A 216298-nucleotide genomic window follows, 5' to 3' on the forward strand; every position below is an offset into this window, starting at 1 on the left:
ACTCTTTGCATAAATGTCATGTAATTGTCGATAAAAGCCTTTGAAACGTATGAAGTGCGTGTAATTCTATTTCACTACATCACAGAAACAACTGAAACAAAGATCTAACAGCAGTTTAGCGGCAAACTCTGTGAAAACTAATATTTGTGTCATTCTCAAAACTTTTGGCCACGACTGTACATGCATTGATATTTACCAGACATCCTTAACTACCTGTTAATTCCCTCATACGATTTGTATATTTTTTTATACAATCACCTCAGGCGTATACCGCACTTTATTCTTGATGTCTTTTGTCTCTATTTTAATAACGCTTTGTATACGTTTTTGAGTAAAATTTACTATATATTTGGAGCCTTTTTCCTTTTGTGTTGACATGTCTGTTTCCAGTTGAGTGGGCTTGTTGAGGGTTTGGGGCTTTTTCTTTAGTTGAATTTTGTGTAACCTGTATACACTAATCACCTGTCAGGTGAGTGCAGCCAAACCCATAAGGGTCTGAAATGCTCCTCCTGTTCCCAACATACTGTAGATTCACTGTATTTTCCATTAGCTGCCACTAGGGGGGATGGGGGCTTGGTGCATAGAGATTCTATAGCCGATCGGCGGGGGGCAGGGATCAGCTGTTTTGAGACGGCAGCAGCGCTTGTCACGGCCTTTGCTGTGTGCGCCGTGACACTTGTGCCATGCTTGCGGTTGCCGGTGGCAACGTGTTGCTGTTATGGCATGTGGTGGCAGTGTCTTGGCTTTGGCTGTGTGCGCCGTGACATGGTTGCCACGCATGCTGTTGCCAGTGGCAACGTGGTGGCTGGTGTGTGCACTTCCCCTTTAAGTTGTAGCCTTCCCCTGTCTGGTGCTGTGAGGGTTAACCCCCTGATTGGGTGTGGTCACTAGGTGCTTCTTATACCTGTGGGCTTTGGCCAGGAGTCAGTTGTACTCCAGCCTTGGTGTGTGCTGGAGTTATGCTCCTTGTCTGGATGTTCCATCTTCCTGTGTGAGGGCCACCTAGTGGGACATCGATGTCACCAGTGATGTTAATATGGTGTCTCCTTCCCTTATTATGTTTTGGGTTGCGTAGGTTATGTTCAGGGTGTTGTATGTCTTGTGTTGTGTTACATGGCTGGTGGTGTTTGGTGTCCTGCATGTTTGCTAGACCTTCCCCTGTCTCACGTTTATTGCAGCTATGGGTGTCCTGGGTTCCTGTGTGGTTTGTGGTTTGGGCTGTGTCCTTTAATGTTGGTGTGGACAGCAGCACTAGTGAACGGGTTCCAGTCAGTGTGTCTGTGGCAGGTAAGTGTGTTATGGGTTTTGCTTACCTGCCATCTCTCTATAGCTGTATGTGTTCCCTTGTCCTTGCAGCCTGGCCTCAGAGAGAGACTCCTGTTCCTCCATGACTGGGATGAACAGGACGTCTCTTCCCTGCTCCTTGGTGAGGGATTACCAGGGCGACTCAGGGTCTCTAGGAATCCTGAGTATGAGCCGTCCTACCATTGGGGTCTGCTCATACGGTGAGGAGTCCGGGAGAGGATTAGGGACGCTGTAGGAGGTGACCTGCTCCCTTTTTACTCCTTTTGGCCAGGCTGATCCCCTTTTAACCTGTGACAGCACTCCTGTGAGCACGGCAGACTTCTCACAGCTAACCAAGCACAGCGCCATACATTGTATAGTGGCCGTGCTTGGTACTTCAGCTTAGCCCTATTCACTTCTATGGGGCTGAGCTACTCCTAGGCCACGTGAACGATGAACGTGATGTCAGTAGCCTAGGAAAAGCAGAGAGAAGGCTGCGGCATTCACAGGAGGTCCCGGGTGTCTGACCCTACAGATTAGATATTAATGTTTTATCTAGAACGGGGTACTCGAGTACTTTTTGTAATGAGTGCTTCCATCTGTATTAATGAAAGTGCTCAAAAATCCATTCTCTACATTCATAAGATTCCTTTCAATCAGGAAGGTCCTGATTGTGACCTGATCGTGGGCAGTTGGTTATTAGTGATGTCACGAGGAGGAGGAGGGGGGGGGGGGCAAGCACCGCCCGTCATCTGATTGCACAATTATTTGGCATCTGGCCGGGATACAGGTCTTCTCATCTCGCTTTCAGCCATATTATCCTGTATCGGTGCTTGCTGCAGCGTAAGCAAATTCTTTTAATAGGGGAAAGGTGTTTGAGTGAAGTGAGATCCGTGGCGAATGTTTTCCTCTGCCTCATTATGCTCTGCAGCTGTGAGCGCTGAAAAAAAAAACTTTTTGTGCATTGTAATTAAGCTGACAGAGAGAGGATGAACTGGATAGTTTTCGCTTCTTTTTAGTGCCGTTGTTAGGCCTCTTGAACACGAACGTGTGCTGCCCGCAAATTGCAGTCCGCAATGCACTGGCACCGACCGTTGGCCACCTGCATTGCGGATCGCGATCCCATTCACTTGAATGGGGTCAGCGATCCATCCTTCCCGCAAAATGATAGGACATGTTCTATCTTTTTGCGGAACGGAACCCCACGAAAGCACTCCGTAGTGCTTCCGTAGGGTTCCGTTCCGTGCTTCTGTTCCGCATCTCTAGATTTGCGGACCCATTCAAGTGAATGGGTCTGCATCCGTGATGCGGAATGCACAGGGCCGGTGCCCAGTGTATTGCGGACCCGCCGTATAAGGGCCACAATATGGCCACGGGCCGGCGCATGGTCGTGTGCAAAAGGCCTTAAAGGGGAGCTACATATTACATACTAGGGATTGTTTCTAAAAACAGCGTAGTTCCCCCCCCCCCCCCACACTCTTTCACTGATGTTCTATCCTTGTCCCCCAAGAATAGGAGAGGCCCCGCTGCTTGCACTTTTTTTGCGGGGCCGTGCAACGGACTTACAGATGCCTCTTTTGCGGCCCCCTTGAGATGAATGGGTCCGCATCTGATCGGCAAAAAAATGCGGACCAAAACCATGGTCGTGTGCATGAGCCCTAAGCTCCATAACTGGATCAGGCTGTGGGGTGTTTTTCTCTCCGTTTCTGATAAGCATCTGACCCGCTGCTCGCACTTTGCTGATTAAGGAATTCAAGGCTGAGTAAATGACTCACACGTTACCACTGCTCCGCAGCTTCTTTTCACTTCGGTGTTAGATCACGAGGCCTGAATCCCTGTGACTCCGGTGACCTTCCTCCATCGAGAGCCCCCCCGCATACAGACTTGTTACTGTCTATTCTCTAGAATCACCATGCCCCCATACTTACTAAGGCCTCTTTCACACGGCCGTAGTGCTCCCGTGGCCGTATTGCGGGCGGTTCTGCAATACACGGGGCACCAGCCGTGTGCATTCCGCATCACGGATACGGACCCATTCCCTTGAATGGGTCCGCAAATCCAGAGGTGCGGTGCAAAACGGAAGCACGAAACGGAACCCCATGGAAGCTCTACGGAGTGCTTCCGTGGGGTTCCGATCCATGCTTCCGTTCCGCAAAAAAATAGAACTTGTTCGATCTTTTTGCGGAACGGACGGATTACGGACCCATTCCAGTTGAATGCGTCTGAATCCGTCCCGGTTCCAAATGCACAGAACGGAACCAATTTTTTTGTGTGAAAGAGGCCTAACCCTCCTGTGGAACATACGGGAGCCTCCCGGAAAAAGGAAGCGACCTTCCATACTTATGGAAGAGTTGGCAAATCACCCTGCTGAGCCAGTGTATCTAAGCCTATCGTGTGTGATACACTCTGCTGAGCTGGTTTATCTAAGCCTAAATAACGTTTGCTAAATCAGTGTATCTAAGCATACCATGTGTGATATTCTCTGCAGAGCTGATGTATCTAAGCCTATCATGTGCGATACAGTCTGCCGAACCAGTGTATCTAAACCTATCATGTGTAATTCTGTTTGCTAAGCCAGTGTATCTAAATCTATCCTGTGTGATACGGTTTACTATGCCAATATATATAGACCTATAATGTATGATAATCTCTGCTGAGCTAGTGTATCTAAGCCTATCATGTGTGGTACAGTATGCTGAGCCAGTGTATCCAATCTTATCATGTGTAATTCTGTTTGCTAACCCAGTGTATCTAAGTCTATCCTGTGTGATACAGTTTACTAAACCGATATATCCAGACCTATAACGTATGATAATCTTTGCTGAGACAGCGTATCCAAGCTTATCATGTGGGATACAGTTTTTTAAATCTGTAATTCTGATTGCTAAGCCAGTGTATCTAAGTATATCATGCTCGATACTGTTTACTAAGCCAGTATATCTAGACCCATCATGTATGATCATCATTACTGAGCCAGTGTATCTAAGCCTATTATGTGTGATACCGTTTGGTACACCAGTGTATCTAAGTCTATCATGTGTGATATAGTCTTTTGAACCAGTGTATCTAAGTTTCGCCAGCATTTCAGCTGCCGTCTCGCACGCCCCCCACTTTCACAGACAGCAGTGAGCCTGCTCCGTCCCCACGCTGCGCGCACTCTCACCGCCGTGCTGACAAAATCTGTTTACCAAAGAATTTCACGGAGAGGAATGAAATTCCTTATATCCGTAAACTTAGTGACTGAGACCCGGCATCATGGGGGCGTGAACCCGAGAGATACCTGTGATCAACCCCCACGACTCACCGCCGGACGCCCCCACTACAGGATAAAAAACATCAACCGTAATTATAACAATATAATCAGTAATAATGTTTCTATAATCCAACAGCAATGGGATCTAGTAGGTGTCAGATTATCAAATATTCTGGATTAACAGATGGTTGTTGAAGAGATAGAACCAGTCAGTAGAGTAAAGCTGCACACAGCAGAGAATGCTGGGAGAGTGCAGCTCTGGATCAATTACAGTTTGTAACTCAGTACAGGAGAAGTAATGTATGTACACAGTGACTGCACCAGCAGAATAGTGAGTGCAGCTCAGGAGTATAATACATGATGTAAATCAGGATCAGTACAGGATAAGTAATGTATGTACACAGTGACTGCACCAGCAGAATAGTGAGTGCAGCTCAGGAGTATAATACATGATGTAACTCAGGATCAGTACAGGATAAGTAATGTAATGTATGTACACAGTGACCGCACCAGCAGAATAGTGAGCGCAGCTCTGGAGTATAATACAGGATGTAACTCAGGATCAGTACAGGATAAGTAATGTAATGTATGTACACAGTGACTGCACCAGCAGAATAGTGAGCGCAGCTCTGGAATATAATACAGGATGTAACTCAGGATCAGTACAGGATAAGTAATGTAATGTATGTACACAGTGACTGCACCAGCAGAATAGTGAGCGCAGCTCTGGAATATAATACAGGATGTAACTCAGGATCAGTACAGGATAAGTAATGTATGTACACAGTGACTGCACCAGCAGAATAGTGAGCGTAGCTCTGGAATATAATACAGGATGTAATTCAGGATCATTGCAGGTCAAGTAATGTATGTACACAGTGACTGCATCAGCAGAATATTGAGTGCAGCTCTGGAGTATAATACAGGATGTAACTCAGCATCAGTACAGGATAAGTAATGTATGTATACAGTGACTCCACCAGCAGAATAGTGAGTGCAGCTCTGGAGTATAATACAGAATGTAACTCAGGACCAGTACAGGATAAGTAATGTAATGTATGTACACAGGCACCAGCAGAATAGTGAGTGCAGTTCTGGAGTATAATACAGGATGTAACTCAGGATCAGTACAGAATAAGTAATGTATGTACACAGTGACTCCACCAGCAGAATAGTGAGTGCAGCTCTGGAGTATAATACAGGATGTGTAGTGTCCCACTCCTGTGTGTATGGTCCACTCCAAATTGTTGTGTAATATGATGTAATTTTACACTATTTCTTTGTCTATGCTGCTAAATCCATATTTCAGGCTGGTAACCTGCACTACATACTTTTCACCACTAGAGGTCTCTAACACACTACTTATATAGCGTAGACGCAGGAAGTGAGAGGGGAGTAGAGAATAGCAGTGGAGGAGTTAGGAGGCAGGAGAGGAGACTGTCTTGTCTCTGTCCTCCTGGGCCTAGCCCAGGAGAACTAACTGGTTTCAACCATTGAATCCAAAGATTAGGACTATAGGATCCTACGCTTTAGAGTACCCTTCCGGGGTATCAAGTGGATTATTACTCTGAAGACCACAACCTTTTCAAATAATGAAGCAGAGTGTTTGCCTGCCATGAGGGGGATCGCCCTTGGGTTGTTGGCTCATTGAACTAAAGACTATAGGCAAAGGAAGATAACTGTCATTTGTGGTCGTGGCAACCAGGGGAGCGTCCCTGCCCTACCTAACTACCCTGTCCCTCAGCGGTTAGAGTTGTGCCGCAACCGCGCCGTAGTGGGGACGCCTGAAAGAGGGCATCCCTTCTGAGAGTAGTAAACAGTAAGGGTGGGTGGGTGGGGAACGCTGAACGACGTACAAGGTGGGAGGGGCGCAAGCCGTTGAAGTAGGCAGGCCAGCCCCTCCCACAAATCCAGGCCAATGAATCGGCCTTTCACTTGTGGTCGTGGCAACCAGGGGAGCGTCCCTGCCCTACCTAACTACCCTGTCCCTCAGCGGTTAGAGTTGTGCCGCAACCGCGCCATAGTGGGGACGCCTGAAAGAGGGCAAAAGAGACACTGGTTAGCAGGAATAATTTATTACAACATAACTCACAAAACCAAACTTTGAAAAGCCATAGACATCTCAGTTTTGGGATGAGGTACATATCGGCTAAAACACGCGGAGCGCCAACGCCCTAACTTCTGGATGACATGCGCTGGCACCTGATTCTTAGAGGACGCGGCACCTGTACGAAATGAGTGTCCTGAGATTGCGGCTGGATCACCGCCCAGACTGGCCACTAAGGAGCGTACATGGGACACGAACTGATGAGTAGTGAGTGGCATCACTCCGAATGGCAGTAAAGGACTATCCGGCCCGTGCCCAGATAACGCTGACTGCAACTGACGGAGGACTGCAACGGGGCACCACTGATGAGCCGTGGGGAAAAAAGACACCGGAACTGGGGGACCCGTCTGCGAGGTTTTGGACGTCCTGAGTAGTAGCACGTAACCCTCGGTGCACTGAACCAACTGGCTGACCGTGAGAAACCTGTCACTACCAGGAGAACAAGTGAACTCCCCCGGTCTTAAGAAACCATAGAAGGCTAAATAAATAGCGGACTTAAGCACCAGGCTAGGCAAGGCCCCGAAAGGGCTCCTATCCAGGACGTCGGACAAGTTGCGGAAAAGGAGCCCGGTGACAGCTTGTCTGCGCACTTGGCCTCCAGATCCACATCTGCCCAGACCCCTCAATGCAGCTTTGACGGCATGTATGGAAAAAACCGATGCCCGTTCGGGATGACTGACCGAAAGGAAATGCTGCACCCCCGACAAGTATGTCTTCACTGTGGTATGGGATAGCCTAAGCTCTGCGTGGCAGTAGCCAATGAAAGTAAGGATATACTCCACGAAACTGGACTCCCCCTGAGGACACTCCTGCTGAAACCTACAAAACACCCTCCACCCGGTGTTATACGCCCTGGTCGTGTTTTGTGACAGGGACTAGGCTATTAAGGCGTGGGCCGTCTCTAGGTGTCTGGTCACATTAGTACTAATGACTCGTGGGGAGGGACGGTAGCACCCACGACATCTGCCTCTGGCATGACCTGAAAGAAAAGGGAGAAATTAGCCCTAGATAAGGCGTCAGCAGCCACGTTTTGTGAGCCTGGTACATGCGTGCTACAGACACGGAAACGATAATGAAGGGAGAGTTGAACTAAACGTCTCAAGAGACACATGACATGCAAGGATTTAGACAACCCACAATTCAAAACGTCAACCACCGCAGCGTTATCAGTAACAAACAAGACAGAGCGATTGACCCAGTTACTGCCCCACACATGGGCGGCTACGACGATGGGGTACAGTTCGAACAGCGCTGAGGTATGTAGGAAACCTGGGATCTGTCTGACCTCAGCCGGCCATTCGTCTGCGACCCAGTGGGTGCCAAAAATAGCAGAAAACCCTGAACTAGCAGCCGCATCAGAAAACACTACCGGGGATTGGCTGGTCAACTCAGGGATAAACAAAGACACCCCATTCCATTGGCAAAGAAAGTGGTCCCACATGTGAAGGTCTGCCAAGGCCTGACTGTCCAGACGCACTGGGCTGTCCTGTTCCGGGGCCGTGGCGAGAAGCACCAGCAACCGGGAGATGAAAGACCTGCCCTGCGGGATAATGCGCATGGCAAAATTCAACATGCCCAGTAGCGACTGTAAGTCCGCCTTGGTGACCACCGTTGTGACTGAAAACCTGTGGATGACTTCCCTAATCCTAGCCAACTTGTCTGACGGCAACCTGGCTAACATGCCCTGCGAGTCAAGCTCAATGCCCAGGAAGGTGATGACTGTGGACGGGCCTTCGACTTTCTTGGGGGAGACTGGTACGCCTAGCTGAGAGAAACACCTCAGTAACTTCCCCAAGCCTAGGGGAGCTGCCCCTGGCCTTTCAATCAGCAGGAAGTCATCAAGATAATGGATGACAAACTTGCAGCGGACTTTTTGTTCTAATATCCAATGAAGGGCCTGAGCCAGCTGATCAAAGAGCCAGGGGCTGCTCTTAGAACCGAAGGTGAGCTTGGTGGAGAAATAATATTGGTCTTTCCACTTAATGCCGTGCCACTGCCAGAGCGCTGGCATAATGGGAAGTAACTTAAAGGCGTCCGAAATATCAGCCTTGGACAACATCGCTCCGGGCCCTAACTGTAAAATAATGGCGATGGCCTGATCGATGGAAGAATACCTCATGCCCACTTCCTCAGAAGGGATGAGGGAGTTAAGACTAGGGACATGGGAATCATGTGGGGCTGACAGGTCAATGATGAGTCTCTCCTTCTTACTGAATTTGCCCGTGACTACCCCCACAGGACTGACTCTCCATCGCTGAAAGGGGGGCACCTTGAAAGGACCAATCAAGAAACCCTTACCCAGCTCGGACTCGATTAGTTTGTCAACAGACTCGGGGTTCCTGTCGGCAGACTGGAGATTCCTGCACTCATACGTGTATTCGGGTGTCGTGATCAACCCCGTATGAAAGCCCTTGCAGAATCCAGCAACTAGAAACTGCACGAACCCTGGATTATGGTGTCCCTGCAAAAGCTCTAGTAAACAATCGGTATTGACCACACTCATGTAGGCTTTAACTGATTTTAATGAGCATGCGGCTCTGGGGTGGGCCCTAAAGCAATTGGTACAGATATGTAGAAGACGGCATTGACCAAAATTACAAGACCCGAAATTAAAATTATTACAAATCTGTGACCTACCCAACTGCACGATGGGCCGGCCTAACTTGTCGACTGAGCTGGGAGGTCTGAACACATCGAGAGGCCCAGCCGACGAGCCGGAAGGGAAAAACTGAGCACTGCTGGCTGATTTGTGGCACCACTCGGTAGAGTGGAAGATGGACTGACAGGCCGAACAGGAGGGAGCTTTAAGACCTGCGAAATGCCGGCAAAATAATTCAGTATCCAAGTTGGACCAATCTGTAACATAACCAAACTGAGTAAAAGCCGCTGCTGCCTTGGCCGAAAAGGAACAATGGTAGTCATAAAACGAAACCCCTCCATACTTATGACCCAACTCCGTCACACGAAAAAGGTACAGATCAAGCTCCTCCCTCCTATCCGGCCTAGCCGAACATATAACATCTCTGAAAAGGCTAAAAGCCATGACAAATTCGGGAATGGTTAACTTGCGGTTAAGCCTGTGGTCGCGGCCTCTCAGTACCACCGAGACTTCCCCGCAAGCTATAACCTTGTTATCGGACAGATCCCTGGAAGCTATCAGTAAAGATGCAAGGTTAACATCCCTACCCTCTAGGATGTCTTTCCTGACGTTGGTCAGGACAAAATGAGAGGGCGCCACATTGGGAACAGCCAGGGCAGTACGGGTTTCCCCTAGAGCAGAGGTAGTAGCTACCGGAACGTCAGGGGGGGGAGCAGGAACGACCGAGTCGCGAGACTCAACTGACTCCAACCTCGCTTGTAAGGAAGTTACAGCCGCCGTGAGGCCGTTCAGCATGATGTTTGCACCGTGGACATGGGGAGTACGTCTTGACTGGAGGCCACAGAGTCTTTCCATAACCGATATAATTCCGCCTTCCTGGCGGCAGCCGGGAAGGGGCTACCCTTCTTTGTTAGTTCCGACATGAGCCTAGGGATAGTCCAAGCTCTCAGAGACGGTAAACTGCCCCCTTCAGACACTCCTGCCACATTCTCATCCACGGACGCCTCGACAATGTCCGATGCGTGCGACATCACAGCTGTGGAAACAGTAACGTAAATGACCAGCAACACTGGACGACCGCCAGCACCAGTGACCAGCCCAGCCGTGTATAAAAGGTGACCCGCCCCCGTGAAGCTCCGCACATTGACACCAGAAGGATCGTGAGGAAGTGGACCGTAACCGACACCCATAAGTACCATGCAGAGAGAACATGATATACTTACCGGCTTGGAAAACTACAGAAAGACCACCGCGGGGAGTTAGAAAACAATGAAACCTGAACGTGAGACAGAGCATGAGACACGACCCCGCTAGTACGGCCTCTTCACCCCCTACCCCCGCCTGTACCCCTACTACCTTACCGACAGGCCACAACCTCAGGACGTAAGTAAGACCGACTATGACCTAGAAGCAAAACAATAAGCATCAACTCTGGATGCGCATGCGAAGCAAACAACCAAGCGAAAAGTAAGACATGAAGACGTGGTAGTGAACCTAGAGAGCAGCCGGTAGGAGGAGGCCAGCCGACGGCTAACGCCCGTTCCCCCTGACCGACCTTAGTGTAATCACGGATCCCTGCCTATCTAAGCGGCACGGCGGCCCGTGCCAGACTTTAAAGCGGGTGAGGGGCGGGACCACCGCGCCGCCCACGCCCCCCCAACGATAACCACGTGGGGAGCGCGAAACTCCCAGGCATCGAGGGACGGCGCGGGGGAATACTCTCTGCTCGGTGGCCTCCACCCCACACGGACGCCATTCGTGAGCCACGTGGGGAGCACGCGCGACTCCCTGATAGAGTGCCCGGTGCGGGGGGGCCCTTCGATCTCCATGGGCCGACCCACCTGCCGGCCGGGCGCTTCTATCACGTGGGGAGCAGCGCTGCTCCCTGGCATGGACCGGTAAGGGGGGTAGCCCGGCTAACGTGGGCCCCGCCCCCACCAGTCAGTGAAATGTTGCCACGTGGGGGGCCGCACCGTTCCCTGGCAGAGTGCCCAGTGCGGGGGAGCCCCCCATAGCCTGAGGGACTGACCCTCCGCCGGCTGGGCACCCTACCACGTGGGGACATGGCGCAAACCCCCTGACATAGAGCCGGGCAGGGGGAGGCTCTAAACATCAAAGCCCCGCCCCCCGCCGGGAAATAAGCGTGCCACGAGGGGGGCAGCACTGCACCCAGGCAGAGCGCCCAGAGCGGGGGACCCCCATAGCCTAAGGGGCTGACCCTCCGCCGGCTGGGCGCTCCACCACGTGGGGACCCAGCGCAACCCCCTGACACAAGCCGGGTGGGGCGAGGCCCGAAACATCCTGACTCCGCCCCCCGCCGGACAAACGAGCGTGCCACGTGGGAGGCCGCCCTGCTCCCAAGCAGAACGCACAGTGCGGGGGAGCCCCCCTTCTCCTAAGGGGCTGGCCCGCCGCCGGCTGCGCGCTCCGCTGCGAGGGGAGTCAGCGCGGCCTCCTGACACATTGCCGGAGCGTTCCTCAACCAGAACACTGAACGACGTACAAGGTGGGAGGGGCGCAAGCCGTTGAAGTAGGCAGGCCAGCCCCTCCCACAAATCCAGGCCAATGAATCGGCCTTTCACTTATCAGACTCCAGATTCCTTTGTATCAGGTGGAGAGATTCTAAGCTTCCAGCAGCTCCACCATAATCAAGGACAGAAAGGCCATCTGTCAGAATGATCCTTTACAGAGGATCTAAACTAATAGCGAAAGGTTGAGGGATCAGAGCAAGACCAGGAACCAAGCACAAGTAAGAACATCACCTTCACTCAGGTGGGCCGGTGGTAACCTATGCACTTCACCATAAGTAGCCTGCAAATTAGGATTTTGCAGCTCTGCCCTTTTTGCCATCTGTATGAAAGACAAAGTGATGTTATTGGAAGCCTTACTACATCTGACAAGTAAAGTTTCTGCTTGGTTCAACTACTGCCTCTCTCATCATTCCACTTCTCCTCCTCATTGCACCTAATGGTGCTGGCGTCACGAACCAGGGGCCCAGCTGCAAAAGCACCAATCACCATCAAGGGCACCTCAACCAACATCTGGCTGGTGTTCCCTGCAACCGAGAGCGACCCTGGAGGATTTTGTGCTGTCTTCCCATCCACTGCACGCCGGTCCCAAGGGACAACTAAGGCTAGTTTCACACTAGCGTTCGTCGGTCCGCTCGTGAGCTCCGTTTGAAGGAGCTCACGAGCGGACCCGAACGCCTCCGTCCAGCCCTGATGCAGTCTGAATGGAGCGGATCCGCTCAGACTGCATCAGTCTGGCGGCGTTCAGCCTCCGCTCCGCTCGCCTCCGCACGGACAGGCGGACAGCTGAACGCTGCTTGCAGCGTTCAGCTGTCCGCCTGGCCGTGCGGAGGCGAGCGGATCCGTTCAGACTTACAATGTAAGTCAATGGGAATGGATCCGCTTGAAGAGGTCACCATATGGCTCAATCTTCAAGCGGATCCGTCCCCCATTGACTTTACATTGAAAGTCTGAACGGATCTGCTCAGGCATCTTGCGCACTTAGAAAATTTTCTAAGTTATTAATGCAGACGGATCCGTACTGAACGGAGCCTCCGTCTGCATTAATATGAGCGGATCCGTTCAGATCCGTTCAGAAAGTAACCTAAACCGTGCGTACTGCAGGTGAAACTCGAAAAATTAGAATATCGTGCAAAGTTCATTTATTTCAGTAATGCAACTTAAAAGGTGAAATTAACATATGAGACTCATTACAGGCAAAGCGAGAGATTTGAAGCCTTTATTTGTTATAATTTAGATGATTATGGCTTACAGCTTAAGAAACCCCAAAGTCTCAATTTTGAGGTCCCCTTTGCTCAGGGGGTATGGATTAATCAGCTGACTAGAGGGTGACACTTTGAGCCTAGAATATTAAACCTTTAAACAAAATTCTAATTTTAATTTGCATTACTGAAATAAATGGACTTTTGCACAATATTCAAATTTTTTGAGTTTCACCTGTACTATCCTCGGCACCTTATCACTAGTACGCCCAGCGCTGCCGACGTCCGCACCTTTATATTATAATCCAGCGCTGCCGACGTCCGCACCTTTATATTATAATCCAGCGCTGCCGACGTCCGCACCTTTATATTATAATCCAGCGCTGCCGACGTCCGCACCTTTATATTATAATCCAGCGCTGCCGACGTCCGCACCTTTATATTATAATCCAGCGCTGCCGACGTCCGCACCTTTATATTATAATCTAGCGCTGCCGACGTCCGCACCTTTATATTATAATCCAGCGCTGCCGACGTCCGCACCTTTATATTATAATCCAGCGCTGCCGACGTCCGCACCTTTATATTATAATCCAGCGCTGCCGACGTCCGCACCTTTATATTATAATCCAGCGCTGCCGACGTCCGCACCTTTATATTATAATCCAGCGCTGCCGACGTCCGCACCTTTATTTTATAATCCAGCGCTGCCGACGTCCGCACCTTTATATTATAATTCAGCGCTGACGACGTCCGCACCTTTATATTATAATCCAGCGCTGCCGCTGTCCGCATCTTTATATTATAATCTAGCGCTGCCGACGTCCGCACTTTTATATTATAATCCAGCTGTGCCGAGGTCTACACCTTTATATTATAATCCAGCGCTGCCGACGTCTACACCTTTATATTATAATCCAGCGCTGCCGACGTCCGCACCTTTATATTATAATCCAGCGCTGCCGACGTCCGCACCTTTATATTATAATCCAGCGCTGCCGACGTCCGCACCTTTATATTATAATCCAGCGCTGCCGACGTCCGCACCTTTATATTATAATCCAGCGCTGCCGACGTCCGCACCTTTATATTATAATCCAGCGCTGCCGACGTCCGCACCTTTATATTATAATCCAGCGCTGCCGACGTCCGCACCTTTATATTATAATTCAGCGCTGACGACGTCCGCACCTTTATATTATAATCCAGCGCTGCCGCTGTCCGCATCTTTATATTATAATCTAGCGCTGCCGACGTCCGCACTTTTATATTATAATCCAGCTGTGCCGAGGTCTACACCTTTATATTATAATCCAGCGCTGCCGACGTCTACACCTTTATATTATAATCCAGCGCTGCCGACGTCCGCACCTTTATATTATAATCCAGCGCTGCCGACGTCCGCACCTTTATATTATAATCCAGCGCTGCCGACGTCCGCACCTTTATATTATAATCCAGCGCTGCCGACGTCCGCACCTTTATATTATAATCCAGCGCTGCCGACGTCCGCACCTTTATATTATAATCCAGCGCTGCCGACGTCCGCACCTTTATATTATAATCCAGCGCTGCCGACGTCCGCACCTTTATATTATAATCCAGCGCTGCCGACGTCCGCACCTTTATATTATAATCCAGCGCTGCCGACGTCCGCACCTTTATATTATAATCCAGCGCTGCCGACGTCCGCACCTTTATATTATAATCCAGCGCTGCCGACGTCCGCACCTTTATATTATAATCCAGCGCTGCCGACGTCCGCACCTTTATATTATAATCCAGCGCTGCCGACGTCCGCACCTTTATATTATAATCCAGCGCTGCCGACGTCCGCACCTTTATATTATAATCCAGCGCTGCCGACGTCCGCACCTTTATATTATAATCCAGCGCTGCCGACGTCCGCACCTTTATATTATAATCCAGCGCTGCCGACGTCCGCACCTTTATATTATAATCCAGCGCTGCCGACGTCCGCACCTTTATATTATAATCCAGCGCTGCCGACGTCCGCACCTTTATATTATAATCCAGCGCTGATGACGTCCGCACCTTTATATTATAATCCAGCGCTGCCGACGTCCGCACCTTTATATTATAATCCAGTGCTGCCGACGTCCGCACCTTTATATTATTATCCAGTGCTGCCGACGTCCGCACCTTTATATTATAATCCAGCGCTGCCGACGTCCGCACCTTTATATTATAATCCAGTGCTGCCGACGTCCGCACCTTTATATTATTATCCAGTGCTGCCGACGTCCGCACCTTTATATTATAATCCAGCGCTGCCGACGTCCGCACCTTTATATTATAATCCAGCGCTGCCGACGTCCGCACCTTTATATTATAATCCAGCGCTGCCGACGTCCGCACCTTTATATTATAATCCAGCGCTGCCGACGTCCGCACCTTTATATTATAATCCAGCGCTGCCGACGTCCGCACCTTTATATTATAATCCAGCGCTGCCGACGTCCGCACCTTTATATTATAATCCAGCGCTGCTGACGTCCGCACCTTTATATTATAATCCAGCGCTGCCGACGTCCGCACCTTTATATTATAATCCAGCGCTGCCGACGTCCGCACCTTTATATTATAATCCAGCGCTGATGACGTCCGCACCTTTATATTATAATCCAGTGCTGCCGACGTCCGCACCTTTATATTATAATCCAGCGCTGCCGACGTCCGCACCTTTATATTATAATCCAGTGCTGCCGACGTCCGCACCTTTATATTATAATCCAGTGCTGCTGCCGTCCGCATCTTTATATTATTATCCAGTGCTGCTGCCGTCCGCACATTTATATTATAATCCAGCGCTGCCGTCGTCCACGCCGCTGGTTGTTTCTATTATGATGATTTTATTTTTTTATTTTTTACACACTTTGTCTCTTTTTTTATTCTATAGAATACATTTTGTTTCAGAGAGGAAAAAAAAAATCTAATAAAATGCGTGAAGTCTTTCCATCGGAGATAGCGCATACCTGCTGAGTTATAGGGTTGCCATGGCAACCAATTTTATTTCTGGCTCACTTTAGACGGGGCCCAGGCAGCAGGAGGTCCCCTGGGTCCAACTGACCGTCTAAAGAATAAGAGTTTAGCATCACAGATGCTTTCAGAGCTGTCCCTGGAAAATCCTGGCTAAGTCATTTCTACAAGGGGCTGGAGTAGAAAACTTTCAAGCGAAAAAAAACCCAAAAGTTTCTGCAAGCTGTGAGACATTTATTCACAACCCTTAAAGCGGGTGTCCACACACAGGAAAAATAAACATGTTGCCTTAAAGAGCACCTGTCAGCAGGATCAACTCTGATACACCAGATAGGGTTGTTTCTGCAGATTAAAATTACACCTGTGAAAATTGGTTGCGCTGTTCCAGAGAAAAACACTTTTATTCTATCAGCTTGCTGTCAGTAAATAGAAACATTTTTATTTTGCATGCGGAGAATGAAAACCTGTAAAGACCTAGTACCCCTCACGATGGAGGGTTTGTTACAAATGTATCCAGTCTAGACAGTACTCTGGGAGATTACCAGCTTGATACATTTTGCCTGCACTGATACACTGTAGCAAAACTTTTTGGGAAATGTTAATTGGAGAGGGCTGTCTAGACTGAGAACAAATGTATTCAGCTCTTAATAGCAGGTCTGTATGGGAACATAGTCTTTGGAAATAAACAAGAATGTTTCAATTCCCTGAATGCAAGCAGAGATCTTGAAAATGGTTAAGAATCTAAGAATGTCAGATTGAAATACTACTAGGGTTTATTAAGGGGTGGGAATTCTATTAGCAGCCTTATTTTACTGTATATCTCTGTAAGCAGTGGCAGAAGACTGCTACGGGGCCTATGATGAAAATGGGCCCTTACTGATCTGCTTCATGTTGCACATAGTATTGTCCTGCAGCCGCCACTAGGGGGAGCTCACTGCCTACCGATCTGTACAGCTCTCATTGAGGGCAATACCAATCATGTAAATCCGTATGCAGTGAGCTCCCCCTAGTGGTAGCTTCTGAATATCATTATTTTAATCTATTTATAAAGGAAAGCTGGGGATTTGGTGCTTTGAATAAGGAAAACACCTCTCTGACCCCTATACAGATAATATGGATTAAAATGGAATTCGACCCACATTTATCTATATATTTGCATTTTTTTCGGGTGCAATTTACTCCAAAATTGTGTCCTACCTGCTGTGGGACATATTTATTAAACATTTACGCCAGAAATGTAGTGAGTGGAGGGATTTAGACACATTTATGAATGGCGATTTGTGAAAATGTTGCAGAATTTTTAACAGTTTCAGTCCAGTAAGTGGATGGCTTCAAAATCAAAGGCGCATCTCAAGACATATTTAAAGATCAAACAAATTTATTGGCATCCTGCGACATTCTGACATACAAATAACATAGTCAGAAAACCTGACCAGTCATGGGTCCCATCGCACACGATAAATCCCCCATATACAGTGAATAAAAATAAGAGTGGGGGGTGCGCGCCAATCTGAATTTTGCTCTTGGGCCCAATGGTTTCTCTGTCGTTCACATCTCTGCTCCTGACTCTATAGGAATCCGGTTGGTGACAATATCAAGACGTGATCCTGGATGGGCTGTGAAGATTCCCCGGCTGCTGCAGCTCCGTCCGTCCAGTGACTACAAGATGCTCTGACAATAGCGGTGGGGACGACTGGGATATCAATGGAAGGAGGAAAACGACCTGTGATCCCGACCATTACTAACATATCTATCTATCTCATATCTATCTATCTATCTATCTATCTATCTCATATCTATCTATCTATCTATCTATCTATCATCTATCCATCTATCTATCTATCCATCTATCTATCTATCTATCTATCTATCTATCTATATATTATCTATCTATCTCATATCTATCTATCTATCTATCTATCTATCATCTATCCATCTATCTATCTATCTATCTATCTATCTATCTATCTATCTATCTATATATTATCTATCTATCTCATATCTATCTATCTATCTATCTATCATCTATCTATCTATCTATCTATCTATCTATCTCATATCTATCTATCTATCTATCTATCTATCTCATATCTATCTATCTATCTATCTATCTATCTATCTATCTATCTATCTCATATCTATCTATCTATCTATCTCATATCTATCTATCTCATATCTATCTATCTCATATCTATCTATCTATCTCATATCTATCTATCTATCTATCTATCTATCTATCTCTATCTATCTATCTATCTATCTATCTATCTATCTATCTATCTCATATCTATCTCTCTATCTATCTATCTCATATCTATCTCTCTATCTATCTATCTCATATCTATATATTATCTATCTATCTATCTATCTATCTATCTATCTCCTATCTATCTATCTAATATCTATCCCATATCTATCTATCTATCAGTCCATCCATGGCTGCCTCCACTCTGCTCAGACTGGCTGCCGGCTCTTCTGCTCCCGACCGGATGTGTCCCCAAATATTTCCGTTCCGCTGCATATACTGTATGGGGAGACTCCGGGACACATCCAATCAGGACCTGAGCAGAAGAGCCTGCGTTCAGTGACGGGTGAAATACCGAGGAAACGATCTTTCATCCACAGTTAAGAAGACTCTTGGTCTAGGATTTTTTTAAAATGCGCGGAGGACCCCTTTCGATATAACACTTCTGCCTTGAGATGTGTCTCCACCTTCTACGACGCCCCTTTGTGAAATTCTCTTAGATCCTATAAATGCGTCGGTCGTGTCGCAGCACGTAGCGCTCCCGCGCGGTCAGACGGTCGGACGGTGAGCGGCAGATAAATCCTGCAGCCCGTTGTCTTGGTGGTAACACAATATTAGAGCCGGAGCTGAATGTCTTGGGGATTACGTGCCGGCTTAAGTCCTAACCCAGTTGTTGCTGTAGATTTAGGCCACAATGCCGACAGCTTAAAAACCTCACATTTCCCTCTGACCGATGTATTGTGTTTTTCTCTTCGTCTTCTGCAGAACATGAAGGATTTCATTTTTATTACTAACTATATTCATTCTAATAATCCCTCCCCCTAGGCTGGGACCAGTGATGTCACTGCACCAGGTGTGATGATGTCACTTGTGGGGCACTCATCTCTAAAAGAGTCAGTAATTAGGCCTGCTGAGAACTTCATGTGTCCACCTCCAATGTAGGAGGTGGACACTCTACATAGAAGTGAAGGCCAGAGACGTCCTACTCATTCAGATCCTTCATGGACAGAAGATTTGGCAGATTTTGGGAGGGGCGGGGGGTTGATGAGGGCGGGGGGGTTTTCCTGTTGACCCCATGCTTTGGTTTCTTTGTAGCCTGAAATATCTGGACCAACTAACAATTCCATATTGAAGTGGTCTTTGGAGCTACTTACCTGCAGGATTTGCAGACCTCTGTCTTTTTGTGGACTACCTTAAATTTTCTTCCACATATTATGGGTTATGTAAGAGGGGCAAATTCAACCAGGGTCTCCAAGGGCAGACTGGGAACTTAAAGTGGCCCTGGAAAAAAACGTAAAAGTGGTCCCATGCTGTAGGCGGGTAAAAATTTGCAGAAGGCGGGGCAACACAAGTAGACAGGCGCCAGCTATACCTTAGTGTGGCACAAAATACCACCCCAGCGGAACCGAATACAACAGTGGTGCGTAAAATACTACCCCTGCAGAACCTATGCTGGCTGGTGCCCTTGAGGCGTGCTCAAGCAGGCCCCTAAACATTGTCTCACCGGGTCTATGGCCAATCTGCCCCTAAGGTTCTCCACCAACCAAACTCATAACCTGCAGTCTTAGCCATGTTATTTCAGCAGTGTATGGCACTACTATTTAGGCGCTGTATGTTCCTATGAATTCAGCACTGTTGCGGTAATTTAAGGCTGCTTATGTCATTTGGATAGTATGCACATCTAGAATGAATGCATCACATGGCGGTAATATCTGTACACTGTATGTTATTACTTCCTGAGCAGCTCAGGATACTGTTATTTAGGCCTGTTGTGGTATTATTTGGGTAATTTATAACACTGTAATTTACACTCTGTATGTGGTTAGTACTTGGGCACTGTACGGTAGTATTGTTTGGGCACTGTTATTTTAGCAGTGTGGCAGTATTATTAAATTAATCTATATCACTGTTATTTGGATGCTGAATGTAGTAAACAGGCACTGTATGGTAGTATTATTTGGGCATCGTTACCTTCAGTGCACATCAGGGCACTAGCAGTGTGGCAGTATTACTTATAAAACTTTTATTTGCACGCTCCATGTAGTTAGTACTTTGTCACAGTATGGTAGCATTATTTGGACACTGTATGTCGTTAGCTTCAGGGCACATCATGGCATTGTTATTTTAGCAATGTGGCGGTATTATTTAAGTAATCCATGTCACTTTTATTTGTATACTCTATGTACTTAGTACTTTGTCACTGTACCTTGCTACACACAGGGAGCATCATGGCGCTGTTATTTTAGCAATGTGGCAGTATTACTTGAGTAATCTATAAAACTTTTATTTGTACGCTCTATGTAGTTAGTACTTTGTCACAGTACGGTAGCATTATTTGGACACTGTATGTCGTTAGCTTCAGGGCACATCATGGCATTGTTATTTTAGCAGTGTGGCAGTATTACTTAAGTAATCTATAAAACTTTTATTTGTACGCTCTATGTAGTTAGTACTTTGTCACAGTACGGTAGCATTATTTGGACACTATGTAGTTAGGAATTTGGGTAGGGTAGAGTATTATTATCTATGCACTGTACATTGTTACCCTCAGGGCACATCATGGCACTATAATTTTAGCAGTGTGGCAGTATTATTTAAGTAATCTATGACACTTTTATTTGTACGCTCTATGTAGTTAGTATTTTGTCACAGTACGGTAGCATTATTTGGACACTGTATGTCGTTAGCTTCAGGGCACATCATGGCATTTTTATTTAAGCAATGTGGCGGTATTATTTAAGTAATCCATGTCACTTTTATTTGTATACTCTATGTACTTAGTACTTTGTCACTGTACCTTGCTACACTCAGGGAGCATCATGGCGCTGTTATTTTAGCAATGTGGCAGTCTTTTTTGAGTGTTTTGTAGTTAGGATTTTGGAACTCTGGGATAGTATTATTCAAGCACTTTATATTATTACTGCATTAATACTTGTAATCTTGTATTTATCCAGTTCCCGTCTTTCACCTGTAGTTTGCCTAGTCTTCGGGATGGAGGATGGCACCCTATGTTTACCCAAGCACCCCCATGTCTTGCGTCTGTCATTGCTAAGGTGCCGACCTCAGAAGGTAAATGTCACCGTTGCTATCGAGCGGCACGGACAGTATATACCGTATCCAGAGAGGTGCCTGATATCACACAGCCGGTAACGACGGACATATTTGGAGATGCCAATAACCAGCTATGCTAAGTGAGAGCAAATATTGGCATTGGCAGGAGATTCACAGAACAGTAAATATCAAGGGGTCATATCCGTCTGTGCTTATTTGCACTTTCTTCATATTACATAGTTTCTCAACATGCTCCAATTATGGAATTTCTGTGCGATTGGTCTTTATTAAAGGTATAAACAAGGAAACCGTCATTGATTGAGCTATCAGGGGGCAGAGGAATCCTTCACAACCAGGCCCCAAATGATATGCAGCTCTCGTCCCAAAAAAAAGTAATGATCACCGTGAACGTTGTCATTAGATCAGAATGATAATCTCTTCGTGTAAATGGCCTTTATATAGATATTCCATAGTCAGACGTGAGCGGTATTATTGTAAAGTGGAAGGAACCACAGTAACTAAGCCACGAAGTGGAGACCACGTAAAGTTACAGAGCGGGGTCTCGATTGCTGAGACGCATAAAAGTCACTAGCGCTTTGTTGACTCCACCAGGGGAGGACTGGGCCTGAAAAATAAACCTACAAGTAACCCCATGTTGTAGGCGGGTCTAAACTGACAGAAGACAGGGCAACACAAGTAGGCAGGGACAACAGAAGTAGTCGGGGCCAGCAATACCTAGTGTAGCACAAATACTGCCCCAGCAGAACCAGTTCAGTTCAGGAGGGCACCTGCAGCCACCGGCCAGGTGCATAAATATCTGATGGCCCTAGCATTAATTACTACTGAAAGCACTGGCGGCCATTAGAAGGGCTCTGGCGGCCCAACAGGAAATTTCCCTGCAGGGTCTATGGCCAGTCTGCCCCTGGACATAACTGCAGAGCCCACACCGCTTCTGCCATTAACATCAGTACAAAAACTGTGCTGTGCCAGAAGCTTCATGGCCATGGCTGAGCAAGCAAACCTTACATCATCAAGCACAATGCTAGCCGTCAGATGGAGCGGTGTAAAGCATGCCACCACTGAGCTCCAGAGCAGTGGAAACGTATTCTGTGGAGTGACCAATCAGGCATCACTATCTGGCGCAGTGGTGCCTTACGTTAACTATACTAATAATGCGAACTCTGCATTATTAGTGCATTTCGGGGAGACTTGGAAAGGTAAAGGACATTGTCACTGATGTTCCTGTGACAGGAGATCGTGAGACGGGCAACATGTAGTCTAACATGTTTTCCGTTTGGATCAAATGACGTCTGTGTTGTTTCTGGTGCTTGCCTCACCTTCCTTCCGCAGGTGTGGCTATTATGGTCATTTAGCCTTCTCTATTTATTGTTGTTTCTCCTACAATGCTGTGCCGTTTATAGATTCTATTGGAGTTGTGGATAGCTGGTGTGTGGATCTCGACTGAGTTCCTGGTGCTGCCATAGCCACTTGAAGTTAAGTGTTTTCTTTCCCTTTTGTATTTTGTTTGGGTTATTTTGTGTGTTGCATTTCCCTGTCATTTGTATTAAGGCCTGAGGGAGACTCCTGTTTGTCCTTCCTTTTGGAGGAACATGTTGTCTCAGTCCTGACATTAGTACCAGGGTCCTATAGGGTGAGTTAGGACACTAGGTATTCGGTGTATGAACTCACCTACCTTTGGGGTCTGTTCATACTGGTAGTTAGTCAGGACTTTGATTAGGGTTTTACTAGGAGGTGTCCATCTCCTTTCCCTAGTGTCCAGGCCTTATTCCCTCCTATGTTCAGTGTGGTGTTTCCCTCCCCCATCCAAACATGACAGACATTTGATGATGTCATCACAGGTCCAGAACTGCATAAGAGTAAAGGAACTGCTCTAACAGTAGTGTTGGTCCTAAATTCAGAGGGTGCAGCTGCTGGACTTGTGATGACATCATCAAAGGCCCTTCACCCCCTGAATATAGAAGAACTGCAGGGTTGAGCCTAGAATGGAATGGGTAAAAGGAGGTCTTAACCCCTGATACTAACCCTAACACTAATACTAGCCCAAATACTAATCCTTGACCCTAATACTAACCCTCACTAATAGCAACTATTACCCTAACCCTAACTACAACCTCCAATACCTCATCAAGGCGAGGTGAGGCAATGATCTTGGGCGACGCCACCTAACGACAAGTTGGGGGCAGCGGCAGGACCTTGGGCAATGAGCGCTTCTATTGTGGAAACGATCATCTGTCTATATTCAACTGTATTGCTGTCCTCAGGACAGTGATAGAGTTGAATTCTGCGGTGGGGCACTGGAGCGACATCTTCCTGCCCTAGAGTTCCCTCTGATAGGCTTCAGGCCTAGTGCCTGTAGTCTATCAGAGGCCGGCAAAGGCTGCACGATGACGTCATTATCATCGTGCTGCCTGAGCCAGGCAGCATACAGCTCATGGCACAGACCAGAAGAGGCCTGCACCACATCCTGACAGCCCCATGGAGGTAAGTATTTGTGTTTATTATTTTTATTTGGCAGCATGCTGTTGGGGCACTATGGGGGGCATTATTATAACTTGAGGGAGCACTATGGCAACATTGGCTCTATTTGTGCCACTAAAAGGGCATTCTTTTTGTACAGGCACACATTATAAGGGGGTATTTTTGTAAGTGCAGTGAGATCCCCGGGCGCCGCTCTATATGGCAGCATACTCAGTTCACATAGTTTATACAAGTGAAAGGTCGTCTTTAAATACCTATTTTGTCCTCTTTGCCTCCATAAAACTGAACTGTGGCTGGATCTGTGTGTGTGTTCAGCTCCTGTCTCTGGTGAATAATGATTCTAGCAGCTCCTGCTAGGGGAATTCCCAGACAGGCTGTGTGTGAGACTGGCTGTGATTTGTAAAAACTCTTGCTGTGTGAGAAGCTGGCTGTGATTGGTCTAGACTTCTGCCCAGCAACAACAGATTAACACTATGCTTTCTGTTGATTTTGCTGTGTCACTGAGCTTACCTTACATTGCAAAATGAATCTTAAAGGCATATTATCTTTTTCTGCTTCTGTGAACACAAAATATAACAGTTATATGACATCCAAAACATGATGTCACAGTAAATAACTCTTCTTTTGTCTTTAACACATAAACATAGGAACTGTATTAAAGGGAGTCTGTCAGCAGATTTACCCCTTTTTAACAGTTGCCATTATGCTGTAGCCGCAAAACAGACGATTAACACGGTACCTTTATACGCTTTGGTGGACTTTTAAATCTGCCAAAAACGAACTTAGATGAGGGCTCGCAAGTGCCCAGGGCGGAGTCCACCGGGTTGGAGCCCAGGCAGCTCTGCCTCTTCGGCTCTTATCCCCGCCCAGCCTCCTCCTCTGCTCGCCTATCTGTTGTCTCTCCCCCTCAGCGAGATCCCGCGCCGAGGCGATGACTTCCTTGGTCGGGGCATGCGCATAAGCTACTGCGATGCCGTGTCAGCAATGGGCATTGCAGTGCGCATGCCCCGGCCAAGGAAGTTATCGCATCGGCGCGGGATCTCGCTGAGGGGGAGAGACAACAGATAGGCGAGCAGAGGAGGAGGCTGGGCGGGGATAAGAGCCGAAGAGGCAGAGCTGCCTGGGCTCCAACCCGGTGGACTCCGCCCTGGGCACTTGCGAGCCCTCATCAAAGTTCGTTTTTGGCAGATTTAAAAGTCCACCAAAGCGTATAAAGGTACCGTGTTAATCGTCTGTTTTGCGGCTACAGCATAATGGCAACTGTTAAAAAGGGGTAAATCTGCTGACAGACTCCCTTTAAGGCTATTGGCAGGTCTAGCTGTATACACATATAAGCTATACTAGCAACCTAGGACAGGTCTTAGCTGGCCAGCTACACTCCCACCAAAATTACCTATAATTCTATGTTCTTAGTGGTAGGATTTGAACATGAATTAGAGGAATTTTCCATCAGGTTCTCAACTCCCAAGTGTCTTTTAGCACTCTCAAGTAGAACAACTAACTTCTGTATAGGACCAGGGGCGTACATAGAAATCACTGGGCCCCATAGCAAGAATCTGAATTGGGCCCCCTAACCCCGCCCACTACCCACCCCTGGTCCATCCCACCTCCTGTCCTGGCTCCTCCCCTGCCACCCCCCCCATTTGCCAATTAAGAAATGTATACATACATTCGTACGTATTCGTACTGACCCAGAGAATGAAGGGCACAGGTCATTTTTGCGGCAAAGGGAATGCCGCAGGAACAAAACCCTGTGGTAGCTGAATCTATGGGACTACTGTGGATATCCATAAAAGTTTTATCTGCAGTCCTATGTAACATTGCAAATAACACAGTGATAACTCTCTGAGTACAGATAATGTAGTAGAGGTCACCTGTAGTCCTATGTAACACCACAAATAACACAGCGATAGCTCTCTGAATACAGATAACACAGTGATGGCTCTCTGATTACCGAAAATGTAGTAGTGTTACCTGCAGTCCTATGTAAAACCACAGATAACACTAGTGATGATAATGTGGTAGTGTTACCTGCAGTCCTCTGTAAAACCACAGATAACACTAGAGTAGATCATGTGGTAGTTTTACCTGTGTCCTTAGTGTGCCTCCCAGTGTCTCTTCCACGGAATCCACGCTAGCGGCGCTGCCTCCTCTTCCATCTTCTTGCTCCGCACAGAACGTCCTGATGCAGCTGCGTCAAGACATAGGAACATTGTGGGCATGGTGATAGTGATACAAACACAGACACACACACATACATACCTGTCTGCTTTGGTAAAGCCGGGTATATATGGGCTATGTCAGGTTTTAGCAGAGTGGGCACAGGACAGTGGACACAGGGCGCGATATGTATGCGAGCATAGCTGAACGAGTGCAGGGCCGGAGCCCGCATACACATCGCTCCTCCTGCCTGTGTCCACTGTGCTAAAGCCAGACGTAGGCCATCCCCCACATCTTAACCCCTTTGCTACCAGTGCCATTTTGTCATCACTTCTCTTACCCCAAACCCCTTTAACGCTTTGCTGCTGATGCTGAGTGTGCACATAGTCACCAATCATATCCCCCCCCCCCCCAAAGGTAACTGATGTGTTGGGGGATGGGTGGCTTGAGGGAATGTGATTGGTGGCTGTGTGCACACTTAGCATCAGCAGCAAGGGGTTTCCTGAGTCCTCTATGAGCCCCTCCAACCCCTAATGCCCCCCAAAATTCTCAGGACAGTGTGCTTTCCTCCTATTTCTCTACCCCTGGGCATTTTGGGGGGCATTAGGGGTTGGGGGGCTCATAGAGGACAGTGTGCTTTACTCCTATTACTCCACCCCCCTGGGCATTTTGGGGGGGGGGGCATTAGGGGTTGGGGGGACTCATGGGGGGGAGGCTCATAGAGGACAGTGTAGGAGGAAAGCACACTGTCCTCTATGAGCCTCCCCTCCCTCCCTAGGAGTTCTCTTGCTGGCAATGCTGCATTATCCCTTCCCATACACAACACAACCACTCAATCAACAGACCACCGTCTGTGTCTGTTCAGGAGCGGGCAGTCCTTCAGTCTGGCCTTCACTCACTAGTGTCACTGCACTTGCTGTCGCCGGGAAACGGCAGGGCAGTGGCAGATTACTTTTTCAGCATGGCTTTGCAGGGGGCCGTGTGTGTCACCTACTTGCCTCGCTCACGCGCTCTGAGTCTGTATGTATGAGCAGCGCCCGCTCCTGCTGCCTGCAATACACTGGCCAATCAGCAGCTGCCTCCTTGTGCTGATTGGCCAGTGTGAATCAAAACACGCCCACAGCCCGGCCGGGTGAATTAAGAGGCAGGTCAGACAAGACTCCAGATGCTGGGGAAGGGGGGGTCTGGGTGGGGGGTGCCGCCGATCAAACGCAAGTGCCGAGGGCCCGCTGCGCCTGCACCACAAGTCTGTGTACTGTCTAAAATAAACTAAGGGGGCGGGGCCTTCTGTGTGCTCCGGGCCCCCCTGTGCTGCGGGCCCCATAGCAGCGGCGTGGTCTGCCTATATTGGCGGTACGCCACTGTATAGGACGTTTCAACCTGAGTGGAGTAGTGAGACGTTTTCCTTTTTTGTCAAGTTTTGAGTTTCCTATTTGTAGCAACACTCTTCTTACTAGTTTGTCTTCATCCTTTTGAACTCCTAGAACTTTGGCCAATTTCCATTGACTTCTAAGTAAATCTTCTTCTTTTACTAACACTATGTCACCAACTTGGACATTTCTATTAGGTATTTTCCATTTACTTCTTAGCATAAGATTGGCTAAGTACTCTTTCCTCCATCTATTCCAAACCTCATCTGATAGATATTGAACTCTTTGCCATCTCCTTTTAGCATATTAATCCTCTTTGGTGAACTTGCCAGGTAGTGGCTGTATGTGCACCATGTTCCAAATTATTATACAAATTCAATTTAAGTGTCACAAAGATTCAATATTTTGTTTTTCAGTTTAACTCATGGATGGCATTGTGTCTCAGGGCTCTTTTGATCACTGAAAACTATCTCAGACACCTGTGATAATTAGATTGGCAGGTGAGCACCCAATTTAAGGAAAAACTACTAAAGGAGGGTGTTCCACATTATTAAGTAGAGCACCATTTTTAAGAAATATGGGGAAGAAAAAGGATCTCTCTGCTGCCGAAAAGAGAGAAATAGTTCAATGCCTTGGACGAGGTATGAAAACATTAGATATTTCACGAAAACTTAAGCGTCGCACTATTAAGAGATTTGTGGCTGATTCAGAGCACAGATGGGTTTGTGCAGATAATGGCACATTGAGGAAGATTTCTGTCAGATCCATGCATCAGATCAAGAGAGCAGCTGCTAAAATACCATTACATAGCAGCAAACAGATATTTGAAGCTGCTGGAGCCTCTGGAGTCCCACGGACTGTACGGACATCAAGGTGTAGAGTCCTCCAGAGTCTTGCAACTTTGCATAAACCTTCTATTCGGCCAGCACTAACCAATGCTCAGAAGCAGAAACGGCTGCATTGGGCAGAAAAATACATGAAGACAAATTTTCAAACAGTCCTGTTCACTGATGAGTGCTGTGCAACCCTGGATGGTCCAGATGGATGGAGTAGTGGATGGTTGGTGAACGGCCACCCTGTTTCAACAAGGCTGTGATGTCAGCAAGGCGGTGGTGGAGTCATATTTTGGGCCGGAATCATGGGAGGAGAGCTAGTCGGCCCCTTTAGGGTCCCCGAAGGTGTAAAGATGACCTCTGCAAAGTATGTGGAGTTTCTGACTGACCACTTTTTTCCCTGGTACAGAAGGAAGAACTATGCTTTCTGTAATAAAATCATCTTCATGCATGACAATGCACCTGTCACGGCGGACGAGCACTCAGACACACAAATAAACCAATGACCAGGCTCTAGGCGAGAAGCAGGGGAAGGGTCACCTCCTAGCTAATCCCTGACTTCTCTCCCTGCACTGCTCAGCCCACATTCAGACCTTGGTGGTAGGAATGATGTGTCCCTGTGCCTGGGCTAAAACACCCTAGATTCCCTGAGATGGTGAAAAGGGGAAATAGGAGCAGCCTGCTCGCACAGAACCTGGATGGGAGAGATGACACAAACACAACCTAGACAGCAAACAACAAAAACTGAAACCACACTTATCTTTTCTGAGCTGGAACAAACAACCTTCCTTCCTTGCTTCCAAGGCCAGACTGATTTCTATAACCCGCCCAGAGCACTGGGATGGAGTGCTATTTAAACTAATGACTCCACCCAGTGCACCTGATGGGAGGCGGATCCAGCACGACTCCAAAACAAAACACTAAACACGTGCTGCTATTCTGGCCGACCTCCGCACATAGTCAGAGCAGGGCATGACAGCACCATCTCATGCTGCAAAGAATAACTGCATCAATGGCTGCTATGGGGATAAAAGGAGAGAAAGTCATGGTGTGGCCTCCATCCTCCCCTAACCTCAATCCTATTGAGAACCTTTGGAGCATCCTCAAGCAAAAGATCTATGATGGTGGGAGGCAGTTTACATCCAAACAGCAGCTCTGCGAGGCTATTCTGACATCTTGCAAACAAATTCAAGTAAAAACTGTCCAAAAACTCACACGTTCAATGGATGCAAAACTTCTGAAGCTGCTATCAAATAAGGGGTCCTATGTTAAAATGTAACGTGACCGGTTAAAATGTTTAAAAAGTTGAAATGTTGTTAAAAGTTTGATTGAAATAGCTTTTGATTTCAGTAAATATGCTGCAAACACAACAAATGACAATTTTCTGTTCTTTACAACCTATAAAGTGTTTTGAAACTTACTGTGCGTAATAATTTGGAACAGTGCATTGTAAGTTTTTTATGTTTAAAAAAAATACTGTTATCATTAGGAGGTTTGTTCAATAAAATTTGAATTATACTCTTAATAATATATAACAAGAATTATGCTGACTTATTTACATCAATTATTTAGGTAAATGAGAAAAATATCATTTGCATAATAATTTGGAACAGGGTGTGATCAGACTTAGGCCTCATTCAGACGGCTGTATGCTGTCCGCAAAAATGCGGATCCGTTTTTTTGCGGAAAGTTCAGCATGTCCGTAAAAAAAATGGATAGCATTCAGTATGTTTGCGAACCCATAGACTTCAATGGGGCTATGTTCTGATTTTCACGGACAAGTATAGGACATGTTTCATTTGTTTTGCGGAACCGTGGAATAGAAAAGGGCCCTATAGAAGTGAATGGGTCAGCATCTAATCCGCAAAAAAATAGATCCGCATTTTTGCGTATAGCACGGCCTTCTGAATGAGCCCTTAAGGTGAAGTAGATGATTAGGAGTTAAAGGGTACAAACTTGTTGGATCGTTGATGTTATCAACTGTAAGTAGACGACTGTTAACAATAGACATTACTTCATAGAATAGAGTCCTAAGTGAAGCATCATCCATTCTTCCGGCGTTCTTTTTCAACACTGAACTTAACACATTTCTTACAGTTCTGATTTGTCTTTCCCAAACTCCTCCTGTATGGCTTACATGTGGAGCATTCATATAAAAATCACACTGTTTCTCTAACAAATACTCTTTTTCTTTATCAATCTCTTTTAGAGCTTTCTTCAATTCATTCTTTGCTCCGACAAAATTAGATCCTTGATCCAGATCTAAGCTCTCTGACGGTACCTCTAATGGCTATGAAACATCTCAAGGCGTTGATGAATGCATCAGTTGACATATCTTCAAACATTTCCAGGTGAATCGCTCTGGAGCTCAGACATGTAAATATTAGTCCATATCTCTTGTACACCTTGCGGTTCTGTTTGGTGATGAATGGGCCAAAACAATCCATTCCGCTATAAAGAAATGGTGGTGATGGGTTTACACGATCTGCCAGTAAATCTGCAATTCTTTGTTCTTCTGTAGGTCTACATGCCTTTCTGCATACTACACATTTACTTATATACTTTGCTATAACTTTGCTTCCTTTCACTATCCAGTAACCACTTTCTCTCAAACAGCTTTGGGTAAAGCTTCTTCCTTGATGCAAGGATATGTTGTGGTAGTGATTAATAATCAATCTTGTGAAGGTAGAGTTTTTGGGTAGAATTGCTGGATGCTTCACTCTGCCAAGTAACAATACATTTTTCAGTCTCCCTCTCACCTTCAGTATACCATCCTGCAGAGCACGATTAAGCTTGTACAATGGGTGGTTGTTTGGAAGCCTTTTATGTTCTTGACTAAGTCTCTTCAACTCTTCACTGTAGAATCTCTGTTGAATGAGTCTTATGACTGTTTCTTCAGCTTTCATTCTTTCTTCTACATTCAACAATTCCTTCTTTCTGATTCAATGTTTGTACAACGTTTACTTCTGGATCACCCATAGACAATTCTGTGTAACCTTTACTGGGCATGATTTCCTTTTCCCAAATGAACTCTGGACCAGTGAACCAGTTTGAATCTTTCAATTTAGTTACATTCAGGCCTCTTGAAGCATGATCTGCTGGGTTATGCTTTGTGTCAATGTGATGCCAATGTTCCGGATTAGTTTTTTCCCGAATTTTCTCAACTCTGTTGGTGACAAAGATATGGAATCTTCGAGCTTCGTTGTTTATGTATCCTAGGACAACTTGTGAGTCTGTTCAAAAATATTCCTCATCTATTTTCAATTCCAATTCTTCTCTCAGAAACTTGCTTACTGATGCTGAAACAACAGCTGCTGTCAGTTCAAGTGCAAATCTGGCCTTCCCCATAACCAGGGCACAGTGTATCTTTTCTTCTCCTATTACTCTATTACAGGAGCACTGACCATAACCATAACTACTGGTATCTGAAAAGTGATGAAGTTCTATTTTCTTGTACTTTCCAAAATAATGATGTACAAAACATCTGGGTATCCAAACTTCTCTCAAGTTTTGCAAGTCTCTTATCCAACTCTCCCACCTTGGCCTCACATTTTCAGGTATCAACTCATCTCATCCCAGTGGGTGATTCTGTGTGGTTGTCTACAAGAGACATTAAACTTAAGGTACCTTCTTGGAAGTTGGGTCCAAGATTTATTGGTCCATATAAGATCATTGCCATTGTTAACCCTGTAGCCTTCCATCTTGAACTTCCTCAGGCATTGAAAATCCATAACGTATTTTATAAATCGTTGCTAAAGAAATGTGTCGAACCTGTTGAGCCATCCTCCTTGCCTCCCGCTCCTGTCATGGTGGACGGCAATTGAGAATTTCAGATCAGCAGGATTGTGGACTCCTGAGTTCTCCGGAGATCCCTCCAGTATCTTGTTCATTGGAGAGGGTACGGACCAGAGGAGAGGATGTGGGTTCCAGCGACCGATGTTAATGCTAGTCGTCTGGTGAGAGCATTCCACAGAGCTCATCCTGATAAGGTCGGTCCTGGGTGCCCGGAGGTCACCCATAGAAGGGGGGGTACTATCACTCTGTGACAGGTCTCAGAAGGTCTGAAAGATTATCTACGCATTAGTGATCTGACAGCCTCTTTCGGTTTCATTTTGTCTGTGTGTTGCTGGTATGTCCACACCTCCTGTTAAGGTGTGGATCATGTGACCTTTACCTCGCCCTATTTAGTCTGACTTTTCCCATCACTCCTTGCTTGGGATAGCTTCATTTGGTCTTGGAAGAGCTGGAGTGTGGTTCGTGTTGAAGTCCTGTTCATCCATCATCCTCTGAAGTTAAGTGTTCCGCTTGTTGTGTTTTGTATTCCCCCCTGGTTGTTTACTAGGCCTTAGTGAGACACTAGTTCCTTCACCAGGGAAGGAACGGGTGGTCTCTGCCCTGTCATTATCTTTAGGGCATCTGAGGGTCACCAGGGTTTTCTAGGTTCCTGTGTATGGGTATCTCTACCATCGAGAGGTGCCCATACGGATAGGAGTTAGGGCCAGGACCAGGGTTTTATAGGTGGTGACCCTTTTCCTTCCCTAGCGGTGAGGCCTAGTGTCTTTCCCCTTCCTTCTTGTTGTCTTTTGGTGTTCTCCCCTACTACATCCGTGACAGTACGTTCTGAACTGGAAGATGATCATAATTGAGATCTACATTGTTCACTGTTGCTGCACGTTCAGAGTTACTGATGGATTCCAGTACCTCTCTGTTGTTTGAGATAAATTTGTGAAGGCGCAGGTTTCCTCTTGCGCATAACTCTTGTCTTGGCTTTCTTTCACTACTTTGATTGCAGATTCTGTAGACTCTAGACTTATGAAACAATCATCTACATAAAAGTTTTTCTTCATAAAATTTGCTGCTGATGGGCAATTCTTTTCATTCTGATTGGCCAGGTACTTCATACTATAATTGGCGCAACCTGGGGACGATGCTGGTCCAAACAAGTGTACTTTCATTATGTATTCTGATGGCTCTGTATCTGTATCTCCATCCTCCCACCATAGAAACCTCAGGAAGTCTCTATCTTCATTCTTCACATTAAACTGGTGAAACATCTTTTCAACGTCACACATGACTGCTACGGGACACTTTCGGAATCTACAGAGTACTCCAGGCAGAGCATTTGTAAGATCTGGTCCTTTTGTAGATGATCATTCAATGCAACGCCATTGTACTTTGCTGAGCAATCAAATACTACTCTAATCTTATCTGGTTTCTTTGAGTGGTAAACACCTTGATGTGGGATGTACCACACTTCTCCTTCTTTAGGTTGGTTATTAACTTTCTCTGCATGTCCTTCTTCGAGGATGCCTTCCATGAATTTCAAATAATCCTGGTTGAATTTGGGATCTCTTCCCATCTTTTTCTTCAAACATTTCATTTGGCAGATGAGGTCGTTCTCTAAAAGGTAAGGGCATTTCAAGATGACCTTGTTGATTCTGCTGAATACTTTATTCTAGAGTGTGTATGGACTTTATGTCTTCTTGAGATACACTATTTTCTTCAGAACTTATGTCTGCAAAGTCGGATTCAAGGATCTTGATTACTTACAGTTGGTAACTCTTACGCAGATATTCGATAACACAATCTTGTCACCTGTCTTGAGTTTGCGATCTGCTGTTTTCCTCCAACAACACACCATCCTAGATCAGTTTGAACAGCGTAGGCTTTACCCTTTCCTCCTGTGATTACCTTTCGTAGTACCAAGGCTTCGGGACAATTGTAGCCTATCAACAGTCCAACACTAAACTCCTTCAGCGGGGACATTTCTTGAGATGTGACAGATAGCTGCTCCCATTCAGTGGCTGTTTCACAGGTAGGTATGTGATCTCGATCTAGGTATATCGTCTTTTGTAGAAGCTGGAGGTAGATCTAATGTGCAGTTTAAATAAAGTCCTCTAACGCTCAGTCCATTGACCCTTTGAGTGTTCACTAATGTGTCTCTCCCCGTCAATGTGGTGAGTTTGAGTGTCACTGGTTCTGTAGCCACTTGTAATTTCTTGCAGATTTCACCAGATCAATCAAGGTGACATCTCTCTGGGCATCCAGTAGTGCATAGGCGTATACCTTCTTGTTCCTCCATTTAGGATTTAATATGCACACTGTTACAATCATTGATTTGCCATTGCTCTCTCCCTCACTCACTCTGCAAGAGAATACCGATACTTTATTTTCTTTCTCAGTATCTTTAGGTATTGAGGATTTATCCTTCTTTGGACGTTCTTCATGTAGTGGTGTAGGATGGCATCCTTTGAAAAATGCTGCATATGGCTTTTTTCTTACACTCCTTAGTAATATGGCCTTTTCTTAGACAAACAAAACACAGTTGGTTCTCAAGTACAAATTTTTTCTTTTCTTCTGGGGACTTCTCCTTCAATTATTGGCACTTTTGTATGAGTGGTTCTCTCCACAGAACATACACTTGAAGGTAGTCTGAAGATTTGTCGGTTCTGTCTCTCTACTGATCCCAGTAGTGACTTTGAACTTGCTCTCGTAGGTATCTGGACCTTTAGCTGCTGTGTTGGTTGCAAAGCTAGTTGGTCTTGCACGTCTTATCTCTCTTGCAGGCCTTTCTTCTAAGGATTTTAAGACGTAAGATCATGTTACTGGATTACATGCTATCCGTGCTTCCTTATTGACGAACTCAGAGAACTCTTTAAAACTTGGGAGGTTCTTGCCTAGATCTTACTGTTTAGTCACATAGCGATTCCATCTAGAAGCCACTTCTTTAGGTAGCTTAGTTAGCATCCTGTGGTTTTCTAGATAGTCATTCAGTACTTCCAGCCCTTGAACGTGTGGGATGGCATTGCTGCATGCTTGCAGGAAGTCATCGTACTCTTGGAGTCTGAAGTGTTCTTTAGGACCTATTTTAGGCCAGTTATTCAATTTCTCTCTAAAAGCTCTTTGTACTAAGAAAGGATGACCATATCTTGCATTACATTTTTCCCAAGCTTGCTTGTAGGCTTCTTCATCTTTTCTAAAGAAGTTACCTTCAAGAACTTTCTTTGCTTTCCCACCAACATATCTCTGAAGGTAGAATAACTTGTCAATTGGACTGAAGCAATGATGCCCAATGATCATTTCAAAACTTACCTTCCACTCTATGAACTTCAGTACGTCTCCTGAAAATACAGTGGGTCTCGGCATGGGAAGTCTAGCGAGGACTGTTCTGTGTTGTCCTGTTGGGACAATAGTTGTAACACTCTTCTGAGCATTGCCGTGACATCTAGGAATAGAATCATCAAGTTCTATTTTCTCACTTAGTTCTGAATTAGGTGAGTCCTTTTCTTTATCTTTTCTGGAAGAGATAGAGGGGAAATTCACACACCTTTGTCCTAACACTCTTTGTTTCCTAGGCCTCTCTTTGTTTTTATGAGCTTGGATGGAAGGATAATAGCTTATTTTCTCACTACAATCTGGAGATTTCCTTTCTTTCTCTTGAGCGTATGAAGCAAAATAGAAGTATTTTTCTTCACTTAGTACCGATTTGAACCTATGACTACTCTGACTCATATCTTCCTCATGTACTCTGAGTCTGGCTTCTATGATCTTAACTTCTTTCTGCCTTTCCAGACTTTTCATCTGTTGGCGCTGTGCTTCCATTTCAGCTTCCATTTGATGGCGCTGTGCCTCCTTTTCATCTTCCATCTGATGGCGTTGTGCATCCTTTTCAGCCATCAGTTGGTGCTGCTCCTCGATGGCAGCTTCCATCTCAATTTCTGCTCTCTTGACAGCAAGTTGTTCAGCTAATTTGTTTCTTTTGGCTGAAGTATTTGAGGACTCTGATATGTGGGTGGCACTTCTGCTAGTGAAGGAAGTCACACTTGAGATTGTGGTACCACCTAAGGGCCTAGCATAGTCTCTCATAAAAAGCTCATTCATTCTACTTCTTGCTTTAACTTCATCATAGTTTGCTGCAGATGATAGTTCTTTCATCAGCTTTACTAAATCTTTAGTGACCGCAGTACATGTGTCCATGTTCCTTACAATATCTTGGGAAGGTGTCGTAAGTGACCGCAGGTTGACATATGCTACGATAAGCTCTGATTCAGATTCTTATACTGTTTCTACCATATCACTCAAGTTCTTTTTTATACTTTCTTGCTTTTGTTTGATTTCCACTTCTCATACATTCTGGCAAACTATTTTCCTTTTAATGCTGCTTCTTGCTCCAAATTTTCCAGCATCTTTGGGGTCGGTTTTTTGGCACGTGATGAACGTCTTAGTTGATCTGCTTGGGCTATATTTGTTTGAGGCAAGACTTATGTTGCAAAATAATCTTCTACCTCAGACAGTTTCCCTTGCTCTTAAACCTCTACTCTATCTATCTTTGTATCCTCTAACAGTGGCATGGTAATACTAGGCTCAGACATTTTACTTTAAATGCAATACTGACAATCAATACGAATATTAAGAGTCCTTTCACTTTAAATGCAATACTGACAAATGCAGAAATAAATGACTTTCACTTTAAATACAACAGCGATAAATTCAGGCAATAAATTACTTTCACTTTAAATGCTTTAGAGTCTGTGTAATACAAACTGTCCTTTGTTTTTATTCTTTCTCATTTCTGAACACAAAAAATGTCTCTTTATGCTAAAGCTTATATGCAATGATAACTAATAAAAGGAAAGCTCTGACCTAATTCTAAAGAGCAGGATACTGCGATCTGAAATTTGCTGGAACAAATATCTGTCTAAGGGTCCATTCACACGTCCGTTTTTTCTTTCCTGATCTGTTCCGTTTTTTGCGGAACAGATCTGGACCCATTCATTTTCAATGGGTCCTGGAAAAAATCGGACAGCACAATGTGTGCTGTCCGTTTCCGTTGTTCTGTTCCGCATGTCCGTTTAAATATAAAACATGTCCTATTCTTTTCCGCAAAATTCGGATCCTGGTACAATACAAAGTCAATGGATCCGCAAAAAACGGAAGACATTCGGATGTCATTACGTATGTCATCCGTTTTATGCGGATTCCGTTCCTGGAAATTACATTTCAAATTTTTTTTTTTTTCAAAGAAATCCAAACAACTTTATTTGCTTATTGAAATTTATACATGTTTCCATTTTTTACGGATCCGCAAAAAACGGATGACATACGGATGACATACGGAAACATTTTCAGGAACAACGGATCCGCAAAAAACGGACCGAAAATCGGGATATAGAAAAATACTGACGTGTGAATGTAGCCTTAAAGCAGACTTGTCTTTTCTTGATGTGATGAGATGTTTTGTGCTGAGTTGCGATGCTCTGTGCAAACTTGTGATGCTCTGCGCTGAGTTGCGATGCTCTGTGATGACTTGCGATGCGCTGGCTTGGAAACACTGCTGCAGGCTCTGGGCCTAGTGGCGGGAAACTAGCTGGCTGCAGTACATGGTCTCTCCATGGATAGCGGTGCAGGCACTCTAGCTCTGAACTTTGGCCTCCCACCATGCGTCTCTTTCTCTCTCTAGGGATCGCAGGAGGGTTGGCGTTCTTTCTCTGACTATTTTGCCTTTGCTGTTCTGCCACTTTAAGAGTCGGCTGCAGTTTGACTAATGCACACGTTCTATGGCCTCTATGGTAGCTCCGCTGAGGTGTCTTTGCTTGCTCACTCAGGGAACAGTTGATGTGCGGCGGTATATGCTGGCGCTCCGCTGCTCTAATGCGCTCTTTACTGTGCAAGTTGAGGAGCGCTATCACTTCGCCTCTGAGGGTAATAGTTCCACTGTGGCAGGCGCAGCACTATGAAGTGCCTTTTGCGCTGTGGCATTAGAAGAATTTTGATATCTCTGACTTTTAGTCTAACCAGACTGTCTATTACTCTGTAATTCCTCTAGACCCGTTCAACGGAAACAGTAGGTTTAAAGAGCACACCAAATGCTTGAAATAACTTTTTTATTAACTTCAACTTTTCTTCATATAACACTGCCGCCTCCGCAGCAGATAGTCCATGTACATAACACGTGTTGAAAAAATATCACAAAATGGCGGTATGATTAAGATGGTGGTTCAACTGTTTAATCTTGTCATTCAACACAAAATGGTGGCTAAATTTCTCTCTTCAGTATCTGTACTGTCACTTTAAGTAATTTAAGCACTTTATGATCTCTCTGAGAGGTATATCTGAGGTTGACCAATAGTTCTGCTTCCTCAACTTGGTTTGCAGTATGCAATTACTTATGATCTGGTATGAGCAGTTCGCAGTTTGTATGCAATTTGTATGGAATCTGGTTTGTATGCTTGCAATTTGTATTTGCATTTGTATGCTTGCAATTGGTGGAACTGCAAGTAAACACATATAACCAGTTCAGTATACAGCTCTAATCACACTATTAACAATAGGAACACATCATAACTGTATTAAATACCTATTTTGGCCTCTTTGCTTCCATAAAACTGAACTCTGGCTGGATCTGTGTGTGTTCAGCTCCTGTCTCTGGTAAATAATGATTCTAGCAGCTGGGCAGAAGTCTAGACCAATCACAGCCAGCTTCTTACACAGCAAGAGTTTTCACCAATCACAGCTAGCCTTACACACAGCCTGTCTGGGAATTCCCCTAGCACCAAAACATGATGTCACAGTAAATAACTCTGCTTTTGTCTTTAACACATAAACATAGAAACTGTATTAAGGCTATTGGCAGGTTCAGCTGCATAAACATATAAGCTATACTAGCAACCTAGGACAGGTCCTAGCTGTCCAGCTACACTATCATCTATTTAGCTCTATTTCATATCTATCTATCTATCTATCTATCATCTATCTATTTAGCTCTATTTTCTATCTATCTATCTATAGAGATAGAAAATAGAGATAAATAGATAGATGATAGATAGATAGATATGAAATAGAGATAAATAGATGATAGATAGATATAAAATATAGATGATACATAGATAGATATGAAATATAGATAATAGAGAGATAAATGATAGATGGATAGCTATCTATCCATTTGTCTATTTCTCTATTATCTATATTTCATCTCAATCATCTATTTATCTCTATTTCATATCTATCTATCTATCTATCTATCTATCTATCTATCTATCTATCATCTATCTATCTATTTATCTCTATTTTCTATCCATATATCTATTTCTCTATTATCTATATTTCATATCTACCATCTATTTATCTCTATTTCTTATCTATCTATTGTGAGGGTTAGCTCTCTTTACGGGGTCACGCTTACAGACTTCTTCTCAGACCACATATTTTTTATATCAAAACTGTGCTTTATTGCGACACCAGCACCAACAAAAACAATACAAAATAAAAGCCTGCCTGTCTGGTCTCTACCTAAATATGTTAACTAAAGCCCTGACTAAACCACAGGTTACAATTCATATTTGGCATCAGGCCTGGCTTTCCCAGCCAAACAGTTCTCCAGCCCCCAGGCTGTACAAATACGAGTCCCTTTGGGGGATTGTGGCCCAGCAGTTCTCCCGACTCTGGCCTTGTGAACCTTGTACCGCAGGCGTCACTGCGTCCCCCAAATTACAGGCTGTCACTTAGCCTCGTGGTCCCTCAGCCTACCCGGCTGAGACCACTCCAAACCTCTGCAGGTCTCTGGTCCCGGATAACACACTCCCTCAGACTGACACCCTGTGAGGTGCTTTATCCAAGGCAGCCTGATTATCGCAGACCTCACCTGCCAAGGGAACACCTGTCCTAGAAGGGTGTGGATTGGCAGATCCCACTTCCAGTCCTATCTGCCAATCCAACTAAAATCCAGCCCAGAATATGCCAAAAACAACCTTGTCTCAGCAACCTACATGCTGCTGAGACTATTGCATCCCAGATTTTAGCTATCCCACCCAGCTGAGGTATCTGAGTGCGATATACACACCTTCCCGTACTGTCCACCTTATCACACTATCTATCTATCTATCTATCTATCTATCTATCTATATAGCTATCTCTCTTTTATCTATATTTCATATCTAACTCTCTATCTCCCTATTATCTTATTTCATATCTATCAATCAATCTCTATTTCATATGTATCTATCTATCTATCTATTTCTATCTATCTGGAGCTTCTTCCACTGCCCCATTTATCCGAATGCAGCTTGCAGAATTCAATGTCAGTGACTAACATTTCTGCAACAAATCTGCCCCATATGAATAGACCCCAAGGGAGCTCCTGTTAATTATGGCACACCACCTGGATGTCTCTTCTGAGGGTCTTCTACTTGGAGAAAGTGACCCATCCATCATCTGCTTTCCTATAATGGTCCCAGGAGCAGCAGGATGTATGAGGGTCCAGGCTTCATTATTTACAGACCAGTCCCATCCCTGACTTACTGGCCTGCTGGGCCCCAGGTCTCACATGGTACTTACTGTCCTGGTGTCCTATAAGGGGCTCATGCAGCAGTGTGGTGCTCCGGCTCCATAGAAGCTATGAGGCCGGGGTAATACTCCATCAGTGCCTGCACTCACCAGTCCCTGTGCCCCCAGCACACTTAGTCCCTCCCTGCACTCCTGTCTTAGGAATGGGACACACACTTTGTGTTAATAGGATGCTCTGCAATGTGCATATAATGACCCCATAAGCTGGATATTATAGGGCCCCCTCCTCACTACATATCTCAGTGTCAGTGGGAGGCTTTGCAATATTTATGCAGGTTATTTGCAAACCCTCAGCCCTGTGGATAGAAGATCTGACAATTAGGTATCTGAGAATCTCTCATAGCTGATTATAGGATGCAGACCTATTCGAGGGTCCCAGCTCCCTGCACTACACCTTGCATTGAGTAAAACACAGTATAAGGAAACAGTCAGTAAGACAGTGGGATGCATTGCAATATGCAGAGGGCTGGTATTGCTAACATTGTAGCCCCCTGTCAGTGTGTGGGACTTCAGTCACCTGCCTGTGTCTCCCCCCTGCTCTGCTGAGTGATGCTGCAGCCTGAGCTCAGTGCAGGCTATAGGAGGCAGGATTCGCAGACTGCTTGCTGTCCTCCAGGCTGCAGCCCTCTCCCTCTCTCTCTTTCTCTTTCTCTCTCTCTCTGGCTGTCATGAGCTGCTTGCACTGAGCTTGCACTAGTAGTGAGTGACCAGCACCCAGTGCACACAGCGCAGCACCCTCTCCTCACACCTGGGTGCCACATTCCTCATCTCCAGCCATCATGGACCCTTTTGACACAGAGCTCTGCTACCCCCCGGACCCCAGCATTGTGCAGCCCAACTGTAACGGGCAACCAGTCCCAGGACCCCCGGAGCAGGCACCCAGCAAGACCCTGGAGCTCCCAGTCCAAATGGAGAGGGAGCAGCAGATGAAGATGAGTGAGAGCGGCCAGTTCAGTGACCTGGTGGAGAACAGAGGTGGGTGAGCCCTGGGACTGCACAGGGGCAGGGGGAAGTTTGGGGGTCCCGGATAAAGTAACTTCAGTCACATCTGATCCAGGGGGTGTAAGATGGCTTTAACCCTCTATGCAACCATTAGATACAAGGTGGGATGTGCCAACTGTACTTTGTATTGTATCTATAATTTATCAGATGCCATCAATAAACTGGATCAAATAAAGCAACCAGTGATCTCCTCATTGTATCAGACCCCTGATATATAACATTGTATCAGACCCCTGATATATGACATTGTATCAGACCCCTGATATATGACATTGTATCAGACCCCTGATATATGACATTGTATCAGACCCCTGATATATAACATTGTATCAGACCCCTGATATATGACATTGTATCAGACCCCTGATATATGACATTGTATCAGACCCCTGATATATGACATTGTATCAGACCCCTGATATATGACATTGTATCAGACCCCTGATATATAACGTGATATGTACAGTGTATAAGACAGCTGATATATAACATTGTATCAGACAGCTGATATATTATATGAGATCTCTTACATTGTATCAGACCCCTGATATATAAAATGTGATTGATCTCTACATTGTATCAGACCCCTGATATATAAAATGTGACATATGTCTACATGTCTACATTGTATCAGATCTCTGATACATGATCTGGTATACTGTATGTCACCTGCTCTTGATTCCTCCTAGTACTTGATATGTTTCCAACATTTCATCAGATCCTGGCTGTTTGGTCCTTACAGTGTATGTGATCCCTGAAATGTAATATGTGATCCCTGATATTTGATATGCAATCACTATCTTGTATTAGATCCCTGATATATGCCATGTGTGATCCCCATATCAGATTCCTGGTATATGGGGTGTGATCTCAGTATTGTAGCAGATTCTCGGTATATGACTTACAGTATGTGATCTGTAGATTGTAACAGATCCCTGATAGATGACATATGTGATATATTATATATCATATAGCCTGCACCCTATCACTGCATGTTGTGGGGCATTTGGGGCCACAGGATGGAGATGGAGGGGAATCCATAACATGATTTAGACAAGTCCTGTGAGTTTTGGATTACACTTGCAATTATGTGATATCACTTTAAGATGTGTCATACAGTAAATATCTAGGGGGTAATGGATTTTCTGGAGAAGCAGAACAACTTTTTATATGGAGGGTGATGGGTGCAGCTTACAAAAGTCATGTATGGTCACAAGCGGCTTTTACTTTGTCATGGCCCTGGCAACCCTAAAGTGCTTGATGAAGTGTCTCCTCTGTGATATGTCATTAGCACCAGCGTGTGACACCTGGCAATCTTCAGTCATGGCCGGGATGTGTGTCCTGGGTTGTTGTCTCTCTACTGTGCTATGTGCAGTTGTTTGTATGTATTTATATGGCATGTGTGTTTTTGTGTGGGTTGTGTGTAATGCATTTGTTTGTATATTATGTGTGTATGGTATTTGTTTCTGTATGTGTTTATGTGGTTCTGTGTACTGGCTTATTATCACTATGTGTGTATTGTGTGTTTGTGCATCTGAATTTAGTAAAATGCATGTTATAGTTGTGTGTATTTAATAATCTGTATGCAATACACAAATATATATTTCTTCATGTGATGTGTTAGATGTGTGTACTTCATGGGCTGTATGTGTATTCGAGTGTGTTTTTGTATATTTGGAAATTGGAATGTGCATGTATGATGTGTACGAATGATGTGATAGCTGTGTGTATGGTTTGCATGTATGTTTATGTGTGTAGCATGGTATGAGCAGTGTGCGGATACTATGTTTGTGTATGTGATGTCTTGGGTGTGTGTATGGCATGAGTCGCTTGTGTCGGTGTATATGCATGTAGCACTGGAGATGTGACCTGTGATGGAGCTGAGGGCTTGGCGTGTGTGCCATGTGGGCATCGCTTGTGTCAGGAATTATCTTGTTCTTCTTGTATAATCTTTCAAGTTTGGGATTATTTTTTTGTATTGGTATGACGTGTGGTGTGTTCATGTGAGGGGCTCTCAGCTATTCAGATGCTTCAAGGGCAGAATGAATAATTTAAAAGGGAGTCAGACGTGGAAAGGATAAAATCAAAGCAAGGAGGGAGCAAATCACATTACGGACTGTAGGTAGATAATAGATAGATATGAGATATAGATATTAGATATATAGATATATGTGATAGATAGATATAGATATGAGAGATAGATAGATATATGTGATAGATACGAGATAGATAGATAGATAGATATGAGATAGATAGATATGAGATAGAATATAGATATTAGATAGATAGATAGATATGATATATATATATGAAATAGATATACCATGGACTCCTGTGTCCCCACCCTGTATATGTCCCCATCCCTCAACCCTACCCAATTATTTCCCACTTGCTTTGGCAATACTAAAATGTATTTAGTCCTGCCAATAAAGCTGATTTGATTTGATATATATGAGATAGGTAGATATTAGATATATAGATATATGTGATAGATAGAAGATAGATATGAGATAGATAGATATGAGATAGATATTAGATAGATAGATATGAGATACATATGAGATAGGTAGATATTAAATAGATAGATAGATAGATAGATAGATATGAGATAGATAGATAGATAGATAGATATGAGATAGATATTAGATAGATAGATATGAGATAGATATTAGATAGATAGATAGATAAATATGAGATAGATAGATAGATAGATATGAGATAGATAGATAGATAGATATGAGATACATATGAGATAGGTAGGTAGATAGATATGAGATAGATAGATATGAGATAGATAGATATGAGATAGATAGATATGAGATAGATAGATATGAGATAGATAGATAGATAGATATGAGAGATAGACATTAGATAGACAGATAATTAGATAGTAGATAGATAAACCGTGCACTAATTAGACACGGTGAGACGCCGACATTACAGTATGTAGTACATACATCTCATATCTGTAATATACAGTAATGGGGGGGGGGGGCGTTACTGTATAGAGATTATTAAGGCTAAACCTTGACCCTTTCACTGCCAGCTCCAGCATTTCCTAAGATTTTCTTGTTTTCTTTCAGCCGGAGGTTGTAATGAAGGGTTAATGCACCAGCACTCTCACTAAATATAGTTATTGATTGTCGTTGGATGATTCCGGCGCAGGGATTTATCAAATGCTTTACAAGGGATTAAAAAGGGAGAACAAAGGCGACTGACGACCATATGGCAGGACCGCGGCTCAGGGAACAGCTGGAGGGGAGAAGGGATGGGACTGGCACCTGTACAGTCCCTCTGGGGCCCGGCCCGATCTGCATAAGGGGAAGGGGGGATTTTTATTTTTTTTAATCAGCAGAGTTGAGATAGAAATAGGAAAGTGAAGGCGCGGTAATAGAAAGCGACAGACACAGATACAGATGGGATGTGGAGGAGGAAGGAATCGCAGGCTATTTTCGGATTCTGCTTTACGCCTCATGGTGGAATCGGCTGCTTCCCTCTCTACAAGGAATATGTCAGTGCCAGGAAATAATTGTATTTGTTCTATTTTTTTGGGGGAAACTAATTTTAGATCCCTAGAAATACATCGCCAGGTGCCCACTGTTTTGCTGTATACCAATGAGATCTGATTTAGCTTTTGCATGAAATAAATGACACAGGATCAGGGTTGTACTTAAAAATTGCAGGGCCACATAGCAAACCAGGGCCCCACTGATAGCCCCTGTAAAGGCCTGTGCCCACATCCACGTTCATGTCAGTCCTTCCATACATCTGAGTAGGGGGCTCTGATAAATGATCACTTTCTGGCTGCGTGAAGGGGGAGCTCATTGTATGAGGAGTTATATTGCTAGCATGGAGCTCAATGGGAGCCATATAAATCTGCATGGAGCTCAATAGGCCTGTTTCATATCTGCGTTTAAGGGCACTTTCACACTAGCGTTTTTCTTTTCCGGCGCTGAGTTCCGTCCTAGGGTCTCTATACCGGAAAAGAACTGATCAGGCATTACCCCATGCATTTTGAATGGAGAGCAATCCGTTCAGGATGCATCAGGATGTCTTCAGTTCAGTCTTTTTGACTTTTCACGACGACGATAATACCGCAGCATGCTACGGTTTTATCTCCGTCCAAAATTCCAGAACACTTGCCGGCCCTGAGTGTTCCAGCAAAACGGATCCGGCATTGCTGCCTGCGCATGCTTAGACCTAAAAAAAATTGACAAAAATAAATTCCGGATCCGTTTTTCCGTATGACACCGGAGAGACGGATCCGGCATTTCAATGCATTTGTCATACGGATTAGGATCCTGATCCGTCTGACAAATACCATCAGTTTGCATGCGTTTTGATGGATCCGGCAAGCAGTTCCGGCGACGGAATCCTCTGCCGCAAGTGTGATAGTACCCAAAGCAGATCTGGCAGGCTGTCCTGGAACAGCCTTCCGGATCCGTCATTGCCATGTGCTGCTGAAATTCCGTCCGGCCCGGCAGTGACGGATCCGGCAATACGGAACTCAGTGGGGACTGTATAAATCTGTATGGAACTCAATGGGAGCTGTATAAATCTGTATGCAGTGCGGATCTCCTAGTGGCAGATGCAGGTATCTGCTATGTCTCAGCAAGCAGGGAAAACCTTTCAGTGCTGGGCCCTTGCACGTTGGGCCCCATGTTCTCTGGTAGAAAAAGACTTGTGCAGTCTCGGGGGATGTGGTCTGCACCATATTGCAATAAAACCTGCACACATTGGGGGGAAGTTATCATCAGAGGCATTATGATACCAGTTTTTGGCGCGCTTTTTTCCCCTCTTGTCAGTGCAAAATGCTGAAAAGGTATCAAATTGTCACACAATGCGGCAGATTTACTAATAAAAACGCGCCAGTTCCATGGTCCAATTTCCACCAAAAAACTGTCATGCGTGCTTTGCCTCACATTTACTATCTGTTTTACACACTTTTCTAAGCTTTTTGCACTTCGTCCAACATGGGGCATCGCTTTGCTAGAAAGGGGGGTGTGACCTTACTAGAAAAGGGGATGTGTGTGTCCTAAAACGTGGCGCATGCGGCAAAAATGTGCCAACATTTTGGCACATTTTTGGAGTAAAACGACCGTATGCCAATGTATATGTGATAAAACATAGGCTGCACAGTTTTTTTTCAAAAAAATTCTAGTAGAAATCTGGCGTAGGACTTACAACGCTCCAAACTTAGGCTCCATTCACACGTCCGCAGAATGTGTCCGCATCCGTTCTGCAACTTTGCGGAACGGGTGCAGACCCATTCATTCTCTATGGGGACGGAATGGATGCGGACAGCACACAGTGTGCTGTCTGCATCCGCAATTGCGGAGCGCGTCCCCGATCTTCAGGTCCGCAGCTCCGTAAAAGATAGAACATGTACTATTCTTGTCCGCAGCTTGTGGACAAGAATAGGCATTTCTATGGGGGTGCCGGGCTGGTGTGTTGCGGCCCCGCAATTTGCGGGTCCGCAACACATCACGGACGTGTGAATGGAGCCTTAGGGCTCATGCACACGACAGTATTTTGGGTTCAGTATACTGGACGTTTTTTGAGTTTAGTATGCGGAACATATACTGAACCATTCATTTCAATGGTTCAGCAAAAAATACTGAAGTGTCTCCGTGTGCATTCCGTTTCAGTATTTACGTGCCGTGAAAAGATAGAACATGTCCTATTCTTGTCCGCAAATCACGGTGCTTGGCTCCATTCAAGTCAATTGGTCCGCAAAAAAAAAACGGAACACATACGGAAATACATCCGTATGTCTTCCGTATCCGTTCCGTTTTTGCTGAACCATCTATTGAAAATGTTATGCCCAGCCCAATTTTTTCTATGTAATTACTGTATACTGTATATGGCATACAGAAAAACGGAACGGAAAAACGGAAAGGAAACGGAAACAAAAAATGGAACAACGGATCCGTAAAAAACTGACCGCAAAACACTGAAAAAGCAATACTGTCGTGTGCATGAGCCCTTACAAAGGTCCATACGCCAAACTAGTAAATTTGTGTAACATATATAAGACTGCGATTCGTATTCTTAGACGGTGCAAAGTCTGACATTATTAGTATATCTGTCCCAATGTGTGATAACTGTTGACGCATTTTGCAGCAGTAGAAGGAAAAAACACATGAAAGCGATATCAAAAGTGCCTCTGATGATACAAAACAAATGATGATTCAAAACAAAGTTGTCAAAGGCGCAATTAATAAATCTGGCTGAAAACACTACTTCAAACAAACTGTGTAAATGCAAACCTGACGGGCAAGGCGCTGAGGAGCCTAAAAGTAGCACAAAACGAATAAACACAGTGTGAACTGATTTAGGAATAGGTGCAATTTACACATAAAATCAGAAGCAAAACTGCTGATAAATTACCGCATGAATGGGATTTTTGGGGGAATATTTGGCACATGTCGAGGGTATTTTTTATTATGTAATTGACACCCTGGGGCGAGAGCTGTCATGGCATCTTTAGGCTAGGTCTACACATGCGACATGCTGTGACTGCGACAGTGGCAGAAAAATCCTGAAAAATCCATCTCGAATGGATTTTCTGCGACTGTTGCGTCGCAGTCGCAGTATGTTGCATGTTGCAGTGCGACACTATAGACTGCCATTATAAAAATTGTCACGCGACATTGGTGCAACTAAATGTCGCGTGACAAATGTCGTCGTGTAGACCTAGCCTTATTGGTCTAGGGGTCCATTCACAGCACCATATTTTCAGTCTGCATCCTTTTTTTGCAGATCCGCAATTTGGTGACTGCAAAACGGATAGGGTCGTGTGAATGTCCCCTAAAATCAATGCATGTTGTATGAGTTGCCATGAGGAGTGGGCGAAGGGATGCGACAACTGTTCTGAGCTTCCAGAAGTGGTTGCCATTTATCAGGCTACTTCGGAGTAACTTTGCATCGACTCTTTGCAGGGGCTCAGCAGATTAACTAAGCATATGGTCGCCTTTCGCTTCCGGATTTTAATTAGCATTACGTCCATAAATCTTGTGTATTTTTATTTTAAATTTTGCTTTTATTTCACATAAACAGGAATATTGATAACATCTGTTTCCATGGTGACAGCTTTTATGTATTTATATGTGCACGTAGCACGCAACATTATACTCTGCATCTGCGTGAAGGCAAAGAACCCATGTTAACGAAACCCCCCCCTTCCCTCTTGTGTTGGGTCTCATGGCTGCTTAAACTGAATCCATGGTAGCATAAGCCCAACTGCTGACAGCAAGCAGTGTTCCTGAAAATGTCTAGGAGTTAGGCCTCTTTCACACAGGCATCCCGGATTTGATCCAGATGCATCGCGTGTGCATTGCGGGAAACCCACGCAAGTGCGCACGCAATTTCAGTCAGTCTTGACTGCGATTGTGTTGCGTCATTCAGTGTTTATCGCGCGGGTGCAATGCGTTTTGCACGCGCGTGATAAAAAACTGAATGTGGTACTCAGACCCGAACACAATAATACAGAATACAGAATACTTACTAAAATGTCGATTGAGGGGTTAAAAAATAAATAAAAATAACTCACCTCATCCACTTGATCGCGCAGCCGGCATCGTCTTCTTTCTTCTGCTTTCAGGACCTGCAAAGGGACCTTTGATGACGTAATCGCGCTCACCACGTGGTGACGTCAGCGCAGGTCCTGCTGAATGAAGATAGAAGAATATAGAACCTGCCGCGATTTTCACGCAACATGTCATCTGCACAGCCCCATTGAAGTGAATGGGTCCGGATTCAGTGCGGGTGCAGTGCGTTCGCCTCACGCCCATGTGAAAGGGGCCTTAAAATACTATAGATTTGCTAAATATGGCAGAATTCTAGCCTTATTTACACCAAAAACTGGCTTTCGTGCTTTGCACCCCATCCATGATGTGTTCTAGACACTTTTTGCAGCTGCACTCGACCAAAGAGTCAAAGCTGAGCTGGAAAGGGGTGTAATTTTTTGGGGGGACAGGGGTGTGACTGAAGATGTCCCATAGTGCACCAAAATGTTGGCGCAAGGTAAGGCAATAAAATCAGTGGTTTGAAATCAGACCATAGTGTCTAAAGAGCCACTTTGATAAATTTGGTTCATCTTCGGGGTGCCATTCACGCGGCAGATTTTGCCCCTTGAATTTTGGACCGTATACCGCTACAAAATTCTGGCGGGGGCCACGTGTTGTCTGTTGGGAGGCAGCACTGCAGTTTGCTTGAAGCAGTTCCATTCAATAAAGCTAAGCTGTGAGCGGGTCAGTGGCATCTGAAGTAAGCAACTGCGGTTTGCGCAGTATACACCGCGGTTTTTCACGGCGTCATAATCCCTCTGAACTGCAGAATTTATTAAGAATGGTGTTTCACCGTTTGTAAGACTGCTTTCACATCTGCGTGTTTGCTGGATCCGTTATGGGTTCAGCAAAAACGCATTGTCAATAATACAATCGTCTGCATCCGTTCTGAACAGATAAGGTTGTGTTATCTCCCAAATGAACAAGACGGATCCGCCGCTAAATCCATTCTAAGTCAATGGGTGCCAGATCCGTTTTTTGTGCCCCAAAAAATGGATTCGCCACCATTGATTTACATTGTGTTTCATGACGTCTTGATCAGCATCCCATGACGCGCACAAAGACGCTGCGCTTTTGTGTGCATCATGGAAACGCAACGAAACGGAACGGAATACATTCTGGTGCACTCCGTTCCGTTCAGTTTTGTCCCCATTGACAATGGATAGAGACAAAACTGAAGCGTTTTCCTATGACGGATCTCAATAGCGGAAAGAGAAAACGCTGCTGTGAAAGTAGCCTAAGGCTTTCATACTTTCATACTAGCGTTTTTTGTGAATCCGTCTGTCACGATCAGTGTGTGTGTGTGGGGGGGGGGGGGCTCCACACTAAACACCGGAGGGAAGGGGAACAGTAACTGAGCCTGGAAACTAGGGAAGAAACAGGGCACCTCCTAGACCAGCGATAGGCAAACTGCGGCTCCAGCTGTTGCAAAACTACAACTCCCACCATGCCCTGCTGTAGGCTGAAAGCTGTAGACAGTCTTTGCATGCTGGGAGTTGTAGTTCTGCAACAGCTGGAGAGCCGCAGTTTGCCTATCACTGTCCTAGACAACCCTAATTCGGGCCCTGACTACCTATCAATATGACTAGACCTTGAAGGTAGGAATATTCATAAGCAGGATACCTAGGCCCTGATTTCCCTATAAGGCCCTGGAATAATTATAGGACCAGAGACAACCCATTCCTCCCCAGATGGACAAATGGAAGTCTCTGTCTCAGGCCCAGATACAACAACAGGGAATATAACATATACAAACAAACGCGACACTTAACTTCTGTAGAGATGGAAGAGCAGGAACACCAGAGAGGATCTCACACCAGCTCAGCCAAACCCAAATGAAGCTATCAACCGCATAGTCAGAAGGGTGGGGTGAGACTATAAAGGGTAGAAGTGATGACCACTGAGCAACAGCTGAGAAAAGGGAAGTGGTCATTAACCCTATCGACACTGAATCAAGAGAAATCAAGGAGGCTGTTAGATTCCTCCACGCTTAGCCAATCTCTATTTCCTGACAACCTGAGGGACCGTGACACCGTCATGGATCTGCAAAAACGCTTCCGTTAAAATAATACCACCACATGCATCCTTCATGAACTGATCCATTTTGGACCGCTTGTGAGAGCCCTGAACGGATCTCACAAACGGAAAGCCAAAACGCGAGTGTGAAAGTAGCCTAAATCTGCTACAGTGTATATGAGAAGTTACAGATGATATGATATGGATGATCCTAATTTGCATATTTTTCCCAGGGAGCATTGCATGCAAGATTCCATATACCAGCAAAGTCTCCACAAGAAGAGCCAGGTGGCACTGGTGAGACATATTTCTTCCATCGGAAGGAAAGCTAATTTACATACTTGCCTGTGAGACTATGAACACCAGTAGGGTCTCCACAAGCAGAACCAGTATCCCCTGAGAGCAACACAGAATTATTGTCCTACTTGCCTTTGCCCAACCCTTTAATCCAAAACGTTTGATAATCTGGCACTAATTGGTTCTTGTAGATTAATATAAACATTATTGGAATCTGACAGCAAGTATCCCATTCCCCTGCAGTGCCCCCGCAGGAGAAATGAAGCATTGCACTGCTCCAATGTGATGCACCACTGTGCAGTGTCCTCCACACTGATTTTTTAGACTTATTAACATTCCACACATTATTACGTCTTGACTGTTGATATCCGTGCAATAACTTTTATAACTTTTCTTTCCTATTCAGGTTTATTAGAAAGCAGCACAAAACTTAAGCCGCACGAAGCCCAAAACTACAGGAAAAAGGCCTTATGGATATCATGGACGTCAATCGTTGTCACGTTGGTGTTGGCGGTTGCAGCCTTTAGTGAGTATGCAAGAGATTTTATTAAATTTGATCATGTTTTATAAAATCCTGGGGGTGTCCATTTTTTTTTTTAGATCAACATCACTTATTATTTCTCTATAGAAAATAAAATAGGATCGGTCTGCTCCCCTGACATGTCTGGTTGAATAAATACTTGCATTCCCCACAAAATTCTGGAGCATCTTTTCTTACAACTTGAAATTTGTGCCGTGTCTTTGAAATGTATGACTAAATTGACAACTGGTGTTATCATTCCTCTTATCCAAGGGGTGTGTCTCTGCAACTGTTAGCGCTGATTGGATAGTGTCAGCCTGTGTAGGGACACCCCCCCAACAGTTGGCAACTTATTCATACATTTCCAGGAGAAATAACAGAGGAACGTATGGAATGAGGAAAAAATGCTCCAGAATTGTTATGTTATGGGGAAGACAATTATTAACTAAGACAGACATGTCAGGAGTGGTGATAGGTCCTCTTTAAGTCCCTTCAACTGCCTAAACCTTGACCTCATTTCTTCAGCCACACCCACCTGCAAATAAAGCCCCTCCCATTTTCAGTTCCACCTCTTTTTCTATCTGGTAGTCGGCTTGAAATTGGTTTTAGTCGTGGTTAAACATCAACTTTGTGACAAGTCTCCTCCTTTATAAAAATCGGGATAGTCCCAAGAAAGTCAGGACTGTTGGCCCGTATGACCACAACTAGGATCGGATGACCACAACTAGGGAGGATCCTCTAGTGGGACCTCAATACCCGGCCCTCAAAGGTTCAGCAGAAGATCTTATTTTATGATGTGTCCTGAATGTACAATGATAACCACATGGATCATGATGCAAATAAAAACGGATGTGTTCATGGTCTAGCGTTGGTTATATTGGCTGCCCATGGTACCACGAGTGGTCACGCAGGATCTGTAACGGGCTGTCATGAGGCACCAGCATGAGATGTTTCCCCCATGCCTCACATGATTATGCCCTGCACTCATCTCATTTAGATTAGGAATCCATTTGCACGGTGACGAGTAGCGGAACGGCTTCTCTCCTCTGAAATCACTAATGTTCTGAGAAGTTGGTAAAATTTAAATAGCAGCGTAGTGATTTTTAATTCTCAGAAAACAATTTTCAATAATTCTCGGTTTAATATAAATTTAAAATTGGAATTTAGCTGCATGAATAGCCTACAGCACACGACCTCTTAAAGGGAAGGCACAACAAGGTACTGCGCAGATGTCCTAATAATGGCGCTCCTTGCTGTTAGGATTCAGGAGAAGTGTTTGCCCCATATGTCTACTTGGCTGTTGAGCATGGTGAACATCAGGGGGCGCAGCTATATGGAGTGCAGAGGTAGCAGTCGCTACCGGCCCCAGGAGCCTGAGGGGGCCCAAAGACCCTTGTGCCGCATAAGAAGAAACCGGTATTATAGAAAGTTCATGCAGGTCAAGTTACACCTCTGGCTGGAGGGAAGGGGTTAGATCAAGAATTTGGCATGGTAGAGGGGGGTGTCGTTTCAATTTTTGCCTCAGGCAGCATGAGGGCTATGGGCTTCCCTGCCCCTGGCCACAAGACACTGAGGGAAGGGGGCCCAAGCTGAACTCTTGCAACGGGGCCCATGAACCTTTAGCTACGACCCTGGTGACTCACTTCCTCACTGTCTTCTATGATATGAGACCTTGTGTTTCTTCGTTGATCTTCTCAGTTGGCTGTTTGGGAGCCATGTAGTGAAGGGGGATTGTGTTTTCTTGGTGTTTCTAATGCGGCGTTGTAAAGAGGTCTGATTTTTTTATTTTCTTAAAGTCAGGTTCTGATGAATGTTAAAGGGGTTGTCTCACTTCAGTAAGTGGAATTTATCATGTAGAAAAAGTTAATATAAGCCACTTACTAATATACTGTTATTATCCATTTTGCTTCCTTTGCTGGCTGGATTCATTTTTCCATCACATTATACACTGCTCGTTTCCATGGTTACAGACCATCCTGCAATCCATCAGTGGTGGTCATGCTTGCACAATACGGGTAAAAGCACCAGCCTATGTGCGCTCCCTTGGTCCCGGCCACCAGAAAGGCTGATGCTTTTTCTTATAGTGTGCACGCACGACCACCACTGATGGAAAAATGAATCCAGCCAGCAAAGGAAGCAAAATGGATAATAACAGTATATTAGTAAGTGGCTTATATTAACTTTTTCTACATGATAAATTCCACTTACTGAAGTGAGAGGACCCCTTTAAGGTCCCACCAAGGGGTCCCAAGGGACCCTTGAGATGAAGATGGTAAATGATGATTGAGGACGGATGGGTGGTGTATCTTGGCAGTTGTGCAGGAATCACTACAGTTAGCCATTTCCTCTCAGTCTTAGGGAATAGAGTTTGCCACCAAACCAACAGGACTCGCTGCCCCTAATAAAACAGGGCCTCTAAGGTGTAACCGAAGACAATCTCATTTGGAGTGGACCTTGGAACCAATAACCAGACTTTGCCAGATATCCTATAAAATCTTATTGATGACAAGTCCTCCATGTGCAGTGGTCAAAAAAAGATACTTAGGAGTGGTGGGGGGCATGTCCTGTATGCATAGAGGGTGGGCCCTCGGAATAGGTTCCTATGGTGGGTCTAAGGAACTTCAGTCCCACCCTGCATACAAGTTATAGGGTGCCATTACGCCCAAAAAGTGGTCTCCTTCACTGCCAGTTAGAAATCTAAAAAAAAAGTCTTAATGCATAATCTCCTCCCCTCTGGAATTAAGGAGTTTAGGGTGAGGCATAAATTATAGCGCTGCTCCTATTTTCTGGAGTCACGGGATGAGGCTATTTCTGGCTTCCTAACAGGTTCCCTTTAATATTCCATGAATAGTTACCATTTCTGGTTAAGAGGAAATCACAGCTTAATAACCCTCTACGTGTCTCCAGGCGAGATAATTCACCCCTGCCCCATCCACCATACACGACCTAAGGGGATTGTGTCAGCTCCCAAGAGGGTTTATTGGATCTTACCTGCGGCCTTTCTGCACAGTTTAACATAATTTAAAGGAAGCAATTTATACTCGAGAGAATGGTAAAGGCGCCGCGCAGGAATACATTACCATATAGCACTGAATGCGGACGGAGAGACGGATTTACTCTGCGTACTGAGGTGTGAATAGACTTCTTCTTCTCTGGGTGTTAAAGTCAGAGGGGCAGAAATGTTATCTCACGGCGGCTGAACATTCAATCTATTAAAATATGCAAATACGGGATTTACGCAACTATTCTGAATAATACAAAAGAGCAAGTTTAAGAAAACGAACATAAATTGTAAGTGGAATTAATAAAATATTTTAAAGGGTGTGACGAACTCCCCTCTTTTGAGGTTGCCACGAGTGCTTGGAGAGGACTACTTGCCAGCCTCTTACCGTGTGATTACGGTCCCATGTTGTATGCACCGGTTTTATGCAATAGTGGCATAGTTATATAAGTTCATGTATTTTGCTGTCTTTTGCTACCATGTGGCTAATGGAGTCTGGTCTCTGTCCTTGGGGGATAAGTGGATCACTTCTCAATTGTCTACAGGACAAAAGACTGTGTAGAACCGGTTTTGGACAGAAAAGCCATGAGTACAGCCAGGCCCAAGAGACCTGTACTAACTTTTGAATTCCTGGTCTAATTCGTGCCATTTTGGGATGTGTTAAATGTCTATGTGTATTGTAAAGGGTGGGACATTGTATATTTGAGTAAGTGATGTCTGTCCTATTGTCTCCCCGTGTGTATTGGTGATTTCCCTTTGTCCTGAGAGATGATGGAATTACACCTCAGTTGTCTCCAGGACAGAGGACATTGTGTATTGTCCTGCCTGGGATAATTATGTTAACCATTATACCATAATTATATCACAGGCAGACAGGAGGATGTTATGTGGGTTGTAACCTTTGTGTTATTGGTTAATGTATGTTTGTTGTAGGTGTCTCCCTTGCATGGGAGCAGGGGATAAAAGAAATTGTATTTTTGAATGTAGTGGCCTTCCAGTAAAGTATTTCTAGCATTCAGCTTTGGCTCATGTATAGACTTATTTGGCGATACCAGCGATACTAGTGATAATAGTGATTTATTGCTCTGTGGATTATTTGGCGGTGCTATTTCAAGGGAAGAAGGGAATACTAGACGGTGACACGGATGATACCTGTCACAAAGGGCATCTGTCAGCAGTTCTGTACCTCTGACACTGGCTGACCTGTTACATGTGCATTCAGCAGCTGAAGGCATCTGTGTTGGTCCCATGTTCATATGTTTTAGTTTATGCAAATGAGACTCTAGGAGCAACGAGGGCGTTACTGTTACACCTAGAGGCTCTGCTCTCTCTGCAACTGCTGCACCCTCTGCACTTTGATTGACAGGGCAAAGCAGTGTAAACGTGATCATGCCTGGACCTATCAATCAAAATCCAGAGGGTGCCTCATGGTAGCATTATTATAGTAGTTATGCTCTTGTGTATGAGGGGCAGTGTTATAGCTCTTTTTTCTTGAACATAGGAACAGTATTATAGTAGTTATATTCTTGTACACAGGAGGCAGTATTATAGTAGTTATATTCTTGTATATAGGAGCAGTATTATAGTAGTTATATTCTTGTATATAGGAGGTAGGATTATAGTAGTTATATTCTTGTACATAGGAGCAGTATTATAGTAGTTATATTCTTGTACATAGGAGCAGTATTATAGTAGTTATATTCTTGTACATAGGAGCAGTATTATAGTAGTTATATTCTTGTACATAGGAGGCAGTATTATAGTAGATATATTCTTGTACACAGGAGCAGTATTATAGTAGTTATATTCTTGTACATAGGAGCAGTATTATAGTAGTTATATTCTTGTACATAGGGGCAGTATTATAGTAGTTATATTCTTGTACATAGGAGCAGTATTATAGTAGTTATATTCTTAATCAAATTTCTTTTTATTGAAGAAAACGCAAATAGTCATGTGACAATTCAATCACTTAAATACCAGGCGCAGCTGGACAAATGCTTATTCACTAAGCGCATGAATTCAAGTGCAGTGGCGACATGACTCAATAACACATTAACACGTGCATAAAAGTAATTAATACGGAAAAGTAAAGACAAGACATGGGAAGAGGGGAGGGGGAAAAGGAGGTAAGGTGGGGGGGTAATAGATGTCTATCATATGCTTCGTGTGAATCTAGAAGTTACGATAAAGCTTCCAAGGGGACCATGTTTTGATAAACTTTGCTCTAGAGTGAGTCTCCCAGTGAGCAAGCTCCTCAAACCGGTAAAGCTGATCCACCTTCTCGGTCCACATCAAGAGGGATGGAGGAGAATCATTTCTCCATAACAATGGAATCAATAGGCGAGCTGCTGTTATAAGCATAGTCGGTAGATTTAACCTTGAGGGGGTCAGCGTGTCATTAGGACACCATAACATTAGGAGCTTTGCGTCTAATCTAACCTGGTTTTTACAGATCTTATTTATAATAGTTTCGATCTCTATCCAGAAAGGCCGGATCTTTTCACAATTCCACCATATATGAGAAAGAGAACCAACATCTCCTCCGCACCTCCAGCAACGGTCGGGGATATCAGAATTGATCTTATGTAGATATTCTGGTGTTTTATACCATCTTGTGAGCAATTTGTATGAGTTAGCTTGTATCTTAATGCAACGGTTGAATCCGTGTGAGTGTGTGAGGATAAAAGCTTTCTCAGATTCTGACAAAGTTATGGATAACTCCTTCTCCCAAGCTGAGAGAAACCACAGATCTGGAGGGGCGGAGGAGAGCAGCTCCTTGTATAATGTGGAGAGAGGCTTCCGCGGGCGTTGGCCTACTGAAATCTTCCCCTCCATCCATGAGGGATCATTTGTGGGCCGTGGGACCTTTTCAATAAGCTTTAGGTCCTTTTTAAAGGCCATAACTGCCAAAAAGGAAGCCTTTTGGACCTTTGGAAGAGCGAAAACATCACTCCAATTTAAAGCACCAGACTCAGATATAATGTCTTGTAACCTTAAGCTAGATAGTAGGGCCCAAATTCCTGATGGTGCAGTGGTGGCGGGATGAATATGGGCCTGAAGCAGGTGCAGGGGGATATTCATACTAGGGAACTTAAGAACTGACACCTGATATAGTTTGGACCACTCCAACAGTAAGCCCTTCCACAAAGGCGAGGCATAAATGTTATTAGCAGTACTTTTCCGCAAACCCCATAAGACCAGTTTATCTTTATAGGTGAGCATATCACACTCCAATTGGGAGACAAGATTGAGAGGGCGCCAGGAGAGGAGGCTTAGAGCTCTGCTTATCATTGCCGCTTTATAGTAAAGGTATATGTCTGGCAGGCCAAAACCTCCCAATCTTTTCTCCCGAGTGAGGGTAGTGTATGCTATTCTGGGGGGCTTACCCGACCATACAAATGCTGAGAAGATTCTGCGGACCTCCACAAAGAAGGAATGGGGTAGCCAAATTGGTAGTGTTTGAATGAAGTAAAGTAGTCTAGGGACAATGAAGGCTTTAATATAATTCTTCCTTCCAATCCATGAAATGAACGGGAGTTTTAGGGATTGCAGGTGTGCTCTAATAGATCTAAGTAAAGGGGCCTGGTTAAGCTCGTAAAGGTCCTCTGGATTCGCTGATATATGGGTGCCCAAAAATGGGATTGACTTGGGGGCCCACGTAAATGCCGTGGAGCGTTTGATCATTTCTATGGAAGTGGCTGAGCAGGAAATATTTAGGGCCTGTGACTTACCATAATTGATCTTGAAATTAGAGACCAAACCATATTCCTCAAAAAGAGCTTGGAGCCTGGGAAATGAGGTCGTGGGATTGGACGTGATGACTAAGAGATCATCTGCAAAGGCAGCTGTCATATGGGTATGAGATCCCAAGGTAATCCCTTGTATGCCCGGATCTTGCCTAATTTTAGCCAGCAGTGTCTCCATAACAATAACAAAAAGGGCCGGTGATAGTGGGCAGCCTTGCCTCGTCCCATTGGTAATGGGGAAAGTTGGAGAGAGTGTGCCATTGATCCGAATCCTGGCAGAGGGGAGCGAATAGAGTGAGAAGATGGACTGGATGAACTGGTCCGGAAGGCCAAATTTTGACAGTGCCCGAAACATAAAATGCCAGTTGATCCTGTCAAAGGCCTTCTCTGCATCTGTACTGAGAAGGGCTAGCGGTATAGAATTCCGCCGAGCATGCGTAATTAAGTGTATGATGCGAACCGTGTTTTCACTCCCCTGTCTACCAGAGACGAATCCTACCTGCTCCTCATTGATAATGTCAGGGAGAACCGACTGGATCCTATGGGCCAAAATCTTAGCCCACCATTTCACATCAGTGTTCAAAAGCGAAATAGGGCGGTAGCTCCCGCAGTTTAGGGGGTCCTTATTTTCTTTGTGAATTACTGTGATATGGGCCGATAGCGATTGTGGGGGGAGGGAACCTCCTTGGAGTAAGTAATTACAAAGGATGTTAAAGTGTGGGATCAGGATGTGCTTAAAGGTTTTGTAGTAGGAGATGGTAAAGCCATCAGGGCCTGGGCTTTTCCCGGAAGGTATGGAGGAGAGGACCTTGCTGATTTCAGAATCCGTGATGGGGGACAAGAGTTGGGCCGACTGTGATGGAGTGATAGTGGGCAGCTGGAGGGAGGAGAGGAATTTCTCAGTTGCTTCCCCTATTTGGGCTGGCGAGAGTTGGTTTGGTGGCTCTAAGTTATATAGGTCCCTATAGAAGGCACAAAAGGAATCTGCTATGTCTGGGGTGCTTTTATGTAGCGTACCTTTGGCATCCTTGACAGCTGCGATAAAGGAATCAGCTTTCTGTTTTTTAACTAAGGCTGACATTAGCCTATTCCCTTTATCTCCATGGGCATATGACCGAAATTTGGCACGTAAAAGTAGTTTGGCTGATGTGACATTCAGCAAATTCTTAAGCTTTGTGCGAGCCTCTGACAGGTCCGAGGCACATCTAAGGGCCTGCGAGTTTTTGTGCGTTATTTCTAGCGCTTGTATCTGGGAGAGGAGGGTCGCTACTGCTTGGTTCCGCTGTTTTTTAATATGAGCCCCTAGAGCTATCAGCTCACCTCTCAGAACTGCCTTGTGGGTCTCCCAAGTGATGGAAGGGGAGGGCACGTCCGGGCCTAGGGTGTTAAGTGTGAAAAATTCAGTTATGATAGAGGACAGTTTAGCGACATGGGAGGGGTCAGAGATAATGGTCTCATTAATACGCCAATTCCATTCCCTCTTTGGGAGGTCCTGCAGAGAAACACTCAGAAATACAGGGGCATGGTCAGATAGGGTGATGTTCCCTATGTGGGATCGGATAGCCCTATTTGCATGGGTTTTAGACAGGAATAGATAGTCAAGTCTATGGTAGGAGGATTTAGCGGCTGAATAGAAGGTGTAATCCTTACTAGAGGGGTTCGTGGTGCGCCAAATATCTATTACACCTAACCTATGTAAGGCGAGTTTGAGGCGCCGTAAGCGTACATGTGTAATGGCGGACTTCCCATTTGAGGAGTCTATGGAAGGCTCCAGGGTGACATTGAAGTCGCCGCCTAGAATCACCATTCCCTCCTTAAAGGTGGATAACAAGCCAAGGGTCTGAACGAGCCAAGCAACCTGCCCTCTATTGGGAGCATATACAGTTGCCAGGGTAACAGGTGTGTCAGCGATAGTGCCCTTAACAAACAGGTAACGACCCTCAGGGTCCGAGGAGACAGCAGAATGCTTGAAGGGGAGCTGTTTATGGATCGCTATGCTGACACCCCTGCTAGCCAAACTATACGTGCTATGGAACCATTGGGAAAACCTTTTGGGGGGCAATTTGGGGGTCTTACCCTCTCTGAAGTGGGTTTCCTGGAAGAATGCTATAGACACTTTATCCCTTTGTAAAAGGGCCAGGATTTGGGACCGCTTGCAAGGCTCGTTCATTCCCCTAGCGTTCAGGGAGGATATCACAACGGACGACATTCTAAAATAGAGAAAAAATAATCAGCATCTACATAGACTCTAAATGACATCTGACTGCAATGGGGAGGGGGAGACACAAGAGGGAAGGAGGGGAGACAAACGGTTAATGAACACAACAATAGTGCAAGCCATTCTTGCAACAGAAGCTCTACTGAGCACCTGACTATAGGGCGACCCTTTCTCATCACGGCTACCAGCCGGGGTCTGTCAGGTGGGGGGTCCCGCAGAGCTAAAGAGGGCCAATGACTGACCATCACAAGGGGGAAGGGTGACCCGTAGGTAAAGCCGGGTTAACCCCTGCAAACTAAGGTGAGAGCAGGGAGTGGGAGATGACCAGGCCATGGTAATACCCATAAAAGCCTGGAAGAAGAGGGATCCATTATTAAACAATAAACAGACAATAAGACACAGAGTCCCATATACTTAGAGTGGAACTGGAACAGAAAACGCAGAGAACCTATTCACGGTCCTATATTCAGGTCGGAGCTTGAGCAGAATTTTCAGCCCTGGTTTTGGGCCCTTTTCTTGTGCGGACGGAGCGCCATTCACCCGCATGGGGTGGCGGTAAGGGTGGGTCTTCTAGATCCGCCGGCATCCACGAGGGTATATCGATAGGGGTTAACCCCAGCTGGGACCAGCTAGCCTGTAGATCCGATGGTGAGCGGATAGTGATTTGGCGTCCGTTTTTAAGGACCGCAATGCCAAAAGGGTACAGCCATCTGAATGGGGTGGCAGCAGCTTTAAGGGCATCCAGGAGTGGGCGAAGAATACGCCTTTTAGCCAGTGTGGATGGGGCCAGATCTTGGAAAAACAGGATTGGCGTACCTTCATGCTGTAGCTGCTCCGCTTCTCTGCTGGCTCTCATCAGTGCGGCTGTATCGACATAGCTGAGGAGGCCGCAAATTACATCGCGAGGAGGATCTGAAGCTTTCGGTTTGGGCCTAAGCGCACGATGTATGCGCTCGATTATTATCCGATCCGATTTTCCGGCACCCAGGATATTCGCGAAAATTTCGCGAGCAACTTTATCGAGCGCCTCACTGGCAATCGATTCCGGAAGGCCGCGAATCCTCAGGTTCTTCCTGCGGCTGCGGTTCTCCTGGTCTTCAATTCTTAGAAGAGCTTCATTTAGCAGGTCGGTGTGGGATCGGATTACATTGTATGATTTCTCCTCTCTCTGCAGAGCAGCTTCCTGCTGTGCTCTCAAGGTCAGACACCCGGCCCCGATATCTCTGAGGTCTTCCTTTATTTCAGATAAGTCTTTCTTTATAGGGGCTAATGCTGTGTTAAGCACTTCAAGAAGTGCAGCTTTAGTGAAAGATCTCCCCTGTCTGCGCGATTTGCAGGTTGAAGCATCAGAGACACTCCCGGCATCTGAATCCTCCTCCTTGTCAGATAGCTGAGCCGGCGCCATCTTAGGTGTTTCAGCCGACCTGAGCTTCGGTTGTTTTCTTAAATATTGGTCCATATCTGGTTGTCTGGACCGAACTGGTGTGGGATCTGCTTGATCCTTGGATCTATCTTTACCCACTTTGCCCATCAGAGCGGTGCTGTAAGCTGATTATAGGGGTTAAAACACCGGCAAGGTTGAGGAGCTCAGAAACTAGCAGCCATTCAGCTACACAGCCAGGCTCCGCCCCCCATAGTAGTTATATTCTTGTACATAGGAGCAGTATTATAGTAGTTATATTCTTGTACATAGGAGCAGTATTATAGTAGTTATATTCTTGTACATAGGAGCAGTATTATAGTAGTTATATTCTTGTACATAGGAGCAGTATTATAGTAGTTATATTCTTGTACATAGGAGCAGTATTATAGTAGTTATATTCTTGTACATAGGAGCAGTATTATAGTAGTTATATTCTTGTATATAGGAGCAGTATTATAGTAGTTATATGCTTGTACATAGGAGCAGTATTATAGTAGTTATATTCTTGTACATAGGAGGCAGTATTATAGTAGTTATACTCTTGTACATAGGAGCAGTATTATAGTAGTTATATTCTTGTACATAGGAGCAGTATTATAGTAGTTATACTCTTGTACATAGGAGCAGTATTATAGTAGTTATATTCTTGTACATAGGAGCAGTATTATAGTAGTTATATTCTTGTACATAGTAGCAGTATTATAGTAGTTATATTCTTGTACATAGTAACAGTATTATAGTAGTTATATTCTTGTACATAGGCGCAGTATTATAGTAGTTATATTCTTGTACACAGGAGGCAGTATTATAGTAGTTATATTCTTGTATATAGGAGGTAGAATTATAGTAGTTATATTCTTGTACATAGGAGCAGTATTATAGTAGTTATATTATTGTACATAGTAGCAGTATTATCATCGTTATATTCTTCTACATAGGAGGCAGTATTATCAAAGTTATATTCTTGTATATAGGAGGTAGTATTATAGTAGTTAAATTCTTTTACATGGTGTCACGACCCTTGGTCATGGTCGTGACTCCTTGGGAGCCGCATGCGGTTGCCCGCGGCTTGGTGTTGTCAACCGCAGCTGGGGGCACTTAGTTGTTTGCCTCAGGTGCGGTTGCCGCGGACAATAGGCATGTGTGCGGTTGCCCTTGGCAACGTGTGATATTGTGCACTTCCTTGTTTGTTTGTTGTGCACGAGGTGATGTTTAGTATGCACCTGGACTCCTCCCTTCACCTGCGGTTGTCCGCGGCAACGTCTGGTGATGTTTGCATGCTGTGGAAGTGTCTCGGCCTGTTGGCTGTTCTGGAGGACACGATTGCCACGCATGCCGTTGCCATCGGAGACAGGTGAGTGAGGTTGTGTGCTTTCCCCTTTATGTGAGTTTCCCTTCTGTGGTGCTGGAAGGGTTAATTCCCTTCCCAGTGTGTGTGTTATCTCACTGGGTGTGTTCTGACCGTTGGGTGTGGCCTCTTGGCCTATAAAGCCTCAGTCCCTGGCTGGGTTCAGTAGGTTGCTCTCAGCCATGCTGGCTGGAGAATCCTCCTGTCTCCTCCATCTGCCTGGTGGGGACCATCCTTCTGGTCAAAAACCTTTGTCAGTAAATCTTCGTTAGTTATATTCATGTTTGGTGTTCTGAAGATGTTTGTGTGGTCTCTTTGTTGGTGCAGCATATGGTTTCCTGAGTTCCCGTGTTATGTCTGGTGTGTGCTGTGTCCTTTATGTTGCTGTGGACATCAGCACTTGTTCATGGGTTCCAGGGTTGTGTGTCTGTGGCAGGTAAGTGCAGGACTAGTCTCACTTACCTGTCATTTCCATATGTCTGTTGATGTCCCCCCTGTGTTGCTTGGCCGTTGAGACTCCTGCTCCTCCGTGCCTAGGGGGAGTAGGGCGTCTGACTCTGTCCCCTAGTTCAGGGCCGACTTGAGGGCTCGTAGGGACTTTTAGGTTCCGGCGTATGAGCCCTCCTACCACCAAGGTCGGCTCATACTGACAGGAGACAGGGTCAGCGTTAGGGACGCAATAGGAGGTGACCTGCTCCCTAACTCTGTGGTCCCGGCCAAGGGGTAACCCTATCATCTCCTGGCACCGCACGGCTGGGGGTTTCCCCCACCGCCAGCCGTGACACATGGGAGCGGTATTATAGTAGTTATATTCTTGTACACAGGAGTAGTAATATAGAAGTTATATTCTTGTACGCAGGAGGCAGTATTATAGTAGTTATATTCTTATACATAGGAACAGTATTATCGTAGTTATATTCTTGTACATAGGGGGCAGTATTATAGTAGTTATATTCTTTTACATAGGAGCAGTATTATAGTAATTATATTCTTGTACATAGGAGGCAGTATTATAGTAGTTATATTCTTATACATAGGAACAGTATTATCGTAGTTATATTCTTGTACATAGGGGGCAGTATTATAGTAGTTATATTCTTTTACATAGGAGCAGTATTATCGTAGTTATATTCTTGTATATAGGAGGTCGTATCATAGTAGTTAAATTCTTGTACATAGAAGGCAGTATTATAGTAGTTATATTCTTGTGTATAGGAGCGGTATTATAGTAGTTATAGTCTTGTACACAGGAGTAGTATTATAGCAGTTATATTCTTGTACGCAGGAGGCAGTATTATAGTAGTTATATTCTTATACATAGGAGGCAGTATTATAGTAGTTATATTCTTGTACATAGGAGGCAGTATTATAGTAGTTATATTCTTGTACATAGAATGCAGTATTATAGTAGTTATATTCTTGTGTATAGGAGCAGTATTATAGTAAATATATCCTTTTGCATCCTGTAATAATACAAAGTTGCTCTTTGTTCCAAGACTCTTATTGTGTTAACCATGTCCTCCTTTAACCTATGTTAGTGGTTTGTAAAGTGTATCATAGGCATATTGCAGCATTTTGCTCGAGTTATCTGTCGTTGCTGCTAGGGATCAATATTTTCTGAATGCATTGGCTTAAGAGAGAAGGTTTATTAATGTGCAGTTACTTTAAATTCTGTAGCTTTCTCCTGGTAAATAATTGCAGCTGAATTTATTATATATGGTTTGAAAAAGAATGGAAAATGACTCCATATCTGTATTTTGTTCTCCTTTATTATAATGGGACATGTGTCAGTGAGAAGCCTAATAGAAGAGCCTAATAGAAGATATAGCTCATTACTTTCAGCCAACAGACCAAAGTTTTCACTGGCACATGGATTTACTCTGCAGGCCCAAATATTTCTTCAGGAACCCTTTTATTGGTCTGTACTAAATCGGATCTGTAGTATACAATACCTTAAAGTAAATCTTCACAGTTTAATTGTCATGTTTTTATTTCAATACATCTGTGCAGATTAATGTATTAATATAGCTTTATTGCAGTGACATCTCTGATACAGAACCTTTTCTGATACAGACGTTCAGCTCATCTGTATGAAATTCTGTTTGCCCGCAGCCACCACTAGAGGGAGCTTACTGCATACTAAGTAGTTATTGTGTCCAATTTATAAACAGTATGCAGAATGTTCTTGCGCACCCCCTAGTGGTGGCTACAGTCATTCAGAATGTGATCATTTCATTGTTATGCTCATGTACAGGATTTGGAACTCTGTATCAGAAAAAGATATAGTAGGAAATTCATCAGCATAGAATTTTGAACTGATGCAGACTAAAGAAACAAAATTGTGACATGCACTTTAAGGGGATAGAAAAGGGTTCTCCTGTGCACAAGATGGCGATCAATAGGTACCATATAGTTCTGTGTCATGCAGGGGCTCTTTCTGAGTATGTCATGTGCATTGTTTAGCACTGGGGTTTTGCTCTCAGTAATATTTGAATGCAGCATTTTGGCCAAGCCCCGGATGGAGTTCACTGTGCATTTCACAGTCTCCTGGTATTTATTTGAAAGCCAATAGAAGCAGGAGGGGCTTTTTTCACCGCTCCTTGTTTTTGCTGAATGGGCTTCCAAGTAAGAGGCAGTCTGGGACACTCGCCGTCTCTCTTAAAAAGCTTCGGAGATTGATCTTGTTGTCCACCTTCCCTTTTATGTACACTAGCTGCTTTAATGTAATAAGAGAAGGCGGCTTAGTTAGGAAAACAGGACGATGCGGCTTCACGTGGAGAGAATATAAAAGCCAGGATTATAATGCCACTGCTTGATCTTTCTGAGAGCCCGGGAATAAATCTTGGCTTGTCACTATCAGATTTGAGATTGACGTTGTAAACAGAAGAGATAATCCCCTCCGCAACATAACACAATTTCACTGCGGAGAAGGTTGGCAAGCATCTCTAGGAGCGTATTCCGCATTTCTGGGACCCGAGCAAAATTATGTCTGGGGGCCCCCATTGCACTGCTATTCTGTGCCCAATCCCACCGCTAAGTTTCACCCCCATCAGCCAGCTATACCCCATTCTCAGCTTGGCACTGCAGCCTGGGCACTTCTGCTACTGCTCTACAGCTGGGAAAGGCCCGCTTCCCCCAGACCCCTGTGTAGTTCAACGTGTCTGCCTTCTTAAATCATTTTTCCAGCCAACCACTGTTGGACATCAGGGGGTCCCTTGATGTCTGGGCCCCCAAGCATTTTCCTGGCTATTGTAAAGGAATATTCACACATGGCAAATTCATTGCATTGATTTGTTGGGAGCCTCCCGGATTTCATTAAGCCCCATTCAGATGACTGGAGAAGACGCAGAAATTTCGGCACCACAAGATACGAGAAAATACCCCAGTATACAGTATATAGCCGCTCAATTCTCACAATTTCCATTGGCATTTTTAAAAGAAGTGCACTACAGACAACGCTGCTATTGCCTTCAAATTCTGATGGAACTGTCTTTTAAGGGAGCAGACTGTCCGACTGTCTTTTAGGCTGGGTTCAGACCTGAGCGTATTCGATATGTGCTTTTTACAGGCGTTTTTATCGGGCGTTTTTAATGGGCGGAAACAAGCAAACGCCCATTTAGGCACGTTCCCGCTGAAGTCTATGGGCGGGAACGCGTGACAATACGCCCCAAAGAAGCTCCTGTACTTCTTGAGGCGTAGGGCGTTTTACAGCGCGTTCGTACGCTCTGTAGAACGCTCAGGTGAGAACCATGCCCATAGGGAAACATTGTTTTTTGCCTGTTGAGCGTTTTACAGCGCGTAGGAATGCGCTGTAAAACGCTCAGGTCTGAACCCAGCCTTAAGGGAGCAGTGGAAATGGACAGATGACATTATTGAAAGCTGTTATTATAAGTCCTGATCCTGAAGTTTTATTCATATGAGCCCAGGCAGCGCCTCCCAAGATCCTGAACTATTTTTAAAAGTTATCTACTTTGCCTGCTGATTGCCCCTGAGCAAACAGAGAACCATGGCTGCAGCCCAGGACAACCGCCTGCTGGTCAGGATACGAAATAACCAGCAAATACGAAGCAATCTACAGTTGTTGTGACTTCTCACAACAACATCCGGTAAGCACACTTTTGCATGTAGCCCTATATTCTCCCTATATTTTCACAAATTCAGATGGAACATACTGTATGTTCAATATTAACAGAGCTTTACTAGGGTGATGGTGCATATTTCTGAAATTTTGTTGTTTTTGTGCTGTTTTTCTGTACTTTTATAGCTGTGTTTTTTTGCACTAAAAATGCCAGCTCCAGCTAAGTCTATGGGAAATATGAAATGAAAGATACTGTGTTTTTTTTCTAATTGGTGGCATTTTTGATCTGTCTGATATACAGTCAGGTCCATAAATATTGGGACATGGACACAATTCTAACATTTTTGGCTCTATACACCACCACAATGGATTTGAAATGAAACAAACAAGATGTGCTTTACCTGCAGACTGTCATATTTAATTTGAGGATATTTACATCCAAATCAGGTGAACGGTGCAGGAATTACAACAGTTTGCATCTGTGCCTCCCACTTGGTAAGGGACCAAAAGTAATGGGACAATTGTCTTCTCAGCTGTTCCATGGCCGGTGTGTGTTATTCCCTCATTATCCCAATTACAATGAGCAGATAAAAGGTCCAGAGGTCATTTCACGTCTGCTATTTGCATTTGGAATCTGTTGCTGTCAACTCTCAAGGTGAGATCCAAAGAGCTGTCACTATCAGTGAAGCCATCATTAGGCTGAAAAAAACACAACAAACCCATCAGAGAGATAGCAAAAACATTAGGCCTGGCCAAAACAACTGTTTGGGACATTCTTAAAAAGAAGGAACGCACCGGTGAGCTCAGCAACACCAAAAGACCCGGAAGACCACGGAAAACAACTGTGGTGGATGACCGAAGAATTCTTTCCCTGGTGAAGAAAACACCTTTCACAACAGTTGGCCAGATCAAGAACACTCTCCAGGAGGTAGGTCTATGTGTGTCAAAGTCAACAATCAAGAGAAGATTTCAGCAGAGTGAATACAGAGGGTTCACCACAAGATGTAAACCATTGGAGAGCCTCAAAAACAGGAAGGCCAGCTTAGAGTTTGCCAAACGACATCTAAAAAAGCCTTCACAGTTCTGGAGCAACATCCTATAGACAGATGAGACCAAGATCAACTTGTACCAGAGTGATGTGAAGAGACGAGTATGGAGAAGGAAAGGAACTGCTCATGATCCTAAGCATACCACCTCATCAGTGAAGCATGGTGGTGGTAGTGTCATGGCGTGGGCATGTATGGCTGCCAATGGAACTGCTTCTCTTGTATTTATTGATGATGTGACTTCTGACAAAAGCAGCAGGATGAATTCTGAAGTGTTTCAGGCAATATAATCTGCTCATATTCAGGCAAATGTTTGGGTCAGTATCCCCGTAGGGTTCTGGGCAGTGCAGTATGTTTGGTTCTGTAGCACTGTGGGGTTCTGGGCAGTGCAGTAAGTTTGGTTTAGTATCACTGTGGGGTTCTGGGTGGTGCTGAACAGTGGGGTATCCAGATATTAAATCCAGAATATGGACCGCCACATGCGGGTACAGGGAGTACTTTTCACCTTGATAACTATATGGGCTTATTATATATAAGAGTTTATTTTCCTATTATACAAATAGGTAAAAATAACCAGCAGCCATATTGATTTTCTGGGACTCTCTCCCCCTTGCCTCCCCTGAAATCAATGTTTCTTTCTGTGGCTGATTGGTGAGCGCCGTGTTCTTGTCTTATTTGTGACCAGATGAGCGAGTGCAGCGATTAGAGCCGCAGAAAGCTGCTTCATCATCCTTTACTCTGTCCACTTTTCACGCTGTTCGCACTAAACTGTTCTGTGATCCCAGTGATTTCTCTGTGGACCGTACATCATCCCATTACTTATTTACAGCCCTTCGGTCAGTCTTAATATTCAGTCAGACGATGAGGGCGCCAGGCTTTCACTGTATTGATTACTCCTACAGGTAATGAGTATTAAAGGTGAGGGAGTGTTCATTTATTATTATTATTATTTATTGAATTTTTTATTTATTTAAAGGGATATTTTAGCATTTTGTTATTCATGGCCTAGCTGGTTACGGCAGCGATGCTCCCATTCACGTCAGTAACCAGCTCCGTCCACAGGACATGGACAGAACTGTGTAAATCCGACTCCAGAACTACTGCAGAACAGATCAGCTGGGGTATAGGGTGTCGGAGCCCCGCCGATCAGATACTGATGATCCATCCAGAGGATAGGTCATCACTATTTAAGTCTCGGAAAACCCCTTTAAGAATTTTTCTGTGCGCTTCATGCATTAGGATTGGCTACACGGCAACATGAATGGCACAGTATTGCATCCGATGGCTGTCAATGGTCTCATGGTGCGGCACATGACACACTGGTTTCTGGGCCAGAAAAGTTGCAAAGTTTGCCCCAAAATCAGAGACTTTTCCACTATTTTTTGTAAAAAGTTAGCAGGGCCTCCGTGACCCCACACATTTACCAACATGACACCTGAAATCTACGCCAGCTCCTTGCTGGGATTGATAGCATTGCTCCTTGCTGAGATACAGTATGAACAAGTCTATTAATAATTTGGGGGGGGGATTGTATGTCGGCGTATTTCTTTATTGTGACTGGCGCAAGAATAAAATGTCTTAATAAACTTCCCCCATATTATACAATTGAAGAAGAAGCTGGCGAGTCCTGAGGAAAACTGTCTTCCCCTAGTAGCAACCAATCAGAGCTCAGCTTTCACTTTTCCAGAGCAGTTTACGAAATGAAAGCAACATTCTGATTGGTTGCTATAGGCAACTAAGACAGGTTTACTGTTAGTTTTGAGGCCTAGTTGTTTTTAGGGAGATGTATGTAGTATAGGCCTAGGCACTCTGTGTATCGCTGTATAGCGGGGTGTAGAGGACCCTTCAGCATCAGACAAGTGGGCTTCCCAGAGGTGGGACCAGGGCTGGACTGAGTACTAGAGGATCCTGCTGTGGGCCCAGGCTCTGATGCCATAATAGACTCAAATATCCAGGAGAAAAAAACTTAGGTTGCTTTTGGAGCCAATCACGTCACTACAGTCTAGTTCTGTGATTCTGTGACGTATTAAAAACTTGTTAATATTGGGGTTGGGCCTCCAGAATAATTTCCTCTGGTGGGCTCCAGGAATCTTTCTGGATGGGGTCCCCTCATGTAAGACCTATAGCATAGCCTGTGCATATACCATAAATGCCTTTGATGGAAAATCCCTTTAAGGGTGGGTGAATTGATACATAGGGGGTCATTTATTAAGACTGGCATTTTAGACACCAGTTTAAATAAAGCCCCTGCACTGGCGGTGGATCCGCCGAAGCTATGAAGTGGCGCCGGCCTCCCCAGAACTTCAGCGTATCATGCGCCGTCTAAATGTAAGACAGCTTCCTTGCTGTTTTACATTTAGACCAATTTCTACACCTAAAACAGGCCGGGCCATCCCTGCCACGTCCACTTTTTTACGCTGGGTTCAGACCTGAGCGTTCTGAAACGAGCGCTCTGTATGCGCGATTGTACGGGCGTTTACAATCGCGCATACAGAGACTGGCGTTCACACATTGTCGCGCGTTCCCGAATTTCTATGTGCGGGAACGCGCGACAAACGCCCAAAAAAAAGCTCAAGCACTTGTTTGAGCGTCGGGCGTTTTACAGCGCGATCGTACGCGCTGTAAAACGCCCAGGTGAGAACCATTCCCATAGGGAATCATTGGTTCTTGCCTGTTGTGCGTTTTACAGCGCGTAGGAACGCGCTGTAAAACGCTCAGTTGTGAACCCAGCCTTAGACCTGGAATGAGTGGGGAAAAGGTGCAGATTGTCACACAAATAACCTTAGGTAAATTACCCCTATATTTTTTTTCACGTTTTTCTGCACTTTTCTGTTCTTAGTGGCGTTTTTGTATCTGTTTTTTTTTTGTATGCGCATTTATTATTTTTCTTTTTATGCAGCGAGAGGGAGACAGAAAGGCAAAAACGTCACCTAATGAACATGAACACCAGGAGCAAAAACCTTGTGTGCCCTGCGTTTCATATTTGCCGTAGACATTCAGCAAACATCTGGAGCAGGCATTTTTACAGCAAAAAAAAAAAAAAAACACCAAAAATGCAGCAGCAAAAAAGGCCACTGAAAACGCAAAAGTGCAGACAAACAGCAGCAAAAACCTATGTGTGAGACAGCCATAAAACGCCATTTTTGTACAAAAAAAAAACAACAAACACAATGAACATGATGTGGCATAGCCATTGGCTCCACCGTCAATGATAGCCATTGACTCCACCTTTGATTGTTACTTGCTCCACATTCCAAAAATGTAAAATCCAGCAATGACAAGCATTCATTTCCATTAGAATTATAAAATTTTATGGATCCATGGTCCGCATGCTGTGGTCGAGTGGCTGCACCTCCCTTCCGTTTTCTGCACCCAAAACATAAGGCATGTCTTATACTTCGCTGCAACATGCGGACTACAGACCCATTGAGTCAATGGATCCGCACCGTGATAAGGCGTGCACACGGCTCGTATCCATGTGTTGCGGACTCGAAACACTGCAGTTGTGTGAATGCCCCCTTTTGGACATGATAAACAATAGATGTGAATATGCTGTGAAATCCAGAGAGAGAGAAAGAAAGAAAGAAAGAGCTGTTTTTGGAATGAAGCAGCCATGTTTTACTAATTCTGGTCTACTCCTTTAAAGCAAATCCCTTCAGTCCATGTTGAAACCCCCCTGGCAAGATAGTTGCTCCCATAATAATGAAGAGTAATATAAAATAATAAGGGCACAGGGGCGTAGCTAAAGGCTCATGGGCCCTGGTGCAAGAGTTCAGCTTGGGCCCCCCTTCCGTTGGTACTTTGTGGCCAGGGGCAGGGGTGCATGACACCAGAGGTGTAACTTAACCAGCATGCACTTTCTATAATACCAGTGTCTTCTTATGCGGCACAAGGGTCTTTGGGCCCCCTCAGGCTCCTGGGCCCGGTAGCGGCTACTACCTCTGCACCCCCTCTAGATACACCCTTGCATTATCGTGAACCTTAGGGGTCCCAGTGGTAGGACTCCTACCAATCTAATAGATAACTTAAGATAACATGAAACAACCGCAATACCGCTTTAGCCCTTTCCCAACCCCAGCCAGCAGAAGTCAGGTCTTTAAACAGCAGACACCTGGGGTTAATGTCTGTGGTTGGCGATAACACCGATAGCAGACATTTAACTCCTTAATTGCCGTAGTCAAATATGACCACAGCATCTGAGAGTGGAAAACCCGGAAGAGCTGCACTCACACGCAGTGATTGAGGGAGTTGTTCATTGTCCACAAAAGCATGGGTCTCTCTGAAGAAACCCATGCTATTACAGTTGCAGTTCCTATGGAGCTCGGCAGGTGGCAGGGCTCGACAGGAACATAGAAAACCTGCAATGAATTGCAAAGGAGTCTTTAAAAACATAAAAATATATAAAAATTCTAATTAAATTGAAAAATTAATATATAAATGTATTCATCCTCTACAGTGAACACTGTAATGGAAAAAAGAAATTAAATTCACTGATGTTGCTTCACCTCCCCCCGAAAATTTAATAAAAAGTGATCAAAAAGTCATTCACACTCCAAAATAGTATCAATAAAAACTACAGATTGTCCCGTAACTTGTCCTGTAACTGTAAATAGTTGGGGTTCAGAATATGGCGATGAAAGAAAAATGAAATAAAAAGTTTTTATTTTTTTCAGTACTAAAACACAAGAAAAACTATATAAATGTGGTATCGCTGTAATTGTACTCATCTGGAGAATAAAGGGAACAGATCCATTTTACCACACAGTGAACACTGTAAAAACAGACCCCATAAAACCTTGCCACGGTGTTTTGGAGGGGGCTGTTTGCCCGCCTCCTGCCCCTGGATTACGGGCCCTCTCATCAGCCAGGCCTCCTTTGTTCAAAAAGGACTTGTACTAACTTGAACCCCTGGTCTAATTCGTGCCATTTTGGGATGTTAAATGTCTATGTGTATAGTAAAGGGTGGGACATTGTATACGTTGAGTAGTGAGGTCTGTTCCATTGTCTCTCTGTGTGTATTGGCGATGTCCCTTTGTCCTGAGAGATAATTGAATTACGTCTCGGTTGTCTCCAGGACAGAAGATATTGTGTATTCTCCTGCCTGTGATGATTGCATGAAGCCAGTGTGAGGTAATTGTATCACAGGCAGAGGGGAGGATTTTGTGTGGGAGTGTCTGAGTGTATTGTACGTGGTTATTGGCTGTTTTTACAAAACCCTGTGTGTGGGTGGTAACCTTGTTGGAAGATGTGTATAAATGAATGCTTGTGTGTTCAAATAAAGAGTTCCTGTTTTTACCCTTTACCAAGTTGAGGCTGGTGATTGGGTAACTGATCGACACTGGGGGATTGCTATACGCTGAAGATTTGCTATACTCCCCTGGCATAACTACTAGCTCTTGTAAGAGCTGTTCCTGCTCTCTGGTTTTAGGAGAGGTTTACCCACTGGAGCCTGGAGCCTTGTCGTAGGTCCAGGGTGGGTAGGAGACGGTGAGACCTCAACCAAGCTTCGGTGGTTTGTGGGGTCTGCAGTGTGTACGGTGTCCAGTGGAGTGTTTGGAGTCCTCGGAAAGCACTAGGAGCATCTATCGACGGAGGTACCCGGTCGGGGTGCTAGGAGATCCGTTACATTGCCATTTGGATTTTTTTTTCCAGCTGCCCACTACATTGTGTGCAATATTGAATGGTGACATTAGACACAAAAACAAAAGCAAGCCCTCATATGTGAATATGGCTATGGCAGAAAACTGTCACGTAACACAGAATCAGTATTCTAAAAATGTGTGTAGCTGTGAATGTGCAGTTTCCTTTAAATGCACACAAGCTGTGGTACAAGGATTATGTTGTAACGCTAAATTAATCCAACATGAAATGAATTAGCCGTAATTCCCATTAGTGCCCAGATACATAATTGTGAGTGTGAAAAATGGGAGCAGTAATATGTCACATGCAATGGATCGCATCATTAGAGGAGCCTGGAAGCAGGCGGCTTATATATAAATGTAATCTATGAAGCGGTGTATGGTGACAGTGAACGTCTCTGCTTCTTAGTGTAACAAGTCGTAGGAAATCATCCTGCATGGGGTGCAGGTAATACCGCTATATCACTGGCAGGATGCAATGGTAAATGCAACATAAGAAATAAGTATAGGAAAGGAATGTACCTGGATGATGGGAGATAAGTCATGGGTGGAGATGCATGATGGATCTTAAGTTGGGGTTCAAGAATAAATCATTAGTGGATTGAGTGATGGGAGACAAGTCATATATGGAGCGGATGATGGGGGATATATCATTGGTGGAATGTATGATGGGGATAGGCAGGGGCGTTGCTAGGGTATGAAGACATCCGGAACACGAGCCCACGTGAAGCCACGCCCCATCCCATAAAGCCATGCCCTCATCGCCACTTCGGGGGTGCCTTCACAGTAGTTATTATTAACCCCTTTCCGCAGTCCCCCCTTCAGTGAACGGGGGACTGCTGAATGGGGTTAATAACTACAGTGAAGGGCCTAGCCGTCTGGGCAACCCAACAGATCATCTATAACAGTGCCATCCACAGATCCCCCTCCCCATAACAGTGCCATCCACAGATCCCCCTCCCCATAACAGTGCCATCCACAGATCCCCCTCCCATAACAGTGCCATCCACAGATCCCCCTCCCATAACAGTGCCATCCACAGATCCCCCTCCCCATAACAGTGCCATCCACAGATCCCCCTCCTATAACAGTGCCATCCACAGATCCCCCTCTCCATAACAGTGCCATCCACAGATCCCCCTCCCATAACTGTGCCATCCACAGATCCCCCTACCTATAACAGTGTCATCCACAGATCCCTCTCCCCATAACAGTGCCATCCACAGATCCCCCTCCCATAACAGTGCCATCCACAGATACCCCTCTCCATAACAGTGCCATCCACAGATCCCCCTCCCCATAACAGTGCCATCCACAGATCCCCCTCTCCATAACAGTGCCATCCACAGATCCCCCTCCCATAACAGTGCAATCCACAGATCCCCCTCCCTATAACAGTGCCATCCACAGATCCCCCTCTCCATAACAGTGCCATCCACAGATCCCCCTCCCATAACTGTGCCATCCACAGATCCCCCTACCTATAACAGTGTCATCCACAGATCCCTCTCCCCATAACAGTGCCATCCACAGATCCCCCTCCCATAACAGTGCCATCCACAGATCCCCCTCTCCATAACAGTGCCATCCACAGATCCCCCTCCCATAACAGTGCCATCCACAGATCCCCCTCTCCATAACAGTGCCATCCACAGATCCCCCTCCCCATAACAGTGCCATCCACAGATCCCCCTCTCCATAACAGTGCCATCCACAGATCCCCCACCCATAACTGTGCCATCCACAGATCCCCCTACCTATAACAGTGTCATCCACAGATCCCTCTCCCCATAACAGTGCCATCCACAGATCCCCCTCCCATAACAGTGCCATCCACAGATCCCCCTCTCCATAACAGTGCCATCCACAGATCCCCCTCCCTATAACAGTGTCATCCACAGATCCCTCTCCCCATAACAGTGCCATCCACAGATACCCCTCCCCATAACAGTGCCATCCACAGATCCCCCTCCCCATAACAGTACCATCCACAGATCCCCCTCCCCATAACAGTGCCATCCACAGATCCCCCTCCCCATAACTGTGCCATCCACAGATCCCCCTCCCCATAAATGTGCCATCCACAAATCCCCCTCCCCATAACTGTGCCATCCACAAATCCCCCTCCCCATAACTGTGCCATCCACAGATCCCCCTCCCCATAACAGTGCTATCCACAGATCCCCCTCCCTATAACAGTGCTATCCACAGATCCCCGCTGTTCACAGGAGTGTACATTAACATTTTAAACTGTAATCCTAATCCGTATCCTGCAACTTTAACTTTAAGTTTAAATCAGCCCTGATCTCTAGTCTTTATCTTACTCTCTGCTAGTCAGCTCCAGTAACAGGCACTGCGGGCGGTGCTCACTCACTGACGTCATGCGCCTGCGCGGCCTAGTGGGAGGAGCAGGTGCCTGACGTCAGTGAGCGAGCGCCGCCTGCACTGCCTGCTGTTACCGGAGCTAAGAATCTAGTAATGAGATGAGCGGCTGATTTCAAGTTAAAAGTTAAGTCTGCAGGCGGATTAGGATTACAGTTTAGAGTTAAATATATGTGAGCGGCGGGGACGATGTAGCGCAGGAGTGTCAGAGCGCCGGCCGGCCCTGCCAGTGCCAGCAATCATTCGGGGCATTGGTCAAACAAAACATCCGGGGCTCAAGGCCCGAATGTTTTGACCTAAAGACGCCCCTGGGGATAGGTTATTTCTGGTGTGGGGTATGAAGAATAATTCAATGGTAGATTAGATGACAGGAAAGTGATTGATGGAGTGGATAATGAGTCATTACTGGTTTGAGTAAGGGTACTCTCACACTTGCGGCAGAGGATTCCTGCAGGCAAATGGATCGCAATCCGTACGCAAACGATCCGTCTGACAAATGCATTGAAATACCGGATCCGTCTCTCTCCTGTGTCATCTGGAAAAACGGATCCGGTATTTATTTATTTTTTTTGCATTTTTTAAGGTCTGCATATGCGCAGACCAGAAAACCAAATCCGTTTTTCCAGAACACTTGGGGCCAGATCCGGCACTAATACATTTCAATGGAAATTAATGCCGGTATCCGGTATTCCGGCAAGTGTTCAGGATTTTTGGCCAGAGAGAAAACTGCAGCATGCCGCGGTATTTTCTACGTTCAAAAAACATAAGAGGGACTGAACTGAAGACATCCTGATGCATCCTGAACGGATTGCTCTCCATTCAGAATGCATGAGGATAAAACTGATCAGTTCTTTTCCGGTATTGAGCCTTTAGGATGGAACTCAGCGCCGGAAAAAAAAAAACACGCTAGTGTGAAAGTACCCTAATGGGGAATAAGTAATTGGTGATGCTGGATGATTGGGAATAAGTAATTACTGGTTTGGATGATAAAGAATAAGTCATTATTGGTTTGGATGATGGGGAATAAGTCATTGGTGGAGCTGGATGACTGGGAATAAATCATGGAGTGGGGATGACGGCTCCACTATGTTGGTGCATGTGAGAAACTTCAGGGCCAGGCATCGGAGCAGCCCCATCGGTGCTTCGAGCACCTCAGTTACATATAACTAAAAATAAGATTTTCTCTGCAATGGTAATATTGATTGTAGAGTAAAATGGCTCATTTTAGCCAATATGATCAACTCTACCAGGCAGTGTGTGGTCTAATAGGGTTGATCATGGGGACTGGTGCTTTTTAAAGGGCATCTGTCAGCAGTTTTGTCCCTATGACACTGTCTGACCTGTTACATGTGCACTTGGCAGCTGAAGGCATCTGTGTTGGTCCCATGTTCATATGTGCCCGCATTGCTGAGAAAAATCAAGTTTTAATATATGCAAATGAGCCTCTAGGAGCAATGGGCTCAGCTCTCTTTGCAATGGCAAAGCCCCAATTGCTCCTAGGGGCTCATTTGCATATAGCAAAACATCACTTTTCTCAGCAATGCGGGCACATATGAACATGGGACCAACACAGATGCCTTCAGCTGCCAAGCGCACATGTAATAGGCCAGCCAGTGTCATAGGGACAAATCTGCTGACAGATCCCCTTTAAGGCCTTTTTTTAATATGTTGTGCACTTTTTAGGTATTATTTTTAGTTTTATGTTTGGTAATGTTGTACAAATATTTCATAAAATCAGAATGCATAACAAAGCTAAAAATGTTTTCATTATTTTCCATTGTATAGCGTTCATGATAACAAAGTCATACTAAATGTGTACGTTTTTATTGATTATTGACTTCTTTTACGCAGAATATTTGGTTTTAAAGGGAGTCTGTCATCAGCATTTCACTTTTTTAACCCTTCCCATAGCTCCCTAGCATGCTTACAGTTAATAAAAACATTACCTCTGGCATCAATCCTGGACTTATAAAACCATCAAAAACGATCTTTATAACATATGCAAATGAGGGCTCGCAAGTGCCCAGGGGCGGCGTTACCCTCGTAGGTGCCCTGCTAGCTCAGCCTTTTCATTGCTTCCCCTCCGCCCGCCTATCCTTTCCCTCTGACCGCCTATCTACCAACTTGTTATTCCGCCGAGATCCCGCGCCTGCGCACTCAATCCTTTGGCCGGTGCATGCGCACTGCGATGCCCATTTCTTGTATTGCATTGCAGTAACTTATTAACTTGTTATATACATATATGATATTACTCTAGTTAGTACTGGTGCCTTGCAGCACTGGGGTCCTGGGTTTGAATCCGGTCAAGGGCAACATTTGCAAGGAGTTTGTATATTCTCCTGTGATTGCATGGGTCACAGGTTTCCTCTCACACTCTAAAAACATACTGATTAGTTCATTTATAATTTACATTATGAGCTCCAATAGGACGGGGGCTGATGTCAGTGACGACAACAGGGGCGGACTGGTCATAGACCCCACAGGGAAATTTCCCAGTAGGCCAGTGCCCTGTTGGCTACCCAAGCTCTCCTCATGGCCGCCAGCTGAATACCTTATGATCTCATGCTCTCTGTCAGGGTATCAGGTAGTTATGCACTTAGTCAGCTGCTGCAGGTGCCTTCCTGTAATTCAGCTTCCATCCTCAGGACTGTGATACAGTTAAATATTGCAAGGGGGGGGGGGGTAGTAGTATTTTGTGCTGCACTTTGGTATTTGGTTCTGCTGTGGTGGTATTTTGTGCTCCACTATGGTATTGCTGGTCACATATACTTATGTTGTCCTCAACTACTTGTGTTGTCCTGCCTTCTGTCAATTTGGACCATCTTGCAGCATGGGACCTCTTTTAGGTTTTTTCCCCAGGGCCACTTTAAGCTCCCAGTCTGCCCCTGGACAATGATCTCTGTACAGTGCTACAAAACATTATTTACTGTGTAAGTTAAAAGGGAATTCCGAAGGACCTTCTGAAATGAAGGGAGTGACAGGTCGGGCATGTCCACTACCGCTCCATTCATCTCTATAGGACCTGCCAAAAATAGACAAGAGCGGTACTTGGCAGTCCTATAGGAATGTATAGGGCGGCAGTGCACATGCACAACCTGTCACTTTGACGGTGATGCTATAGTCAATCCCTATCCTGTTGAAATAACTTGAAACTAGTGCAATGGTCCTTTAAGAGGATTTAGACTCACAAAAAATTTGAGGAAAAATTGAGAAAACTGCTTTGGCCACGATATCAGGCTTCTGTTTTATTGCTTCCAGTGAAAAGAATTTGATTATCCATGTAAGTCTGACCCAGAACAGTGTAACCAGTGTCCCATGCAAACGTCTCATCTTCAGAGCATAACAACCAAGACATCTATATTGTGCATGATCCCTGAGATACTATCAGCAGTTAGGAGAAAAGGTCCTACAGAGGTGGTGCCCAGCTGCGCGCCATATGCAACCATCCAATAAAGGGTCTGATATTTGCCTCTTTATTATTTGAGAAGCCAAGAAGAGAAATCATTGAAAGTTCTGCGTGACGCTGGCGCTGACACTTATCTAAGCGTAAGTCTTATTAGAGGCTTAGCCGTGGACTGCAATTCTCAGCTGAGTTTGCAAAATAAGATCTGCCATCACAGTTCACTTCACAAATAGATGTGCTACCATGTCACATGCGGGCAGACGGGTCCTTCTAACGTCACCATTATTTCTCCAGTGGAGGCAATCCAATTTACACCTTGTTTAATTGACACAAAAATCTAAAAATATACATTATTTACAAGTTCTTGCTCATCATATAGATAACCTTGCAATTGCTTATTAATAATGGTTGGACAAAAAGGATTTGGAATACCTGGCTAAAGAACATTAAATAATCATTGTATAGTTGACCTAATGTACAAAAATAGAACTATGTATAAGACTATAACTACTACAATACTGTTCCCTGTGTACAAGAATATAACTACTATAATACTGCTCCTATGTACAAGAACTTAACTACTATAATACTGCTCCTATGTACAAGAATATAACTACTATAATACTGCCTCCTATATACAAGAATATAACTACTATAATACTGCTCCTATGTACAAGAATATAACTACTATAATAATGCTCCTATGTACATGAATATAACTACTATAATACTGCGCCTATGTACAAGAATATAAGTACTATAATACTGTCTCCTATGTACAAGAATATAATTACTATAATACTGCTCCTATGTACAAAAATATAACTACTATAATACTGCTCCTATGTACAAGAATACAACTACTATAATACTGCCTCTTATGTACAAGAATATAACTACTATAATACTGCTCCTATGTACAAGAATATAACTACTATAATACTGCCTCCTATGTACAAGAATATAACTACTATAATACTGCTCCTATGTACAAGAATATAACTACTATAATACTGCCTCCTATGTACAAGAATATAACTACTATAATACTGCTCCTATGTACAAGAATATAACTACTATAATACTGCTTCTATGTACAAGAATATAACTACTATAATACTACTCCTATGTACAAGAATATAACTACTATAATACTGCCTCCTATGTACAAGAATACCACTACTATAATACTGCTCCTATGTACAAGAATATAACTACTAAAAAACTGCTCCTATGTAACAAAATATAACTACTCTAATACTGCCTCTCGTGTACAAGGAATATAACTATTAATACTGCTCCTATATACAAGAAATAACTACTATACTACGCTTCTATGTACACGAATATAAAACTATAATACTATCTATGTACAAGAATATCAACTACTATAATACTGCTACTATGTACACGAAATATAACTATTATTCATGCCGCTTCCTATGTACAAGAATATAACTACTATAATACTTCCTCCTATGTACAAGAATATAATTACCATAATACTTCTCTTATATGCAAGACTATAATAATATTACTCATATGTACAAGAATATACTACCATAATAATGCCTCCTTTATACAAGAACTTAACTACTACAATACTGTTCCCTGTGTACAAAAATATAACTACTATAATGCTGCTCCCTATGGTACAAAGAACTTAACTACTATAATACTGCTCCTATGTACAAGAATATAACTACTATAATACTGCCTCCTATATACAAGAATATAACTACTATAATACTGCTCCTATGTACAAGAATATAACTACTATAATACTGCTCCTATGTACAAGAATATAACTACTATATAATGCTCCTATGTACATAGAATATAACTACTATAATACTGCTCCTATGTACAAGAATATAACTACTATAATACTGCTCCTATGTACAAGAATATAACTTACTATAATACTGCTCCTATGTACAAGAATATAATTACTATAATACTGCTCCTATGTACAAGAATATAACTACTATAATACTGCTCCTATGTACAAGAATATAACTACTATAATACTGCTCCTATGTACAAGAATATAACTACTATAATACTGCTCCTATGTACAAGAATATAACTACTATAATACTGCCTCCTATGTACAAGAATATAACTACTATAATACTGCTCCTATGTACAAGAATATAACTACTATAATACTGCCTCCTATGTACAAGAATATAACTACTATAATACTGCCTCCTATGTACAAGAATATAACTACTATAATACTGCTCCTATGTACAAGAATATAACTACTATAATACTGCTCCTATGTACAAGAATATAACTACTATAATACTGCTCCTATGTACAAGAATATAACTACTATAATACTGCCTCCTATGTACAAGAATATAACTACTATAATACTGCTCCTATGTACAAGAATATAACTACTATAATACTGCCTCCTATGTACAAGAATATAACTACTATAATACTGCTCCTATGTACAAGAATATAACTACTATAATACTGCTCCTATGTACAAGAATATAACTACTATAATACTGCTCCTATGTACACGAATATAATACTATAATACTGCCTCTATGTACAAGAATATAACTACTATAATACTGCCTCCTATGTACAAGAATATAACTACTATAATACTGCCTCCTATGTACAAGAATATAACTACTATAATACTGCTCCTATGTACAAGAATATAACTACTATAATACTGCTCCTATGTACAAGAATATAACTACTTAATACTGCTCCTATGTACAATAATATAACTACTATAATACTGCCTCCTATGTACAAGAATATAATACTATAATACTGCCTCCTATGTACAAGAATATAACTACTATAATACTGCTCCTATGTACAAGAATATAACTACTATAATACTGCTCCTATGTACAATAATATAACTACTATAATACTGCCTCCTATGTACAATATATAAGTAATATAACTACTATAATACTGCCTCCTATGTACTAGAATATAACTACTATAATACTGCCTCCTATGTACAAGAATATAACTACTATAATACTGCTCCTATGTACAAGAATATAACTACTATAATAATGCTCCTATGTACATAAATATAACTACTATAATACTGCTCCTATGTACAATAATATAAGTACTATAATACTGCCTCCTATGTACAATAATATAAGTACTATAATACTGCCTCCTATGTACAAGAATATAATTACTATAATACTGCTCTTATGTACAAGAATATAACTACTATAATACTGCTCCTATGTACAAGAATATAACTACTATAATACTGCTCTTATGTATAAGAATATAACTACTATAATACTGCTCTTATGTATAAGAATATAACTACTATAATACTGCCTCCTATGTACAAGAATATAACTGCTATAATACTGCCTCCTATGTACAAGAATATAACTACTATAATACTGCTCCTATGTACAAGAATATAACTACTATAATACTGCTCCTATGTACAAGAATATAACTACTATAATACTGCCCCCTATGTACAAGAATATAACTGCTATAATACTGCCTCCTATGTACAAGAATATAACTACTATAATACTGCCCCCTATGTACAAGAATATAACTACTATAATACTGCTCCTATGTACAAGAATATAACTACTATAATACCGCCTCCTATGTACAAGAATATAACTACTATAATACTGCTCCTATGTACAAGAATATAACTACTATAATACTGCCCCCTATGTACAAGAATATAACTACTATAATACTGCTCCTATGTACAAGAATATAACTACTATAATACTGCTCCTATGTACAAGAATAGAACTACTATAATACTGCTCCTATGAACAAGAATAATATATGTTAGCTATAACACTTCTATCTATAGGCCTGAATGTATTGTTCTTTAATTAAAATAATAAGGAGTCTTGAAACATTCTACAGTAGTTATCCTGCTCATTAATGTTTTTTTTTCTCTTAATTACATTAACATAAAATTATAATTTATCAATGAAACCATAAACACTGATGAAGCTGAGTGGATGTGATTCTTTTCTGGTTAGTGAAGATTTATCACTCTGCAAAATACATATTGCTGTGCCAGAGGCTACAATATCTAATATTATGTTACCCGACTATGTGTTATAGCTGAAGAATGTTCTTAAAGTGGGGGTTTAGCGATCAGTTTCTTTCTTTTTTTCTCTCTTTTTCTTTCTTTTTTTTCTTTCTCTATACACTGCTAAAAAAAAGTTAGGGATATTTGGCATTAGGGTGAAATTTATGGAAAACTTAAAAAGTTTCCGCTCCTGTGATATTATATCATGAAAGTCGGGCATTTAAGTAGAAGCAGCAATGGTGATTTCCTCATCTCAAACAATTTATTCACACAAAAGGCGACACCAGTGGGTGGTACAGCCCCACAAAAAATGTCAGTGTCTCAATAACTTGTCCTGTGTCCTTGACAACGACATCTCCTGCTGTTCACAAGTCGACTTATTGTCTGATGAGGCATGGCATCCCACTCTTCTTGAAGGGCGGCCCTCAGGTCATTGAGGTTCTGGGGTACAGAATCACAAGCCTCTACACGGTGACTCAGCTGATCCCATAGGTTTTCAATGGGATTCAGGTCTGGAGAAAGTGCAGGCCACTCCATGTGAGGTCCCCCAGTCTGCAGTAGCCGTTCCCTAATGATGTGACCTCGATGATCTGGCGCCTTGTTGTCCATGAAGATGAAATTAGGCCTGTGATGTTCCTGCAAAGGTACAATGACTGGATTAATGATGTTATTCGAGTAGTATGGGCTTGTCACTAGACCATTTACAAAGTGTAGGGCAGTTCTGTGTTGACTAGACACATCTACCCACACTGTAACACCACCACCAAAGGCTCTTCTGGTGACAAAAGTGGATGATGCATAGCGCTCTCCTCGATGTCTCCAACATCATTGGTGGCCATCATTTCTTCTCAGCATGAGTCGACTTTCATCAGTGAACAACACTGAGGCCCAGTGGCCACTTCCGTCTGAGAACATCCTGCTTGGAACCTTGCAATGGTACTATTGATCAATTGTTAGGTGTCGTCTTGGTCTCATGATGTCAAAATGTGAACAGCATGATGAGGAGGACTGTTTGAATACCCATTCTAATTGAACCAGGAAATTTATTGGGCGATTCATAAATCAAACACCTGTTGTGAATTTTGCCGTTAAGCTCCTTGTTAGAGAACAGCAAGTTATGCAAAAAGTACTGAAACATTGAACAGTTGGACATGTGCATTCAGAAGGTTAGAGAAGGTCACATTAAGTTCCCTGTAAAGGATAGAGGGCATTTTAGGTTCATACCGGAATTTCACCCACAAGCCAAATATCCCCAACATTTTGTGGTTAGTGTATCTATTTATCTCTTTGTCTATCTATCTATCTATCCATCCCTTTCTTTCTTATCATAATTATTTGATATAAGATATGTAATATACGAAGCACTACAACTTTTATGCTATAAAGACACTACAGAACAGACCCCGTGTTGTATGTTGTTAATGTACATATGCTGACATTTGCTGTAGTCCGGGCGTCATGGGATTCATCTTCACCGTCTCTTGTTTCCATAGCAATGAAGTGTGTGGCGGGCACCAGTATCCAGTGAGACCTAGAAAGGGAAATAATACGAGATTGGCTTGATGTAATTTATCACATTAAAATTTGTGTTGTATTACATGTTTGTTCCATGTATCTTGTAAGGGAGCAGTGTATTCTCTGATTTACATTATAATTCAATATATTAGAGACATGAATTTGTCTAAGAATATGGGAGTTGTTTGGATCCCTATCATTTATTTCCAGGCAGAGGGTGTTTACACTAAATTGTAATATACAATGCATTCAGAAAGTCTTCAAACCCTTTAACTGGTTTTCACATTTAGTTATGTTGTAGCCTTCTGTTAAAATCTGTAATGAACCCCCTTAATGAGAAAGTTAAAACAGAATTTTAGATTTTTTTTTTGCAAATTTATTAAAAAGGGAAAACTAAAATTTCTTTATAAACATACAGTGGGATGCGAAAGTTTGGGCAACCTTGTTAATCGTCATGATTTTCCTGTATAAATCGTTGGTTGTTACGATAAAAAATGTCAGTTAAACATATCATATAGGAGACACACACAGTGATATTTGAGAAGTGACATGAAGTTTATTGGATTTGCAGAAAGTGCTATAATTGTTTAAACAAAATTAGACAGGTGCATACATGTGGACACTGTTGTTGTCATTTTATTGATTCCAAAACCTTTAAAGCTAATTATTGGAACTCAAATTGGCTTGGTAAGCTCAGTGACCCCTGACCTACATACACAGGTGAATCCAGTTATGAGAAAGATTATTTAAGGGGGTCAATTGTAAGTTTCCCTCCTCTTTTACTTTTCTCTGAAGAGTAGCAACATGGGGGTCTCAAAACAACTCTCAAATGACCTGAAGACAAAGATTGTCCACCATCATGGTTTAGGGGAAGGATACAGAAAGCTGTCTCAGAGATTTCCGCCGTCTGTTTCCACAGTTAGGAACATATTGAGGAAATGGAAGACCACAGGCTCAGTTCAAGTTAAGGCTCGAAGTAGCAGACCAAGAAAAATCTTGGATAGACAGAAGCGACGAATGGTGAGAACAGTCAGAGTCAACCCACAGACCAGCACCAAAGACCTACAACATCATCTTGCTGCAGATGGAGTCACTGTGCATCGTTCAACCATTCGGCGCACTTTACACAAGGAGATGCTGTATGCGAGAGTGATGCAGAGGAAGCCTTTTCTCCGCCCACAGCACAAAAAGTGCCGCTTGAGGTCGGCTAAAGCACATTTGGACAAGCCAGCTTCATTTTGGAATAAGGTGCTGTGGACTGATGAAACTAAAATGGAGTTATTTGGCCATAACAAGAGGCGTTACGCATGGAGGAAAAAGAACACAGCATTCCAAGAAAAACACCTGCTACCTACAGTAAAATATGGTGGTGGTTCCATCATGCTGTGGGGCTGTGTGGCCAGTGCAGGGACTGGGAATCTTGTCAAAGTTGGGGGACGCATGGATTCCACTCAGTATCAGCAGATTCTGGAGACCAATGTCCAGGAATCAGTGACAAAGCTGAAGCTGCGCTGGGGCTGGATCTTTCAACAAGACAACGACCCTAAACACTGCTCAAAATCCACTAAGGCATTTATGCAGAGGAACGAGTACAACGTTCTGGAATGGCCATCTCAGTCTCCAGACCTAAATATATTCGAAAATCTGTGGTGTGACTTAAAGAGAGCTGTCCATGCTCCGAAGCCATCAAACCTGAATGAACTAAAGATGTTTTGTAAAGAGGAATGGTCCAAAAACCTTCAACCAGAATCCAGACTCTCATTGGAACCTACAGGAAGCGTTTAGAGGCTGTAGTTTCTGCAAAAGGAGGATCTACTAAATATTTATTTCATTTCTTTTTTGTGGTGCCCAAATTTATGCACCTGCCTAATTTTGTTTAAACAATTATAGCACACTTTCTGTAAATCCAATAAACTTCATTTCACTTCTCAAATATCACTGTGTGTGTCTCTTATATGATATATTTAACTGACATTTTTTATCGTAACAACCAACGATTTATACATCAAAATCATGACGATTAAAAAGGTTGCCCAAACTTTCGCATCCCACTGTAAGTGTTCAGACCCTTTGTTATGACACTTAACATTTAGCTCAGAGGCCTCCTATTTCTCTTGAAAATCTTTCAGATGGACTCACTTGCATTAAATACATTTGATTAGACATGATTTGGAAAGACACAGTCTATAAGCCATGTCTTTATAAGGTGTCTCAGCTGATAATGCATATCAGAGCAGAAACCAAGCCATAAGGAGGAAAAACTGCCTGTAGAGCTCAGAGACAGGATTGTGTAGAGGCAGAGATCTGGAGAAGGAGACAAAACAACGCTGGTGCCCTGAAAGTTACGAAGAGCACAGTAGCCTCCATAATTCTAAAATGGAAGAAGTTTGGAACTCTTCCTAGAGCTGGTAGAGAAGAGCCTTGATAAGAGAGGTGACTGATAACCCAATTGTCACTCTGACTGAGCTCCAAAGATCCTGCGTGCAGATGGGAGAAACGTCCAGAAGGTCAACCATCACTGCAGCCTCCACCAATCTGGAAGAAGTTTGGAACAACCAGGACTGTTCCTAGAGCTGGATGCCCCATCAAACCAAGAACCCAATGGTCACTGTTGCTGAGCTCCAACAATCCTGTGTGCAGATGGGATAAGCTTCCAGAAGGTCAATCATCACTGCAGCACTCCATCAATCTGGACTTTATGGCACAATAGAAGCCTCTCCTCAGTAAAAAGACACATGGAACCCACCTGGAGTTTTTAATAAAGTACTATAAGGACTCACAGACTGTTGGATACAAGATTCTCTGCTCTGATGACACCAAGATTGAACTTTTTGTCCCCAAATCTAAGTGTCATGTTTGGAGGAAACAAGGCATTGTTCATCACTATCCCTACTGTGAAGAATGGTCGTGGCATCATCATGCTGGAGGAATAGGGAGACTGGTCAGAGATGATGGAAAGCTGAATAGGGCAAAGTCCATAGATAATCTTAATGAAAACCTGATCCAGAGAGCTCTGGACCTCAGACTGGGCCAAAGGTTCACCTTCTAACAAGACAGTGACCTTAAACACACAGCCAACACAACACAGGGGCAGTTTAGGGACAACTCTGTGAATGTCCTTAAGTGGCCAAGCCAGAGCCCTGATCCCAATGGAAGATCTCTAGAGAGACCTGAAAATGGCTGTCCACCGATGGCCCCCATCCAACCTGACAGAGCTTGAGACGGTCTGCAGAGAAGAATGGCAGAAAATCCCCAAATCCAGGTGTGCAAACCTTGTGACGTCGTCCTCAAGAAGACTGGAATCACTGCCAAAGGGGCTTCAACTAAGTGCTGGGTAAAGGGGCTGAATACTTATGTCCTGAGTAAAGGGTCTGAATACTTATGTCAGTGCAAGATTTTAGTTTTACCTTTTCAATAGATCAGCAAAGATTTCTAACATTCTGTTTTCACTTTCTCCTTATGGGGGATTGAGTGCAGAATGATGGGGAAAAACTGGATTTTAGCACAAGGCTACAACATAACAAAATGACACACTTTAAGGAATTATGACATTGAAGACCTTCTTATTCCTGGTGGTCTCAAATTCCTAACAGAGCTGTGGTGGTCCAGTGGAGGGAAGGAGCAGACGACATTTGATTGTATCCCAATATTGGTTATAAATCCTTGTATACAGTGGATGGAAAGGAGTAGGATATGTTCAGTGGAAACAATCTTATTCTTTCTAACTGTGGGAGAAGTGCTTTAGTCAGGGTATAGCTATAGGGGAAGCAGAGGTAGTGACCTGTCCTGTCTTAAGCAAGTGTTGGTTCCTGGGGGGCGGCCAGAGACCCATCTGCTTTATAGTAAGACACTAGTGTTGTAAATGGCACACTGATGATTGTGGAACCTTAAATTTCCGCCTCTCTCTAGTGTCTCTAAGGAGAGCAATATAAGCCCTGGTGGTCCAGTGAAATTAGAGGTTATGATATTATTTTATATAATCCAAAAGTAGGTTATAATCCTTGGTACCTGAGGCTACTACAGACTACCAATGGTGTCTAATGGAGATGACGACCTGTTTCCCTCCCTAGTGTCTAGAGCTTTGTCTCTGAATTTTATAACTTTGTTTGACCCAAGTGTAACGCCCCAGTGTGGCATTACCACTTCTGCACCCCGCTACTGTCTTTACTGGTTAACCTCAGGTTATCATGTGTATTTATTTCAGGTCCAAACACTGCATTCCTATTTTATAACTGTTTATGTTATGTTTATGTGTAATGTGCCTGGTTCACCAGTAGGTGGCAGCAAACACTGCAGAGCTGCAGGTACATAGAATGGAACTTACCATTCCATTCTAACCCCCCTCTGTGGAGGAGTGGGCGAGTCCCACTTCCTGCAGGAAGGGTGGGTCCAAGGTTAGTTGCAGTCTAGCTTACCCCCTGCTAGGGGAAGGAAGCAAGTGCTGGGCATGTCTCTGCTGGACATGCCCAGGCCAAGCCAGCCAGAGCATCTTCAGCTCTGCTGGATATGGAGGCCACAGTTTGGAGCCTCAGAAGCCAGGAGGAGATTGCCCTGGCCTAATTAAGAGACAGACTACAAAGAGAGAAGGTGCAGCATAAAGAAGCTAAGTTATACAGCAAGCCTGTCAGCACAGCAGAGCCAGAGAGCAACAGATGTAGCACAGTTGAGTTTGCCTGCCAGAGTTTTAATGCCAAAGCCTGCTGGGACCAAGACAAAGTTTGAAGATTGTGTCTGATGAAAGTTTACCAAAGTAAAGCCGCTATTCAACTTCATCACAAGGTCTTGACTCAATTATTTCTTCAAATACCTCAACTATTCCCCCCTATTTGTCTGCTTTGGAGCCAAAGCCTGGGGTGCAGCCATATCCAGGTAGGAGCACGGTGACACTCACTTACACTCATAAAGGGACATTTTAGGCCACCCAATGCCACTCGGCCATTCCTACACCTGGGTACCAACCCTCTAATAGGGCCCCAGGGGGCGGCACGTTGCACAAGCAGTAAGATTTTTTTATTTATTTTATAGTATTTTGACCTTACATTTTTTAACCCGATTTTATAGGGAAGAAAGTCAGCAGATTTTGTTAGAGCGGATATTACTATTTCCTGCAGAGAGATATAAAACTGAACAGAAATCATTTTATCTCCTAATAAAAATCAGTTCTTGGACTTTAATTACATTAATTTTTTTTTTGGACTAATTAAAATCCTAAAAATGACTAATTAACAAACCTCACTGCAGTTTGGCTGATTTCACTGGAGAGCTGATGAACTCAGAATTGATAAGTAATCAGTTGTTCACAGATGGACCATATTTGACATCTATTTACATTTTATTTATCATGATCTTAATTTTATTATTCATTTTATTTAATATTATTTTATCATCAGCTTAATTATTTTATTTACTATCATGATCTTTTTTATTCTTTATTTTTTTAATTATTTATTATTTTATTTTATAGTCACGGTCAGGCTTAATTGTATTCTTTTGTTCCTTATTATTTATTTTGAATTTAATTGAATTTTCTAATATTTCATTTATTATAAAATTTTATTTATCATGAGCTTAATTTCAAAGAGTACTTTGCTATGACCTCAATTGCCGTTTCCCTATTATAGGAATATAAGGTCACCTAATGCCTTGTTCTTGAAAAATGGGTGTAGTTATAGGGTATACATCATCCCCAAGCAGTCGATTCTCCATCTTTCTTTCTGTTGTGGAACAATGGTGCAATATAATGACCAAATAAAACCTTGTGTAAGAGCTCAAATAATACTATGTGTACAGTAGTCTCAGTATTCAAAGAGCACCACCAAGTATTGAACCAGCAATAGTGCTGCGATACAGCAGCATCCCACATCAGAAGTTAGCAGGACATGGGTCCATTTTCCTTAACCAACTGTTGCAGAAAATCTTGCAGACTGAAGAAAACTAGGATTTTGACTGAAGTCAGTTGTATGATTGTTTCAGGACTTTATACAGTACAGACCAAAAGTTTGGACACACCTTCTCATTCAAAGAGTTTTCTTTATTTTCATGACTATGAACATTGTAGATTCACACTGAAGGCATCAAAACTATGAATTAACACATGTGGAACTATATACATAACAAAAAAGTGTGAAACAACTGAAAATATGTCATATTCTACGTTCTTTAAAGTAGCCACCTTTTGCTTTGATTACTGCTTTGCACACTCTTGGCATTCTCTTGATGAGCTTCAAGAGGTAGTCACCTGAAATTGTTTTCACTTCACAGGTGTGCCCTGTCAGGTTTAATAAGTGGGATTTCTTGCCTTATAAATGGGTTGGGACCATCAGTTGCGTTGTGGAGAAGTCAGGTGGATACACAGCTGATAGTCCTACTGAATAGACTGTTAGAATTTGTATTATGGCAAGAAAAAAGCAGCTAAGTAAAGAAAAACGAGTGGCCATCATTACTTTAAGAAATGAAGGTCAGTCAGTCCGAAAAATTGGGAAAACTTTGAAAGTAAGGGCTATTTGACCATGATGGAGAGTGATGGGGTGCTGCTCCAGATGACCTGGCCTCCACAGTCATCGGACCTAAACCCAATCGAGATGGTTTGGGGTGAGCTGGACCTCAGATTGAAGGCAAAAGGGCCAACAAGTGCTAAGCATCTCTGGGAACTCCTTCAAGACTGTTGGAAGACCATTTCAGGTGACTACCTCTTGAAGCTCATCAGGAGAATGCCAAGAGTGTGCAAAGCAGTAATCAAAGCAAAAGGTGGCTACTTTGAAGAACCTAGAATATGACATAGTTTCAGTTGTTTCACACTTGTTTGTTATGTATATAATTCCACATGTGTTAATTCATAGTTTAGATGCCTTCATAGTCATGAAAATAAAGAAAACTCTTTGAATGAGAAGGTGTGTCCAAACTTTTGGTCTGTACTGTATATACACTATTATTCTGACCTCTAGCTAATATCCAGAGTAATCACTGTGTGCAGCATGGACAGCAGCTATATGTGCCCGGAGTGACTCCATAAGGTCTTGGTAGGTTGTCACAGGTATCTGGAGCCATGCTGACTACAGTGCATCCATCCCACAGCTGCTGGAGGTGTCATGGGGGAGGATCCATAGAGAGAACATAACCATCAAGGTGGTCCCACAAATCCTCAATTGGGTTCAAGTCTGGGGAATTAGGGGGCCAGGGTAGTACTTGGAAGTCTTGGTCATGCTCTTCCAACCAATGTCGGACATTTCTAGCCATGTGACATGTTGCATTGATTTGGTGGAAGATCCTATCCGCCCCAGCGTGGACAGTCAGCATGTATGGGTGTACGTGATCTGCAAGGATGGATTCATTTCCAAATCGGTTGAGAGTGCCTTCCACAGGGATGAGTGGCCTAAAGAATGTCGCAAAGAGCTTCCCCAGATGATAACACTGCCACCACCAGCTTGTGCTCTTCAAGCTATGGTTGCAGGGTGTTTGTTCTCTGATGTTTCTCGTCTGAAACACCAACGCCCATCCGTTCCATGAAGCAGAAAATGTGACTCATCAGAGAAAACAACCCTTTACCAATCAGCGGTGGTCCAATTCTGATACTTTTCTGCGAATGTAGCTTTGTTATCAGAGGAGCAGTGACCACCCATCTGCTCCGGGGCCCATATACAGAAGGGTTCTCAGAACTGTTGTGTTACACACACGTCTGGTGGCCCCGGGTTCATTTTTGCGGTGAGCTCCTCCACTGTAGAGTGTCGATCTGTCCTCCTGCACCTTCATCGCTGATGTTCACCTCTCACATCAGTGGTACATGGTGCTCCGCAGTTTCCACGTCACTTATTCACAATGGCGCCAATTGTCCACTTTCACAACAGCAGCACAAGAACAGTTCACACTGCGCAGTGTCAGAAATACCGACACCCGGGGCCTGAAAGCCAATAATCAGCAGTTTTTACAACTCTGATGAATTGCCCCTGTTACCCATGACTGAAACAAGGGATATGTGTGCAGACAGCCTATCACACACCTCATATACCTCAGCACACGGGACTTCCTTTGCGCCGCCGAAAGTAGGAAGTGGTCAGAATAACGGGACTTGACTGTATAGATAGATAAACTAAAGACAGAGAAAAGAGCAGCAATTGTCACACTGAAAAAGATGGGTGCGATCCCTCCAGAATCCAAGGACCAGGATCCAATAGACATCCACAATAAATCCAAAACTAGAGGCAGCACTCCAAGTTGTGCGAAAAGGTGGTGGAGCCGCTTTATTCACCCATGCAATGTTCCAGCCCTACACAATGTAAATTGTAGATAGATAGATAATAGATATTCGATAGATAAATACATAGATAGATATGAGATAAATACATAGATAGATATGAGATAAATACATAGATAGATAAATAGATAGATAGATATGAGATAGATAGACACAGTGTTGGACTGGGGTGCCAAGAGCCCACCAGTAAAATTCAATATAGGGGCCCACTGTACAGTTATATGTATATATTACCTGTACACACTACACAGTTTTTATATGGACATAGGCAATATACTGTATAGCATCTTAGCCAACCTGGCTATATGTCAGTCTACTGTGCCATGTGCCACTTGTGCAGGGGTGGGGGACTAGGGGCCCACCTTGCTCAGGGGCCCACCGGGGGATTCACCTGTACCCCTGTGGGCCAGTCCGAGCCTGGATAGATATGGGATAGATAGATTAGATATAAATCTATTGGCATGAAAAACAAGCAGAATATTACAGTCCGTTATGAAAGCTTTATTTGGAGAGGTGCCAAGAAACTCTCCGTGGTAATGCAAAAATGATATTGCTTATTTTTACATGCTGACAACCAGATCCGTCTCACTGTGAGGCTTATGTAGATTAAGCAACTCATTCACCAGCTCAAGATGCCAGGACGAGATTCAAGGACAAAGGAGATAGAATCTGATCGGAGGAGAATTACAACCAGGTGGTCATTGTAATGTTTGGCAGTGGTGATTTTGGAAGGAGTTTAGTGACACTTGGGCCAAAAATGACTGTTTGTGTCTTGGCCCAAAATCTTGAGTCATTGTATGGGGTATATTTATAATGGACAGAGCTCCAAATTCCCTGAGTAGCCATAGTCTTAAATGATACAATTCTTTCAATTTTACAATTCGTTTACTTTCCGTCTCCACTAGGGGGAGGCCAGGGAGCTTACTTTATACAGTTGCTTTTATTGAGTTAAATTGCTGTTGTATGCAGTAAGCCCCTAAGCTCCCCCTAGTGGTGACTGCAGGCAAACAAAATTTTATGATTTCTATATGACTAATGTCTACACAGGGGACTGCATTACTGCATTTTATAAAAAGACCTCCAACCCCTGTAATCTGTACACAATTTTAGATTAACGAAGCAATATTGTGATCAAAGGTGGACATTGAGATTAGAAAAAAAAGTCCAGGTCTTAAAAAGGTACTGCCACTATTGCATTCAGTGTCGGACTGGGATACCTAGGGCCCACCAGTAAAATTTATTTTGGGGGCCCACCGTACAGATACATTCAAATATAATAAATATTTTAACAAGTTTTTTATATGAACATAGGCTGGTTGGGGTGCTCTGCATTGAATACATGTTTGTAGAGCAGTAAATCTACTATGTTATGTGCCACTTGTGCAGGGGGTGGAAGACTAGGGGCCCACCTTGCTCAGGGGCCCACCGGGGAATTCCCCTGTACCCCTGTGGGCCAGTCCGAGCCTGATTGCATTTATATCTATTTACATATAGTGGGGAGAATTGATCATAGACTGGCATTCTACATAGGTCAATGACTGGATTCGGTGGCGACATGTCCCCCTTGTTGTGTCGCATGACCCAGTGATGTGACGCATGGGGAAACACGTCATTTCCGGCGTGACCCTCGTCAAACTGGATGTTAAGGCGGGGAGAGCAGAAGCTTCAATGGGGATCAGGTAAGTATGATAACCTCCGCAGGTCCAGCCAAGCTAGGGGGTCTGCCCAAAGGCCCCAGGGGGATGAACAACCTCTTTAAAAGTATTACCTTTTTCATATAAGATGCATATAGCTTTAAGGGTCGGAGCTCCATTTTTCTGGCACAGTGGTGCAAATTTCCTGAATACAAATGCTATTTTCTATCTGCCTGCAGATACCACTAGAGGGAGCTCATAGGTCAGTGAAAGCTGTGTTGATCAGTGTTTAGTGAGCTCCCCCTAGTGGTGCCAGAATCCAGCGGTGGATATCACATAAGTATGATTACCTCTGCAGGTCCAGTCCTACCGGTGAGCTTGTCTGAAGGGAACCTGGGGGTAAACAACCCCTTTAAAGGGAACCTGTCACCAGGATTTTGTGTATAGAGCTGAGGACACTGGTTGCTAGATGGCCGCTAGCACATCCGCAATACCCAGTCCCCATAGCTCTGTGTGCTTTTATTGTGTAAAAAAAACAATTTTATACATATGCAAATTAACCTGAGATGAGTCCTGTACGTGAGATGAGTCAGGGACAGGACTCATCTCAGGTTAATTTGCATATGTATCAAATCGTTTTTTTTACACAATAAAAGCACACAGAGCTATGGGGACTGGGTATTGCGGATGTGCTAGCGGCCATCTAGCAACCGATGTCCTCAGCTCTATACCCAAAATCCTGGTGACAGGTTCCCTTTAAGGTTCAAAGTAATGCTACGGTAAAAAAAATATAACCTGTAATGTGCATGTCAAAGAGTCAGTGACCGCAGGAGGCCCAGATAATTCTGACCATAAGGCTGCCATTACAGATCTACCATGAGCTGTCAAAGAATGAGAAGTCATTGAGCAGCCCCCGACTTTGCTATACTGTATAGATAATCAGGAGCTCATAGGCTTTTATGAATGTTTTTCCCGTCATGCTGGGAGTTGTCACAGTGTACCAGCGAATGCTCGTCTACGGTCTGTTGTGACAGTGATTTTCTGCTCTTGTCATGTTTTGCCTCAGTATTATGCAGCATATGTTCCTGCATCTCAGTTTGCTAATGTGTGATGATGATGTGTAGGAGGAGATGGCACCTTCTTGTGGCACTGAGCTGTCTTATAACCAGCAGCAGAGCTAAGGCTCCTTGAGATGTACAGATTTTCAGGTGCAGAGGATCTTATTGAATTTCATCCGGTTTCTATCTAAAGCATTTTATCCTGTATGCAGCTTAGGCAGGCTGCAGAATCTCCTTATGGAGACCAGTCCTAGATGGAGACTTACTGGCAATGCTCCATGGAAAACGAATATGCAAAGAGGTATCTCCCAAGAAAGAGCACCATCTCATTAGTGCCACCTATTGGAAGTGGCTCCTTATGAGTCAAGATCCAACCTTCCAACAAGCCTTCCGAAAAAAAAAGCTGTCTACGGATGGATATCTGGCCTGGCCATATTCCCTTTTCAAATCCCATAGCTTTGCTGGAAAGTTGGATCTTGACTCATAAGGAGCCACTTTCAATTGGTGGCGCTGGTGAAATGGTTCTCTTTCTTGAGAGATACCTCTCCATGTCCTGTATACAAAAGAGTTGTACACAAATCCTTTACACATTTCCCAAAAGATTAGAATTTTGGCGAATCCAGTACTTTTGTGATTCATCTTGCATAAAACGTTCAGAATGGCGCCCACAGGTCAGAAGACAGAGAAGGAGGAGTCTGCCGCCAAAAGGGATAATTTTTGGACCATTTTTATTTTTTTTTAAATTCCAACTGTGCAGTGTGCTTCTAAAAAGGCTGTTTGTTACTGCTGCCTACCCTCCATTTACCCAGAGCCGTACACGGAGCTCTGACATTACTAATGTGGTCTTTAGGGCTACAGCTTGAAGGGGGTTGGATACAGACCGAGAAGACCTCAGAGTGTCATACAGGACTTTTCAGGACAATTGAGGAACTTTCAATTCAGACTGAATCTGATGGACAATTTTGGGAAATGTGCTTATTTGTAATTCCAATTTCTTAGGGAAGGTGTGTCTTCCACAGAAAGCCAATATGTCCATTGAGCAGAAGATGCTTCCTTCTGTGGACACCTGGAGAGAATTATCTGTCTGAGGTCCATCCAGAGTCCATCAATTACTGAGCCAGTTTAAGGCTACATGCACACGAACGTTAGTGCTCCGTGCCCAGGCTGTGGACCGCAAATTGCGCTCCGCAATGCACGGGCACAGACCGTGGGGCAGCCGCATGTGGATCGCGGACCCATTCACTTGACTGTCCGCACTGTGCGGAGGCACGGCCAGAAACAACATGCAAGCACTCCGTAGTGCCTCCGTTCTGCATCTTTTTGATTGCGGACCCATTCAAGTGAATGGGTCTGTGATCCATGATGCGGAATGCACGCGGCCGGTGCCCGTGTATTGTGGACACGCTATATGTGGGCCACAATACACCCATGGGGGGCACATGGTCGTGTGCATGTAGCCTAAGAGGTTGAGCCTGGGTGGTAAAGATAGATAGATAGATATAAGGTAGATAGATAGATAGATAGATAGATAGATAGATAGATAGATAGATAGATAGTTAGGAGATAAATAGATAGATAAAGATAGATATGAGAGAAATAAATGATTGTTATATAGATAGATAGATAGATAGATATGAGATAGATATTAGATAGATAGATATGAGAGAAATAGATGATAGATAGATATTAGATAGATAGATAGATAGATAGATAGATAGATAGATATGAGATGCATAGATAAACGATAGATTTAAATTAATTAATGAATAGGTAGATATTGGTGATAGATAATTGCTTGTTTGGTCAGTAGATTGTGACCATGTAGATATTTCCTTCCAGGCCTCCTCCTATATTATGTAACGTCTCTGCACTTGTACCGTTCCAGTGACATTTATACAGATATTGTGGGGCGAGCGGCGGTTTTGCTGACAGGTCAGGAGCGGCTCCTTCTCTCCAGAGTCTCAGCATTTATCATCTTCCTAGGAAATGTCATACACAATACAGATGTCGGCCGCCGCGTTCCACCTCTGTGCTGCAGGTTAAACAGAAGGTCCAGAAATAAGCCCCAAGTCTCGTCTTTATTACACATCTGCGGGGGACCAGTCAATCTTCTTATATTACTAAGGGACTGGATTCATCCTTATTCTTGTTTCTTCTGTTATGATTGAAGGTTCCTCATGCGGATCTCGTATAATATTCCTCTATTACCTCTCTAGAGCACATAAACGTTATCATCAGCTGTTCTCAGTTACAGCAATCTGCACTGTATGTCTTATTTGGATATTCTATGGCGGAAGTATTAAGGCACTGTATATCACTGTTATTTGGGGTCTGTATGGCGGTATTTGACATGCTTACTGGTACTGTAGTATTTATACTCTGTATAACACTTTGTGGCACTATTTCTTGGATATGAAATGAAAATGGCATTTATGGACTGTATAGCACTATAATTTGGGCATTTTGTGGTAGTATTTAGGTACTTGGGTTATATATGGCGCTATTATTTAGGCAAGCTAAGGTTGTATTTTTTAGGTATTCTATAGCTCTGTTATTTGTTTTTTGTATCGCATGATTATTTTTCTATACTATGGTGGTAGTATTTAAGCACTATATAGCACTGTATATTTGTCCATGTATGGCCCTATTATTTGGGCATGCTTGCTGGTAGCATTAAAACACTATATGGCACTTTGGAAGACTAAGAGAAGAAGGCTGCGCCCACCTGCATCCAAACTCAGAGCACGGGCAGTGCCAGGAACAAACCACTGATCCGATAGAAAAAGTTCACAAGGCCCAGCTTACAGAAATATAAAATCCGGCTTTTATTGTTGCAAGACATAAAATCCAAATAGCAAAAAATGTCTACGCGTTTCGGGTCAGACAGCGACCCTTAGTCATGACAAAAGCACTATTTTTAGGCACACCATGCAAGCGGTATTTATGCACTGCATGGCACCTTTATTATTATTATTATTTTATGCACTTCTATAGCGCTACTATATTCCGCAGCGCTTTACAGACATTAGCATCCAACTGTCCCCGATGGGGCTGACAATCAGGTCTTTAGAGTGTATATGAGCTCTGTGTGGCACTATTGTTTGGACATGCTATGACAGTGGTATTCAGGCACTCTATAGCACTGTTATTTTGTCTCGGAATGTCAGTATTGTTTAAACATGCTATGGTGGTAGTATTTACCCACTGTGTAGAGTGTTGTTTGATCTTACTGTGGCGTATTATGGTTGTAATATTTAGGCACTGAATAGTTTATTTGTCCATGTATAATGTAATTATTTGAGCATTCCTGCTGCTAGTGTTACACTAGCTAGTAGACACTATATAGCACTTTTATTTGAGCTCTCTGTGACATTATTATTTTGGCACACTATGGCAGTGGTATTTAGGCACTGCACACCTTTATATGGGCTCTGTGTGGCACACTATGGCAGTGGTATTTAAGCACTGTATAGCACTGTTATCTTGGCTCTGTATGGCAGTATTATTTGGGTATGCTATGGTGGTAGCATATGGCTACCATATAACACTGTTATTTGGTCATTGTTTGGCATATTATAATATTGAGGCCCTGAATAGCACTGTTTTATGTCTATGTATGGCACTATTATTTGGGCATGCTTGCTGGTAGTATTTAGACATTAACATTGTTATTTGGGCTGTGTATGACACTATTATTTGGGAATGCTATGTTGGTAATATTTAGGTATTATTTAGCACTACTGTCCATTATGTGCTCCTGGTACCATGGTTTGTGCCACAAACACCTTAACAAGAACAGCAATAGAATGCAACCTAGGACCATGCAAAATACCAAGGATATGGTTGTTTTATAAGAAGCTTCGCGTGTGTCGGTAATAGATTTTCGAACTAATTGTAAGATTTGCACTAAAGGGTTAATAGGACATTTAAAAAAAATAAGGATTACGCCATATAAACTGAAAACGTCTTCCAAGGCTGGAGCTGCCATTCCTTTATATTCCCTCCTTTATATTCCTCACAATACGCGCAGTAAAGGTTACCTGATCTCTCCCCGGCGTCTTCCTCTCTGCAGGCGCAGTATATTTGTTCTAGCCCAGCAAGGTGGTTTAACATTCGCTGTCATAATTATGAGGCTCTGCTCAGACACATCAAAGAAATTCTGCAATTAGACGCTTTACAGCCTGTCCTGTCTGGAAGGTGCAGAAGAGGTTTATAGGAACGTGCGGCACAGCGGGGGCGGACAAAGGGGAATTTAATGGCATGGATGCCTTTTTTTGTTATTGGAAGTAAAAATAACTTTTTTTTATCTGACTTTTTTTCTATGGAACATTTGATGTTATAAAAGTGAATTGCTCAATCCATGCATCTTATAGGAGAAGGTGGCATCTTCCTCATCTTCTAGAAACCTGTTCTTCCCGTCTCCCTGCTTACAGACTCTCTATAGATGTTTAAGTACTCTCAAGCATCCCTTCTAATGTAATACAGGGCATAGTGGACAAGAGGGGGGGAAGGAGGGAGATGCAGCTGCAGATTTTCATAGTGTTTTTACTAGAAAATTGGCTTAGAGAACACATCACAAACTATGTCCACTCCTGGAAATTCTGGGTAGCAACCAGTATGACCCTTGGCTGCCTATATTTACAGTTTGCATTGGCACTAGTGTTGAACAAATCATGGACCTCGATCCGAATTCGCCGCGAAGCCAAATTTCCTCGTGCTTCGTGGTAACGAATCAATTTTCCCTGAATGGTGGTAAAAAAACAAAAAAACAGCTTGCGATTTGCCGGCCGCCATCATCTTGATTGAAGATTTCACATGAAATCCTGTGCGCAGTGACGTATGACATCATCACGTCGGGCGACGTTTTGACGTTATCATGGACTGCGCAAGATTTCATGCCAGATCTTCAATCAAGATGATGGAGGTCGGCCCATTGCAAGCCAATGGATGAGGTGTTATTACTGTCAGATGCCGCGATCAGCTATGAATGCGGCATCTAAGGAGTTAAATGATGGGGTGGGGGTAGAAAGGAGGCGCAATCGCTGTTCCCTGTCATCGCACCCACTACTTACAAAGAAATGCACTTCGTAACAAATACGTCACAGAGCTATTTTTTTTCTAAAATTCAGTGAAGCAGCCGAATAGAGTTTTTGAATACTTTGCTCATCATTAATTGGCACCCACAAAAATATCCATTCTCATTCATGAAACACCTACCTGTGTTTTTATCATTGTGAAAAAAAAATGCTGAACATTTTTTAAAAGTGTGAATTTAGGCTGCCGATGTTATGGATCGGTATTCAGCTCCTGTCAGGTTTTATATAAGTCTTCACAGCAGGTATGAAAGTGAGAAGTCAAGGTCAGGAGTGTTATACTGACATCTAGAGGCCAGTAGGGAAAAGTACAATAGTTCTAAGTCAATTTGTATGCACCAAGTTTATATTATCGGTTCTGGGAGACCAGATTTTACCATATAATGTGTTAGAGTCAGACTGTACTGTAGTCTTCGCAATACATTAGTTTTATAGTTGAAGTCAACTCCATTAATTTAAAGTTGACCAAGAGACTCCTTTCCCCTTCGTTTGTCACAAGTGGTTGATGCATCGCAGAGAAGTCTTCATATTGGACAATATAGATAGTGCTAGACATTAAGCCCGTTACTATAACGGGCTCTAGAACAGTAGTGCATAAACATTAGTAGGAACAGTCTATATTAAATGGCAAGGGAACTGACTGGTGGCTGTGGCTGAGACTGCTGGCACTGACTGGTGGCTGTGGCTGAGCCTGCTGGCACTGACTGGTGGCTGTGGCTGAGCCTGCTGGCACTGACTGGTGGCTGTGGCTGAGACTGCTGGCACTGACTGGTGGCTGTAGCTGAGACTGTTGGCACTGACTGGTGGGTGAGCTGGTGGCTGTGGCTGAGACTGCTGTCACTGACTGGTGGGTGAGACTGCTGGCTAAGACTGCTGACTGCGGCTGCGCCTGCTGGCACTGATTGGTGGCTGTGGCTGAGACTGCTGGCTGCGACTCATGGCTGACACTAACTGGTGGCTGTGGCAGGTGGCACTGACATCTGGCACTGGCTGGTGGCTGATACTGCTGGCACTGTGACTTGTGGCTGTGGCTGGTGGCACTGACTGATGGCTGAGACTGTGGCACCGACTGGCACTGGTGTGGGCAGCACAGTTGCAAGTGGAACGTCATGTGTTGAATGGTAAGAGCGCCGTGCATGCGCAGTTCAATTATCGGCACACACGCACGGACACGCACCCCTGAGCACGCACACAGGGCTTTTATTACAAAGGATAATATTTTCTCTTACTGTAATACTGGCTTACATGTAGCTGTAATATGCGTCACTGGCACTGACTTTTGGCTGAGACTGCGGGCACTGTGACTGGTGGCTTATATGACTGCCACTGACTGGCAGTGCTGAGACCACTGGCACTGTGACTGGTGGCTGATGCGACTGGCACTGACTGCTGTCACTGTGACTGGTGGTGCTGAAACGGCGGGCACTGTGACTGGTGGCTGATAGAGCTGGCACTAACTGGTGGTGCTGACACCACTGTCACTGTGACTGGTGGCTAATATGGCTGGCACTGACTGGTGGTACTGAGACCACTGGCACTGTGACTGGTGGCTGATATGGCTGACACTGACTGGTGGTGCTGAGACTGCTGTCACTGTGACTGGTGGCTGATGCGAATGGCACTGACTGCTGTCACTGTGACTGGTGGCAATGACTGATGGCTGGCAATGACTGCTGGCACTGACTGGTGGTGCTGAGACCACTGTCACTGTGACTGTTGGCTGATGCGCTTGGCACTGACTGGTGGTGATAAGACTGCTGTCACTGTGACTGGTGGCTGATACAGCTGGCATTGACTGGTGGTGATGAGACTGCTGGCATTGTGACTGGTGGCTGATAGGACTGGCACTGACTGCGGGCACTGTGACTGGTGCTGGCTAATACTGCTGGCAGCAGCTGCAATGTGTATCTGATAATTCTGTCATTTCTGTCACGCTGTGCATGTAATGGCGGTGCTTGTTACGCACAAAATGACTTTACTCCAACTGACACAACACACTATAAGAGGCGGTTATTGGCCAGCGGCGCAGTTGTGGGGATGGTGTGATTGGACGGCTCCGTGCTGTGGGCGGTCCGTACAGAGTGTGGTGCTCCGTCTGGTAATTGGCCGGCACAATTGTGGGCAGTCCGGGCTGCGACTGATTGGACGGCCGAGCTGCTGTGGGCTGTCCGGGCTGCCCGGGCTGCATGTGTTGCGCCATGTATTCATTGGCCGGCGGCGAGGTGCTTTAGGCGGTCCCTGCAGTGTGTGCCGATTGGTCTGTGCGCCGCGCATGCGCACTTCACTAGTCGGCACACGGACACCAGCCCTGAGCACTCACACAGGGCTTTTATTAGCATTGATGGTAAATCCACATCTAGAATTTGCGCATCAAAAAAAGTCAAATAAGCTCAGCGCATGGAGAGAAGAGTCATGTTCACCGTGAAATCCTGTTATAAATGTCACAGTTCACGCTCAATACAGCAAAGTTCCTGTCACATTATAAGCGTGACTTTCACGAGCCGTAATTTATAATTCACCAGTTCCCATCTTGTTGTCATCTCCTGATCAGTCTATTAGAATACGCCATGCTGCTCGGCGCTCCCTCATCTCTCTCTCCAGATATTTGTAAGCATATCAAATTCAATTATATGTTGCAGTTTTCATATTGGCCTCCAGGTGTCAGCAGAACAGTCAGACACTCCTCACTACAGCATCTCACTTTCAGGTCTGCTGGGAAAACTCGTATAAACACCAGAGGGGCTAAAATGGTAACTTTTAAGGCAAAAAAGGAACAATTGTGTTGTTTGTTTTGTCCGGTATCCATGATTTGTACATTAAGACATTAAAGGGGTTCTCTGAGCATTAAGAAAATGAAAATACTTAGATAGTACTTAATTATAAATATATCCTCAAATCTTTCATTAGTTATGATGGCTCGTTTTGTCTGGGGAGCAATCATCAGGGGAAATAAAATGTCCGCCATCCTATTAGTCCACACAAAACCTGTCCTGATCACACAGGAGGACAAGTTACTTCACAACACTGAGGTAAAGAGCTGCCTCATCCTCCTCTCTGCTCTGCTTGTTAGGGATTATGATACTTAATACTGTTTAATATGATCTTCAGCTGAATCTCTGTAGGAATGGAGCTCATGAGCAGCAGCACAGTCTGTCCTGTCCATCCTCTCGGTACTTCATGTCTCCTCGTGAACTCCATTTCCACAAAGATTCAGCTGAAGATCATATTAAACTGTACTCAGTATCATAATCCCTGACAAGCAGAGCAGAGAGGAGGATGAGGCAGCTCTTTACCTCAGTGTTGTGAAGAGACTTGTCCTTCTGTGTGATTAGGACAGGTTTTCTGTGTACTAATAGGACGACGGACATTTTATTTCTCCTAATGATTGCTCCCTAGACAAAACAAGCCATTATAACTAATGAAAGGTATTTGGGAATACTGTATATTTTAAATAATATTTACATATTTTCATTTTCTTAATTCCCGTAGAACCCCTTTAAAGGGGTCATTTATTAAGACTGGCGTTTTATTAAGGCCCTGCGCTGGCATTGGATCTGCCTACGTTATGTAGAGGAGCCAGCCTCCACCGCCGCTTCTAAATCTATCCTATCTCCCTTGCTGGCGTTGATTTAGACCATTTAAAATGATGAATGAGATGGGCCTGCCGACCCATCCCTGCCCACGCCATGTCCACTTTCTTAGACCTGGCGTGAGTGGAGAAAAGTTACAGATTGCAGCTCAAGGAACCTTTGCACTGCAATCTGCGCCAGAAATATGCCTAATATAAACATATTTCTGTTAGTAAATAACCCCCAAAGTGTCCTTCTATCGTCTCAAGTGTCTTTCCTTAAAAGGGTGGTGCAATGATTGATGTAAAAAATAAAAATCAAACATCATACATAGTGCATGTCAATCTCTTTCTAACAAATTTAGAACCAGCCCTGTAAACCACATGGATCCAGAGATCTCCTCCCCAGTCATTGCTTCAATTGCTCTGCTAGATTTATTTCAAGCTGGCCGTGTCCTTTCTTCTGCATATCTCTCCCTGTTACTGCTCAGTCTGCATGTCCTTATGGCAGCATCTCTATCCCTGCTGCAGCTTATGGGTTATGTACTTACCGCAGCATCTCTCTCCCTGGCACAGCTCAGGGGGCAAGTCCTTACCGCAGCATCTCTCTCCCTGGCACAGCTCAGAGGCAAGTCCTTACCGCAGCATCTCTCTCCCTGGCACAGCTCAGGGGGCAAGTCCTTACTGCAGCATCTCGCTCCCTGGCACAGCTCAGGGGGCAAGTCCTTACCGCAGCATCTCTCTCCCTGGCACAGCTCAGGGGGCAAGTCCTTACCGCAGCATCTCTCTCCCTGGCACAGCTCAGGGGGCAAGTCCTTACCGCAGCATCTCTCTCCCTGGCACAGCTCAGGGGGCAAGTCCTTACTGCAGCATCTCTCTCCCTGGCACAGCTCAGGGGGCAAGTCCTTACCGCAGCATCTCTCTCCCTGGCACAGCTCAGGGGGCAAGTCCTTACTGCAGCATCTCTCTCCCTGGCACAGCTCAGGGGGCAAGTCCTTACCGCAGCATCTCTCTCCCTGGCACAGCTCAGGGGGCAAGTCCTTACTGCAGCATCTCTCTCCCTGGCACAGCTCAGGGGGCAAGTCCTTACCGCAGCATCTCTCTCCCTGGCACAGCTCAGGGGGCAAGTCCTTACCGCAGCATCTCTCTCCCTGGCACAGCTCAGGGGGCAAGTCCTTACCGCAGCATCTCTCACCCTGACACAGCTCAGGGGGCAAGTCCTTACCGCAGCATCTCTTTCCCTGGCACAGCTCAGGGGGCAAGTCCTTACCGCAGCATCTCTCACCCTAACACAGCTCAGGGGGCAAGTCCTTACCGCAGCATCTCTCTCCCTGTCACAGCTCAGAGGCGATATTTAATTCAAGTTGGCAGCTCGGGGGCTGTGTCCTTCCTGCTGCAGCTCTCTCCCTATCACAGATCAGAGGGGATGTTCTTTCTGCTGCAGCTCTCTCCCTCAGACTGTAACAAATACTACAGCTGATGGCAATGGAAGGATAGAACTGAGCATGTGCGACCACCATGGTAGGTGGACATGCACATTACTATACTTGTTAACAACCAAGATTAACCAATGTAATGAAGTTAAGAAAATATCTCACAAATGGAGCATTTTTGTAACAGAAAGTATATTGCAAACCTAACTAGTTTTTAATGCTGAAATATATTAAAATTGCATTTAATGTGGGCACAATCCCTTTAAAGGGGTCCTCTCACTTCAGTAAGTGGCATTTATCAGGTAGAGAAAGTTAATACAAGGCACTTATTAATGTATTGTGATTTTCCATATTGCCTCCTTTGCTGGCTGGATTCATTTTTCCATCACATAATACACGGCTTGTATCCAGGGGTTACGACCACCCTGCATTCCATCAGTGGTGGTCGTGCTTGCACACTATAGGAAAAAGCGCCGGCTTCTCTGGTGGCCTGCAGCGCAGGATGGCACATAGGCTGGTGCTTTTTCCTATAGTGTCCAAGCATGACCACCGGTGATGGATTACCGGGTTGTCGTAACCATGGAAACGAGCAGTGTATAATGTGATGGAAAAATTAATCCAGTCAGCAAAGGAGGCAATATGGACAATCACAATACATCAGTAAGTGCCTTGTAGTAACTTTCTCTACATGATAAATGCCATTTGCTGAAGTGAGAGGACCCCTTTAAGGAAGACTTCTAGTATTGTTTATTACAATATAGTAACTATTGTCTGCCTATTAATAACCAGTTCAGGGACCCCGCATCCTGTAGGCTGCCTCAATGACATTTAGGAAAATTTCAAGGTGTACATACCATTTATTCAGATGTCTAAGGCTACATGCACATGACCGTGCCGTTTTTTGTGGTCCGCAAACCACGGATCCGCAAAAAACGGTAGCCGCCCCCCGTGTGCCTTCCGCAATTTGCAGAACGGAAAGGGCGGCCCATTGTAGACATGCCTATTCTTGTCCGCAAAACGGACAAAAATAGGACATGCTATATTTTTTTGCAGGGCCATGGAACGGAGCAACAGATGCGGACAGCACACGGAGTGCTGTCAGCATCTTTTGCGGCCCCATTGAAGTGAATGGGTCCGCCCCCCAGCCGAAAAAACTGCGGCTCGGATGCGGACCCGAAAAACGGTTGTGTGCATGAGGCCTTATTCTGAGGATGGTGACTTTCTTCCCATTAGATCCATGATACTATTGTGTGGTATAAGTGCACTGAGGCATGTACGTGGCATAAGACCTGCTCCGAAAAATGTCACTTTTATCTATACTTGTTATCATCAGACTAATTCAGTGCCCCCTTTATTTCCAGCCGTCTCTGTGATGAGGTCCAGCGCGTCATCATTTGGATTTGCAGTAAGTCTTTTTCTCTATTATTCCCAGTTCATCGTGTACTGATTGCCATAGTATTATTATTGTTATTGTTGTTATTATTATTATTGTTATAATTCTTGTTTTTATTATAATTATTATAATTAAGGGTTCTTTCAAACTTGCGTTGTAAAAATCCGGCAGGCAGTTCCGGCGACAGAACTGCCTGCCGGATCTGGAAATACGTGTGCAAACGGATAGCATTTGTAGACGGATCCAGATGCGGATCCGTCTAACAAATGCATTGAAACACCGGATCCGTCTCTCCGGTGTCATCTGGAAAAACGGATCCGGTATTTAATTATTTTTTGCATTTTTAAAGGTCTGCGCAGACCGGAAAACCGGATCCGTTTTACTGGAACACTTAGTGCCGGATTTGGCATTAATGCATTTCAATGGAAAATAATGCCGGCATTCCGGCAAGTGTTCTGGAAATTTTGGACGGAGAAAATACCGCAGCATGCAGAGTGACTGAACTGAAGACGTCCTGATGCATCCTGAATGGATTGCCCCCCAATTAGAATGCATTAGGAAAAAACTGATCAGTTTTTTTCCGGTATAGAGCCCCTAGGACCTAAAACTTTAATGCAAGTGTGAAAGTACCCTAAGGCTTCTTTCACATTATCGTTTTTTGCGGATCCGTCATGGATCTGCAAAAACGCTTCCGTTACAATAATACAACCGCATGCATCCATCATGAACGTATCCGGTTGTGTTATGTCTTCTATAGCCATGACGGATCCGTCTTGAACACCATTGAAAGTCAATGGAGGACGGATCAGTTTTCTATTGTGTCAGATTGTGTCAGAGAAAACGGATCCGTCCCCCATTGACTTACATTGTGTGTCAGGACGCACCACATCGCGGACAGAAAAACGCTGCTTGCAGCATTTTTTTTTCCGCGATGGGGACGCAACCAAACGGAACGGAATGCATTTTGGAGCACTCAGTTTCGTTCAATTCAGTTTTGTCCCCATTGACAATGAATGGGGACAAAACTGAAGCGTTTTCTTCCGCTATTGAGATCCTAATGCAGATCTCAATAGTGGAATTGGAAACGCTAATGTGAAAGCGGCATTAATTCCATGGCGCTGTACATCCAGAGGGGCTAACACATGCATAATATAAAAATACAATAAACAAGAAACTATAAACAGACTGGTACAATGGGGGAGAGTTGCTGCCCACAAGAGCTTACAATCTACAAGTCATACATGCTGGCTTTTCAGAAATGGCAGGGAGATCATGAGAAGCAGTGTATTAAAAGGGTGACCCATTAGGACAGACCCTGACCATATGCTCTATTAGGGCCTTTTCTTTAATGAGCCAGCAAAGAGAGTTGCTGAGTCTGGAGGACTCACTCCTGGTCCTCCAGCTGCCATGTAATACCACATTTCCCCAGCAGTGGCCGCTGCAGTTGACATTTGCCACCAAAGGCATCATCCCCTAGCCAATCAGCTGTTTGTAAGGGTTCCAGGGTTCTCCGATTAAAGGGATTGCTGATGATTCAACCCATTTAAGTAGTACGTTTTTTTTTTTTTTACCAAATGCATTGCCCATTTATATAGGGAACACCCCAACCAAGGTATTTGAATCACAATTAGTGCCTCTGACCGCATTCATCACACCCCAAGACCCCCCCAACTAATAACAGACCCCAGACCGGACTCTGTTTATGCTCACTTTCAAAAAATGACAAGAAAAGCACAAAATGGCTAAAGATATTTTTATTCATTACTTTTATTAATTCCCGTTAAATATTAATAACTTTGGTTCTGATTCTGCCGTTAATAAGTAATCTCTCGTGTAATTTACTGCGTTGTTTGGGCTTCAGCCAAGTACAATACTCGCCGGGCCGGCTAAGAAATTGTGGATTGTTGGTGTCGCTACCACAATGGGCCTGTTCCAAAAATATCCGCCCCTGTTTGTAGAATCTGAAACGCCTCATTGTCTTCTTTTGTTAGGGAGAACTTGTAATAACAGAGTTTTATCTTCCGTGTGGATATTTAGAGAGATGAAATTTACAGCAGATCTCCATGAATATAAACCACAGAGGAAGAATAAAACCTGCCACAAAGGAAGCCATCAGAATTATCACTCAGAGGGTTAAAGAAAGACATAATAAGAACAGAACCGTCAACAGCAGCTTGCTGATGGTTTCCAGACTTTTTTTTTAATCTAGGGAATAAAAAATAATATGTACGGTATATCCTATGAGTTTTTTTTTTTTTTATTAGCAATGGGTGTAACATAGTAACATAGTACATAAGGCCGAAAAAAGACATTTGTCCATCCAGTTCGGGCTGTCATTCTGCAAGTTGATCCAGAGGAAGGCAAAAAAAACCTGTGAGGTAGAAGCCAATTTTCCTCACTTTAGGGGAATAAAAATTCCTTCCCGACTCCAAACAGGCATCAGAATAACTCCCTGGATCAGCGACCCCTCTAGTAGCTATAGCCTGTAATATTATTACGCTCCAGAAATACATCCAGGCCCCTCTTGAATTCCTTTATTGCACTCACCATCACCACCTCCTCAGGCAGAGAGCTCCATAGTCTCACTGCTCTTACCGTAAAGAATCCTCCTTTATGTTTGTGGATGGTTTGTGGATGGTTTTCTGGATGTAATTTTTTGAAGTCACTCCATGTATTCTACTTCCTGTGCTGTGGGGGTGCGGGGTGTCAGACCCTCACCTATCAGATATTAATGACATCTTCAGGAGCTTGGAAAACCCATTTAATAATCTCCGTCAGACCATCACTGTGGCCAGAGAGAGCCGACCTGTAGAGACTCAGATGGAGCATCGCACATTACACTGATCAATGCAGTGCTCTTCTGTAGGCTGTGATGGCGAACCTCCGGCACGCCAGCTGTGGCAAAACTACAACTCCCAAGATGCACACTTGCTTGGCTGTTCTCGGAACTCCGCAGAAATAAATGGAGCATGCTGGGAGTCGTAGTTTCACCACAGCTGGAGTGCCGGAGGTTAGCCCTCACTGATCTAGGCCTATTACGAGAACAATAGAGCTGTCTGTCATACTGTTATCGCCAGTCTTCACCTACCATTATAAAGAAGATTACCCTTCAGATAACATCTTCCCCTCACAGCAGCAGTAAACCGACAATAGATGACCTACTTATATAGGAGGCCTTATCATGTGTGCAGACTGTTACAAAAGAACAAGATTGTGTCACTCATTTTTAGCGATAGGATACTGCTGAAATGAAAAACAGACTAAAATTCTAAAAAATAATTTCTATGAATATTAAGTTAAAAAAATCCCCTTCTGATGGAAGTGCCCCTTTAAAATTAATTCTAGCAGGCTATTGAAGAAATTGGTGATTACTTTTACATTTTTCAGATTTGTTAAAGCTTTCGTTTGTTCTGTTCTACTCCTCAGTTTGATGCCGTTCTGGATGTCTTATCCTCAGCTATCGTCTTATGGCGTTACAGCAACGCAGCGGCCGTACACTCGGCGCACAGGGAATACTTGTAAGTACATTGGCACATCACAGTTTCACAAGGAATTGAATAATGCCAAACCGATTTTTTTTTTAATATACAGACTTCTAAGGGTTTTACTGCTTCTTAAAGGGGCACTCATTAGAAGAATAATATTAAAAACCTTTAGACTACATTAAAAATGTGAAAAATGTTTTTGCAAATTTTACTTCTATGCTGGGAGATGGTCCCTTGAAGTTACAGGCGGGAAGCCTGAGGCTGCACTAAAGTGAGATAATTATGAGACTATAACCAGCATCGTCCCTGGCTCTCACATAAACATGGCCGGTCGGTTCAACTGCTATGGGATATGTCAGGGGACAATATGGCCCATATACACATTATATTGACTGATATACCAGAATATCTTATATACATGAAATGTATATGTAAGTGTAGTTCCCTAGAGTAAGGGTACTTTGGACTATGGACATTTGTGGACTTTTGCCCCGGTTGCTACTACCCAAAAGCATTGACCACTATTTTAGTGCACTTGGACGGGTTAACCTGCACTATGATTTATGCCATTGTTTACACTTATACTGTTTTATAATGTTAAATTGCATTTTATATGGTTATTGTAATATATCCTGTTCATTTACACTGTTATTGCACTATTGCTGCACTGGAAAGGGTTAATACACAGCCAGCTAATACTGAGAGACTTTGGGACTTTCTGTCTATGCACTGAGAAGTTATAAATCTTCCACAATTACTATAAGGGACTATGCAAAGTTTTGGAGAGAAAAAAGCAGACACACTGACCTTTTGACTGTCTGGTTTAGCTCTGTTGTTTACGTCTGAAGACTTGTTTATGTTTGGAAAAGCAGCATAGTTATTCCCATAGACATGTATTTAAACTCTATACAAGTCTATGACAGACTGAAATTGCAACATTGTTACTGTTTAGGCTGTGGTTCTCCACTCCACCCCTTCCACTAGAAAGAGAGCAGTCAGAGCCCCTAGTTGTCTGCAGATAGGGACCACTGTTTAGTAGAAGAGACTCTGCCAGACTGTACCAGTGACTAGTGTTGAGCTCGAATATTCGAATCTCAATTTTTTTTTGCGAATATTGGCACTTCGCTAATTCGCAAATATTTTGAATATAATGCTATAAATTCGATATTTCGAATATTCGTTTTTTGTTTTTTTTAATTGTTATATTTTTTCTTTCCCACTTCCCTAAAGTTGTTCTTACCTGTCCTTTGGATTCCTGGCTTCCTGGCTGCTCCAGTCAGTGCCCGTTGCCGCTTCTGCCGACTTCCGTGCTCATGGAGCGTCCCCATCACCATGGGAACGTCTCCATATACTAGAATGTACTGTCGGATTTGAGAATTACGTTGAAATCGCAATTCGATTAATTCAAGTTATAATAATCGAATTGCGATTTCAACTTGGACCTAGTTTACTATGGTTGGCTTGGTAGAATTAGCGAATATGACGAATGTATTCTTCATATTCCACAAAACGAATATAACGAAGTATTCGTCATATTCCACAAAACGAATATAACGAAGTATTCGTCATATTCCACAAAACGAAGATAACGAATGTATTCTGCATCTTCGTTTTAGCTCCCTATTCATCAACTTCGCTAATTCTAGCAATCATATAGGAAAGTTGACTATAGAGACAGCTAAGTATAATTTTATAAATAGAATAATTATAATAATTATCAGGTATTATAATTATTCTATTTATATTAAAAAAAAGCAAAGTAATATAATCGCATAGCGAATTAAACTTAGCTGTCTCTATAGTAAACTTTCCTATATGATTGCTAGAATTAGCGAAGTTGACGAATAGGTAGCTAAAACGAAGATGGAGAATACTTCGTTATCTTCGTTTTGTGGAATATAACGAATACATTCGTCATATTCGCTAATTCTACCAAGCCAACCATAGTAAACCAGGTCCAAGTTTAAATCGCAATTCGATTATATTATAACTTGAATTAATCGAATTGCGATTTCCACTTAGCACTACTATATTCCATATTAGGCTGGAATTAACGAATATGGAATATAGCAGTGCTAAGTTGAAATCGAAAGTCGATTATTATAACTTGAATTAATCGCATTGCTATTTCAATAGGAGAGTAGCCTTTAAGTAAAAATCGCAATATGCAATTATTTTAATCGCATATTAATCGCGATAACTAGAATAATGACGAATATTCGATTTCGACGAATATATAACGAATATTCTATCGAATATTCGCGAATTTTGTCGAAATCGAATATGGCACCTGCCGCTCATCACTACCTATGACCAGAGGAAGTTGCTAAGATGATGACACAATGCCACAGACCCTGGGTCACCAGCCCTTTGATCATAGGTCCAGTCAGAAGACTGAGCCACAGAACCTGGGCCACTAGCCCTTTGGCCAAGGTAACAGCCTTCTGAGGGAGAGAGAGAGAGAGCTGCAGCTAGCTCAGGCCTTAATTCTGCAAAAAATCTTCTTCTGAAAGTGAGGAGACTGGAGAAGCCAGCTCAGTGCCTTGCCTGTATTATTTTGCACTTGGATTCTTCCAGTAAAGAAGCACACTGGTTTACTGCAGACCCTGACTCCTTGGAGTTATTTTACATTGGGGTGCATCACGCCTTATCATCCCTTCCAGAGAGCAGCAACACGTGGTGACACCTTGATGGTATCTGGAGGACCCAGCCTAGTATTGGGGCCACCCCAAACCTGGCCACTGCATAAACCTTAGTGAGGACAGAGACAAACTTGATAGACACATACGTGGACAGCCCTGTGGAATAAGCTGGTGCAAATTAAGAAAAGGTATATTAATTAGGATAAATTTAAAGGAACAGTACACTTATAATTATGATAAAAGTAAACAGAAGAAAAACCTGTTCCTAGTGTTTACTCCAGATGTAATGTGAAAGTCCAAATCTGTAAAATCTGTAACACTCCCCCCATTATGTACCATTTTTTATGCTGGCATGTTGTCATGGGACAGTGGGAGTATTTGGGCCCCATCAGACACCAGCTTGGTGTGTATGGTCTCATAAAGTCAACCAAGCATTGGGGGAGGGCACCTTCTGCAGTCAGTTGCCTTACACACAGACACAGGTCTGATTTGAACTTTGAGAAAAAGAACGGGTGACTAAAGTCTTGGGAAGCATACAGATTTTTTTTCTTCATTTATAATACTTATGTCTTCTTCTTTGACCTTATGACCATTGGACTGTATGCAGCAGGGCCTAGATGTGACTGATACTTCTCTATACCCTATTCCTGCTAGAAATCCTGCAGAGAACACATGGTTTGATTTCATCCTTATCCTTCAATATTCAGCTAACAGATGGTTGTGAATCATCTCCTAAAGTTGACCAGACACTGGGGGAGGGCTACTGCTGCAGCCAGTTGCCTTACAGACAGACACAGGTCTGATTTGTGGCCTGATTTCCTGGGAACATACAGATTTTTTTCTTCATTTATTATACTGATGTCTTATTTGGCACAAAGACCTTTGGGCCTCATCAGGCATCAGGCGCCAGATACTACTGCTACTTCTCTGCAACCTATCTTGCAGATAACAAAGGGTTTAATGTCTTCTTGTTCCTTCCCATGTTTAATTGACAAGTGACTGACAGTATACTTCCCAACCAGACCATTTTTCATTGGATTGCCATGCAAGATGGTTTTTAAAGAGGCGGAACTTGTGCAAATATGCCCAAACATGTTGGTTTTGGGAGTTGTTTTCAGGCATATCGGGGACAGGGGTTAAAATTGTCCCGCTGAAAAGGATTGAAATGTTGGGTAGTAATGCTGAAATTGCAGGACTTCTGGTCTAATATAGCATACAAGCAGTGAATGAGGGCTTCTGCTGCAGCCAGTTGCCTTACAGACAGACATGGGTCTGATAAGAGGTTTGAGATAAAACACAGGAATCTCTGATCTACATAGTAACATAGTACATAAGGCCGAAAAAAGACATTTGTCCATCCAGTTCGGCCTGTCATCCTGCAAGTTGATCTCTTGGGAAACATATAGAAGAGCTTATATGATATGTATCATCATATTTGCAGGTAAAAAGTCCTATACCTTGAAGCTGCATCTTCAAGGTTTCTTAAAGTTGTTTTTAATTTTCTTGAAAATTTCAATTAGTGATTCAGTGTTTGGAGACTGGCTGAGAATAACCTGAGAATAATGATATTCACCGTGAGATGGATCTGTTATCCTCATTAATTTACTGCTCATCTGAGTACGTCAGTTGCTTGAGATAATGAACAGAGCGAATGTCGGTTGCTAAGGAAAGTGCTATATCTGTTAACGAGAGTAAGCTGTGCGGTGGCAGATCTTCCTAGTATCTTCAGGTAACCATGTGGCAAGATGAAGTGTTGTAGCATCATTTATTAACTGCTAAATATAGGACTTGTCATAGACCCCTGTCCACATATGGGGAAAAGCAGCAGATCTTCATTATCTGGAGGGTCCTTAGAGGTTAGAGCATCTCGGTTTGTGAGCACCAACCAATTATTAAGAGCGTCTTTTAATTTTCTTGGCTGCTGATGGTTTATGCAAGACACAGTGTTAACTATAGAAGCAAGTTATATGACCAGAAATGCCCAGGTTATACCAGCATGGTCCATATCACTATATACAAGAAGATGTATAACGTATACCAGCTGTACATATATAATTATATACAGGAGGTACCCAGGTTATACCAGCATGGTCCATATCACTATATACAAGAAAATGTATAATTTATACCAGCTGTACATATATAATTATATACAGGGGATACCCAGGTTATACCAGCATGGTCCATATCACTATATACAAGAAAATGTATAATTTATACCAGCTGTACATATATAATTATATACAGGGGATACCCAGGTTATACCAGCATGCTCCATATCACTATATACAAGAAGATGTATAACTTATACCAGCTGTACATATATAATTATATACAGGAGATCCCCAGGTTATACCAGCATGCTCCATATCACTATATACAAGAAGATGTATAACTTATACCAGCTGTACATATATAATTATATACAGGAGATGCCCAGGTTATACCAGCATGGTCCATATCACTATATACAAGAAGATGTATAACTTATACCAGCTGTAGATATATAATTGTATACAGGAGATGCCCAGGTTATACCAGCATGCTCCATGTCACTGTATACAAGAAGATGTGTAATTTATACCAGCTGTACATATATAATTATATACAGGGGATACCCAGGTTATACCAGCATGCTCCATATCACTATATACAAGAAGATGTATAACTTATACCAGCTGTACATATATAATTATATACAGGAGATGCCCAGGTTATACCAGCATGGTCCAAATCACTATATACAGGAAAATGTATAACTTATACCAGCTGTACATATATAATTATATACAGGGGATACCCAGGTTATACCAGCTGTACATATATAATTATATACAGGAGATACCCAGGTTATACCAGCATGCTCCATATCACTATATACAAGAAGATGTATAACTTATATCAGCTGTACATATATAATTATATACAGGAGATGCCCAGGTTATACCAACATGGTCCGTATCACTATATAGAAGAAGATGTATAACTTATACCAGCTGTACATATATAATTATATACAGGAGATGCCCAGGTTATACCAGCATGCTCCATATCACTATATACAAGAAGATGTATAACTTATACCAGCTGTAGATATATAATTGTATACAGGAGATGCCCAGGTTATACCAGCATGCTCCATATCACTATATACAAGAAGATGTATAATTTATACCAGCTGTAGATATATAATTGTATACAGGAGATGCCCAGGTTATACCAGCATGCTCCATATCACTATGTACAAGAAGATGTATAACGTATACCAGCTGTACATATATAATTATATATAGGAGATGCCCAGGTTATACCAGCATGCTCCATATCACTATGTACAAGAAGATGTATAACGTATACCAGCTGTACATATATAATTATATATAGGAGATGCCCAGGTTATACCAGCATGCTCCATATAACTATGTACAAGAAGATGTATAACGTATACCAGCTGTACATATTGTGGGGCCTCGCTCTGGTAGACAGGATTAGCGGACGCAGTATAGAGGCAACTAGTGTTGAGCGCGAATATTCGAATTACGAATTTTTTTCTCGAATATCGCAATTTCGAGATTTCGCGAATATTTAGAATATCGTTCTATATATTCGCGAATTCGAATATTCGTATTTTTTTTTTTTTTATTATAATATTTTTTTTCTTTCCCACTTCTCTAAAGTTGTTCTTACCTGTCCTTTGGATTCCTGGCTTCCTGGCTGCTCCAGTCAGTGGCGTTTTCAACTTACTGCTATATTCCATATTAGCTAAATTACAATCTAATCTATATGTGTATTTTACGAAATTTCGCAAGTTGCGATGCGAGTAATATAACACGAAATAATCGCATGAAGATTTCAATTTAGCACTGCTATATTCCATATTCTAGCCTAATATGGAATATAGCAGTGCTAAGTTGAAATCTTCATGCGATTATTTCGTATTATATTACTCGCATCGCAATTTCGGCTTTTGCAAATGTTCTTAATATTGCTCTAACTTCGTCTTTTAGAATATTACGAATATTCTAAAAGACGAAGTTAGAGCAATATTACGAAATTTCGTAAAATACACATAGATTGTATTTAAGCTAATATACTGCTATAGTATTATTTTTTAATAGTGTACATATTTTACAAAACTTAAGTTCAGAAGAGGCAAAAAAAAAATTAGAGGCAAAAAAAGGGATTATAGCAGTATATTAGCTAAATTACAATCTATATGTGTATTTTACGAAATTTCGTAATATTGCTCTAACTTCGTCTTTTAGAATATTCGTAATATTCTAAGAGACGAAGTTAGAGCAAATCACGAAATTTCGTAAAATACACATATTAGCCTAGCCATAGTCAATTAGCATAGGAACGTTGCCTTATACTATCAAGATAAATAATCGCAATACGCGAAAAAAAATTCGTATATTATTCGCGATAATTGGAATAATTACGAATATTCGATTTCGACGAATATAACACGAATATTCATTCGAATATTCGCGAAATATCGCGAAATCGAATATGGCACCTCCCGCTCATCACTAGAGGCAACAACAAGTTCTTTGGATCAAACAGTTCAGTGTTTTATTCACACTTTAGGCAAGTGATAAAACAAGCCGTCATAATCAAACAAAAAGTCACCTTGCAGTGTTGGTGGTAATTCACACCATGCCGCAATTCTGCCTCAAAGAGTCCTTGACCACAGCAGCACCAACCTGTTTTCACACCAAACAGGTAGCAAGCCTTCATCCAGACACCAGGCTCCCAGATCCCAACACAGAGACCTGGCTTCTGATCCCAGCTGCCTATTTAAGGACAGCCAGGTGCTGCCAAAACCCAGACCGGCATTTAAAATCCGGGCCGGTATTTGACCTCACCTGGCTGTAAATCAGCCCAGCAGCACATGCTGGGAGGAAAATACCTGTTTTCCCAGACTAAACCTCTCACTGTGTCACAACATATAATAATATACAGGAGATACCCAGGTTATACCAGCATGGTCCATTTCACTGTATGCAAGAAGATGCATACAGGTGAATATTCTAGACTCAAAGTGTCACACTGTAGTCAGCTAATTAATCCATATCCCCTGAGCAAAGGGGACCGGAGATTGTGACTTCATAAGCTGTAAGCCATAATCAGCCAAATTATAACAAATAAAGGCTTGAAATATTTCACTTTGCATGTAATGAGTCTCATATGTTAGCTTCACTTTTTAAGTTGCATTACTGAAATAAATTAACTTTGCACGATATTCAATTTTTTTTAGTTTCACCTGTAGCTTATACCAGCTGTACATACAGTACAGACCAAAAGTTTGGACGCACCTTCTCATTCAAAAAGTTTTCTTTATTTTCATGACTATGAAAATTGTAGATTCACACTGAAGGCATCAAAACTATGAATTAACACATGTGGAATTATATACATAACAAACAAGTGTGAGACAACTGAAAATATGTCATATTTTAGGTTCTTCAAAGTAGCCACCTTTTGCTTTGATTACTGCTTTGCACACTCTTGGCATTCTATTGAGGAGCTTCAAGAGGTAGTCACATGAAATGGTCTTCCAACAGTCTTGAAGGAGTTCCCAGAGATGCTTAGCACTTGTTGGCCCTTTTGCCTTTACTCTGCGGTCCAGCTCACCCCAAACCATCTCGATTGGGTTCAGGTCCGGTGATTGTGGAGGCCAGGTCATCTGGCGCAGCACCCCATCACTCTCCTTCATGGTCAAATCGCCCTTACACAGCCTGGAGGTGTGTTTGGGGTCATTGTCCTGTTGAAAAATAAATGATGGTCCAACTAAACGCAAACCGGATGGAATAGCATGCCGCTGCAAGATGCTGTGGTAGCCATGCTGGTTCAGTATGCCTTCAATTTTGAATAAATCCCCAACAGTGTCACCAGCAAAGCACCCCCACACCATCACACCTCCTCCTCCATGCTTCACGGTGGGAACCAGGCATGTAGAGTCCATCCGTTCACCTTTTCTGCGTCGCACAAAGACACGGTGGTTGAAACCAAAGATCTCAAATTTGGACTCATCAGACCAAAGCACAGATTTCCACTGGTCTAATGTCCATTCCTTGTGTTCTTTAGCCCAAACAAAGTCTCTTCTGCTTGTTGTCTGTCCTTAGCAGTGGTTTCCTAGCAGATATTCTACCATGAAGGCCTGATTCACACAGTCTCCTCTTAACAGTTGTTCTAGAGATGTGTCTGCTGCTAGAACTCTGTGTGGCATTGACCTGGTCTCTAATCTGAGCTGCTGTTAACCTGCGATTTCTGAGGCTGGTGACTCGGATGAACTTATCCTCCGCAGCAGAGGTGACTCTTGGTCTTCCTTTCCTGGGGCGGTCCGCATGTGAGCCAGTTTCTTTGTAGCGCTTGATGGTTTTTGTGACTGCACTTGGGGACACTTTCAAAGTTTTCCCAATTTTTCGGACTGACTGACCTTCATTTCTTAGTAATGATGGCCACTCGTTTTTCTTTACTGCTGCTTTTTTCTTGCCATAATACAAATTCTAACAGTCTATTCAGTAGGACTATCAGCTGTGTGTCCACCTGACTTCTCCACAACGCAACCGATGGTCCCAACTCCATTTATAAGGCAAGAAATCCCACTTATTAAACCTGACAGGGCACACCTGGGAAGTGAAAACCATTTCAGGTGACTACCTCCTGAAGCTCATCAATAGAATGCCAAGAGTGTGCAAAGCAGTAATCAAAGCAAAAGGTGGCTACTTTGAAGAACCTAGAATATGACATATTTTCTGTTGTTTCACACTTTTTTGTTATGTATATAATTCCACATGTGTTAATTAATAGTTTTGATGCCTTCAGTGTGAATCTACAATTTTCATAGTCATGAAAATAAAGAAAACTCTTTAAATGAGAAGGTGTGTGCAAACTTTTGGACTGTACTGTATCTAATTATATACAGGAGATGCCCAGGTTATACCAGCATGCTCGATATCACTATGTACCCAGGGTATACCAGCATGCACTGTTTGGCAGTATTATAAGGACATTGTACGGCACTATTATTTGGCACTCTATGGTGTGATTAATTGGACATTTGGATCATATTACACTGTTTTCCTCCTTTAACATGAAATAGTTGGGGATCACCCCTTTTTGTTTATCCCCGGGGCCTCCGCAGACCAGATTTATGTAAAATGTAGTAGAAAAAGTTCCAGAAGTGGTGACCAATTTTTCTATGGAACCATCCAAGTAGCTGTTTTATAAATGTGCCTCATGATTTTGGGTTTACTCTGGACAGATTTGATATATCAATACTGACAAAAAAATAGTAAGAAAGAGAAAGAGACTAAAAAAATCACTAAACTAAATAAATATTCCCAAAAATTGGAGCAGAGCGATCTCCAAGGTGCCAGGCAATTTACTGATCACCACAAATCAGACAGACAGGATTTTCTCGAGGCTCAACTTGTTTTCCCCTCAGAGGAAGAGTCCGTAGACCGCACACAATCTGTTCACCCAATCTGTCCTTCCCTGTGTATATAGAAGTGCAAATGTGTGGAAACTGCTGTAGAATAACACTGAAAGACATAAGGAAAAGTCCACTGTACTGATTATAGTGGAGCCAAAGTTATTACTTCGCGAAGTCTCGCAAGACTTCGCATAATAATTTCAGAAATTGATTTATACTGTAAAAAAACATTTCCCGAATTCAGGTTCGGTTCCAAGCGGTACCTAGGAAACGAACCCCAGTTTGGGAAATGGGAAATGGTCATAATATATCTTTATACAGGTTGAAGTTCTGTTTTTCTTATGCAGAGCCTGCTATGTAGCCCTATTTTATATGATAAAATTCTGTCTACCTGCAGCCACCACTAGGTGGAGCTTGTGAGCATACTGCATACTGTGTTACTATTGACCTCAATAGAAACTGTATGCAGTGAGCTCCCTCTAGTGGTGGTTGTAGGCAGCTAGAATAATATTATCGAACTTTGTGACTAAGCAGGAGCTTTGGAGCTCTGTATCAGATCATCTAACCCATATAATGGTATTTTATGAATTAATCTGAGAGATTTGGGACCTGTAAAGTTCAGTGGTGGAGGATCCACTTTAAAGTCGCCAAGGGGTTTGTCTAGTAAAAACTGCGACTGCTACTACCAGTGATCATAGATCTTGGTAAAAAGATATATAACAGTCTGGTAAGATGCATGATTTTAGGAGGCATAGGGGGTATACTTTAGCGCAACTTGCATGTTTTTACCACCCCATGGCTGGGTACATGCTTTTTCAAAATTTCTCAATCCTATTGAGAAATACTGCAACAGGGCCAGGATTCATTATCCTCACCAATTTTCATGGCGTTATCATAAGGCAGGTGCCACCTTGGCAGATGCCTATGGCCACACGTACATCCGTACCATCAGCCTCATAGCTCTATAGGTGTGTGCAGAGAACGCGCACCTTCTATTTAAGATCTTCATTACAGTATTGAATAGACCGTCTGTGCCGATGCTTCATTTGCATGTTTTCGGTTTAATTAGTTTGCAGCAGATCCTACTTCAGGAGTACGAGTAATGTTCGGGGCGCCTCATTCCTGCACCTTGTTATGACAGCTCCATAAAGTGACACAAGGCTCCATAATTACACAGGCACAGAATAATTTATGACACATGCCATCAGATACACTGCGACAGATCTTCACCTTCAGAATGTAAACAACGCGAGCCGCGAGGTGCCTGCGTTATGTTACCATAGAGAAGACGAATATTACGATTTTCAATGAGGCTTTGTGGGGAGATATTTTCTGTGTATTACACCCTCTCTACATGTAGGTGAATAGTGAATAATAGTGGTCATGAGTAAGAGCAGACCTCACAACAGCCCGAAACTGGTAGACGAGGATTTTGTTTAACTGGATGTTTGATTTTTAACCACTAAAATAAAGTACCGTTGCACCGTCTGCGTATTGAGCTGGATTACCTTTCTTTCTAATAGTGAATAATTGTATCATAATATGTATCTACAATGCCTGGCAGAGGTTGCCTAGCAACTGCCCATGTGACAGCAAGGTGACTACTATCTGTGTGCTTAGGTTATAGTGTAATGTGGTGGTCACCTTGGTAAAGGAAGCGGTACATGCATTTGCTTATAAAGAGATGCAGCCAAATGTAGTACTTCCTGTCGGGTATATAAAGCAAATGCTTTATATAAATATTAAAAAAAAATTATCGGGTCAAAAGAAAAATTATGCAAACTTTTGACCCGATAATTTTTTTTTAATACTTATATAAAGCATTTGCTTTATCTACCTGACATTCCTCCCTGTAAATGGTATAGGCAAAGATAGTACTGTTTCCTAGTCATATATTGCACTGCCTCCCTGTATTCCTTGTAATTGGTGTAGGCACATACAGTACTGTCTTTTTATGTCATTTAATAAATTATGTAGCTAGCACCAGCTTTAAAAGGTGCAGAAAGTACTGAAGTCTTGCTTCATTCAGTAAAGTAGTACTGCCTCCCTTTTCCCTGTAAGTGATGTGAGGCACAGATAGCACTTCCTCCCTGTCTCTCTCTATAACCAGTGTAGACACAGATAATGTGGCCTACCTGTCTCTTCCTGTGATTTATATAAGCACAGATCGAACAGGCTGCTTGTTTTTCTGTAGATATTGTAGGCACAGATAGTACTGCCTTCCTGTATTTCCCTGTAAATGATATATGCACAGATAGTACTGCTTTCTTGTCTTTCCCTGTAAATAATGTATGCATAGATAGTACTGTTCTCCTGTCTTTCCCTGTAAATGGTGTAGGTACAGTATACTGGGTGGGCCATTTATATGGATACACCTTAATAAAATGGGAATGGTTGGTGATATTAACTTCCTGTTTGTGGCACATTAGTATATGTGAGGGGGGAAACTTTTCAAGATGGGTGGTGACCATGGCGGCCATTTTGAAGTCGGCCATTTTGAATCCAACTTTTGTTTTTTCAATAGGAAGAGGGTCATGTGACACATCAAACTTATTGGGAATTTCACAAGAAAAACAATGGTGTGCTTGGTTTTAATGTAACTTTATTCTTTCATGAGTTATTTCCAAGTTTCTGACCACTTATAAAATGTGTTCAATGTGCTGCCCATTGTGTTGGATTGTCAATGCAACCCTCTTCTCCCACTCTTCACACACTGATAGCAGGAGAAATGCTAGCACAGGCTTCCAGTATCCGTAGTTTCAGGTGCTGCACATCTCGTATCTTCACAGCATAGACAATTGCCTTCAGATGACCCCAAAGATAAAAGTCTAAGGGGGTCAGATCGGGAGACCTTGGGGGCCATTCAACTGGCCCACGATGACCAATCCACTTTCCAGGAAACTGTTCATCTAGGAATGCTTGGACCCATAATGTGGTGGTGCACCATCTTGCTGGAAAAACTCAGGGAACGTGTCAGCTTCAGTGCATAAAGAGGGAAACACATCATCAGTGTGTGAAGAGTGGGAGAAGAGGGTTGCATTGACAATCCAACACAATGGGCAGCACATTGAACACATTTTATAAGTGGTCAGAAACTTGTAAATAACTCATGAAAGAATAAAGTTACATTAAAACCAAGCACACCATTGTTTTTCTTGTGAAATTCCCAATAAGTTTGATGTGTCACATAACCCTCTTCCTATTGAAAAAACTAAAGTTGGATTCAAAATGGCTGACTTAAAAATGGCCACCATGGTCACCACCCATCTTGAAAAGTCCCCCCCTCACATATACTAATGTGCCACAAACAGGAAGTTAATATCACCAACCGTTCCCATTTTATTAAAGTGTATCCATATAAATGGCCCACCCTGTAGATAGTACTGCTGTTCTGTCTCTCCGTCTAAATGATGTAGGTGTAGATAGTACTGCTGTCCTGTCTTTTTCTGTAAATGATATATGCACAGATGGACTGCTTTTCTGTCTTTCCTTGTAAATGATATAGGTACTGTAAGGGATCGCCTCTTATTCGGGGGTCATTCTCACAATGATCTTCATCGACCACAGGTTTAGGGGCCAAACATTGTTTTTTTTTGGCACCCCAGCAAAACCAAAACAAACAATACAAATAAAACACCTGCCCGGCTGGGCTCTAACTAAACATGAGGACTCCCTACCTCACTGAAAGCCCCGTTCACACACGGGAAGAACATGCGGCTTTTCCCAGCCTAACAATCCAGCACTTCCAGGCTGTAACAAAGTCCAGTACCTTTTGGGGGATTGTGGCCCAGAAGTCCTCCTGACTCTGGCCTAGCGACCGCCGATTGCAAGACCTTGCGGAGTCCCCCAAAGTTCAGGCTAACACCTAGCCCCGTGGCCCCTCAGCCAGCTCGGCTGAGTCCACTTGTACAGAGCCTTCCCAGGCCTCTGCTGCACACAGACTCTCCAGAGTGAGACACACCCAAGATCCAGTAGCAGGATTAAATAGGATCCCTGGACATGAGCATGCCCTAAGTCCCGGACTGGAACCTGGGGAAACACCTCAATGTTCACATTGCCACAGTACAGATAGTACTGCCTTCTTGTCTTTCCTGTAAACAATATAGACAGATATATAGGTTGTGCTATCTCCCTTACTTCTCTCGCTGTAACTGAAGTAGGCATAGATAGTACTGCTTCCCTGTCTTTCCCTATCAAGGATGTAGGAATAGATAGTACTGCCTCCCTGTTTCTCCCTGTAAATGATGTAGATACAGATAGGACTGCCTCCCTGTAAATGATGTAGATACAGATAGGACTGCCTCCCTGTAAATGATGTAGGTACAGACAGTACTGCCTCCCTGTCTCTCCCTGTAAATGATGTAAATACAGATAGGACTGCCTCTCTGTCTCTCCCTGTAAATGATGTAAATACAGATAGGACTGCCTCTCTGTCTCTCCCTGTAAATGATGTAAATACAGACAGTACTGCCTCCCTGTTTCTCCCTGTAAATGATGTAGATACAGATAGGACTGCCTCCCTGTCTCTCCCTGTAAATGATGTAAATACAGATAGGACTGCCTCCCTGTCTCTCCCTGTAAATGATGTAAATACAGACAGTGCTGCCTCCCTGTCTCTCCCTGTAAATGATGTAAATACAGACAGTACTGCCTCCCTGTCTCTCCCTGTAAATGATGTAAATACAGACAGTACTGCCTCCCTGTCTCTCCCTGTAAATGATGTAAATACAGACAGTACTGCCTCCCTGTCTCTCCCTGTAAATGATGTAAATACAGACAGTACTGCCTCCCTGTCTCTCCCTGTAAATGATGTAAATACAGACAGTACTGCCTCCCTGTCTCTCCCTGTAAATGATGTAAATACAGACAGTACTGCCTCCCTGTCTCTCCCTGTAAATGATGTAGATACAGATGGGACTGCCTCCCTGTCTCTCCCTGTAAATGATGTAAATACAGACAGTACTGCATCCCTGTCTCTCCCTGTAAATGATGTAAATACAGACAGTACTGCATCCCTGTCTCTCCCTGTAAATTATGTAGATACAGATAGTACTGCCTTCCTGTCTCTCCCTGTAAATTATGTGGGCAGAGAAATTACTGTATCCCTGTAAATGATGTAGACATTTAAATAGTACTTCCTCTGTGTCTCTTCTTGTAAATTATATATGCACAGATAGTGTTGCCTCCAAGTCTCTCCCTGTAAATGATGTAGGTACATATAGTACTGCTTCCCTATTTCTCCCTGTAAATTATGTAGGCACAGATATTTCTGTCTCTCCGTCTCTTAGTGTAAATTATGTAGGTAAAGATAGTACTATATCCCTGTTTCTTCCTGTAAATAATGCAGGCACAGATAGGAGCACCATCCTTTATCTTGCTGTAAATGACGTAGGCACAGATAGTAATGCCTTCTTGTCTCCATGTAAATGCTGTAGGTACAGATAGTACTGCCACCCTGCCTCTCTCTGTAAATTATGTAGGTACAGTTAGTGCTGCCTCCCTATTTTTCCATGTAAATTATGTAGGTACAGATAGTACTATATTCCTGTTTCTCCCTGTAAATCATGTAGGTACAGATAGTAGCGCCATCCTGTATCACTGTAAATGATGTAGGCGCAGATGGTAGTGCCTAGTGCCTTCCTGTCGACATGTAAATGCTGTAGGTACAGATAGTACTGCCACCCTGCCTCTCTCTGTAACTGAAAATAGAAAATGCTGCCTCTCCAACTCTCCTTATAATTGATATATGCACAAATCCAGTAACAGAAGTTTTTAGTAACAAAAATCAGTGCGGTTTTAAGGAGTTTAGTGCATTTAGGAAATCAGTGGATCTATTAATTCAAAGGTTTTACCCATTAAGATCATGTATTTACATACCAGAAGACCACTATGAATTTCCCCTTTTAGAGTTTTCACTGGTCTTGGGGTTCTCCAGGAATGCTGATTATTCAAAGTACCCTGAGCGTGCCACGGGACCACAAAAAAGATGTGGGCAGCACAAGGTGTTCTGTCTGCATCTTTTGCGGCTTCATTGAAGTGAATGCGGATCGGATGCTGGAAAAAAACGCAGTCCTGTGCATGAGCCCTAAATCACTCTTTGCGCCGTTATAGTCAGTCTGCTCTTGTGAGTAATATCTTTTCCATTAAAAAAAATATAAATTCTTTCTTCATGGACCCCTCCTGGTAGCGGCATATTTATATTGACTCCATGCATGATATTATGTGATTTCCAAAACCAAATGGTTGTTCTGAAAAGGGGGTGAATACTTATGCACTCATTAACTTTGTGTTTATTATACATAGTGTGACACAGTGAGGGGTTGTGTCTGGCAAGGCAGGTATTTTCCTCCCAGCAAGTGCGGCTGGGCTGGTTTCCAGCCAGGTGAGGTCAAATACCGGACTGGAGTTTAAGTGCCGGTCCGGTTTTTGGCAGCACCTGGCTGTCCTTAAATAAGCAGCTGGGCCCAGCAGAGATCTCTGTCTCTGTTTTGAGGATCTGAGGCTTTGTGCCTTGCTGGAGGGTTGAGAGCAGCATGCTGGGGAAACTGGCCCCCTAAAGCCTGCTGTGGACTACTGGAGGCAGAACTGCCAGCAAGGTGACTTGTGTTATATGAACTTTGCATTGTGTGTGAATTAACAACAAAGTTACGTGCTGTTTTGTGCAATTGCCTCAAGTGTGAATAAACACTGACGTTTTAAGTTAAGAACTTGTATTTTGCCTCTCTACTGCGCCCGCTTACCCTATCTACCAGAGCGAAACCCCACAATAGTAATTAACAAAAGTTGACCTTGCAACTTTCTTATAATTTCTGATATAGTTGGCTTGTTTAGACCGGGTTTATGGGTAGTGTTGAGTGAATCCAAGTATCCAAAATGACTTTGATCCGAATTTCAGGGAAAATTTGATTAGCTGCAAAGCCGAATTTCTTCATGCTTCGTGGTAACGAATCAACTTTCATTGAAATGGTAAAACAAAAAAAATCATACTCACCTCATACACTTTGCGTGCAGTGACGTATGACATCATCACACTGACCAGTGTGATGTCATCACTCACAGCACAAGATTTTGTGCGGGATCTTCAATCAAGATGGTCCGCTGTCCATTTCACGCTCAAATGGATAAGATGAGTAGTGTTATTATTATTATTTATTAAATTGATTAACCCCTGAAAGCCATCATTTTCACCTGATGCCGCGAAAAGGTAAAAACCAGTCAGTATCTGGTGTGGCCGCCATTTGCCTCACGCAGTGCAACACATCTCCGTCACATAGAGTTGATCAGGTTGCTGATTGTGGCCTGTGGAATGCTTGTCCACTCCTCTGTGCGAAGTTGCAGATTATTGGCAAGAACTGGAACACGCTGTCGTATACGCCGATGCAGAGCATCCCAAACATGCTCAGTGGGTGACATGTCCGGTGAGTATGCTGGCCATGCAAGAACTGGGATGTTTTCAGCTTCCAGGAATTGTGTACAGACCCTTGCAATATGGGGCCGTGCATTATCATGCTGCAACATGAGGTGATGGTCGTGGATGAATGGCACAACAATGGGTCTCAGGATCTTGTCACTGTGTCTCTGTGCGTTCAAAATGCCATCAATAAAATGCACTTGTGTTCGTTGTCCATAACATACGCCTGCCCATACCATAACCCCACCGCCACCATGGGCCACTCGATCAACAACGTTGACATCAGCAAACCGCTCACCGACACGACGCCACACACGCTGTCTGCCATCTGCCCTGAACAGTGAAAACAGTGACTCATCCGTGAACAGAACGCCTCTCCAACGTGCCAGGCGCCATCGAATGTGAGCATTTGCCCACTCAAGTCGGTTACGACGACGAACTGCAGTCAGGTCCAGACCCCGATGACGAGCTTCCCCGAGACGGTTTCTGACAGTTTGTGCAGAAATTCTTTGGTTATGCAAACCGATGGTCGCTGCAGCTGTCCGGGTGGCTGGTCTCAGACAATCATGGAGGTGAACATGCTGGATGTGGAGAGGGCTGGTGTGGTTACACGTGGTCTGCGGTTGTGAGGCCGGTTGGATGTACTGCCAAATTCTCTGGAGACGACTTAGAGAAATGAACACTCATTGCACGGGCAACAGCTCTTGTAGACATTCTGCAGTCAGCATGCCAATTGCACACTCCCTCAAACGTTGCGACATCTGTGGCCTTGTGCTGTGTGATCAAACTGCACATTTCAGAGTGGCCTTTTATTGTGGGCAGTCTAAGGCACACCTGTGCAATATTCATGCTGTCTAATCAGCACCTTGATACACCTGTGAGGTGGGATGGATTATCTCGGCAAAGGAGATTTAGACAGATTCGTGAAAAATATTTCTGAGTAATGAGTCTTTTCTGTATGTAGAAAATGTTTCAGATTTTTGAATTCAGCTAATGCAAAATAGGAGCAAATACGAAAGTGTTGCATTAATATTTTGGTCAGTGTATAACTCAAATTTTTCTTCTGTATTAAAAAAAGAGTTGTCCCCTCCGGGCAGAACACAATTACTGTAAAATCAATGCAAATTCTATGTAGCACCAATAACTGCATTGGAAATTGCAGGATTAACAAAATCCATAACAATTCATGAATAATTCATAGCAAATCTAATTTCCATGCAATGTGTGACCCCCTCCCCTTATGCAGTATGTGATCTATGCATTGCATAATCATACTAGCAGGACCATAATTTATATAGCTTAATATCTCCACCGCGCTATAGTTGACATATAGTCATTCATATTGGTTCCTGCGCCCGGCTGAGCGTTTGATCCAGTTTTCTTATAAGCACGCAAATGACAGAGTAGATTGAGTAATATTTTAATAATGGTTTAATGGAAATTACAGGCGATAGAGAAAAGCCTGATAAAAGTCTGCTTATTTTCCTTAAACAGTGCTTCTCTAGTCCATGGGCTGTGCCTGGTATTGCAGCTCAGCCCCTTTCACTGGAATGCAGTACCAGTCACAGCCCATGGACAAGGGTGGTGCTGTTACTCGAAAAAAAAAAAAGACCTTTCTTCTAATCCTTTATGGCAAATATATATCATTATTAGACGTCCACCTTTTACAGGCAGGAAATATCCTATTACACGCAGGACTAAGGAGAAATTAAATTGCCGTAGTCTAGAATGTTACAGGACAAAGGAGACATAATTTACAGTAGTTTGCATTATGAGTGTGGAGCTGCAGACAAAAGCTGTCCTGAAATGTCCTATGCCTGCTTGAAGGCTAAAGGAAGTTACCACAGATTAACTTTCCTTCCTTTCTCCCACTCCTTTCTTGTCCCTCTTTTATTTCCTTTCCTCTTCCTTTTACCCCATGCTTCCCTAGTATCCATCACTTACCTTCCCATTACATTTCCTCTTCTTCAGGATTGTCCTCCCTCCATTACTCCCTTTCCTTCTTTCTTTTTCTTTCCCTCCTTAATTTGCACATCTGCTTCCCTTGCTCTCTCCTTATCAGTCTCTCTCTTTCCCATCTCTTCCTTCCATTCTCTTTTTCTTACTTCATGCTTCTCTCCTTCTCCCTTTATCTCTCTCGTTTCCTTCATTCCCCTTTATCCCCCATTCTAATTCCATTCTCTTCCTTTCTTTGCTCTCTTCCCAATTCTCTTTTCTTTCCCTAACTTCCATTTCCCAACTATTTTAGCTTTCTAACGGTTAACATCATTTTTCTTTCTCTCCCTTTTTTTTGAAGTACCTCCTTTCCCTTTTCCAACCTCTGTTCTCTTTCCCTTTCTTCCTCCCTTCTCCTTCCTTTATTTCTTATCTTACTTTTATTCCTTTCTTATCTCTCCTTATGTTCTGCCCTCCATTCTCCTTTCCTTTTCCTCTATTTCAATTTCCTATATATTAATGTAGATTTAACAAAGGTTAACTTCTCTTTACTTCCCTTCCTTCCTCCCTCCCTCTCTTCCCTTTACCTCCTTTCTTTTCCCTCTCAACTTCTCTTCTCTTCCACATTCTTCCTCTCTCTTCCTACCTACTTCCATTCATCCTCACTTCTTCCCTCTCTTTTCCCCTCTCTTCCCTTTTTCTTCCTTCCTTCCTTCCTTCTATTCCGTCCATAATTCTTCCACCCTCTCTTCTTTGCCTTCCTACTTCCTCCCCTACATCCTCCCTTCTTCCCTCTTTTTTCCCCTCTCTTCCCTTTTCCTTCCTTCCTTCTATTCCATCCATCATTCTTCCACCCTCTTTTCTTTGCCTTCCTACTTCCTTCCCTTCATCCTCACTTCTCCCCTCTCTTTTCCCCTCTCTTCCCTTTTCCTTCCTTCCATTCCATCCATCATTCTTCCACCCTCTCTTCTTTGCCTTCCTACTTCCTCCCCTTCATCCTCCCTTCTTCCTTCTCTTTTCCCCTCTCTTCCTTTTTCCTTCCTTCCTTCTATTCCATCCATCATTCTTCCACCCTCTATTCTTTGCCTTCCTACTTCCTCCCCTTCATCCTCCCTTCTTCCCTCTTTTCCCCTCTCTTCCCTTTTCCTTCCTTCCTTCTATTCCGTCCATCATTCTTCCACCCTCTCTTCTTTGCCTTCCTACTTCCCCCCTTCATCCTCCCTTCTTCCTTCTTCCTTCTCTTTTCCCCTCTCTTCATTTTTCCTTCCTTCCTTATATTCCGTCCACCATTCTTCCACCCTCTATTCTTTGCCTTCCTACTTCCTCCCCTTCATCCTCCCTTCTTCCCTCTTTTCCCCTCTCTTCCCTTTTCCTTCCTTCCTTCTATTCCGTCCATCATTCTTCCACCCTCTCTTCTTTGCCTTCCTACTTCCTCCCCTTCATCCTCCCTTCTTCCCTCTCTTTTCCCCTCTCTTCCTTTTTTCTTCCTTCCTTCCTTCTATTCCATCCATTATTCTTCCACCCTCTCTTCTTTGCCTTCCTACTTCCTCCCCTTCATCCTCCCTTCTTCCCTCTCTTTTCCCCTCTCTTCCCTTTTCCTTCCTTCCTTCCTTCTATTCCATCCATCATTCTTCCACCCTCTCTTCTTTGCCTTCCTACTTCCTTCCCTTCATCCTCACTTCTTCCCTCTCTTTTCCCCTCTCTTCCCTTTTCCTTTCTTCTATTCCATCCATCATTCTTCCACCATCTCTTCTTTGCCTTCCTTCTTCCTCCCCTTCATCCTCCCTTCTTCTCTCTCTTTTCCCCTCTCTTTCTTCCTCACTTCTCTTCCTGAGACAAGGCCTGTGAATAAACAATAGACTGGCATAAGTGTCCATGTTCATATTTTTTTTTGTAATGATGGCAGCTGTGGATTTTTGGGAGATAAAACCTTACTAATTTGTATTGAAGGCTATGACGTGTCCTGATGGACTCGCCGCTAGAATTGTCTCCCCCTCCCCCAACAATAAATAATATCTCTGTTCATTTGCTAAGCGCAGTTCTTAAATGTTAAGAATTAATTGTGTAAATGACACGGAGCCTGTGACTGATTAATGAGATATCTCTAGCAATTCATTTCTTTCGGCTTCCAATTTTAGAACAAGCCCATATCGAGGGTTGGAGGAGGGGGGGGGGGGATTATTTTGGCTCCTATATAGACCAAATAAATTTCCTCTGGACATCACAGATCTGCATTGCAGTTCGAAAAGAGGGACGTGACGCACATCTGCCATCCCCAGAGTGTTACTGTCTGTCTGGGTGTCATATTTCTAGTATAATTCATAGTAGGGGCTTCTTGTGTTCCAGGTTGCGGCCTCGAAATGAAACAAAGCGGCCAAATTCGTACCTGCAGATTTCAAAGTGGGTGCCTTGTGCAGATCGTGGCAATGGCTGATGTCAGCCATTCCATAAAAAAACCTGTCGAGCTGTGGCGCTCCGCAGCTGCACTTTAATATTGCGCTGAACAGCTCTGGCTAATAGGATGTCGCCTGTCAGCAGGATACAGCCGTGCTACTTATTACTAGTCTGCAAAATAATCAGAAAAAGACGTCTGGGCAAACAAATCCTGCCTGTGAAAGTACAAAAAAAGCTTTACTTTTATTAGAATGTATTTTTATTGCTTGCGACAAGAATGAATTACTCCCAAAGACATCAGCAGCGCTGTCAGAATGCAGAGGTATGCCCTACCTAGGAGGAAAGCCAGGTCTTCATAGAGACAGAAATGCCCCCCACCCCAAATAAATGACCGGGGACAGCTTTTACGCTGTGCACAATAGATATGTCCTATTAGGGCTTATGCATATGGAGGACCCCCCCCCCCCCCACCCCCTTTATTAGCTGGAGCTGTAAGCTATTTGCTATGAAGGACCTGGCAGGACCATGTAATACTTCATTTAATGTGTATACACTGGCAAAGATGTATTCAGAAGTTATAGCGCCCTATAGCAAATTACAGCTCCCCAAAGGCATTTCATCTATACTAAAGTTCATTTCCACCATTCCATTTTAGATTCAAAATCCAATGCTGATAAATGCCATAAGGCAAATATATGGGGGAGCTTTGTTTTAGATAAATGATATATATTTATGGCTACCTGCAGCCACCACTAGGTGGAGCTCACTACATAGCAATATATACAACTAGTGTTGAACCCACTGGCAGCTGTATAAATCTCTATGCAGTGAGCTCCCTCTGGTGGTGGATGCAGGTAAAGCTACAGCAAGTGGGGAAACAATTCAATGACAGGTTTCTTCCCACTAAAGGCCTCATAGTTATGCGCCTTTGGCCAGAGCTGCCACCAAAAATGAGGTCATCCTGGGATTATCCTTTTTTTATATATATTTTTTTATTAGCGTGTGCACTATATTCCCTATAAACTATGGAACCCTTTAAATTCTGACATGTACCATATAGCATGCCTCAACTTTTCAAAAACCCATGGAGGGATAACAACAGAGGCGTGTGGCGCATCATACCAAATTCTTTTTACATTAAATCGTGCCTCTAACACTGCCCATTCCCTGTGTATATATGTCCAATCCCACCCAGTAATAGTGCCCCACATTTAGTAAGAAGACTTCGTTAGTGCTCCCCTTACATTAAGGATATCCCCTTAGTGCCTCAGACATAGTATGATGCCCCTTTAAGGCCCCCTACAGCATGATGACCCTTTAATGCCTCCCCACACAGAATGATGCCCCCATATTCCCCCACCCAGTATCATACCCCTAAATGCCCTCGCACACAATACAATGTTCCCATAACTTCCCCCACACAGTGTCATGTCCCTCCTAAAGTGCCCCCACAACATATTAACCCTCCTAGGTACCCCTATACAGAGTGAAGCCCTATTAAGCGTCCCCGCACAGTAGAATGTTACAATAGGTGCCCCATATAGAGTGATGCCCTTCTTAAGTGCCCCCGACACAGTATAAGTATCCTTAAGTACCCCCATACAGAATAAAGCCCCTTAAAGGTAATCTATAGTAATACCTGTGTAGTACTGCGGATAAGAAGTCCAGATCACTAGTTTTTATTTTCCTACTGCCCACCTTTGGGACCCGCACCTATACTGGCGCACCGCGCATGTCTGGCTGCCCTCCATTCAATGGGAGCGCTGGCTCGGCTATTTCTTTGCTATTTCCGTCAGCCCTATAGAAGTGAATGAAGCATTGGCAGCGCTTGCGCGGTGCTCCTCCCATTCTTTTCAATGGGACTTCTGAAAATTGCTGGGCAATTTTCAGCACTTTCCTTTTGAATGATTGGAGGGTGGCCGCGCATGCATAGGGCGCCCACTGGGGCTTTGCCGACTCCCTTCTAAATATAGGTGTGTTATTTCCCAAGCCATAGGCCCTTAATGTCTGAGATGGTACAACCCCTTTAAATGCCTACCACACAGTATGATTGCCACATAAGTGCTCCCCATATACATGGATTCCTCTTTATTACCTCCAGATTAAATACTCATTAGAGCAGTGCAGAGCAGGACTGCCCTGGTCGGCGGTCTCTGCTGTCTATGGCTCAGTGCAGCAGACGTGATGACGTCACTGTATTGTGGCTGCCTGCCCCCAGCCACCTGCTTCACTATTGTAGTCAACCATATCTACGTCCTGAGGATGCAGATACAGTTGAAGTCGGGACATGCAACAGCCTTCCTGAGAACATGGGACAGAGGATGAAATTCAGGACTGTCCCGCTGGATCCGGGATGATTTGGAGGCAAAGTTCTGTATAGTGCACGACATTGATGACACGGGGTATGCTGAGCTTCTCAAACACATCTCCATAAAAACAAAGGGGCCCATTTACAATTGTGTCAGCTCCAAGGATACTATACATCTGGAAATAAGAAGACAAAAGAAAAGATGGAAATGTCAGTATGTGAGGGGGAATGACCGTTTGAGCAAAGAGAATATTTCTGAAAAATGCAGACCATGGACCCATTGAAGTAAAAAAATGCGGACGGCACATGGTATCCGTATTTTGCAGATTCGAGATTTGTCAACTGCAAAACAGATACAGTGTGCATGAGACCTTAAAGGCTATGTACACCTTCAGAGGCAATTTTTTTTTTTTATGATTGCATGTTACTCATTTTTGGCTAAAAATCTTTTTTCAATTGGTCTTTATTAAAAATATTGAGCCGTTCTGTCACAAAGGGTTAACTGTTTTTCTAGCTGTGTGACTGGTACTTTCTGCTGTCATCTAATAACCCTTATCTCTAAGCTACTAAGAGGTCATAAACACTTACAGTTGCAAGAAAAAGTATGTGAACCCTTTGGAATGATATGGATTTCTGCACAAATTCACAACAATAGACAATCACAGTCTGCCTAAACTAATAACACACAAATAATTAAATGTTACCATGTTTTTATTGAACACACCATGTAAACATTCACAGTGCAGGTGGAAAAAGTATGTGAACCCTTGGATTTAATAACTGGTTGAACCTCCTTTGGCAGCAATAACTTCAACCAAACGTTTCCTGTAGTTGCAGATCAGACGTGCACAACGGTCAGGAGTAATTCTTGACCATTCCTCTTTACAGAACTGTTTCAGTTCAGCAATATTCTTGGGATGTCTTGTGTGAATCGCTTTCTTGAGGTCATGCCACAGCATCTCAATCGGGTTGAGGTCAGGACTCTGACTGGGCCTCTCCAGAAGGCGTATTTTCTTCTGTTTAAGCCATTCTGTTGTTGATTTACTTCTATGCTTTGGGTCGTTGTCCTGTTGCAACATCCATCTTCTGTTGAGCTTCAGCTGGTGGACAGATGGCCTTAAGTTCTCCTGCAAAATGTCTTGATAAACTTGGGAATTCATTTTTCCTTCGATGATAGCAATCCGTCCAGGCCCTGACGCAGCAAAGTAGCCCCAAACCATGATGCCCCCACCACCATACTTCACAGTTGGGATGAGGTTTTGATGTTGGTGTGCTGTGCCTCTTTATCTCCACACATAGTGTTGTGTGTTTCTTCCAAACAACTCAACTTTGGTTTCATCTGTCCACAGAATATTTTGTCAGTACTGCTGTGGAACATCCAGGTGCTCTTGTGCAAACTGTAAACGTGCAGCAATGTTTTTTGGGGACAGCAGTGGCTTCCTCTGTGGTATCCTCCAATGAAATCCATTCTTGTTTAGTGTTTTACGTATCGTAGATTCGCTAACAGGGATGTTAGCATATGCCAGAGACTTTTGTAAGTCTTTAGCTGACACTCTAGGATTCTTCTTCCCCTCACTGAGCAGTCTGCGCTGTGCTCTTGCAGTCATCTTTACAGGACGGCCACTCCTAGGGAGAGTAGCAGCAGTGCTGAACTTTCTCCATTTATAGACAGTTTGTCTTACCGTGGACTGATGAACAGCAAGGCTTTTGGAGATACTTTTATAACCCTTTCCAGCTTTATGCAAGTCAACAACTCTTAATCGTAGGTCTTCTGAGAGCTCTTTTGTGCGAGGCATCAGGCAATGCTTCTTGTGAAAAGCAAACCCAGAACTGGTGTGTGTTTTTTATATGGCAGGGCAGCTGTAACCAACACCTCCAATCTCATCTCATTGATTGGACTCCAGTTGGCTGACGCCTCACTCCAATTAGCTCTTGGAGATGTCATTAGTCTAGGGGTTCACATACTTTTTCCACCTGCACTGTGAATGTTTACATGGTGTGTTCAATAAAAACATGGTAGCATTTAATTATTTGTGTGTTATTAGTTTAATCGGACTGTGATTGTCTATTGCTGTGACTTTTTCTTGCAACTGTATATAAGCCACACTGTTATTCCGTTGGGCCTCAATGAGGCCTTGAGTTTTTCGCCATTTTTGGGCTAGATCAATAATGTATATTTATATATTTTTTCTCGTGATCTCCTCTGTAGGTCTAGGTGATGTGTATACCTGTGACCCTTTTAAATTTTTGGTTTTATGTTTTTTAATTCTGTTCTTTTCTGCTTTGATAGGACTATATACCTGTTTTTTTCTGGTCACCATTCCGTGAGGCTGCCTATTATATGCGCGCATATGTATGGCCGACATCAATTTCTGGGGAGGCGTGGACAATGTAGTTCATCGAAGAATGGTCTAATAGGAAATTTTAATAAGAACACTCTTTATGCTGAACACAGGAACGACTTGGACATTCACTTAGAATAAATAGATTAACTCATGATTAGAGATACCTAAAGAGAGGTTTTGAATTTTAATAATGGTGTTTTCACTTATGCTATATATCAAGAATTGGAGATACCTCTATTCTATTTGTATGTGTATGATATATTTATAATAATAAATCTCCCCTCTTCTTTCACCATCACCCTTCTGCACCCCTTTTTTTCACTCAGCACTTCATTACTTTTTATGTTAGTATGTGTCACTCTTTATTTTTCTTTTTTCACTTTTTTATTATATATTACTAATTATTTAGTATTAGATCCTTCAAATTGGTTAACGTACAATATTTATATTGATCTTTATACTCCTGTAATATATTTTATATTCCCCCCCCCAATATTTCTAAGGTGCCCCCTTGAGGTATATGTGGCCATCTTGGTCGGAACGCCCATGTACATATGTACATCGGTTGGAGTTCCATGATCAGACTAACTGGCCATTTTGTTGACACCTCCATGTTCAGGAAGTGTGTGCTCCGCCTGCGCTCCACGGTGAAACGCATAGCAGGCCGGCGATCTATACGTATGATGTCATCATCCAAGGCGGAGCTATGGGTGGCGGTAACCTCGGCTTGATACGGCCGATGCGTTCCACCGTGGACCGCATGCCGGACTTCCGGTTCCGGTTTGTAGAGCGGCCCTTTTCACATCGTTGTCTGATGCCTCTTTTCCACACTCCTGAATATTGGGCATTAAAATGGTTGGTTCTATTGCGGTCCTTGTTGGGATAAGTTCCCTTCGATGCAGAAGGGTTATTTAGGGCTATATAAAGTGTCCGGACACGGACGGAGCCGGAAGTGGGTGTGCGTTCCAGCGTGGAACGCACCGTACTTCCGGTTTTCGGCCTGCATGATAGGTTCAGGTGATTTATGTTCTAATCAGTATGCAGACTATATATGAACAGGCAACACACACCATCAGTATCCCCTGAGGAAGCAAAACGCGAAACACGTGTAGGGATCCAGGAGGACTTGGTCTGTATTGATTTTTGTAATTTTCCCCCCAGTCATTGTTTACAATTTGCACTATGCACTTTATATTGTATTGACTGTTAGTCATGTAAGAATACATTCTGCATGATCTGGGATGATTTATTGTCATTTGTTTTACTACAGATCATTTAACGTTATCCTGTGTGGCATTGTGCTGCTCATCTATATGTATGGATATATGTAACTTTTATTATTGTGAGTTTAATAAAAATTTTCGTACTTGTTCAGACTAAGCTGTTCTGAGTCTAGTTTTGGTTTATACCACATTGTTATCAGTAAGATAAGAACTGAGCTATGAGTGTTTATAATGTTAGAGATCGGAGATAAGGAGTCCGCCTGCTCCCGGTCTGACTGAAAAGACAGAAAATCCAAAGGGTGCCCATTCACTGTGTACACATGTCCAATCCCACCTAGTTCCTTTGTGCCCCCACCCAGTAATAGTGTCCCACACTTAGTAAAAATACTTCCTTAGGCCTCTTTCACACTTGCGTTGTCCGGATCCGGCGTGTACTCCACTTGCCGGAATTACACGACGGATCCGGAAAAACGCGAGTGAACTGAAAGCATTTGAAGACGGATCCGTCTTCAAAATGCGTTCAGTGTTACTATGGCAGCCAGGACGCTATTAAAGTCCTGGTTGCCATAGTACTAGTGGGGAGCGGGGGAGCACTATACTTACAGCCCATGCGGCTCCCGGGGCGCTCCAGAATGACGTCAGAGCGCCCCATGCGCATGGATGACGTGCCATGCGATCACGTCATCCATGTGCCTGGGGCGCCCTGACGTCACTCTGGAGCACCCCGGGAGCCGCACGGACGGTAAGTATACTGCTCCCCCGCTCCCCGCTACACTTTACCATGGCTGCCAGGACTTTAGCGTCCCGGCAGCCATGGTAACCATTCAGAAAAAGCTAAACGTCGGATCCGGCAAAGCGCCGAAACGATGTTTAGCTTAAGGCCGGATCCGGATCAATGCCTTTCAATGGGCATTAATTCCGGATCCGTCCTTGCGGCAAGTGTTCAGGATTTTTGGCCGGAGCAAAAAGCGCAGCATGCTGCGGTATTTTCTCCGGCCAAAAAACGTTCCGTTCCGGAACTGAAGACATCCTGATGCATCCTGAACGGATTTCACTCCATTCAGAATGCATTAGGATAAAACTGATCAGGATTCTTCCGGCATAGAGCCCCGACGACGGAACTCTATGCCGGAAGAAAAGAACGCAAGTGTGAAAGAGCCCTGAGTGTCCCCCTCACTGCAAAACAGATACAGTTGTGTGCATGAGACCTTAAAGGCTATGTACACCTTTGGGGGCAATTTTTGTTTTAATGATTGCATGTTACTCCAATGATTGGCTAAAAATATTTTTTTCAGTTGGCCTTTATTAAAAATATTGAGCCGTTCTGTCAGACTTTTCATCTAATAACCCTTATGTCTAAGCTACTGAAAGGCAATAAACACTTAATTTACGCCACATTCTTTTCAGTAAGATAAGAACTCAGCTATAATGAGTGTTTATGATGTCAAAGAGCAGAGATAAGGAGTCCGTCAGTCCTGACAGGAAAAGATAGAAAATCCAAAGGGTACTACTAGAGCATCTCAGTTATGTACAGAAAAGGAGTTCCCCTTTAAGAAAATAATGTGCTGTATTCTATATGATGGCTTTTTTTTAACCTATTACCTTTGTGTTGATTCCACAGAGCCTGCGTGATCCTGGGGGCAATATTTATGGTGTCAGCGCTGTGCATTGTGGCGAAAGCCATCCATGACCTCTCCATCCGAGTGCTGCCAGAAGTTGTAAGTATCTGAGATGAAGCTGTCGCTGCTCGTGTCTGCTCCTTGAGCCAGCGCCTTCACCGACAATCGTAAATGTAAGATCCGGTGACCAAAGCTTATAAAACGAAGGGAAAGGAATGAAAGGGTTACCGCCATCTAGGACATTTATGGCATATCCACAGCCAGTCTCGTGGCTACTGTGAACAGAGCTGTGGCCATGTAGACGTGGCTCTGTCCATTCACTTCTAAAATAGCCGCGTAAGCATGCTTGGCTACAGGGGTATACACAGACATCCTAAGACCCCATAGCAAAATTTTGAAAAGCCCAGTCCCTTCGAGATTTCTGCTGATTTTACATTTTATTAAGTGAAGGAATTTCTTTTAATTAAAAAAAAAAAACTCTGCCTCCCCAGCTTCTATATAAATATGATGCTCATTCTGAACGCTTGTGAATAAATCTCCACCTTACTGTTCTAATTCTTCTGCTTTCACTCACAAAGTATATTAGAAAACTGGCTGCCTGCAGCCACCACTAGGGGGAGCCCAAGGCATTGGACTTCATACACTGAATTCAAAGGAGACTGTAAAAATATCTGAGCTCCCCCTAGTGGTGGCTGCAGGAAAATACCACGATTTCACTTCGGAAAGGAAGAAAAAGAGATCAGCGCCAGTCTTCTCCCCTCACCACAGGTCCCTTGGCAATGGCTTGGTCCGGTTGAATGGTAATTACTCCACTGCTCAGCTATTTTCTGAACTCCTATAGACGTGAATAGACAGTCGTGTGTGCGTGTCCACCTCTCTATTAACAAAAGCCGCGAGACAAGGGGTCACGGATTGTAGGACCAGCCATTTTTCAGCTGTCACTAGGACATGCGATGAATTCGGCTTGCAGCTTTTTAACAGCCGTCAGGGCAAAATAACAAAAAAAAACATGCACAGTGTGAACCCTGCTAGGAAAAAGCCAATATAACGTAATCAATGAGTCACATTTTAAAGGGGTTGTCCATTTTACATCATAGAGGGGAGTCCTCCGCCTGTGACCTCCCCTTTTAGCGACCATGGTTATAACCGACGCACTCCATCCCTTTATGGAGTAGACGGACATTCATTCACTGATTGGAACTTGCAGCAGCTGAAAAAGTCTCATGGCACACGAACCTATTTTTTCTGTCCGTTCCGTTTTTTTTTTGCGTATACGGAACCATTAATTTCAATGATACTCCGTGTGCATTCCGTTTCCGTATGTCCGTATTTCCGTTCCGCACAAAAAAATAAACATGTCCTAATATTGTCCGCATTACGGACAAGCATAGTACTGTTCTATTAGGGGCCAGCTGTTCCGTTCCACTAAATACGGAATGCACACGGACGTCATCCGTATTTTTTGCGGATCCGTTTTTTTCCGGACTGCAAAATATATGCGGTCGTGTGCATGAGCCCTAAAGATGGACGTAGCTGCGGACAAGTATAGGCATTTCTATTGGGGTGCTGGCAAAGTGTTTTGCGGATACGCAAAACACAACGCACGTGTGAATGGACCCTAATTGAAGTGACTGAGGCTGAGCTGCAATACCACAAACCACCTGTGGGCGTATGAGGTGCTGTTCTTTATCCGTTGCCTCAATTTTAACGCTTCTCCCCAGCTGACGGTGGCTGATAACAGAGAATACCAGAGCAGATGTGGAAGGTGTGGGAGATGTAGTCATTGAAGGGTGTGATGGATGGCTTGTGGCACATTTATGAGGATATTTTGCATGGTGATCGCATTAGTCCTATAGATGGTGACAGTCGTTATCTCCACATGAACTGTGTGCGATTTCCTCACCCGCTGCCCCCACATTCGCCGCGGCCTCCGCTCCGTCACTGTCATCTGGATGCGCTAAGATGATTACATTATAGCTAATTGGGAAAATGAGGTAGAAATAAAGGGAACATGAAAGAAGCCGCAGAATATATATTTATGTCAATTTCTGAAATGAGGCTAATTACATTTCCGGGGCTCATCAGCCGCAGATCCTAATTAGTGGTTTAATATAAAAGACAAATAAAAGTGGAAGGAAACAAATGTTCCCCCTTGTTCAGTAGAAACCCAATATCAATTTCCTAATCTGCTGAGATGCCCAAGAGGGTCCTGTCAGTACGACGAGGAACAGCAGGAGAAGCTTCATAAGAAATGGTATTTCCAGAATTACCACCTACCTACACTCCCCCAGGAGCATTCCCGGGACCGCCGAGCCATAGGTGCCCTAGATTCAGGGGGATAGTCCCGCAGTCCCTGCCCGGTTAGGGCAGGTGCCCCCTGTGCCCAGCTCTGACATAGAAGAGGAGTGATTTCTGAGCAGCAGGAGGGTAAGGGTGGTGTTCTGGGGGCACCGTAGCTGCCATTTATGGGGGGAATGGAGATATCTCTTCTGCCGGTCATACACATGGGATAGGCATGGCAACACGCCCCACTGAAATGGTGGATTTCGGTGAATTATTATCTGGCTACAGCATGTTATGGGGCAGTTTAGATGTCACTATTATGGGGGCACTGAGGCTGGGTTTGCTGGGCACATTATGACTGGATGTTATGGGGCCACTGTGATCGTCACCATTGGATAGATAGATAGATAGATAGATAGATAGATAGATATGAGACTTGACTTTTTTCGTGTTTTGGTGCCTCACCTCCTGGAATGAACATGGATTGTTTGAGGATTTGCATCATGTAATTACAGCACATGCCGACAACTATGAAGATGTTTGTGTGTTTTTTTATATTGTGAAGCAAACAACAAATAGGACAAAATAACAGAAAAGGTCAATGTGCAGAACTATTCACCCCCCTGAAGTCAGTACTTTGTAGAGCCCCTTGTGCGGCAATCACAGCTCCAAGTCGCTTTGGATAAGTCTCTATGAGCAGTCCCTACATCTTACCGCTGGGATTGTTGCCCGTTCCTCCCTGCAGAACTGCTCCAGCTCCTTCAGGTCGGATGTTTGCGCTTGTGAACAGCAATCTTTACGTCTGACCACAGATCTTCTATTGGATTGAGATCTGGGCTGTGACTCGGCCATTCCAACACATTTACGTGTTTCCCCTTAAATCCCTCGAGTGTTGCTCTAGCCAGTGTGTTTGGGGTCATTGTCCTGCTGGAAGGTGAACCTCCGTCCAGCCTCAGATCACGCACAGAGTGGGGCAGGTTCTGCTCAGGAATATCCCTGTATTTAGCACCGTCCATCTTTCCCTCCACTCTGACCAGTTTCCCAGTCCCATCCCCCAGTATGATGCGCCAGACATAGCGTTTTTTTGTTTTTTTTTTTTTGATGGCCGAAAAGTTCCATTTTAGTCTCCTCAGACCAGAGCACCTTCCTCTATACATTTTGGGAGTCTCCCACAGGCCTTTTCGCAAACTCACAACGAGCCTTTTTGTTTTTAGCTGAAAGTAATGGCTTTCTTCTGGCCACTCTGCCATAAAGCCCAACTCTATGGAGCGTACGGCTTATTGTCGTCCTATGCACAGATCCTCCAGTCTCTGCTGTGGAACTCTGCAGCTCCTCCAGGGTCACCTTAGGTCTCTGTGCTGCCTCTCTGGTTAATGCCCTCCTTGCCCTGCCCGTGAGTTTTGGTGGGCGGCCGGCTCTGGGCAGGTTTGCTGTTGTGCCATGTTCTTTCCATTTGGTTATGATAGATTTGATGGTGCTCCTGGGGATCATCAAAGATTTGGATATTTTTTTTCTAACCTAACCGTGACTTGTACTTCTCGACAACATTGTCCCTTACTTGTTTGGAGAGTTCCTTGGTCTTCATGGCAGTGTTTGGTTAGTGATGCCTCTTGCTTAGGTGTTGCAGCCTCTGGGGCCTTTAAAAAAGGTGTGTATATGTAATGACAGATCATGTGACACGTAGATTGCACACAGGTGACATCATTTCACAAATTATGTGACTTATGAAGGTAATTGGTTGCACCAGAGCTTTTTATGGGCTTCCTAACAAAGGGGGTGAATACATACGCACATGGCAATTTTCTGTTTTCTATTTCTTAACAATAGTTGTATTTATATATTTTTCTCATTGCACTTCACCGACTTAGACTATTGTGTTCTGATCCATCACATAGAATTCAGATTAACAAAACATTGAACTTAAAGGGGTTCTGCAGTTTTTTTAAACTGATGATCTATCCTCTGGATAGATCATCAGCATCTGATCGGCGGGGGTCCGACATCCGGGACCCCTGCCGATCAGCTGTATGAGAAGGCAGCGGCGCTGGCAGTAGCGCCACGGCCTTCTCGCTGTTTACTGAGAACAGAGCTTAGCCGTGCCCAGTCCATTGATACTAGTCGTGACGTCACTGGGCCTGCGGTAAACAGCGAGAAGGCCGCGGCGCTACTGCCAGCGCCGCTGCCTTCTCAAACAGCTGATCGGCAGGGGTCCCGCGTGTCGGACCACCGCCGATCAGATGCTGATGATCTATCCAGAGGATAGATCATCAGTTTAAACAAACTGCAGAACCCCTTTAAGACTGTAATGTAACAAAACACCTACTGTGTTCTCACCTTCCCTCGTAGATTGTAAGCTCTTGCGGGCAGGGTCCTCTACCCCTCTGTACCATTCTGTTAATAGTTTCTTGTATTTTTATATTTGTGTAACCCGTCTGGATGTACAGCGCCATGGAATTAATGAAGCTTTAAAATAATAATAATATCCGGGACCCTCATACAGCCGTATATCCTCCAGCCACACATAATGTGTCTCCCTGCTGCACCCTCCTCTCTGTACGGACTCTCTTCACTGAAGTGTGATCAGAACCTGATGTATCTCCAGTTCCCCTGCTGGTGAGCAGACAGTATGGCCTCTGCCTTGGGCAGGGAGGATATAGTTAAGACCTTTGGCTCTGTATTAATACAGCTTGTTACTCCCATGGGACAGAAGGCTCTTTACCGGTGCCAGCAGCCTCCCCGGTGCACTCAGCAAGTCTGTGCACCAGTAATGAGGAGGTTACACTGCGCTGTGGACTCTGTGAGACAATGGAGACTTCTTCAAGGTCACAGTCAATGACACTGTGATGGACTGAAAGATCCCCCAGGTTTATAGAAACACGGGGACATGGAGTCCCTGGCGGTAGAATCTGGATGGTTGTATAAGTTACCGCGAATAATGTACAGATTTCCCTGCACCTAATAGAAATACGTCCACATCACTGCATGTAAACTCCACGTACTGTAAATATTTTTTGCATGTAATCGCACAATTTTGTCAATTTTCAGTACATGATTTTGCTATATTTGCCTTCTGAACATCAATTTACAATATTTCATAGTAAAAACCTTTGAGAATGGTTTGCTTTACTGATCTTGTACTGATTCTGAGCAACCATACCCATCTACGCTCCTGTATAAGAAAGGTCTGCTGGCGGTTGCACTAGGGAGAGCCTGCTGCACATCTGTTTATATTGCACCCATATACTTAAAGGGACTGTCCAGTTTAGAAAAAAAACAAAAAACAGGTTTGGTAAACTCTATTAGGGAATTTTGAGATAATAGACTGGAGTCCTCTGTTGAAGACCCTCATCTCTTGGTCACAGTGGGGAGCTGTTACAAAGAGGAGCGCTATTGTTTTAGTGGACTGCATGTCATGCCTAGTTTTTCCTGTAGGGGCAGTGTGGGGAAATGCATCTGCTACAATGGAAAGCACTATTACTTGAGCTGTGGAAGGCCTCTTCTGTTCTGCATTATATAGGCAACCCGAACGGGTACTATGCAATGCTTCATTTCTCCTGTGGTGGCGCTGCAGGGAAATTAAATGCTTGCTGTAAGGTTTCTACTGATTGCTGTTGTTCCTAACAGGAGGACACTTTGTTAAGAGACGCTTCTAACAAGAAGGGATTGACCAAATCAGAGAACCACTTTAAAGGGCATCTGTCAGCAGATTTGCACCTATGACACTGGCTGACCTGTTACATGTGCGCTCGGCAGCTGAAGGCGTCTGTGTTGGTCCCATGTTCATATGTGTCCGCATTGCTGAGAGAAATGATGTTTTAATATATGCAAATGAGCCTCTAGGAGCAACGGGGGCGTTACCATTACACCTAGAGGCTCTGCTCTCTCTGCAACTGCCGCACCCTCTGCACTTTGATTGACTTTAGAAGTCCGGGCCAGGCAGGCACGATCACTTTTACACTGCCTGGCCCTGTCAATCAAAATGCAGAAGGTGTTGCAGCAGCAGAGAGAGCAGAGCCACTAGGAGTAACGGCAACACCCTCATTGCTCCCAAAGGCCTCGTGGCTCATTTGCATATATTAACACATAATTTTTCTCAGCAATGCGGGCACATAGGAACATGGGAGCAACACGGATGCCTTCAGCTGCCAAGTGCACATGTAACAGGTCAGCCAGTGTCATAGGGACAAAACTGCTGACAGATCTCTTTTAAATTGGAGCTGTGTAATTCTGTATGTAGTGCCTCCCCCTAGTGGCAGCTGGAGGAAGCCAGAATTTTAGAATTGGATTTTATGCCAGCATGAAGTGAGGCACTGTTCTGGGATATGGTATCTCTGTACAACACCGTCTTACGTAGCAATGTTTCATGGACAGCAGCATGTGATCTTTCTCAGCCAATCAGCAGCACTTACAGACTTTAGTGCCTTGGCGCCATAGGCTGCAGCTACGCCCACTACTTTTTCTTGTTCAGGTCATCATGCCGTCCTATAAGGTCATAGGGCCGCACTCCCCCTTCCCTATTTGATGTACAAGATTTTTCTTTTTTTTTAAAAACAGCTCCACACTTGTCAACAGGTGAAGTGTGGTATTGCAGCTCATCCCTATTCATTTCAATAGAGCTAAGCTACAATACCATGCACATCCTATAGACAGGTGTGGCGCTGTTTCTGGCCCGTACAACCCCTTTAAAGCCGCTGGGAACCACAGAAATCAGTTTTGATTGCATTGTACAAAGGGCAAATGGCCAAATGAGAATTTTAACCGTTCCCCCAAAGCCATAATTTGCTGTCTTGCGTTCCAACCGAGATAATTCTGGTTAATCAAATTAAATATCCTAATTTTTTATAACAGATTGAGTCCGGAACGCGTTAGGGATTATAGTAGATTATAATACACCCCCCCCCCCCCATCCCCCTCCGTCTGGATTACAGTCTATACGTGTCCGCCATATTGCCAAATAAACTCTCTGTATAAATTAGCCATCTGGTAATAGTAATTAGAAGTCTTATATCTACCGGCTGGATAATCAATTTATTAACCTCATAGAATGGGGGGGGGGGGTAACATGTGACCATGGGCAGGTATGCATCCATATCCGCCATCATTCATTGGCCATCGATATGCTTTGTGATTGTCGGGGAGAGGACATTAAAATACCCGGATCACATTGCCGGGGATGAAGCCATGCCAGCGCACGTTCCGCTGACTGTGCCAGACTGGAAAGTGAATAAAATGCCAGGTGGGCGTTCCAGTGAATCCCTCTAAAAGCTGGCAGCCATTATTCATGAATTATGGAGAAATCAGCTCAGCGCCCGACTCTCGCGCTACAGGATTGATGATGCAGTGGAATTTAATCAAAGATCTGTTGTTGTTCCTCATTACGGGTGAATTATGTCTGTTCACACTACACGAGGACAATCCTCTAAAGAAAGCCGCCATTTATATTCAAAATGGCAAAAAAATAAAATAAAATGAAGCTGTGATTTTCCTGATGTAGATTCAGTGTCAAAAGATAGAGGACCCTGCCCGACGTGGTGGAGACATCGGGGAGAGATGCCATAAATCAGATGGTGCACTGCTATTTCTTAAAGGGATGATTAATGTGAAAATTTAAAATAAGACCTCATGCAGTACATGATAGTCTCTTTCTAACAAAGCTAGAACCAGCCCTGGACCTCACATGGATCCAGAGATCTCCACATTCATTGCTCTGCTAGTTTATCTTCAGCCTGGCAGCCCGGGGGGGGTGTCCTTTCTGCTGCAGATCTCTCCCTGTAACTGCCACAGAACTTATGGCTGGTGGCAGTTGAAGCACGTTTGACCAGCTCCGTGAGACGGACAAAAAAATAAGGAAAAATAACAAGCAGGTGGCGCTATACAGGTGCATTTTATTGAATTTCTCAGTGGCTATGCAAATTTTTTTAATTACATGCAATTATAAAAGTTTTCAGATCCAGGTGCTGGTTGGAAAAATGTGGAATATGCTTTGGGACACAACCCTTTTAAAGAGGACAAACCTATTAGGGATCCTGAGGAAGGGTTCCAAAACAGACATAGTTGTCAACTCTGGAGGACCACCATTGTCCATTGAGTTTAGTGGAGTGCATGTGCAATGAGCAGGACACCGGTACAATGGGTCAGCTATGCAGTGGGTCAGTATATATGTGTAATAGTTCGTGACGCCAATTGCATCTTGCACAGGTACTGTAGCAGGGCCCTTTAAGATGTTATAGCTCATGTACCAGGTGAGGAATGCCAGAGGGGGATAATGTCTTTGTATGGCAGATATAGTAGTGTCAACGGTGTCTCCTACCTTGGTATGGCTGGACGCCTGAATCCTGGCTCACTTGCAATAAAATTGAGTGTGGTTAGCAGGAGTAATTGAGGAATAATTGAGATCCAAACAGGTAATAGGATCCAACTTGTCTTTACTTAATGATTGGCAGCTTTGATCCATATAAGGTACAGCAATAGTCTTGGGTCCCAGCAGGTATTGGCAATATGTGGCAGGAATTTATATCTATTCTGCTTCTTATACATATGCCTAGGAGATCTGGCAGGTATCTGTCTTCTGCTCTGTCTGTAGTCTGCTTATAATGGGCCTGACTAGCTGAGGAGGTACTTGGTTTCTTTTGGTCTTTGGATCTGTACTCACAGGACTGCTCGCAGGGTATGGTGGTGTCTTCCTGGAGATCTATAGTTCTGTAATTGCTGCTTTCTTTGTCCACAGCTGAGGTAGAAGACTCAGGCTGGGAAGGGTGATCTTTGCCTCAGCCGATGCTGGATCCTAGGTTGGGATCCCTGTAACTGGGAGCTCCTACTAACACAGCCTTCCCCAGCAGGGGGCTGGTTCACACTCACTAGAACCTTCCTTCCTCCCTCTGAGGTAGGATGTGGGAACATTCCACTCCTCCTCAGAAAGGGGGGAGCTAACCTGGAATGGACTATTCCAGGCTAGAGATACTATCACCTGCTACATACTGCTGCCACCTGCTGGTGTACATTGAAATGACAGCTAATACATAATACAGGCCTAAAAATACATTTATTGGTAATGCACAGTTGGATAACACAAGATGGAAATACACATATACACCTAACATTATGAAGCAGGGTGAGAAGTTTAGTGACATAATTCAGGATGTTACACATGTCATGCCTCATTTTTTCCTGTAGGGGCACTGTGGCAGTTATGATCATATGGGCAGTGGGGAATGATATGGAAGGCAATGACACCTAAATTATGAGCAGGGATGTTGTTTTGGGTTTGTACCTAGTTTTGATTTCAGAATATAAGAGCTAATATTTACTGGGCAATTTAGAACATTTTTCTCCTGCATCCACCACTAAAGGGAGCTCTTTACATAGAGATTCAGTTCAATGCTAGCTGTATGAATTCATATGTTGTGAGCTCCCCCTAGTGGTGACTGCAGGCAGCCAGGGATTTATCATTTAATTTTATATCTGTATGTAGAGGGGATTTGGATCCCCTGAGAGTAGCACCATAGTGGCTTCCCTGTGACTATATAAATATATATAAAAAAAAATGCTGGCGTGGAATCTATGAGTAATAGAAGATGTTTAGGTTCAGGAAGTCCTCTTCAGTTTGTATTATTATATTATACTGCAGCACTGATATGTGCCAGCCAAGCCCTGTGAATGAGATGGGCGCCGCTCGCCAGGTTCTCATGTCCCAAAGCAGTTGCTGGAGGCGGTCCAGGGTTTTAATGGGAAGAGCGGCATATGCCATAGAGGAGTGTTCATCCTTCTCTGGAACCTGTTCAGATTTGTAGGATTTTAGAGGAAGATAATTGCAGAAAAAGAAACGATTTACACATTTAATTGTAACCAAAATGTAACTGCATAGTAACATTTGCAAAGACAGGTGCACTCTGCAGTCTTACTAAACCCTCATACTGATGTTAAAATTGAGAAACCTTGGCGCGGTGCTCGGGCTCAGACATGTCCTCCACAGTAGGATATGTTGGCTAATCTCCCAATTTTAACATCAGTATGACCGCAGAGTGCACCTGTCTTTGCAAATGTTATTATATTGTTATATTGGTTATCACATCCACATAATTGCTATCTTGTGTAGGATGTCTATTGTGGTACTTGTGGTCCGCTGCGGGAATCCTCCACTGTATGCATTTTTGCTGGGGATCGCCATTAGCATTGGGCTACAAGTGCAGGATTTGCTCCCCTGTATACACATGCACAACTGCATATGGGTTTGAGCACTTCCTGTCTGTTGGTTTCAAAATGTAACTGCTTATAAATGAAACAAATCTTATTATTATCGATGGATTCACACATGAATTTTTTTTTTTTCCATTTATTCCAGGATTTTATTATTGAGTCTAACACCACCCGCTATTAAGCTGTATCCTGAGTAACTACACAGCGCCATCCATTGTGTTGTGGATGGTGCTGGCAATTACAGTGCTGCTCCCATTGAAGTCAATGGAAATTTTTCCCGGCACCAGGGTAACTCAGAAACAGCCGATCATGGGGGATGCAGGGTGTCAGAAACCCGCCAGTTAACACCTTTATTTCCCCTAAAATAACTGTTATGGATTACATTTGTTTAGAACTCAATGAATTGACAATTTTATGTTACAATTCTCCTTGTCGAGAGGGCGTGTCCCTGCAGCGTCATCACTCATTGGACAGTGTCGGACTGTGTTGGGAAATTTCTAGGAGAAAAAAAAGAGTCAAAACACCCAGTTCTAAGAAAATATAATCTTGAATAGTTATTTCATGGGGTATTTATAGAGCTATTTACTAACATGGACATTGTCAGGAGAGAAGACAGGTCCTCTTTAAGGTTTATGAAACCAGAAATAAAAATACAATGGGGCCCTTGAGTAGAGGGGGCCCTGAAGGGACCCTATTCTCTTTACTGTGAGCTTTAAAGCAATGCTTGCGGACACACAAGGTGAATACATCCAGAGGTTTTTATTGCAATTCTCTCCTGTAAGTGGGGGAGGAAATACCAAGACCTAAGTCGTTAACGGAGGTGGGATGTAAAGGGTTATACCAGCACAAAGGGTGTGAACAGAGCCTTAGGTAACAGAAACACTGTCAACATTGATCAGGTATTGACAAACCACTTATGGATACACCCCCACTGACAAGGAGAATATTAATACCCAATTCCCAATTTATTCATACATTTTGAGTAGGAATAACAGAGGAATTGCACAACACAGAGTTCTAAGAAAAAAAGTTCCAGTGTTGTTTTTTAATGGGCAATGCAACTATTTCATAAATAAGAGGATATTAGAGAATTGCTGTTCATGCGCTATATCGAGATTATATGTGATTGTGCATTCATTGAAGGTGAACCTCCCCTTACATTTTTGGGTGAAATAATTTTTTCTCATTTAATGTTTTATTGAAAGTTTTTAACATAACATTTTCTTTTCTGTGTCATTTGGTACAAACAAACACACATGCATTGGAAGGGAGCACGCAAAACATTTAGTGCTCAACATAGTGATCCACGTAACAGCGTGGAAACGAACATTAAACCAATACAGAAGCAACTGTGTAAGAGAAGACACATAAAAGAGGACATAAGACAGTGGTGGGGGGGGGGGGGGGTAGGAAGGAGACAATGTCTAGATATGAGGAATTTACAGTTGTATGCTCCGAAAGGTTTCCAAGGAACGGAACGCGTCCCATGTGCCCCACGTCTTCAAGTATCCTGAGGTATCCAAGGACGTCACACTAATAAGGTCCTCCATTCTCTGGTATAGGGCAATCTCCTCAAACCACTCCTCCGGTGAAGGGGGAGAAATGGATTTCCAGTGGCGTGGTATTACTGTTTTTGCTGCCTGGACCATATTTTTCAAAAGGGAATTTTTGTAGGCAGGGATATTCAGGTCAAGTATAAACAATAGAAGAGCCTCCGGGGAATTCTGGATGGGAATGCCCGTCACTTCTCTGATAACCTTGTGTACAAGGTTCCAAAAAAAGGACGTAGAATAGTACAATGCCACCAGACATGGATCATCGTCCAGTGATCTGACACTGTGGGGAACCATTTATGGAGCAACGCAGGTACTCTGTACCATCTGGATATAATTTTGTAACTCGTAGAGATCAGTGCTTTGTGAGATAGAAGAAAACCTCTATTCCATTGGACTGGGGTGAAAGGAATACCCAAGTCCTGTTCCCAGGCCTGACAGAATGGAGGAGGGCACGAGGAGCGTTGATGTAACAGCAGCTTATATATGGTTGATATGTTTCTAAAAACCGCTGAAGGGGAGATGCACATCTGCTCAAATGTTGTGAGGTTTCGAGTCAATGTGTGGGATTTACACATGGATGAGTGGAAGAGCTTTAGTTGTAAATATTCAAAAAAATTGCGGGTTGATGGGGTGGGGATCCCAAGTAGTTGAGGTAGAGGTTTCAGTGAGGATCCCGAGAGGACATGGCAAAATCTGATCAGTCTAGTCTTCGTTCCCCGGAGGAAGAGCCGAGATGGTCCGTTATCAGAGCCAGAGGACCTTTAGGGTCAATTATTGAGGTGTAGCGACTTATAGATGTTAACGTTGCAAACGTATGATGGGCTGTAAAGGATAACTTAGAGATAGTGGGACGCGTAGTGCCTGTTAGCCATGGTAGGACCATTATAGAGCAGGGGGAGTAGTCACGTGCGATGTGAACCCAAGACTTGGATGCATCAGTGCGAATCATGTCTAAAAGCCGGGCATAGGCAGTAGCGTGGTAATAAAGTCGGCAATCCGAGAGACCTACAACCCCCTCCCTGTCTTCTTAGAAGGGGTCATTATTTCCCATTTAATTCGTGGCTTACCGGGTGACCACACAAATTGTGTGAAGCATCAACGTATGTGAGACCAGAATATGGATGGGATATGGAGGGGGATGGTCTGCAGGAGATAGAGTAGTTTTGGTAACAGTCATTTTCAAGATGCTAATCCTGCCGAACTACGAAAAATCCCTTTGGCGCCAGGCTTCAAGGTCCTTTTGGAATTGTTGAAGGAGAGGGGTGAAGTTTGGTCTAAAAAAGCCACATTAGGTCAACGGCGATTTTTATACCTAGATATGTAATTCCGTTTGGTGGCCAGGAAAAGGGAAAGTAGGTTTTGAGGGAAGAGACAAGTGCACTGGGTAGGTAGATATCCAAGGCCTCCGACTTGGACATGTTGATTTTGAAGTTGGTCCACTCACCGAAACGGGAGATCTCACGGAGCAAAGACTGCAGAGAAATGCGGGGATTAGTTATATAGAGCAGGAGATCATCTGCAAAAGCCTCACATTTGTATTCACTTTGTCCGATCTTTAATCCCGAGATGTCCGGATTGGCACGTATGGAGGACATCAGATGCTCCACAGTGGCGTACCGCCCATAGAGGCAGACCACGCCATTGCTATGGGGCCCGCGGCACTGGGGGGCCCGTAGCGCAGAGAAGGCCCCGCCCACACTATTTGGCCCCGCCCACTGACATGCCGCTATAGCGCTATGCGGCTGCTTTTATTCTCAGCCTGCCCTGAGCCAACTATTCTTCCCCCCCGGCTCCCAGGGCCCCCTCAACCCAGGAGAAGTTAGAACGCAGCCGGATAACTAAAATAAGATTTACAGGGGGCGGAGCGGAGGACGGCGAGAGGAGAGGCCCTGCGTGACGCGGCGAAGTGAGGAGGGGCCTGGGGGAGCGGCTTCAGTTGAGGTGCGACGCAGGACTTTTAGTCACGTACCTCACTGTGACCTCCTGCGTCGGATCTCGCGAGATGACGCGATGACGCGGCGCGGGAAGGCACAGTGAGCGATCCTGTACCAGGATGCCACAAGCTGTCCTTAGAGAGGTAAGTATTCATTTTTTTATTTTTTTATGTACCCTACGTTCTACCCTTATTGCAGAGGCACTGGGGGCACGAGAGGAGGACCACTGACAGTACTCAGTCAGTGGTCCAGTGGACATCATAGTATTAATAAGAGTGGAGAGGGGGACATTATATTAATAATAAAGAGGGGGACATTATATTATTAATAAAGAGGGGGGCATTACATTATTATTAATATAATGGCCCCCTCTTTGTTATTAATATAATGGCCCCCTCTTTGTTATTAATATAATGGCCCCCTGGGCCCCTCTTTATTATTAATATAAGGGCCCCTCTTTATTATTAATGTAATGGCCCCCTCTTTGTTATTAAAGTGGGGGCCATTATATTAATAATAAAGAGGGGCCCTTATATTAATAATAAAGAGGGGCCCATTATATTAATAATAAAGAGGGGCCCATTATATTAATAATAAAGTGGGGCCCATTATATTAATAATAAAGTGGGGGCCATTATATAAATAATAAAGTGGGGGCCATTATATAAATAATAAAGTGGGGGCCATTATATAAATAATAAAGTGGGGGCCATTATATAAATAATAAAGTGGGGGCCATTATATAAATAATAAAGTGGGGGCCATTATATAAATAATAAAGTGGGGGCCATTATATAAATAATAAAGTGGGGGCCATTATATTAATAACAAAGAGGGGGCCATTATATTAATAATAAAGTGGGGGCCATTATAATATACAGGGGGAATAATATTATGGGGAATGGGGGACTATCTGTCTGGCTCTAGCACAATATTGGGGGGCAGCAGGAGGAGTTGTTGAGACACCAGGAAGGAGAGGTTTATAGTAAAGTGAGGAACCTAAATTTTTTTCTGTGAAACTCTGCAGAGACGAGAAGCGGCTGAAAGAAGGTGTCATGGCGGTCTTATCTCTGGATGAAGACGTTGAGAAAAGTCTACATCACAGGAGACGTCACTGGATGTAACAGGTATGGGGCGGCATTCTCCTGTAATAATATTATCCATGCACATATCTGTTTCTCGGTAGGGTAAGGGGTAGATAGAATTTGACCCACACTGCCTCAGCCCGGCCCCAGACTTCAGGTCACACTGTACGTGTTCTGAATTCTGGGGCCTCACCCATCTACAACATTATCTGTACTCAGAGAGTTATCACTGTGTTACATAGGACTTCTAGTGATCTACTACAGTATTTGTTAAAAGGGGCGTGCCCAGGGTGGGGGGGAAGTAGGAAGAAAGCACACTGTCCTGAGAATTTTGGGGGGGGGGCATTAGGGGTTGGGGGGCTCATAGAGGACAGTGTGCTTTCCTCCTACACCTACTCCTTCCTAACAACCCCCCCCCCCCCCCCCCCCGGGCATTTTGGAGGGCATTAGGGGTTGGATATTAACCCCTCTAACTCCTTGCTGCTAATGCTGAGTGTGCACATAGCCACCAAATGATATTTCACCAACCCGCCAAACCCCCCGCCCCCCCCCCCCCCCACACAAACACATGCGTATATGTGCACACTCAGCAGCAAGGAGTTAAAGGGGTTTGGGGTAAGAGAAGTGATGACAAAATGGCGCAGGTAGCAAAGGGGTTAAGATGTGGGGGATGGCTTACGTCCGGCTTTAGCACAGTGGACAGAGGCAGGAGGAGTGATGTGTATGCGCTCCTGCGCTGCACTCGGTCAGTTGTGTGGCATACATATTGTGCCCTGTGTCCACTCTGCTAAAGCCTGGCAAGTGACATGCCCATTATATGAAAATATAAAAAAATAAAAATATTTATCCCTAACAGTTTCTGTAGGTCATGTATAAATTTATTTAATGGGGGTGTGGCATGGGAGGAGCCAGGTCAGGAAGTGGGAGGGGCCATGGTGGGTAGTGGGCGGGGTTAAGGGGCCCAATTCAGATTTTTGCTATGGGGCCCAGTGATTTCTATGTACGCCCCTGATGCTCCATTACCAGAATGTAAAGCAGGGGAGACAGCGGACAACCCTGGCACCTCCCATTATGAATAGGAAATGAAGAGGAAAGAGTGCCATTGATCTTAACTCGCGCCGAGGGTTGTTGGTACAGACTGAAAACCTTCGACAGGAAACCCGGGCCCACTCCCAGATGAGAAAGAACTGCGTGGATAGAGTGCCAGGAGATTTGGTCAAAGGCCTTCTCGGCGTCTAGGGACAAGATCATGAGGGGGGATGTATGATGTCTAGATTTTTAAGGGTATTTTCCTGGTCCTCCTGCCCCGGCATGAACCCCACCTGGTCAGGGTGGATAATTGAGGGTAAAAGTGCATTTAACCTATTGGCCATCGATTTGGCAAATATTTTGAGATCTACATTCAGGAGAAAGATAGGACGATAGCTAGCACATAAGTGCGGGTCTTTACCGGATTTTGGGATGACCGCAATATGGGCCTCAGTGGTCTGCGCCGGGAAGGGAAGCCCAGGAGACACCGCGTTAAGAACCTGTAGCATAAAAGGGGAAAGAGAGGTCGTAAAGTATTTGTAGAACCTGGCTGTGAGCCTGTCAGGGCCTGGGCTCTTACCCCCTGGCAAGGATTTGAGAACCATTTGGAGCTCTACTTTTTTGGAGATCTACTCTACAAACCAGCAGATTCTAGTGCAGATAATTTGGGAAGCTGAGAGGAGGGTTCAGGTGTGTAATCTGTCTGTGTGGAGGAAGCTCGGGCAGGTTGTAGAGCTCCGAATAAAAGGAATGGAAAGAAGACGCAATATCTGTGGTGGTGTGTACCATGTGTTCAACAGGGTTTTTGATCACAGGGATATGTGAAATAGTGATGAGCGGCAATAGTCATATTCGAATTCGCGATATTTCTCTGCGATTTTTTTTTTAACTCGAAAAATCAACAAGGTAATGATCACGTAATATGCAAACTTTCGAATTTTTAAATTTTTCAATTGCCGAGCAAAACCATGATTCCTTCCTGCTTCTTGCTTGCGGGCCAATGAGTCATAGCACTATATCTAATATATTATTTTTTTCGAATATTCGTAATATTCTAAAACAAGAATATATAGCAATATAGTGAATATTCGATTGCAATTTAGCTAATATAGTGCTATAATATTTTTTTCAATAGTTTACATTTTTTTCCAATCTGAACTTTAGATGAGAAAAAAATGACAACTATTAGACAGAAGATTATAGCACTATATTAGCTAAATTGCTCTACATTCGTTTTTCTCGAATATTCGCCATATTGCTATATATTCTTGTTTTAGAATATTACGAATATTCGAAAAAACTAATATATTTGATATAGTGCTATATATTAGTTTTTTAGAATATTCATCATTTTTCCCATTTAAAGTCATGATTCCTCCCTGCTTCTTGCTTGTGGGCCAATGAGTCATTGGCCCACAAGCAAGAAGCAGGGAGGAATCATGTTATTACTCGGCAATTGAAAAATTTGCGATAAAAAAAATCTCGAATAGTCGAAATTCCGAATATATATCACTATATTCGAAATATTTGCGATAAAAATTAGAAATTCGAATATTCGTGATCAACACTAATGTGAAACAGACAGTTTTCCCCTAAGAGCCCTTGCCAACATGGGCCCACTCTTATTTCCATATCCGTAGAAATTGCTACAACATATTTGTATCATACGTTTGTAGGACGCTTCTAACAAGCATTTGGCATCCAAACGTGCGTTTTCAAGATCATGTAGAGTCGGCAAGGAGAGTGCTCACTTGTGGGCAAGTCCCAAGGAGGCGACCTTTTGAAATGCAAGTTTGAGGGAGTGTGCTTTCTCCTTCTTGAGACAGGAGCCATGTTTAATAAAGACTCCGCGCAAGACACACTTCAGAGCTTCCCATTTCTTTGGAAGAGGAGTGGCGTCCGCACTGTGATCCGACAGGAAGCCTGACACAGTGCTGGTAAGGAAGGGGAGGATCAGGGAGCAGAATGTTGGGGCATGGTCTGACCACAGGATATTGCCTATTTGTGTGGAGTCCAACCACGATAGAGCTGGTTGTTGGAGGAGAATATAGTCTATGCGGCTGTAAGAGGAGTGAGAGGCAGAATAAAAAGTATAGTCTTTGTCTGCTGGGTGCTGGAGGCGCCATGGGTCACAGAGTTGTAATTGGAGGAATGCTCTTTTAACTTTTTTAATAGTGGAGTAGGGAAGCGAGGCACGTCCGGTCGAATTATCGAGTGTGGGGTCAAGAGTAAGGTTAAATTCGCCACAGAAAACGACCATTCCTAGATTATCAACTAGATCCAGAATAAAGGAGGCCTGGTTTTGGTTGGGGGCATAGGCGTTAAGAAAAGTAAATTCACTTCCACCAATTAGTAATGAAAGAATCAAGTATCTGGCTTTGGGATCAGCACTGCAGCCTAGCACCTTGTGAGGCAAAGATCTATGGATCGCTATGGCGACACCTTTCGTCTTGTTCACCGGGTTATTTTCAAAGTGCCAGGTTGTGTAGTGCCAATGCTGTATGCCGGGGCACAACCCTCTTTAAAGTGTGTTTCCTGGAAACAAACAATGTGTACCTTCTGACGATGGAGATGGTGGAGTACCTGAGTTCTTTTTTCAGGGGTGTTGAGGCCCTTCACATTGAAAGACGCTATCTTGAGTGACGTTATCTGTAGGGAGGGAAGAACACAAGGAACATGGAGAGGGGTGCTGTACAGAAAGCAAGAAAAGAGTAAATAAAAATAGGAAGAGGAAGAGAGAAAGAGGACGCAAACAAGAGAAAGAGCTAGCGTGACCAAAAGATCTAAAGAGACAGTCACCAGGGCCAATGTAGCCCCGAGGGAGTGTCTTGGACTCTTGGGGGGAAGTAGCAGCCAGGAAAAAGCAGGCCTACCACATCCCGTATCAAATCGAACTGACAGTCGATAATAGCAGCCACTGAGAAAGAGCAAGTGAAAGGAACAAGGTGGTGTTAAGCATGAAAAGAAGAGGAGCCATCATGGCTGTGGGGAAATAGGCTCAAATAGAAACTGCAGGCAGTCCTTCAAGTGACGAGGTTAGGTGGGGTTCCGCGTCTAGGACCAGCTGATCTTCGTCGTCTCTGATCCCATGGAGTTGGTGTAGTTGGTCCAGGTGCCTCCTTGGTGACGTCATGAGGAAGACGAGGTCGTCTCGACTATTCAGAAGTAGGCGGAAGGATAGATGGCCATGGGCCCAGATTGACCAGTGGCAAGTCTAGCTGTTGCAGTAGATGTGGTAAATCCGAAGGAGTACGGAGAGTCGCAACATGACCTTTAGGGCCCGCAAATAGAGCAAATGGGTAACCCCAGTGGTAAGGAATGCCTCGGTCCTTGAGAAGATACAATAGTTGACTTAAGGCAGCTCGCTGCAACAGAGTGTGGCGTGAGAGGTCCTGTAGCAGATTGATGGGGACCCCATCATAGGATAGAAGGGAGGACTGTCGTGCTTTATTCATGATCTGTTCCTTGATGGCATAAAAGTGGATTCTGCAAATAATTTCTCTCAGTTTAGCGCTATCAGGGTTAGGAGGTCTCAGGGCCCTTTGTGCTCTGTCAATATCTATGTGGGAGTTTGGCGGGCCCCCTAGAATTCCGTTAAAAATTCCCACTATCATGGGTAGCAGGTCCGCCGCTGGTATGGACTCTGGAAGGCCTCTAATCTGCAAATTGTTGCAACGACTGTGATTTTCAATGTCGTCTAAGTGTTGATGTAGGACCTCTGAGTCAGATCCTGGAGCTGCTGCAGGAGATGAGGGCCATAATGTGAAGATTGGTCACGAGGGGGCCTCTGATGGATGTCTAGGGCAGTGTTTCCCAACCAGCGTGCCTCCAGCTGTTGCAAAACTACAACTCCCAGCATGCCTGCACAGCCAAAGACTGTCCGTGCATGCTGGGAGTTGTAGTTTTGCAACAGCTGGAGGCACGCTGGTTGGGAAACACTGGTCTAGGGTATGCAGCGCCATGGATAGTTGGGGAGTATATCCCCCAGTCCAAAAGGGGTCAACTGAGGGCCTCAGTGCAGGGTCTCCTGGTGTGGCAGGGTTGGGGGACAATGGGGAGCATCTTGTGAGAAGGGTGAGCCCTCTGACCTGACCTGCGGTGCTGTATGAAGCAGCAGTGTGGCGGTGAAATGCTGATGCTTGGGCCAGTGGGGAGAGTCAGGGCCGCTGTGAGCCTGTAGAGATCACGGTCCGGTGGTGGCAGAAGGACTTCGGTCTGGACTGTGGGTCCATGCGGGCTGCTCTGCAGGATCAGGTAAGGAGGGCACTGAGGCGGATCGGCGCCTGCCCGCTTGCAAAGGAAGGCTGTCGGGCACTGCAGGGAACGCTTCTGATGTCCACGTGGCGTGAGTGCCTACGCCATCTTGTGAGCACATGGCGTGGCCGTTGAGAGCAGGAGCCAGTGAGGTGGACTACCGGGCAAACAGACGCGGCAAGTCGCCTTGGGGAGGATGCCAGGGGAGCCAATGGTTGGCTCTACCCTTCTCCAAGGTTTTGCCTATCAGTGGCTGACAATGTTGGACAAATCACGCTGGGGATGTGGAGGAGCTCTGGCTGAGCGCGTCTTCACCCCTCCATGGCTGGCCATGACCCCCGGGTGAAATAATATTTTGACTGCAATCAATCATGACCGTTGATGTTTTGCAGTCAGAAAATTGCGGATCCGCAAAACACGGATACCGGCCGTGTGCATTCCGCATTTTGCTTAATGGAACGACCGGCCCATAATAGAGCAGTCCTATCCTTGTCCATAATGCGGACAATAATGGGAAATGTTCAATTTTTTTGGGCACAACGGACATGCAGATATACGGGCAAAGAATGCACACAGTCATTTCTGTTTTTTTGCGGCCCCATTGAATGGCTCCGCATATGGGCCAGAAAAAAATGGAATGGACACGGACAAAAAATAAGTTTGTGTGCATGGGTCCTTAGGGTGACTTCTGGGATTTCAGCCACAAAACGGCTTGTATTCCTTCTTTTGTTAATTCTGGATTCTGTGCACAAATGAAAAATTTGTGCCGGACGCTGGACTCTAAAAATAAATATTCAATCCCCATTGAATGGAATTATTGAAGAATTTAATTCAGCAACATGATTACTGCTGCTCACATGAGGTGACCCCACTTAATCCTTGAGTATTTGATGAATGAACTGGGAAAACCAGGAGCCTGTAAACCGAGATTTCTAATATCAGCTCCTGGAATTTCCTATATTTAAAAGAAAACTTATATAGCAATATAGGTGATGTAAAATCCTAAGAGGCAATCGTAAAAACATTTTAATTTAAATGTTTCTTTCATCTGAATAAAGCAAAGATTTTATATTCCATTTATTTTGGGAAAAGCTTCCATTTGTACTCATTGTCGCTCCCCACTGACATAACTATATATATATATAACTACTATAATACTGCCTCCTATGTACAAGAATATAACTACTATAATACTGCCTCCTATGTACAAGAATACAACTACTATAATACTGCTCCTATGTACACGAATATAACTACTATAATACTGCTCCTATGTACAAGAATATAACTACTATAATACTGCTCCTATGTACAAGAATATAACTACTATAATACTGCTCCTATGTTCAAAAATATAATTACTATAATACTGCTCCTATGTACAAGAATATAACTACTATAATACTGCTCTTATGTACAAGAATATAATTACTATAATACTGCTCCTATGTACAAGAATATAACTACTAAAATACTGCCTCCTATGTACAAGAATATAACTACTATAATACTGCCTCCTATGTACAAGTATATAATTACTATAATACTGCTCCTATGTACAAGAATATAACTACTATAATACTGCTCCTATGTACAAGAATATAACTACTATAATACTGCCTCCTATGTACAAGAATATAACTACTATAATACTGCTCCTATGTACAAGAATATAACTACTATAATACTGCTCCTATGTACAAGAATATAACTATTATAATACTGCCTCCTATGTACAAGAATATAACTACTATAATACTGCTCCTATATACAAGAATATAACTACTATAATACTGCTCCTATGTACAAGAATATAACTACTATAATACTGCTCATATGTTCAAAAATATAATTACTATAATACTGCTCCTATGTTCAAAAATATAATTACTATAATACTGCTCCTATGTACAAGAATATAACTACTATAATACTGCTCCTATGTACAAGAATATAACTACTATAATACTGCTCCTATGTACAAGAATATAACTGCTATAATACTGCCTCCTATGTACAAGAATATAACTACTATAATACTGCTCCTATGTACAAGAATATAACTACTATAATACTGCCTCCTATGTACAAGACTATAACTACTATAATACTGCCTCCTATGTACAGGAATATAAGTACTATAATACTGCTCCTATGTACAAGAATATAACTACTATAATAATGCCTCCTATGTACAAGACTATAACTACTATAATACTGCTCCTATGTACAAGAATATAACTACTATAATACTGCCTCCTATGTACAAGAATATAACTACTATAATACTGTCTCCTATATATAACAATATAACTACTATAATACTGCTCCTATGTAAAAGAATATAACTACTATAATACTGCCTCCTATGTACAGGAATATAATTACTATAATACTGCCCTCCATAGACACGGATATGTAATTGCACTATAACTATAAGAAGTAATCTTAGTGCTTGTACTGTGTGATAAGAAGACATGAACAGGTGCGGATCCTGGTGAGAAACTAATTTTCTGTCTCCCGGGAACAGCGTTGTGGAAATTAAGAACAGGGGACTCTGTGTAGTCGGTGACAGCGTAGTGCTTCTATGATAAATTGTATACTCTTCTCAATGGGTTTAATAAATTACAGTAAATTGGCGCAGTTCCCCTCCTGCATGTTAAGAAGTCCCCTCTTAATGGAGCGTCACTAACAATCAGGGCTGGTACCGGGGAGATGACAGTTCAGGGATATCGCGCTCTACGTTGCTGCCCTGTGCGGATCTGTGGTGCGAATAAATTGAGAGGCAGCTCTGTGAGGGGAATAGTAATCGGGGGCGAAGCATGAAGTTCCTGTCTCCGGGGAGCCATGAATAGCTGATGGGAGAAGATGGAACAAACATGGACCTGTGTTCTCCTCACTGCAGAGGAGGAACCACAAATAAACATGTAACGAGCCAATTAAGATGCTAAACGCCTGGGCCGCGGTGTGGAGAGCCTTATACCATGTAGTATGTTATAACCCCGGCCCAAGGCTCAATAACACAGACTTCAAGGAACAGAGATATCTAGAAGGATGCAAGGAGAACCTATGTGCAGCATTTTCTCATGAGGGAGGGGGGATTAAATAAATCCTTATGAAGCTTTGGCCGGACTCAGAACGTTGCGCACACTGCACTCCCCCCCCCCCCCCCCCATTCTCATAGCTCTTACAACTGGTTTACTTACCATCGATGCACCATTCTTCTGTTTCTGAGTTAAAACCACTCCATTTTATGGCAGCCACCACTAGGGTAAGCCCAGTGCAGAGATTTGTTTTACAGCTTCCTTTATTCTAAATGGTAGCTGTATACAATCCTATACCATGAGCTCCCCCTAGTGGTGGCTGCAGTCAGTCAGTTTTTTTATGATCTGAAGGGACAACTGTAAGGATATTTATCGCGTATATGGCACTTTTCTGGTGTAAATGCACTGAGAAACATGATGTTCAGAATGAGTCCCATATTTATGAGAAAGTGTAAAGTGGGCCACTGACTCGGAGTGCAATATTTATTATAAAATTATCATAATTTCCTCCACTTAATAAAATAAACATAAAATCATTAGAAGCACACTGAGAGGGGGGTCCATACTATGTTTTGCTATGGGGCACAATGGATGGGATCTGTGTACACCCCTGTCTCCAATTATAGCAAGCGGAGCAGAGCATATGGCTGCAAAATATCTGGGAGAAGGGTTCCTAGTTTCTTCTAAAATGGGATCTATTTTGTCCCTGAACCTCAGCAGCCACATTTTCTGCTCAGCTACATGCAGCTGCCACTAGATGGAGCTCACAGCACACAGATTTATACAGCTTCTGTTCAGTTCAATGCTTAGTGTATAAATCCATATGCAGTGAGCTCCCCCTAGTGGAGTCTTCAGGCAGACGGAATTATATAATTTATCAAATCAGAAAAAAAAAGTGTTTCTCTATACCGATATAGAATGAAATTAAGGACTTAGAAAGGAAGGGTGGACTTTATTTATAATGAAGATGTAGTACTATTTTCGGGGGTCACGTTGGGGAACAGGATTCAGAGTTTTGCCATCTACTGCCTTGATTTCCATGTAAGTCCCTGATTAATGCATTGTAGAAAATGATCAGGTCACAGAGAGAAATTTGTGCTGTTGAGGATTGTCCAGACTGGAAACAATTGTAACAAACCCCCAGTTGTTCTGGAAACAGGACCTCTTTTTTAAACATTTTGATATTTTTTTTTACAATCGCTCCAAAATGTCAGGAGATTTAATTAACCGGCCTGTCTTGTCTTGCAGGATAACTTTTTATTCAGTGTCTCCATTTTAAGTGGAATTCTCTGCACTCTATTGGCTATCGTGAAATTCATGTTGGGGAAGGTCCTGACGAGTCGAGCGCTCATCACTGATGGTGAGTAATGGAGTAATATATAATCCATATATTCTATATTTTGGGACACTTACACCACAACCACCTCTCCTGATCACTTGCGGTTCTAGGGTTGCCACCATTTCTATCAGAAATTAATTAGCGTGACCACTGACAATCTTGTCATAGATGTCTTCACAGACACGGACACCTGAATAAGGCCATAGACTTAACCCTTCCTTTTCTTCTCTATGCGGGGCAGATCGCCATGATAACTTCTACTAGCCACGATTTCATAGTACCCCTGAATACAACATAGCCAATTAGACAATGACCTAAACACTAAGGGAGAACTTACTACGCCCTGCATTTTATCTTCAAAAAGTTGGAAAATAAGGTTTTTCCAAAGTCACTTGTGCAACATTTTTGTAACTTTTTAAATTTTTACACCACTCACCAGTTTTGCAGAGTAGGTGGAAATGTGTGCATGGTTAGTCACTCCAGATTTATCACTTTCTTTTTTTTGTTGAAAAAAATTCCCAAAGCCCCTCCAGTAGGGGGTGCTGCAGAACAATGGAGTAGCGTTTGCAGATAAAAGAGTCAGGTTTAAAGGCATGTTTTTATTGCAGTCATTTTGGGCTAAAAATAATTTCTTAAATTGGTCTTTATTAAAAATATTGAGCCGTTCTGTCACAAAGGGTTAACTGTCTAGCTGTGTGAATGGTACTTTCACTGTGTGCCGGTCATCTAATAAACCTTATCTCTAAATTACTAAAAGGTCATAAACACTTACTTAAGCCACATTATTATCAGTAAGATAATAATTGAACTATGAGCGTTTTGGAGGTCAGAGATCAGATATAAGGAGCCGTCAGCTGAGCTGCCTGAAGGAACAGAGTGAAAATTCTGAGCCTGCTACTAGAGAATCTCAAGGCTGCACATTGAAAGGGGCTCTAAATTGTTAATGAAGACCAATTGAAAAAAAAAAGATTTTTTGCTCATAATTAGTACAATGTAATAATAATAAAAAATTGCCCCCTAAAGTACACATCGCCTTTAAAGACGAGCCAAATGTAACGGTGTGTCTTGTTTGATAAATTTGGTGGAAAGTATGCAAACACAGACTCAAAAACTGACTTCACATATTACCCTCATAATAACTTTCCCCCTAAGAGTTACCATACCTCCCAAAATATATAATCACCTGTGTTGCACACAGCATAACACAACATTTTTTTTTTGGCATTAAAGGGAACCTGTCACGTTGAGCATAGTGTGTGAGCTGCAAGCAGCAGGTTATAGAGCAGGAAGAGCTGAGCAGATTGATATATGGTTTTATGGGAAAAGATTCATTAAAACTTGTGTTTTATTCATTTAAATTCCTGCTTATTCTGAGCTTTGAAGTCCAGGAGGCGGTCCTATCAGTGATTGACAGCTCTCTCTGTATACACAGCAGCCTGTCAGTCACTGATAGGACCGCCTCCTGGACTTCAAAACATAGAAAGAGCAGGAATTTAAATGAGTATATAACAAGTTATACTGAATCTTTTCCCTGAAAACTATATATCAATCTGCTCAGCTCTTCCTGCTCTATAACATGCTGCCTGCAGCTCAGACATCATTTTCAACGTAACTCGTTCCCTTTAAGCCATGAATCTAACCCCACCCCAGTTCCTATCCATATATGGCGTATCCTACCCACTCCCATTTGTGTCCCGCAAACAGTAACAAAGAGCCTCCTCATAATATTGATGCCCCCCCATAGTAAAGATGCCTACACCTGCACAGAAATGGTGCCCATAGTGGTGCTCTGTTAGTACTCCCATCCAGTCTAATGCAATATAGTGCCCCCCCCCCCTTGTGCCTTCCCACACAGTATAATTCCTCTTTAGTGCTTCCCTAAACAGTATGATGCCACTAAGTGCCCCCACAGAGTATCATGCCCCCATACAGTACAATGTACCCTTATGTGCCTCCAACACAGTATGATGCCCCAAATGTGCCCTCACAAAATATTATCGCCCCTTATGTGCCACCATTACAGTTTAATGCCCCTTTATGTGCCCCCTAAATTAAAGCTCACATTCCACCACATACAAAACAGATCTCTAACTGCAGATCTGCTCCCGTCTGTCCGGCAGCAGGCATAATGGTGTCACTGCATCGCCCCTGGTCAGAGAATGAATGGTGGAGCAGGCAGCTGACACCCCCTGCTTGCCCATAGTCTAGTACATGACAATCTCTAAGAAGCCTAGAACCAGCCCTGTACCTCACATGGATCCAGTAATATCTCAGTTCATTGCTCCGGTTCTTTAGTTTGGGGGGGGGGGGGGGGTCCTTTATCAGGGAGTGTGTCCTTTCTGCTGCAGCTGGTGGCAGTTAAAGGATGGAACTGAGCATGTGTGTTCGTCTCAGTGAGCAAACAGCAGGTGGTGCTATACAGATGGATTTCAGTGAATATCTCAGTAGCTATAATATATTTTTAATTACGTGCAATTACAAAAGTATTGACAGTCAGGTTTTGGTTTGAAAACTGTTGAATATTTCCGTGGGACAACCCCTTTAATATTGCCAGTGGAAAATTTCTACCACCACTGGCTTTCCGATGTAAATACCGGCTGAGCAACAAACCTAAGGCTGCTCTTAGGGTCGGACGCTGACCAACTAAATTGACAGATAGGTCCTAACAATGGGCTGCCACCATTTAGGTCCTGGAAAACTCGTTTAACCTTTCAGCAGCTGGCATCTACGCTATTCTAAAATCTCACTTATATTCTGTGGCCGGTAGTGAACGGGACAGATCAGATGCAATTGTTTGGCTGCAGAACTAGTTTGCTCCATGTAGATATAATTACAGAAACTGCTTCCTCTGCAGCCGGCAGATGCTCCATCACAACTAATACAATTTGCACCGAGGCACAGCTATGAGCCTGCACTTTTATAATGGATGAAGCACACATACAAACCACAGAGGAATAGATGTAGCCATTAAACAAAGCCAGACAGCAATTATTCCCGGCAGCTCGTGTTCTCAGGGCTGCAAAATTCCATTCTGAACATTGTGTAACATATCATACGTCTGCATGAACATATTCACATACCTGGGGAAAACAGTAATAGTCTGTATTCTACATGGCATTAATATTAAACCCCTGTCACTGCTGATACTATCAACAATGATACAAAATAACTATAACACATCGAATAACACCACTACAATACTGCTCCTATGTACAAGAATATAACTACTATAATACTGCCTCCTATGTACAAGAATATAACTACTATAATACTGCCTCCTATGTACAAGAATATAACTACTATAATACTGCTCCTATGTACAAGAATATAACTACTATAATACTGCTCCTATGTACAAGAATATAACTACTATAATACTGCTCCTATGTACAAGAATATAACTACTATAATACTGCCTCCTATGTACAAGAATATAACTACTATAATACTGCTCCTATGTACAAGAATATAACTACTATAATACTGCTCCTATGTACAAGAATATAACTACTATAATACTGTCTCCTATGTACAAGAATATAACTACTATAATACTGCTCCTATGTACAAGAATATAACTACTATAATACTGCCTCCTATGTACAAGAATATAACTACTATAATACTGCTTCTATGTACAAGAATATACCTACTATAATACTGCTCCTATGTACAAGAATATAACTACTATAATACTGCTCCCATGTACAAGAATATAACTACTATAATACTGCTCCTATGTACAAGAATATAACTACTATAATACTGCTCCTACGTACAAGAATATAACTACTATAATACTGCTCCTATGTACAGGAATATAACTACTATAATACTGCCTCCTATGTACAAGAATATAACTACTATAATACTGCCTCCTATGTACAAGGATATACCTACTATAATACTGCTCCTATGTACAAGAATATAACTACTATAATACTGCTCCTATGTACAAGAATATAACTACTATAATACTGCCTCCTATGTACAAGAATATAACTACTATAATAATGCTCCTATGAACAAGAATATAACTACTATAATACTGCCTCCTATGTACAAGAATATAACTACTATAATACTGCTCCTATGTACAAGAATATAACTACTATAATACTGCTCCTATGAACAAGAATATAACTACTATAATACTGCCTCCTATGTACAAGAATATCACTACTATAATACTGCTCCTATGTACAAGAATATTACTACCATAATACTGCCTCCTATGTACAAGAGTATAACTACTATAATACTGCTCCTATGTACAAGAATATTACTACCATAATACTGCCATATAGTTTTACAGTGAAGCTTCAGCAAGCAGGGTAATTTTTTTTTTTACTTTGCAGGATCATTTTAGGAAGCAGCATCTCTTTAAGGCTCTAGTTTTGTCAAATCCTTTTTTGTGCTTGAGGGCACATTAATATATTCATGCTGAGGAAGGATCTCTCTCTGTGATTTTGGAAATTACAATTGCTAACTTTAATCAAATATTGATATGTAATAAACAATATGAAGGCAGTGCAGAATACTTAGTATCTTACAGCCTGGGTCTTATACTTCACTGTTAGCTGTCGCTGAAGAAATACCAGCCAGAGAGAAAACAGAAGTGTTAGGACAGGTTCCCATGGGACATTTATGTGACTTTATATATTACTTGTATGATCTTATTATATATAGCAGCTTGGATTTTAAGTGTGAGTTCTAAACTTTATATAAATAAAATGAAATAAAAATTATTCACTTTATAATACAGTGTAAGCCTTATGTTTGCCTTGTATCTGGTTCTCAGGATGCAGGCAGCATCTATGGGGCCGATTTATCAATAGTTGGCGAAAATGGCGCACATGACAATACAATGTATTTGCACCAGAAAATATTGCTTGTTTGATTGATATTTTAGGTGAATTGTATGACACCTCTAAGTGAAGCCTCATGTCAAAATTTTCAAAGTTGGCGAGTAAATGGATTCAGAGTAGGCAGACCATAGGTCCTAGTCCCGACACCACTTTGCAATTTGTTGTGTTTGGTAAGTACCCCATAATAAGTTCAGTCCCCAGACCCCTAAATAACTTCAGTCTCCAAACTGGAAGTCTCTAGACTGGACACGAACGGACTCTTAAATAAACTCAGTCTCCAGACCAGACATGAAGGTAAACTCAGTCTCCAGACCAGACATGAAGGTAAACTCAGTCTCCAGACCAGACATGAAGGTAAACTCAGTCTCCAGACCAGACATGAAGGTAAACTCAGTCTCCAGACCAGACATGAAGGTAAACTCAGTCTCCAGACCAGACATGAAGGTAAACTCAGTCTCCAGACCAGACATGAAGGTAAACTCAGTCTCCAGACCAGACTCCTCAATAATTTGACCAGACGGCAATGTAAATTCAGTCTTCACATTGGATACCAAAATAAATTCAGTCTGCAGACCGGACACTTAAATAAATTCAGTCTCCAGACCAAACAGCTAAATAAATTTACCAATGATTAAGGGATGCAGTGCAGCAAGTGAGAAGGCTGGAGGGGAGCTGCCGCATGGTGGGGGAGCTGGGATGGAGGGTCTGAGCCTCCACCCTCGTCCTCCCTTCTACTATGAATGGTGCCACAGCCATACCACCATGGGCTGTAACTCTGATGGTGTGGGTGGCCACAGGTACCCTGGGACCGTTCACACATATAATCTGTCACTGCACAGACAGTGTTAAAAAACATTGGGACACATTAAGCACATTTTTCATAGTAATCTTCTTTATGCATCACAACCAAAGCTGCATTTTAAATTTTGTTGGTTCTTGTTAGTAAATTTTGTACAAAACATAATTTTGTAATTAATAGGGAGTCACAGAAAAATTCTGTAAGTGGCCCGGGCATCGTGCCTAGCGGTACCACAGATGGGGCTGGCAGTTGCTGAAGCTATAATATTCTTTTTTTTTTTGCCAATTTCTCTCCAGGATTTAACTCTTTGGTGGGCGGCATCATGGGATTCTCCATCCTCATTAGCGCCGAGGTGTACAAGCACAACTCGTCAGTTTGGTACCTGGATGGATCTGTCGGGATCTTGATCGGACTAATAATTATGGGTTATGGACTCAAGTAAGTAGACTGTAATCAACAGGGGCATAGCTGTAAGGGGTGCAGAGGTAGCAGTGGCTCCAGGACCCTGGTGTCTGAGAGGGTCCAAAGCCTGTTTGCCAAATAGGAGGGCCCCAATTTAATAAATGGTACATGAGGGAGCTCCCAGTTACAGATTTTGCATGTCCCGACCCATTAGACATTTAAAGGCTATGGTACACCTTCGGGGGCAATTTTTTTTTTATTATTGTATTCATTTTATAAAAAATTTGAGCCCCTTTCTCTATACAGCCTTGAGATTCTCTAGTAGCAGGCTCTGTATTTTCCCTGACGAGTCCTTATTTCTTATCTCAGACATTATAAACACTCATTATACAGTCAGGTCCATAAATATTGGGACATTGACACAATGCTAACATTTTTGGCTCTATACACCACCACAATGGATTTGAAATGAAACGTACAAGATGTGCTTTACCTGCAGACTGTCAGCTTTAATTTGAGGGCATTTACATCCAAATCAGGTGAACAGTGCAGGAATTACAACAGTTTGCATATGTGCCTTCCACTTGTTAAGGGACCAAAAGTTATGGGACAATTGTCTTCTCCGCTGTTCCATGGCCGGTGTGTGTTATTCCCTCATTATCCCAATTACAATGAGCAGATAAAAGGTCCAGAGGTCATTTCATGTCTGCTATTTGCATCTGGAATCTGTTTCTGTCAACTCTCAAGATGAGATCCAAAGAGCGGTCACTATCAGTGAAGCCATCATTAGGCTGAAAAAAAAAACAAAAAAAACATCAGAGAGATAGCAAAAACATTAGGCCTGGCCAAAACAACTGTTTGGAACATTCTTAAATAGAAGGAACGCACCGGTGAGCTCAGCAACACCAAAAGACCCGAAAGACAACGGAAAAAAACTGTGGTGGATGACCGAAGAATTCTTTCCCTGGTGAAGAAAACACCCTTCACAACAGTTCGCCAGATCAAGAACACTCTCCAGGAGGTAGGTGTATGTGTGTCAAAGTCAACAATCAGGAGAAGACTTCACCAGAGTGAATACAGAGGGTTCACCACAAGATGTAAACCATTGGTGAGCCTCAAAAACAGGGAGGCCAGATTAGAGTTTGCCAAACGACATCTAAAAAAGCCTTCACAGTTCTGGAACAACATCCTATGGACAGATGAGACCAAGATCAACTCGTACCAGAGTGATGGGAAGAGAAGAGTATGCAGAAGGAAAGGAACTGCTCATGATCCTAAGCATACCACCTCATCAGTGAAGCATGGTGGTGGTAGTGTCATGGCGTGGGCATGTATGGCTGCCAATGGAACTGCTTCTCTTGTATTTATTGATGACAAAAGCAGCAGGGGGAATTCTGAAGTGTTTTGGGCAATATTATCTGCTCATATTCAGCCAAATGCTTCAGAACTCATTGGACGGCGCTTCACAGTGTAGATGGACAATGACCCAAAGCATACTGCAAAAGCAACCAGTTTTTTTAAGGGAAAGAAATGGAATGTTCTGCAATGGCCGAGTCAATCCCCGGACCTGAATCCGATGGAGCTGCATTTCACTTGCTGAAGACAAAACTGAAGGGAAACTGCCCCAAGAACAAGCAGGAACTGAAGACAGTTGCAGTAGAGGCCCGGCAGAGCATCACCAGGGATGAAACCCGCGTCTGGTGATGTCTATGCGTTCCAGACTTCAGGCTGTAATTGACTGCAAAGGATTTGCAACCAAGTATTAAAAAGTGAAAGTTTGACTTATGATTATTATTCTGTCCCATTACTTTTGGTCTCTTAACAAGTGGGAGGCACAGATGTAACTGCTGTAATTCCTGCACCGTTCACCTGATTTGCATGTAAATGCCCTCAAATTAAAGCTGGCAGTCTGCAGGTAAAGCACATCTTGTCTGTTTCATTTCAAATCCATTGTAATATTCATGGACCTGACTGTACCTCAGTTCTTATCTTACTGATAAGAATGTGGCTTAAATAAGTGTTTATGACCTTTTAGTTTTTTAGAGATAAGGTTTTATTAGATGACGCAAAGTGAAAGTGCGATTCACACAGTTAACCCTTTGTGACAGAACGGCGAAATAGACCAACTGAAGAAATGTTTTTTAGCCCAAAGTGAATAAAATGCAATCATAAAGAAAAAAGGTGTATATTCCCTTTAAGCTCTGACCCAACATGTGCAACCCACAAATCCTCCTAGAAATGCCCATTTTGGGAAACATTTGAATAAGACCTTCACCCTCTTTCATAGACAATTCCACCAAAGCAGGACAGTTTGTAGCCTAGCATTACAGTTCCCTCTTTAAGTGAAACTCCATCTCACCCCAGTTTGCATTCCCTCTGCTCCGGGTGATTGATAGATCACAGGGAGTCACCCAGGTCCCCGCCATGACCTCATGGCGCCCTCATATAATACACAGGAGCAGGGGGTGAACAGACAGACGAAGACCTCAGCATTACAGGAGATGTACAGTCCAGGCAGAGGTGTCGATGGGAGCCACATAGAAGTGTCTGGATACTATTGTCTATAATTTTTTGTTGATTTTCATCTGTTTTCTTGATTAACAGATTACTATTGGACATGGTTCCTCGCGTGAGGCAGACTCGTCACTATGAGATGTTTGAGTGAAGGATGGGGGCTTATTCGCTCCCCAAAAACTTTTTTTTAGCACAACTGAGAGCAGCAAATCTTTCAATGGTGTGTTACCCACTTATACCGTTGGGTTGTATGAAAATTCGAAACTCTAATAATGTCCCCTCTTCGCCAATTACCATTTATCGGAGCGGCGTGCGAAGGCCAAACCTCCACAGTGACGTGTCCTGAAGAAGCAGCGCACAAACCTCCGAGAAATGGACTAATGTTATTTGTATCTATGAGTGTTCTGTACGAATCTACAAGAGTGGACCCCGACATGGCCGTCCAAGGACACAACAGCTGTACGACGCTGCAAGCCACAGAGTATTTTTCTATATAGGTATATACTATATATATGTGCATAGCGGCCTCATGAACTCCGTGTATACCATGATCACTCCTCAAGCACAGACTGAACCCCAAAATCCAAGCACAGCGCAGGGCGACAAAAATCACTCAGATAGCTCATTCTAAAAATACTACCATGTGCTTATATCTATATTTTTGTCCATAGGGGACAGTATAGTTGTGATTATTTTTTTTTCCATAGGGGTAGTAGTCCTTTAGATATTCTGCTTAGTTTTTCAGGGAAAGTGGTGGAATGGGCTTTACCTTTGACAACCTTTTTTGGTAATCCAAAAATGAGCTCAGAGCAGTTGTCGCTTCCGTTTCCGAACTCTTCTAGGCAAAAGTCTTATGAAGCGCATTAGCCAGCAGGGGGCAACAATGAGCACAGGATTAAGATGGAATCTATGCTCCATGACATTGTTACCATTTAACTTAAAGTGAATGTCCATCTTTGAATACCATTTTTTATTTAAATATCCCACATTGTATGCTGATTTATTCATATAGCTTCATAGTACTGGAGATGGAACTTTCTTTGTCTCACCCAGAGCTCTACATCCCCTACACCAGTGTTTCCCAACCAGTGTGCCTCCAGCTGTTGCAAAACTACAACTCCCAGCATGCCTTGACAGCCTTTGGTCGTGCGGGCATGCTGAGAGTTGTAGTTTTGCAACAGCTGGAGGCACACTGGTTGGGAAACACTGCCCTACACAGACACAAAGCGAAATGATAAAATCCTGGCTGCCTGCAGCCACCACTAGGGGGAGCTCACTGCATACTGTTAGACATTGAGCTCAATATGCAGTGAGCTCCCTCTAGAGGCAGTTCGCGGCAGCTATGCATATCTGTGCAGGGGATTTGAAGCTCTGTATCAGAAAAAAAGCTTCAACCATTATATTAAGAAATCTAAAAATGACATGGTGATAGGAGGTGGAGATTCCCTTTAAGAACATTTAGTGCATTATTCATAGTATTATCAATTGAAGTGTGCTTTACCCTTTAAGGACACACTTTGAAGCTGACCATAGACATGAGATATTACAGTTAATTAAAATTGTCATGATTACTGGAACAGTCCTGAATGGGGATCGGCAGCCGCTTATATCCATAGAAATAATGAACCCATTCCTGGTTATAAACTCATACTTGCCAACAGTGCCAATTTTTTAAAGTCTTTTTGCAAGACTTCCCTGCAAGCTGAATCACACAGGGTGGGATTTATGCAAATTTGCATAAAAATAGGAATTCCTGCCACTTTAAGAGGAGGTCCCAAGGTAGAATGTGGGTGGGGCTTCGAAGATCCTGCAATTCGAGATTCAAAGTAGACTAGTAGGGAGATGTCTTCTATCTATGGCCAGCTTTATCCTGCATTTGGAAGCAGCAAGCACAGAACTTTTTCAGCATTACTGATAATGATGCATATTTAACCCTTACCTACCCCCAAAGACACTGAGTGACGCAGCTTGTAATGACGGCATAGAGTGATTATTATATTTTTGTGAACACGTGCAATAAATAGGAAAAAGTTGAACCATTTGGAGAGTTTTCCTCGTCGGACGCAGGGCGTCGGGGACCGGACGGGCGTTCCTTCAGTATTTTTGTGGCCGTCAGCAGAGGATCGGTAACGATATGTCTCGTGGTGCATTACATGCGATTTACGCAGGGTCTTACAATGCAAATCCATAGATTAAAGCAATACAGGTGCCGATGGCGGAGGTGAAGTGTGTATTGCACACGTGGCACTAATGAAGCACAAGTATCTTTTTTTATTATTTTTGTTACTAAATAATAGAAGGTCCAGATAAAAAAAAAATTAAAATAGGCAATGAGATTACTCCAGTATGTCAATGTCCACCCTCAGGCAATATGAACATGTAACACCTTCCTGCAACTTGGTTTACAATTATTATTGGTTTTTTTTAAGGGCTCATGCACACAATCATTTCACAGAATCAGATTCGCAAAAAATACAGATGACGTCCGTGTGCATTCCGTATTTTGCAGAACGGACCAGCTGGCCCTTCATAGAAGAGTCCTATCCTTGTCCGTAATGCGAACAATAATAGGACATGTTCTATTTTTTTGCGGAACGGACATACGGAAACGGAATGCACATGGAATAACTTCAGTTTTTTTTTTTTTTGCGTTCTTATTGAAATGAATGGCTCCGCATACGGTCTGCAAAAAAAACGGAACAGACACGGAAAGAAAAAACGTTTGTGTGCATGAGGTCTAAGGGAAAGTCGCACAATTAGGAGTCTTTTCCCATTTACTTCCATGTCGGTGAGGAAAAGGGAATGTGGATGGGGCATTGCCGGCTCTTGCTTTTTTTCAGCTTAATCAAGATATAAAGCAATGCTGTGCAACTTTGTAATATTTTTTATTTTTTTTATTCAGTACATCTCTGCTTCTTTCAGTGAATGAAAACTTTTTGCATACCTTCAACAGCTTACAAAATGAGGTAGCCATGTTCAGTTGACAGAGGCAGACTGATACACTGTTACGAGCCCTGCACCTGTATCAGACGTGGAAGGATTAACTGTCTCTTACAGGGGATTTTTGAGCTCATTGTTTGTTTGTTTTTGGAAAAACCATTCAACATAAACACAGAATGTTAACATTCACTGACAGAAAGCAGAGATATTAAAAATGGTTAGAAAAGGAAACAAAGTTTTTTAAAAAGTAACATATTTTAAAGGGGCTGTCCAAAGATATCCAAGTGATCTGTGATAATAATCTGATCGATGGGAGTACCACAGCTGGGATTCCCAAGGATCACGAGAATGGGGGTCCTGCCCCCCCATATGAGTAGAGTGGCGGTCCAACATGTGTGCTGTCACTTCATTCAAATCTATGGGACTGGCAGAGATAGGCAATGCCCTGTACTCGGCTAACCGCATGCATCCCATAGACCCCCCGTTCTTGTGATTGGTGGGAAACTGGTTGGATCCCCATGGGTAGGTGATAAGTTTAAATCTTAGGTCAATTTGAGAAATTGTAAAACCTGTCCAGGATAGGCTTCATATGGATTCAGAGATCTAAGCAATCCGGGACAATATTTGGAACCATGAGAAAAAACTTTTTTCACAAAATGCAAACGATATACATGGATCCTTAGAAGTTCCCAGTATAGCTATACATTTGGATAGAAATCTCCTTTAGGACATATCAAATGATGTGCACGCCCATTTTTGTTGCTGCAAGGCAATAAAAATAAATAAGAATGTACTTTTGCATATGCAGCTCGTATGCAGATTTATGCGTCTCCATGGTTACAGACTACAAAGAAACCCTGCGTGTAGTCTGATCCTGAAGTCATGCACTCCAGTTCACCCTTCCCCCTTTTCTTGCTACCAACAAACAGTAAAGGAAGAGAGACACATAGGTTTGCCTAGGACCTGTGTACACAATACGATGAAAATATATACATATATATATATATATATATATATATATATATTTGTTAGTTGTCCCACGAAAAAATATTCTTCATTTCTTAAACCAGCGCCTCGTTCTGAATACTTTTGTAATTGCATGTAATTAAAAATGTTGTATAGCCAGTGAGTTATTCAATAAAATCTCTGTATAGCTCCACCTTCTGTTTGTTCTTTTTGTTAGTTCTCTGTCCACATTGTTGAGGTGGTCGCACATGCTCAGTTCCATCCTTCAACCGCCAGCAGCCAGATCTACTAAACAGAGCTGTGACAGTTTCAAGGAGAGAGCTGCACCAAATCGGACATGCCCCTGAGCTGTGATAGGAAGAGAGTGCCAACAGGAAGTACACCCCCCCCCCCCCCCGATAAAGGACACGCCCCTTGAGCTGTCAGCTTGCAATAAATCTAGCAGAGCAATGAACGGGGAGATCTCTGGATCCATGTGAAGTGCAGGGCTGGTTCTAGCTTTCTTAATTCTTTACATTAATCACGGGATAACCCCTTTAATCATGGCTAGTTCATTTATTTTTATTTTACATGCATTGTAGTTATCATGGTGGACATACCTTTTAATTTCAGAGTTGGCACACGACGAGGTGGTTTATTCCTTTAACTGTGAAAAATATCAGAAAGTAATTTCTTTTTATGAATCAAATCGTCAAATGCACAAAGGGAAAAAAAATAATTAAAACTGTAGATTGTTCATATGTGCAATTTATTTTTGTAGCAATTTTCCATCTGTGTAGAATTTTCACGTGTATGTTACATGACGACCGAGAGTCACATTCCATATTAGGCTCCATATTAGAAATATGGCGGATCTAATGACTTTCCGTAGCGGTGCGGTAATTGGGTTTAACCTCAGGCGTTTGGTGAACAGAATAGTTCATGACTGTGTCTTGTTTTAGGTAAAAACTGACTGTATCCAAGTTTTTCAGGAAATCTGAACACCTTCTAAGTAATTTATTTTAATTGTATTGTAATTAACATTGACGGTGTATTCCCTGAATGTAACGTATATTTAACGTCTTCCTTAAAGAAGGTGCATTGAACTCTTTGCATTAAGGGGGCCCCCCAGCTTCAAATGACTAAGCAATGTGTTACAGTGCCCCCTGGTGACAAAGGAATAAATTATAGTCTTTCAACAATAAATATTTATTAAAAAATAAATGTGTACGTCTCTTTAATTTTTATTATATTTCATGAGTTATTCTAAAGTCCTCCCTCCAAGATGGCGCACATACAGTGTGTATATAATAGACTACCTGCTGCCACTGGAGCAGCTGGCTAATGACTGTATTGCACCTAAGATGCACTTAAAGAGAATGTTTATTTTTTTGCTCCTGTGATTTTAAATAAAAAAATTATCATACTATTTGATGTATACAGCTCCTATTCAGATCTGTGTCTCTAGATGGTTACAGACTACAAACCAACCCTATGTAGTCTGATCCTACATGTGTTACTTCCTTACTACTTCATGGAGTCTTCCTAAAGACATTAGAGCCAGCTGTAGTCAGTATAGGTCAGTATTACTCAAATATATCATAGTATAGATTCCCGAGGAGATTTCAGAACTATATTTCTTTACAGAAATCCCAGCTTGCATAGCCAGGATAATGTGAGAGTGGGCAGGGGACGTCTATACAATGGTTAAAGCACTGAAAGAAGCCTCACAGGTAATACCCACTGAGCTCTGAACCTGCAGCTCCACACGCAGGAAACACCCACTGAGCTCTAAACCCGCATCTCCACAAGCAAGGACCACCCACTGAGCTCTGAACCTGCAGCTCCACACGCAGGAAACACCCACTGAGCTCTAAACCCGCATCTCCACAAGCAAGGACCACCCACTGAGCTCTGAACTCGCAGCTCCACAAGCAGGAAACGCCCACTGAGCTCTGAACCTGCAGCTCCACAAGCAGGGAACACCCTCTAAGCTCTGAACCTGAAACAAGCAGGGAACAACCTCTACTCTCTGAACCTGCACTTTCACAAGCAGAGAAACCCACTAAGTTCTAAACCTGCAGCTCCAGAAGCAGGGAAAATCCACTGTGCTCTGAACCTGCAATTCCAGAAGCAGGGAAAAGCCACTGTAATTGCTGAGATGGACACATGCACATGCTCATGTGCATTAGGGGTCAGGAGAAATAGTAGCCACCAGGCGTGTACATGTGTCAAGTACTGTATAGTCAAATTATAGGTTTGAACCGGAGGATTGCTTTAATACCACAAGATGGCAGTCTAGCCTCATAAAAGTTTCATTATTAGCACAGGTTCCGTATTCCAAATTCCGTATTTTTCATGAACATATTATTATTAGTTTGTTATAGTTAAATATCCTTTGTTTTTTTTAAGGGTCCTTTCACACGTCTGTAGTGTATTGCGGATCCGCAATACACCCGGCCGGGACCCCCATAGAACTGCCTATTCTTATCCGCAATTGCGGAGAAGAATACAACATGTTCTATTTTTTTCTGGAGCCGCGGACCGTAATTTCAGGGCCGCGCTCCGGAACTGCAGATGCGGACAGCACACTGTGTGCTATCCGCATCCATTCCTGCCGAATAGAGAATGAATGGGTCCGCACCCATTCCGGATAATTGCGGAACGGTGCAGACACATTCTACGGACATGTGAATGGACCCTAATCCTGCTTCCACTTCCTTGTCTGTGTGAACATCTGTTCTTTATCCAAGACACCTTGGTTTTCGATCTCTAGGACCCCTGGCGAGCACTTCATATGGCAGCTACGCTAGGACAGTGCTCCAGGCTTTCTTCTCTTGTTGACTTTGCTCAGATTTTCCAGAAGCAACATGTTCAACTATTCACTTTAATTTATGCAATGAGAGAACCCCCTTTAAGGAGGCCATATTATGACATAACCAGGTTTGGGAATAGAGAAGGGGGGTAATTACTTATTTTAGAATGTATTATTAAAGATCTCACATTTCATGAAGTAAAAACGATAATTTTGCCACTTAAAGGGAACCTGCAGGAGAAAAGATACTCCTTAAATTAGGCCTCAGTGGGCACAATGGCACCTACTAAATGAAGTGCCAACCAAAAAAATATCTCCATACAATACTACCATTTAGTGCCCTAATAATACTGCCATATAGTAATACTACCATTTATTTCCCATTACCATTTATTGCCATTTACAGTCTATATAATAATGGTAAAGTCCCGGTGGTCTAGTAGAGTGAAAGGGTTAACAATAGAGTCCTTGATGGTCCAGGGCATTGATGGTTGCTCCTGGGGGTCCAGTCATTATGGGCCCCCAAATAAAAGGAGCCTTGGGCAAATGTCCAGCTTGTCAAACCCTAATACCATTCCTGGCCATCTTTGAGAGGGCTGATATTTTAATTTCGAGACCTATCATTGCATATTTACCGTCTTTTCTACCCCATGCCAATGAGCCCAAAATTCATATGGTTTCAAAAAATGTTTGTAACATGAGGAGATACTGTGGTGTCAAGAGCCAAGAGACCATGTCAGCTGGCCCAGAAACCTGTGTCCGTAGTGCGTGTGATAGGTGAGAGGCACATGTCCTTGAGGTCAGGGCAGGACTTCTGGGCATCCTGACATAACAGGTTATCAGATTTAGGAAAATACAAGCAAACTGCAAAAATGAGGGCGTCCAGGGGCAGAATATGAAGGGCATTTATATGTTGTGATCTCCAGCACCACCTTGTGGTCTTTAGTAGAGATGAGCAAAGTTTTGAAAAATTCGATTTGGCAACTTTGCCGGTTAGCCAAGAAATGTGATTTGTTCCAAATTAATTTGTTACAAATCGCTATAAATCAGATATACTCAGGCAACTCTGCGATAGGGTATGGCCAAACAGAGCCGCCGTGCTGTGGTGAGGAACCACGCAGCCAATTACCCTGCAGCTACCTTTAATTTAATAATGAAGACCACACTGTATAATGGCCGCGTGCACCTTTGCACCTTTAAACAGGGGCTGTTGCTGGTATGGGGTTTGACTGGTTAGGTGGGCGACAATATGCATATTATTGCTGTTCTTGACTGCCATCTTCTGCAGATTATTTGACAGCAAACATAGAAAATTAATCAGCTCTGGCATACCCACTTCTCCAACCCCAGCGCTCTCCTGCACTACAGGTGGGAGCCCTTCTTCTGCCATCTGCTTTTCCTCCTTTTCCACATCATCTAATATCGATGAGAATATGTCATCAGGAACATCCAGCTCCTTCTCTCTCTGCATCTTGCTGACTTTACTAGAACATGGAGACTTTGAAGGATGATTTGGAAGAAGTAAAGCCAGCAAAAGTTGAGGATGGTCATCATTAAGACTTGGCCCCCTCTAAGGGGTGCAGACTAGATGGTATTGGTTGGCACGCTGGCACCAAAATAATAAAGGCTTACTTATTGGTATTGAATTACATATCTTAGTTTACGGCTGATGTAGGAATAAGTAAATGGAGGAATAAATAAATAAAAATGATGCAGAATAGGTCTCCCTGCAGTCTCCCTATGCTCTACCTGCAGTCTCCCTACACTGTCCCTATCCAACATTCTTCCATTAAAAGGGTTGTCCATGTTCAGAGCTGAACCCGGACATACCCATACTTTTACCCAAGTAGCCCCCCTGATGTTAGCATTGGAGCATCTCCTGCTCCGATGCTCTCCCTTGCACTGAGCTAGATCACACAGGGCAAGGGCTCTTTTGTTTACAATAACACATTGCCGGGCGGAGGCTTCTGATGGGCGTGCATTAGCGCTGCCCTAGCCGTTTTACTGCTACAGCCCGCCCATCAGTGCCGGTGACGTCACCGAGCTTCCTGGCAGCCCCATGGAGATCCCGGTTCGTCACCAGAACTCCTGAAAATGCAGTTGCCCTGCGCGATTTAGTGCAGGGCAAAGGAGAGCATCGGAGCATGAACTGCTCCGATGTTCAAGTCAGGAGGGCTGCCGGGGTGAAAATGCTCACAAGACAATGGTGGAGACCATGCGGGTTGAGGCTTTTATAGGGCTTTAACATCACAGGGGATGGCTATCTGCCCGGTATTATGGGTGTTCTTGCGTTTCCAGACTTTTTACTTTCACTTTGTAACACATGCAGCCCCCATTTTAGAAAAAACGATTTGTTACCACGAAGCGCAAGGAAATTTGGATTAGTTGCAAATCAATTTTCCTAACCTTTGGACTGAATTCCGCTTCGAATGCTTCACTTTGCTCAACACAAGTCTTAAAGGGGTTATCCGAATCATGGAAAAAAAAATAAAAACTTATAAAACTCATCAGGACATACATATACATTAGTTAGGCTTGATTTCTTAAGAGAAAAACCCACATACTTACACCTTTGCATGGTTCTGTTATTGCTTTGTTTACATGCTGCAGCAAAGCTATGGGGGCGTGTACCAACAATGCCTGAGCCCTCCCTCATGAATATTTGTGGGTGTGAATAATCTGCCCTTCCCCGCCCCCTACTCTGCACATCCTAACTTTGCATTAAAAAAACTGTCACATGATCATCTCCTAGCTCACACAGGCAGAAGATCTTCTTGTCACATTGCAGATACGTTATATATATATATATATCTATAGATGATATATATAGATATATATGTATATAGAGATATTGATTGGTAAATATATATCTCCATATACATATATATAGATTGTGTGTGTGTGTATATGTGTATATATATATATATATATATATTTACTAAGCTATATCTCTATATACATATATTGATGAAGTATATAGATATATATGTATATAGAGATATAGATCACTATATATATTCCCACATACATATATACAGGGAGTGCAGAATTATTAGGCAAGTTGTATTTTTGAGGATTAATTTTATTATTGAACAACAACCATGTTCTCAATGAACCCAAAAAACTCATTAATATCAAAGCTGAATATTTTTGGAAGTAGTTTTTAGTTTGTTTTTAGTTTTAGCTATTTTAGGGGGATATCTGTGTGTGCAGGTGACTATTACTGTGCATAATTATTAGGCAACTTAACAAAAAACTAATATATACCCATTTCAATTATTTATTTTTACCAGTGAAACCAATATAACATCTCAACATTCACAAATATACATTTCTGACATTCAAAAACAAAACAAAAACAAATCAGTGACCAATATAGCCACCTTTCTTTGCAAGGACACTCAAAAGCCTGCCATCCATGGATTCTGTCAGTGTTTTGATCTGTTCACCATCCACATTGCGTGCAGCAGCAACCACAGCCTCCCAGACACTGTTCAGAGAGGTGGACTGTTTTCCCTCCTTGTAAATCTCACATTTGATGATGGACCACAGGTTCTCAATGGGGTTCAGATCAGGTGAACAAGGAGGCCATGTCATTAGATTTTCTTCTTTTATACCCTTTCTTGCCAGCCACGTTGTGGAGTACTTGGACGCGTGTGATGGAGCATTGTCCTGCATGAAAATCATGTTTTTCTTGAAGGATGCAGACTTCTTCCTGTACCACTGCTTGAAGAAGGTGTCTTCCAGAAACTGGCAGTAGGACTGGGAGTTGAGCTTGACTCCATCCTCAACCAAAGAGGCCCCACAAGCTCATCTTTGATGATACCAGCCCAAACCAGTACTCCACCTCCACCTTGCTGGCGTCTGAGTCGGACTGGAGCTCTCTGCCCTTTACCAATCCAGCCATCTGGCCCATCAAGACTCACTCTCATTTCATCAGTCCATAAAACCTTAGAAAAATCAGTCTTGAGATATTTCTTGGCCCAGTCTTGACGTTCAGCTTGTGTGTCTTGTTCAGTGGTGGTCGTCTTTCAGCCTTTCTTACCTTGGCCATGTCTCTGAGTATTGCACACCTTGTGCTTTTGGGCACTCCAGTGATGTTGCAGCTCTGAAATATGGCCAAACTGGTGGCAAGTGGCATCTTGGCAGCTGCACGCTTGACTTTTCTCAGTTCATGGGCAGTTATTTTGCGCCTTGGTTTTTCCACACGCTTCTTGCGACCCTGTTGACTATTTTGAATGAAACGCTTGATTGTTCGATGATCACGCTTCAGAAGCTTTGCAATTTTAAGAGTGCTGCATCCCTCTGCAAGATATCTCACTATTTTTGACTTTTCTGAGCCTGTCAAGTCCTTCTTTTGACCCATTTTGCCAAAGGAAAGGAAGTTGCCTAATAATTATGCACACCTGATATAGGGTGTTGATGTCATTAGACCACACCCCTTCTCATTACAGAGATGCACATCACCTAATATGCTTAATTGGTAGTAGGCTTTCGAGCCTATACAGCTTGGAGTAAGACAACATGCAGAAAGAGGATGATGTGGTCAAAATACTCATTTGCCTAATAATTCTGCACGTAGTGTATATATATATATAGATCAAGGATGGCCAACCTGAGGCTCTCCAGCTGTTGCAAAACTACAGTATAACTCCCAGCATGCCAAGACTACCTATAGCTATCAGTCTACAGCAAAGCATGGTGGGAGTTGTAGTTTTACAACAGCTGGAGAGCCGCAGGTTGGACATGCCTCCTGATATAGATGATATATATAGATCTCTATATACAAATCTATATGTGTATATCTAAGCTCTATGTATCTCAGCTATATGACAGCTCTATGTATCTCAGCTATATGACAGCTATATGTATCTCAGCTATATGACAGCTATATGTATCTCAGCTATATGACAGCTCTATCTCTATGACGGACAATGCTTTGTGATGTTCCTGGGGTCGGTTTTGTTTCTGATGCCAGTGGAGTAGGGCGATGGTAACTTGCTGAGGCTGCGGGCACTGGTAAAGATTGCCAGATGCAGAGGCAGGGGACGGGCACATTGGTGGATCACAGGGAGGGAGCGGGCACACCATTGAATCTTTCCGCACGGCTGCCGGCACCGGGTAAAGATAACGCATGCGCAATCCCTCACAGGAGCCACGGCAGCCAGGCGGGCACATAAGGCTCTGCCACTCCTTAGTGCAGGGAGAAGCCTGTACACGAAACGCCAGCACAGGAGCCTGGAGGAAGACGTCAGGGGTCACGTAACCCGCATCGGCCGTACCGAAACACGGCAGAATAAATGATGTGAGTAAATTAAAAATGTATTTTTAATAATGTTATAAGCCCCCGTAACATATATAGATATAACTCGGACAACCGCTTTAAGAGTAAACACAACTTGCGTATAGCCTGTAATGTGCTGCAAGAGAGTCCTTTCGGCATGGTTTTAGGGGGTATTATTCAGCATATCTTTTTCACAGTTTTAAAAAGTGTATATTTCATACAGCGGGTGAAATATACAAGTGAACCTCAATATTTCCATTAAAAATACACTGAAAACATCAGTATCTTTTAATTTATGAAAATTCACAGCAAGTAAATGTAGTTATTATGGTGGTAGAGCGCCATCTAGTGGAAAGACGTCAGATCTACAGCATCCATAGAATTATTATGGTAAAAAAGTGCAATCCAGAGGAAATACATGAGATCCAGAGTCAGTGCTCATAGACTTATGGTGATAGAGCACCATCTAGTGGAAACAAATCAGATCTCTAGTCCACATAGAATTATAGGGATAGAGTGCCACCTAGTGGAAACAAATCAGATCTGTAGTCCACATAGAATTATAGGGATAGAGTGCCACCTAGTGGAAATAAATCAGATCTACAGTGCACATAATGCAAAGTTGAGCAAAGTTACTAAAAATGTGATTCTGCTGCTTCGCCAAATTACATAAAGAAATTTGCTTTGTGACCAATTACATCCTCATGAGGCTCATTTCTATGTATGTAGCGGGCACAATGACGGAGAACGGCAATCAGACGCTGTGTTCATCGCTGATAGCGGCATCTGAGATTAACATTGAGGGCTTTCAGGGGTTAATCCGGTAAAAAAATATAATAAAAAAAAAAATACTCACCTCATCCATTTGATCTGGTAGAGGCCGCCTTGGCCATCTTGATTGAAGACCCAAAGTGAAATCTCATGCGGTGACGTGATGACGTCATCACAGTGGCCAGCATTGTGACGTCATATGTCACCGCGCACGAGATTTTGTGCGGTATCGTTAATCAAGATGTCCGTGGCGGCCTCTTCACGCACAAATGGATGAGGTGAGTATGGTTTTTTCCTCCTTTTCAGCGAAAATTGATTCGTTACCATGAAGCGCCAGGAAATTTGCCTTTGCGGCGAATCGAATTTTCGAAATTCATTTGACTCCGATTCGCTCAACACCAGAAATAAATCATATCTACAGTAAACACAGAATTATTATGGTGATAGAGCTCCACCTTGTGGAAATAAAACATAACTGCAGTGCATATAGAATATCTATGATGATACAGCACCATCTCTTGGCAATAAGTTAGATAATTTTTCAATTATAGCTATACAATAATAAAAAATGGAAACCATAAATTCATAAAAACATCATGAGTTTCAAAGGCTTCATCTTATAATAGCAAAGCCCCTCTACTCTGCTGATCGGTGGGGTCAACAATAGACTATTATCCAACTCAGCACAGTTACTGTATTTTTCGCTTTATAAGACGCACCCGATGATAAGACGCACCCCAGGTTTAAGAGGAGGAAAATAAGAAAAAAATATTTTTCATTAGACCTCATATCAAATCCTCAGATCAGGCCCCCATAAATATCAGGACATCACATCAGCCCACTACGTCCTGACGCTGTACACGGTCAGGACAGTGAAGCGCCGGCCCCAGGAAGGAAGACCGGGGAGGGTGAGTACCACAAGCGCTTGCGGCGCTTCACTCCCTGCTGCCGGCACCTAATTCAAACTAGTGAGCGCTTCCATAATGGAAGCGCTCACTGCTATTTGCTTTATAAGACGCAGGGCCATTTTCCTTCACTTTTGGGGAAAAATGCGTCTTATAATGCAAAAAATACGGTAATGAAGACATGGAAAATAATTAATTTTATTGCATTTTCGCTTCAAATGATTGAATTTTTGATATATTTCACACCGATATCTTTTCAGGATAAGGGCTCATGCGCACATTGTTTTTTTGCAGTCTGCAAACTGCGGATCCGCAAAACGCGTTCATTTCACATTTTGCGGAACAGTCCTATCCTTGTCCATAATGCAGACAATAATAGAACATGTTCTACTGTTTTGCGGAATGGACACGCGGACATGCGGAAACGGAATGCACACGTCATTTCCATTTTTTGTGGCCCCAATGAAGTGAATGGTCCTTCGTACGGGCCGCAGAAAAAAGTAGAACAGACAAAAAATACATTCTTGTGCATCTTTCTCAATTTTCGGCCGGACCCTATTATAGTCAATGGGATCCGTCGGGTTGTGTTGGCATCCATTAGAGATGAGCGAAGTATTAAAAAATTTGATTCGGCGGCTTCGTCAAATAAAAATAAATAAATAATTAGTTTTGTGATGAATTACTTTGTCACGAAGCGCAGTTCTTTGTAAGTAGCGGGTGCAATGACAGGGAGCAGCTATTGCGCAGCCCCTCAAATGCCGCGTTCCTAGCTGATCGCGGCATCAGAGAGCAATATTACAGTGTAAAATAAAAAATTAATAAATAAAATGATACTCACCTCATCCCTTTGATTTTTTTAACCGCCATTCAGGGAAAAACTATTCACTGCCACGAAGCACGAGGAAATTTGGCTTTGCGGCGAATTGAATTTTCCCTGAAATTCAGATCGGATTCGCTAAACACTAGTATCGATCATATGACGGATCCAGCGGTGCGGCTGTTTTTGCATTTTTCTGTTCAAAGGACAGTTAAAGAAAAAAATGGAAAAACGACCCAGATGTGAACATCTGCAGATACAATCAAACCTTACGAATTTTAAATGCAGCTTTGGATGTGAGAGTAGACAGAGCAGTCCACAATGTCGCTGTAAGGCCTCTTTCACACTAGTGATTTTTCCGTCAGGGTGCGACGCGTATAGCAAACGCGTAGCATCGGAACTGAATCCTGACGATTCATTTCAAAGGGTCCGTGCAACATTTCTGCGTCAGGAAAAACCGCAGCATGTTCTATATTCTGCGTTTTTCATGCAGCTGTAGTTCCATAGAAGTGAATGGGGCTTCCATGAAAAAACGGATTACATCCGGATGCAGTGCGATTTTCACTGATGGTTGCTAGGAGATGTAAATTGTTATTCTTCATGCGTATGAAAAACGCATCATAAAAAACGGATTGCATCCGCGCTGAAAAAACTGAAACACTGAACGCAATGGCAGACAAAACTGACTGAACTTGTGTCCAAAATCATCCGTTTTTTCCTGAACTGGCCCTGAGAGAATCCGTAACGCTCATGTTAAAGACGCCTCATATGATGCTTAAAGGGTTAAAACTCTGGTTTATAGATTTGGACTGTTTATTCCCACAGAAGTTGGAAAACCGTAGATGACGCCATCATCCTGGTGAACATTACACAAATCTTCGGCCTTTACATTGCCCTTCTGGCATTTGCAGTGTCCCACCAGACACCGCAGGGGACATAAGGCCACAAAACTTCAATTCTTCCAAATCCCTGTTGATTTTCTGGCTTTATGAAAATCAATCAAAAAGTTCCTTATGAGAAGATTTCATCTTTCTCCAACTACGGATTTGACCCCGCAGCGGGGACAGGAGGCAATTCTAGCGTAATTGGCTGTTTTGGGCGGCATTTCTAATACAGTAATGTTCTGCTCTCATTGATTTTCATGTCACGCTGTAATCTGTGTGCATTACTTGCGCAGTAATATTGTATCGATCGCTTCTCCGAGTCGTGCAGTTTATTGGCTCGAGGAAAAAGAGCTCAAATTTATTAACTGTGCGAATCATGACATGTAAGAAAAGCTATGGAAGGGAAAGAGTTAAATGAGCAAAACTGCTGCAATAATAAAATAAATAACATTCTGGGGACACTATAGTTCACCGCACCGTTTCTCTCTTCACCGGTCACATTCACATGGATCCAGAAAGCAGAGGTATGGAGAGCTGTATGCCGGGGTCCTCACACTGTAATGCTGCTTTAGTTGCCCCCAGGTTGTCTGTGACTCAGAGGGGACACCGAGGGTCATCATACTGGCATTTGCATTCTTTATCCTGTATTATACTCCAGAGCTGCACTCACTATTCTGCTGGTGCAGTCACTGTGTACATACATTACTGATCCTGAGTTACATCCTGTATTATACCCCAGAGCTGAACTCACTATTCTGCTGGTGCAGTCGCTGTGTACATAAATTATATTACTTATCCTGTACTGATCCTGAGTTACATCCTGTAGTATACTCCAGAGCTGCACTCACTATTCTGCTGGTGCAGTCACTGTGTACATACATTACTGATCCTGAGTTACATCTGTATTATACTCCAGAGCTGCACTCACTGTTCTGCTGGTGCAGTCACTGTGTACATACATTACTTATCCTGTACTGATCCTGAGTTACATCCTGTATTATACTCCAGAGCTGCACTCACTATTCTGCTGGTGCAGTCACTGTGTACATTACATTACTTATCCTGTACTGATCCTGAGTTACATCCTGTATTATACTCCAGAGCTGCACTCACTATTCTGCTGGTGCAGTCACTGTGTACATACATTATATTACTTATCCTGTACTGATCCTGAGTTACATCTTATATTACACTCCAGAGCTGTATTCACAATACTGCATGTTTCTGAGATCAAGCATTCCCTACTTGTTTTTATACTGACGTCAGTAAGGACAGCAATACAGATAGATGCTGCGGGGCAGGGCAGAGGCGTCTCCCTTCCCGTTCCTCTGCCAGTGCAGGCGGGGCGATGACACAGGCCAGAAAAGGCCTGCATCGCATCGCTGCCAGCATGATGGAGGTAAGTATAGGTCTTTATTTTTTTTTATATGGCACAATACAGGAGAGGAGCGCTGTGGGGGAACTTTTTACTGGAACATCATTGGGGGGGCATTTCTTACTGGCACATGATTGGGGGGCATCTATGGGGGACTTCTTACTGGCACATTATTGGGTGGCACTATGGGGGCACTTACTGGCACATTATTGGGGGCACTGTGGGGGCATTTCCTACTGGCACATTATTGGGGGCACTGTGGGGGCATTTCCTACTGGCACATTATTGGGGGCATTTCTTACTGGCACATTATTGGGGGCATTTCTTACTGGCACATTATTTGGGGGCACTATGGGGCTACTTTATTAGGTGCACTGTGGGGGCATTTCTTACTGGCACATTATTGTGGGCACTGTGGGGGCATTTCTTACTGGCACATTCTTGGGGGCACTATGGGGGCATCTACTGAAGTGGTATTCTTTATATGGGCATTTTATACTGGGACACATTATGGTGGGTACTGGAGAAGGGGGGAGAGGAGTACAATGAGGTCATCTACGGGGGCACTAAGAAGGGGTATTTTATACTTGCAAATTATGGGGGACACTGAGGGCATCTACTGAGGCACTATATATTGGGTATTTTATACTGGTACATTATGGGGGCACTAGGAGAAAGGGGGGAGAGGAGCACTTACTGGGGACATTATATCGGGGTATTTTGTAGTGGCACATTATGGGTTACTATGGGGACATTAGCTCAACTGGGGGGCCATTAAAAGGGGGCATTTTTTTTGCACTGTCACATTATAAGGAGAATTATTACTACGGGAGGGCAATATGGTGGGCTTTATTACTACTGGGGGTCTATGGGGAACATGATTACTAGTATGGGCACTATGAGAGCATTATTACTTCTGGGGCACAGTGGGGACATGTTGGGGGCACTGTTGGAGCACTATTACTACCATGTGTGCTCTAGCAGAGAATTATTCCTATTGGTGGGACTTTTGGGAGCACTATTACTGTGGGGGCACCTTGGCACAGGATCAGCTTACCACAATTATTTTTTGGGGGACGTTATGTTTACACTATTAGTGTCAGGGGCACTATTTGCTGGGCGCACTGTGTGCCAATAATTATTGAAGAGGGCATTATCGGGGGGTACTAGTATTATCAGGGGATTTGTTTTTGCAGTATAGTATTAGGGAGCATAGCGGCACAGTATTGGGGGTGGTAGGATGATTTGTCCAGAAGATGGGAGGATGATGGAAAAGTAGTAAACTAAGATTTTTTTTTTGTCGAGATGCAGAGACGAAAAATGGCTGAAAAATGGCGGTCTGTACTGAAGCTCTGAAAGGAGAATATGAGGAAAGAGAACATCTACATCACAGGAGACGTCACTGGATGTAAGAGGTATGGGGCTGTATTACCCTGTATGTTCTGTAGTAATGGGAGGGTGGATATAGAATTTGACCCTCCCTGGCCCGAGACTTCAGGTCACACTGTGCGTGTTCTGAAATCTGGAGGCTCACACCCATCTACTACATTATCTGTACTCAGAGAGTTATTACTGTGTTATCTGTGGTGTTACATAGGACTGCAAGTAATATCTACTACATCAGTGATGCCCAACCTGCGGCCCGCGAAGCCGTGTCATGCAGGGCGCGCTGCGAACGACACAGGAAGCAAAGCGATGCTGCCTGTGCCTGCAATCTCCCCGCCCAGCGCCGCATCCTAGATAATTTTTCACTGCACTTGCCTCTTTGAAATTGAAGAGAAGCGCCGTAATCTCGCACAGGCGCACTGGCAGAGGCATCGAAGTGCGCATGCACCGTCTTCCTGGCCTCTGCAAGTGCGCCTGTGCGAGATTACGGCGCTTCTCTTCAATTATACAAAGGCAAGTGCAGTGAAAAAATTTGCTAGGAAGCGGCTCTGGGTGGGGAGGAGATCTGTGGATGACACTGAGGGGGGGGGGGGGATCTGTGGATGACACTGAGGGGGGGGATCTGTGGATGACACTGAGGGGGGGGATCTGTGGATGACACTGAGGGGGGGGGATCTGTGGATGACACTGAGGGGGAGATCTGTGGGTGACACTGAGGGGGGATCTGTGGATGACACTGAGGGGGGGATCTGTGGATGACACTGAGGGGGGGGATCTGTGGATGACACTGAGGGGGGTTCTCTGGATGACACTGAGGGGGGGGGATCTGTGGATGACACTGAGGGGAGGGATCTGTGGATGACACTGAGGGGGGTATCTGTGGATGACACTGAGGGGGGGGGGGATCTGTGGATGACACTGAGGGGGGATCTGTGGATGACACTGAGGGGGGGATCTGTGGATGACACTGAGGGGGGATCTGTGGATGACACTGAGGGGGGATCTGTGGATGACACTGAGGGGGGCATCTGTGGATGACATTGAGGGGGGGGATCTGTGGATGACACTGAGGGGGATCTGTGGATGACACTGAGGGGGGATCTGTGGATGACACTGAGGGGGGGGATCTGTGGATGACACTGAGGGGGGATCTGTGGATGACACTGAGGGGGGATCTGTGGATGACACTGAGGGGGGGGATCTGTGGATGACACTGAGGGGGGGATCTGTGGATGACACTGAGGGGGGATCTGTGGATGACACTGAGGGGGGCATCTGTGGATGACATTGAGGGGGGGGATCTGTGGATGACACTGAGGGGGGATCTGTGGATGACACTGAGGGGGGATCTGTGGATGACACTGAGGGGGGGATCTGTGGATGACACTGAGGGGGGATCTGTGGATGACACTGAGGGGGGATCTGTGGATGACACTGAGGGGGGATCTGTGGATGACACTGAGGGGGGATCTGTGGATGACACTGAGGGGGGATCTGTGGATGACACTGAGGGGGGATCTGTGGATGACACTGAGGGGGGGATCTGTGGATGACACTGAGGGGGGATCTGTGGATGACACTGAGGGGGGGATCTGTGGATGACACTGAGGGGGGGGATCTGGGATGACACTGAGGGGGGGGGATCTGTGGATGACACTGAGGGGGGGGATCTGTGGATGACACTGAGGGGGGATCTGTGGATGACACTGAGGGGGGATCTGTGGATGACACTGAGGGGTGATCTGTGGATGACACTGAGGGGGGGGATCTGTGGATGACACTGAGGGGGGGGGGATCTGTGGATGACACTGAGGGGGGATCTGTGGATGACACTGAGGGGGGATCTGTGGATGACACTGAGGGAGATATCTGTGGATGACACTGAGGGGGGGGGGATCTGTGGATGACACTGAGGGGGATCTGTGGATGACACTGAGGGGGGGATCTGTGGATGACACTGAGGGGGGGATCTGTGGATGACACTGAGGGGGATCTGTGGATGACACTGAGGGGGGGGATCTGTGGATGACACTGAGGGGGGGGGGATCTGTGGATGACACTGAGGGGGGGGGATCTGTGGATGACACTGAGGGGGGATCTGTGGATGACACTGAGGGGGGATCTGTGGATGACACTGAGGGGTGATCTGTGGATGACACTGAGGGGGGGATCTGTGGATGACACTGAGGGGGGGGGATCTGTGGATGACACTGAGGGGGGGATCTGTGGATGACACTGAGGGAGATATCTGTGGATGACACTGAGGGGGGGGATCTGTGGATGACACTGAGGGGGGATCTGTGGATGACACTGAGGGGGGATCTGTGGATGACACTGAGGGGGGGATCTGTGGATGACACTGAGGGGGGGGATCTGTGGATGACACTGAGGGGGGGAATCTGTGGATGACACCTGAGGGGGGGATCTGTGGATGACACCGAGGGGGGATCTGTGGATGACACCGAGGGGGGATCTGTGGATGACACCGAGGGGGGATCTGTGGATGACACCGAGGGGGGGATCTGTGGATGACACTGAGGGGGGGGATCTGTGGATGACACTGGGGGGGGGATCTGTGGATGACACTGAGGGGGGGGAATCTGTGGATGACACTGAGGGGGGGATCTGTGGATGACACTGAGGGGGGGGATCTGTGGATGACACTGAGGGGAGGGGGGGAATCTGTGGATGACACTGAGGGGGGGGGGGGAATCTGTGGATGACACTGAGGGGGATCTAGGGAGGGGTGTGGGGATGTTGGGGTGGGAGGTCCTGGAGGGGTGTTTGGGTGGGAGCTCTGGAAGGGGTGGGAGGTCCGATAGGTATGTGGGGGTGGGAGATCCTGGAGGGGGGGCCGATAAACATTTTTGCTATGGGGCCTAGTCATTTCTAGCTACGCCCATGATTGGCAAGATTGGGTGGGCACTGGAGCGATAGAGCGCCCTGCTGTAGGAGAAGCCGGCGGAAGATGAAAGGAGGAGGGGCCAGCTCCTGGTGGTGTCAGGCACACGGCGCAAGCATGGCAGTGGAGGATCTGACTGAAGCCTAAAGACCAGACATCAAGGTAGACCTGCAGAAGAAGGTGACATCGCAGTACGTGATGTATACATGTGTGTAAAGTATGTAGTGCAGTTTGTGATCATCACATACTGCACTACATACATTGCACACATGTATACATCACATGCCCCCTGACAGTAATAATGCCAAGATATGTGCCCTCTTCACAGTAGTAATGCTCACACATGCCCCTCACAGTAGTTATGCCCAGATATGTGCCCCCTCACAGTAGTTATGCCCAGATATGTGCCCTCCTCACAGTAGTTATACCCTGATATGTGCCCCCTCATAGTAGTTATGCCCAGATATGTGCCCCCTCACAGTAGTTATGCCAGATATGTGCCCCCTCACAGTAGTTATGCCCTGATGTGCCCTCCTCACAGTAGTTATACCCTGATATGTGCCCCCTCACAGTAGTTATGCCAGATATGTGCCCTCTTCACAGTAGTAATGCTCACACGTGCCCCCTCACAGCGTTTGCATTTCTTTCTGGCAAAGCTACCTGGTTCCGGCCCGCAAAATTTATACTAAGTCTAGTGCGGCCCTCAGACGAAAAATGGTTGGGCACCACTGTCCTACATTATCTGTATTTAAAAAAGGGGGCATGGCCACATGTTTGGGGGGGGGGGGGCGCAATGCTTGGCTTTACGGACACAGGTAAGTATTAGCCATTATGGACACATGTATTAGCCTTTAGTTTTTTTGTGTGTATGTGCCAACTTTGGGGGGCAGAGGAGGTCATATTACTGCAGGGACAGTGGGGGCAAATGATAACATGGGGGAAAATTATTTAATGGGGGGCAGTGTGGGGGCAAATTACTATTTGGGGGGCAGAGTTGGGGACGTTGCAATTGGGGAGGCAGTGTAGGGGCCTTTCTATTACAGGACATCTTAGGGGACACTATACAGGGATTATTGCCTGGAGCACAATATAGGATGTTATTATTACTGGGGGCACTCTAGGGGACATTATAGTTGCTGTAGACACTATAGGGACCTTTAGGATAGTTTATCAAACTGGTGTAAAGTAGAACTGGCTTAGTTGTCCATAGCAACCAATCAGATCTCGCCTTTCATTTTTGACAGCTCCTTAGGAAAAATGAAAGGTGGAATCTGATTGGTTGCTATGGGCAATACACCAATTTGATAAATTACCCCAATTATGTCTACTGGGGTCACATTTTTTTTTTAGCAGTATAGTACCTGGGACATTGGGGGCACAACAGGAACAGTATTGGGAGTGGCAGCAGGATGACACTGTTGGGTCACCAGGATGGGGAGGTTGATGGAAATCTAACATGTCTGTGTAACAAATTCTGTAAAGACGAGATGCGGCTGAAAGAATTTGGCATGGCGGGCTGGGTCAGACGCAGGAGAAGAGGAAAGAGAAGGCCTACATGACAGGAGATGTCACTGGATGTAAGAGGTATGTTGTGCTGTATTCTCCTCCAAGTCTTTTTTTTTATTATAATCATATGTATTTTAAATATGGCAAATTTGTAACAGCCCATATAACAGTGATAACTTTCTGTGTGTAGATAATGTAGTAGATGTTCCCTGCAGTCCTATGTCACATCCCCCAATAATTCACTGTGTTATGTGGGGTGTTACATAGGACTGCAGGTAACATCTGTACTCAGGGAGTTACAGAAAGAAAAAGTTTACCTAAAATGGAGGGAGAGGTCTGAGTTGGGCAGACAGCCCCAGGCACTTAATCCGCCCCTGGATATAAATGTATAAGTTACAATGTATACTGAATCTTTTCCCATAAAACTATATATCAATCTGCCCAGCTCCTCCTGCTCTATAACATTCTGCCTCCAGCTTAGATATCATGTTCAACATCAATGGTCCCTTTAAATATCAGAACTAAGGGTCTGTCTAGGACATAACTTAGGATATAGGTGTGTATGCCATCTGGACCCGGTGATTTGTCCATTTTAAACTTTTTAAAGGGGTTGTCCGAGTTTTTTTTTTGTTCTTTGTACATTTCTAACTAATCAAATGTAAGTTTACCATGCACTTGCTGCATCTACAGTTGCTGCTTTTTTAGATTTCACTGAGGGTCATATAACCTGTGACGTCAGCCTCTCTCCTTGCTCTGATGATGTTTAGTGCACAAGCCTGAAAGATCGGATATGAGCCTGTACATAAAATGTCACTGCGCTGGCTGCTGCTGCTGCTGCTGCTGCTGCTGATGCTGTTGTTGTCTGCCTGGCTTCTTCTGTAAAACATTAACCCTTTCAGTAGCACAGACTCAGTCCTAAAGGCAGTGAGGAGACAAATGCTGGGCACAGGAGCTGACAGACTAGAGAAGTTCTGCAGAGCATTGCACACGAACAGGTAGGGGGAAGATCCTGTGTATATCAGGAGTGTCATTGTACAGCTGGGACGTGTAGTCCTACACATACAACAGGCTGCTGAGTCTCCCAGCAGGCAGGCATGTCACTCAGGGCAGCACTTGTATTCACTCCCTTTGCATAGCAGGGGGAGAGGCAGAGATTGCTGTTATTACAGGTAAACAAAGGGTCAGAAGAGAACCAGGGAAATGAGGAAATACTGTTTTTTTGTTTTTGTCTTGCCTAAAACTTGCTTAACTTAGTAATATTGTCAGATTTACAGTGCTATATATTTTTTTTCCATAACTCAGACAACCCCTTTTTTATGTGGCAATAACTTTAGAACACTTATTTATCCAAGCCATTCAGAGATTGTTTTCTCGTGACACATTGTACTATGATAAATTTGAGTCAATATATTTCACCTTTATGAAAAAATCCCAAATTTACTAAAGATTTTGAAAAATTTACAATTTTCTAAGTATCAATTTCTCTGCTTTTAAAACAGAAAGTGATACCTTATGAAATATTTAATACTTAACATTCCCGATAGGTCTACTTTATGTTGGCATCATTTTGTAAATGTCATTTTTTTTTTTTTTTAGGACATTAGAAGGCTTAGAATTTTACATTTCCAAAACCCACTTTTACGGGCCAGTTCAGGTCTGAAGTCACTTTGTGGGGCTTACATAGTTGAAACCACCCCATAAATGACCCCATTGTAGAAACTACACCCCTCAAGTTACTCAAAACTGATTTTTACTAAACTTTGTTAACCCTTTAGGTGTCCCACAAGAATTAAAGGAAAATGGAGATGAACTTTCTAAATTTCCCTTTTTTGGCAAATTTTCCATTTTAATCCATCGAGGGTTAACAGCCAAACAAAACTAAATATTTATTACCCTGAATCTGCAGTTTACAGAAACACCCCCATGTGGTCGTAAACAGATGTAAGGGCACACGGCAGGGCGCAGAAGAAAAGAAGCGCCATATGGATTTTGGAAGGCAGATTTTGCTAGACTGGTTTTTAGATGCCATGTCCCATTTAAAGCGTCCCTGATGCACCCTTACAGTTGAAACTCCCCAAAAAAGTGACCCCATTTTGGAAACTAGGTGATACAGTGCCAGTTTTATTGGTACTTTTTTGGGGAACATATGATTTTTAATTGCTCTATATTTCAGGCACAATTTGAATTTTTTACAACATTTATCTGACAAGGTAGATCGTGGCTATTTTTATAGAGCAGGTTGTTATGGACGCAATTATATCAAATATGTCTACTTTCGTTGTTTCAGTTTTACTTACCATATTAAAGCATTTAAAAAAAAAAAAAAAGTTTTTAGGTCTCCATTTTCTTCACGCTTTTTTTTCGCCGATCGTCTTGTGCAGGGGCTTGTTTTTTGCAGGATGAGTTGATGTTTTTATTAGTACAATTTTTAGGTATATATGATTTCTTGATCATTTATTATTACTAGAGATGAGCGAATTTCATATTTTAAAAATTTGTTCACGCTTCATTTGGTGGTAAAAGGCGAATTGAGTTATAAATTCCGTTACCACGGACCATAACGCAATTCTATGACAGAATGCATAACGGAATGTCTTTAGAGGCATTCCGTTATTCATTCAGTCATAATAGAAGTCTATGGGCTGCAAAACAGATCCGTCCTGTTTCTGTTATGCAGGGGAGTCCTCTCCTGCATAACGGAAACGGGACGGATCCGTTATGCAGCCCATAGACTTCTATTATGACAGAATGCTTATAAAGGCAATACACTAACAGGATGCCTAGAAGACCGGGCCTGGGGCTGGACCTCCTCGGCCCTTGTAGAAGGCAGGTCCCGATGCCGTGCAAGGCATTAGGCTGCCTTGTCACCCATTGGGTCCTCATCACAGCAGTCCGGGGACCCAATGGGCTCCCTCACCTGCCACATGCACCTTCTATGCCGCGGTCAGCGCCGACTGCGGCATAGAAGGGGTTAATCTGCCGGCATCTGCTTTTACAGTGGTGCCAATGGATACAGCAGGGACCCGGCTATCAGGGACCACCGAGCCCCAGTAGTGATCAGGCGCGTACCGCTCCACTGTCCGCTCAATCACGATGACGTAATAGTATGTAAAAATGCGGCAAGTCACTTGCCGCCATGACGTACTATTATGTCATATGTCGGGAAGGGGTTAAAATGCCGCTGCCCTTCTTCCTGGGTCAGACAGAGCACTTTTAATGGGGAGCTTATTTTAAAACTCTGCATTTCATTTTCCTCACTGAAAACAGTGGAAGAATATTTAATAGCTTTGCTTTCCCATCGCTCTCTGCAACTCCCCACTCTGTAAAGGGCAGACACCTTCAGATTTATACTTTTTACCGTTTATATAATTGAAGGACATTTTAGGGTTAGATTTACGCTCTTTGCCAATTAATCTCTCGGTCTCTAGTTTGTCCGCTTTTGACTTTTACATGTTCTATTTTTTTCCTTCTAGTTTTTCAGTGCTTCCTCACTACCCTCCTGTTTTAGCGATTTTTTTTTTTTTTTTTTGTGTCATTTATTGCTTTCTTTACAGTTCTATTTATCCACATCGGTTTCTTCTTGTTCCTTACCCTTTTATTCCCATAAGGTATGTACCTCCCACAATTAGATTTTAGGATGTTTTTACAATTATCTGTTTACACTTTCTAACAATGTTTTGAGGTATTGGTAAGTCCTTTTAATTAATGTATAATAACCCTAAACAGAATAGGACCCTTGAAAATAACTTATTATTCAATTAAAAAATATGCCCCAGTCTCGGTGGCTGATAATGACACAAACATGGGCAGACCATTAGCGGCCCACCTATTACTGCACAAATGGCATCCACCACAATTGTGACCAATAAACGTAATGCAACAACAAATAGAGAAGAAGGTCATTCCATATTGAGGTAAGGAGGCTAGTGTCTCCCTATACGGGAAATCTTTCCCTAGTATGATCCTAATCTAGCCTTAGCCCAGGGACCACCCCTGATTGGGGGGGGGGGGGGGAGGAAATTACATACATATAGCAATGATAATGTCCCAACCTAGATGAAAGTTGGCATAAGAGTGCGGTAACAAAATACCCCGTGAGCAAATCCTCCAACGCGTTTCGCCCATAGAAGGGCTCCTCAGGGGGTCTAGATTCAGATGATAATTACATAAAAGTACAGATGTTTATAGGATGGTATTTTCTTAAATATCGTCACCATAAAGTATATTCCATTGTTATAACTAAATTGTTGTCCTGGATAATACTGTGGACATCAGAAATAATGAGACAGACCTTATATACGGGAGTCTGGATGCGTCACCGTCTACTGCTGAATGGCCGAGATGCTGCCTGTAATGTAAACCACAAATACTAGAGCCCTCCTCTACAAAGACCTAATACTGGCTTCTACATAAATGGGTGCTCAAGCGGCAACTTACTAGTGGAAGAGCCCCATTCCTGTCATGACTGCCTCCTCCCAGGGGCTCGATGTGGCAGTGGCACCTTATATTACAGGGGTGACCCAGATAACATCACCCTGTATGTTTTATTCGAGTGCTTCCCGCACTCATGACCAATTAAAAACGGTCAAGGAGGGTATACAGAAACAGAAGAGGCCTCACTCAAGGGAGATACTTCTGTTTAATGGTCACAGCTCAGTCCACGAACGCAGTGGATTGAGAGTGCAAACCACGCCAGCGAGTCCCATGGAAAAAGTATGATGTATTACCGGTACTATTGTTCTTATTCCCAAAAATGGGTGAGGGGTATTTTTATAAATTTTTTGCTCTTATCCACCCTGCTAAATAAAGCACATGAAAGATCATCTCTCATTTAGGCCTGAAGGGGATTGTGATTTATATCTATAAATCCATTCTGCCTCCTTCCGGAGGATCTTTTTATTCCAGTCTCCTTTCCTAGGGGACATGGGAACCCATTCCAGGGCCGAGAATTTGAGGGCTTTTACATTCCCTTCGTGAGACTCGTTAACATGGTTTGCGACTGGTGTGATATTTTTCTTTACTATATCGTTCAGGTGTTCACAGATCCTTTTCCTTAATTCCCTAAAGGTCTTCCCTATGTAATCTCTGGGACAGGGACACTGACAGATATAGATCACCCCTTTTGTTCTACAATTAATAAAATCACATATAGTAAAAAATCCTACCAGTCGCCAAACATGTAACCGTTTTAGATGCAGATATGGATGAGCAAGTCTTGCATGCCCCACATCTAAATACACCCACACGTCTACGATCCAGCCAGGTACCGGGTAATGCCGGAGGTACATAGTGGCTAAGTACCAGCCTATCTCTATCTAGAGGTGGCCAATAACATCATGCCTTACCCGAGCGTTACGTATCGCAAAGGCAAAAGTCTTAGAGAGGCTGTAATATAAGTTCTATCCTGGACCTACATATAGAGGTGCCAGAATATCCCCTTCTTTTAGGGTCTACTATTGCATTATATTGAAAGGCATGCAAGGGGTGAATTCCGGTTGCAGTGCAGCCTTCCAGGGTGCAAGCGTTCTTCTCTAGCTACTGAGATACCACTGGATGCCGGCATGTGAGCGATACGTAGAACCGGAAGTGAGGTTGCGGCGTGCGTTCCACAGACCAGAAAGGTCCGTGGAGCGTGCATTTTTAAAGAGCGCAATCTCCCCAGTCATGCCACTGCCACATCGAGCCCCTGGGAGGAGGCAGTCATGACAGGAACGGGGCTCTTCCACTAGTAAGTTGCCACTTGAGCACCCATTTATGTAGAAGACAGTATTAGGTCTTTGTAGAGGAGGCCTCTAGTATTTGTGGTTTACATTTTTCTTTGGATTACAGGCAGCATCGTCGCCATTCAGCGGGAGCCAGTGACGCATCCAGACTCCCGTATATAAGGTCTGTCTCATTATTTGTGATGTCCACAGAAAATTATCATCTGAATCTAGACCCCCTGAGGAGCCCTTGTATGGGCAAAACGTGTTGGGGGATTTTGTTACCACACTCTTATGCCAACTTTCATCTAGGACATTGCTGGGGATGACGTGATGACGTAGACAGAGTACGTCACGCTCTCCGCCTCCCCGCGGCTCGGCTGTCCTGCTGCCTTGAATCTCCTGGCGTCCTCGTGCTGATCTTCGCCCGCGTCCTCTTCATGATCGCGGGACATGCGTCGCTGCCCCGACTGCTGAGCTTGGACGTGGAGTCTGGACGTGGAGTCTGTCCTTAGCTTCTGCCGATCCTCTTTCCTCCTCTCCTCCTCTCCGTGCCGCTGTGGTTAGTTCTGTGTGTGGAGTTCGTCTTCAGCCTTTGCCGATTCTCCCTTCTCCTCCCTGTGTCACTGTGAGTAGCCCTCTTGTGTTTCTCCCGGCTGATGGACTGTAGGACGGGTTGATGAAATTTATTCGGGACTGCTGCCGATCCTCCCTTCTCTCTCCTTGTGTCACTGTAAGTAGTCCTGCTGTGTTTCTTCCGGTTAATGGACCGCAGGACGGGCTGATGAAATTTATTTGGGACCTCTGTTGATCGTCCGATATGCATCTGACCTCTTCCTCGTGCTTTTAGTTTTCGCCGATTTGTTCCCCCTCCTCCTTGATGCCGCTGTGACTAACCTCCCTATGATTGCTGATTGTGACTAATCCTGTGTGGAGATTGACGGGCTGCTGGAGGATTCTTCAGGGGGCTTGTATGATTTCCTTGATATATCTGAACCCCTCCTTGTGCCTCTAGATTTTGTTCACTATTCTCCCCTCTTCCTTTACACTGCTGGGATCAACCGTACAAACTTTACTTTGACAGGCTGTTGGAGACTGTGGCTTCTTCATTTTTTGCTGCTGAGGCCTCTCAGGACTTCCAATTCTCGGCTGGTAGGGGAAGGCTGAAAACCGGTGAGATTGCTCCTTTTTTTTTTTTTTTTTTTTTTTTTTTTTTTTTTTTTTCCCCAGATGTCTTTTCCCTTGGATGATACCGACCATAAAAAAAAAAAAAAAAAAAAAAAAAAAAAAAAATTTTTCCATCTTAAAACACATCTGAAAAAAGTGAGGTGGCTACAAACATAAAAGGAGCAAACTATAAAGTATAAAGTATAAAGCGGAAAGTGGAAAAGAAGAGGAAAAAGGAAAGAAGGGGAGAGAGCATAAAGAAGAGAAAAAAAAAAAAAAAAGAGAAGAAGAGGGGAAGGAGGGAGAGGGAGAGAGAGGGAAGGAAAAAAAAAAAAAAAAAAAAAAAGGAAAAAGAGGAAAAGAAAAGGAGAACAAACAAGAAGGGAGAGGAAAAAAGAAAAGAGAAAGGAAAGAGGGGGAAAAGGAAAAGAAGGAAAAAGAAGGAAAAAAAAAAAAAGGAATAAAATAAAAAATAAAAAAGAAGAAGAAGTGACACATATATAAAAGGAGAGAAAGAGGCGGAATAAGGGAAAATAAAATAAAAAAGAGCAGGAACAGGGTATGGCTCCAAAAGCTAGTAGGCGCTCGGCTGACCTCTCGAGTCAGAAACTGGGGTCCAAAACTGTTGAAACAACAAAAATAGACCAGTTTCTGAGGTCTCCGAGGGTTAATACGAGGGGCGGACAAAAGGAACTTGTCACAAAAAAAAATGATGACTCAGAGATGACTGAGTTAGAACCACAAAAAGCCTCTAGATACCCCGAAGAGGAAGACGGTATAATGGGGGAAGTTATCCCTAATGACAACTCCTCTCCGTTAGAAGAAATATTGCTAGCGGTCAAACAAAATGGGGATTTAATACAGGCTGTCACAACCCAACTTGGGTTTATCCAAGTTGATGTGGGACTAATAAAAGACGATTTGTCAAAAATGCGAGACAGAGTTAACAACCTCGAGAGCTCCGTTGCCCTGATACAGAATGAATCCAAAAAAATAAATACCGAAGTCTCCACATTTAAATTAGAGTATAACCTTCTGAAGAAAAAGGTGGCGGACCTTGAGGATAGGTCACGAAGATATAACGTGAGAATAATAGGGATTCCAGAGGGTGCGGAAGAGAAGAACCCAACCCAATTCATACAGAAGTTAATTTTTGAGAATTTTGGGAAAGATTCGTTTCCCCCTTTTTTTATGATAGAAAGAGCTCATCGGGTCCCAGGGGGAAAACCAATTCCAGGGAGACAACCTCGGACATTTCTTGTTAAGTTATTGACCACAGGGGATAAAGATATCCTTTTGAGAAGGGCGAGGGAATGCTCACCGGTTGTATATAATGGGAACAGATTGGCCTTTTTTCCAGATTTCTCAAAAGATATACAAGAAAAGAGACGCACATTTATGATTGTCAAAAAGAGGCTAAGAGAAAGGGATATTAAATATTCTCTTATATTCCCAGCAAAATTGCGGATTATTTTCAATGATAAAACTCTTTTTTTTGACACCTCGGAAGAAGCCGCGGATTGGCTTGATCGAAATAATCTATGATTTAATTGTTTTATGATGTGGCGGGAATAATAATTGTTATAAGGGGCCTATACCCCTAAATTTCTTTCTCTTCGCTTCCTAATGGGGATGGCCGAGCGGGGGGAGTGCGGGAGGGATGGTCATAGGAAAGAAATCTACTACAATACGTGGTGGATTACCTGTATGTGGGGGTGGGGGGGGTGGGGGTTGGGGTTGGGGTTGGGCTGTGGTGCGTCAAAATATGTTTTTTTTTTTTTTTTTTTTTTTTTCTTCTTTCTCTCTCCTCTTTTCTCATTTAACCGCTGTTGATAATGCTGACTAGAATTATTGCCTGGAATATACGTGGTTTGGGGGGATAGAGGAAAGAGACAAGCGGTTTTTGACTTGACTCAGGTCCACTTACCAGCAATAGTATGCCTGCTAGAGACCCACCTCACTGAGGAGACCTCTAGGGTGGTCGACAAGGGATGGGCTGCCCACACGTATCATTCTACCTTCTCCAATTACTCGAGAGGTGTTACTGTCTTGATACATAGACTTATTGATTTCGTTTGTGAGGCATCCTCTGTCGACCAACAGGGGAGATTTATTTTTTTATATTGTAGGTTAAGGGGGAAGATATGTATTTTGGCCTTTGTCTATATTCCACCGCCATTTTCCTTTTCGGTCCTTAATTCTTTGGTATTATTTATGGATAAATGGCCAGAGTGTCCAACACTGATTATTGGCGACTTCAACTGTGTCATTGATCCTCTACGTGATAGGGTCTCTACGAGTGTCAGGAGTGATAGTCCGGTCCAGGGGTCTCCCCTGGCACGGTTTTGCCTGGAGGCTGGTTTTAAAGATGCTTGGGAATATCTAGGACAGGGGAAAAGGGCTTTTTCATGTTTTAGTAAAGCAGGTAAATCGATGTCCAGAATAGATCTTGCATTGATAAGTAGTAAACATGTGAAATTGGTAAAGCGAATGAAATATGAAACGAGGTCAATATCGGATCATTCTCCGTTACTACTTGAACTCTGCTTATCTCAGGAAAGATACACACCAAAACCTCCTTTTAGACTAAATCCTTACTGGCTATCAGTTATAAAGACACATGAAATAATCCAAAATGAAATTGGCCGATTCTGGGATAATAACTATGGCTCAGCAAAAATTCAAGTGGTATGGGATACTTTTAAGGCGTATATGAGGGGATTGATGGTTAGTAACATCGCGAACCTTAGAAAGGAGTACGGGAAAAAACAGAAAAATCTAGAAGAACGTGTAGCACTGGCGACAGAATCCTTTTACATGAATAAGACGGAGGAGAACAGGGAAAATATGCAAAGAGCCACACAAATATATTCTAATTTTTTATTGGATAAGGCCCAACAGAGCCTTTTTTTAAAGGGCAAAAATATTTTACCGAGTCAGGGCGACCTGGTAAATTTTTGTCCAGAGTAATTTCAAGCCAACAATCCAAAAAATATATAGATAAGGTTCGATTGAGTGATGGTAGGATGGTCACTGGACAGGGTCCGGTAGAGAAGGCCTTTGTTGACTATTTCCTTGATTTGTATAAAGCCGATTCCAACATCACAGATGATAAGATAGATTTCTATCTTGACAGGATCATCTTTCCAACTATTACTGAGACGCAAAAGAAAGCACTTGAACTAGAGGTCTCAATTCAGGAACTTGAGGGAGCTATTAAATTATGCTCAGCCAATTCCACTCCTGGTTCAGATGGGCTCCCATATGAATTCTATAGTAAATATAGGGATTGTATTCTCCCGAGACTGTTGGAGGTCTTTGCTGAATCAATGGAGGATGGGAAGTTGCCAGATTCAATGATGGAGGCTGTAATAATATTAATTCCAAAAAAAGGCAAGGACCCTTTAGATTTAGAATCTTATAGACCAATCTCACTGCTTAATGCAGATGTAAAGCTTCTTGCGAGGGTTCTGGCTACAAGGCTTTCTAGGGTCATTTCCTCTATTGTCCATCCGGATCAGAGTGGCTTTATTCAGAACAAGGGCACACATCATAATTTACATCGGCTTTTTTCTAATATTCAGGCCCCTGGGGGGACCGCTCGCTCCATCCGGTCATTGGATGCCTCTAAGGCCTTTGACAGGGTGGAGTGGCGCTTCCTCTGGAAGGTTCTGGCAAGGATGGGATTTGGGGAAAAGTTTATACGTACTCTTAAGTTATTGTATAGTTCTCCAAGGGCAAAATTGAGTCTTAATGGAATCCTGAGTAGGAGTATTGATTTAAATAGAGGCACGCGGCAGGGCTGTCCATTATCCCCCTTGTTATTCGATATTTATATCGAACCCCTTGCGATGGCTATCAGGCAGGACGATCAGGTTAAAGGATTTGGTACGCTAGGATCACAAGACCGTATCTCCTTATATGCGGATGATGTTTTTTTTTATAGACCACACGGAAATTACTCTTCCTAGGATTATTCAAATGGTTAAAGCATTTGGTGAGGTGTCTGGTCTTCTTATAAACTGGGCCAAGACCAGCTTGATGCCAATAGACCCCCTGCCACAGAAAGAGGTTCTCGTGACACAGTTAGACATTGTTGACACTTTTCAACATTTGGGTTTGATTATATCACCTCGGGTTGAAAATTTTGTACAACTTAATTTGATCCCCATAATGGTAAGGAGTAGAGCTAAAATAGGGATCTGGCTGAGACTTCCCCTATCTAGAGCTGACCGAGTTTCACTAGTCAAAATGGTGATACTACCACAATTTCTTTATGTGCTCAGGAATACACCTATTTGGATACAAGATAAATATTTTAAACTCATGGAAAGAATAATTAATGATTTAATATGGGGAAGAAAGCGAGTTCGAATAAAGCTGGAATATTTGTATAAATCAGTGGAGTGCGGGGGTTTAAATCTCCCTTACTTTAAAGGGTACTTTATTGCAGCCCAGCTATTGATGTGCTATGAATCAGAGAACAGTGCATTGCTGGGGAAGTTGGTAACTAGTCATGCCCACAATAATATTTTTACCCTGTTGGAATCCGGGCTATTGAAGAGTTATGAGCGAGGCTACAGAGAGACTATAAAACTACTCCTGAAAGTGTGGGCTACAACTAGGACATGGTTGAAGGTTAAGGGTTCACTTACATTTACGCCTCTCTGGCATAATCTGTATTTACAAAGGCTGGATGATATTGCAGCCGACACATTTTGGCAGAAGAATAAAATTCTGTATATTTCACAGGTAGTTTAAAGATAGAGAAATTAAACCATTTATAGAGATGACACATAATATAGAAAACCTTTCATGGTTTAGGTATTTTCAACTGCGTTCAGTCCTATCCAGTTTGGATGATAAACTGGTGTTGGATATAGATAATTCATCTTTTTTGAATGATTGGGTAGGGGGTACACTGTCTAGAATAAAAATTTCAAATATATATAAGTTACTACTTAAGGCACGGTTTAGTGATACACAGTCACCAGGACAAAAAGCGTGGGAGGTGGATTGTCCGAATTTACAAATAGAAGGGTGGGAGAATATTTTTGGGAACTTAGGCTCACTATCCCAGAACTTCAACCATGTTTTAATACAATTTTATATTTGCCATAGATTATATATCACTCCTTTATGGATGAATAAATGTGGATTAAGAGACACGTCTAACTGCCCTAAATGCGACATTGTAGGAGCGGATTTTCTTCATATGATATGGACTTGTCCAGAACTCAAACTACTGGAATACTATAAATAATTGTATTATGTATAAACTAAAAATACGAATCCCTTTTGAACTACAAGTATTCGTGCTTAATGATCTTTCCAAATTAAATAATCACAAGTATCAAAAGATCCTCCTGAGTAGGATATTGATGTTGGCCAGAGTGTTGGTCAGTCGGACCTGGTTTGCTCGATATACTCCAAATATAATTACATGGAGAAATCTAATTGTTAAGGTAAAAAATTATGAGAAAATTATGTATAAACAGAGGGAAGCTGAGGAGAAGTGGATTAAGATATGGGGTGGTTGGAGGACTTGATTAGTTGTGTTTAATTTCTTTATTTATAAAGGTTTCATTTTGACGCACCACAGGTAGGGGGGGAGGGGAGGGTTTTTAGGGAATTGGGGTTGGGGAGAAATTGTATCCTTTTTTCTATTTGTAATGTTTTGATATATTAATTAATAAAGATAATCAAATTTTAAAAAAAAACTTTCATCTAGGTTGGGGCATTATCATTGCTATATGTGTGTAATTTCACCCCCCCGTTAGGGTGATATAGGGAAAGTAGGGGAGGTACGAGGACAGGGAAACCCCACCATCAGGGGTGGTCCCTGGGCTAAGGCTAGATTAGGATCATACTAGGGAAAGATTTCCCATATAGGGAGACACTAGCCTCCTTACCTCAATATGGAATGACCTTCTCTGTTTGTTGTTGCATTACGTTTATTGGTCACAATTGTGGTGGATGCCATTTGCACAGTAATAGGTGGGCAGCTAATGGTCTGCCCATGTTTGTGTCATTATCAGCCACCGAGACTGGGGCATATTTTTTAATTGAATAATTAAAGTTCTTTTTTTTTAAGGGTCCTATTCTGTTTAGGGTCTTTAAAAAAATATCCCATTTTGAGGCTGTATTTTTTATTTTTAAGGACTTTGCCCCAGTTAGTTAGGCTATGGCCTCTCTTAGTTGGTTAGCTTTTTGACATTTGGTATTTTTGTTCCTCCCTGTAGAAACGCTCTTTTGAAGGATAATTGGAAGGTTATTACTTTATGGTCACTATTTCCCAGGTGTCCCCCGACCTGCACATCTGTTGTTTTGTAAGTCTATTGGTTAGTACTAAGGCAACAGCACTCCAAATAAAGTACAATAAAGGCAAAATAGAAAGTATTCTGGTGCTAATGCTACGCTAATAAATTTGAGATGCTTGGCAAATTATTTGCTACAAAATTATTTGGGCCCGTCTGCCAAACGTCAAGGCGATCTCTGTAAGACGGGAACCTAACACTAAATACCACATTAACTGGTGCCATACTGGCCTCCATCACATTCAGGGAATGCAGGCTCCACATGCATGCCGAGCCCACATTATATTATGCCTCTTATGGTGCCAAAATGGCCTCCATTATATTCAGAGGATGCAGGCTCCACATGCATGCTGAACCCACATTGTATGATACCCCTTTGGTGGCGGCCTCCATTATGTTCAAGGAATGCAGGTTCCACTAGCATGCTGAACCCACTCTGTTTTCCACCTTTCCAGGTGCCAAATGGCTACCAATACATACAGGGAGAGTAGGCTATAGTGTTATAGCTATACTAATTAAAATCAGCCTATAGGGCAGACAGGTTGATCTGGAGTGCATGACCAACAGAGTCAGCCACACCTCCAATACAAACTGCAAAGAAAAATTGGGGGTCGCTCAGCACATCCAGTGCCCGTTGCCATGGCTGAAAGCACAAAGGCAAAAATATATACAATGCAACAGCACTCTGCAAACCAAATAAAGTACAATAATGGCAAAATAATAGAAAGTATTCTGGTGCTAAGCTAATAAATTTGAGATGCTTGGCAAATCATTTTGTACAAAGTTATTTGGGCCCGTCTGCCAAACGTCAAGGCGATCTCTGTAAGACGGGAACCCAACACTAAATACCACATTAACTGGTGCCATACTGGCCTCCATTACATTCACGGAATGACTGACCCCCAATTTTTCTTTGCAATTGGTTAGTACTAAGTCCAGTATGGCCGTCCCTCTAGTCGGGTCCTGAACCAGTTGGGAGAGGTAATTGTCTTTGGTTATTGCCAAGAACCTTTTGTCTTTATGAGATATAAGTTTCAGTTTCCCAGTCTATATTTGGGTAGTTGAAGTTCCCCCATAATAACCACCTCATTATGATTTGCCGCCTCGTCTGTCGTTTAGAAGTAGATTTTCTGTGGACTCTGATATATTAGGTGGTTTATAGTAAACTCCTATTAGTAATTTATTGTTTTTGCCTCCATGCATCTCTACCCACAGTGACTCCACATGTTCATGTCCCTCACTTATATATTCCCGGAGTGTGGGCTTTAGACAAGACTTTCTAAACAGACTGTAACCTTGTACATTAACTGCCTAGTCATAGCTATCATTCAGCCGTGGCTCAGTTATTCCCACTGTCACAGTCCTATTTAGATATTACTAATTCCAGTTCACCAGTTATTAGTCAGACTTCTGGGTAGTCTGTGACTTGAGCATCGCCACTCTATATACCAATATTAAAGCAACACCATTCTCCCCCGAACTTTTTTTTTTTTAGGCCAGGAATGCCCAACCTATGGCCCTCCAAGCTGTTGCCAAACTACAATTCCCAGTAAGCCTGGACAGCCTACAGCTAATAGGGCATGCTGGGAGATAGTATTTCAACAGCTGGAGGGCCCCAGGTTGCAGATTCCTGTTTTAGGCAGTTTACATGGGTAGCAAAAGTTTTATATAATTCGGACAACCCCCCCCTTTAATGTGGAATAGTCGCCAGACATTGTAATCCACTGCCCAGTAGATGGCTGCCAGCTACCTGGGGACCACCGATCTACAAAACTCACCAAAGGCCTGATTTGCCTACGTCAGAAATGCCGCCCGCGTCAGTAGCAATTTACTGATTGGACAAAATCCACACCAGAAAAATCATTTATTGAAAAATAAAGTCTCCCTAGAATTTCTCTACAACAGTGAAAACTGAAAGCGTTAGGTCTAAAGATGCAGAATCAAACATTTACAACGGCTCTGAAAGCTTTATTTCAGCAACACTATAAAAACATTTACAATCTCTACCCCGTGATCAGAAAATGCTGGAACAAAACACAAGAACACAAAAAAAAAAATGGCAGCTCGGCGGGAGAGGAACACAGGACACCGTATATCCAAGGGGCGGTTATATGGTGTTCACAGAGCAGGAAATGTGCCACATAAAATGTGCATTCACCTGACGCTTGCTCTCATTCTTCGGGTGATAGTTGCCATTTTTACAGATGGCAATGATCAGCATCCATTCCTGAGCTTCATACCACATAAAAGGATCATTACATCCTGTATTATACTCCAGAGCTGCGCTCACTATTCTGCTGGTTGTCACACAAAACAGTCAACAAGATTGTTACCGATCTACACCAGAATAATGAGTGCAGCTCTGGAGTATAATACAGAATGTAACTCAGGATCAGTAAAGGATAAGTAATGTATGTACACAGTGACTGCACCAGCAGAATAGTGAGTGCAGCTCTGGAGTATAATGCAGAATGTAACTCAGGATCAGTACAGGATAAGTAATGTATGTACACAGTGACTGCACCAGCAGAATAGCGAGTGCAGCTCTGGAGCATAAAGAAATAGTTGGTCAGTTTTGCATGTAATTTTGAAAGTTTCCGTGGGGGTACATATGGAATAAGAAAATTCACGGTTCTACAGGTCACCGATATTATTCTGCCAAGATAAATCGTTTAAAAATATATATAATTTATCCCCAAAATTTTATTTGAAGGGCCAATTGTTGTGTCCGTCATAAATGTTCCAACAAATTCCAATTCACAAAACAACCTTTAAAGAGTTAAAAGGCACATACTGTATTTAAATTAAATTAAGACAAATAAGACGACCCAACGACACAAACATCTGATATTTACAAGCGAGAGCCCCAGAAACAGTAAAATAGTCACAAAAATAAACCAGAACCCCCAAAAAAAGAAACAAAATTTAAAAAATTAAAAAAAAGTTCTATTTTATACATGTGCAAATTAACTTGCATATATGAGATAATGAGGTCCTCATCGTCATCTTAAACAGTGTGTTTTGTATTCAATTTTCACCAGCGGGAAAACAGAATAAGGTACAAATAAACATAAAATTACTGTTTTTTATCCCCTCAGTTGAATGCAACAAAGGGTTAACAGAATTTCAGAACCAATAACATACAAGATCAGTGCAACAAATCAAAGAACAGAATGCCAATTTTTTACAGATTTTATGTTTAGGTTGTGAAGGGGTTTATAAACTGAGCAGAGGAATGCCATGTGTCACATGACCAGTAGATGGCAGTGTCCCAGCGGGATTAGGATTCATACAGATGACTTGGAATGTTTGGCTAATCTTGTACTGGCAGATGCGGGCCCTCAGGGGGCAGCAAGATGCTTGAGGACTTAAAGGCTATGGCCACCTTTGGGGGTATTTATTGCATTGCAGTCATTTTGAGCAAAAAAATATTTTTTCAATTTGTCTTCATTAAAAATTTGGCGTCCTTTTTTCTGCACAGAGCCGAGATGCTCTAGAAGCATCCTTTTGGATTTTCCATCAGACCAGGAGCTGACAGGCTCCTTATCTCTGACTATCATTAAAGCCCAGTTCTTATCTTACCGATAAGTGTTTATGACCTCTTAGTAGTTTAGAGATGAGGGTTATTAGATGAGTAGCAGTCACACAGCTAGAAAAACAGTTAACCCTTTGTGACAGAACGGCTCAATATTTTCAATAAAGGCCAATTGAAAAAAATATATACTTTTAGCCAAAAATAAGCAACATACAAAAAACTAAAAATTCCTCCAAAAGGAGTACATAGCCTTTAAAAAGGGACTGGGCAGGATTACAAAAACTTGGCTGTTCATTTCCCCAAAACAAAGCCACGTATCTGCAGGATGTGTGCGATATTGCAACTTGGTCCTATTCACTTTAGTGGAGCTGAACTGCGATACCAGACAATCCAAGGACCAAGGGTGGTGCTCTCTGTGGAAGAAAGCAGCCATGTTTTTCTATTCTGTACAATCCCTTTAAGAAAATATGACTTGTATGGCAACTTGCATACCTGGGAAAATATGGTTGAAACTATGACCTTAGGGTACATTTACAAGATGGCAAAAAATACCTTGATTTTATTTATTTTTTAATGGCCTGTGAATAACAGTCGTCAAAATTAGGGCAGGTCCTATTTTGTTTGGTTTTCCAGGACGAACAGACAGCCCCCATACAGTGCAAGATTTTTATGTATCAGGAAATTTTTGACGATCATCCACCTCCTGCTCAATATTCAGAACACTGGCATGGAGACCGTTGACCACGAACGTGGCAGCGCTCATTACGGCAGTAATACTGCAGAAAACTTCAGTTTGTTATATAAGTAACATTTGCAACAGAAGAAAAGTGTGCACCAGTGTCCTGTACTCTGCTGTACCGGTGACCTCTGCTGGAGATCTGAAGTAGTACAAGCCGACGCCAGAATATTTTTTTTTTAACTTTTTTTACTTGAGCTTACAAAGGGCTGACAGGTACAAGAAGCTACTCCGCTCTAATGGGCTGTAACTGCAGGAAGTCTTGTGTGGGCGACAGAATCCACTTGTATATGATTCCCATCATCTGTTTTTTCAGGAGCAGGGGTGGAATGGCCTATGCAAGACCAGTATAAATCTAAAGAAACTCTCCGGGAAATACACAAATATTTCTAGTACAAGGCCCTTAACGGGGAGAAGACCAATTTTTCTGATGTGTTTTTTTAAATCCTAGGGTCATGCTCTGCCCAATCGCATGAGGCAATAGGTTTATCCTACACTGTTTATTTCAATTTTGACAGGGAATCTTGCAGATGTCCCAATTTAAATGTCCATTTTCTAGGGTTACGTACCCCTTTAAAAGCATCAAAATAAACACTTTTTTTTAGACTAAGTTTGTTTGCTGCAGAGAAACATATATATGTTGTTCAGTAGTCGGTGTAGTCAGGACCAGGGGTGTGGAGTCGGTAGATAAATGGTCCGACTCAGACTCCTCCGTTTTTGGTACTTCAGACTCCGACTCCTTTGTATTTAATATGTGAATGTCATTACCGCAGAACTCCTGGCTAGGAAGCCGCTGCCTTCTCCTTTGTGTGCTGATCTTCTGCTGAAGACAGGGCAGTGGGGGGGTCCAGGACAGGGCATTTATTGTAAAACATGATTTCCTGGTAGAATCCCATAGTCATGTTTAAAGTTTAAGCTAACAATCGAGTTTACAAGTTTATAGCCTCAGCTGAATGGCAGCAGTTTTTCTGATGGTTCACAGCTTCAGTCTTGAGCGATTGACCATCCATTCCCGTCACTTATACAAGTGTCTCTAGTCCTGCAGAAAACACATTTACTTAATCAGTTATCAGTGAGAGGCGAGGCTAGCCATGGGCGTTGCGTTCCCTGTAACAGCGGAACACAACACAATGGAAAGTATAAGTATTTCCGCTCCCTAACTGTGCGTTGCGTGCCATATAGTGAAGCATATGAAAAGCACGCTTCTTCGTGGTCACTTAACGTGTTCGTTTTGCGGTAACGTGACGCACTGCATGCATTGGCCTTTATTCTTCCAGTAGAAAAGTACCGTACTTTTTCGCAAAAGTGGGGGAAAAATAGCAGTGCGTCTTATGGGGCGAATGCTGCGACCGTCCGGTGAATAGGCTGAGAGGGAGGAGGGGCTGGGGGCCGGAATCTGGTTCTGTAATGGCAGCGGGGCCCGGTGCAGTCCCTGTATTCTACTACACCGGGCCCCGCTCACTGTAGTATACTGGTAATCATATCTAACTTGTGGGTATTGTTAAAGTATTCCAATCATCTTAAAAACTTCTTGGCAGTCAGGAGGCCGGGTGGGCGCTCGTAGTGTAGCTCACTAAGTCACGCGCCTGCTCCGCCCACTTTATGAATGAAGCAGGCACCGGGCCCCGCTGCCATTACAGAAACAGATGCCAGCCCCCATTCACTACACAGGGACACTGTTGATGACACAAGATAAGATGCCACCCACAGATGCCCCCCATAACCGTGCCACCCACAGATGCCCCCCATAACCGTGCCACCCACAGATGCCCCCCATAACCGTGCCACCCACAGATGCCCCCATTCATTCAAAACCCACCAAAAGCACACCTTTTGGTTCAAAATTTTTTTCTTCTTATTTTCCTCCTCAAAAACCTAGGTGCGTCTTATAGGGCGAAAAATACAGTAATTATAACTTTTTGTGAATTGGGACATTTAAACTTGCTTTTTTAAATTTTTATTCCAATTTAAATCTAGTAGGAGTCGGTTCATTTTTCCCCCGACTCC

At 43.5% G+C, this 216298-nt stretch overlaps 1 protein-coding gene across 1 annotated transcript; it reads left to right on the plus strand.

Annotated features, from left to right (window-relative positions):
- Positions 1-41076: 41076 nt before the first annotated feature.
- On the plus strand, positions 41077-176838 carry TMEM163 (transmembrane protein 163). Its single transcript, XM_044304951.1, has 8 exons — positions 41077-41451; positions 51766-51885; positions 108167-108210; positions 111625-111716; positions 141004-141100; positions 165631-165742; positions 171685-171826; positions 174395-176838. Exons 1-8 carry the CDS (start codon positions 41256-41258, stop codon positions 174453-174455), a joined length of 864 nt encoding a protein of 287 aa, XP_044160886.1. The 5' UTR covers positions 41077-41255; the 3' UTR covers positions 174456-176838.
- The last annotated feature ends 39460 nt before the right edge of the window (positions 176839-216298 follow it).

Source organism: Bufo gargarizans, chromosome 8 (genome assembly GCF_014858855.1).
Source record: "Bufo gargarizans isolate SCDJY-AF-19 chromosome 8, ASM1485885v1, whole genome shotgun sequence".
Classification (NCBI taxonomy): domain Eukaryota; kingdom Metazoa; phylum Chordata; class Amphibia; order Anura; family Bufonidae; genus Bufo; species Bufo gargarizans.

Excerpts from the sequence above, each read along its gene's own strand:
- TMEM163 (XM_044304951.1), top strand. The coding sequence starts at position 41,256 with ATGGACCCTTTTGACACAGAGCTCTGCTACCCCCCGGACCCCAGCATT. Across the intron at positions 141,101-165,630 it reads TCCGAGTGCTGCCAGAAGTT|GATAACTTTTTATTCAGTGT; the intron begins GTAAGTATCTGA and ends CTTGTCTTGCAG. Across the intron at positions 165,743-171,684 it reads TCGAGCGCTCATCACTGATG|GATTTAACTCTTTGGTGGGC; the intron begins GTGAGTAATGGA and ends ATTTCTCTCCAG.